Source organism: Rhipicephalus microplus, chromosome 2 (genome assembly GCF_043290135.1).
Source record: "Rhipicephalus microplus isolate Deutch F79 chromosome 2, USDA_Rmic, whole genome shotgun sequence".
NCBI lineage: Eukaryota > Metazoa > Arthropoda > Arachnida > Ixodida > Ixodidae > Rhipicephalus > Rhipicephalus microplus.
In genome coordinates, this window is record NC_134701.1 from 126,403,016 (window position 1) to 126,691,373 (window position 288,358).

At 46.7% G+C, this 288,358-nt stretch overlaps 2 protein-coding genes and 6 non-coding genes across 9 annotated transcripts; all 8 read left to right on the top strand.

The window, feature by feature from the left end:
• Positions 1-36,102: 36,102 nt before the first annotated feature.
• Mob2 (MOB kinase activator 2) lies at positions 36,103-199,672 on the top strand. Of its 2 annotated transcripts, none has more exons than XM_037422002.2 (5): positions 36,103-36,241; positions 170,478-170,650; positions 177,216-177,312; positions 182,050-182,174; positions 198,849-199,672. In XM_037422002.2, exons 1-5 carry the CDS (start codon positions 36,237-36,239, stop codon positions 199,328-199,330), a joined length of 882 nt encoding a protein of 293 aa, XP_037277899.1. In that variant the 5' UTR covers positions 36,103-36,236; the 3' UTR covers positions 199,331-199,672. The 2 variants fall into 2 exon arrangements, with proteins under 2 accessions (XP_037277899.1, XP_075742901.1); XM_075886786.1 differs by lacking the exon at positions 36,103-36,241 and adding an exon at positions 73,366-73,771.
• A 24,822-nt stretch (positions 199,673-224,494) lies between these two features.
• On the top strand, positions 224,495-237,630 carry LOC142791295 (uncharacterized). Its single transcript, XM_075885464.1, has 3 exons — positions 224,495-228,818; positions 229,290-229,637; positions 236,917-237,630. Exons 1-3 carry the CDS (start codon positions 224,580-224,582, stop codon positions 237,235-237,237), a joined length of 4,908 nt encoding a protein of 1,635 aa, XP_075741579.1. The 5' UTR covers positions 224,495-224,579; the 3' UTR covers positions 237,238-237,630.
• Positions 237,631-238,957: 1,327 nt separating this feature from the next.
• Positions 238,958-239,030, top strand: TRNAK-CUU (transfer RNA lysine (anticodon CUU)). The gene has a single exon. It is a non-coding gene; the product is annotated as a tRNA-Lys (tRNA).
• A 7,477-nt stretch (positions 239,031-246,507) lies between these two features.
• On the top strand, positions 246,508-246,591 carry TRNAL-CAG (transfer RNA leucine (anticodon CAG)). Its single transcript has one exon. It is a non-coding gene; the product is annotated as a tRNA-Leu (tRNA).
• Positions 246,592-248,924: 2,333 nt separating this feature from the next.
• TRNAK-CUU (transfer RNA lysine (anticodon CUU)) lies at positions 248,925-248,997 on the top strand. The gene has a single exon. It is a non-coding gene; the product is annotated as a tRNA-Lys (tRNA).
• Positions 248,998-263,460: 14,463 nt separating this feature from the next.
• Positions 263,461-263,544, top strand: TRNAL-CAG (transfer RNA leucine (anticodon CAG)). Its single transcript has one exon. It is a non-coding gene; the product is annotated as a tRNA-Leu (tRNA).
• A 3,850-nt stretch (positions 263,545-267,394) lies between these two features.
• Positions 267,395-267,467, top strand: TRNAK-CUU (transfer RNA lysine (anticodon CUU)). The gene has a single exon. It is a non-coding gene; the product is annotated as a tRNA-Lys (tRNA).
• Positions 267,468-282,013: 14,546 nt separating this feature from the next.
• Positions 282,014-282,086, top strand: TRNAK-CUU (transfer RNA lysine (anticodon CUU)). Its single transcript has one exon. It is a non-coding gene; the product is annotated as a tRNA-Lys (tRNA).
• The last annotated feature ends 6,272 nt before the right edge of the window (positions 282,087-288,358 follow it).

A 288,358-nucleotide genomic window follows, 5' to 3' on the forward strand; every position in this document is an offset into this window, starting at 1 on the left:
AATCCGCTGTCGTACCTTACAACTTCGACTCCGCACGGGGCGAAATTAACAAGATGGGCGCTGGCTTTACAGCGATATCATGTGTCGGTACAACATCGGAAGGGAGTATGTAACGGTAATGCGGATGCGTTATCTAGGCTTCAGAATAGTTCATGGAAGCCATCAGAATAACAGTGCCATGCCAACTGGGGGGGGACGTGAATGTTCCTGCCCACGTGCTGCTGTATATTGTGGACTGTGTGATTGACAATTCAAGAAACAGACACTAGTGATCTCACTGCTTGAAGCAGCAATGCTGTACTTGATTGTTTAGCATGTATTTGTTTTCGTTTAGTGTATTCTTCTGTAGTGTTGACTTGCAATTGTGTTTAATGCTTGTGTACAACTGTGTGTGGTTAGAAAATCCAGTCACTTAATCGCGGCAGTGCTTTATCGTATCACTGAGCGTAAGACAGCCCAGTATACTCTTTAGGGGGGACGTGTTATGTTTTGCCGCTCATAAGTTGATCGTGCGGATGGGACAGCACCAGAAGCTTCGTTATTCAAAGTTTCTTTCTCGGATCTCTCCCGGTAACTATACACCACTTATCCTCTGGAATGCAAACTACGTCCGTCTCCTCCGCTGCTGGGGACAAATACACAATGTGAAACGAACCCGCTCTGCTAACCGGCTTGGAATGTTTGTGGTTTAGAGACAAGTCGCCGCGGCCGGGGGCAAACGCACAATAGGATTAAGCGACCCTGTCCTGCCTCCCCTGCCGGGCGCGAGCTCAGTGGAAGTAGGCGACACGCTCTGCCCTGGCGATCGGCCAAAAGTCGCAGCGATGCACGACCCGAGCACAGGGAAAGCGGAGAAAGTCAAAGGCCGCTTGCTACCTGCGGGGGCAATTACGTTCCGCGCGCAATCATTCAATTTCCGGCTTTGGAGGTTCGTCTCGGCTCGCTGGGTGTGGGAAAGGGCATGAATGTACCGGGTCTACAATGCCGATATCTCCCGAGCGTTAGAATTCCTGAGCGCGGGGGAGGTGGAGAGAGAGAGACATGATGGGAAAGAGTATCAAAACGCCTGTTTAAACTGTAGAAGCGCTGCTGTCGAGAGTAAGGTCAGCCCAGTAGGGAGTGACTTAATCTTAGTGGAAACAGATTGGATGATAGAATGTTGAGGCGGACCAACAGTGGCCCCCTCCCCTTTTTCTTTGTTACCGCAAGATGCTTAAGACTGGAGGGAATCCGTTTCTCTTCAGTCGAGGCTGCAATCACCTAACTGATAGATCAGTACGACTCCGTACGATGCAACTTTTGTCTGGGCCGTAACCACTTGGTGGTCGAACAGTGAGACTAAGTACGTTGTATGTAGTAACAGTGTTCTAGGCTCTAACTTAAGAAAAGTTAAGTAGAAGAGTAAGACGCTGTTGATGTCTGTGTTATCATGAGTGTGCTTCGGCAAGATGTACATATGACTGTAAATATTTCGCTGTAATATACCTTCAAGTTTTCATTACCTCCAACCTGCCTCCTGCTTCATCGACGCCGATCATCTCCTTGACGGGACTTCAATCCATATCAAGGAGATCAACGAACAAAAAGGAAAACTTAACTGGTAGCATTCAGCCAATGTGTGTGGCGAGTACACTTCTACGGTGCTCACAAGCACTATATATACCAGAGATCCAAGACGTGATTGATTGATACGTGGGGTTTAGCGTCCCAAAACCACCATATGATTATGAGAGACGCCGTAGTGGAGGGCTCCGGAAATTTTGACCACCTGGGGTTCAATAACGTGCACCCAAATCTGAGTACACGGGCCTACAACATTTCCGCCTCCATCGGAAATGCAGCCGCCGCAGCCGGGATAAAAAGAAGGTGCCATCAGCACTCGCTGTTCCCAGGTGGTCTCCCTCACAAGTATATATACTGACCGAGCCCAATGCTGCTTAGCTTCGGTGATCGGACGAGAACCGGCACATTCAGGATCCAAGACGTGAAAAACTCGACCGAAAAGAGCGTCGCTGTTAAAAGAAGAATATAGCTTTTCGAATCTCGACAAGCAGGACTGATAACCACATTTAGGTGCCGCGTCCCTTTGTTAAACTTACACCTACACAGGGCTGGCCTGACGATATCACCCCTCTGCCAATTCTGTGGAGAATCAGAACTTAATGCACGCTGCTTCCTGTCATGTCGCCGATATTCCAATATTAGATCGCGACTTCTCATTATTCCCCTTTCAGAAGTAGACTTATTCTCAATTTTAAGAAATTGCATTCAGCTTCGGCGCCTCAGGTTTGGGATGTCTTCTTTGGGCGCCACAGGGATGACTTTGATGCCGTGTTTAATTTCATTCAAACTACCAAACGACTAGCATTTTAGGGCTGCCCTCAGAAATATTCGTTATTAAAATGCGATAAAACATAACTAATCTCTTTCAAATGGTTTTGATCATAATTTTACGGCAGTCTGATATATGAGCTCAAAATCGTATTACCTGTGTTCTTGATTCATTATAATACGTACCATTAACAATTACTTCTTGCTTATTTCAAAATCACCTAACATTTCCGAATGACCTTTCAAATTTTGAACTCCCCATTCTTCGCCAATATCCTCCCCCCCCCCCCCCCTCAGTAGGTACGTGCTATTACTTTTGAAGGGAAAACAAACTTCGGCGAATACATTGTGCCAGTGCTTACTGTAAACAAACAAACAAACAAACATAAATGACCCCGCGAGCTTTAAGTGTGGAGCACCCGCTGTCGCATACGTCATCGCTTAGCGCAACTCAGGCAAAGCATAGCCATATGTAGCAGGGGAGTTGGCAGTTTTTTTTTTTTTTTTTTTTTTTTTAGAGTCCGGTTCTCATACAACTCAAGGCTGTCCAGAAGGCCCACGATGCGGCGGCGAGGCTGGGCCTCCCCGTCCCAACGTGGGAGCGGCCCGCGATCCTACCCCTATAAAACGGGGGTGCAATCCTTCAGGACACCAATAAAAGTTTTTTATCCGTCCATCCATCCATTCGGGGCGTGGGGACGTTATTCTTGATCTGAAGTGGGGGCCATGGAAAGAAGACGTGGTCGAGTGTCATTTTGTGGGGGAATGTGGTGGCACGTACGGGCCTGCAATGGTGGGCCGCTGGCTACGCGAGCCAGGTCAAGTATTCTTCCTCTTCGATCTTCTTGATGATGATATTAAATGTCGAACATTCTTCACGGGCCAGGCTGTCGTGTTCTGCCATCACTCCGCGTAACGCAGGCAAGAAACGTGCATAAAAATGAGGGGCCAGTAAGGAAGCAAGCGAAAAATGGGAGCAAGCGAATATAAAAAATATAAAAACATTGAAAGAAGGGAAGAAAAATAAAACTGAGTCAATCTTAATTAAGGCTTCGTAATGATTGAATCTGTAACTTTCATTATAGCGCCTAAAGATGATAATAAATCAAGTCAACGCCTCGTAGTTTTTACTAGTAGGCATTGATCTAGCATGTATGACCCGTCCGACTCTTGGCCCATCCCTCTGAGTGCCAACCATCCAAGGAGCATCGTCATCATCATCATCAACTCCGCATTGCAGTCAAGCTAGGCACGCCTTGTGCGAAGTAAGCTGGCTTGTTTTTTCTTTGATAACTCACCGCACTCAGTGCGGCCTCTTTTTTAACGCGACAGCGTTAAAAATCTCGTTTCTAAGAAATGCCGGTGCCGGCGTCGTCGGTTGTGAGCGAAAAATCTTACGCGGGACTGAAAAGATCGACAATGATGCAAATAAAATAAAGAAGAAAAAAACCTTGGTGCGAGCGGGAATAGCTCTCGGATCGCTTGCGTGGCAAGCGGATGTTCTTCCACAGAGCGATGTGTCTTTATTTTTCTTTGATGGTATATAATGAAGGATTTGCATAATAAAGACAAAATGAAGCAATAATATACAATCACAAGGCGACAATAAGCCCTCAAGCATTACTAAGAAACACACGATGCCTAACACAGGATCAGTTCAAAAGAGTTGACTGTTGGGTGTGTTAGTGCCAGTGACATAGAAACTATCGAGACAGCGCAACAAAACATGACATCTCGTCTGTATCTTCCTGTGTGTCGTATTTTGCTGCGCTGTCAGGATGGTTACTTTGTCACAGCATCAGTTCTTCACATCGAGAGTTATTCGCATCGTGTCATACAAACAAGAAAGGGGTGAGGCCAAACACCTCAACAAGATGGAGTACGAGTCTGGTCCAAAGTCTAGGCCGTCATAAAGGTCTCACTCACTCAAAAAGGTCTTTGAGGTGAATTACCATTGGAACGAAGTGTGTGCTTGAAGAGGTGGTAGGTTCTGCATCGCGGTCCTGTCCGCTTGGAAATACATTGAAAATAACTGCCTCTGTTTGTACATGCAGTGAAAGTAACTTTCGTACTTTAAAACCACTCGCGTCCTGTACACAGGCTTCACAAAACAACATGTAATATCACAGTAATAATTCATGCATGGTACAAGCGTACTTTGCGACCAGGCGTCACATGTGATTATGATGACTTCATCGTTTAAAGCGGGTCATCCACTACAAATGCCACACACGTTACGGTGCCTTTCTTTTAAGGCCACGTAGTGGGTGCATAGCAAGCTCGAAAATACTTAACGCGCACGATTTCCCGTAGTTTAAAGCATGCCACCCACACACAGAATGCAGCCGTATGCGAAAGCTTCACTGACACAAGCCATTTTGAACTTGCACTATAAGGACAGTTTATCGCTATCGCGTTAATCTCGTAAAGGCGAAGCTGGTCTCCCGTTTTTATCTCTTAGTTAAGTTGTGTAGGCCAGGTTCTGGCGATCGCATGAAAGCACAAAATTTGCGTAGAATAATTTTTGGCTAGCCCATTAACTCTACTTTAGTTCAAAGACAGCTCGAGGACCGTCAGAGACGGAGCCTCTGGCAGGACGGTGGGCTAAGGGCGATGGAAGGATGATGGACTCACAGACCGAGCTGGAAGGACGATGAGCGATTTGAGCGAATGACCACTTGCAGAGGTATTACGCATTATAACTGGCTAAACAGGAAAATTTATCCTCCCGCACACTCGTCATTGAAGAAAGGACAGGTGGTGGCATGGCGTGGTGCTTACTTCAGACCCATACGTTCCCTAGTTCGGTAACGATGAACCGCGGCGTGCCGGGACTTCATTCGGACAAGTGTAAATTTTGCAACAACAGGGTGAACTTGAGCCACATTCAATGGGCACGCCCGCAGGCCCCCATAAGAGGCGGATTCCCAGACGGGAGTGGATGGAATACCGCTCTCCTCAGCTCTGACTCGCAATTACAAGCCCCCTTAATACGGCAGGCCGAAGACGCCGCTATAGGGCCCACGGGATCATGGCCGCCGTCTAGGTTGGGTCCTCCCCCCCCCCCCCCCTTTCTGCGTCTGAAGGGGGAGGAAGATTTTTATGGTAACGAAACAAAGTTTGTTCTTCATCATCATCATCATCATCATCGCGAACAAACTATATTTTTCCCCCATTAGCTGGAAAATATTTATATTGTAAGCTTCGAGAGTAGTGCAACATAGCAAAAAAAAATTTATTTATTTTCTCCTATCACCTGGTGGTCCAGCCTTCTTCGGAGGACGTAAATGAAATGGCGTATCCCGCGGCCAAAAGCCACTCAACAAACTTGGGGGCCACAAAAAAAAAAAAACGCAGAGAACGAGCTAGTGAGGGAAGCCGCATTGACTATTCTTTGCTGGAATGTTCGTCCGGGAGGGCTTCAAATTCACGCATTTTGTTATGTTTGAGTTATTACGGATTCTAAATAGGCGGTTTGAGGTTTCTGCCATCTAGTAACCCTGCAGATAGGTACGACCAGCTCCAGCCTTAGGAAAAAATTGGTCATGATAATACTCAAGATAAATAAAGAATCTTTAAGAAATAAACAAACAAGACCTTAAAAACTGCACAAAAACATAAAAGCACTATATATTATCAATACTAACATGCAGCAGCTCCCACCCGTAGCATCGATTGCGTTTATTTTTAAGCGCTGGATAGGGTCCTTTGCGTCGGAACTAGTGTATGTATAAATATAATAAAACTAGCGCTTGTATGTAAATTAAAAGAAAAACATTAAATTGGGATCTTCTTAAAAACCGTCGTCGAAACCTCAGATTAAAATTCTTTAAAGTTATTTCATAGCATTTATCATCCGAGAACAGGGATCATCAGGCAATTAATTGTATTTTCAACCACCTAACTATGTTTCTCAAAGACGCGATCATCACTTAAAAATACGCGAGATTCCTTTTGGGGGAGACGCTTTTCGCTACTCTTTCTTTGTCCGCACTATAACAGAATAGAACACTCTGCCACCGGAAATAGTCTCTATTGATTCAAGTGATGATTTTTTCCATGCTTTATGAATGTTTTTTATGTGTTTGATCATATGTATTGTACCCTCCCTGCTGTAAGGCCTTATGGCGAAGCAGGTACCTAATAAATAAATAAATAAATAAATAAATAAATAAATAAATAAATAAATAAATGAAATAATTGACTTTCTTTCTTCTACGCGAGGTCACGTAGGCACGTCATCTTCCAAGGGCTCTCGTTTTCCGTGGAAGAGTGATTTGGATTTGCTTATGAAGTATGATTCCCACTGTTCGCGCTCCGGTGTGTTCTGAAAGCCGCATCATCCTTCGTAAACAAGTTGAAATCACTCACCCATGCAACTAACGAGAGCTCTGGGTGAGTGACGTGCCTTCGCGACCTTTCGTAGAAGACAATGAATGATTTAATTTAATTGTTTATACATACGTCCATTCGGACACACAGGGTGATCAATCTAGCGCTTGAAAGTAAACGCTATTGATGCGACGGGCGTGAATCTATTCTAGGGTGCCTAGGATTCTAGACACGGCCTTGTGAAAACAGATGTCAATCGCGTGCTTTTGCGGTTTGACACCTAGTGCTGTAAAACTGAAATATTTTTTCAGCAATTTTGCACTCGCATTGCGCCTTAATAATTGTATAAGTAGCAGTAGTAGAGCTGAACAAATGACTGAAAATTGAAAGCTTTTTTTCAATGGCCCGAATTTTACAGTTGCAAAAATTATTTCAATTGATAGGCTGATAATTGTTTCACAGATGCCCCTGAATTACCTACAATCGCAGTACGAGCACGCGGCGACGTGATCTGTAAAGATAGGCTCTTGGGCAGCCTGTGCTCCAAAGTAGCGACGGTGAAAGACGCTGCCTTCGAGGCGTAAATGTTGTAGGCCCGTGTGCTCAGATTTGGGTGCACGTTAAAGAACCCCAGGTGGTCTAAATTTCCGGAGGCCTCCACTACGGCGTCTCTCATAATCATATAGTGGTTTTGGGACGTTAAACCCCACATATCAATCAAAGACGCTGCCTTCCTAGGCGTTTGTCGAGCGTGGGGAGACGCAACGCTCAGGAGGAGGTGCGGGAGGACGAGAAAGGAGAGTACAATGTCTTATTGAGTCAACCTCGCCACTGGCTGCGTAAGCGCAGTGAGAGCAAAACTTTTGACTCAGTGGTGGCACCTGGTGGGACACTTCCTCAACTGCCAAAATATCTGGGATTTCTGGCCATGCATGCGTAGAAGTAAACATAAATGTGTGTGCATGGTTTCGTCAATATGGTAGAAAGATGTGTGATCAGAACTACCTTAAATACAGGACCACATGCACAAGAAGCGAAAGTCGAGCCGTTTTTTGTAATTTCGAAATAGCGGAGTGCTATTTTGAGACTATCGTTCTCCGCAGTAATGGATAAAATTATATGCGTCACGCGCGAGAGAAATACCAGGATCTTAGAGTTCAAGTCCCTTTGTTTACTCCATATAATCAATAATAATAATATATCAGTTCGCTATAGTTAGCTGGAAGTGTTTCGGTTCCCCCGGTGGCACGAACCTTTTCGAGGCAAAACGGTTCGGTTCACCCAATAGCCGCTTAAAACCGGCTTGACTTGGCTTAAAGTGTATGAATAGATGGCGTTAGAATCGGTGTGTTAAAAAACACTTTTCAGGCGATTTGGGTGTTCTTTATTCTGTGGTTCAGGTAGAGTTCCTCACTAGCTTGTGACACACAGTCTGTGGCGGGTTCATCGTATTCTAGTCGTGATGTTTTTTTCTCCGATGTTGGTGTTGGATTGGACTGTAATCTGTTTGAAATGGCGAGAAGCGCCTCTGCCCGTGAGGTCGTGGTCGCTTTCTGTTGTTAGAAAGTGATTCATACGCAAGTCGCTGCCGCTTTTCTTAATTCCTGTGATGTCGCCGTGCTTATCGAGTAGTTAACGTCATTCGCCCGAAGCCCAGAATTAACACCTGCCAGCCCGAAGTGTTTGCCACCAAATTACAAGCAATGACAACGAGCATAAAATAAAGGCCTTTGGAACGCAATTTGTGAATATTGGTCTGATGCATGTACTACGCGGATGTATGGTAGGTGCATGCGTGTTGCTTGAGGACCGATCAAACAGCTGGTGTCACTTGGGAGGAAGTATATACTGTGCCAACGCTTTCATTGAAGCTTGTTCTTGCGTAAGTGCGCGAGATAGATTCGGAATGCACAAGTTGGAATTAGAAAACGTTCTTGTCCGAGTGGCTTTATTAAGCAGTCGCAGATGATGGCAATTTGTTTGCTTAGCAGTGTGTGTTTAGATTGGGGTAACCATCAGTGAAGGTAGTTGTGTGTGGGTGAGGAAATTAGTTTTCTTTGTTGCGGTGCCTTCCAAACAAATCGGTTATTTCTTCTCTTCATTGCGTCGGTCTCTTGATGTGGCACTAAATTTTGCTATGTGCTCTTCGTGACACTTTTTCTCGCTCTAGAATGCTCTAGTAGAAGTTGACGCTAAAGTTCAGCTGAAGTGTTTAAAGTTCCTTGCAGCTAACCACAGCAACATTTCTTTGTCTATGTGATCAGACGGACGCTCGTTACTTGGCATGCATTTTATAACGCAAAATGTTTCTTCTTTTTTTTAATTTACTGAACAGTCCGGAAAAAATCGGGGACATTTGTCCCGACTGGGACAGCGCGGGCAAAGTCTTGGACAGTCCAGCGAAATTCGGGACGGCTGGTAACACTAGTTTAGGCAAGTGTATAACAATGAAAAAAATGTAATAAAATAGAAATTTCATTGCTGGGAGCATTGTCGAGCTTCAATTGCTAACCCGTAAAGGTCTTTTTAAAAGTTAACATTGCCGCAATACAGCAGTGTCATGGGGTGAAGTGCTTGCAGTGTATTGCAGTAAAGCATACATTATGCGCGCGTGTGTGTGTGTGAAATGGAAGCGTAGCTCTGCTATTGGCCTAAGGCGATGTGCCGTGCTTTGTCTCATTACTGGTCATGCGACAGACGGCATCAGCACCAACTTCAACCTTTGTAAAGAGTCCATATGTTCCCCCCATAATTATTTTTTTTAATTGTGGCAAGTGATTCACACTGCAGTAAACTTCTAGTATATCGCATGAATAATTTAAAATTGTTGCATGACCCCTAATAAAGAAGTGAAAGATACCTGTGACAGACTCCTTGGTACTCCAGATTTTGTGCCATCAGATATGTGCTCTAAAATGAAAATGATCATTATTAGTGAAATATATACTCAGGCTAGGTATTGGAGACGATTGTGCATGTTTTGCAAATTTCCTTTTAAAAGCTCATGCTTCACTTTATCGGGCTTTCTTTAGTTATTAAGAAAAATAGCTCCCCAAGAATGGTCTAAAATTAAACACACAGTTTGTCATGGGGCAAGTTGAGCTTAGCAAGAAAATGATTTATGAAAACCATTCTGTCGCATAACTAAGAGCAAGCTGGTTTCAGGAAACAGGTTGACCACAGATGATGGCACGTGTTCACGCATCTTACAAAGGCTGCTTGTTGTTATATAGTGGCTGTAATTGGACAAATGTCTGTCATCAGGTGTGGAGATACATCGCATCTCTGATGATCAAATTTTTAAAGAATAGGTTTTCAGGGGATGCTAAAAACTTTTTTTGAAGGGGTGAGCATTAGAGAGCATTACTTTATTAAAGTCTCCAATTTCATTAGGTTAGCACTGAAGCTTGCAGGTATGTTAAATGAGCATGGTCACTTGAGTAACACTCAGAGGTCAATAATTATAGGGTGAACAGCAAGGTATGTATGAAACAGGATTATGCAAATTGCAGAAATAGACATAATGAAGTTGTCGTGAAGACTTTGTTAACAGTACATTTAAAGGCTTCATGCAGAATTTGCTTTCCAGCAGGGTGCATTTACTTTCGCTGATGCTTTCGATGGCATCATTGCAGTTCATAAGCACTGGTTTTACGGACTGCACGTGATGATCTTGTTTTTTCAAGGTTCATGTACTGATTAAAAAGTATAGGATCAAGAAACTTACATGCTGTCTTAAGGCATAATCAGGCTCACCATAGAGGTAATTGCTGACATTTTAGTGTGTTGTATGTGGGAGGTCTGTGTACATAACATCATAGTAATCTTGCAATGCTGTAGCTTTATTTGTGTAACGAGTGAAGCTTCTTTTCCTGTTAAAAATTTCTGCCAAGCAAACAAGTTCCAACAGTAGGATTTTCCCTTGGGTAAAGCAGGTGGTAAGAGTGAGCTTATACAGAAGCCCTTCAAGAGTACCCACTGAAGGAATTAGTACCTATAGGGCAAAAATTCCAGTGCACCAAGAAGGGCAAGGGAGGACGGTGCAAGTTAACATTTCAGGAGGGCATCTTCTGGACATCATCCTTCTCTAGCCACAAGCTTGTATGGCCAATGTTTAGCAGACTCCTAGTAACATAAACTAGGTATAAATGTTGCTTCTCTATTGCAAGATGACACACCATATACCTTTTGAGAGTCTCCTCACCACAAGCCCTTACATTAGCCTAAAAATATTTTTTTCTACGGTGCCCTTTTTTTGTCCTAAACAGTTGTCTCAAGCAACAATATGCACATTGTGATTGTCTAGCTGGTGACCACAGAGACTGCTCCAGCCATCACAATGTATACTCCACTCAAAATGTAAGACACTGCAAAATCATAGTCCGGTGTGCGTGCATACGACCTTGAACATGCAAGCAGTGACCACTTCTCTTGTGTTCTCTGCACTGGCGCATGCTTGTTGCACACCTGTTCAAGATTGTGACAGTGAAATTAGTTCTGGCAATGCTGTCTCAGAGGTAAGACTGTGTACACCCTTAGGAACACCATGGTGGAGCGAGCAGAGATTCGTATCAAATGTAGTAATAAACCGGCAACACCATGTGATATAAGCACACTTGCATTAATTTATTACATTTTTATTGAGGCAGACATCACACAGCTAAGCCTAGTTGTGATCTCTTTTCATTATTGTCTACATAGTTTTCCCGTTGGTCACAGCACAGGAAGAAAAATCTCTCTGTGGGAGCACCATATTTTAAGCTTGCATGACTCCAATGAAGCACTGTGCAAACAGATATATTGAAAATGTCAATACTTCGAGTCCTATAAATGGTGAACTGGTTGTCACATTCAGCCGGTGATCCTGCAGGAGCTTTAGCATATACTCTAAGGTCATTTTGCATCAACAATGCCACATACAATAGTTTAACAATGGTTGTTAATGGGCAAGATGATGCATAGCTTCAGGGAGGTAATTAAGCTAAGGGGGAAAATTATAGATGCCTAAGCACCACTGGAAAAATGAAAAAGCACAGAAAAAGAGCATCGGTCGCAGCTGAACTACAGAAAATATTTACACTGCACCACACATTCGCATCGTCTAGAATTTTCCCTAATAATGTTATACCGACCTGCCTAGCAGCAAGTACTTCTAAGGTAATAAAGTGCAGAATGACACTTGCATAAGACAGGGAACAGGACGCGGGTTAACTGCCATCTATCTTTGTTTGTGGCTTTTGTAGAAAATATATAAGGAAACAGAGACATGTGAAGAGTGACAGTGTGCAATGTCACAGTCATCAAAAACATCACTTAACATAGCCTGCCCGAGAAATTTTCCTGGTTTTCAAAGTTTCAACAAATGTGTCACAATTAAATACACCACTTCTTTTCCAGCTTGAACTGCTTCCAACAGTTCACATCTATCAGGACTGCTGCCTGTAATCTTTGTCTGGTATTTAATCTGAACTGACATGCCCTAATACTTACACACAATCAGCCATATTTGTCTATCTACCCTTAACCTGTAAGTTCACGTGTAACAACACACGCTCCACCCTTCCAGTGGTCATAGTCCATACGGGTCATTATATCATTCAGTTAGCTGCCTAACTATACTTTCATTCATTCACTTCATATTTCTTGAAGATAGAGATATGTGAACCCTACAACTGCTTTGCAAAAAACAAATGAAGCACCACACTTGCTATGATGGCTTAATTAAAAAAATTATTTCACGATGATGGCCCAGAAGCTTTCTCTAGAAAACATGTAAAGCCCATATGGAGAAGTATGCGTCCCAGGGAAATTCTGCAACGGCCAAATTTGAAGAGTTACAAAATATTCTACGATTTCACGTACCAAGTTGAATACTGTTCTATTTGATTCAGTCGCCATTATTTGTAGAACTAAACATTTTTTACTAGTTTAATAAAATTTAAAATGTTAAGTGCACTGAAATAAAGCGAAAATGTGTAAAAGTATCATAAGTTTCATCCCTGGCAGGTTATACGCATTAAGCATGACAGCTTATCTAGTGCAGCTGGCTGCTTCGCTCTAGGAAAGTAATTTTGCTACCTATACAATTGTCACTTACCCTTTCTTAACACTTCTGTAGATTTTAAGGGCTTGATGTTTTCGCCAGATACTCAATTCCTACTTTTAAGATTTCTAGGAGTCCTTATCATAGCTGCAAAGGGAGATACAGCCAGTATTTGATGTACTTGTCTTTATATTGCAATGGAAATAATACATCAACTGGGAAATAGCAATGAAACATTTTGTGTTAAATTTTATTTCAAATTCGTTTTGCTGCGCAACTTGTGTACCAAACAGTGGCTGACAACCATTGGGTGTATTTGCACCATGCTCTGCCATGACGAAGCACATGCATGAAACTTGAGAGACAAAAGCTCATGCATGCAGGTGCAATTATTATGTAGTCATCCCTTGAAACATCCTTGGTAATTTTAAATACTTGGCTGGGCAGATGTCTGTAAAATTATTCTCGAATGTCCAGGCTGGCTACAAAATGAGCAATGCTAATAATGTTCTTGGCTTGTGCCACAAATTTTTTACCACTCATTCTTTAACAATATTTCCTAATGCTGTTGTTGTACAACCAAACAAGAATATGTACATGCTCTTTAGCATACTGTTATTCACAAACTAAATGCCAGTTCATTAAAACTCAAGATAGTTAAACATTCATATTCCATAATTACGATCAAACTGCAGGTGAGTTACCACAACAACCAATCTTCCACTGATGTCATTATGTTTTCATTATGAATTTAGTAATTTGCTTGCTTGCTTCTTTTTTTAAGAGTATGCATATTATTATACAAGACAACACAACTAACTCATTTATCAACTTCAGTATTTTATCACTTTTAATTAACCATCATATTGCAAAGTCTTGAAACAAGTCACTTTTAAGACCCACAAGTTTTCTTGTGCCCTTACAGTGCATCGAAGGCCCTGAAGTGTCAAACAGGTCAAAAAGCATTGGTAAGGCTTGTTCATAGGCATTGGACAAATCTGTTTACAAAATGTGTTAAAGGCATATGCATGCACATGTTTTGGTTTGATTGTACGTTAACATTAAGAAAGGAAGGAGTGGTGCGACATTTCTCGCACAAGCCAAGCATGTGGTTAGCATTGCTAACTTTCACTTCACTTCACTTTATTATCTTAAAGACCCCGGTGAGGGGGTATTACATAAGGGGTAGGTTAACAAATGGAGGTTACAAAGAGTGATCTTCTGACAAGCAATATGTATTTATGTTTTGCGCAAATGTTGATGAACACGTGATGGCTGCAATGTCACGGGGAAGGCCATTCCAGTCCACTGCTGTGCGAAGAAAAAATGAGGCAGCAAAAGTAGTAGTGCAAGTGCATGCGCATGCGATTGAATAAGAATGGGTTGTGCGGTGACTGATTGATTTCTGGGGTTTCACGTCCCAAAACCACCATATGATTATGAGAGACGCCGTAGTGGAGGGCTCCGGAAATTTTGACCACCTGGGGTTCTTTAACGTGCACCCAAATTTGAGCACACGGGCCTACGACATTTCCGCCTCCATCGGAAATGCAGCCGCCGCAGCCGGGATTTGAAGTTGTGCGGTGAGATATGCGCGTTGGTGGGATAATGTAAGGTGCATGATTGAGGGAACTGTGAAAGAACTTGTGAAACAAACAGAGGCTGGCGATGCGGTGATGCACAGAAAGATTATCAATATCAATGTCATGTTTTAGGGATGATATGCTTATTTCGTATGAATATGAAGAGTGAATGAACCTAGTGGCACGATTTTGTACAGATTCTATTTCGTTTATTAGGTATATCTGGTGCGGGCTCCAGATGGGCGCTGCATATTCAAGTTTAGGTCTGATGAGCGATTTGTAAGCCAGAAGTTTTATGTCTAGTGGTGCGTGACGCAAATGACGCTTTAGGAAACCGAGGGGTCTGTTCGCGGATGATATGATGTTGTTTATGTGAGTGTTCCAGGAAAGGTGAGATGTTAAGGTGACGCCTAGGTATTTATGACTGAACTTGTTCGATAGCGGAATTAGAGATTAGGTATGAGAATGATAAAGGATTACGCTGGCGTTGCAATGAGGCGAGTTTGCATTTAGTAGGGTTAAGCTTCATTAACTAAAGATCACACCACTGTTGCACGAGATCCAGATCCTGTTGGAGTGTAGTTTGATCAGAAATGTTAGTAACTGTGCGATAGATGACACAGTCGTTGGCAAATAAACGGATATGGGAAGATGCATGAACAGGAAGATCATTAATATATGTTAGGAACAAGAGGGGTGCGAGTACAAATCCTTGGGGGACGCCGGATGTTACTGGGAGGGAGCTAGAACGGGTATTTTTAATGGAGACGAACTGAGAGCGGTTAGTAAGAAATTGTGTGGTTCATGCAAGAATGTTGGGGTGCAGGTTCAGCTGGGAAAGTTTTAACAGTAGGCGTTTGTGCGGTACCTTATCAAAGGCTTTTGCGAAGTCGAGAAAGATTGAATCAGTCTGAAAGTGATGGTCGAGAGAAGAGTGTATATGATGAATAAATATAGCAAGTTGGAATTCACTGGATAATGATTTACGAAATCCGTGCTGGGAAAAATGAAAAAAATTGTTGGTGTCAAGAAAGTTCATGATGTGTAATTATATGATATGTTCCATGATTTTGCAGGGGACGCTTGTTAGAGAGATGGGTCAATAATTTAGGGGGGACTGTCTGTTACCTGATTTGTGGACTGGAATGACCTTTCCCTCCATCCAGTCGTCTGGTAAAATTCCTGTTTCGAGTGACAATGAGAACATCATCGAAAAGTACACTGCAATAATTTCCTTAGTATTTTTTAACAATTTAGAGTTAATATTGTCTACGCCAGCTGATGATGAAAGTTTTAATTTGTCAATGAGTGATGAAATGCCACTAACGGATAACACAACAGGGTCTATCGCTGGTAATGTCGTAGTAGGTGGCGTAAGAAACAGTACGTTGGCTTCTTTAGTGAACACTGATGAGAACGCGGTGTTAAAGATATTGGCACAAACAGTGTCGCTTACGTCTTCATTTTTATCGTTTGTAAGCGTGATGCCTCGTGTTAGGTGCAGGTTTATGATTTCCGAGAATTTTCTAGGGTGTTTATTAGTTAGCTGGGATAAGATTTCGTTAAGTTTGCGGGGGAAGTCTGGGTCAGTTCGAGGGGGCCTATAGCATACGCCAAGTATTATTGCTTCGGGAGGGGCACGGCATATTACCCATAATGATTCTAGTTGTGAAGATGTGTTGATTAGAGAGCATGATAGTTCTTTTTTAGTGGCGATGAGTATGCCTCCGCCACGTGAATTTTTATGATCGTGACGAAAGAATATGGTATTTATCCCGCACTAACTTTATAGTTAGTGCTGGAGTTCCAGATTAATTCCAGCCTATTTTTTTAGCAATATATCTATAACATGTGGTACAAATAGTTTCTGTTAGTGATTTCACAAATGACAACACTATTATCTGCAAATCATGACGAAATTTAGATGATAGCAAGGAAGGGGCATTGGCAGTTAAAATGAGAAATAAGCTGGGCTTAGCTGAGCACAAAGTGAGTTCAATTTCATGCGAAGCATTCAAAGTACTAAACTGTTCAGTAGTGCCAAGGTCCAGATGACTTAATTTTAAAGTAAATGTTTATGACTGACCTTGTCAAATGTGTTAGAAAATTCTAAAATAATTCAGTCTATGAATCACTCCATCAAGAGAATGGCACAGTTTATGAGTAAATAAGTGGAGTCTAACTTTGAAGCGTAGTTTTAAATCTATACTGCGTAGTGTTGTATGAAATGTAGGGTGATATAGAGGTACTTAGCTGCTGAATAAGCTTTGTTAGAATATAATATTAGTAGTGGTATTACAACATATGTGCAAGTTAAAATGAGGAAAAATAATAATAAATTTTTAAATTCCAGAAGAAAAGGAGAAAATTAAAAAAATTACAGCATATTCATGGAGTGATTGATGATGAGTGGGGTGAAGCGTCCGTCCATGCATGCGTCTATGCGTTCGATCGCGTTTGAGAATGCAGATGACGCATGGGTAACACCGACGAGACGCGTGCCAAAGGAGCCGAGCGCAAGCGTCTTTAACGTGCCCGCCACTCTGCTTCGTTCATGCCCCACCAACGATCCACTACGTATGGTGACTATAAAGTACACTGAGAGATCCGCTCATTCTATGCATATCCATGCACAGCCCCCCATGCAGCCAATCTGAGAGTAGGGGTAGAGCGCCATCTAGTTATCTTTACCCAACTGCAGTTTCTATGTAATTCTTAAGAAAGCGCTGTCTAATATACTGTTCGGCAAATACTGCCTTCCTTTCTTTGTTTTCTCTCCTCCCGGTTATGCGCGATGCTTGTACCATATCTAAGGATACAGTGAAAGATGAGGCATCAGTACCAAAAGGACTTATTTGGTTTACATTCTTCTATGGTTTGGGGGAAGTATGAATATTTATAGCAACTTGATTTAAAAGTGCATTTATTATGTGTTTGTGAGTGCCCGTAAGGTGTTAACTTAAAATGACAGAAAAAAATTACTTTTGACGTGTCGATGTTTATGTCACTATAAATTAATTGAAACAAAATCTTTAGTTTTGCTATTTTTGCCCTACCTTGTAGTGTTAATAGACCAGCTTTCGTTTGCAACTCAGTAGGAGAATTCGTTAGATTGAATTTGTTATAAATATACCTCATTGACTTCCTGTGCACCCCCTTTTAATCCTTGCAATTAGTTACTTTGTATATGGAAACCCCACAATACTATTATAATCATGTTAGTAATATATTCATTCATTATTATTATTATTATTGCATTGATAACATTGCACTTGATTTGCAGTTTACTCATTAAATCTGTATTTCACTGTTACACTGTTCAAGGCAGTATTTATAATGTCCTTACAAAGACCTACATATTTTAACTACATTTAATAGACTCAGATATATCAGCCAGTCTTGTGGCATACCCTACAGGACAAAAATATTTTCGTCATTTCAGGACATCCCGGGGATGTGTTGAATTTTTGAAGGAGGTACGTATTAGGGAATGACTGATGCACGGCTACCTGTTTTTCATGCAACCTTACCTTATCTACAAAAGATCAGGTGATGGCAGTATGAGGCAAAGGAGTTAGACCTTTTCAGAGTAGCTTTATGCCTTTCTATAAATTGCAGTGCCATGTCCTCCTCTGGCAGAGAGGTGCTAGACAATAGGAGGTAAGGAAGTGCCAGCCCGTTGCAGCACACAGCAATATTTGGTTGTGCATATGTCCTGTGCTTTACACAAACTGTTTTTTAGTTGTTTGCACTGCTTGAAATACCCTGTGCCTTTTTGAAATTAAACTTGTACTGGCATACAATGAACTGTAAATGTTGTCAGCATTAGATGTACAAAAAAAAACCATCATGAAGGCAATGAGCCCTTATCACTTATTTGCCTTGCACTACAGCTATTCTGGGATGAAGAGAATGGCCATAAGGAAGATAATAATAATAATAATAATAATAATAATAATAATAATAATAATAATAATAATAATAATAATAATAATAATAATAATAATAATAATAATAATAATGATGATGATGATGATGATGATGATGATAATAATAATAATAATAATATAATAATAATTCACACCAACTGCTTTCATTATAACAGATGATTCCAGCTGATTCTATTTCCAGGCCAGCTGGTTTCATTTTCAGTCTCGAGTGGTTCATGCTGGGACCAACTGGAACATGTTGCTAATATGTTGGCTTTACTTAGTCCCAGCTGTATACAGCCATGGTTTCAGTTAAAGTGAACTGAAACCGTGGAGTATTTTCACCTGGAAAGGAAAGAATGTAGAAAGTGATGCATCTAAAGGCAGAAAAGAAAACAAAGAGGAAAGATAAAACAGGAAACAGAGCAAGAAAAAAAAAGGTGAGCTCTCAAAGAGAAAGAGAGAAGAAAAGAGAGAAAGAAGGAGGCACACGCACACTGAACTTCTCTCGCCCTCATTTTTGAGGGCTCCTCGTTTTTTCCCCATGCGTCACTTTTTTACCATTACCTGGATAAATTTTCGCTCCTATACACAGATCGACTGAATTGATGGCACACTCAGATTTAGCGTACGTGCTCGTTGTTACATCCTGTCCCGAAATTCTCATGCCTGTCGTGCCAGAAAACAGCTCTGCAATGCAAATCACTATCGTGCAGCTGAGGAGCTGTATCATGCACAGATCATAATGTCAGCCTGATCGCACGAAGTAATGGTAATAACTTAGTAGTACACCATGCATAACACAAGCGTTCAGTGGGCCCTAAAGTTATGTCGTCTTAACTGCAAAAGTGCAAGTTGTGCTTTGCCAGCATTTTCCTCAACTATGAGCCATACACTACAGCTGTGTTTTGTATGAATATAAAAGAGAGTACTGCTTGAAATGTTAAGTACACTGACTATACAATTAAAAATATGGTAATCGGCATTTCTAAGAGTTACATTTTCTTGTAAAAAACTGACACATACTTATGTCAAGATTCGTGCCGAAAGTACGTCTTGCCCAAGGATATTTCTGAAAAATTCAGCTTATTCCATGTAGCTCCGGAATCGACATTATGCGAAGCATGCGGAGGCATGCTTAGCATGACCATGTTGTGATTTTTTTATAGCGGCACGTCATGAAATTATGCCAAATATACGTCCAAATGTTCCACACACAAACATACATTGAAGAATTCTAAGTGTTTATATAACCAGTTGTTTGCACTTTTGCAATGATGCAAACATGAACTTGAGCATTGGGAACACCAGAATCAATAAGCTGGTATGAAGTGCTGGTGCTAGTGAGGATGGTAGCCCTGGACGCTGCTGCATAAATCAACTTCAGTGCATGGCACCTAGCAACAATTGACGTCAACCCAATATACAGCTGCATCATAGGAGTACATATGTAATGTTTATAAAGCTGGATTGCCACCACTGCAACCACTATTAACGTTTCATGACCATATTAAGGTATTAAGCTATTTGAAAAGTAGGTCCGAGATCTGGCGTGGCTTTGTTGTAGAATATGCTTGAGTGCCGCGCAGAATGCTTGGGTTCGATTCCTGATGGGATCGCGACATTTATTCTTTGCATTCGTCGGGTCAGCGCTGCCGATGTAAGGCTTTTTAGATGTGAAGCATCTCTGACTCACGTGTTTAGCGCCGTACGTACATCCGTGCGAACGCACCGCAGCGCGTTTCTCTCGCCGCAGGTATTGGAGCACTGTCAAGTAGGTCAAGTCGCAGCTGCGCGTTGACGTAGTGTCAATGCACTGAATGCTGTAAGTGTGTTAACAAATGCTGCATCATATTCGTGAACTCTATTCAGGTGTGACATATTTGCTTTTCTCATATATCTTGTATGATTTGATGATCTTGAAAATTCGTGTTCTCTTTGGCTTCCTGGCTGTATGAAGCAGCAGTTTTGCCATATTTTTCCTTTGGCCCGGAATTTTAAGCAACAGTGTCTTAGCCACAGCTTTTGGTCTCATTGCCTTTCCTCATAATGATAAAAAATATCAAAGAATGTGCTGTTTTGTGGCATCCATCAAACATGAAAAAACGGTTATGCATGTATGCTATGTTGTTAGGCTATGCAAGGAACTGCTTCATTTTTCATTCGAGTGCACTTCCACAATGATTTTAGGCAGATATAATTTTTGCAATTTAGAAAGAAAATTTATAGTTGCATGCTAAAATTCTTTAAAAAATCTGAACAGAAGAATACCATAAATTTGAAACTTTAGCTACCAGGTACGCAATATGACACTGGCTGAAAAAAAAATATTAACGGAATAAAAGATTTTAAACTCAACATATCACTGATACCATGCATAGTAAATGTGTAATATATAGTTTCTCAGTTTCCTTAATGTTTCTGGTACACCACAACTGGAAGGCATTGTGCTGATGGCAACATAAAGTGGCAGAGAAAGTTGTACTGAGGAAAAAGTGGGATGCATTCATTCTATTAACCATCAAAAGGTTAAGAAATTGATGCTCAGCAGTGGAGCTTCCTCCACAGCAACAAAAAACCTGCATTAAACCACAGTGCATGCACACACCATCTCTCCAGCACTTTGCTCATGCACTCTGTCATGGCAGAATTTGGTACCAATGCAGTGAACAGCTGTGGGCCACTGTTTTCAACATGTGTTGCATATAAGACTCCATCAGCAACAACGTTTGGTGAAAACTGTTTCATTGCCTTTTTTGTGTTGCCAATGCGTGATTAGACATTCTGAATTACGAGCTTTCCAGTGACATAAAAGAAATGTACATTAAAAAAATTGATTGGCCGTAGGAAATAATCAGGCCCTCAAAATCCACAGAACCGTTAAGAAAGAGTAAGTATTCATTGGTACAAGCACATTCCTGGAGCTGAGTAGCCAGCTGCGCTACACAACTTCTCAAGTCTTTTTTCTTTTAATGTGCCAGGGCGGATGCTGTGTATCATACTGTTGCACAAGTTTTCTATTATTTTGGAGCACTTAACAATTTAAAACATTAGTAAACTTTTAAAACATATACAGTTTTGCAAATCATGACTGTTGAATCGAACACAACAAAATTAAATTTGGAGTGTTAAATCACTTAATATTTCTAAAGATCGAATCACACTTGTCTAAAACACCCAGCCGACCGCTCCAGTTGCTGTTTTCTACAGAAATATGTTAATGCCGACGCCGTATGAATATCTAACATGACATACGGCGTGCTAGGCCTTTGTGCGATAATTTAAGCGTGAACAGAAGCATGTAGCTAAGGTGACGTAAAAGCCGTCACTAACAAGAGCGATGCGCTCCGCTGCTGGACAAGTCTGATTCCACCTGTACTGCTGCAGTGTTGGCATTTTTTTTTTTGGTGCATGAAATTCTCCATGTTCACTTTACATCTGGTCTCGTTTTACATATAAAAACATAGAAATAAAAAGAATAACAAATAAAACCTTCTAGGTCTGAGTGAGAATAGAAGCCAAGCTGCTTGTGTGGCAAGCAGGCATTCTACCACAAAGCCACGTGCCTGCTCAAAAATAATTTTCATGCTTTACAAATACACGCGTCTAGTATACACGCTTCACAATACAATATGTAATATTGCAGTATTTCATGGTACAAATGTGCATTGCCACTGGCCATCAGAACGTGTGATTATCATAATGACTTCGTTGTTTAAAGCAGCCACGAAAAACAAAAGGCACAAATGCTACTGGAGTATTCTCTTAGGACCATGTACTGGGTGCATATGAAGTTTAAAAACATTTCATGCACATAGTTGCTCGTGGTTTAAAGCATACTACACAGTACCTGTATTGCGTGGTCTATCCTGTGTCCCATCTCTGCGCTCTTCGAAGTAACTATGTGCACGTATCAACAAGCTCGCTTAGCAACCATTTAGAAATCCATTACGCAGACTGCAACTATATGTGAAACCCTTACTAGCACAAGCCACTTTAAACATTCCCCTCTTCAATGCCTCTGGCCCTGAGGGTACAATAAATAAATACAATAAATAAACATTGATTACGTAGTAATAATCTGCAGTATAAACTTTTCAAGTAATGTTACCCTGCAAAACGTATGCACTAGGTGGTTGGAGTATGCACTAGGGATAGGATATCACTGTTGTGTTCTACTAAAACCTTGAGGGTCCCCTAATTTTTTTCACCAAACAATTGTAAGATTCATAGATAGTAATGTTCCACAAGCATGGTATTGTAAATAATCACCCTTTTGGCCTATACTGGAAGAGTGGAGGGGGTGCTGTTAGGAGTGAACTTACAGGCTGTTAAGAGTGTATGGAAAATTTGACAGATTGTTGTGTAAGTATGCAAGCATTAGGGCATGTCAGTTCATATTAAATACCTGAAAAAGATCACAGGCAGGGGTCCTGATAGAACTCTTGAAAGCATTTCATCCTAGGAAAGAAGTGATGTGTCATCGACACATCTGTTGAAACTTGGAAGGTCAGAAAGGTATTTCAAGCATAGGTATGTGACGTTTCTTGACAATACATGACTGTGACATTGCACACTTCCATACTGCGCATATGTCTGTTTCCTAACATACTTGCTAGCAAAGCCACAACAGGGTGTTTATTAATTTAATTTTTTTTTAATTTAGTGATTTTTCTAGGTTTTTCACATAGATTAAAAGCAAACTCCATGACCATAATGTCTGCTTGGAAAATGTGCGGTGGAAACAACACTTTAGCAGTAAAAAAATAAAATAAGAAGCACTCATATAAAACAAATGAACACATTTTACACACACACTCATAATGTTGTGAGTGTATGTGGTAAATATGAAAAAATGTGTGCATCTGGTCAAAACAAAACTTGTGACCCAGGCACTGAGGAAGTTGGCTGTTTGGTTTTTGGAACAACCAGAACACAACTACACAAATAAAATCAACTGCAGCTGCAAGTTTGAAGGAGCCTGCGATAGTCCAACAGTGCAGCCAATGCTGCTAGGAAACGTAAAGGTGGCGCTATCTCGCGGCATTCGTATAAAACAAGGATGCAACAGCCCGGCCAGTTGGCTTACTGGAGCACATTCTAGTTCATTATAATGGCTATAGCCTGCAAGCCATTTAGGATTGAATTAGATTACCTTGACCTAGACAGCTGTATTTACTAATGATTTGCATCCCCGTCTCATTTGTACATGTCTAAAATATACTTTTGAGCGAAAAGGAGTACTTACGTATTTTATGCGACCTTGTCTTGACTACGACTAACAACAATGTCGCAACAACGAAACTGTATAGCAAAATTTACTTTATCCTTTCTTTCACTCTTTTTTTTTTACACAATGCACACATGCTTGTTGGTGTTTTGTTTCTCTGGGTTCTGACACGTGGAGCACAATGAAAGTACTCAGACACCTGCAATAAAAGCTGCGGTAGCGTTTGAAGCGCTGATGTTTGAATATGGGGTGAAAAAAAGGAATCTGTCAGACCGCAACTGCTTCCCCGATTCCATAGGTAAATAAAAGATGCAGAATCGTAAGTTAGGCAAATTGGTGAGCGTTCACCGTAGAATATTTTACAAAGGAACGAGTTAGAAGCAGTCAGAGAGGGTCACAGCGCTGATTTCACAACTGAAATTTATTTGGAAAAGGAAAGAACATATATAGAAAATATTGACTCATCAAAACTATGCACATGTACACATGTGTTACAACACAGAATGATTCATGTCTTCTCTAAGACCTTATATTCTTCATCTAGACGAGTGTTACATGAAATACTTATGCACTTGTTGTTAGATCTAATGAAAATGCTTCGGCTACTTCACACATGCGCTAATCAACATGTCAATATTAGATATTTGTTTTCTACAAGTGGGGCACACACAGGGCTGGGTAGTATCGCAATAGTATTTAAGAAATATCTTTGAGTGTCTGTATTGCTGTATCGAGGCACTTTTAAAAAATTTATTTGTATCTCATTAGTGAAATACTTTTACGATGTATCACATGTATCGCGATACTATCCAGGACACGGGTATCTCGTTACTTTTTTTTCGTAAATGAGCTGAGACGTGTTGACAATGGGGAAAAAAATTTCTGCTGTGACCTTGGCAGTCCACGGCAAGATATGCACCCACCATTTCTACATTTTTGCTGAGGGTGAAACTGACTCCTACCTTCTTGAAAGCGAGCTAGTTGCTTTGCTACCCGCATCCCATGATGTGTTTGAATGATGGCCTGCTTCAGCGTGACAACAATGTTATACTGCTATATTGAATTCCAGCACAGATATTTTTGCTGTGAGGAGTATTGTATACTGCACAATGGGCACCATTTTTTAAATGTATTTTCTCATGCCAATTGAACGAGTAGTGTTTGTTTTTCTCGTTTTTTTTTTTCACTTTTCTTTTGCAGCGCCCATTTGAAAAACTGGAGCTTATCGCGGAAGCCACAAACCACCCAAAAAGAATTTGGTGCCGTGTGCCATCTACGATACTTCTTTCTGCAGAGCATTTCTGAAAAACGCCAGCATGGCCAAACAGCGATTCGAAAGAGGTCTTTTTGAGTTTCCTTTCGCATTCCTTGTTTTGTCCGTTCTTAATTCTTTCTGCCTTTTCTAAGATGTTTCTAGAAAACACTAAACCTTCAACTGGAAGTTCGTTTGTTTATGGTTCCAGCACTTCGCTTGAACTATGCTCCTCCTAGCATAACTAATAGTGTTGCTGTTGAGTTCCGGATTTCAGTGTACAATGCGTGTGACTGATGCTCTCCTATGGCATAGTTTTTTATTGCAACTGATATCTGTAAATATGTGGTTATTAACAATTATGTGCAGTGTAAGCATCCTTTGTAATGCCTTAATGACACTCGGAGAATGGCGAAAATATAATAAATCAATTTCTTCTGTTAGTTTCAATGTGCTGCCCATTTTAAATATTATGCTGCACATAACAAATGTTTGTATGGAGTATAACTATCCCCGACATAGAGAAAAGTATTTTAGTATATGTATTCTGGAATACTTTTTTGTCTTTTTGCAAACGTATCTCTGAAATATCCTGTCACATGAATTACAAATTTATCTCAGTATCTGTATTTTATGCTTCCAAACTACGCATTTCGATATCTGTATTCCAGAATACTTTTTCGGGCATCTCTGCCCAGCCCTGAGCACACATCCACATGTCCTACAACGAGCTGCCAAATTAGACGTGATTTTAGCATCTAATAGCATTAGCTCATGCTCTCTTAAGTGCACGTTTATGTAACGCCCCATTTCACCTAAATATTCGCAGCTGCAAGACAGTGAAATTCCAAAAACCACGCCAGTAGTGCAAGGAGCATATCTGTGGACATGACTGGAGACACATTTGTTCCCTTTCCCTGACTGCTGACACAATGCTCTATCCACCAAAGTACACACATTATGCACTTTATTATGTGCTGAGAATGACATGTTTATGCAATAACGAGCACCGACATTTTTCGAACCATGTGCTATCCTGTGTATGTATGGGATAACTGCCTGCCTCTTTTTCTTGCTAATTTGTAGTGCACTAGAATCACAATGATAAAACTTCTCGATCTTTGAAATAAGTTTTTCCAACAAGGAGCAAATCACGTCACTCGGAAAGCCAGAATTTGCAAGGCGAGAAACTTGTGCATCAAATGCATCCGCCATAATGTGCTCGCGTAACTTCTGAAGAGCGGCACCCAGCACAGTTGACGCAATGGCTCCTTGTATGGTTTTGAGTGGCCAGAATTAAAATTCAGAATTGGCTTTATGAATCTAGGTTGGTATTGCTATATATGTGATCTTTGACGAAAGCCTGTCTTGAATCGAGAAACTGTAGCTCATCAATTTTTTGAAACTCCAAAGTGAAACGCTGACATTTTGTTTTCCTTAACATCTTTCTTTATATTAGCAACCAGCAAAGAGTAATTGTTAATGTCCAGTAGAACTAAGAAGTCATGGACATATCAAACAGCGTGTGATGATAACCAATTCAAATGCTTTTGCAGCTGCCCATCTACATACCCAAGAAAAATATAACTAATTACAGGTATATTCATGATTCAATGCAGATACCAGATTTTTGGACAAAATTACTTCCCTTCCAAGACACAACGGTAGAATTTAGGTGGCCTGCATGAGCTCTAAAAACGACGCAATAGAGATGCCACACTGGCACTGAAACAACAACTCATCATTATCTTCTCTCATGCACTGCTTTATACACTTCAAATCTTCACATTGGGGCAAGCAATAATATAAATCATTTACCTCTATACCGAATGCATTACGCCACAAAGGTTGTTCACTTAGTGATAAGATGATAGATTCTGAGTTAGAAATTCTTAGCGGAACACAAGTCTTCAAATGCTCCGAATTTCTTTGAATATACTCTGAAACATTTATTTACCAAGTGTCTTTTTCTGAAACAACAGCTCTTAGTGGCAACATGAATCTTCACTGAAATGAAAACTGATAGTTTTTGCCTTTTTGTTTTTTTCACACTTGCCGCTACACGTTCCTGATTAAGCGTTAGTAACCGAACATAAACTTATTGTTCAGTCACCCGCTTTGTGCATCAACACTTTTTTTTTATTAATATATACCCTAAAGGCCGGGCATTACGCAGGGGGTTTTAGTTATACAATAAATTTGCAAATCAGAACATTGCCATTATAAAATTAAAGTGGTAAACAATGTAAAATACAGTTCCATAGACAAAGATGCAAAAGGAAAAAAAAATATTGGGGCAGGAATGAAAACTCAATAAGAGAGACACAGCTATAGTGCAAAAAAATATATATACAGAAAATTGCCATGAAAAAAATTGCCCCCTATCTGCATATTTGACCAAAAATGTCGTCGAAAGATTATTGTATTTCGCCTGAAAAGAGTGAATAGACAGAAATATTTATTTGATGTTTTGCACGAGAAAACTGTTGAATGGGATCCTGGAGGTGTTGCGTGAGACACGAGTACCATCTGGCGGTAATTTCAGAAAACGAAAGGATGGCCTTTGTTATAGCGAGCACGCAGCACGCAGCATGCGTGCAATCTTGGAGGCCATATTTTGTAGATTTCAAGACAGGTAGCAGCACAGTATCGTCTTAGCAAAGCGTAGGAGACTCGCCTTTCCATGCGAAGCGTCGCATTGTCAGCTGCAGTGCTTAGAATTACTTATTTATACCTTTTCTAGTATAAATAAACACAGTGCACAATATCGACGTGTTGATATTGTGCCTCAAATATGCTCAATATTTGCTTTTTATTGACAATCATACAAGTATGAACGCAGAAACTTGAGCAATATTGGTGGATGCTGTGGATGTGGTCGTACTTGAGCCTTTTTGCTGACAGACCAAAATTTTTGCATTGGAATATCCCAAGCATTGGAATATCTTTAAGGAGAAAATATATTCACAATGAAAGAAGAGTAAAAATAAGCACATACATGCACTTACAAACTCACACAGATAGGTAAGTCATATGTCCAAGAAGAAATATCGAATTGGTTTACAAAGGTGGCACGATCAATGAATCAAGCGATGTCGCCCGGCAGTGTGTTCCAGTGATGTGTGCTTCGAAGTAATGGTGAGTGTTGATACATAATTGTGCGTGCCAAAAAAGGGTGTATTTTGAATTTGTGATCAATACGTTTCAAAATATTATGAGGTGTGTTTGTACAAGCTTCATGAAGGCACATTTACTATCAGAAAATGTACGAAAATGCAACAACAGTGACGACAGTCTGCGTTTTTCAAGAAGGGGTAATGAAAGTGAGTGTGTAATATCTGTAGTGCTGCAGTTGCAAGAATACCACTTGGTGATAAATCCTGCTACTTCATTTTATTTTAATTCTAGTTAATCGATGAGATATGATTGATGTGGGTTCTAGATGATGGATGCATATTCTATCTTTGAACGGACAAGTGTAGTGTATGCTAGCATTTTAGAGGTATAGTTCACCAAGTAAAGGTTTCTTTTAATAAATCCAAGTGCTTTTGACACCTCACTAGTTATGATATCGATGCGCTTATTCGAAGGCAGGTCAGAGGATAAATGAATTCCAAGATACTTAAATAGGGATACTTTTTCAATGGGGAGAGCTTGAATTTCATATTGACTCATTTCTGTTTTATGTGCTCTTGTAAACGTCATGGCCTTCATTTTGGAAGTGTTAATTTGCCATGGAGACGCCAAAATGCGAGTTTATTAGGGTCCAACTATAATGACTCGTTAGCTTGGGTGCTGTCAATTTTTCTATAAATGATGTAGTTGTATGTAAATAATTTGATAGTAGATGACAAACCATGTCCAATGTCGTTGATGTAAATGAGAAACAAAACTGGTCCCATGATTGATCCCTGGGGAACACCAGACTTTGCATGTGAAAGTGAAGATGCATGTCCATCCACATAAATTGATTGGCTGCAGTTGCTCAGAAAATGATTTATTCAGCTTTTTTCCAAACCAGTGGCTACCTTATCATTATGCATAGAGCCATCTAGAGTTGAAAAGAAGCCTTCCTTGTCAGCAACCAAAACATGCAACTTAGCTTCCAGATGCGTCTCAGACAGCATGAACACCGTTGTGAGGAGTGACCAGGCTATGTACAACAAAGGCAAGCTGAAAAAGCCAGTAGGCTTTTTTTTGTGAAACTAAGTTGCGTGTTTTGGTTACCTTCATGCTACCTTCATTTACGTACTCTTCTATGAACATAATGATAAAAAATACTCATGGATTTAATAACACCATCTCAAGGAAATGAAATGAGAAGAGAGTGTGCTACTCTTGAAATATCTGCAATAAGTGCATAGCGGAGGACGTTTGCAGCTGCATCGCCAATAATAATAATAATAGCAATAATATTATACAAGGCAAGACATAGCCCAGCAAACCTCTTGTGATGGCAGTTCTAACATAAGCACCAAACTAAAAGGCCTTCAAGCCAAGCCGAATTTGTGGCAACGACAAATATGCACAAATTTACCGATGTGAGAAATGCCGTGCTTGGAAAGTCAGATATGATATCTGATATGTAAAAGGAACATACATCAAAATAGTGCATGTACCAACATGGAAGCTGAGGAATGCTTTAGTCAATGGGAAGAATAAGCTGCCGAGCGAACTTTCTGTAGTCTTCTTTACACTGTAGTCTGCCACGAGTGTGACAACATGTCAGTCTATGAGACCTGTGATTTCAATGAAAGAGTTAAACAACGCAACAGTTCAAAATGAAGTCACCGAATCATGGGTGGCCTTGGATGCCCTCGCTGAACATGCGGAATACACAGGCTTTCAAATTGACTGGTCAAGCAACCGTGTTCTGGTCGAAGAAAACAAGCTTGCATCATACCAGCACCTGGAATTCCTGCACATTCACACAGCTGCACATATACTCAATAAGATTTATGGAACGCTGACCATATACTTTTGGTGCTTACATCACGCACCTAGTCATACTTAAATACGATGTACCTTTCTTATGGCTGTCATTCAGAACAATATCAGGTGCCCAAACATCCGTAAACTTTGTGTTATTTTGGTCGGTGTATCCTTTTGTTTGTACACTAAGCAGAAACAGTTATGCATTGCCTTTTTTTTAGGCCTCTTCTAGCTGTTCACTGTAGTTGCAGTCGAAGGAGTGACTTTTCGAGTGTTGATCACGGGTAATGCTTATTTTTGTGATGGTGGCACAGACTGCCGCCAGTTTCCGTGAACTAGCCAGGTTTTACCAAAGTTTCTACAGTTTTCCAGCAAGACCCCAATTCCCCGACTTTCCCAGGTTGGTAGACACCCTGCACAAACAAAGATAGATGGCAGTTAACTCGCGTCCTGTTTCCTGTCATATGCAAGTGTCATTCTGCACTTTATTACCTTAGAAGTACTTGCTGCTAAGCAGGTCGGTATAACATTATTAGGGAAAATTCTAGACGATGTGAATGTGTGGTGCAGTGTAAATATTTTCTGTAGTTCAGCTGCGACCGATGCTCTTTTTCTGTGCTTTTTCATTTTTCCAGTGGTGCTTAGGCATCTATAATTTTCCCCTTTAGCTTAATTACCTCCCTGAAGCTATGCATCATCTTGCCCATTAACAACCATTGTTAAACTATTGTATGTGGCATTGTTGATGCAAAATGACCTTAGAGTATATGCTAAAGCTCCTGCAGGATCACCGGCTGAATGTGACAACCAGTTCACCATTTATAGGACTCGAAGTATTGACATTTTCAATATATCTGTTTGCACAGTGCTTCATTGGAGTCATGCAAGCTTAAAATATGGTGCTCCCACAGAGAGATTTTTCTTCCTGTGCTGTGACCAACGGGAAAACTATGTAGACAATAATGAAAAGAGATCACAACTAGGCTTAGCTGTGTGATGTCTGCCTCAATAAAAATGTAATAAATTAATGCAAGTGTGCTTATATCACATGGTGTTGCCGGTTTATTACTACATTTGATACGAATCTCTGCTCGCTCCACCATGGTGTTCCTAAGGGTGTACACAGTCTTACCTCTGAGACAGCATTGCCAGAACTAATTTCACTGTCACAATCTTGAACAGGTGTGCAACAAGCATGCGCCAGTGCAGAGAACACAAGAGAAGTGGTCACTGCTTGCATGTTCAAGGTCGTATGCACGCACACCGGACTATGATTTTGCAGTGTCTTACATTTTGAGTGGAGTATACATTGTGATGGCTGGAGCAGTCTCTGTGGTCACCAGCTAGACAATCACAATGTGCATATTGTTGCTTGAGACAACTGTTTAGGACAAAAAAAAGGGCACCGTAGAAAAAAATATTTTTAGGCTAATGTAAGGGCTTGTGGTGAGGAGACTCTCAAAAGGTATATGGTGTGTCATCTTGCAATAGAGAAGCAACATTTATACCTAGTTTATGTTACTAGGAGTCTGCTAAACATTGGCCATACAAGCTTGTGGCTAGAGAAGGATGATGTCCAGAAGATGCCCTCCTGAAATGTTAACTTGCACCGTCCTCCCTTGCCCTTCTTGGTGCACTGGAATTTTTGCCCTATAGGTACTAATTCCTTCAGTGGGTACTCTTGAAGGGCTTCTGTATAAGCTCACTCTTACCACCTGCTTTACCCAAGGGAAAATCCTACTGTTGGAACTTGTTTGCTTGGCAGAAATTTTTAACAGGAAAAGAAGCTTCACTCGTTACACAAATAAAGCTACAGCATTGCAAGATTACTATGATGTTATGTACACAGACCTCCCACATACAACACACTAAAATGTCAGCAATTACCTCTATGGTGAGCCTGATTATGCCTTAAGACAGCATGTAAGTTTCTTGATCCTATACTTTTTAATCAGTACATGAACCTTGAAAAAACAAGATCATCACGTGCAGTCCGTAAAACCAGTGCTTATGAACTGCAATGATGCCATCGAAAGCATCAGCGAAAGTAAATGCACCCTGCTGGAAAGCAAATTCTGCATGAAGCCTGTAAATGTACTGTTAACAAAGTCTTCTCGACAACTTCATTACTTCTACTTCTGCAATTTTCATAATCCTGTCTCTTCATACCTTGCTGTCAACCCAAAAATTATTGACCTATGAAGTGTTACTCATATGACCATGCTCATTTAACATACCTGCAAACCTCTGAGCTAACATAATAAAATTGAAGACTTTAATAAATTAATGCTCTCTGATACTCACCCCTTCAAAAAAATTTTTAGCATCCTCTTCAAACCTGTTTTATTATCAACAGGCACAGTGACGTGACTCATGAAAGGCATATCCGGAGCTTGTGGTGCAACTAAAATCTTTTTGGAGCAGCATAAAAGCTGCCTGAAGCTTTTAAACTAGAGCTTTTGCACCACATGTTACAGGGAACTAGTTCATGAACATATGCATGCATGTTCACTTGGACTTCTGCTCAACATAAACGTAGGCTTTTTGCTTTTTTGCAGACATCCCCAATTTATATAAAGCTACCTAGCGCTTTCGGGAATTCACATGGCATTTGTAAACGACTCTGGCTTTCAACGATAGTTTAGCTACAATATTGAATCACAGACTGGTAAGACTATTTATGCATTGTATTTACTTTCCAAAAAAAAATAGAGTCTGATTATATTAATGCTTTTATGAGTACAACCTAATCGTTCAATCTGTGGAGAAGTGGTTGCTGTCATCGTTTATGTACAGAATTGTTAGGTCCCTGATTAAAGAGCATTTCATAAAAAAAGGGTTTTGTAACTGGTTCTTACTGCCAATTATTTATTATGGCTCGACAAAATTTAGAGTTATGGGGGAGTAAGTAGTTACACTTGGCAAACTGTTTGACATGTACAGTCGTCGAGGTCGAGAAGCCCAGCCGAGACATACCGGAATAGTGGAACACCATGCTTTCTAGGAGAAGTAAAAGTGATTGTACAGCATGCGGTACTGCTGATAAAATTTGCCCACTGTATGGACTTAAAACTTAACCACCTTGTATGAAATATTTTGAAAGTAAACTGTAACAAATAGGACCACAAATAAAAAAAAATAAGTGGTCAGTTCTATATGCAGGTACTAAATTAGTGTATTTTAATACAGTAAAGCAAGACTGTTGTCCAAGCACAACTAGCTCATTATTACTTTTATCTGACAGTAACCACAACAGTTAGAAACTATTTGGCTGAAGTCACATGGTAACTTTTGTAGTATAAGCAGGTTCAGATTGTTAAGAAAGTTGGTGCCCAGCAACGTTTTCAGCTACATTGCACGTTCATGTCCACTGTGATAACATCTTCAAATCGCAGGGGTAACATATGGATTTCAAGCGTATGCCATATACTTGCACCCTGAGAGAACACAACAACGAAGAGTGCACGCATGCTTGACACAAATAATGAAATTTATGAAAAAGATGTAGCAGGTTTCGTCTCTTGGTGCAGATCCCTGCAGGCGCTTACCTAATTCCCACCCCATTTTGCCAACAAGCAGCCCATGTAAAACGTTCGAACATGCGCTATTATGTCGGGTCATAAGCAGTTTCCTCTAACCACCTTGCACTTAGTTCTGGCACGACATACGTTTCAAAGATCTATTTCTTGCAAACTGTGTGAGTAATTGTAGACCATTCTTCAACAGTTATTTTTGTGCTTATTCGATAGGAAAACATGAGCTACAAATTTTCTAAGTTTCTAAAATATGAATGGTAATTGAATTGTGAATGGTAATCTACACCCAGCCTTAGCATACATTTCCTTTATAATCATTTTCAATTTGAGGCATGGCACAAATTTTGAAGTACGACTGAAGCCTCTCATATGCATGTTTCGTTTATTTGAAGGTGCCATTCAACAATCTTGAATTAATCCTGCAATGAACTAACATCTGAATGCCTTGCGAATTGCCTGCCACAAAATATATTTTACTAGGTAAATTGTTCTGTGCTTGTTACACAAGCTGAAGATGATGACGATACTGACTGCCGCATCGTCACTGATGAGGCAGAGGATAGCGCGTGTACAATTTAGGTGCACACACGAGGCCCAATGTCAGTGCTACATTTCCAATTTAAACACGAGCGCGCGCAATATGTATGCTTTACCGCAATACACAACGTGCACTTCACCACAAGGCACGACTGCCTTGCGGCACTGTTATAGTGCTCCCAGCATATCGTCAACTTTATTTCTTTTTTTTTTTGTATACACCCACAAGAAAAGACATAGCTTAGAAAACCGATTATCGTATTCGGCGACAACATATTTAAGCCACTTGGAAAATAACGTCGTGTGAACGCCTGGTAATAGTCCATCGCTTCCAACTTGTGCATTTCGTATCTGTCTCACGCAGTTACGCAAGAAGAAGCTTCAATGAAAGTTTTGGCGCAAGCATACACTTCACCGAAGTGACACACCGATCCTTACGCAACACACGCACTTACCAGACATACACGTACGGCATACATCCACAAATAGCATAACACACGGTGTTCATGATCGGGCAAGTCGTTACCACATTGCTTATAGACAGTGTTACAGAACGAGACCACGTATTCATGCGCAGAGGCGGTTCTCACGAATGCATGAGGCTCCCGGCCAAGGAAAGACCACGGATAAATAACCACCGCACGGTAAAGATCCTCACAAGCTAGTGAGGAATCTTAGACCTTTTCTTCCCACCACCTAAACGTCCCCCAAAAAATGTCCAACACGGCGATTCTGTCGCCGTCTATTCATACGTTTTCAGCCAAGTCAAGCCGGTTTTAAGCGGCTATTGGGTGAACCGAACCGTTTTGCCTCGAAAAGGTTCGTGCCACCCGGTGGCAGCAAACGCGGCCATAGTTAGCTACTTACGGTACCAGACCAACCGCAGTCACAACTTCGGTGGCTTAATTCTATCTTTACAGTCATTAAAGGGATCCGAATTTCGCTAGGAATATTCAATTAACTTGACGCCTGTGTACCGAAGCAGTCCAAGTGCTGTACCACAAGTTTTGTCATGCTCCTCCCGGTACATAAAAAAAAACACTGCTGGACAAGGTTTCGTCGCTGCTAAAACACCGCGGCACGAAGGGTGTGTTGTTTATTGTAGCGGCGTCTGCACCTTACAACAGAGTGCACTGACTTGTTTAAGTGATGGCTTGCGATTCATCATGCACGTTCTCATCTCAGTTCAAAGACTGCCGAGACGACCTAGGCCTGTTTGAACGTTCACAAGCAGTCGCTTCTGGAGTGTTGCTCGAAGTCACAATGAAAAGTATTTAGCCGGCTGTTTTATGCAGTAACTCTGTGTTCGTTTCAAGCATTTGTACCGGGCACGGCGCTGTGCACACTAATGCATTCGCATTCCTCCACCACCGGAATACATCTACCTCAGTCGTGAGTCGGCATATCTGAGGCGTGCATGGATCGCAATGTTCATAGACAGGAAATCACTGCATCGCAAGCGCGGTTGGTAACAGCACCAACTAACGAATAATAACACAAATATTAACCAGGATGTAGACGCTATGAGAGACAGTGTGTATTTTAGGGAACACTTCCCGTCTAGTCCTATATAAACAACACGTCTCGCAATGAAAGACGTGTATTTTAGACACCAAAATAGCACGGTAGTCCCGCGTGGCCCATATCAACGTCTCTGCCATGAGGCACACATCTCCCCGACCCCTCGGCTAATTACGGCAAACGGATAATGCTACGTTTCAAGGCGCGTGTCCACCGAAAGACAACACGAAAATAGCAACGCTAAAAAAGCGCGCCCCAACAAATTAAAATGCCTCCAGTGGCGCGGAGACGTCACACCGTGCCACCTACCACTGCATGAGAAATCAGGCACAGGCAAGAAATATACACAATAGGAGCTGAAACCACTGAAACGCCGCGCGCTACAAAAAGCAGCATGGGGGCGCTAGCAGTGCTATTGTTTCATTTAGTCACTATTTGGCATATCAAAACCAAATCAATTACTCAATGCACAAGTTTCAGCCGTGATCAAAGATAGGCGGAAAGTTATAGCCCTTTTGTTTTTCAAACGGTGTTACAAACAAGCAGCCCTTGCTAAGCGCCTCTCGTAATCGAGAGTTGTGACAGTAGCAGCAGTGTTTAGAGAGGCAAAGTTTCATCATGCCGTAAACTTGTCTGGAAAAGAGATTTGAGCGTTAAAAGCAATCGTGAGGAATCTAGCAGCTTTTCACACTCTTTAGAGCCGCAAGCGACAGCAGCGCTTACTGTCGATGCGTTATCCTCAGTTGATTTTTTTTCCTGGCTACAAGTTACCTTTCCACATTAAACCTTGTGTGAATCCAAAGTCAGCTGATTTCAGACTGGTCTCGCCATCTATCGCCGACGCGGCGCAACTCTCGCTTCTATGCGTGAAGTCGGCCATGTTGAGTGTGGATCGGTGTTGCCGTCGTCGAGCCGCCGTTGATGAAAAATCGTTCTCGGCGTTAGCGTAGCACCCAAACGCCAAGCTGGATAGGCTACCGGAATACCTTCGCGACACCGTCGACTGGTTTATGGGGTAAGCCAAGCACGCGCTGCCCGTGTCGGCAGCCGCCTTTTTCTCTGTCAAGCGCGCCTCTCGTCCCGAGTGAAAGAAAAAAAAAAAAGTAAGGTAACACTGCCGCTAGGCTCGTGCACAACAACAAACGAAAACTGGCGGTCCGATGGTGAGGTAGGCAATGGAATATGATTGCCCTGGACGATCCTCACGGACACAGCCGGGGTTCCGAAAGGGGCCCCCGAATGCGAGCACCTGTCCGCTTAATCGGCGCATCGTTTTCTTCCGGCGTCGTTCGAATGCGTTTGCTGCTCGGCGTTCGTCGAGCCGCTGCTTCGCAGGGCTGTCGAAAGCGCTGGCGCATTGAGAAACCGGACGCATACTTTAACTGCAGCCCCCGCTTCATCGCCTTCGCATGCGTCCTCTGTCAACTGATACGAGCGCGGAAGCTAAAGCGCGACGAACGCGAGCGGTGTCATCGATGCGATCGAACCTCTCGAAGTTTTTACTTGGTGACCGTTCGCGGAAGATGAGTGAACTTGGGCGCTTGCCTTTCTTTCATTTGTTTTCTTTTCCTTTTCGTCCTCTGCCCCGAGCCGCTGCACTGCTGTGTAAACGTGTGTGTACTGCGGAGGGCCTCCTCCGTAGCGAGGGAGAAAGAGGTCATTTTCGGTGCCCGTCCGCGAGAGGCCTGTCGACTTTCAAGGTCTGCTGGTTCCCGGCAGAAGAGAGTTCACTGTTCCCTCCGGCCAAGCTCGTCCACGGGTCTCTCTACTGGACCCGCGATGCCTTTCAGCCGTTCTTCCTTTTGTTGTCCGGGTGGAGGCGGAGTTTTCTTTTTGTTTTGTCTTCTGGTGGGCCACCAACCCGACGATGGGGTGCTTCGACTTTTTGTTTACGGCCGCGATCGCGGGGTGGTCTTGGTGGTGTGTTGTTTCTGGCCGTAGAGAATCCCGGGTGCCTAGCGCCGGCACGCACGTATCTGGGTCAGTCTCGCGAGAAATCAGCTGGCCGACGACCGGAGGGTAGCATTCGAAAAGAACCGCGCGTGAGCGACCACCTTGTGACGCGGCGAGGTTGTGTGTGTGTTGTTTCCGTCACCCCGTGAGATAAGCGGCGGCCCCAAAGAGGAAACATCTGTGGTTGGCATGCCACTTCCGTAAATGTGTGTAGATTACGCCGAGATGATCGCGCGCGCTTACGAAGCTGGTAGTTTGAGGGCGCCCGAAGGCTGTGCAGGCGTCGATCGGCGTGTGTAGAACAGATCCTTTCTGCATAGAGGTAATTCACGCCAGATTGCTCGGGCCGTCGGCTCGTTAAGGGGATACGAACGAGCCCCCCTTAAATCGAGTCGCATATATCCTCCATCACAGCGTCTGATGCGAGATCGTTCGCGCGCTCATCAATAAAGCGTGGACTTGGCGCTGACGACGCGATGTGACCGCCTCTTACAGCCGACGACCGTTTAATGAGCGCTTCCCGCATGCGTCTTTTTATTTTTTATTTTCGTCGACGGGCGCGTGCACTGCGAATTTATGGTGCTAGCGAAACGCGTCTCAGCTGTCAGTCGCCGCGATTGTGTACACACGTGACATTGATCAGAGACAAAAAAAAAAAAAAAGGGGGGGGGGGGAGTGGGGACCGCCGCTGCTGTTTTCATCACATGTTTTCCTGCATTATCTCTGAGGGTCACGGCGTTTATGAATGAGTCATTGCATTGTCGGTCGCACCGTCAATTGTGCAGTCTTGTAGTTGCACTTTATCGTTCGAATAGGGGCAACACGAAGACCTGCAAGAGTGTTTGGGGATCACGGAATGGTCCAGTTACACAGTGTGGCTTTTGTGTTTACAGCAGCTGTGTTTCGACTGGACGCGATACGCAGCTTGTTTCTTGGCTCTCTCGAGGAAAAAAAAAATCTTCATCTCGTGACATTCAACGCGGTTGCACTCGGCAAACGTAAGGCGTCTGTGAACTCGATATAGCGTTATTTACAAATGAACTTCGGTATTCTACGCTTCAGTGCACTTTTAAGAAGTTTAAAGAACACACTTCCTGATCCAGCCGTTACGGTGGTCAGCTGCTGACGCGGAGGTCGCGGGTTCGATTCCGGGCGGGGCGGTCGTATTTCGAATGAGGTGAAATGCTAGAATCGAGCACGTATATTGTGCGATGGCAATACCAGAGTATGCGGAGCCCTCCTCTATACGGCGTGTCTCAACAAATCATATAGGAGTTTAGGTGTGTCAAATGCCAGAAATCACTAAAGTACACATTTACTGATAACTGCAGCACGTTGCGAAAATAAACAGTATATGAAAACTACAAAAGGGGGCAGGGGTATATTAAGGAAGAGCTGAATACTCAAGAAACTGAACTAGACCATGAGAAATATGCGTGTTAAATTTAAAAGCATCACATATGTGCAAGCCCAAAGGAGCAATATTTCATTATTTTTTTCAAGTAGTCCTGATCTCGTACACTGTTCATGAATCTCAAATCTGTGAAATAAACTTACTAGTTACGAGAACATCTCGTAGGGTTGTCAAAGCCTACTGTTCGTGTCAGCAGAACTCGTTACTGGGTGGTTGGTTGGTCGATTCACTAAGAAGAAACAACTACTTGGTTCAGATCGCCAAACTGCACTTTGAAAGCTCTAATGCCTTATGTTTCAGTTCCATAAGTTCATTATTAGCGGAAAGTCACGCTTGAAATTTTATTTTTAAATTTCGCGCTGAAATGTCTGCGCGTGACGTAAAGAGATAAAAAAAAAACTTTTTTTCGTATTTTCACGACATTGCCGTCATGAAACTTTCTGAAAATTGACAATTTCAAATTCTGCATGCTTTTGCTACAGGGTGTAAACGTCGTGGTGCACAAGCGTTGCCGGTATGAATGACATTTGCCACGGCGTCGACAACCGTGATTATCGACATAGACCTTGCACCCTCTTCCGAAATTCCCGACTTGAGTCGAAAGATAAGGACAGCTCAATTGCCTCTGACGCGTATCAGTGTTGTCCCATGGTGCCTGAATCAGGCGTTATCTGTTGCCCTCTTAGCCTCGTTTACGCCAATGTTGTCACCATGGGGGATTTCGCTTTCGTACACATTCGCGCTGCAAACGTGTGCGCCGTACTTTCTCCATTCATAGATTTTATATTAAAGGGACAGAAGTGAAACAATGAAGCCCAAACTCCATAAGCGCGAAAATGCACGCGACAGCGACGAGCGACGCGACGTAGATCGGCGTCGCGCGATCAGTCGCTAGCGCAGGCAAACCTCATTCACGCGACGGCTTCGGCGAGCGAATTCCACTGTTGCTGGCATGAAGCCGTCAACTCGCACCAAGAAAACCGCGTAGCGAGCGGTTTCCAATTTAAAAATAAGATATATTGTTGTGTAATGGAACGGAAAGTGTTTATTATTGCCTTGCAGCATTTTTTATATGCGCATGCTTAATAAACATTGCGTTATTTTTTGTTGTGCATACGTGACTCGGGCAGGGTCACGTGCACCTATGTAGTCTTCGTCTTTTCCGGTTTTTCGCTATTGGCTGCTTGAGCCCAGCACTTCCGGGCGATGAGCGACGGTTTCCAAATCTGGAGAACCGAGCGATCGCGCGAAAACGAGCACGCGACACGTCGCGCGAACGCCCTGTTTCGTCGCTCATAGCGTCGCTCGTCGCTGTCGCGTGCATTTTCGCTCTTATGGAGTTTGGGCTTGACTTGGTTTATATTGATAAACTCTGAGAACTCGGTACGAGAACTCGGTGTCACAAAGTTTCGCTACCATACACTCTTGAAAAAAAGGTAGTGCTACTTCCTAACTTTTGAGGTTGTAAAGGGCTGTCACAACATTCACTACCTAAGTAGTAACTGTAGGTAGTAGACCACAGACATTTACTACCTCAAAGTAGTAAATGTCTACTACCTGCTGTCATTTTTTAATATTGAAGGCTGTGACAGCACTTTACTACCTCAAAAGTTAGTGAGTAGCTGTGCCACTTTTTTTTGTCGTAGTGTCATTTTGTAACTTTTGCGCCGAAACTTGATCGAGTGACGTCACTTATTTCAAAACTTATTTTTTCGCACTTTCGCGGCATGTGTTCGATGGAATTTTTCAGAACTTGATATGTTATGTCTTAACCCCGGTTTGTTCCCTGATCCACTCTGCTCTCTTCTTGTCTCTTAAGAAGGTTATACCTATCAATTTCCTCTCCATCGCTCGCTGCGTCGTCCTCAATTTAAGCTGAACCCTCTTTGTAAGTATGCAGGTTTCTTCTCCGTAGCTAAGTACCAATAAGATTCACCTGTTATATTCCTTCCTCTTGAGGGATAGTGGTAATTTACCAGTCTTCATCTGAGAGTGATTGCCAAATGTGCTCCACCCCATTCTTATTTTCTTCTACTTACTCCAATCTCGTGGTTCGGCTCCGTGGTTATGACCTGTCCTAAGTACACGTAGTCTTTTACAACTTCAAGTGCACTATTACCTATCTTGAACCGCTGCTCTCTTCTGAGGTTGTTTTTCATTACTTTTGTTTTTTGAAGATTAATTTGAAGACCTACCTTTCCACTCTACTTGTATAATTTGGTAATCATGAATTGTAATTCGTCTTCTCAGTTACTCAGCAATGAAATGTCATCGGCGAAGCGCAGGTTACTAAGGTACTCTCCATTAACTCTTATCCCTAACTCTTCCCATTCTATAGTATAGGCCTCCTGTAAGCAAGCATTAAATAGCTCTGAGGAGATTGTATCCCCCTGCCTTACATACTTCTTGATTGGTATTCTGTCGCTTTCTTTATGGAGCACTATATATGGTGGCTGTTGATCCCCTGTATATTTCTTACAGGATGTTTATATATGCTTCGTCGACGTCCTGATTTCGTAGTGTCTGCATGACTGCTGATATTTCCACTGAATCAAATGCCTTCTCGTAATCAATGAAGCCTATGCGCAGTGATTGGCTGTATTTTGAGCTTTTCTCTATTACCTGATTGATAGTATGAATGTGGTCGATTGAGTTGCCTGTTCGAAATCCTGCTTGTTCCTTTGGTTGATTGAATTCCAACGTTGCCTCAATTCTGTTAGCCTTTCAATTCTTTCACCTTTTTAAATAGCTTGTATACGACAGAGAGCAAGCTGATCGGCCTGTAATTCTTCAAGTCCTTGTCATCTCCTTTCTTATCTATTAGGACGATGTTAGCATCCTTCCAAGATTCTGGCACTCTTCCCGTCAGGAGGCACTTCTTAAACAGGGTGGCTAGTTTTTCTAACAAAATCTGTCCTCCGTCTTTCAGCTGAGCTGATGTTACGTGATCCTCACCAGCAACTTTGCCTCTTTGCATGCTCTCCAAGGCTTTTCTGACTTCTATCATTACTGCTGGGGTGTCATCTGTGTTACTGCTAGTTCTTATATTAAGGTCGTGGTTGTCCCGGCTCCTGTACAGATCTCTGTAAAGCTCCTCCGCTATTTTAGCTATCCTATTTATATTGGTAGTTATTTTGCCTTTTTTGTCCCTTAGTGTACAGGGAACTAACTGGTGTTAAGGATATCATAGCTGCAATCAAGAAGAGGAAATGGACATAAGCTGGACATGTAGCGCGTAGGCAGGGTAACCGCTGGTCATTGAGGATAATTGACTGGACTCCCAGAGAAGGCAAGCGGATTAGGAGGAAACAAAGTTAGGTGGGCAGATGAGATTAAGAAGTTTGCGGGTATACAATGGCAGCACAAAGCTTAGGGCCAAGTTGACTGACGGTGCATGGGAGAGGCCTTTGTCCGGCAGTGGACGTAGTCAGGCTCCTGAATATGATGTTAGGCTTATGGCACCCAGAATGACGATGTAATCTCCGCGTCAAATGAAACACGATCAGCGGCTAGCCTACGCGATGGTGCAGTGCGTGTGTCCACTTATTACCATGGACAGGCGCGCGCATCCTGTTCGGCACACGGAGTTTCTCACAAAATTACCTACATAGGAAAATCTGGTGTAAGTGAGCTGCTGGATGCAAACATAGAGTTTCCTAAATACGCACTAGAGGGAACTCTGGCGCTAGTGTCTATGGCAGCTGCAACGCATGTCGCTTCAGCGAGCATGGCAATGGTGGGTAGTAAATGGATTTGTCTATAATCATCGCACTTCTGGCTTTGTGTGAGTTCGTGTGGCTGGGAGCTGCTTTCTCACGAAACGACAATCGGCAAATGTTCAGCGGTTGCGCTTCACCACCTTATTTTAGTCTTATCATTTCAAATCGGGTCACGAAGTTCAAAAGGGTTTGCTATTGTCTTCGAAACAAAAGCAAAACGAAGCAATAAACGAAGCCACAAGTGCGAATCGTCGCCCGCAGGTACAAAGACTAGGCAAATCCGTGTACTACCAATCATTCCCATGGTCGCTGAACGATTTCAGCGCCAGAGTCTTCTGTAGTTAATTTTAGGAAACTCTATGGATGCAAGGGAATGCCGGGATGTGTGAGCTTGGAACTTGACTCAGATTTCTTTACCTCAAAGACGCCTCTGGCTTCTCGTTAAAATGGTTTATTTCTTACCAAAAGAGTACGCAATAAGCTATTTATCTTTTGCCATTGTACAGAGACATGTTTTAATTAACACCGAAACTTCTGCGTCGATGTACAATTTTAAAGTAACCAATGACCGCTAAACGTGGCAGGCACTCAGCAAAGCCTGCGTTGCCTCTGCCATTTTATGTCGTCTGTTTCTCTCTTTCGCCGTTTCGTTGTGCCGTAAAAGTGAGTGGACTTTTATTTTAGAATATAATACGCGGGAACGAGATCCGCCCATAGAAGTTTTGTTTTAGAGAAGCGTTATCAACAGTCGTATCCGCTTTTAAGCCAAAGCCTCGCTCAACATCAGCCAACGCGAGCCTCGCAAACACATATACCGTCATTCCCAGCGCTCCAATGAGGCCCCTTAAAAAATTCGCGTAGACGGTGGCGCCAGGTTTCCCTCTAGGTATTTTTATGATAAACTCTATGGTTCGGCAGCTCTGCGTGTATACGCGTGCCTGTCCATGGTGATAGGTGGACAGCACGCACAATGTACCATCGCGAAGGCTTGCCCCGGTTCGGGTTTCATTTGACACGGATAGTATACTTCATTTTCACTGATTAGAAACTATACGTAGGACCCAGTAGACGCCTTCAAAATCTATGACGTCACAGTGTTGGGTGCGGGAAGCCCGAGGCGGTGTTTCCACTCGCACTTTCGTTTCGCGTGTTTTAAAGGGACACTGAGGTGAAATAACAATTCACGTCAGAGTGAAAGCTCAATGCACGCAACTTCTTGAACGGCAGTATTATCTACAGCAGTGCCCTACTTACAGAGAAATTATGAAAAATGTACAGGAACAAATGCGCCACGGTATAACGTTCGCAAAACGATGCCGATGATGTCAGAAAAACCGCTTACAATTAACAAATAGTAATTGATCTAGCTGCACTAAATAGAGAACCTTCCGTGCTACAGGGGACGTAATAAAATGCGGAAAATGAGCACGCGCTGCTGAAACACGACAGGGGAAGAATTGTAACACTTGTTCGTGCTTGTCCTGTGTATACTTGTGCGCTCTAGTATCGTGCGGCTTTCTTTCTGTTTGAACATTGCGCTGCAAGCGTTGAGCTGTGACAGTTGTTAGTGCTTATTCAGGCCGAAAAACGAAGCGAAAAACAGCGTGAAACACAACACTGTGAAAGGGGCGGACGACACTTCGCTGTTTTGTGTTTCGAGCTGGTTTTTTTTTTGCTTTGTTTAACATGAGGTTTTAGTACTCTCGGTGGCGTTCCGTTTTTGAACCTAATACTGCGTGACCCGGCCCGGTTTGCGCCGAACTAGCACGTTTCGATTAAAAGCTACCGGGCGCCATACTCCGAAGCATCGTTGCTGCTAGATGTTGACGCATAGAGTCAGTTGTTCGGCCGACAGTGCTGGCTTTTCAAAACGGCTTGGCTTGTCAAGGCTGGCTCTGTGACGTCATGTTTCCTCCTTTCTTTTTCTTTCCTCTACGGAGAATTTCACGATGCGCTAGAAAAAAAAATTAAGAGAAACGCGGAAAGGTGATACGTCAGGCCACGCAGACTTTTCTTCGCTTTTCCCCATTTTTTTCCGATTCGGGAAGAACTGCTGATTTCCGGTGTACTATATACACTAAATAGTTTTCTGAAGGATCTGCGCAGTTACCCCGAAAATGGCTCTTTGCTCCTCCAAAAGACGAAATGTGTTCAGAAGAGCACACACGGCATGGCAAGGAGGGGCACTTTCCTCCTTGTGGAGTAAAGCGCCCATTTTTTGAAGTACCAGCAGGAATATTCGCGCCGTATACAAACGACCCATCAGTGCCCTACACAATCCTGTTTCCTTTCAGACGGTGCCGTGACGTGGTGTGGTGTAGTGGTTAGAGAACGCGCATGCTATCTCGGTGGTCGTGAGCTCGAATTCCGTGTGTTTGCTGCAAATTTTCGGAAATTTATTTGTGAATGTGATGCTGACACATCGATCGTACGTCTGAATCAAACGCCTGCACGCGCTTCAAAAGGCTGGTTAAGTCAACCAAAACTTGGTTTTTCTTTTGCGCAAAATAACTTGCTCCGTTGAGGAGTAATCGCGAGAGGGCGGTTACTCCTTCGCAGATACTCCCAATATGGTGCAATGGGTGTGGCAGGTTAGTTACTCCTGCAACGGAGCAACCTCGTTACCCCTTTTCATCCTTTTAGAATGTATATATTTTGATCAAACTTGAGAAGTCCGAAGAGGCCCTGCCTACACGACAGAAGCGTGGCAGCCGATCGCTTCTGCCAATAAAGAAATGGTCCCACTTATTCACTCGAAGGCATGGTTCTCCGGCAGTCTGGATCGTGACGTCAGTGTGGAGTGCGCGCCCATTGGTTGAGACGCGTGTGTATCTATCCGCCTTTGAGGAGGAAAGTCCGCTGCGTGTGTACCCAGCTATAATGCATCAGTTGTGCCCGGCTGTTATGTATCGGGGGTACGTAATGAGATCTGACAGTTGGTTTGCAAACGAGCTTTGTTAGACATCTATCTATTTAGCAGGGCGACAACATGTCGCGAATTTCGAATAAGCTTTAGTATTCGGTATCTTTGGCCTTAGCTGAAGCATTCAAAGTTAATTTCCTGCACTTTTTCTAATTTTTCGTTACCCTTGCTATGTGTTTAACCTGCCTTATGTCAATCACCTTTTCAGACATTCGGGGAATTATTCGTTGAATGTAATCAGAGAATTATTCGTTGAGCTATATAGCGAAGGCACGAAGCGGGTAGGTAGGTAGGTGAACGATGACGCACGCTGACAAAGCGCCAATAGCTGGAAAAAATTTATTGCCACGAAAGTAAGCGCATCGGGTGAGCATTCCGCGGCGTATGTATGTATAGTTTTTCTTTTTTTTTTTTTGCTGTACGCGGCTTGCTCTAGAGACCGCGGGTTTCTGCTGTCATGCATTCGGTTTTCAAAAAAAACGTTATTCTTTTTTGTTCCCCTTTCCTGTTGACACGCTTCGCCTATTAGTCATCGCTTCGCTGGGCGAGGGCTCTCTTGCTCCACGCGAGCGCGCCTCGTGCGTTATACTTTGTACCCTTGACTGTTCTTTCATACAAAGTTTTGTGGTGATAAGCAACTCTTCTGCCGTGCTACATGCTGTGCATTACGAAGCATGCGTCTAGACTCCTTTCTTCTTCCTTTTTTTCGAAACGCAAAGTATTTCGAAACGCACAAGCGCTGTGCAGTCTTTAATAAAATGAAACTTGTTTTCAGCAAGCTGCTAGGCTCGAGGGCGCTCGCTTTCATTGAGTGAAGGCTTCATCAATATTTTATACTCTTTTTCGTGGCGAAATTTCTAGTGGTATTTAAACAAAACCATTTGTCGACTTCAGGCGAATCTTCTACCGAGCAAACACGAAAAATATTGGTCTGTACACGTTTCTGCGTTTGTCAGGTTTTGGGAATGTGCGTATGATTTTAGATGTGAATTGTTTTACGGGCAAGCTCAATCCGGTGAGCGGCGTGACCATCCATACTGCGCATGCGTGCCCTTTTCTCTCTCTCCCCCTCTCTGTCCTCAACGCATCTGCCCCAGCGACGTTTACACACCCATTGCGAATGCGCGTCCCCTACCTCGCTCTCTCTTCCTAAGCTCCCCCTCTCTTGCCCCTCAACGCCGACAGGCCGCGTCTGCTATAGCGAGTTTCTTGATTGAGAGAACCGTCTGCTCGCGCTGCACAACCGTCCACGTTCCACCCCGTGTATATAGGCGCTGGATCTTCACCTCCAATATAGTGCCGGTGAAAGGTTTCTACTATGCGTTGTTGAACATTAAACATTCGCAGCTTCGAGCGTTAACTAAAAGCGGACTGCGGGTCTCTGTGTCCACTCGTAGTGATCTGTCTCTCATTGCCCATTAGCTGCGATTGACACGTTGCCATAGGAAACAGTGGTTCATCATTGCGTGCTTTGTGGCTGCCCAGATTGCTCTCCTGCGCAACGCCGCGATGAGCGCCAGCGTCAATGCCGCGGCTAGTGTAAGCGTTAGCGCCGACTGCTTCGCATCTACACATGGTTCCTTTAGTGGCAGATGATGTACTTTCTTTTTTCGTGTGTGTATGTGTTTGAGGTGAATCCAATATGAATTTATTAGTACCAGATGAGAATTAAACCCAGTTATATGCTTTTGTGATATTGAAAGTGTGTGTTTCCATTTACTGTAAAATCACGTTCACGTCACAATGCTCTTAATTGCAGCTTTAAAAACGCACACTGAGCATCATGGGGCAAGCTAGCGGATTATTCGCACGCACATAACTTGTTCATGGAGAGCCAGTGCATCGCCGCATATAGTATATACGTCAAATATGGCTCACCGAGGAATACGATCTCCTGCAGGCATCTCTCTAAGTTAGCGGTCGTGACAACGTGTGTTCGTGTAGCAGTTGACTGTATAAAATTAAAACGTTCGATCATTTCAGCTTATCAGATTTCACTACTTGACAGTGCTTGCAGCAGTCATCATCGAAAAGTAGCTTACTCCCGCAGAAAATCGCGAGAAATGCCAATATTTGTCGTGATTCGAGTTATACCGCTGACAGCCACGGGTCTCTTAAGCCGCCGCGCCTCACCTCCGATCTTCAGAGCGCTTCCCCCCTTCCCAGCACCCATTGCTCGAATGCATATGCTGCCGTGCTTGTAATGAAAGTCCCGCGTGCTCGCAGTTGGGGCGTCGCGCTCCCGTGAACAGAAGTGCTAATTCATAACATTCCTAAACAAGACACTACAGTAACTCTAGGAGGAAAGAGTGTTCCTTATTTGAAACCGCGCATAAGAAAAGCAGTAAAAATCGAGGGCCCCAGCAGGACGTATTCGGATTTCCACGAACCTTCAGAAGGCCCCGTCGATTAATTAAGGCTTCCCATTAGATGTCGCCAGCAGAGCTAACGAAGAGGTGGTGCCATTAGGAAACTTCGATAGAAGCAGGCATATTGCGTTGCCGTCCGGGCCGAAGTGCAGCGTAATTTTGGAATACCGCGGAGGAAAAGGAGGAAGCCGAAACGGGGAAAAAAAAAGAACTCTTTAGCGCAGCTCTCGTTTCTACAGAACCTTAATTCTGTCCGAATTTCGGGAATCCCGTATTTAGCTCTTCTCTGTTTTGTGAGCTGCCGCATTCCAGTCGGGACGGGCCCGATCGGAGAACAGTGTGCGAAGTCTGTGTGGAGGAGAAAGCGTCGCCGTGTCTAATGAACTTGGCAGTTTCGACACTCGGCTTAAATTGAACGTATGCGTCACGATTGCCCCCATGTGTGTCCGTCGGGATTTCTAAGTGCGTTGAGTGACATACATCGTCAGGAGAACGACAGTATTGAAGGTTTGTTTGGCCATGCCGCGTCATCCTACGTCACGCTTGAAAAAACAAGCAGTAAGTAAAAAAAGAAGGAACTTGGGCTCAAGAGAATCGGGCGGCTGCGGCGAAGCCAAGTTTGTGTTTGTATATCGTGTTGGAACGAGTGAACCGGGCAACACTATAGTGTTGCCATTAATGCGCAAATTGAACGGGGACTATTAGTGAGCAGAGTTTCCGGATTTGGCTAATTAATTATGGAGCAGCGGCTAAAAATGTTTCTTGTTTGTGTGTTCATACACGTTCACGTCTCTAAAACGCGTCTGCTGCCCTCTCAGGTGCCTGTCGCGGGCTTAGTGATTACACAGGCCCTTAGTTGGGCCGCCGTTACGATCAGCTAGCCCCACTTTAGAGCCATAGCGAGCTTGGTGGTGCATAGGTCACTGGCACGTGCGTAGTATCCATCCGTCCGTCCGCGCACCTATCCGTCCACCCACCCATTCGAGTGTACGTTATTTTAGGCGCGACATGGCTTGCTGAGAACTAAAACGTACCGGAATAAACATCCGAAACAGGATGCATGAGGCATTTGTCGGCTGCAACAGTAGGCTGGAAACTGTTGCGGCCATTCCAATGGAACGCCAGGGCATTCATGTAGTGAGACTCGTAAAAGACGCGTGTCTTCAGGAGCCCTCGGTCTTTGAAAAAGGCGGTGCGATGGACTGGCCATGGTTTAATAATATAATAAACAAGATACGTTGTTGGTCGAGAAAAGGGGGCTAAACTTGATTGGACGGGAATCATTGTAAGCTGTAAAAATTGTATCTGAAAGGGGGGAGGGCGGTCACACCTGTAACTCCTAGGAGTTGTTTGAATTTGAGTAAAAGTAAATATGGTATGTGTGATTTTGTGCTTACGATGGCCGCCTGCAAATTTCTTCCTCTTTTTCACCCCAAAACGTGTAGTCGTTGACCGCGACAGATCGTGCTGCTGTGTTTATCGGTTGTGCTCACGTTCGTAGGTGTCGCCACTGTATCGCGACAGTGGGCTCGAAAAAAAAAATGGAGGCTTTATTTTCGCAGCGCCCCCTAGTTGTCATAAATATAGAGGTCAGATTGAATAAGGCAGGCCTAGCGCAGGTTTTTGACAGTCAAGGATTAAAGCAGAATGAAGCAGAATACACCCGTAATGTTGGAGGTGGGAAATGAGGTAATAAAACGAATAAATATTAGGGTAATGAGTTTATTCTGGCATCTGTGGTTTCGATAATCGAGTGACAAATAGCAGTAAAAAAAATACTCAGGTGCTGCGAGCCAGAGTGGCATATCGGCCATTACTCAGTTTCTGATGGGACGCTGATAACATCTGTCTATTCGTTCGTACAGCTGGTATATACGCCACGGCATGACTCCAAGAACCCCATATTTATGAAAAAAGGGACAAAGAAAAGAAAGCTGGTGAATTAATACTTTTTTTTTTCAAATTCTGTATAGTGGTGGCCGTACGTATCTGCCTTGGTGGAACATTAGTTACGGCGCTGGGCCATGACCCGAAGGTCGTGGGTTCGATCCCTGCCGCGGCAGCCGCATCACGATAAAGCGAATTCGCAGAGGCCCCTTAGCCGTGTGATGTCGGTGCACACGCTAAAGAACACCAGGTGGTCGAAATTACCAGAGCCCTCTCTCATAATGATATCGTGGTATTTGGACGTGAAATCCCAAATCATATCGGTGGCCGTATGAACACGTAACATTGAAAAGTACGCCACGCGTAGACAGGACACGTGTACGATCGAATAAGTATATGAAAAAAAAATATATAAGGATCCCTCGCCTTACCGGAATACTGAAAAAAAAAAACAGGGAAGCTTGTCGTGCGCGCGTGCGTTACGTATTTTTTTCTCTTTGTGTGAGGAGCGGGAGGGAGGGAAGTATATGTATATATATATATTTATATTTAGTGGCATTGGGCTCCCTTTTCGCTTATCCATCGATACCGGGAACTGGACCTTCACCCCATTGAATATCCTGTAAACACTTTAGACTAAAATCTGGTGCTAGTGCTTGTGGGCGCTACAACGAATGGCGCGCTTCGGCGAGCATGGGTATGATGGATATAAGGAGGTTAGAAAAAAACAAATGCTGGAGTGATAACTCCCGCAATGCTTCGCCAACAGTAGTGAAGCCAGCTTTTGCCCCCAAAGATATCAGAAACATGCCATTTTCTGGTGGTGCCCACTTAGACATAAAGTGGCTTTGATGTTTTAGTCTAAAAGCTGCGGTAACTATAAATTAACATGTAGTTGTTTTCGAAGAAATAATCCGAAGAGACTAGTATCTGTTACTTCATCTGCAATAGAATTGGCTTTGAATACGAGGCTTACTAAAGAAAACTACTAACACAAAGATGAACTTTCATCACTATCTGACCCTAAAATATTACCGCGTCAAACTCGTTGAGCGTGCTAGGAAAACGCTCCTCAGTGGCCGAACTCAAACAGCGAACACCTACTAGACAGTGTTGCAACAGCTCATCATGCCCCTAGAAAGATGGCTGCCACAGCCGCCGCCTTACGGTTCGCTCGGTTTCCCTCGTTGGTAAGAATTTCCACTCTAGCAATTTATTTTCAAACCCCTTTGGATGGGTAGTACACTGATTTGGCTAATGTTCGTTCTTCTGGCTCTGTTGCGTGGTTTGAGCTGTTTTGTCACGAAACGACAATCAGCATTTGCGCTTCACCACCTTAACCTCTTGGGCTCACCAATTAAAATGGGGTCACGAAATGTACAACGGTCAATTCTTTCTTTCGAAACAAAACTAAGACGCAGCAATGAACAACGTCACAAGTACGATTCGCCGCCCGCAAGTACGAAGACTAAGCAAATCCGTACTACCCATCATTCCCATGGTCGCTAAACGATCACAGCACCAGAGTGGTTGATTTTAGGAAACTACGGTTCACCTAAGTGCTTGGCAGTGCAACACTTCCGTTACTACGGGGGACAACCATGGCCACGCGTGAAGCGACGAAATGCAACAATGAAAAGCAATGATGAGATGTGGCCACTGGAAATGGAAAGTCAGCTCGATACTTAAACAGACTGCCGTATCGGAATCTGCGCAATCGCTCACAAACCCTCGATCGGGAGAGAATCGGTTATTGGGAAACGGCGCATGCAAATACGCGAATGATCTTCGACACTTCGAGGGCCACATTTAGGAAACTCGTCTGTGTCGGGTTTATCACGTGCGATACTGCCGCCGCCTCTAAAAATTTTTGGTATCGACAGGATTTCGAGACGAAACCCCATAAACTGTGGAGACCACGGGACGGCTTTATGCTCTCCCATGGGAGAGTGCCACGTTCTCTGAGTCGTTAACCACTTTTTCTAAACACGCATCATATTGCTTAAAGCGACACTATAGGCAACCATTAAGTCGACGTTGATGGTTGACATAGCGGTCTAGTAACCTCCTAGTGTTACTATTGTGCTAAAGAAGGTCTATTTTGAAATAAAATCATGTTTTGGTGGTCTGCATCGGGTTAGCACACTTCAAATTACCCGCCTCAGAAGTGGTCCGACTGGGGGTGCTATTTTGGACGCTGTCTAATGCAGCCATATTGTCAAATTTTGTAATGGCGGTTTTTTACGCCAATCAGATGAGGTCGTAACTGCTCACTTGGCCAATCAGCGTCGATCGATGGGGGATCTGACAACATGGCGAAATTGGACAGTGTCCAGAACACCACCCCGGACCAACTCACGTCACTGTTGCAGTGTACAACGTTCCCCGGCTTTACTGCGCTAGTAGAAGCATACCGAAAGCAGCGGGAGCCACATCAGCATAACGGCCATTGATCAATTTCCCGCCATTGGCTTCGACATTGCAGGCGTTTTTTTGTTTGAATTGCGTACCGCTAGATGGCACTACATGACCCGTGTAACCACGCGAAAATAGAACTTTTGAGTCATTCGTGCCATTCCACTTAGTAACGTCCGGCGGTTCTTTTTTCCGTGAGTCAAACAGAAACGAACACGCAGTATTTTATTACCTCTCTTCATGCACGGAAGGCTCTTTATTTAGTGCACTTGATTGATTACTAGTGAATAATTGTAGGTGGTCCGTCAGATGTCATCAGGATCATTTTGAAAATGTCCTACTGCGGCGCCTATGTTCTTGTGCATTACTTTAATATCTCGGTAAATAAAGCACTGTTGTTGATAACATTGTTGTTTTAGATGTTGTCATGCATCGAGATTTCACTCTGACGTAAAGTGTTATTCGACTTCAGTGTCCCTTTAAAGAACGTACCGAATATCGTATACATCACTTCTGGGAAATTGTGATGAGTTACTGCAATGTAAATGCGTTATATAAGGTGCCTTGCGCAAACCTTTTTTAATAAACGGTCTCGGCGTCCAATTTGACGACTTCATTATTGGGTGTGGGTGAGCCGTTGAATATATAAAAAAAACGCAACAAAATATATCCGTCGCGATATGTATGTGCTGTCCTCCGTCTGTATTGAATGAATTTTTCATTCACGCCAATGCCAATTCTTTACTCATTTATACAACTTCGTCGTGGGAGGTGACAAAAGGTACCTCGTGGGATTTTTCTTTAGAATTATTCCTTTCAAGTACGCCCCGGGTCTATTATAAATTTGTGACAGAGGACGCCGTGCCTCTTTTCAACAGGCCAACATCTTGTATATACGCTTGAGCGGCCTGCAGTGTTTACGCAGATCCCGCTCAATCAGCTCTGTGTCCTTTGTCATCCGCCTTTGTCACACCGGCGTCGCGCGCATACATCCATGTAGATGGGGGGTAACACTGGACCTAAAGGAGCCAGCAGTAGATGTATATAACTAGACCTCGAGAATTCATCAGTGAGCGCGATATTAAATCCATTGGCGAAATGAATGATTCCCATAAGGCGGGGATGTGAGGGCTGCATGCCTGACTTTGTTCGCGTATATTTGAAACGTATGGATGAACTGTCGGGCGATAACGGGGATATATCCTGCCGAGTTTATAGCCGATAAGTGCGCCATGTTCTGCGAATGTGGGACGCCTCCGCTGCTATCATTTTCCTGTCACTCACATGCACGCACACGCTAACAACATACGGTCGTTATCATACCATCATATGCACGCAAGCCTTTGTTTTTATCATTTTTTTCAAGACTTACTGCCCCGTGCTTAGGCAGACCCACGTTGTGCCGTGCGGTGGCATGTTTGATTAGTCTGGCTGCCTGGTTCGCTCATCTGACAGGCGACATGCGTCATCGTCCGAGAGGTGTGGAGAGGGCCTCCTTCGGGCTGTTGATATGGGCACGTATATGAACGCCGTGCCTCGTTTGAGCGACATGGAACCGCACTTTCATGTCGGAGAACTGCAGCCGTGGTGCCGCGTGGGGAACAGCGCGTTGTGAGTCATGATGGAGCTGACCGTATGATGGTGTCCAGCTACAGAGGCACTTTATACGTGTGTGTTCGCTGTCGGAATTTCGGGGGTGGTAAACGACCTTCTACAGCTCAGTTTGACGGGTCTTAATACTACCATTTATTGCTTATCACTAACTTATTACTCGGGTGGCTCCGAGCTCGCGTGCGCTGACCTCGCGGCCAGGGCCGAACTATACGGGCGGTGCATTAGCTTGGCGAGGCCTCGTGTCAGAGCAGCACTTTCTAGAGTGCGGAACGATTAGCTCGGAAACTATATGTTGCGCTAATGGTGAAGTTTCGCATGTGAACAGAAACCGAGTGTTCGTCCTATAAAAAGACCTTCGAATTATGGGTCGCATACAGAAATGGTTTAGGTTTTCAAAACAAAGCACATCAGTTATTGATTACACTTCGTATTTCCAAGACTGACAACGAGAGAGAGAGAGAGAGACCTTATGATAACATAGAGAAAAGAAAAAAAAAACGAAATGAGGAAGCATGACGTCACGCATCCAACAATGGCAAGCCAGCCCGTTTTGAAGCCAGGATCAGTGTCGGCCCAGCACGATCTTTTGCTTGAAGATCGTGCGAGAAATGAGATTTGCCGAGAACCAGTAGCTTTTAAGCGCGCTTTTTCGGCGCAGACCTGCCGGCTCACCAAGGAAGTTCTAAAACAGACCGCCACCGAGAATACTGAAACCTACCGCGCGCTCAGGCTGGCGTTTCGATCACTCGTTAGGTCGACACGGCACGGCGGGCTTCAATCATGGGACGTAATGGTTCGTCCTCTCTTTTTCCTTCCTGCATGATTGTGTGCCCAAAGGTGGGGCGGCCACATTTGTTCAGGTAGCCGCGGGCCTTCGCGATCTCTCGTGTCCGTTTGGCCAGGCTGCGCCGGTTCTCCAGGTCTGCAGCTTGGCCTCCCACTGCACTTCGGTTTATGTTGCGGTGCTTGTCACGGTGTCACGGTGAACGGCTTGTGTTGCGGTGTTTGTGTTACGCATCACCATGCCATTTATGGCATAGAGGGTCCGGGACATATATCGCAGTACTTGCAGATGTACGCGTGCTCACTGGGTGAGATGCAGTGAAGTGGTATGCCGTGAACGTAAGCAGAATTGTTTTCGGAGGGAGGGGTTGGGGAGGGGCACGAAGGGGCACGAAAAAATTTCTGCCGGGCGTATGCTATGCAGACAGCCAGAAAGTGTGCCACCTCCCGGCTACGCCACAGAACGTTAAAGGGACAATTTAGGTTAGAGTGACAGCTCAATGTATGACAACATCTAAAACGACAATGTTATCAACAACGGTGCCCTGCTTACCGAGAAATCAAGGTAAATGCACAAGAACACAAGCGCCGCCGTAGGACATTCTCAAAATGATCCCGATGACATCAGATGGACCGCCTACAATTAATCACTAGTAGTCGATTTAGCTGCACTAAATAATGAACCTTCCGTGCATCAAGAGATGCAATAAAATGCTGCTTGTTCTTTTCTGTTTGATTCGTGGAAAAAAGAACCGCCTGACGTTACTATGAGAAATGGTGTGAGTGGTTCGAAAATTCAATTTTCGCCTGGTGACACGGGACAGGTCCATGGTGCTATCTAGCGGGGCGCAGTTGAAACAAAAGCGTCTGCAATCTCGAAGCCAATGGCGGGAAATTGATCAATGGCCGTTGCTGCTGATGTGTCTCCCACTGCTTTCGGGCTGCTGCTATTAGCGCAGTAAAGCCGGGCAACGTGGTGTACGGCAACAGTGACGTGAGGAGGTATGGCCGGCCCGGGCGGGTAATTTGAAGTGCGCTGACCCTATGCGAACCACTAAAACGGGATTTTATTTCAAAATAGGCCCTTCCTTGGCACAAAAGTAACACTACGAGGTTTCTGGAGTGCTATTTCAACAATCAACGTCGACTTAATAGTTGCCTTTAGTGTATCCCTTTAAGTGTTCGTGTGAAATTCCCTAGGTGTTCCTCCCTCTTCCGTTGTCACGCAAAAAAGAAAATGTTCTATTAGATGCACCCCGTACCCGCAGGTAGCGAGATCGAACCCTGGCTGCGGCGGCTGCATTTTCGATGGATGCGAGAATGCTGTAGCTCCGCGTGCTCAAATTTGGGTGCACGTTAAATCTCAGGTAGTCGAAATTTCCGGAGACCTCGACTATGGCGCCTCGCATAATCATATGGGGGACGTTAAACCCCACATATCGATCAATCAATCAATCAATCAATCAATCAATCAATCAATCAATCAATCAATCAATCAATCAAGATGCATGCCGTGGTCGCCGCTATAGCTGCATGTCTGTCGAAGCGTAAATGAGAAAAGGGCCGAAAGGTGAAATTGCGTGTTTGAAACTCATGGATGAACTGTCAGGCAATTCCTTCACTATTATGCCTAGTTCACACTGAAACATCCGCTTTCTACAGCGACCGAAATTCCCCTGCCGCCGAAACGCAGCGTCGTTCGCACTAAAAACGCGCCCCGCGCCGCCGAATATGCCATTCACCATGGGGCGAATGCTGGACGGATGCGCTGTCACCCGGTCGTTGTCACTTCTCGCAAACGCTACTACGCTATCCGGTGGTGTATACTTCGACGATTCTCGTACGCAAGAAGCAAGAAAAGACAGTACTGCTTACTTTGCTGGCGAGTGGCTGTCTTGTAATGCACGAAGAGCAGAAAAACCACCGACGCCAGCGGCGTTGGTGGATTCGTTTTGCTCTGCAAGACCGTAACAAGCTCGGTCACGCCAACAGCAAGCTCGGTCACCTCTTTCACGAAACACGGAGGCGAAGTAGGCACAGAGTAGGTTAAACTCCCGTTGGTTACAACATTCAGTTACGTGCGCTGCGACACAACAGGTGAGTAGGGCTTGGCCGCCATTTTTCGAAATTCCTTCACTAGCGCTCCTATTGGTCCGCGGTGACCGATTCGGCGGCAGACGCCGCAAAAATCGGTCCGAGAGCGATCGGCGCGGAGAGGGCCCTTTCGGCGAATCTCGCCGCCCCCGAACCGTATTCGGAGCACTTTCGGCGGCCGGAATGCTCAGTGTGAACGCGGCCTTATGGTTGAAGCGGATTTGAGGTGTTGTATAAGCTATGTATCCTCGTCGCATTCATTCGTCTGCGTGGTGATTCTTTCTACTTGTATTTAATTATCGTTGTTGTGACGATGCGCACCTGATACAATCGCGGTTTGAGTACAATCTCAGTTATGCAAGGTAACCACTTCATAAAACGCAACTTTCGCTTTTTTTTTGTCTTGCAGGTGATATCTTCGTCGGATAAATTCTCTTGTATTTTTCGTTATCAACAAGCAAGTGAATGAATTGCGCGTTCGTTACACAATTGCATTACTGCTATCGTTATTTCGCTTTTGTTTATCACTTTGACGTCTTGCTGATGTAAACGCGCTGCTGTATCATTTCGCTGATGTTAGCAGTACAGTTCAAAGTGGAATAGCCGAACAATAATGAATAGACGCACTTGTGGACAGATGCAGTCCATACAAGTAGATAAGCTATAGAGAATGCGATGAGAGAGCGATGCAGTAAGAGCTGCGATAATTACTTCATCTTGGGTTTAGTGCAAAGTGATTTTGCTCCGTATTTTGTGGGAAGTCAGTGGTGCAATGAGGCAGAAATCGCGTACAAATAGTATAGACATCTGGCGGCAGAGCTGAGCGTTCCTTATTTTTCGGTGCTGTTGCTGGGAGGAAGAGCTGCTCCTGGACGCGTCTGTCTACGTTAGTCATTACACATTCAAGCGAATGCTAATTGTTGTTTAGGATGAGACGTGGAGTGAATACATTTCTGTGGTGGCATAAACCCCGAGAATATCAAATAAACACGAACTGGAGAAGGACCCCACGCCGTGCAGGAGCCAAAAATGGTAGACGTAACTCGTAGATATAGCAAGAGTGGATCAGAAAGGAAACAGGGATATATCCGATGTCCTATAGGAGATATTACCAGGGGGAAAAAAAAATGGTCGCGTGTCTTCACGCTTCGCTGCAAAGGACGTCGAAAGACGATAGTTGTGTTTCTGGAGAATAAAACGTTTATTAGATCGGTGAGTGGGATCCTTAGTCCGGGATTCCATTCGCGCGAGCCGCTGACCTCGCACGTTTCACGAGGGCCTCTTGGGTCTTCGGATCCGAGCTGCACAGAGCCGCCTCCCACGCGTTCATGCTGTGTTGTGTCCTGGGTTGCAATGCTGGGTTGTGTGGACGTTCCCATACCATGCGGTTCAGGGTGGCTGTTTTATTGGCGCAGAATATGCGTTGTGGTGCGTGTGTGTCGCGATTTATCTATCAGTGCCACCAATCCAAAATATATGGATTGGTGGCACTGCCTGAGATATGGCGTCCTCTGGCAGTAATGTGAAGAAACGGAAGTTTTTTTAGAACGCAAAGCCACTGGTAGGTCGCAGCATCGGGTGGGGTCTTTTTCGTTAAAGTCCCTTAAATGTCTGGAGAAGCGTATGAAGCATACGCCTTTTTTGTTCGTAGCGTAGCACTGTTAGCGCAGCATATGGCGTTTAAACTTACGAGTGTATCCATTTCCTAAATAGAGACACTGCGTAATACGTACTGATGTTGCGCTTCAAATATGCGTAATATTTGCTTTTTGATGGACAGTGTTCGCAAGTATGAATGCAGCCACCAGATCAAGATGGGTAAGTGTGGAACAAAGGGTTAAACTTTCGCCGGGTGGCTGAATCGTTGAACAGAAGGACTAACAGCCAGCCAGCCAGCCAGCCAGCCAGCCAGCCAGCCAGCCAGCCAGCCAGACAGACAAAAATTTTTGCGTTCAAGTATACCACGAAAGACTATCGTCCTTGAAAAGGACCTGCGAAGGTCACGTAATGAAAATAACTCACAGAAGATGGTCACTTAGTATACGTCGGAGTGGTATGCTACGAGATGATAAGCGCGGCCGTGAACAGTGAATGGTTAGGTGGACTGACGAAACTAAACTCGCAGGGTCCCGTAGGCATTGTTCACCCCTAACGCGAATCGCTATCTGTACTGCTCCTGCTCCGCCACCCTCTGGAAGCTCCCTGCACCTATCGAGGTTTCGCGTGGCCTCCGGGATCGTTAGAACGTCGGCAAAGAAGAAACGATGTCTTGAGATGACGTCACGCCATGTAAATGAGATCACAAATTTTGACGGTGTGTCGCATCATGCGGTGACGTCGACGCTAGATGAAATTTCTGCATCACTCGTGTTGAAGCCGCAGCAACGAAGTCTGCAGGGACTTCGTTGCCGTGGTACCCTGCTACCACGTAAAGGTTTTAACGACCGCTTCGCCGGCGCTTGGTTAATCTGTCTCGCTATGCATGACGCGCCGGCTGTGCTGTGTGTGCGCCTGTTTCTGTGAAAGCGACAGGCTGAACCCAATCGTCGAGTGGGTAGTGCGCGGCAGGCTGCGAATTCTCAAGAAAAGTTGCCTGCTGAAGCACTGTAGCAAAGGAATACACCAGTGCAGCGCGTTATAGAAACACTTACCAACCGCAGGAGTGTTCCAACATCGAAGCTACTGCAGCCTCGGCCGTCGTTCTGCAACCCGAACAGCAATAAGGAGAGGAAGCCTAACTTGACTGAAACATTGCATGCGTGCTCAGTCTTTGTAAAACCAAGCCAGACACAGCTTTTGCTGGGGATAACTAAGTTTGTAAGACCTCAGTCAATTGTTTGATCGACCTATGTGTGCGTGTACAGCCATGGTCAGTCCATGCAAGCTGCAGAGTACGGGCGAGCGCACCGAACGTATACGGCCTAACCTTTAGTTGTGCCTGCCCTGCAGTCTATGTATACTGTGACTGCATGGTTTATGGCCTTTATCACTGCTTTTCTCGTAACGGGGATGTATATGTATGCTGTGCAGGCAAAAATGTTGCGTGACATCCCTTTTTTTTGTTCTGTAAACGTGGTGCGATCAAAGAATTCATGTCATGTATAGCAGATGGCTGACTGCAGTAAACTAGTTCGAATGTTTTGCAGGCTTAATCGCGCGACGTTCATTGATGTTTTGGTAGACACTGATGTGTTTGTCCATTTCCTTTTCTTGCAGAACATCGATTCAGTACCCTAAAATGGGACATCGAAGGGCGCACTTTAGGTCAGCGATATCATTCTCCAGGGTTATTTTTTCCAAGTTTAATTTGCGATAACCAGAAATAAAAACAGAAAAGAAATAAATGGTCGTTACTGGGAGAAGTATGGCAGCAGTTTTTCTTTACAAACCTCTTTTCGCACCGCCTTCTCAGTGTACGTTGTGACGCCCTGAAATTTCTGGTCATTGCATTTATTTTTCTTTAAATACCCAGAGAACAACCATTCTGAAGACTCCACATTACAATAAAAATTCTTGATTATGTAGCGATAGCTATACTCCCGATGCAAGCCCCCCCTCCCCCCCCCCCCCCCCCAAAAAAAAAAGAAACGTTGTGCACGCTTTGGACATTGAAGTGCGTCCAATGCCAATTTCCCTTCGCGCGCGCGTCGTCATAGCAACGGACATGCGCAGTGTCGGTTTGCTTTCTCCTGGCGACACCTCTCAATTGCCAACAGCCGCGAGCTGGCGCGCGCCTCGAGACCTGGACGCCTGTGCCTTGACTGCCGCGCCGGTAATACGAAGAGAAATGAGCGCAAGCGGGCCGCTGCTTGCCGCGTGGCTCTAAAGCACGCATTCCGGAGGTATCCTTAGCGCGAAGCCTGCGATGCCGGAATATCACGCTGGAAGCTATGTATCGACGCAGAAGCAGCCCTTTTTGGAATGATTTTAACGTGACATACCGATGTGATTTATGTAGTTCCTTATTCGACTCATTAACGTTACTTGTTGCGCATAGCGACGTGCAGCACTAATCTCTGAGGCACCCGTTCGTGTACGTTTCGTTGAAGCAAAAATGTCGGGAGGAAAACGTTTAAGGGCTATAGTAGGAGTGGAAATATATATATATATATATATATATATATATATATATATATATATATATATATATATATATATATATATATATATTGCGATCTGAGTCTTGTTGAAAGGACTTATCTAGCCTAGAGAACGCATCGTGGACCAACTCAAATATGTTGAGGCAATTTTTTACGCGGTAGCGCCGTGCTTTTTAGAAATTGGCTACTTTGGCGCTCGCTTCCGCGAGATTTTGCGAGATCTCGTACAAAGGTAACCCCGAAGATGTTGCATCAAGACGCCATCACGTTACGTCATCGTAGTTTGTCTGGCATCATCTTGACGTCATGGTAGGACGTCACCAAACAGCTTGGCAAATCACGGAGGAAGTGAGGAAGTCAACAGCAAGGGAGAAGGCAGGGTGGTGAAACGAAAAGGCTTTCGGTTGGCTATTTTACACTTGATGGTCAGGGAACAGGGAATAGATAGATGAGAAAGAGAGAGAACGCAAGAGAAGGAAAAATGGAGAAATAGTGACAGTAAGTTCACGAATCAAGGAGGCGGTGCAGTGGCACGTTATGTGCAGACTGATTTTGGTGGATGGGAGGCCATCAACAAAACAATGAGAAAAAAATTCTGCCATATCCACGAAGTGAATGATGATGAGTGGGCGAAGCTCCGGAGGTAAACCTGGTAAACCATGAATCCTCTGTACATTTTGCCCACTCGATTTTATTACATCGCTCCGCCTAGCGTACGTCGCCGCACTAAATCGAACGATTGCCTTCAACCAATGACACGCGCCATGCGTGACATCATTCCTATTTTATAAGATCTCGCGTCTTTCATCAACTACAAGTACCGCTTTCTAGTTTATAACATCTTGCATCTTTTCATCATCAGCTACAAGTACCACCATCTAGTAAACACTACAAGAACTAAACGAGAGGTGGCTACATACAGGAGATGGTACCGCCATCTAGTGAACACTACAAGAACTAAACGAGAGGTGGCTACATACAGGAGACGGTACAGCCATCTAGTGAACACTGCAAGAACTAAACTAGAGGTGGCTACATACAGGCTACAGGGGACGCACAGCCCACGCCCTAAGGAGCTTCGCCCCTAAAAAGAGGGAAGACGGCTTTTGCATTCGAGTTGTCTTAGGCAAATGCATTGAGGGAGTCCGTGAGTGTTTCTGCTGGTGTCATGACCTCTTACCTTTGCTGGCGCCTGTTTGTATGTGCGTGTAAACAAGCGTTATCTAATCGCCAATGTCGTCGGTTCGTAGCAGTGCGATAAAGTGAGCTCGTTGCCAGGGGCCCTCACTCCTCTGTGCGGACTGCCGTTCGTCGCATGCGTCCCACGCCGCGTCTAGTCGGTCCGATTCTGGCGAGGCCAAGGTCCCGCGTTGGCGGTTTGTTTGCTTCGGTCGCCCTCGCTTGTGAAAGGCACCGCAGTGTTTTACACACGGGCTGGAGAACGAGCGTTTTGGCTTTTGAGGCAGGTTTGTGCATGATGCCTTTTAAAGTTCCCTGCAGAAACCGCGTCTCTACAAAGTGCGCACAGACACATGTACCTCATGGGCTCTTGGCCATGCCGTGTATAGGTGGCGTCACAAAAGATAATTCCTGTATTGCTTCTTATTAATAAGATTATTGAGCTACTGAGGGACTCATGCGGGCCGCTCGCTCGTGACGTCGCGACAGCCAAGCGTCTCTTCCGCCGCACGGGCCCTTTGGAGAACCCTGAGTTGGAGCACGTAATAGTCTGAATTTTCTAGGGGAGGGCCCGCACTAGCATTCACTCGCACTCACTCACTCACTCGCTCACTCACTCACTGGCTCACTCACTCACTGGCTCACTCACTCACTCCTTAGTGCTACCTCGTCCTCCGAAATGTGATTGTGTTCGAGATTGGTTTCCTTCTAAGCGGTCCGAATTGTGAGGTGTGCCCCGCGGGTGGTGAGATGGCCTTTATGAAGTCGTGTTGCGGTACTTCGGATGTACAGAGTTGAAGCTTCTGCAGCAACTCCTCCAAGTGGACTTCTATTGTATAAAGAAGGAGTCGAGATTATAATGTTTGAGTGGAATGCTAAACGAGAAAAAAAGGTGTGCACCTGTTTTCACTTCAGCCACTCGTGCTCGCGGGCTTCCTTTTTTTTATTTTCTTACTACCAATAACGCACATGTGTCTTTGGACGCTGCGGTGATTGACCTTTTGGTCGTCAACGTTTTTTTTTCCGCGATGCGCTCTTGATCTCGAGCGCGGAGGTGTGTTGGACTCGCAAAGAGCAGAGCGTCGCTTTCTATTGCGCTTCGCACCGTGTTTCTGCGGCAACCGTGTAGTGGTACCCTCCCAGAGAGAGAGAGTGAGAAAGAGAGACGAGGCATCTAAAAGCCACGATTTATCCTAATTGGGCGCCCTGTGTGGCGCGCGCAGTCAGGGACGGAGGGTACACGATTACACTTTGCCGCTCGCCGATTTCCGCGGCGTCGCGCGCGACCCACGGCGCTCGCTCGCTTTCCAACATGTGGCTTCGGCCACGTTTATGTGGTGCTTTGCCTGGCACGCATGCCAGGGGTGCTTCCACGGTGCGCTCCGCAGTTTTTGCCTTGCTCTCTTTCTGGCGTAGTTGTTTCTACATGCTGCTTCAAGCTGCGCATGCACAGCTCCCCGTGTTTGGCATGTTTGTTTTTTGTTTTTCGCTAATGAGCTGCGGTTTTATTGTTCTCGCCCCTCGATCATTACGGGACCCCCTACGCGCGCAAGCGAGAGAACTTCTCGCAGCTGCCTGCAAACGCTAGCTCGAGTTCCCTACAGATAAAAGTAACGAGCAAAATAAACAAAGCCTGGGTGGGGACCTTCATGTTTGAAATGGAACTGCGGCGATGGCATGTTGAATTGCGCTGAAAGTTCACACGGACTGACGCGAGCAGCTATGATGTGTTGCGTACGGGACGGACGAAAAAAAAAAAAGGAAGATCGAGGAAGATGCTGTTCGCTTTTCGGGGGGAAGCCATAAAGAAAGAAAAACCTTTTTTTTTTATTTCTCTATGGCGAAGCGCCGTCAATTGCGTCGTAAAAAAAGGGAACATCTGTACCACGTACGCGTTGCAGCGCGTGGCTTTTCGACGAAACATCGTGCCCTCTCCCTATATGCGGAGAAAGGGCGTGCAGCTGGGCGTAAGCACGTGCCCTCTATATCCACAAGGAAAGGGTATGGTGCCGTAATTCTTTCTTCTGCGCATTGGGGATGTATGTAGACACTACATGTTCGCAGGGCAACACGCGCCCCTCCACAATTGGTCGATGCTGTTGATGATAATCGATTACGCCTGACCCGCCGCTAATGGGTGCGCATATGAACCGCCCACTCCTTGCGCAATTCGCATGTTGTGAAGCCTGCTTTGATTATTTAGTTGTGCCACGCGTTATCACGCGCCTGAAAAAGACTCCTTGGGCTACGTGTTATTCTTACAGTGCTTTTATTTTGTTTTTATACGCTTTCAAAAACTAGCGTGGCTTTGTAGTAGCACACCTGCTTGACATTCAAAAGCCCGGGTTCGCTTCCTACTCTAACCGAATATTTTCTGTTGCATTTATCTCGATTTTTGTTCACAACCAACCACACCAATGCAGACGCCGGAATTTCGGTGAAAGGGGGGCCCTTTAATGATATCGCGTTAAAATTGAGACAAAAAAAAAAATGTACCCGCCTGAATAGTTTGTGTCGTGCGTCCTCGACTTGTCGGTGTGGATTGTCCGAGAAGTTTGCCCCCTCGACCAAATGAGCGGTTTGCGTGTGCGGCTTCTCGGATACTCTTGGCGGACTAATCGAAGATACCCCACCCCGTGTCTGCGTTTGGCTTACTGCTAAAAAAAAAGTTAGAAGAAAAATTACGGCAAGCTTGCACTTGTGGTGATGAGTCTCAAGTGCGGAGCTGAGCAGTCTGTACTTTTCTCTTTTCCAGTTTTTTCTCTCTATATTTCTATTTGTTTCTGTTTTCTTCCTAATTTTCTCTTCTCTTCGTTTCTCTTTTTTTTTCTGCTTCTCGGACACGTTGTGAACTTTTCAAACAAAATGTAACGTATATATATGGTATACCTTTCTCACAGCTTTGCCGCAAACGCAAAGCAATGAACGTGATAGCAACAAATTGGAAGGTCACGCGCAGAATGGCCAACAGATCGAAACGTGCCCCGTGTTTCTCACGCACAAATGACGCATGAAGCGTACTCTCAGATACAGATGTACGCGAATAAGCATGTCAGTTGTTACTTCGCTGTGTCTGAAAAGTGCGTTTTTTTTTTGCAAACGGAGACTGTGCAATGATTACAGTTACCTTTGTGCGCCCGGTAACTACAACAGAACCGTCCTGATGAAAGCCGAAGGCCAGCCAAGGCGTACGATCCTGCCCACCGTGAGATAAGGGCGCGCGAGTGAGCGTCGACCTCTTGCTCTCCGCGGGGCAAAGTACCTGTGGGAGATGAGAACGCGCTCCGCCGCGTCGTGATTTGGCTACGCGCGCTCATGCGCCATCTTGCTGGTAATGCTGAAAAACGATGGTTCCCCCTCCCTTCCCGAGATGCCCGTCAGCAGGGTAAGTGGTATGTGTAAATAGCTTGCCGTTTGAACTTTGAAAGATGTGCTCCTCGGTGGCTTAGTGGTTAACGCCTCGCACTCACGATGCACAGGTTCCAAGTTAGATTCCGCGCGCCGGAGGTTTCGCAGGATTTTTTTTTGTGTTTTCATAAATAAATAATATATATATAAGGGAAAGAAGTGTATACCTAAGGGCGAGGTGTTTGACACAATATAATGAGATCTAACACACACACACAGATATATATATATATATATATATATATATATATATATATATATATATATATATATATATATATATATATATATATATGGGATATGGCGCAACGGGAGCGTTGTCAACAAGGATAAATATATTTATTTCCCAACAGTTTCGGGAGGGGTCCTCCCTTCATCAGGGGATGAGTTATATATATATATATATATATATATATATATATATATATATATATATATATATATATATATATATATATATATAATGAGATATAACAGACAGTAATGCCAAGGAATGTACAGGGGAAGTTAATAACATTAATGGAATGTAAATAAGAAGAAAGAAAAGTGGATGAAAAAATTACCAACTGTAAGCAGGAATCGAACCTACGATTCGAAGGTCGTAGGTTCGATTCCTGCTTACAGTTGGTAATTTTTTCATCCACTTTTCTTTCTTCTTATTTACATTCCATTAATGTTATTAACTTCCCCTGTACATTCCTTGGCATTACTGTCTGTTATATCTCATTATTATTGTGTTAAAAACACGGAAAACGAGCCCTTAGGTATACACTTCTTCCCTTATATATATATATATATATATATATATATATATATATATATAGCCGGCAAAATCCAGCCGAGAGTGTCCATATTATTGCTATCGCAGTAATATCTTTGTAACGTTCATATTCACTCCATACGTTGCGAAAATTTTGCAGTTATTTCCACGTCCCTTTGTTGTACCGCTTTCAAACGCGCCCAGTGCAATAACTGAACGTTCTCCGCTTTTCGAGAGCGGTTATCCACTCCTCCCGTACGTGCGCTCGACGACAGCCACTTTACGATAAAGCCTGGTGTCTCGTGATCGTGCTTTGCCTATATATAAAGTAACAGCGCAAATACCCTTGTGCCACTGGTCGACGTTGATAAGAAGAAGCATAACTTCAGGGGTGACCGCGTGGCCACACCTGTCGCGAAGCTCGGTGTGTTGAAGCTCTGGAGGTTCTCACGATCCCCCTCCCTCGCACTTGACTTCTATCTCTCGTGCCGGCGGGAGATAACGTTTCCGCACTCCTCGATCCAGCTGTTCTCGTTCTGGACGCGTGGTTCCTCGTAATCACGAGGCCGCTGCGGCGCGCTATAGCTGTGCGCGAGACGAAGCGACGGGTAAATGTTCCGTTTTCGACCACCCCGCTGTCGAGTGTAGCTCCTGCTGCTGCGCAGCTAATATATGGTCTACGCGTGCGCTGTGTAGGAGAGAGGGAAAAACTAATTTATGCACAAGAACTGGTGGGACCCTATGCACTCCGGTACTATACCGCTGGATTTACTGTAGCCGTGATGGCTCTGTCCGCTAGCCACTTCTGGTAGTCAGGATCCGAGTCTAGCTAGGCTGCCTCCCATTGCGCTGTCATTTTCTATTAGCGCCTGGGATCTTTTTATTCATTAATTGGCTGATTTGTTATATTCCAAGACTTACAAGGCTGCGTAGCATGGGGTTGTGTACCTACGTTTATCACCCGCGCATGACTTTCAAGGGGAGTCGGGAGTCATATGTGGTTATTCCGTGAGTGCGCCGCACCAAAGTTTGGCAGCGAGGTAGGCGGCATTTGTCGCTGCTAAGGAAATACGCAAACAATGCAGAAGGTATCATATAGTGGTTTTGGGACGTTAAACCCCACATATCAATCAATCAACAATGCAGAAAGTGCGCATTGTTGTCTATTTCGTCTTGTGTGTTGTAGCGCTCTCACGATGGTTATTATGGCAAAGCACCTACTCGCCCAACAGACTTGTTTTAATGCAGAAGGTGTCCACCTTCGTAGTTGTGGGTATCAAAGCGATGGAAGCTTAAGATGGACAGTTTAGACGAGCAGAAAGACGACTTTCAGCGTGTGAGTGTGAGCGCCGATGAGGCCTGATGGGCGGCTGCTTGTGTGACTTCGAAAGGCGGGGGGGGGGGGGGGATGCTACCCTTTTTACAGCTTTCCCCGACGCCCTTGGTGGTACTTGAATTTCGGGGCCCTGCACGATAGTGTACTAAAGACAGAGTTAAAGAAGTTTACGCTTAACAAAATGTTCAACAAATTTATTAAAATGATGCGCTCATTTTGTGGCTGTAGTAGGACCGTCCGTGAAAAGAATACCACGTGAGAAGGCACAAGATTTTAAATTATGGCTGCACAGCGGACACATTATTCTGACCTCACGGGTGTCAGACCATATACTTTTTCCTGGCGATTCCTATTTATTTATTTATTTATTTATTTATTTATTTATTTATTTATTTATTTATTACCTTTCGGGGCGTGAGAAACTTGTCGGCACTTGCGGTAGTCATAGTTCTGTAGCCTTCGAAGTGCAGCGAAAGTCTCTTGATTCCCATGTGTGTCATTCGGGGATCGATAACGCACTATTGGCGTAACACGCTCGTCAAATAGCGCAATAGTATTGAAAGTTGGGCTAGTTTGTACGGATGCATGTTTGGTTACTGCGCGAGATCGAAGAAGACGGAAGAGACGGAAGGGACGCAGACGAGTCCCTTCCGTCTTCGTCGATCTCGCGCTGTAGCGAAAAATGCATCACATAGCGGTAATCCCTCAGGTTAACTTGTGCTCGCAGAGAAGATTCTGTCCCACACGTGATGTTTCGAGGCGTTGTCGGCGTGCGAGTGCACATTCAAAATAACCGGACGAACGTGGAGCAGGGCTGTCGACCTCGTCGTACGCCGCGGTCCTCGGCTCGTGACAAAAATGTGGGTTTTTCCCGTGCGTTTCACATTTCGAAAACACCCAAGAATGGTGTGCGTGTATACGAACAACGGGAAGCAGCCGGTGAGAGCCGGGTATTTCCGAAACTGAATATACCGTGTCCTCACAGTTCCCTCTTTCAAGATTTTTTCGCACGTTTCTTTTTTTTTTCTTCCTTTTTGTTTGAAAGATCGGTTGCGGGCTGTGTGTCTCCCGGGCGGCAACTTCCTGTCGAACGAGTCGCATGTCAGACATCGGCACACTCTGAATCGCAGAGGTGAGGGCGCGGTGACTCGGCGTCCTTGGCATCTCAATCAGCCACCGGGTGCAGCTTAGCAGGCTTAAGGGGTCACGCCGCCATACGCGAGGTCGTGGGTTCGATTTCCGGTCCCGGCGACCGCACTTCAATAATAGCGTTATGAAAGACAGACAGACAGACAGACGGACGGACGGACGGACGGACGGACGGACGGACAGACAGACAGACAGACAGACAGACAGACAGACAGGTGGGTGGGTGGGTGGGTGGGTGGGTGGGTAGGTAGGTAGGTAGGTAGGTAGGTAGGTAGGTGTATACGTGACAGTTGAAGGGATCCTGAAGTGACATGATGTGTCAATTTAAATGAAAAAAATATTCTTTTACAAATGGTTTATCGTTGATTTAACCTTTAACCATAATAGATTCATTAGTAGAAGAGAAAAATGAAAGAAGTTTCATTACTAAATTTCGCGCCGATGCGCGGCCATGGCGGCGGTGATTCAATGGGGACGAAATGAAAAAGAACACCCCTTTGCTTAGCTTTAGGTGCGCCTCAAAGAACCCCCAAGGGAGTTCAATTAAGGCTGTGTCCGCCACTGAGGCGTTCCTCATAAACACTTCGGGGTTTCGGAACACAAGTTCCCACCGAAATACTTTCCATCAAACCTGTTTCGAGGTTTAGAAGGTGTCTACCGTATTTACTCGATCGTAACGTCACTGTGATAGTAAAGCAGTGCGTCCAGGAAGAAAAAAAAAATAGTTTTTTCGGTATGGGATTGGAGTGCTGAGGGGCCGACTTTAGGTAGCAAAAGTCTGAAGAAAATAAATGTGCTACATTCGAGTAAATAACATTAACGACGCAATCACCCTACAACACGACCTTGACACCATCACTTCATGGTGCGAAAAATGGCATATGCCCCTAAACCTCGCTAAATGCAAGGTCATGTCCTTCACACGTAAACACAACACCTCACATAAAACCTAGTGCATTAATTCGGTTCCCACTGATCACACTCGTGCTTACAAGTATCTAGGAGTTCATCTGACATCATCACTATCATGGGTGAAACACATTGAAACCATTCGTTCAGAAGCTTCCCGCACATTAGGCTACTTACGACGTAACCTGCGATCTGCACCTCCTGACATAAAGAAACTCGCATATCTGACATACGTGCGACCAGAACTCGAGTATGCGTGATCCATCTGGCATTCTTCACAAGCTCATCACACCGATGATTTGGAAGCCGTTTGAAAACGCGCAGCTCGTTTCATTACGTCACAATATTCAAGGCATATCGGCGTAACCGCACTAAAACAAACGTTGTCACTCGCATCGCTCGCTTCACGTCGCATAACCTCCCGTATCTGCCTCCTTCACACATTCTTTTACTTTAGCAGGTCGACACCCTCTCCTAAAACGCCCATTAAGAACGTCCTCTCGATTGTCCCATACGCATCCTCTGATGACCATAAAATGCCGGACGACGGCGATGAGCAGCCCATTTTTCCCCCATGCCGTAACACTCTGGAACGCACTGGCAGATAACATTGTTTCTTGCAGGGACCGCTCAACATTTCGCGAAAAACTCTTTTTCCAAAATCCAAATACGATGTTTTAACAGCACATTAACTATTGCGTTTATAGTTGTTTTACTGTACTCCTAGAATTTATTTATCGCCTATTACAATTTTTATGTTTTGTTATGCGTGTTATTTCCTCTTGTGTTCTTTATTTGCTCATTCATTGTAATCAGTGTGTACCCTCATATTGTTACATTGCTTAGGAACTTACAACCTGGATGTACGACCCCCCCCCCCCCCCTTATGTAATGCCTTCGGGCCCTTAAGGTTGAATAAATGAAATGAAATACAGTAGCTTCCAACTTCTCGCAACCTCACTCTCTCTTTTCATGTTCTCTCTCTCACGTGTACACTTAGATTGCGTGTAAATAAGGTATAAGGAAAAGAAAAAATCGCAGCATATCCACGGAGTGAAAGATGAAAAGTGGGGCGAAGCGTCCGTCAGCCCTTCCGTGCTTCCGTTCGTCTGTTCGTTCTTGCTTCCGTCCGCCCGCGCGACCATTCGTGCGCCCATACGTCCGTCCATGCGTCCGTCCGTGCGTCCGTCTAGTGAACACTCTAAGTACCGCCATCTCCCATCTCGCATCCTGATGGCTACGTATGACAACGATGAAGGATGGACAGACCCACCCCCTCAGGAGCTTCGCCCTGTTGCGAAGCGCGTCTCCGACGACGTTACGAAGGGCGCCACGAATCTCACCGCTGCAACCACTGTTTACGAAAGACGGCGACGCCGACACGGTCACCAGCCGTTTGGTAGCGTAGGTTTCTCAGCTCGCGACTGCTTCTGCGCAGAGCTGATAGACCAGCGGACGAGACGACGGTAAGTTAAACAAGGTTTATGTACAGCATATATACAGAGGCGTTACAAATTCGGCACTGGGGCCGACAGCTTAGAGACCCGAAGAGCCGAGCTCTCCTTTTCAACACATAGGTCTACTGCTCGCGACGCGTCGCAGGGCTTCTTTTATATGCACCGGGTGGATTCTTTTAGTAACCAAATGTCCAACCAGAAGCGTCGCTGGTCGTGAGGTCAGACTCCTACAATGGGGTCGCCGCTGGGCCGCGTCATCGAATCTGCAGCCGCTGCGCTGCACGTGGCTGCACCCAAGGACGAGTGACGTCGCCACGCATTGCGTCAGACTCGCCAGACAGGAAGGCGCCGATTGCTTCGACGGGCGCGCTGGTTGAGGTGACTCACTGTGCGTTCGCGGCGGAAAGGCACCGTCGCGTGATGACGCCGTTGAGTTGTTCGCGTCAGGCGGGCTGGCGTGCTGGCCTTGACACATATTGCCTTTTTCAGAGGCATGGACGTTCGCTGTGGACTCGCAGGCATAACAGCCCCTAAAAATATTGTTGATCATTTGATTATAACAGATTTGACTCGACATGTAAACATAATTTTATTTATTTATTTATTTCCATGCTCTCAGGGCCCGAGGGCAATTCAGAAAGGAATGGTCTATCCACGGAGCTTGACAACTATACATCAATAACTGCGATTTCGCGAGCCGCAGATTATTCGATTGCAGCAAGGGAATTAGGTAGGTTTCAGGTACCTCAGATAAAAATAGTACACTCGGAAAGTGGTTACATCTCAAAATGAGCTACGTGCGTTAAACTGTATACACTGCTATATTGCTGGCGGACTGGAGGAGGCGCTTGGTTTCACCGCCTCGAGGTTCGTGGTTATTACCGGGTGTTCGATTGAAAAAAGTGCGCGAGAAGACTGGGACAAGAGGTGACACGCACACCTCTTGACACCTTTTGTGTCCTCTGCGCTCCTGTCACATGAGCCCCGACTCACGCCTGATTTTATTACTTGTAGTTTTGCATAAATTTATGCGGGATACCCTGTTAAACAAAAACAAATACAGGAATGCTTGATTAACACATTCCCTCGTCTTTTGTCTTGTCGCGTTGTTGCTTTGTTCGAATATGAATCAAAACTTACTAGACGTCCAGCATGCATTAGAAAAGTGTATTACTGCGCAGCGCTGGGTTTTTCGTTTGCGCCACGCCATGTTGACGCAAAGAAAGCCTTCAGCAATCGCCGCATCGTTGCTAACACACGCACACGTTTAAGCTCTTTTTATCACACTGTTTTCAAAGAATGGAGACCCGTTGCATAGTTCCCCGTACGAGGAAAGCATAATAAAGTTTTTCTGCCTGTCTGTCATACGAGGGAAGCATACAGCGGGTTGAGTGTACGTCTTGTAAACAAGCTTACTTACATGATGCGCGCACAAAGCGAAATGTGTGCACTCCCTGTGAAACATGGTGTCGCGTTCGTGTGTGCTCTATTGATGCAAAACTATAGGTAAATTGACTATCTATAGCTTCAATAGTTGTTTCGAAGTAGTCTAAAGAAGCAATCGACAGTACTGTGATCGATGAACTGTTGACAGTATTATAAGTAGTGCAGTCGATAGTACCATCAATTGGTAGCATTATAACTATACTGCTAATACAACTGAATGTTCTGTGAATAATTATGCTGTTGTTCGTGGTGACATTGCCAGAAGATCTGAGATAGCCTGCTACCTGCAGTACTCAGTTCTTTAAATATATGAGTGATTTTTAGAAAATTAAATATATTTATTTCTGTTGTGGAAATGTCAAAATATGTCCAGCAATGTATTCATATCCAAAGCTAAGCAGTTACACCTTGCAATCAGTGAACTTCGTTCTTGATATTCTTTGTTTCAAAATCACGAAATGCGATATAAACTTGGAGCCACGTAGTTCACTTACATGTGATGGCTTCTTTTCTACTTAAGGGAACAGTACGAATGGTTGGCTTGAACGGCTTAGTCATCAGTGTCCAGGGATATATATGTTATAACCACGCACGAATAAGGATGTTTCGCTGTGTTCCGTGTTCGATTTTCGCACTGTGGTTTCTGCAGCACACCGTGCTTCTCCTCCGAGCACCCGCGCTATGCGTTATCTTGGAGGTTTGTTCCACTGCGGTGCCACCGCGTGGGGGGTGAAGCCTACATTCTAACGTTTATTTTGTTATTACGAGCATTGGCTCGCTTTGTTCAAGTAGAATCGCAGGCTCGGATCTTTCCCTGGAGCTTTAGTTAGCTACAAGAATATCGCACTCTGTACTGCAAGCGGAACCACCTGCTTCAGCGGGTGTTCGATGGCTTCGTGGCACACAACGATCACGGCTGGGCCCCGGGATTGGTAGTGCGACCGCGAAGGTCTCCGAGGCACCGAAAACGCAGGTCGTAGTTAGCGATTCCGCCGCGCGAGGGCCGCAGCGCGTTTGCGCCGTCGTCTGCTCGGCGCATCACCTGAGGGGAGGTGACGTCACGGCCGCTCGCCCGCTGCTCTTGAGGCGGCCGTCGTCTGCTTGAGCGGTTGCGCTCGCAGTGCGCGCAGTCCCGTAGCGAGTCTTCGTGCCGCTCGCGTCGTCGTCCTCCTGTCCCCCGTGGGTGCTTGGATATTTCACGATTTTTTTTTTGTTTCCCTCTTACGTCGTCGTTTGCGTAACTTATACGCCGGAGTCGGCCCCGTGTGTGGATGTGTGCTCTTGTCCATACGTAGTACCTGCGGTGCTGTTTGTTGTGGTGCTTGTTGCCGAGACGTCGTCATGCGTGTGGCGGCGGGCGCGCGAGGGAGCAGATAGGTGCGCTGCCCCCGCGACCGCATGATGCCACTACGTGTCGTTCTTCCACGACGATCCCCTCCTCCCAAGTGCCTCGAGCCTCGACGCTGGCGGTCGGCGCGTCGTGTCCTAACCGCGACTACCTCGACCGCGGCTACGTAGACAGCGCCGCGGCCCGGCATGTAGGCCTCAAGACGCAGCGGATATTTCGACGCCTCATGTGCGCCGTGGCGCGGGCCAAGTACCGCGGGATGTTCGTGCTCAACTTTGTCTGGTGAGTTTGTTTCTTTCCTTTTTTTTTTAAATGCAGCTGCTTTATCGGCACCTAGATGAAGGTGGCCTCGATTTCGCGTTACCGCAGCAGCTGAGATCAGCATATGCAAACGTTCTGGCGCTTGACGGAATGATTCAAGCGCCGCGTTCTCGCTGCGCAAGTTACATGCGTGGCCCTCTCCAGCTGCTGCGACGTCGTCGGCAGCTCGCGATATTCGAAATGTCACCCTTAAAGGCGCGAGTCATCTTTGTTTGCAAGTTCCGCCAGTCGTTCTAAAACAGCTGTTTCGATCTCCTCCGTGGCTTTCGCATGTCTTGCTTTCTGTAGCGCTGTTCGTATCGGCTGTCAACGCGCGCGTGATATCTCAGTGCTGTCAAAGTTGCTTTCCACACTACATGCTGACATGCTGTATTCGTCGATCAAAACTGTACGTATGCATGTGTATGTATGGCCGTTAAAACGGCTCCTGTATTCTCGCGTTCGTACGTTGCGTGTAGCTGACCCACCGCACTGCTTTCGAGTTCGCCCCGTGAACTGCGCGCGGCCACCATCAAGGTGTCGTACGCATTGCGCGTACGCCGTCTCATAGCAAAGCTCACTTCCGTGGTGACTGCGCGGGTTCCCTAGATCAGAAAACATGGGTAAATCATCCCCAATGCCAGAACGACCATGTATGCGTAGCTTTAGTTACACGCTGAAGGAGCGACTGGTCAGCAGTTGGTTTCGGCGAGCAAGTCCTTTCGTCGCCGTAATCGACGCATGCCATCTGCTAAAAACGACTACGTTTACTGTAGAGATGATCAAACTTTGATTGCCTATTGTGCGTTTGTTACATACTTGCTGCGTCACACCAAGCTAGCAGCAGTAACATTTGCGGACGACGTCACAATCGTAACAGGTTTGTTGCGAGCGTCGTCCACTGGCGGAATTTTCTCGAACTTTCCCCTACTCACTTTTTTTCTGCTTTCCACATTGACGCGCCGTGCCTTCAGTAGCAATAACTACGCGGGTCTTTGTGTCATCGATGACATTCAGGATGACCGACTCATAGAGAGTCGTTTCTACCTGGTCATCCAGCGCCACTGGCGGATCTCTCGTCGTCTGCTCTATAGTCCTGCAAGTACCCGGTTCCTTCGCGTTCGTAGGCTCGCGTCTGAAACGGAGCCATTGAAGGGGGTAAGGCAGAATGTTTTGGGTTTACCTCGATGTACTTACTACGCCGTTGTCATCGAGGACGTGAGAGTGTGTGCATGCGGTGTGTGTCATGATCGAACTGTTTGCAGCGGGCCACTTAGAACATCTGGCGTCGTTGCTAGGAGACACGATCTCGTTTTTCTTCTCCCGCTGCTGCTGTAGCCCGTTTTTCTTTCTTTGTTCGGTCGCGACGACTGTGTGTGTGCGGTGTGCCAAGGCGAATCTGCGTACGCGCCAGCAGCTGCGTTATAACTTTCTGCCGCCCCCTTGGATCGTGACGGTGCGGTGGCATTTTTTCTTCTTTCTTTCTTGCCGCCGCGCTAAACTGTATACGTCCAGAAACAGCCGGACGACGTTTCTTCTTCCCCCCCCCCCTCTCTCATTTCTTGCTTCTTCATTTGGTTGTTACCCAAGTCTTTCGAAACAACGTAACCGGCCGTCTCGAGAGAGTCCTGTTCTGCCGTGTTACGCCGTTTCGATGCCTTTGGTTCCCCAGCGTAATATGTCTGCTATTCGGTCTGTTTTTTTTTCTTCATTTTTTTTTCTTTTCTTAGAAACGCGTTGGTTGCCAAGTAGTTGTCGCAGTTCTCGCCTCGATAAATAGATCGTGCCCGCAAGGGAATGATTGACCACACAGTACCCGTTATGGTGCTCGAATGCATGACGCGGAAGGTCGCGGGATCGAATCCCGTTTGCGTCGGCGGCCTTCGATGGACGGGAATTGCTAGATGCCAATGTAGGTATCAGGCGCACTTAAAAAAAAAGAAAGAAGAAAGTGGTTGAAATTACTGTAGCCTGCCGTTACGGCGTACCTTGTAATCATATCGTGGTTCTGGAAGGTAAAACCACGACAAATATTCACTATTATTACAGTACACTTCGTAGAGGCTGTACAGTCGCGCTCGGCATAAGTTTCAAAACGTTGGCCGTGCGGTCGATGTGGCGCTAACACTGCACGGCGGCGCAGACGTGGAGAACAATTTCGTGGCTTATGCACACTAGTTCTATTGCTCGCATTTGATTACCAATTTGTTTCACCGGTCTCAATGTGTAGCTTTGTAGCCCCTTCTGCCACGGCCACGTTGTTACAGCTCATACTGAGTGCGGTTGTAACATAAATGAAGGACAACCAACCAACCGAACAACAACAGCAAAAATGAAGCACCATTCAAACGAATCTGAGACGATCGGGATAACCAGTTCGGAAAGACACTGATGAGAACAAAGTTAAAAAAAAATCACAACATATCCACGGAGTGAATGATTGGGGCGAAGCGTCCGTCAGCCCGTCCGCGCTTCGGTCCGTCCGTTCGTGCGTCCATCCAATTAGTCTGTTCGTCCGTGAGTCTGTCCATCCGTCTGCCCGTCCGTTCGTGCGTTCATCTAGTGAACACTCGAAGTACCGCCATCTCGCATCCCCTGTGGTACATACCCGCTCCAGAGAAGGTATGTACCGCTGGTGGCTACGTACATACAGACCCATCCCCTATGGCGCTTCTTCGCTAAAAAAAAAAAAAAAGAAATCAACAACACCGCACAAAGTCTTACTATAAACTTTCTCTTTCGGTCGTTCGAGTTTGTATTACATTTACGAGTGTTTCAGCGGGCGTATGATCCGGTAAACTTCGTCAGCGTGTGTGCATTAAAGTCATCTGCTTTGTTTGAGGTCTCGTCTTTCTTTCGTGCGACCGAGGCCACCTGTAACGGGTATCCCATGTTCGCACTTTCGCTTTGCGGTTGTTCCCTATGAAGGACATTGCATGTGTCTTTCGCTCTTTTAAAGGCTTTCGGGTTGTCGCTGCCGTATGGATGTATGTGATCACTGATCACTATATATTTTGTTTGATGTTCAAGGTATGTCACATACTTCGAACAGTGTATATGTTGGGGGCCTGAGCCTCGTCAGGCAGAGTACACATCTGTCTGTGTCTGTCTGTCTGTCTGTCTGTCTGTCTGTCTGTCTGTCTGTCTGTCTTAGTTTAGAGAGGGAGAGACAGCGAGAGTGACTTGTGACCGGAGTAGGACGTCCTTGGCTCGTTGGTCGTCGGTACTTTTACTTTAAAGTGTACAGGGGCGTAATGATTCTTCGAGGACACACATGCCTTCCGTCCAGCAGCCGGCCACTCTGATTGCAGTCACGTATACGCTCTACAGCAAAACGCGCTTCTTCGTTCGGAAGTCGTGCGACATGTCGCCCGAGTGGTCATTCGTTTTCGGTGCGTGGTCGCGTAATTTCGATTGCCCTTATTGCTTCGAGGCCTCTTTTTTTGCTGATTTGAGTCACCTTACGTGATGCCAACTGAGCCTTCACATGAGTCACTTTCGGCGGAATGGACGATCGATAAGTCTGGCTGCCGGGCCGTCTCCTCGGCTGTCGGCCTCCTTTCTTTGCACGCGTTGACAGCATTGCATCACGCAGCTGTTTCTTGTTTTCGTCGTAATCGCCGAACGGTTTTGCCTGCAGCGATTGCTCCCTGGCAATTTCTGATGAGTCTTACATCATCGACATGGAGACTAACTTTTGGAACGCAGCCGTGAATCAGTTACGTTGGACTATCCAAATGTAAGGATTGCTAGCCTCTAAGAGCGTTGGCGTATACTCTGCTTTCGATCTGTCTCGGTCGGGTCGCGGATTCGTTACCGACCGCGGCAGTCTCGTTTGGATGGAGGCGAAATGTTGGAAGCCTGTGTACATGCGCGATGTTGATGCATGCTATAGAATTGGTCTGAATTTCTAGAAGCCCTCCACTTCGTGCCTGGCGATCATATTGTGGTTTTGGTGTGTACAAACCGCAAAAAGTTTTGTTATACTCACTGTCTGGGGTATCGTTGTCGTTTACTTGATTTTGAAAGAAGTGGATGGGTAATGAGACAGGGTGTTTGAAGGGCGAAGTTTCAAGGATAATTGAAATCCGAGACGCGACGGCGACTATGGGCAGAGGGAAATTACTAGATTGCTAAACCAACTCTCCCAAGCTGTGCCTCGTGTTGCGAAACTTTGTTAAACTATTATCGCGATTGTAATGACGATTTCCTAGGTATTTACATCTTGTTTTCGTTATTCCTTGAGCATTCGTAAATTACCGCTGTAATGGTGAGTCTACCGTATAAGAATGTAGAAAGGGTATTTTCTGAAACTGTATCAGATTTCAAATATTGTGCTTTCCTGAGGACAGGAAACAATGGCGTACCTGTGTAGCGGCTAGAATACTTTGTTATTCTGTTGCCCTTGAAAGAAGCCACGGTTTTAGGTGCGCATAATGTGTTTTAGTCGGTGTGAAACGGGAGCGACGCCATTGAAGCCCCTCTAGAGATCTTACTACGAGAATTTTACGGGCTATATATATGTCTCAACAAGCGTAGTGTATTGAAACTGCACAAGAGTGGCAGACTTGTTATTTAAGGCAATTAGTGTCTCCGCGAAGTGCCCGAATTTCTCGTACGTTACGAACAATGTCTGGCAGAGCGCGGGACCTATACGTATCACCTTGTCCTCACGCTTTCTCTCTGGGGCTGCGTTCAGCTTCCCGTGGGTCCAGAAACTATGTGGTCGTACAGGCTCACTTAACAACTTCGGGGCCCAGTAAAGCCATATATGATCCTGCTGGCCCAGGCGCATAGGCAGAAATTTGTTTCGGGTTGGGGGGCGGGGGGAGGCAATTTATTGATCTGAAGTGTGGGTTAGCCAAGCATTAAGTGCTCCTGTTGTCGTTTTGTGCAATGTGTCCCGTGACAAAAAAAAAAAAGGAGGGGGAGGAAGGCACGGGTCCCGTGTGCCACCCCGTGGATACGACACTGTGCCGGTGGGGTGGTCTATATAAACTATCTGGTGCCACGGCTAATGTGGGACAACCTTTGGCTTGCTTTCTGTCTGTTTACTCCTGTCAACATGTCGGGCAACAGCAATGGATAAGTATAGCAATGATAATAACAGTAATCGCATGTCGAAACCCGGATCGCGCATGCGCTGGTGGACACGCCCATTTTTACGCCGAAAAGGGCAGGGGTTAAGAACAAGAAGCCATATTTGCATTCCGCAGCAAGGGGTCACCCCTGCCTCCGCTGCATGCGAAGTGGAAGCAAGCGCCTTGCAGCGGCGTTCGATCATCGCTCTCTAGGGCAGCCGAGTAATCGAACGCCTAAACCGGACACTCGGAGAAGAAATGAAATAATGCACGACTGTTATCTCTCGGGTGGCCTCTGTGGCACGTGGAGTCCCGTTCAGTTCGTTTTTTTTTTCATTGCTTTGTCGCGTTGCAGTTGTGTTGGTGTGTGGGAAGGGTAAGGAGGGGGGGGGGGCACTGTCATTCGCTGTCTCTTTCGTTTTTCGTCGATCGTATTTTTCTCGTAGTTTCGTGTTGGTGGAGTGGGTTGGCTTCTCTCGTTTGTTCGAATTTGTTCGATTGAACAGTGACCGAAAATTTGTGTTGATCAAAGAGCGGTTGCTTCGGTTGGTCATTTTTTTTTCGTTTTATTTTCTTCTTTTTACATCGCGCGCTCGGTGATTGGTTTTCGCCTAATTTCGCGTCTAGTGTGTGTATGCCGAGGGGAGGGGCTCGAGGTCAGATATGCGTGATCGACTGCAACCGTCGCGCACAACACACTGCACGTCTATGTAGCTTCTTCTGCGATGAACGCGTTTTAGGGTTTTCATCTCATTCATAAGCTCTCTCGCTCTCCCCATAAAGACCACGAAAGATTGCGAGGGAGACTGGAGTGAGTAGAAAGGCATGTAATCAGCGTTTCTCATCGTTCGGTTATTGTTTTCATTGTTATTGTTTTCGTAGTTTGTCTATGTGAATGGCGCGTACACGTAGTAGCCACGACGCGCCTCGGATCCGGGCTTAATAACATCGCAGTGGCTGACAGCGGCGGCTTTCGCGGGGTGCGCCGTTTTTTTATGCATACATGTGTACTGCCTCGCACGATAGAATAAGACGCTGCTGCCTATCAGCGTGCATTTTGCACGGCCCGGCCCACTTCGGAATCGATTAACCCGGAGGAGAACGTCGATTCCGATGCAGCTGTAGCGAGCGTTTGTTTCGTGCATGTTTCGTTGCTTTTTTTTCGCCTTTAATTCTTTTTATATAGGCTTTTTCCGCCTATGCCTTTATTTTTTTTTATTTTTGCTTGCACCATATGTGTGCTAGTGGTGCCTAGCGTGAGCCGCCGCTGTTACTGGGCATCACTTGTTCTCTGTATTTTTCTTTAGTCGTTCTTCGTCTCGTTTGACGAGCGTATCGACGGACGCCCGCGTAGATCCGTCACACAGGGGCGGTGTGTGCACCGTAAGACGGAACCAGTATCGATTCGAGAAGAACAGAATTAAAAAGGTGCAGCGCGTAGAGAGGCGGAGACACCGCACAATGGGACCGGCTTGTGATTTGCGTTTGCGATGCATTTCTCGTGTAGCTTTCAAAGGAGCGCGCGTTGCGTGGCGACCTTTTGACATTTACTGTTTCTTAGCGGAATGGCTAAAGGTCGTTTGGATGCGCCGTGACCTTTGAGAAGGAAGAGGCGAGAAATAAACGAGATGACGAGGAATTTGTGATGGGAAGCTTTCGTGATGCACACAAGTGTTCTTTCGTCGAGTTGATGCATTTTCATTCGGTCGGTAACGTGCTTTATAGATCTATATACGGCGCGCTCGTAGCGTCGAGGCGGCTGCAAGTTATTTGCACGCGCTTCCTTGCTACGGATCTCCTTCGTGGCTCTTGTCTAAGTTCTGCTGAGTCGGGCCAAATTACGTCGGCGAGCCACCGAGTGGCCAAAAGAAGAACAGCACACGTCAAAGAACGTTGCGAGCTCAGGACTGTATAGGAAGGAGCACAGCACGAGCGACACTCCTATATCAGTCTTCCAACGTTGATATTTTTTTTTTCTGCCAGAAAGCGTATACGTGTCCTCACTGGAAGAATAAAAAATGTTTTCGGTTTACTTTGAGTATGAATGAAGACCGGTCCTTAGCGTTTCGTGTGTGCTTTGTGCGTCGTCTACTGGTTCGAAATTCTAGGACAACGTGATTCTTAGAGAAACGTTACTGAATGATATTCTGTAACAGTAGCGACTACGGCCGACTTGTTCTTACAGGCAGTGCTATTGGCATGACTTCGTAGTGTGCTTACAGACTCCTTTCTTTTCATTCTTCCACGCTCATTTACGTTGTACAGGGAGATTTTTCCATGTTATTCTCGTTGTTTTTCCTTGGTGCATTCCTCTTCACACCTCTGGTTCGAACCCACGGCTTGTACGCAGTGTTTCACGTGTAGCGTTGCTGTACATAGGTCTCCAAGTATAAGCGATGTAAGCCGTTGCGACTCACAAGCGGCGTCCCATCGCGATTGCGATGTGTCGATTGACGCAACCGCGCTCGCTGTGTGCCGAGTCCGCTGTCATTAAAGATTGGTCACAGCCGCCGCGTCGTGGTCCCTTTCTCTCTCAACCGATGCTGTTCTCCTGGCGTCTATACGACGACCCGTCGGGGTCGTGGAAGAGTGCGCCGGGAGGTCAGGGTGCGGACCACTCACTGCTCTGTCGCGGCGCCTAGCGTATGCAAATGTAGCCCTGTATACGGCGACCCAGCTGCGCACCCAAGTGCGCCCGGCATCGGCTGCCCCGTTGCAAGCGAGGCTCTACGAGATGGTGCGCATGAAGCGTCCCACATGCGCTGGCAACCCCTCCTCCGTGATGCACCGTGCGCTGGGGCGAGTCCCTCCCTTCTTCCCAGGCTTCGGCCTCGAATTGATTGCGGCTCCGTTCGAGCCGTGCGCGCGACCCCATCGGCCGTCGTGTGCTGACACACATGCACGCTGACCTGGGGACGAGGCGCGCTACAGCGTGTCGTGTCCTGCGTGTCGGTGGAGCTGTTCGTTGTCCCCCTGTTGTCCGTGTAGGCTGCGAGAGTCGCTCGACCGCGCACCCTTCCTGTATATGTGTGTGTACGGCGAGATAAGCGGTGTGTTGTAGTATACAGCCACCACGTTGGTCGGCTCTCTCTCGTCGCCTTGTCGTAATATCCGCGGCTTTCCCCCTTGTTGCGCCATCCGGCGCGAAGAACATTCTGTCACGCGATCCAGTGAAGCTCCTACTATCATGCGCTGCGATTTGCGCGTCGCGTGATGAGACTGACTTTCTAAGCAGGGCGCAGTGAAAGTGAAACGAGGTTTATCCAATCTGTGGTGTATGTAGCAAAGTGTACTCTTACATTTTCGCAGCGCGCTGGTGTAATACATATAGGAGTCCTTTTTTTTTCTTCACGGTGAGTTGGCGGATGCCAAAAGGGGGACCGAAGTCGTGCGCAGCTTTCCAGCAGCAATGACACCATCTGATGCTTTTCTCGTCCGATAAGCACAATCATTCAAGGATGTGCTCAAGCTACACCACCTCTGTCCGCCAGGTCGACTGGGGTCGTTTAAGGTGGATATATGCGTATACCCTTACGGTCTCCAAAGTGTTGCAATGCTTGTGCTGCGTAGCAAAAAAAAAAACACACACACACACACACACATATGCTGTGAAGGCGCAGCACAGTGCAACGTTGGCAGACTGTTCCCGCGCCTGCTTCGTACGTTATTGGCGAGCTTGTTTAGCGTTGGACGCAGCTCTGTCCAAACGAGAGCGTCGTTTACCGTGTTCTTCCTGCAACGACTGCAACAGCTGTCATCTTCAGAGCCCTACTGGTCACGCTGGCTTGAAGCGAGGCTTGAGATACTCTGAAGGATTAGGCTAGACGGTACGCAATTTATGACGGAGACAGCGTGCAAACAGGCTATATTATGGACACTAAGGACGGAAAACAGCGCTATGACGAAAGAGTACCGAAATAATATAAATATCGGCTGCACGCGCTGTTTGCTCGACGTTGAAAATACTCCGAATACATCGTCGTTCCGTCGGTGATCTCGTTTGTACACTTCGTATACTCTCTCGATGCTTCATCGTGTTTGTACATCCTCGCATTGTTCGTCGATTATGCGGGCAAGCAAAATAAAAGCGAACTCTCTTTTCACGATGGCTCGCCTGTGTGCCTTTTGTGCGCGCTTGAAGTATACGGCTGTGGTAGGGGCGGGTCGAAGCAACGACCGCATCACACTTTAACGCCCACTCTTCTAGATTAGTATGTGCCGCGCGCTCGGAAGTATGTATACACCGTCCCCGTCCAGCCCTGGCGTCGGCAGGAACTACAACGCGAGGCTTGAAGCGCAGTTCGCGGCGTGCTTGCGATGTTCGCGAAAGGTGCGTGATTTACGACGAAAGCTCCGTACGCGGTTGCATCAGTAATCTAGACCTGCCGCGCGTTTCGCGCGAGGCTTATCTTTCAGGGCGGATCTTCTCACCTCGAACGTTGCGGTTTCTCCCGACTCAGCAGCGTGCAGTGCTTCAGCTAAAGGTCGCAACCTCGCACCACGCCAGTGATGAGTGATTGCGGCTTCGTCTAGTGCCGTCGATTGTCCTCTCTCTTTCGACAGGCCGCTATCTCTAGCTGTCTCTTATATTACTATCTTCTTTTTTTTCTTCAGAAACCCAGTGCCTTTACATCTCGCCGTCACCGCCGGTCGCCAGGCAGTGGTCGTGTACTGCCGCGCCCCCTCTTGCAGAGTTTTATCGTTTTACAATCGTTTATTGCGACTGTCGCGTGTGTTCTTCCGGTGTGCTGCGGCACAATCGGTCGTGCTTGGGGGTTCTAGCCCAATTGCTTCTCCTACGACCGCGTATGTGTGCGGTTGGTTTATAGCCGGCGTCCAGCTGAAGACATGTAACCTCGGAGACAGGGCTATATAATATAGACTACGGACGGGCAATCAGGACAGATTATTGAAGGCGTGCCTTTTCGCGACACTTTCGATTTTCAGAACGAGCTACACCTTCTATCGGTCCGGCTAACACGCAATGCAGTTCCAGTTTAAATTCGGACAAGGTGGACGAACGTTTACTCTGGAGTCAAGCTGCTTTCCCCCACGTTTCAGCGCGGTTCTGCCGATGCTGTGCGAGAAGTGCAGACGCTTTGCAACATCCTGATGCATTCTTGTCATATGATATATGGTGTTGGAAGCATTTTACTATATAAGCGGCAGGAAAGGATATCGCCAAGGAGCAGAGTGAGGGAACAAATACTAGAACGCGGAGGCACGTTCCTGAAAGCTGCTTCGGTGGAGGTCGCTTGTTCTTGACTTTGCCTTTGATACACGCGTGACTCTTGCGGGACTCCAGTGACGATCTTGATGGTCCTCGAGGATTATACGCTTTGACGAAATCGGGCTGTGTACCGAATGAGTCGACGTTGCTTGTGAATATTGCCTGAAACGCCAATCCTCAGAAAATAATCCTCGAAAATTATTCGATACCCGCACCGGTCAAAACTGTGCGTCCCGCGGTGCGTGCCACGGAGCGTGCATGCATGTGCCACTGCCAACAGCAGCCGCTGAATAGGCTCCGCATATATGCCTATGTCTGTACATGCATGTTTAGTCTCCTTGCGGATAATTAGCAGCGCTGCTGACTTAATTTGTCGACGATCTCATCGCTGTGCTACCGGTGTATAGGGACAAGAAAATTGAGAACTCTATTGAAGCTGGTGAGGCGGTCTTCCACGGAAGCGCATTAAAATTGCGCCTTGCGCGTATAAATCGACGTCGCAGCCGCGGGAACGTAGCCAAGCCGTGTCTGGAACTCCTTTTCTTGGAGGGGTTCCTGGATTGCAGGATTGCACCGTGTAATACACGGTTCCTTTCGGTTTGCGCATCTCTATAGACGATTTTACGTCAGACGCATGGGCACCCCCACCTTAGGCTGTAAAAAAACGTGTTTTTTTTTGTTTTTCGTATCGCGACGTTAAGGTCGCACAATGTCGAATGCATCAACCCAGTCGCTTTCACGCGCGTGCGTTGTACTGTTAGCTAAGAGAAAAAACGGCAAGGTCTACAGCCCAAGATGCATGGCGGCATCATAGGCGATCACTAATACCGCCCATAGTATTCTCGTTGCAATGCCCCCCTCCGTTATGTGTTTGTTTGGGTATATACGTGAACAGCCTTCGCCCGTACGTCGTGTAAGTGATCGGGCAGACAAGGAGGCCTTGGCGAGGATCTAACCGCGTGCCGCCGTGTGGTGCATATCCGTATGAAGGGCGGATGGAGGAGCCCGAAGGGAAATGGAGCTCGCCGATATACGTGCGAGAGTCGAAGAAGAAACGCAAGTAAAAGAGACACGCGGAAAAAAGGAAGGCACGTCTAAAGAATCGTCGGTGAGCGAGAGGACTCAAGGTCGACGGATGCCGAATCGGTCTCATGCGGCGCGGGTCGTCGTCTCTCTTCGTGGTGGTGGTGTGCACGGTGGCAACGCCAGCGGCGTCTCGACACACTCGTACCATCTGACGTGCGCACATGGAAAGAGTGCCGGAGAAGAAGTGGGCGCCCCTTTCCTTATATAGCGTATCGGTAGGGTGGTTATACCGTTATGCCGCAGACGTCGTTTTATATCTTGGCAGGAGCTAGCGCCCCTCGCCCTCTGCGGCGGTCGTCCTTCGGCGGCGAGGGCTTATCTCGCCGACGACAACCTGTCGCCGTCCGTCAGGAGGCGAGGAGGGCGACTGGCGCGATTCTCGTGTGGGTATATTTATAGCGGCGTGACTCGGAATCAGCTGCACCGGTGGGCCGTTGCCTGCGTGTTGACGGGTGAGGTAGTTAGGGATGGCGCCGTCGTGTGTGTATGCGAGGCGTACACGACGAAACTCGAGCATACATCGACCTCCTTCGTTCGCTGTCTTGTCTCTCGACTGCCAACGCGGACGGGTTCACGTGCGGCAGTCCTGATGGCTTGTGCGTTTCGGTTGTGCTGTCTCGAGTCTTTGGCTGCGTTCATTTTACCCTCTGCCGTGTGGCTCTGTATTCGAAGGTGTCACGTTGACTGTGTTCTCGAAGTGAGGAGTTTATGCTCAAGTTTCTGAAGTGTGCCGGTCCGTTCTAACCGCTTCCTTACATTGATTGCGAACCAGGAAAAGCCGAAAACAATTTGCATTTCAAGGATCCGTCTATGAAACGCTGCTATATACGTATCTATGAGACCTGGATTCCGTCGTTTTATGAAAATTGCCCTGACGCCTCAGTGTGAAAGAGAACAGTAGGCCGCAGGTATGCAGGACGGATCGAAAGTATAGTGGCCCAATCGGGCTCACATTTGTTTGGCTGGCTTGCAGGGGTTCTCTATGTACTTTTTTCAGTCAGGGCTTCTCCTCCATACTTGCCTATGGACAGCTACCAATATGCGTGACCCCCGCACTGTCATATGCACTGTCCAGAAATTGTGTGCTATTTTTCTCTCTCTTTCTCTAATACCAAAATACCTTCCAACTCGCAACACCAGGAAAACCCCGGTATATATAAACTTATCGAATGTCGATGGTATCGCTCGTGTAGTTATATCGTGTTTATTGCGATGTTAAATCAAGGAGAGCCACGCAGGATGGAGGGCGGCTATGGCTCTGGAACAAAAGGGCACCCCCGTGGATGCAAACTCTTTACAGCGTGTATACTCCTCTAACTGGCGTCGATGGGATGGAGAGGCACGGGTGCGCCGGCGGTCGACGTTTACTTCGTTATGCAGCGCTGTTTGTCCGGATGCGGTGAGAAATATCCGGCATGAGGCAGCAACACGCGTGGCGCGTGATGAACAAGTGCAGCTTATTTTGAGCCTTCACAACTGTTTTAAAAAGGGAGTGATGGCGCGTGGCCTCTGTTGTCTATGGGCCTCTTCGTAAGCTGTCATATACGAACCTACGGGAACCGTGTGTAACCGTGGGCTGGTTTGTCTGATCGCAATCACCGCAAGCCATCTGCGTAAACGTTACCCATACAGCGGCCCCGCCCGTATACGCACGGCCGAGCAGCCGTGCCCGTACTTATGCAAGCTTTGTGCGATGTGCGCATCGGGCAATCGGAAGAAGCGATATGGGAGGGAATATCAGTTCACAAGGTATCAGTCGGCGCTTTAGCCGCTCTTGACAGTACGTTAAACCGTGTATGTATACACATCTACAATTACCGCATACCACCTTGAACACGATTGAAGCACGGGTCTTTGTACGCAGTAAACAGCTTTCGCTGTGGGACAAGAGTGCTTTTGCGATTAAAGTGAGACAGAGGGCGTGGATTCCAACATATCCCCTGGCACACATTTCGCCGCTGGTCAAACGAGTTGTTCTTTTCGTCAGCGATGTTCTCACTGCCTCCCTCGTGCTTTACTCCCCGAGCCTTTGACTAATGTACTAATTGTCGGGGGTTTCATATCCCAAAACTGCGATGTGACTGTGGGAGACGCTGCAGTGGAGAACTATGGAAATTTCGACTACGTAGTGCGTTCTTTAACGTGCAAAAACGCACGGGCCTCAACCATTTCGCCTCCGTCGAAATGCGGCCACCGCTGTCGGGATTCGATCTGACGACCTTCGTTCGGATGAGCAGTGGAGCGTCTAAGACTACCACCGTGGCGGGTGTTCGGTTATGGACCGAACGACTTGTGGGAAGCGGTTGTGCCGAGTGATGCCGCGTCCATTCTTTTGGAGCGGTGAATGTGCGGCCCTGTAGCCGGGTGGACGCCTATCGGCTCATGGCCGGCCGGCCGACTTTGACCGAAGCGGACGGGCTCGCTTCGTGGGTGCAGTGTTTTTCTCTCCCGGTGTTGGTGTCGGTAGATTAGGGGTAATGCGAAGAGAGGGGAAGGCTCCGCAGCGCTAATGCCCGTGACGGTGTGGCCGTCGGGAGATTCCTATCCGATCTCCGTGCCGCTCCCTCTTCGACGCGCTGCGCACTTTTTCTTTCTTTGCCGCGGCGAGATTCGGTTCGTTCCCACTGGGCGCGACCGTGGTGCTCGACTGCTGTTCCGTGCATTGCGCGTGTGCCGCGTCGGCGATCGAGACGGGCGCCCTTGGCATTTGGCGTAGGGCGCGCGTTCCGTCTCAGCCGTGCCCTTTGTCGGCGCCGCCGCTCATTGTGCCGTTCCGAAGTCGGGCTCCGTAGTTGGGTGCAGTCCGGCAATTAAACGTATCGCTTTCTCTGTCGGCCCGATATAACGCGGCATCTGCGTCTTTCGGTTCTGCTGAGTGCGGCGCAAGCCTTCGAATTTCGTTTTCGCGGGATGCTGTGTATACTTTGACCTCGGATCTTTTCCGCGTAAGGTATGATTTGCTGTTCCCGTGGCTTGCGTTTGTGGTGCCAGCGAGAGCCGCCCTGACGCAATTATCCTCCTCGGTGCACGCTCTGTGTGGTAGTTTACATTGGTAGTCATGGAATATTAGACGTGAGCGCATTCGATGTGCGAAAACTGATCACCACCATAAGTACTTCCACTGATCTTCTGAAGGAAGAAATAGAATGCAAAGTGGACAGTGCATGCTCCTTGTATTTTTGTAGCAACCGTGACGAGCATCGGGACAACTCTTTTCCTCAAAGATGCTACTGTACATTCAGAGCGAGTATTGAAAAAAACCTAGCATAACACGTTGTCTATAGAATCAACTATTCCGCACTGTGATGCGACAAGTCCCTCGTTTGTAATAATGTTACGACTCTGGCATTCGGAAAACGAGTGCCCGTGTATATCAAATGCTTCCACCTGAGCAAGCTGAAGTGCCTCAAAATCGGTGCATGGTCACTCAACTAAGCGTTTGTGTTGACGTCCTCTCGCGAAACACGCGCTTCGCACATATACATGCAGAGACCCGCACCTCATATCACGCTCGGTGTTTAGCCGCGGGGCTGCACGCATCTTGCCTCGTTCGCGCGGGGTGCTCTCGGTTTGGCGAGCCGCGGCCACTCCCCGACTTGCCCGCGCGCGTGTTTGTGCGGCCGCGCGATGCCGACACGATACGGCCGCCACTTCATCTTTTCTTCGCTCGAGAGGCAAGGCTGTAAATAGGTGGATCCGCGCGACCGTAATGAACGCCGCCGCGCCGTTTCCTCGAAGGACTCGGTCGGCCGGCCGACCAGGGGAGAGCTCCTGATGCCCTTTTGTCGCTGTGTTGCTCTCGATGCACACGCGTCCTCGTTCGCAAGGACAGCCTCTCTGCGAGTCCTGTCGGCGGAATCGTCCTGACAGCTTCACCGGTGACGGTGGCTGGCAGCGCACTCTGCATGTCGGCGCCGAATGCCGGTCATGGCCGTCGTCACTGCGGCCGTGACGTGATCCGTCGTGTAATCGTGCCCCGCACACTGGATTAGCTAGCCGGTCGCAGACGGCCGCTGCCGCGCCGAGGAAGTCGGGACTGTCGCCCAAGTGTATATTAATGCATAGAAGCGTTCTCGGGCCGCACTTAAATGCCTTGCGTCCGTGAGGTAACCCGATATAGAAATGCACGAGGTTTTACAAGGGTGTACATAACTGTGGTCTTGTCAGTCCGGGACGGAAGCAGGACGTCATAGTTGTCGGAGCAACTAAGCTCGGTTGCATTCCGATACTCACGGTGGATGCCTAAAAAGAGGGACAGCGGCCGTCTGAAGGCTTATTCCAATTAATAGCCGTCAAAAATGGCATCATAGGAGGCAATGCGGACATCACTGCTGCCGCAAAAGGATGTGTGGCGGCTGAGCGGAGTTTTTGAATCCTCCCGTGTGGTTGTGTGCCCACATTGTAGACACTTGGTTGTGTGCTTAGTGTCGATTATATAGTTCCGTTTATCACAGACTCGAACATGAAATAAGTTAGCATTTCGGTTTGTTAGCAGCATTCTCTCCACCGTGCGGGGTATACCATCACGTCATGCAGACGTCATGTAGACGCGTTCCATTGCTCGTATTACTGGAACCAAATCGGTGCAGTGCTTTTAGCTGTCATCGTAGACATGTCTCCGATAGTGGTCAATGTTGGAACACACCCCATATCATACAGGTTATTGTTGGTTGGTATTGGATCGTGTTGTCTTAATTGAAGCTAACGTCAAGGGTTTCCTATAGTTTGAGGCTTAGTATCGGCTACTGTTGGGCACCGTAGCAAATATTTTTTCTTGAAATTAAGGGATTAAGCAATGTGTGCTCGCTATGGTACATTCTTTTTCTCGGAGTGAAGCTCGTGTCTGCATTTGAGTTCCCTCCAATGGTGATTTGTGCTTGGAGGCAATTTAGGCGGACCTAATTGGATTCTCTAAACACCGTGCGGTAATCGTACTTGTCTTCTGTACTAGAAGTCGTGTGTTCAGTTCCTACAGAAAGTCCAATTTTATCAGTTACATCAGACATGTTGCGACAATGGAAGGAGGAAGGAAGAAACTTTATATTGTATCCGGCGTGTTAGTGGGCTGGGCTAGGTGTCGGCTAGAAGGTCTTGCCTCCTAGCGGCTTCCTCGGCCCGCTGGATTGCTTATAGCTGATCGTCCAGGGCTGAACTGCGACAATGAAGAAAAAAAAAGACCGTCGCGTTACTGTTCAAGGGAACTATAGCTTTTATGGGCACTTTTAATTAGTTAATTGGGAAGGTGTGCTATAGCGTGATACAGAGCACCGTTCCGTACTAACACTTGAATCATTTGCAGGCTGCATGCAATTGCACGACGCAAGACCGTATCACGGCAGTTTTTTTTTCTTTATCCCTATTATGTGTGTGCTCTGTCAGCTATCAATGTATGGCGTACGCACCGCCTGGAAAGTTTCGGCCTTCCTTATTAAGGAAGTCGGTACGAAGTTTTTTTCCCGATGCGAAGACTCTTACCCATTGTGTCCCGCGGTTCGTGCTGTTTGAAGTGTGTGAAGGCCTATACAATGACGTCAACGGCCGAACAGCATCTGCATGTGAATGGCGATCACAGCAAGTCCGCACGGGTCCCCGCTGAGGTCGTGTAGCACAATGCATCTGCTGCTCTGTGTGTCCCCCAACGCTTGCCCGGCGTGGGTCACAAGACACGGGGCATCTGTTCTGGTCATATTATGTATCGTGCATCACAATCGTAGACATAGAGCCTTTCGTGATCACAGCCACGGCTGCCAACCTGCTATTTCTCTTTTCTTCGAGTGAAAATATTGCAATACGCGGGTGTATTTGTGTGTATGTTACGGAGGCTAGCACTGTTGTCGAGGTGTCATCGAGACACCTCATTGTCCCAAGCATTAAATAGGCCTCTCCATAGTCCAAAGGTGAACGTAACTCCTTGGGGTGATATGAACCAATTTCGACCGTTCAACGAGATGTTACTGGACCGCGCTATGGTCCTTAATTTGTTTAGCTCCCATTAGCGAGGTTGTGCTTACGCGAGTGAGCTTCGGCCGAAGAAGCCCTCTTCTAGAGCCCGTGACGCCACCACCACTCTCCTGTAAGCTCTATGGTTCGCGTCCTTGAGATCTCGGTAGCCCAAGAGTTCGCCTGCATGCGTCTCTTTCGGAGGCCACTGTTGTCATTCCTGTGTACTTCGTACACGCATAAAAACTTTCTTAAATAAAGAATGAAAGAGTTGTCGTCACTATTTCATGGCATCGGCTATACTCCCGTTCCACTTGGTTGGTGGGCTAAAAATGAAATTAAGGAAATTCGTACATTGCAAGGTATTCGGCGACTTCAAGACTTGTCGTTTCATCATAGCCCACTTAAGTTTAACGTGTCCAGTTACAATGAACATGGTTGATGTAGCTCATCAAGGAGTATACTCATCGCGAAATACCAGTTGGTTGGTTGGTTGCGAAACTTTATTGAGGTCCTGCAAGGCGCGCGTCAGCGCGCAGCGGGTGTCTCCCACGTCGGGACCGTTAGGCCAAGCCTATCGGCCGCTCCGCGGGCCTGCTGGACGGCCCAAAGTTGGTCGGCCAGGAGGGAGCTGCGAAGGGCCGCCTCCCACCTGACCGATGTAGTGTTGGGGTTAGTGTACATTGCCTTGCACTCCCAGAGCATGTGCGCCAGCGTGGATACATCCCCACATGCGGGGCAAGCGTCATTGGGAAACACGTCAGGATAAATAGCGTGAAGGGATCTCAGGTTAGGGTACGTGTCGGTCTGCAGTAGTCTGAGCGTAAGGGCCTGTGGCCTATTAAGATTTGGATGAGGGAGTGGATATAGTCTCCGCGCGAGGTAAAAATGTTTTGTTATTTCGTTGTACGTGGCAGGCGCGTCCCTGTTTTCCGCAACCCCGTTGGCCCCGAATCTTTGCCCGGAACCCGCGCGGTCGGTTAGTGCGCGCGCGGCCTCGTGGGCAGACTCGTTGAGGTTGGGGGAGCGCCTTGGACCTGTCCAACATGTGCAGGAAACCAAATCAGTACGTGGTGCTTGATGCCGTCGCGGCCACCACTCTGGAGCACGCGCAGGGCTTTCTTGGAGATTACACCACGCTGCGAAATACCAGTGTCTTCAATAAAACGTTGTCCCTCGTATAATGAGGTGTAATCACTGTCCACGGTTGACGTCGACATCGACACGCTGAGCAACGGGAACCCCGCGTTTCTGTCGCAGTAAATAACTATACTTGCACTGTTCCTTTTTTTTTTTTCCATTAGTGCGTGCAGGGTGGCGTCTGGCCAGCATTCTATCGATGTCCGCGGCGTCGCGTATTCCCCGCTATACAAGCGGCACTGCAGCATCACCGTCCAAGCATCTCGCCTTGCGACGCGTGGTCGCGGCTTTCTTTGATATTCAGACCTTCGCACGCGCGTCGCGGTGTGCGCGTGTACTCTCTGAATACGAAATACTGAGAGAAAAAAAAGTGAGGAGCATGCACAAAAAAAAAAGAAAATCTCATTTTGAAAAGAAAAGAAGAAAAGCCAGACTTGGCAGCGAGCCTTGCTAAGGAGGCTATCCACCGATGACCTCCGAGCCTGGTGGCCCCAGTTATAGTACTTTTATTTTGTTTATTCCTGCCTTTTTACCTTCTCTTCTTCGAGATTCCTGCATGTGCTTGGTTGGATATGAAGCACTGCGGAAAGTCGCCGTCGCGGTATTTTTTTTTCTTATTAACTTTCAACACTGTAAAATGTCGCGCGCTTTCTCGGCGAATTGCGTCATTCCCGCCACGCGCGTGAAAGTGTGATCGCGAGGGCAAAAGAGAAATGGGCGGCGAGTTTCCGCCGAGCGTGCTCGGAATGCTTAGCTTAGTTGCCCAGGCCTCCAAGGCGTCCATCGACGAGGGTTTTGCAGGAAACGAAAGCGCGCCCTGGCGAGGCATGTATTGGCGCACTATAGCTTCGTCGTCGTCATCGCGGTGCTGCAGGTTTGTATTTGTTTGTTTTTTTGCTGTTTACGCTGGGTGGGAAAAGAAGTTGCCACGTTTCGCTGCATCGCCATGTTTACTTTAGAGGTGTGTGTGTTCGTTAAGGTCCTGCGCTGGCTTTGGACCCTGTTTCCTTCAGTTTATCGTATTGTAAATTTCCTTTTTTTTTCTTTATTTCTCTCGTTCTTTATGTCTTTCTTTTCGCTCCCGCGGTGACTCAAAGGCTGTACGCCTACCTTTGCTTGTTGTCGCACAAACAAACACATTCATAATAACTGAAATATGTCATCCTTGAAGGTAAAAAGAACAACTGCCTGGAAGAAAGTCAGCGGTGATTGCTTCTGTGAGCCAGGTAGACAACCCCAGTGCGCGGCCAGACGCCTTTACAATTAATGGCTCGGGACATTCCAGATATTTTGTTATTCAGTTCGGTTCGCTCTATAGAGCGCCCGTCGTAACACTCTCAATATTGCCGACATCTCGAGAAATCTTCGTTATAGCTATCATTTCGTTGTATAGGAGCGTTGCATTATAATATTTTCCGTTGTGACTTGATCGCTCTGCGCGATGACGTTCTCTCTTTCGCTCCCTCTTCGCGCGCGCGCGCGCGCGCGCGCGTGTGTGTGTGTGTGTGTGTGTGTGTGTGTGTGTGTGTGTGTGTGTGTGTGTGTGTGTGTGTGTGTGTGTGTGTGTGTGAGTGAGTGTGAGAGAGAGAGAGAGAGCGAGATAGTAAGAGATAGCGAGAGAGAACTTTGCTTCGCGCGACCACAGGCACCGATTTCGCATAACGTGCCACCAGCGGCGATATATGTGCAGACATCGGACGCACAAATTACGCTTATGAACCAGTAGTAGTGCGGGTTAACCCCACTTTCCGAGATATAACAGCGTTTTCCGCGCGACGCAGGATATAAGCGCAGTCATGATAAAAATCGCAGTCATGGACGGTGGCCATTGAGGGCTCTTTCTCTGGCTGCGGACATCAAAAACCGGTCCGCCTCCTCTTGAAGCGATTCTTTCGTATATTACGTGTGCAGTAATTATTAAGCCTCCTTTTCTACCACTGTGCACTTGAGCACCATTACGTGGGCGGAGGGCAAACTTCGAATCAGTGGTTGCTCGCGGAGTTGGCACGCGCTGGTGTTATTACGCGCAACTGTTGGGGTTTGTCCGTTTGCGTGCACGCGTCTGCCTTGGGCGATGACCACGAGTCGCCGTTACAGTTAGAGTGGACCGCGTTGCGCACAAACCGACATTAATTATTAGGAATCGGGCGCGTATATACGAAATACAGGCTGATGGCCGCCGCCTCCATGATGAATCTTCTCTTCGAGTTCCACCAGACTACGTGGGTGGTGTTTCTCGCTGCGTGGTTAATTGATTGAAGTGTGCCGATGGTTATGTATAGTTAAGTCCCCGTTCCGAGTGCTTCGTTGGAGGATAACGCGCATGTCCCATGTTTGACGTTCAGTGAGCGGCGGTGCGTTTCATAAGCCGCGGTGATCTTCGTGGCCATGCCTCGAGGGAGGTGGCGGGGCTGTCCCGTCCTTATCCGTCCGCAAGAAAAGGGGAAACGGTTAGTCGGCTATATGCCTATATTTACGCTCGCATACATGCGTACAACAGCGGGGCCTCTTATTACGGGTGACTCATTCGCTGCAATTACTCAGACGCGAGTGGCGCTGGCACGACATATGGAAAACCGGTCATTCCGCTAAAGACCGCGCGTGGAGAGTCCTCTATAGATGGGCGGATGTTTTACAAGTTGATTGACGCCTGACGTGGCCTCGCGTGTTATTTTAGTGGTCATATAGTTTTTTTCTTTATTTTCTTCCATTGTTTTCGAACGCTGTCGGCGTCAGTTCTAGGTGTTCGCCTAGTTGACGAGCTATCTCACTGACTGGTGTGTGGTGAAATATTTTTTGGAAGCATACTTTTGCGGCAGGCATTGACTCGAGAACTATTCAGTGTTTACACGGGCCATGGCTTCGACCTCGCTATAGCTTATCATACCTTTCTACAGTGTGGGGTATCATACCGGTCCTTCTATAGACTGGTTAACATCCCTGTCTTTCCTTTCTCTTCTCTTCCTTCTTCATGCACTGTATATTTTCCGCCAAATATATTTAGTCGCAACAGTGAAACTCTTCTGTTAGCCGCTGATCGAAGTGTTAACCGCGGCGTTCACCGGGCATAGAAGTGCCGCCGTGCAAGTTTTGTGCGACAAAGGGCAGCGAGCAAACACTTTTGAGTGACAGCTGTCCCGTCAGCGGTTGCACAATCAGCAGCGATGACGTATATGTATAGGCGGGAACAGCGCAGCGGACGCTGATGGCGACATCCCGCGACGACGCTGCGCTCGAGCGTATAACGTTGACGCTGCAGCGTTCCGCGGGAACGTTTGTGTTCAATCTGAACGCTTGTACCTGTTTTCAGAGCGGTTTGGTAACGTCGCTGACGTCATCAACTAGGCGAACGTTCTCGACGTTTTTCCGGATCACTATACTGGGTTGTGTGTGCGGTGAACCTGCGTCGCTTCGGCGATGCGTGGTATTGGTTTTCTTAACGAAGCTTTTTGTGTAAGTTTGTGCGGCTCACTTTATAAGCGTGGCTTTTTTGGGGGCGCAGTCCAGACTGACGCCATGAGCACTGTCTGTCCCTCTCTCTCTCTTCCTTTTTTTTTTGTACGCGTTTCTTGTATATTTATCTCCCCCGCACTCCCGCCATAAACAAATAATTGTATGGCGTAGTATTCATAACTGTTGGTAATACAAGTAAAGGAAAGGAGGGTAGGAGCAGAGGCGCGACTCTGCCAGGTATTTTTTTTTAGTTGGGGCACTGCGTATGATGGCAGCTGTTGCCCGAAGCCTTTCTTTCTTGCCGTCGGTTCGTATGTGCGCCCAAACAATGGGCATCGAGCGAGACGGCATAGATGACGAAGACGATGATCTGCGGTGCGCGCGGGATGGCGTGTTTGCGGGCGGGCGGCGAGACGAAACAAAGGACCGTGTAAACTTATATGGGGCATTACCGCCCGTGTAGACAACAGCGCGAGCGCGCACTGCAGTGAGAGAGAGGGGCTGGAGGATGTGAGCATGCGCAGTGGCGTAGCGCCGAGCTGGCTCATCTCTTGGTCGCTGGTGAAGCGACGAGACAAAAGAGAGGAACAGAGAGCAACGTCGCGGTCTTATTTTTTTCGGTGGCATATGCGACATGACTTCGTTGGCCAATGAAAGGGTCGCTCCTGTGTTGCGATCCACCGCGTTTATTCATACGCGCACTGGCATCCAATTGTGTTGGGTGGGGCACACGGATCACTTTCACGGCTCATACCTGGGTTCTTTCGCCGCAATGGCCGGCTGTCGAGGTTATTGTTAGGATGTCGCCGCCAAGGGTATACGCGCATGGCGGCCGGTGCACGAAGTTCGACGAATGCGCGTAATCGAATTGCTGACGAAACTGTCGTTCCTCATGCGCACGCGCATGTTTCTATACGGCACAAGAGTCCGCTGGTCATAGCGCAGCCTGTCTGTTATAAGCTTGCGTGTTGCTCGCCTCGGTTTGCTTTTCACTGATTCGTTTTAGTTAATGCCCCTGTACGCTTGCGTCACCTGTAAGAAAAGATCTCTTACCTCACGTAGAATGACCGTTATCAATAGAGTATTGTTCATTTACGTAGGTGACCTTATTACCTTTCGGCAGTGTGATGGCTCTGTAGCTTGCTCAACTCCTCGATTTTTCTTGCTTTTTGTGTATTGCGTAATCGTGTTCTGCCGATTTCATTAGTACGCTTAAATGCGCGCGTTTCTCGATCTATCTAATCCTTTCTCGACTTAATTTTTGTCTATTATGCGTTGCATTGTAATAACGAACTGAGCGTAAATCTCAGCTCCGTGCCCGCCCTGTTTTATTAGTGGCACGTCAAGGTGGCACATCGCTGTCGACTTGTGTTTCTGTTGTAGTGATGCTGGAAGCGAAGTAAGAACCGTAAAGCAGCCCGGTGTACTGCCCCCCCCCCCCCCCCCCCCCCCGGTTACGGACCATTAACTGACACTGGCAAACGAGCGATGTTCATACAACGTCAGGCATGAACATCGAACCTTTATCTGAACAAGAACCTTTACCGTCAATTCAAATTTCGGTATCACGTCACGCCCCTGCCCGAGTCATGGGACCCTGCCGCATTGTGAAGCTGACCGGAACTTTCGCTATTGGGATTTGTTCACACCTACGAACAGCACCGAAGGCGCCACTCTTGCCGACTGGCGGCCAAAAAGCGACCGATGTTCACACCTGCGTACACTACGCGCTTTTCCACACAGAATTCACGTCCGCTTGCATTGTTATGCATCCGTATGGTTCAGAGGTTTTTGTGACTGCAGTCGTGCGACTTTTAAGAGCACCGGCAGCGAGCAAACGAGCCAAGGTTTTCGCTTTGGCGCCAATCTCTCGCATTGCGACAGACTTGGTATCGCCGGCCAGTGCGAATCATAGGTGTGAACGAGCCCTTGCGACGCGGAAACGCGCATGCTGCACACGCCGTGTGCACGTGTGTAGTGTCGGCTGTGAGCCTCATGCTACAAAGACATGGCTGTCGCTGCGTAGAGGACGCAGCCGCGGCAGGTTTTGCGTCGTCATACGCGCGTCGCGAAAAGCGGAAGGCGTGCTGTGTTCGTCTGTGCGTATATCTCTTCGCGTTCTGCGAAAACTGTCGCGGCGTGTGTGCTAACGGTTCCGCAGCTGCCATTAAAGAAAAGTGCTTATCTCGGCCGCCAGTCTGCTCTGCAGCTCTTCATGGGAAGCTCGGCAGACGGCTTTTTTTTTTTCTTTTTTAAGCGACATGCTCCGAGTTGCATTCTAGTTTCTCTTCTGAGTACTTCCGGTCGCACACTTACTTTCTGTTTTCGGAGTATTTAAACAAAACAAAAAAATCAGTGAAGTACGAAATCGATGGTTTCAGTTAAAGCTAAAAGAGTTGTATTGGAGACATATGAAGTCGAAGCGTATATACGGCCTCCCAGTATTCGCGAACGAACGTTATCCTTATTGCCTGGCATAATTATCGTTTTCTGCTCCCTTAATGTGTTTCATGAACAGATAGTAAATCAACAATCACAAATAAAACTCCTATTTTTGCTCTGCTTAAAACAAGGGCTTATTCACTATAAAGAAAATTAATGAAAATTTATTGAATGAGCCTGTGTAAAGAGCACAATGTTTCCTGCAAGCAGATTCGATAGTTGTGGCACCTGGCAGAGCACATCTAAACTGCGTTCTTTTTACCCAGCCGCTGAGATTCGTTTCAGCAGCGCGAAGGAGCACCAAGTGAACCCCAACGCGCAAGTTAATTACCACTACGAGACACCCAAGTCAAGAAGTAGGGTATCCTGCTACCCGTGATGGTAGTCTAGTGGATATCTTGCTCTACTGCTCACCTGAAAGTCGCTGGATTGAATCCCTGCCACGACGGCCACTTTTTCGATGGTTGATTTGATTGATATGTGGGATTTAACGTCCCGACACCACCATATGATCATGAGAGACGCTGTGGTGGAGGTCTCGGGAAATATCAGATTTGGGGTTCTTCGTGCCCTCGTATCTGAACACATAGGCCTACAGCATTTTCGCCTGCATACATTTTCCATGGTGGCGAAAATTCTCGAGGCCCGTGGGCTTGAAAATTTACGTGCACATTAAAAATTCCCGGGTGGTCGAAATTCTCGGAGTCCCACCGTGGTGTTTGACTCTCGTAATCGTATCCTGGTTTCGGGACGTTCAACCCCACCAATTAATAATGTACCCAACATGGCTGGTTCAGGTGCAATCCGTCTATTTCTGAAAGCCAACGCGCTCTCCAAAGGAAATTTAGGTGCGTAAAGGGATAACGTATAACGTCGCTGCAAAAGTATACCGTGAATCTGTTATCGTGCCATTGCTCCCGCTGTTTGCACCTGCAGCCCCATAAGCCTTTTAAGTAGCGCCATTGACGTCATGCTAATGTTGCTTGCTCTCAATTCCTTTTCATTTGACGCAGCTATATCTGCAGGGCTGTAGGTATGTATACGAATATGTCTATATATACGTTGTCGTGGCTCGTAGATTTTATAAAGATGCGCCGATTTCTATAGTCCTATATGTATGCTATCTTTCGCAAGTACGTGATCGGGAGCGCTGCAAGCAAGATTGTGATAGCCCTACCAGCAGAAAATTAACAAAAAACATACGCGATGACCGTGACCTACAAAGACAGACAGAAATACGGATAGACGGACAGAAGATAGATAGATAGATAGATAGATAGATAGATAGATAGATAGATAGATAGATAGATAGATAGATAGATAGATAGATAGATAGAATGATGATGGTAATGATGATAAACGAACAGAACGGCTACATGTCAAAGAACACCGGCTGCTAATGGTGGTCAAGATTAAACCGGATGTAACTGCACCGTCTTTCAGATGACCTCAATGTTTCCTCGCGGCTCTCGCGCCCATCAATCAAATGTGCTGTCCTTCCTTTATTCGAGTGGTGGTGGGTATACATGCAACGCTGCCACGTCGTGCAGTTCGCCCTGTATGCGTATATATCTCGACAGTGCTGCGTCCGCCGCCGTTGGCCAGCCGTCCTTGGCTTGCCTGTGTATCGGATTCGTTGCGTCATCCCAGGAAGGCGACTGGTTCCGCCCACTGAATGGCCTTGCGTGCGAGCGCCGCTCGTCTCCGCAACGCTGAGCCCGACTGCGCTGCTCGCTGCTCTGTGGAGCAGCCGCGGTGATCGACGCGGTCGCATGCGAAAATCAAACGGTTCGGCTATTGCGTGAGGAGAAAAAAAATGGAGCGTGCACTCATGTGAGGCAAACGGTGGCACTGTATAGCGGCGTCTACACTGAGTCGGCAGCGAAAGACAATGCATTGCGATCGAGCCCGGGGCTGTGGCACACTTGTGCAGTCGATGATGATTATGATGGGGACGTGTACACGCTACCGTCTGCTTTGTCTTGTGGGATCCAGTGTCGCTGTATATTGTGCTTGAAGAGGCGGCTAGCTGCTGCTCTAGGGCTGAACTTGAAAGGTATTGTTCGAACGCTGAAACGGTGTAGCAAGTTAACGCTTTACCTTAGCCATACACTTCGGCATTCATACTGTTGTTTTCCCTTTGCTTTAACGCCGTAGTTTTCAGATTCTGTTTGAGTTTCTCATTTGTAACACCTGCTCGGTTGTATGGAGGTTGCTCCTGTATACCTATCGAGTTTTTTTTGTTTGTGATTACAAACGTCTGCCTTCCGGCGTATGATCTCAGCGTGTGAATTGGAAGGAAGAAAGTGTGAACACCTGTCTGGGGACGCACCATTTCTGCCGTCCTTTATCGATAAAGTGAAAGTAGCGGTATGCAGTAATGTTGCTTGCAGCCAGACCTAGTGACATTAATCTCGGCCTCCTATACGTAACTCGAGAAGTCCTTGGAAAGAAAGCATTGTAAAAGCAAGGACTCTCGTGCGTCGCAGCCAAGGCGAAAGCGCGCGCAGAAGCGGGCAGCCGTGCTGCGATAAGACGTGGCGCGACCTCGCATCGACAGCTTGCATGGCCGTGGACGCTCGCGTTTTGTCGGTTACCGCATCGCGATCGATCCGCTTGTTGGGCGATCGAGTTTACAGTTGATATTGCTCTAGTTGTTTTCCAATATAGCGATGTATTTTTTTTCTTTTCGTTTAGCGATGCGTGGAAACCTGTGTATATATGGTCGGACGTATTGAGAAGCTCCGACATTGCGGGTCACCAAGTTCGGCTTCACGGACATGTCGCGTGGTTTTAGAAAGATTTGGGCGTACGCACGTGATGTACTTTGTGCTGATAAATGAATGAAGCTTGGTTCGCGATTGAGCACGCGTTTATTTCAGGCCGAGTCAGCGTAGTTGTTCACAGTTTCCTAGAAGTATCGCTGTTAGCGCGTGTCTGAAGGCATCTTGGTTGCTATACTACTACTACTACTACTACTACTACTACTACTACTACTACTACTACTACTACTACTACTACTACTACTAATAATAATAATAATAATAATAATATAGTCGCATGACGTGGTGAGGTCGGCTGTGGACGCCAAAGGGTTAGGTGGAGCGACGAAATTAAGAAATCGGCGGGCGTATATAGAATGCAATCGGCTGGTGCAGGGCAGGAGAGGGTGGGTTCGCATCCATCGGAAGAGGCCTCCGTCCCGCTGTCTGCTGGCGACGATGAATAATGTCAAATGACACGCCCTTCCAAAGTGTATGCAGCTGGCGCATTATAGTTCGCTTTGTGTGGCCGCGTTCGTTGGCGTTTCTCGATGACGCTGCTTGTCCGGAAGGGAGGATCGTTCACGTGTCTGCTCCTGATTTGCCGCCCCCGTTGGCTTGCGCCGACCGGTGTGCCGGTTCCCGTCTTGCGAGCGAGCAAGCAAGGTGCGCTCTTGCTCTCGTGCGTCGTCGCCGTCGTGCTGCCTCCGCCGCATGCGTCCGCTTTTTAAACAATGCAATTGTTCTCCCTCTTCGGGGCCAATTTGGCAGACAGCCCCGGTTGCAGGTTTGCGTGCGACTGCTTCTGTGCGGCTGCGCTCGACGAAGCTGTCGTCGTCGTCGTTCGAAAGGCGTTGCGCAAAAAAACAAAAACACGAAAAGGTGCGACCGACGGTGCCTGGAGGACGCGTAAAAAGTACGCAAGGCCGAAAAGAACGGAGAGAAAAGGGTTTTGTCCGCTTTTGTTACGTTTTTCTTGCTTGTCGTTGTGCGGGAAAGCGTAAAAAATAAGCCTGCCTTGTTCGTCGGTTGTGTCTCAATCGGGCAGAACATTCGAGTCGAAGGAGTAAACGGCGACGAGGCATCGTTCGTTCGTTCATGCTTGTTGAGGACGGTCGTAAAATAGGGGGGAAATGTACTCTTTGATCGCGGCTCGTTGGAAATGTGACAAGTTTCAATGTTTGTAGATGCAGAGCCGTATGTGCAGAAAAAGCTTTGCCCTCCTTCTCATCATTGTTTTTTTTTTAAATATTATTCCATTGTCTTTTTCAACGAGACCTCGAAGCAAATCACGCGAACGACCGAAGATAAGCGCGCTGGTTTGCCTTTCGCTCGTACACGAACGGGTGACTTCGAGGCGGTTTCTCGAAGCGATGGATTGTTGAGGTTCTGTTACGGTGAGACAAAGTCGAGGAAAAAAACTCGGCATCTTTCGGCTCACCGGATTGCCACCGAGGACGACGAGAGCCGCGGAAGCGTGCGTGGTGATGTTCTGTGGTGGAGCTCCAGGTCGTCGGTTCGATTGTAGAGCTCGTATTCACACGAACGTCTTATATAGAATTGTTCCTGATAAGGATCTTCAGAAATATCTTGATACGAGGGGTATCGCATTAAATGCGACATAGCACACTTACAGGAACGAGAGGTTTCGGGAATCTGGCCCATGCTGCAGGTGGCCGTATTTCGATGGGATCACGGAGCAAAATAACAAAAAGGACAAGTGATATCAAAAGCACCTCAAGTACTTGACTTTAGAAGCACGTTTCACAGAGCTACGAACGGGGGACAAAATTAATGCGCTGACGTTTCATCACGGCGTGCCCCCACGGAGAGATCGCGGTTGAAGCTCGTTAAAGCCCAGATTTATTTTATTTCGCTTCTACTCGGCCGTCATCTGTTGCAGGTACCATATGCATGGGCATCCTCTATACCGAGAATTCCCGGCTTTATTTGGCGACTCCCCAAATGTGTCTTTAGAGGAGCGATGACGCTGGCATTTAAATGGCCCTGATTCCGACAGATTTGTATCACATGTGGAAGCCGTTATTGACGGTTTCCCCCGTAAAAAACATCTCGCCTGCGCTGCCGTTTCCGAGGCCGTTCGCACGAAAACGCCGCGATAGATCCTGTAGACGCACGGGGGCATGGTCTGCGAAAATAAGAAACTGGGGGACGGTAAAGAGGGATGCAGTATAGCGTAAATAGAAAAATGCTATTTGGATGTTTCGGTTCATCCGTATATCGCCGACCATATCTTCGTGGCGGATGTATACGAGCCGCGCGGGCGATTCAAAAGCCGCCGTATATATGTATGCTCGCCTCGTTTCTTCTTCCCACAGTTAGAGGGCGTAGCCGCATCGACAGATCCACGGGGCGCTGGTAAACAAGCAAACGGCAAGCTGCATAATACATCAGGTTCGTTTACTCGCGTCTTGGCTCGTATGCCGCCCATGACTTCGGTGAGCCAGCGCTCATCGGAAGACGCGTTTAGCATTGCGGTACGCGCGGCCCATGGCGGCGTGGCACTTTGTCTCGTGATGCCACCCCCACCCCCCACCCAACCCCTTTTTTTTGGTGCCCTGCAGATATTAATTGGCCGGTATATGTTCGTTTTTAGAGGAAACATCGCTATCGCATGGTTGTAATTGAGTTTTTTTTTTTTTAACAAGGACTCGTGAGGAACGTCTTATATATACGCGATACGAGGCTCCGCTTCTTTATTCGAAATGTGTTTTTTATATCCCCCCGTTGCGGGGCACGGACCAATCCAACGAAGAAAAAGTGTATATCAAGAGCCCGGATGTCGGGGATCGACTGTGGGCTGTCCAGAGGGCCCGCCTGGTCATGACTGTCCCGACGTGCTAGTGGCCCGCTGCGCGTTGAGTCGTGCACCTCGGGACTTGGATAAAGTTTCGCATTCATCCACCCATCAAACGTAGATGTTAAGGCACTTGAGCATACGTTGAACCATGCCCGCGGTCTATCTCGACGCGCATGCAGTGGCTGAAATGCCCGAGATAGGGTGCTTACTTAAGGGCTCGTTTTTCCGTGTTTTGACACAATATTAACGAGATCTAACGGGCAATAATGCCAAGGAATATATAGAGGAAGTTATTAGAATCAATGGAATGTAAATAAAAAAGAAAGAAAAGCGGGTGAAAAAATAACTTGCCGTGAGCAGGAATTGGACCTACGACCAATTCGAAGGTCGTAGGTTCGATTCATGGTCACGGCAAGTTATTTTTTCACCCACTTTTCTTTCTCCTTATTAATATTGCATTGCTACTAATAACTTCCTCTATACATTCCTTGGCATTATTGCCTGTCATATCTATATATATATATATATATATATATATATATATATATATATATATATATATATATATATATATTGACAGTGAAGTTCTGTACGGGAATGCCAGCAGCGTAGTTTGATCGTCGCTCCTTTGAGGCGTTAACAGTGAAGAACGTGGTATAGAATTCGTAACGACTGTACTTAAATTCTGTGCATTTTTGTGCTTTACCTTTACTTTGAGCGGAGTTCTTTCTTATACTCTATGTCACTACATGATAGGTCGACCGAGAGTGGCTGGTGGTAACGGATTGATTGATTGATTGATATGAGGGGTTTGACGTTCCAAAACCACCATATGATTATGAGAGGCGCCGTAATAGAGGGCTCCGGAAGTTTCGACCACCTGGGGTTCTTTAACGTGCACTCAAACCTGAGCACACGGGCCTACAACATTTACGTCTCCATCGGAAATGCAGCTGCCGCAGCCGGGATTCGAACCCGAGACCTGCGGGTCAGCAGCTGCGAGTACCTTAGCCACTAGACCACCGCGGCGGGGCTGGTGGTTAACGGAGGAAACATAATCGACACGGACAGCAATTCTTACGTCATAATGAGGCCAGATACATTTTCGAAAGTATGGCTGTGTTCCAATTCTTAGACAGCACGTAGACAGTGTACGAAGATTTTTTAGAATACAGCATCGGGCCCATGCTGTCCGAGAAATGGAACACATTTAGACAGCTTTTACGCGACAATGCGCCACCTCGCGTCGAGAAGAAAAAGCTAAAATGAACAAACGTAAAAGTTGTATTTTCTGGCTTATTTCGTGTTGAAATTAAAAACAAATAAAGGTTACTCACATAGAGCGTCTGGAAAAGCGTCAGCTTGTGTGCAGACGACCATTCCGGCGATATCCGATCAATCTGAGCGATTCGCTGAACCGCCATCTTGTTTAGACAGCAAAGTAGCCTGCATCGTATTTGTCTACGATGCGGTCTTCTCGGAGCTGTCTATTTTGCCGGCTACGTGAGCATTGGAATAGGACTTAAGATGGCCGCCGTCCGTTTAGCTGTTTATTTAGCCGTCTACGGTGAGTATTGGAACACAGCCTATATGTGTACATTTACCGAGCACCCTCTCCTCGACATCTGCCCGAGTGGTTTCTATGACCTTTTGCACGTCCTTGCCAGTAACTCGGCGCTGGTTGTGACATCGGGCCACGCAACGCGCTCTCCGCTCGAGTGATGCAATTAATGCTCGAGTATATATGATGGCCGCCACCATTTTCTGCAGCGACAGCAGACGACCGCGTTTTGTTGAAGTGCGCTGGAGATAAGGAGATCGAGTGACTCTGGTGCTGCGGTTTCGATATCGGCGGCGCGAAACTATATATGTGCACGTGCCCGTGGTGTGCGAGAGAGAACGCGGCGTCGCCGATAAGGACGAAATGGCCCCGCGCGCCGGTTTAAGTAAGTGTCATGATAATCTTTTTTTTTTCTTTCATTTCGCCGAAAGGAAAAAGAAAAAGAAAGACTGGGTCGCCCTACTCCAAAACCGTTCCGGCTGCTCGTTCGAGTGCTGTCTGGCGGTTCGTCGAGAGGTTTGGTGAAGCTGTGGTGCATTGAAAGTAATGTAAAAAGCAAAAGCAAAAAAAAAAAAACACAAAGCGGTTACGTTCGATGTGCACGAGCTGTGCGCTGTGTGTTCAATTGTGTCGTATGCGTTTTTGTGTGTGTGCGTGCGTGTGTGTGTGTGTGTTTCTGGAAGCGGGGATGAGGGGAAGGGGAAAGCGCATGTGGGAAAAGGGGGCGGGGGGGTACTTGATACAAGAAGTTCAACTGGACACTTCATGCGCTCGTAATAACTAAACGTAGCCCCTAAGGCCGTATACGCCCCCCCCCCCCCCCCTCACTTGACATACATATCCCGCAGCAGTTCGCATCTTTTTCAACAGTTTGCATATATACGGGTCTGAACGGGCACTCACTCATATCCAGCCTCGTCGCGTGTTACGTGCCGTCTGGCTGTCTCCACTTCCATATAGGACCCCTGTGCCAATACGTTGTGAACTTTCAATTAACGACATTCTGGGATAACCACTGTGAACTCGGGCAGTATAGGGTTACGCTATCAGGGATCCGTTCGCCTTTTTTTTTTCTTTGGGTTGAAGTTTACCTTGCTTGAATCGATCGTCGTCGACTTCGTTCTCAACCCAACGTGCGAAATAACGACGCCGTCCTACCCTCCGCCTTGGTCTTTTTGCATTGTCGAATTTCCTCCTCCTTTCCTCGACTTGTATTTGCCCACTTTAGATGTAGTGGAGGGCAATCAGCGGGCGTCTAATTCGTATATTAAAAACCAAAAAGAACAAAAGCTTATTGCCAAAATAAAGATATGGATACCTTAGTATGGGTGAGGGCGACAAGTAATCGCGGCAGTGAAATTCTTCACATTTGCGTGCATTTTTGTTTGAATACCATCTCTTCCTGTGTCGATACTTTTGCAGTGGCCCCGCCGCGGTGGTCTAGTGGCTAAGGCACTCGGCTGCTGACCCACAGGTCGCGGGTTCAAATCCCGGCTGCGGCGGCTGCATTTCCGATGGAGGCGGAAATGTTGTAGGCCCGTGTGCTCAGATTTGGGTGCACGTTAAAGAACCCCGGGTGGTCGAAATTTCCGGAATACTCCACTACGGCGTCTCTCATAATCATATGGTGGTTTTGGGACGTTGAACCCCACATATCAATCAATCCTTTTGCAGTGTCTGTATGATTATGTCGACAGTAATTTGTTATGAATATGTGTGACATGCTGAAGAAGTAGGCTAATACGTCTACCGCGTTTACCCACACACTTCCAACACGAGCTAACGTTGGTTATAATAATGTTGTGCTATAAGGTGTACCGGGATATTTTTTTTTTCGTGGGGGGGGGGGGGTCGTGGCCTTTTATACGTTGTGAAAAATTGAAAAATGCCTATTTTTATTATTTATCATCAGTAAGACACCCCGTCGACCCTAATTTTAATGGAGAGAGAGGGATCTATATGGCACCCCCGTCTGACTATGGGCCTCGTGGCGCTGTGATGTTGGCTGTGAGGTGTTACGACGACATCGTCTTCTTTTAATCCGAGCCGACTTATACGTGAAGTTCCGGCGTGTTAACGCTATAGCGTTAGAGAGCTCGTGTCGCAGAAAATCCGCCGTCGGCCACCGTTGGTTGTGAGCGAAAATTCGCCCGTGTGTGAAAAATCGAGAAAGAAGCAAATAAGATAAAGAACAAAATTTTCGGTCTCATCGAGGATTGAACCCGGGGCCGATCGCGTGGCAAGCAGGTGTCCTACCACAAAGCCCCGATGTTACTTGCTGCTGCTTCGCGAAATAATACTACATAAATGCCATGTAGTAGGAGGAGTCTCCTTAACGCATTTTGTTAGACAGACGTCACGACTAAAATGAGCCCATTCGGTGATTTGTAGGCACATTTGGGAGGCCATCAAACTAAGTCTAAAAAGGCCGGGATAGTGGAGCCATCGCCGCTAAAAACCCACAGGAACTTTCAAGCAGCTCTAAAAATGGACAACTATATCCATATAGTGGAAAACATATCCAGAGGCGTTGATCAAGCAAACAGCAAACGCTAGATAATGTGCTGCCATCTGTGAGGAATCGTGAGACTCCTTATGACCGTTCAAGGAAATGCTATTTAAACGCACTAGAGGCCGGATTTCGCTGTCGCGTTCAATTTTTGAAGGCGAAGCTTAAGGGTCCCCCAGTTATTTAATCGTGAATTACTTTTTCCGTATTGAAACACCCTCGCCCCATTTTTTCCCGTTGAATCTCCCTATACATATTTTCTCTCAGATGTTTGGATATCGCCCCTTTTCCCCTCTTTCATCGGTACGTATTCAACAAGTGAAACCCCTTGTGTCAGCGTTTCGGGTCGCTGTGTATACAACTTAAACGGGGGCGGCTACTTGTTGTTCTCGCGATGCTTTTGTGTTTCCCCTTCTTTTTTTCTTTCCTTCGGTTTACACTTGCCGAGTGACGAGCAGCCCTCCGCGGCTTGTAGAAACAAACAGGGCGCCTGTAAACAACAGAACAGCCCCGCGTCTTTCCGGGCACGCGTGCTCCTCGACTTCCTGATGCGTAGTTGTACGAAGTATACCACCCAATTTCAGAGGCGGAGCGAATTTCCCCACAGCTTCGTTACGCTGCTTTTCATTCCGTGCACCCTGCGGCGACGTAACCTGTAACAAATGGACTCTTGTTTGCTTTTGAGGTCATCCTGATGCGCGGGTCAGCTTCATTCGAAAAGAACTGCGTTGCGATCTTTCTTTTTTTCCCGCCAAAAGTTCTACATATACGTGTTCGCAGCTGTGTTTGTGTATAGCGTATATGAACTCGTCCGAATCGCGCTGTACAGTCGATTTGTTTTTCTTTTATTTATTTTCTTCATTGCGTTCGCGGCCATTCGCCAATAGGCCTACACCCCGCAAACATCGACGCCGGTTCATTCGTCTCCGTGTTTTCCGGCCGACGACGAAATTGCTGCCCGGCAGCACGCTGCCGATTGGTTCCGAGACGCGGCTCCCACGCGTTCGTACGTAGGCGCGCGTGTGTGCGAGTAATCGAGTTCCCGTCGTCCTCGCTGTCTCTGCGTGCGTCGCTCTCCCCCCCCCCCCCTTTTTTTTTTTGTGGTTGATGCAGTATACGCGGGGCTTAGCGCGCACCCAACAGGCCGCTAGCCCCGATTTCATACACTGCGCGTCGTATTTTATATCGGTCCGTCCGTTCCTTTATCGTTTGTTATAATACGAGTGCGCTCGCCGCCATATAACGCTCGTTTCGTACATTGGGCCGTTCAACTGGTGCGGAAGTATGCGCACTCTCTTATTTGTCGTGTTGGAGTAGAATTACTTGTTGGGCGTGTGCGTTCTATTCCGTTCAGTGCGGATACTGCGCGGAAATGACGTCGGAGCTTGGTTGTCCGTGCAGGATATATTAAGCGCTAAACTTGTCGCATTTTCGCATCCTCGCCGAAATGTACGACATGCCGTGGAACGAAATCAAACCAGCGACTTGGTGCACAGTAACGCGAGACACCCCTACCAATATTATAAGTATTTAGGCGAGTATGCATTAACGTTATGGGGCATGCTTGTTCTTCGATCGAAATATTCTTAGTGTGTGATATATGGAAACAGTGCCGTTTGGACGCAGTTTCATACGCCTATTTTATGCAAGTATGTCCGTTGGAGAAATTGTGACAGGCTTTTCACCGCGAACTGTAGAAACAATATATATATATATATATATATATATATATATATATATATATATATATATATATATATATATATATATATATATATATATATATATATAGTGGGAGTAATAATTCAATGGGCCAGTTAGTCTTCGTGAAGGTATGGGCACAACGGCGGGAGCGTTGTCAACAAGGATAAATATATTTATTTCCCAACAGTTTTTCGGGAGGGGTCCTCCCTTCATCAGGGGATGAGTTATATATATATATATATAAATATATATATATATATATATATATATATATATATATATATATATATATATATATATATATATATATATATATATATATATATATATATATATATATATATATATATATAAACCGGTGCGTTGCTGGGGAGTTGCGTTACGCAAGTCCGGGAGGCCAGCGCGGCTTCTCGCGCAACCCACGCGCGCGCTTCGGTTGTGTGTACACGTGTATATGCAGGCCCGCGCGCAGCAGTTCCCACGAAGTCTGCCAGTCGTCATGCAGCTTGTTTTGCACGGCAACGGACGAAAGCGCGCCTGTAGGCGCCGGCTAAGAATCGAAGTGCATGGCGCTTGCTGTTGATGCCGAGGCCTTTCTGCGTTTGCAGCAGCCCTGCAAGGTGGCACTATATACGGTGCTTCACTGTACCTTACCACACCATACTACACTGCTTCGGACTGTATGCACTACTCTGCTTCACAATTTACGCGTGGCTCTAATTGGACTAGAATAACTTCACTCTGCACTGCACTACTATACTGCACTGTATAGTACACTCCATGCAGGCTTTTCTACTTTGCATTACACTACTGTACGCTACCTTGCTTCGCTGTACATCACACTCACCACACTGCACTACGCTACACTGGACAAGCTCGTTAAAAAGTGTGGTCCTTTAGTGTACTCTGCACCACACTGCGCCCTGCTCTAGCTGCTGTCTCTACTGCACTCTGGACTACATCACCCTACATTGCACTACACTAGGAAACACTACACTATATAAATAATGCTGCACTACACTTCACTAGACAGCTACTTGGTGATAGATGGTTTGAAGTCGAGGTGACAAGTTCATGAAGTGAAACATTCGTTGTTCGAAAAACTGTCGTCGCCAAAATAGGCAACATACATAAGCCAGGGGCACTAATTCATCGAAACCTGCATTTCGGGGGCTTGAAATTCGTCGCATCGTGGCATTCTCGGGTTTTAGTTTAATTGCTAATATTTTTCGTTTTGAGTCGAAAGGAGAGTGCGCGCATATAAGGTAACGTTGAATCGCATAAACACCATGATAGTTAGATTAACGAGTGGAGCCGGCTGTCCTTTATCGCATCCGCCCTTGGGTGGGTCAACGCTTACAGGGCTGTATAGCGTAGCATCACAAGACCGGACTTTCGGTGCCATACCCTTCAGCGAACTGCAAGAAGACTGTCTTTATCTAGAAGTTAGACGTTCAAACCGACAAGCTTATGCGCTAGTTGGCAGTGCGCAGTAAACGCAGTAGCGCAAGCAGCCTCATGAACGACGAAAGAGCAAGACGGCCGGGACATGGCAGGCTGGCGCTACCAGCAGAGGATTAGTAAGGAAAACATGTGATGACCTTGCCACTAAGATCGACAGACAGGTGGACGGACGGACGTACAGACAGATGGACGGGTAGACCGAGAAACAGACACACGGACGCACGTGTCCCGTTCTGCTCTTTCACCGTCCATGGCTCATAGCGCTGCTACGTGAATTATGCACTGCGACCTAACGCATAAGTTTGTCGGTTTGAACGTCAAACTCGTAGAATTTGCTTCTCCAGCTTTCGCACCAGCTTCTGGCGGCTTTTCGGTTGGGTGTAAATATTGCGCTGCGGAGACAGCCTCGGTGTGGAAGGACGCGACGGTGCAAGAGAGAGGCGGAAACGCAGGCGTATATATACACGTTTCAACGCCCTCACCCTCCTCCTCCATGAGACTCTCTCCAACTAAGTATAACTGTGCTGATGCCGTCGAGATCTGTGGGGCGTCGCGCGCTCTGCTAAGTATATCCGGGCAGCCCGGTCCGCGCACCAGACTGTTGGCTCCCTTCGTCTTTTCCGAGTCGCCTTGAAGCGGCCCTTCCTGGATGGGAGGAAACCACGAGGAAGAGTGCATACAGGTCTCAAGGCTGGTCGCAATGTCGGGTGATTGGCGAACATAAGGTGGTCGACAAAAGTTAGATGATCGACTATATGGTCAGATGATCGTTGTAAATCGGATGGTCGACTAAAGTAAACTGATTGTCGAAAGTCAGGTGGTTGACGAAAGTCAGGTGGTCGACTAGAGTCAGGTGGTCAACCTGTCTTTCAAGTTCTATCATGGACCACCTCGTACTCCCATAATCAAGCCAGCCCCTCGTCATTCAGACCGCATAAATCACGGAAAAGCTGTTTACCTCTCAAGTGCTCACACCACTGCGCACCTTTCATTTTTTTTTTTTTTGTCAAGACCGCACAAGATTGGAATGCCCTTCCTCCTCATGCTGTACAGCACTCCAGTATTATCAACTTCAAAGCAGCGATCGAACATCTACCCCTTTAATCCATTGTAATCGCCCACCCCTCATGTAAAACCCCTTCACTGGGGCCTTTGAGGTATTGTAAATAAATAAATAAAGTCAGGTGGTTGTCTAAAGTGAGGTGGTCGTCTAAAGTCGGTTGGTCGAAGTACGTCTCGTAGATTATCAACGAAAGTCGCGTGCTCGACGAAAGTGCGGCTTATAGTGAGGGCGAGAGATACTAAAAAAAAAAAATCTCAAGGTGACTCATGTATTCGCATGAGTCGACTCGAAGTAGGCTTAAGCCAGCCTTTTCTGGTCAGTCAGTGTATTGTTCATCCCCCCTTCGCCCCCTCCGGAAGCTTCGTGCTCGTAACGTGGTTTGCACTGCCTCTGAGGTCGAAGTCATTGCAAGCTTTCCGCACCTCACTTATAGTTTTTGCATCGACTCTGAGATTAATCTTTGAAGAAACGACGGTGTCACGTGATGACGTCATCATTTGACGTCACAAATTTTGGTTATCTGCTAACGCCGCGATGGTTATATCATTGGCGACGTAGATCGCGTGATTTCCTGCATCATGCATCTTGACGCTGCCGGCGACGACAGTAAACCTTCGTGTTTGCCGAGGGCTGTAACTAAGGCTTTCGCCTTAATAAGGCTGAACGCCCTTGTTTCGGACGTTGCCCGTCCTGCGTATATTATTCCGGCCGGTCAGTCGGTCACTGTTATTACGAACCGGACTTTAGGTTGTATAAACACTGACCGAGAGGGGGCGCTGCCGTGGCTGGATGTTTTTCCTTGGTCGAGACATACGCGCACCCTTCCGTGGCCGGCGTTCTCCTTCGTTTGTTTGTCTTAGGCCCGTCCTGCCCCCTTTCCCAGGGCCGCCGCCCACCTCGAGTGCCACACCGATTGCCGGGGGAATATGACGCTTATAGATGATCCGCTTAAAATCGGGATAATGAAGGTGGGCGGCGTGCGCGCTCGCCTTTTATCGCCGTCGTGTTTTTTTTTCTTTCTTGCGTATTTAGCGGTATATGTGGGTACGGCAGTTATCGTTGCCAGTTCACGCTAGCCGAGAGGCGTTGAAATCGAACGCGTTATCGGCCCATTGCAGCCCATTCCTCGTGATGTGTAACAGTTTCGTCTGCGATGCAGATTCGCGCGAATGCACTTGAGAGGTGTGTGGCTCTGCGCATGCGCACAAACTTTGTTTTACTGCAAGTTTCATCCGTCCTACGTATGCGTAACAACAGCTGTAGCGCGTATGTGCCACAAAAATGGGGGAATCCCGCTAACAAGTGGTCTACTAAAAATGGAATCGTCCATGACGGTCAAGAACGTACAGGCCGCAGAAATCGGGCATATCACACTGACAACCGCTGATTCAATAAAAAAACAGAAGAAAAAGGGTAGGGAACACGCCATGGTAGCAGATACCATTTAAGATAAACACGGTCTGCGCCTGTCCATGATCTCTTTTTTGTTCGTGTTTTTTTTTTTCTGCTTGTGCAAATTCCCATCCACAATGCAATACCTATACTCGCCCAATGAACAGACGTTAGCGATAACTGACAAAGACTTTAACGAAAAGTTTGGATTATCTCATAGGGTTAAACACCGGAGTCGGACGTTTTAGCTTCTCTGCTTAACCATCAATACAGACTGCTTGCTCGGCGATTTTTTTTTTATTTAGCACGCCTCTTAGCTTACGTCATTTCTGCTTTTCCCCAACGATTGCGATCGCCGTATAGCAACTTCCAGGGCTACTCACTGGGTTTTTTTATCGATGGCCGCGGGTTCCCTTCTCTCTCTCTTAGCTTGGTTTGTCTGGACCGCTTTTCAATTGTTCGGCGGCGCGGAGACAAAGAGAATGGGGGGGGGGGGCAGTGGCGATAGCGCTCGGGCGTACGACTTTTTAAAACAATGCCCGGTTGTGTGTGTCGTCGAGAGGCTGATGTATATTCACGAGCACTGAGCCCATTGTTTGACCGGCAGTTTTTCTTTCTTTCTTTCTTTCTTTCTTTCTTTCTTTCTTTCTTTCTTTCTTTCTTTCTTTCTTTCTTTCTTTCTGTCTTTCTTTCTTTCTTTCTTTCTTTCTTTCTTTCTTTCTTTCTTTGTCGTTGAAAGAAGCATGGAAACGACCTATCTATAATAATACCCCATGCGCCATTCATCACAAGAGGAAAGTCAGCCCGCCGTTGCTTATATATACCTGTACCTGTAACAAGGCTTTCTCTATCGGATCGCTACAATATGTATACAAGATATATTTGCGAGTCAAACGACGACACTGAAGCACACAGGTCGCCGCATATATCTGGTCTATGTACTGCAAACGTGTGCGCGTTATGCGCGTAGCGCTTTCGCTGTGCCTGCAAGTATAACGTATGCCACTCGTCTTGTTTACTATGTCGCCATTTTATATGGGATCTCGTTTGCTAAGTCGTCGCCACCGTGTATGGGCGGGCCTGATGCGATTTCAGTTTGATGCGTTAATTATGACGTTAAGAAGTGAAGATTCACGTGCTCTCTACGGTATGTCGTTGTACCTTGTCTGTTCATACGTCGTGTTCCCTGATGTATACACTCATGGGTTGGATTCCTGGTTGAGGAAGTTTGGAGAGGAGAAACACAATTTCGTAATAAAAATAAAAAAGTCACAGCATATCCACGGAGTGAATGGTGATGAGTGGGGCGAAGCGTCCGTCAGTCCGTCCGTGCTTCAGTTCGCCCATTCATTCTTGCTTCCGTCCGTCCGTGCGTCTATCTGTCCGTCCGTCCATCTAGCGAACACTCTTAAGTACCGCCATCTCGCATCTTTTCATCCTATATTGATCATATACTAGTACCGCCATCCAGCGGACATTTCAAGGGCTAAACGAGGGGGCTACCTACTACTGCTACTACTACATACATCGGGGACGCATGACCCACGGCATAAGGAGCTTCGCCCCTAAAGCAATTTGAAATGTCTCTCCGGCCGAACTATGTCGGTTAGTCTTAAATAAGAAATAAAAAAAAATGTGTCGGTAACGATGTCGGTGCCGCCCTCTTATCGCCCCTTATTTTTCCAACCTACTCACGAAGTGTGGTAGCTTGGGCTAGTTGGTATGACACGACGATAGTTATAGCGCGAGAACAAAACGACGAGACAGGGACAAGAAGGACACGGGCGCTAACTTCCAACTGAGTTTATTGTGCGCATATATAATTTCGCGCACTGCGCTATAAACTCAGTTGGAAGTTAGCGCCCGTGTCCTTCTTGTTCCTGTTTCGTCGTTTTGTTCTCGCGCTATAACTATCGTCCTCACGAAACCACTGTAAGCAAGCCATTCATTGTCTTCTAATGCCTTCGGGTATGCTCGGTTAGAACAGCCGGAGCGAGAAATCGCCTTCTTCGTTGCCTGTGCACCTAATAATTATCTTTGCTATCAGTGGGAACGAGAGGCATATACTTCAATATAATAGAGCTGAAAGTTTGGTGAGTTGCAGTATCGACGAGCTTTGTTTTTCATTGCGCTTTTTTGCAGTGTAGATGTTTCAGTTTCGAGATAGTTTTTCGTCTTTATAAGCGCTGCAACAAACACGAAAATGAATCGCATTATGGACGCCGGTGGAGCGTCTCTCACGGTATAGTACAAAGCCGTGTACAATCCGAGTGGCGTCGACGTGTCGGCGTGATCAGTTAAGAAGAGCTAGTCGCTGTGTAATGGCGCGGAAGTAGCGCGTATTTCACGCCGTAATCGCCGTTGTGCCGAGCGAAACGCTTCAAGGCGAGCGTCCTCGCATTATAACTACACACACCGACTGCAGCGTGTTTAGCGGGGCTTTTCTTTGGAGGCGCGTTGTTCTGCGTCCACGACAATGCATAATGCGGTGTTCCCATCGTTGTGGCCCCGTTGCACTGTGTACTGGCGCGAACGTACGCCGTGCGGTTCTACCCGCTGAACGTGGCCGGCGCAGGGGCGTGAAAGTGTGGCCTCCGTCGGCGCCTTCGGTGACGGGTCGCAGCTGCGCTCGCAGTTCAAGGGGCAGAGAGGGAAAAGTCGAGGGTCAGCAGCGTCGTGTGAGCGCACGAACCCTCTGCTTCCTCCTTTCTGGCCAGCGTCTTCTCGTGGTCGTGTGCGCAGCCCTTCTCTCCCTCTTCCTGGCTCGCACTTAAACGTGCCTTCTCTCTCTCTTCCTGACAGGCACTTCAACGTGCGCACACTTATGTCACATTTGCGGGACTGTAGTGTCGCCAATGACGGGAGCCCCGTCTTTTTCAAGGCATTATGCCTTGAAAAAGACGGGGCTTCCGTCGACTTTCCGCCGGTGGTGCTCGAACGAAATCGACAGCGCGCTCACGTCCTGCGGCGGCGGCGACCCCTCCCCTCCCCGCTCTTTTGCCGCATCGTCCTCGGTCAGTGGGTCAGTTCCGGCCCGCGGGACAAGCTGTGCGGAAGTGCTTGCGAGCTCTCGTCGCACCCCCGATGCGTTGTGGCTCTTCACACGGCTGGTGTGTGTGTGCGTCGACTCTTCCGTGTCTCCGTTGGTCGCAGTTGCCGCTATTACGAGCGCCTTTACTTTCGGGTTGCACGTAGGTGACTGCTGGGTTGACAGAATCTTATACCGCTTTAGCTTTTACAACTTGCGTGACGGGAGGAGAGCGAGTAGCGAGTGCGCCTTTCGTCCTCGCGCTGACGGAGGACTTCCGGCTATATGCGTTGTCGCCTTTTGCTGGACGGACCGCGCGCACTTCCCTCGGAATGTATGTCGTGTCAAGGGGGCCTGTTGCATGGCGCTGCCGTGGTTCAGATTTAGTGGCAAACACTCTATGGCAAATGGTTGAGGCGGGCATTATGCGGAAACTGGGTTGTTTTCGAAGCGGGTGAAGCGCGCACGTGGCCACCAGGGCGAGTAGATACGATGGACTTGTCGGATGCATATGGCACGTTGTTATTTAGGATGATGGCGATCCATCTTAGTACGTCGAGTAGCCAACATCGAGTCACGAAGCTCGAAGTATATAGGTCGACAAAGAGTCGCTATGAAAAAGAAGCGTGATAATTTGCGTGTGCTGTACTTTACTCACCAACACGTGAAATTATCATCTTCGCTTTACGTCTTGTTCGTCTCTTTCCGTGCGCTAGCTTGTTCTTCGGAAATAAAACGACGCCCGTCCTTTGCACTGTGTCCCGCCGCGGTGTTCTAGTGACTAAGGTACTCGGCTGCTGACCGTGGGATGCATTTCCGATGGAGGCGGAAATGCTGTAAGTCCCTGTGCTCAGACTTGGGTGCACGTTGAAGAACCCCAGGTGGTCGAAGCTTCCGGAGCCCTCCACCACGGCGTCTCTAATAATCATGTGGTGGTTTTGGGACGTTAAACCCCGCATATCAATCAATCCTTTGCATTGCAAGACGGGGAAGCACGGGACGCGTCAGCATGAACGAGAGGGGACGATTAAAAAAAGTATGTAGTTACGAAATGATTTGTGGGGTTAATCATCAAGTACCAGTATAAGAGACGACAGGAAAGCCTATGCTTTGCAAGCTAAGGAACATTCGTCATCGGACGTTCTGTGAAAACCGATAAAAAGTTTAAACGTCGAGAAGTAGGTTGACGTCACTATACATACGTCTCGATAGCTTTTACTGGCTCATGCTGTGCAGTAATGTTGGACGCTTTCTTTCTGAACCGAATCTCATGTAATTCTTAAATCTTTTCACGCCGCTTTTAGCCCGGCTGCCGTCAAGACACTGTTGGTTGATGTTACGTGACGGAAACCGTATACCCATTCGAAAAAAAAAAAAAATCCCGCGGAAGAAACTTTAAAATTGGGTCGTGGTGAGAGTTGCCTTTGTTGGCCCACGAGAAGGAAGTCTCCTGGTTTCTCACCTGTCAAGGCGGCAGCTCCAGCCTTTTGTGTGCCTGCGCGCGCATTTCCTAGCGCGCCGTAGATACGAAGCTAAGAACGCCGTGCCTCTTTTAAAAGATTGACGACGCAGCAGTGCGCGTTCAGAAAAAGAACGTCGATGGACGTGGCTCGGCAGTTTGCGCGGACGGTTCGAGGTCGTTCCAGAGTTCGTGCCCTTTGACCTCCAAAGCTGCGGAGGGAGGAAAGGGTGCCTTTGACCCCGTTCCGTGAACCATTCGTGGTGGCGCGTCCCACGTTTGTGTATGCGCGGGCCTCGACTTCGTACACAGACGCGCCTTCTGCCTCGATGTAAGCGAGGCAAGGTGACGCGCCTCGTTTGCACGGTTCAGCTGAGCCGCTCGCTCAGCGACTGTTCGCGTTGGCGGGCTTCACAAGTAGAGGTACTGTATGCACCGATACGCGTAGTTGGTTACCGGATGCTTTGTTTGTAGCTTGTTTTCTAATACCGTAGAGCGTGTGTCTCTATACCTGCAACTTTTTGTTCTGGCGATGAATGACTGAAAGCGCGTTGCTTCGCCCAATGACGTGCGGCTGAGCGGCTGACGCGAGCTGTACAACGTGTTGCGAGCTTCTGCTGCTGAAAAAGCTGCTCAAGCGAAAATCCTCAAATGCAGAGTCGCCGATTGCGAAAGCTGCCGACGGTGAGGCGTGGTGCGTTTTTTTCTCCCGCTTACAAACGAGTGTTATACAGGCGCGAGTGAGTGCAACCACAGCGGATGCGATCGCGCTAAGGAAGTCTGCAAATAGGGCTAGCGACGTCGAAAAGTGATTTTTCTTTCTGCTTTTGTTTGTTGGGACCTGCGTAGTAAGTGAAAAAAAAAAAAAAGAAAATCGACCGGGCCCTGTTTGGCAGACACCGATACAACAGCCAAGCGGGGTGCCTTCCTTCGTTATGCTGACACATTTATATGCTTAGCAAGAAGTCTTTCAGATATGTTGTATCAACGCTCTACACTAAACACGCTTTCTTAGCTTAAAGATGAGCATTTCCGATGGAGGCGGAAATGTTGTAGGTCCGTGTGCTCGGGATTCGAGTGCACGTTAAAGAACCCCAGGTGGTCGAAATTTCCGGAGCTTTCCACTACGGCGTCTCTCATGATCATATGGTGGTTTTGGGACGTTAAACCCCACATATCAATCAGTTAGCTTAGAGATGATAGTATAGCCACCAGCTTTGATAACCACAAAGTATCGATTACGTGACAGTGGTGTGATTATATATACTAGCGCCATTTGCTTGACGAACTGTGGACTAAATGCATACCCGTTTATGATGATGATGACAGTTTTCTGATCTACCGGCCATCTGTTGAGCGGTGGGATTTATCTCATTTGTGTGGCCCGCACCCGTTTATGATGCCAACCTGCGTTACCATGGGTCCCGGGCATGAGAGCCTCGACCAAGGACAGCTTCGCTCACCATAATACTTGTGCAGCACAATATGGCAATGTCTAACAATGACACCCCGGCATCGTTCTGACCCCGCGTCAATATTTCGGTCCTCGGTAAACGATATGCTAAACGACGGGACTACGACCTTTGGCACGTACACGACTCGTTATTGCAAGCCTTTCTCGCAATAAGGCGCTGTCACGCATCGTGCAATCGCGCCGCCGTAACGGGATCCGCGCCGGCGTATAAGTATAATGCTCGTATAACGAATTGCTGCCAGGGAGGGCAGGTGCATCCTGTTTCCAGGCGGCTCTCGTGCCCAGAACCGCCGCCGAACAACAGAGGCGCTGAAAAAAGCAGCAGCAAATAGGGCGTCCTTCGTTCGGTTACGTGACCGGTTCCGGACTGCGTCGCGCTTCTGGACGGAGATAAACGACGGGGCGAGAAGGTGGAGAGATGGCATAGGAAGTGTCGGGGGGCCAGTGAGAGTGGTTGGCCCAACGAAACCGAAACTGGGCCATGGGATCGGCTTGTTATCCGCCCCTCTTTGTCGACGACGGCGTCTGTGCTGTCTGTAGTGACCGCTTTCCCGTCTCCTCAGTCTTCCTTTCAATATCTTTTTTTTTTCGTTCAGGCTCAAGCTTCCCCTTTCACGCTGCCACGTCTCCTCCCTCTTCTCGCCGTTTCTCGAGACCTTTCGCGTGTGCCTCTCTGCTTTTTGTGTTCTCCTCTGGTCTGAACGCTTTGACCGGTCCTGCAGTGGTGGCGGGGTTCTTTTTTTTTTCCCTTCCCATTTCTGGGCTGCCGACGTGGGAGGCCCCGGCCGCCTTGCCAGCCCCATTTCTCTGACCGCCTGGTCTCTCCTCTTGGTGTACAGTCTGCGTCACACCTGCCTAGAGCGGTCAAGCGTGCTCGGCTCTCGGGCACTCCGCAGCTTACAACTCGCGTTATTCACAAAAAGCTTCCGTCGATGCTTGAATTTTGGCACACGGACCCAGCGTGTGTTTGGCATCGCTATGTTTTGCGAGAGAACTGCGTTTGAAGCGGCCTATTGAGTGCTCTAGACAAGTGTGGTTTAGCGGGAACGTGCGCGAATTGTAGTGGGAGCGGTCCTGCACCGGAGTGGTATTCGTACAGGTTTCTGGTGGCGCGCGGATCGGTGTACGAACCATTAGCGTACGGCCGGCCATTGGTCTTCGGATTTGTGTCGGTGCGCGTTTACATTTATGTCTGTAACTCTTGTGCACTTAATCGGTTGTTATGGCGCAGTATACTACGCGAGTGCAAGTTGATGTGGTTAATTGATTCAGAGACAGATATCTAGAGAAGTTTGGCTAAGCTCGCGTGTGCTCTTATTGTAGCCTGCTGCGTGTACACTGCGTTGAACCTATATACTGGCTCTGACATCACCTGCGGCTATGCCGTCTCATTGCTGAGCTTGAGGACGTGGCTTCAATTCCCAGCCATGGCGGCGCATTCGTATGATATTATTAATAAAACAAAATAATAATATAGGGGGCATATAAAGCCAGGATATGATTATGAGAGACGGCGTATAGTGGAAGGCTTCGGTATATATAGTTTTGACTATCTGCTGTTCTTTACCGTGCACTGACAGCGCACAGTATACGCGGGCCTATACCATTTCGCCTCCACCGAAATTCCATCGCCGCTGCCGAGTTCGAACCCGTGACCTTTGGGTCAGCAGCTGAGCACAGTGCTACTGTTCCTTCACCGAGGCGGACGCGCATTTGGATGTGTGCGAAGTGCGAAAGTCCGAAACATCATTGTACTTTGTTTATTAGGTGCACTAAATTTGACGAAGCTGCAGCCGAGTATCTCGAAGTTCGCCTCGTTAGCGTGCCTCGTAATTGTGTCCTGGTGTTGGTGCGTACAGAAACCCGGAGTGGTGATTCTTATAGAACCGTGTTTTGTGCCAGACGGTTGGAGCTTTGTAGGCAAGGCATCCATTGTTCCGCTCTCTGCAGTATACGCTGTGAGCGGCTCGGAACCGGCTTGTGGTTTAAGTTATTGTACGGTTATACAACCAACGGGCGTGGTTTCGCGTGGCTCATTGCTTCTGTAGTGCCCTACTTTTTTCGTTGTTGTACCGATTAAGTTAGTAGTTTCCGCGTAAGGTGTGGTGAGTGGTAATGTACTGCACGTGAGTGACACCGCCTTCGTAGACGCAACTTCCTGTAGGTGTCAACGTCCCTGTTGGTAGGGTGGAATGAACACATTTTCACAGCGATTGTCCCATATGCCTCACGGGTAAACTGTCTTCTCTCGTTAAAGTCGCTGCGATCACGTCTTGGGAGAGGTGGAAGAAGTCTAGGCGCTATAGAATGTAATGCCTCCATAGATTATCGTAAACATGTTCCGAAAGCTATATGACGCTCTCGTTAATAAGAGCTGTACAAGAAGTGCTAAATCTCGATGAGGTACCCTTCCTGAAATTTAACTTCGAAGTCTTTGCTTGGGATTTGCCCCTTCCGAATGTCGACTCCTCTATAGACCGGCAGCCAGCGTCCCCCCCCCCCCCCCCCACAAACGATCAACTGCTGTTATCAGTTTCCTTATTCAGCTGTCCGTTGTCCAGTGCTTTTCCGTGAACAGACGCCGTGTCGTGTGGTCAGAAACGAACCGGGCTCCGCTGCCAGGCTGCTGCTGCCCTCCATACGCGGAAGCAGTTCGAGTGTTTTTTCGGCTGCGGCGTGGCTGATCAGCAGCGCGGTTTGTTTGTGCCGCCCCTTACGTGTGTGGCGTGATGTAGGATACGCCTTTGCTACCGTATTTATGCCTTTCGATTTTTTTTACTGCTCCGTGGGTGTCGTATATAAGCGTTCGGGTGTCGGGCGCTGTGGGTGGGTGAGCTACTTTGCGCACGCACTGGCCTGCTGTGGTCCGTATATAGATGATTTAGTGTTGTGCACTCGTCGTGATCGGCTAGCTTCGCCCTTGCAGCATATGTGTGGTGGCGCATGACGCGGCGTGTTCCGCTGTATTGGAGAGTTTTGGTGCCGGGGACACCTGTAGCCGTTGGGTACCCAAGCTCATGCGTCCTGTTGTACTTTCCCCCGCTTTCTTTTGTTTCGCTAGATATACCGCCACTGAAGGTAAAGAAGAACGAAAGCAGCTTTGGGGCTTCTGCGAAAGAACTCTCTATGGTAGAGAGATTTATAGTGCAGGGGCCCCAAAGCGGCAAAAAGGCGTTCGAGGACCACGGGACACTGCCGTCCAGGGGCGAAGGAGTGTCGCACTGGGCCCGTGCTCCAACCCCCCACCCCCACCTTACCTCCCCTTTCCTGACGTTCCTCAGTTTTCTTTTTGACCTTGGCATACAGAGAACAAAATGACACTCGACCGCACCTGCCTTTCCGGCCTCCACTTCGAATGAAAACTCTGCCCCCCCCCCCCCCCCCCCTACGAAAAAAAGTTTCTGCCTGCGTCCGGCCGTTTGTTTATATTGCCACGAGCACGAATTAGAAAAGCTAAACAGGGCACGCCTCGCTCTGTATAAGCGGTGTATAAGTTACTGTGCCCTGTTTTCACTGCCGCACTTTGAGATGTACCTTTACAGCAGTCTATAGGAGATACTCCAGGGGACACTCTCGGTGGAGGGCAGTCTTAATTAGAAACAGGCAAAAAAAAATAAACAAGACAAAAGCAAGCTATAAACTAGCGAGGAGATGCAAGTTGGTGGTCGTGCGGGCGTTCCATATGTAGGAACCCGGGGCTTTTTGGCCAAAGTTGCCCTTTCGTCATAAAAATCTACCATAATCACCTATTTGCGTGTGGTGCTTGCCCCTCGTTTAATCCCTTCAGGGCCGTCTACAAGGGCATGCGGTCGCTGAAGTCGAGGGTAGCGAGTGCGCGGGTGTGGACAGCCGACATAGAGCAGTTCATAATGCGCGTGCGTGCGTGCGTGGTATACGCGAGCGCGCGAGTTGAGCCTGGCGTGCCTCGTTGTGACCTACCTGCCTTCCGGGGGGGAGGCGCCATCGATCGATGGCCGCTCTGCTCTCTCCAGAGCGCCTTGGTCGAATGGGACAGGCAGGGAGGGAGGTGGTGGCAGTGTCGACGACGACCTTGAAAACACGGAAGGGAGAGCTCTGCTGCACTGATGCGAACTGATGGCGGCGAGAGGGAGGGTTATTACGCCACCGCAGGCACGCTTGCCGCGGGTGAACCGTTATGGGAAGAAGGAATGTTCAGGCTGCGTAGAAGTGGCGTGGGCACGCCGCGCTTTGACTCGCTTTAATAATGAGCTGCTGTAGGTCACTCTCTCTCTCTGCTTCCTATACGTAGCGCATGTTCTGAAGCAGTTGTTTTTGTCGCTTAAATATTTCAAGAGTCGCCCGGCACTCGCTAATGCAAGTCTCGGTAGGTGTTTAATGCGCCCTCTTCCTACGCTGTGTGTGTCTGTACGGTGGCCACATCGGATACCCTTTGTTTTCAGCGGACTTTGTTCGGCAGCAGTGCGTCAACAGTGCACATACTAATCGGCATCTTCTCATCTCGCAGTGGGACGATTATCTTTGTAGCACGATCACCGTCCGCACCAGGAAGGTGACATCGCCCGGTGCTGCTGCTCTACACCTGACAAGGAACGTCGCATGCGCAAGCGTCAGCGACACCTGACAAGGAACGTCGCGTGCGCAAGCGTCAGCGACACCTACAGCACCTATTTAAACCGCTGTGACATTGACTGGCGACTTTGTTCGGCAGCAGTGCGTCAACAGTGCACATACTAATCGGCATCTTCTCATCTCGCAGTGGGACGATTATCTTTGTAGCACGATCACCGTCCGCACCAGGAAGGTGACATCGCCCGGTGCTGCTGCTCTACACCTGACAAGGAACGTCGCATGCGCAAGCGTCAGCGACACCTGACAAGGAACGTCGCGTGCGCAAGCGTCAGCGACACCTACAGCACCTATTTAAACCGCTGTGACATTGACTGGCGACTTTGTTCGGCAGCAGTGCGTCAACAGTGCACATACTAATCGGCATCTTCTCATCTCGCAGGTAAGCACAAGATTTTGTGCTCCTAAGTCCATAGTACCTTCTTGTTTTCTTGCACTGCTGCCGAGCAGAGTTCTTGTGTCACTTGCATTCGTTTTCTTTCAACATTGTGTTTCCATGTTCTTGCTGTCTGTGGCCATCTCGAAATGACTGGCCGCAACACGCGAAAAACGGGTAAAGAGGACACTGACGATAAACTTAGCGATAGCATGACAATGCAACAGGGGATTGATAGCCTTAGAAAGGAGGTGATGTCAGAACTTCGCTCACTGAAACAGAGCGTTCAGTACTGTAGCGAGTCTTGTGACAGCGTGACTGAGATGGGCAAAGACATAAAAGAGCTCATAAATGAGATAAAAGAGCTAAAGTTAAGCAATCGGAAACTAAAGGAAGAGAACGAGAGGTTGACTGCGCGAGTCGATGAATTGGAGCAATATACTCGCTCCAATAATGTAGAGATTAAGGGAGTTCCGGTAGAACCAGATGTGATTGACGTGGTCTCGAAGATGGGTCAGCTCATTGGAGAATCGGTATCGAAAGACGATATTGACATCTGTCACCGCGTCTTCACGACTAAGCACAGCGAACCAAACATAATTGTGCGCTTTGTCCGTCGTGAGAAGCGAAATTCTTTTCTGGCGAAGGCCAGGAAGACTCGCCAAACGGGCACATTGCTTGGTTGTAGTTCTACAAAACCTGTGTTTGTTAATGAGCACCTGACACGTCAGAATAAGCAACTTCTCGGAGCTGCTGTAGCTAGGAAGAGGGTGGCAGGCTGGCGATATGTCTGGACAAAGGATGGACGAATTTTTGCTCGTCGAGACGAAAACTCTGCCGTTCTGCGCTTAAATTCCGCAAGCGACTTGGAGAAGATGACGCAGTCAGCCGACGCGTCATAATTATGAGACTGTTGCCTACGTGGCCCTTTTTTCTTTTTTTCTTGTAGATTACTGCCGTCATGGCTGTAAAACCTTCTTCACTTAAACACCTACCTGGATATGATCACTTGTCTTTTCTGCATGTGAATGCGCGATCGCTGGAATCCAAACATGACGAATTCGAACTATTTCTTGCTAGCACGGGCGTACCGTTTGATATCATCATGGTATCTGAAACGTGGTACACAAAGTATTCCGTGCCGTTCGCCCAACCAGGCTACCAAGGCTTTGCTTTAAACCGCTCTCAACGTAAAGGAGGGGGCGTGCTGTTGTTGGCTAAGGCTGAGCTAAACGTGAGCATCATTGACGAATTCTCCGTTTCAAATGCTAACTTCGAAGTTCTAAGTGTGCGTAGTCGATCCAATATCTTTTGTGTCGTCTACCGCCCACCTGACGCCAATATACACACCTTTTTCTGTTTTCTTGAAGAATATTTTGACTTCATTCGTTCCAACAAATATTCTCTTTTTCTTGCCGGTGATTTCAATATAGACATGCTAAAAACCTCAAGAGATCAGATCGAACTGTCAGCTTTACTGCAGTCAAACGGGTTTGTAAACACTATTGTAAATTCTACCCGCATTACTCATTCGTCAAATACCCTTATCGATCTATTCATCACTAACACCGACAGAAAAAACCTTTGTAGCGGTTCGATTGCAAGCGATATGAGTGACCATCTTCCCATCTTTACTTTCATCGAAAATGAAGTGCCAACTAAGCGGATTATCGATCCGCCTCAGCGTTTCCAAGATATAAACAGTGCATCTCTGGACGCTTTCCGTAACGAGGTTGAAGCCCACGACTGGCGTCAAGTTTTTAGAAAACATGACTCAAATTCCATGTACGAGACCTTTATTGCTGAACTGAGGACACTGTACAATAAGCACTTCCCATACGCTGTCAGGCATAGAAGTAATAAATCGCGAAAACCATGGCTAACCAATTACCTTCGCAGCCAAATCAAGGTAAAAAATAACCTTTATTGGGATTTCATCAGGACCAGAAACCCTGAAACATGGAAAAAATTTAAATCTTTCCGAAATCGTTTGAATGCTACGCTAAAGAAAGCAAAGGAAGAATATTTTTTCAAGCATTTCTCTGTCGCGGCAAACACTGAGCTGTTGTGGAAACGACTAAACGCCATAGTTCATCCTAAGACTGACCGTGCGATTTCGAGCCTGTGTGTAAACGGTCTCATGAAGTGCGGTTCAGATTTGTCAAACGCACTCAATGACCATTTCATTGCGGTAGGCCAGTCAGGCGCTTGCAACGTAAATCCATATCCCATTCAAGGTACCAGTTCACCCTACTCCAGTATGGTATTTTTCCCAACAACAGAGAGTGAAGTTGTCGGTATATTTAGGAGCTTAAAAACTTCTAGATCACTGGATGCAAACGACATGCAAATCCGCCCTATAAAGCACATCATCGACATTATTGCTCCTATTCTGACAACACTGTACAATTTAGTGCTTGAAAGTAGCTGTTTTCCAGAAAAAATGCAAACAGCAAGGGTAATTGCCATACACAAGGGGGGCGATGAAAATGATTTGGGAAATTTTAGACCAATTTCTATACTCCCAATCTTATCAAAAGGCCTGGAAAAGATTATTCACGCACGACTTGTTCGCTTCCTGAATAAACACTCTTTCATTTCATTGGCCCAGTACGGGTTCTTGAAAGGAAAATCCACAGAACAAGCACTACTTGCTCAAAAAGAATGTATAATAGATGCCTTTGAAGATAAAAATATAGTACTAGGTGTATACATCGACTTCTCAAAAGCTTTTGATTGTGTGCAACATAACCTACTACTGTATAAGCTAGAACACTATGGCGTGCGTGGGAGGTCCAATGACCTTCTGCGTTCATACCTTCGCCATAGAAGTCAATTTGTCACAAATGACACTTTCGATTCAAAGACTAAACGCCTGAAGTCCGGGGTGCCCCAGGGCAGTATACTCGGCCCGCTCCTATTCATCGTCTACATAAACGACATTTTTTCCTCTTTTACTAATTGTAAGTGGGTAGGTTACGCCGATGATACAGCCCTTTTTTTCAGCGGAGTAAAGCCGGATGGGTTGGTATCTTTAGCTAATGATGCGCTTGCAGAAGTATCAGCGTGGTCAAAAAGAAATTCCTTGAAAATTAACACAAAAAAGACTCAAGCCATAATTTTCCGCACTAGAAACAGAGTTATTGAACTGACAAAAAAGTTGTATCTTGATAATGACGAAATTAGTGTTGTTAGAGAGATCAAAGCTTTGGGTGTCGCTTTCACAGAAACATTGTCGTGGAATAAGCATGTGCAAAATGTTTGCAACAAGTTAAACTCCGTCACTGCATTAATTAATAAAAACCGTCAAATATTACCAGTAAAAGCTAAACGTCTGATATATAATGGATTATTTTTATCGACATTAAATTATTGTCATCTTGTATGGGGTACTACATCCTCTGACAACTTGAAAAAACTCGGTATATGCCAAAAGCGCGCAATTCGTGCAATAGCCAACGTTCCGTATGCTACTCATACTGCCCCTTATTTTGAAGCATATAATATACTCAAAGTTAAATTCGTCTACGCATTCCGTCTTTCCTGTACATACCGTCTCGCCATGAGGACTAATAACACCGAATTCATCAGTTCGTTTCGCCTAGCAAGACGTCACTATACATACGACACAAGAAGTCAGGATGACTGGATCCAGCCAATATGCCGCACAAACTATGGCAATCAGTCTGTATCGTATCAACTAGCCGTAATCTTAAACAAATATGCAAAACATGGCATAGCCACTGAGTCGGCCTCAGCACGCACCTTTCGCTCATTCTTATCGGGTGAAGTTTAGACTTCGTTTCACACTAACATCTAGTCGTATTCATCAGTCGCAGAATGATACGCACGGTTCATCTGTTTGTACATGGCGTTTTTTTTTCTCTTTTTGTCTGTGTGCGTTTGGCTTGCTCATTCTCTTTCGGAAATTGTTTACTTTTTTTGTTTTTTTTTTTTTGCATACGAATTTTTTTGTACTGTGCGTTGAAATTGTAATCTTCTTTTCACCAATAGGACTTATTATCATGGTCCACATAATAAACCGAGGCTATAACATTTCTCATACTAGAGAAATGTGCTCAGTGTTGGTAACTATTACCTGTTTTAGATTTCGTTCAAATGACTGTTACGTTCATGTCGTTTACCAATGACTACGGCATGTTTTTTAACGTTTTTTTATGTTCTCAGTGTAATACTGATTTATTGCCTTTGCAGTTTTTTTTTTGTTGGATTATTTATCAACTTCTGTTGTACACGTAATCATTACCTACAACTGTTCGTGTTTTTCTTTTTTGTCCTTTTTTCCATAAGTCTTATGAATGTGTATTACTATGTATAATGATGTATAAAGACCAAGTCCTCCCATGTTTCTCCTAGAAATCGCTACATTTGCCTCTTCCTGTCAATGTGCATTCAAATCAAATGTTTTATTTTCCAGCAAAATCAATTTTTGTGTGGTTGATCATTGTTACTGCTGGACTTTGTAGGGGGCCGGAGCTTTGTCAAGCCGCAGTACTGCGGCTTTTTTTCCGTCACCCCCATATTTCTCTATGAGAAATAAAAGTTGATTGATTGATTGATTGATTGATTGATTGATTGATTGATTGATCTTGCTGCTTGAAGGTCGCCCCCCCCCCCCCCCCCTACCGGGCTTGCATGGCATACGCGTATGCCCTGCGTACGGGTATACGACTTGGTCTGACCGTGGGTTGCGCGGTCACGCAGGCGGCGCTCGTTTGCGGCACACTGCAGGGCTGTTTTGGCATTCACCGACTGCCGTTACCGTCATTTGCGCTTCGGTTCTCGTTACACGTACCACATTCTATATTCGGAATGCTTCGACTGGTTTACATATTTCATATGACTTTCACATTTGCGTGGCTCGTAAGTTCGTACAACTGCATATGTACGCTCGAGTACGCTCCCGTTGTCAGCGCGACGTACTAGCCGCGGTATTGACGTCGACGCTGTAGACGAAGGCTCGATTAACTATCTGCATGTAGATACATTTAAGACACGGCATGCGTTGGCGAAATGCGGTACACATTCAAAACGTCAGGGGAATTGAGCTGGGCCAGCAGCCGCCTATAGCCCTTATTATCTAATCATGCATTACTAATCGCATTGGTTTGCTGTATCTGTCGCTGCAGTTTTCATTCTAAGTTCTATCGGTCTCAGAACATACGTCTAAGTTATTAGAACATGCGTCTCTATAAATTGTATGTAGCTTTATCTCTCCTTATAACGTCCACGCTTCAATATTCCTGTTTCGTTGATTTATTGATATGTGGTGTTTAACGTCCCAACACCACCATATGATTATGAGAGACGCCGTAGTGGAGGGTTCCGGAAATTTCGACTTCTTCCTGTTTCGTGAATGCGATAACTGTACGTTATCTCTCGACGAGTGTGTGCCCTCTTATACGCGTCTGAGTTGTACTTGGCGCTCTCTCGAATGATGCAGCGGCACGCCTGTGCTTCAGCATTGAAATCGCGAAGCCGGCCGGATCAAAATAACCCCAGGGGGGGGGGGGGGGTCGGAGGGACAAGCAGGGCCTGTGGCTGCCTCCGATGCCTGACTCTTTAAAAACAATTTTTTTTAGTTTAATGCGTGTTTTATTTTGGTTTCGGACGTTCTGCCTCTCTGTGCCTATAAATAGAAAGAAAAAATAAAGGGGATAAAAAAAGAAGTTGCCCGCTATAAAATAGGCGGCCCGCCTTTTCCTTCGTCTTCGCCGTCATGCTCACGTGTCTCGCTGTGTAGTCGCGCACGCCTGCCTCGCGTCGCGCCGTTGATCAGCGCGTGCCGGCAATTTCTTTCTTTCTTTGTTTCTTTCTTTCTTTTTTCTTTCCTTTCTCTTTCTTTCTTTCTTTCTTTCTTTCTTTCTTTCTTTCTTTCTTTCTTTCTTTCTTTCTTTCTTTCTTTTCCGGGCCAGTATCTTATGATAAGCGCGTGCCGCCTGCCGCGTACCACGTACTTGATGCAGGAAGGAGGCGACAGAAAAAGGGGAAACAAAGAACGTAAAAGAGGTAGGGAAGCACGGGTAGATGCGAGCGATGGCTGCTGCAAAACTCTGAAGCGTGCTCTCGAGGGTTTGCTTCGGCGTACGTGTCTTTTGCATCTGTACAACTCAAAACTGCAGCAAGACCCTTCGTTTTATGAAGCTACCACCGCGGAGGCTGGACCTCCCCGGCTGTTTAGTTAGAGCGTAACGGGGTCGTTTTCTTCGTTTCCCCGAGACTTTTTGTCCGGGCGTGCGTGAACTGCCCACTCACTGCGTGCGCTTTGGAAGGCTCTCGGATAGAGAACGTTGAGATCACGTCTTTGGTCGTGCCCTTACGCGGGTCCTCTTCCTTTGTACGGTTCGCGCATATACGGTTCGGTACGCCATGTTCTTCCTTTTCTGGCAACGCCTGAGCATGCAGCCGGCTGCATCGCGTGAAGGCGGGAACGCTTTCAAAGAGAAATGTGTGCTGTAACTATAGTTTCTGATTGGGCTGAGTGAACTGCATTAACGGGAGTCTTAAAACAAAAACATTAGAAATACATGGGTGAGCTGAACTTCTAGTGCAACTGGTGTCCGCTCTGGTGGATTGGCGCTTACGGTGCTTGGCTGCTGAACCGACGGTCGTGGGTTCGTTCCCATTTCGGTGGAGTTTCGCGAAATGGTGGAGGTCCGTGTACTTGCGCGACGTCGGTGCACGTTGAAGAACGCCAGACGATCGAAATTCCCGGTGCCCTGTATGCACTACGGCGTCTCTCGTAATCATATCGTGGTTTGGGGTCGTGTAGTCCCAGATATTACTATCAGTGCAAACGGCGCGCGTATAAGCACGGATGCGCTAACACTATCGTAATGGTATTTGTGAAAGGGTAGTGGTGTAGCAGCAGCAAACATTTCTGTGAACGAAAATTGTGTTAGGAAAAAGTGTTTTGGAGCATTGTGACAAAGATCACTCATCTTCGAACCCATTCTGGTGAAAGTTACCTACCACTTGTTATTGGCGTTATTTGTATCAGACTTCGCTAGTGGACGCGTCTCCTATTCCTTTAAATATGCACATATAGATGACGTAGCATGCATAATGCAAGGTCACCGCGCCGATATTAGATACCCACTCATGGATAGGAAAGTTGCCGCTTCTGTAAGCCCAGTGCGCGGTAAAAAAAAGTTTCATCACACGCTCACCTCCAGGCTAACGGAGAAATTAAAACAATTAAGGTGTAAAAAAACGCAACGTTTGAATGCGTGCCAAATCATTTCGTTCGTCAAAAGCGGCAACCCACGCAATGACGAAGTGCGTTGGACAACTCTGAGAAGGAGTCGAAAGTCTTTCTTTGAACTAAGGCTTCTTTAACTGGCGTGAGGCCGTCTGTCAACATTACCACCCACGGTCACGCGACATGCGAGCTCGTCTGCGCACGCGCAGCTACGTTATCGAATGACGGAATCAGCTGCCTCAGACCAACACGATTCTCTCCGTCAACATATGTATGGTTCGTACGGCCATATGATGTAGATGATTGATCACATCTATGGCTTCATGTGCATATTAATATCGGCAACTCGCTTGTCAAAGTTAACCTACCGTCCAATCTACCTAACTTCACGTTTGCGTAATATGGCGATTTTCGCCTCGTTTACTTTTCTGTTTGCAATGATTCATTTCAGCGAAACGTTTCCTTGACATGTATAGATGCTAACACTGCCGCTTGGACAAACAATATGCGCTGGTAAATCTATCTGTAAAGGTGGATGTATGTGCAACCCTCGGACTACTTACCTAAATGAGGGGTCGTTGTTGATAAGCCGCTTGAACGAACCGTCAAACATATTTCATATCATGCAAGGTCACATGTTGACGGATTCACCTGTCCTGCCGCTTGAACTTTGACCTGAATGGCGTACGGATCAGGTCTGCCATCAAAATTACCCATCGACCTCGATAGGCCGCCGAACGCGTTTTCTTTGCGGAATCCACACATTTAGCTGGTAAACTTTCCATCCACGAGCTGCGCGTTCTGACGGTGTCTCTATAGGAATGATGCGAGGTCATTCCGAGCGTGCGGCGAGAATTGCTGCACCTGGTGAAAATTATTCTGCGCGTCATGATGCGTCTATGAGAAACACGAGCGAAGTAGTTAGACGCTTAAACGGTCGGTCGTGGCTCGTCACCATTACGCCATCTGGTGAGTGGCGATTCCGTCCTGTTCGTCGGCGTCCCGACCAGACTGTCTCATTGCCAAAGCTGATTGCATGGTTTACCCCTTATAATGTTGGTCCCCCTCTGTCCCTTTCCTCTTCTATAGCGCGGCATATATAACTGCCACCCGAGACGCGTTTCTAATCATAGTCCACGAGTGGGCTGAGGCCGTGATATAACCACCGCGGCAGGCGGCGAAAGCGGTCTGCGGGGGGACAGTGCGTCCTTCTGGTTTGGGCGTTTCTAATCGCTGCAGCGGCAGCGCTGCTTTCACGCGCGGCAAGCTCCCGGTCTCTGCAGCAGTCCCTTTCGTTTTTGCCAGCCCTGCTATTTTCGGTCTCTCCCCGTCTGCCGTTTCTTCGCTGGCTGCCATTCTCCGTGTGGAGTACCGATGACACTGTCGAGTGATATGTGCTGCCACGCGGACAGTTTTGAACTTCCACTTATGCGTAGATTAGCCCTGTGTGTGTGCGTGTGCGTGCGTGCGTGCGTGTGTGTGTGTGTGTGTGTGTGTGTGTGTGTGTGTGTGTGTGTGTGTGTGTGTGTGTGTGTGTGTGTGTGTGTGTGTGTGTGTGTGTGTGTGTGTGTGTGTGTGTGTGTGTGTGTGTGTGTGTGTGTGTGTGTGTGTGTGTGTGTGTGTGTGTGTGTGTGTGTGTGTACACACTGAGACGGCAGCATGCGGCTCGTGCAAACTGCGTCGTGGTCTGAATTGCGCGCGTTCTGTTTCGGTGACGCCGTTTTCCTCGCCACTTCGTTGTCACCCTGCAGGCCGCCACGTATATATACATGCATAGCTCGCGACAGACGTTCGTATATAAATATCTCTTCCCCTTTCATACCCAAGACAAAGCTTGAAGCAGACCGTCACAGACTTCGTCGTTGACCGGGTCCGATGCAGTCCAGCCGAACAGATGACACCACCTTCATGCGGTCTATAACCGCGCAGCCGCAATCGCGCTCATTTTGATTTTATGCCGTGCAGTGTCGGGCATTATATGGCCGCGAGTTGTTGTTTTGTGTGTGGCGGTCTTGCGTGCTGGCGACTATATAGTTTCGTGGCGCGAATTGACGCGCTTTCACGCACGCGAGAGCTTTGTCGCGCTCCTCCAGAGCGTTTAAATGTTGTTGATCGTAATGTGCCCACTTGTTGCAATTAAGATAACCTCCGAATATGCTATTGAGGGCCCCGTAATCGAGGGCTCTATGAATGATTTCCGCTGCTATACGTTGGCCGACCTCTGTTTTCGTCCGGGCGTCGTCATTTGTCCTGATGCGACGGTGATCCAACCTATTCTCGATCTTCGTTTTGCACAATTGCGTGCAATGTATAGAATCTGCCCGATTTTCTCAATTCCACGCTGTAAAACTAAACGTGTACCTTAGTTATCGGTAAACCGCAAGCATATACATAGCGGTATGCAAGGCTTACGCTATCCAGATCTCATCTCGTGACGAAGAGATGTGCGTGGCGCAAGCTTTGCGAAGGCCCCGATGCCAGCATTCAGTCGAGCCATAGATTGCAAGGTTAACCATGGGGCGACTTGCTCACTTCATTAATGTATGCTCAAAACATATAGCCAAAGTATATGACACTGCTTGCTCCTTCAAACATGCTTGCGCTGATTACTCCTGCAGGGCGAGTCGGAGTTGTGCCGCGCTGTGATACATTTATAATGCTGAGCCGCATAGCGCGGCTCGGTTTTGTGAACGGGACTGCGATAAAGGCGGCCGTCGCTGTTCACAAGCGCTCTATAAGGCTGACTAATGCCGCAAGGTGCGCAAATGAAATCTTCTGCGAAGGTATTGTTCTCGGGAGATAGGCAGTAGACGCGCATATGATGATGATGATGATGTTTAGAGTTTAATGGCGCAAGGCCGACTAAGGGCAAAGAGCGCCAAACAGATGTAGACGCGCATAGGGCGTGAACATCAGTCTAAAGGGCAATACTATATAACCTATACGGGGCCGGTGGTCGCTTACGCGCAGCAAATTTGGGCGCGCGTATATTCATAAAGTCTTGCACTGCTCCGAACTGCCATTATCGTTAGCTGATACCAAGAGATGAACAGAGAGAGAAAATGGCGGGAAAATGCGTAATGCGCGTGTATATACAGGGCAATGTGGCTCGGTAACCAATTTCTAATAAGCACCGTGTATAAGAGCCGTTGGCGTTATGTTTCACATCCTTGTAAAGCATGTAATCATAACGAGGCCACAATTCGCGAACACAAGAGGAAGGGTGAATAAAAAAAAAAAACAGTTACATGCTCTGCATAGTCCCTTTGGACTCGTTCGCGTTTTAAACTTTTGCCGACTGTATGCGTAGAATGAGGCCAACTGCGATAGCGAACGTGCCATTTCCGCGCGTGTATATACGGGCACCGACAGTCGCGGGGATTTCTTCTACGAACTCTTGCCGCGGTGCTTCGTTAATTCGTTCTCAGCTCTGTTCTGGTTCCTCTCGTTTACTTTGAAGCCGTCGCTCTTGCGGACGTGGCTCTCTTGCGTCGCTGTTTTTGCAGCCATTTCCCGGCGTCTCGGCGTGTGCGCAGAAGTTGGCGCTTCCTCCTCTCCACGAAATGTCCTTCACTCCGCGTTGCCCTGCTGTCTTCCCAGCTTTTTTGTGTGTGTCTGGAAAAATGTATACTCGTTTCCTTTGTTTCTTCAGAACCCCCCTTTGCATGATTACGTGGCTATCTCTTAAGTCGCCCCCCCCCCCCCCCCCCTAAGTCCGAGGCCCCATCTCCATTCACCCAGCAGCATCCTCGCATCCTTCCGTCGTCGCCGTCTCCTTCGGAAACTTTTTCCCGGACGCGCAGCGCCCGAGGTAATTTGGGCGCCACGGCCGCCGCCAGCGCGGTCTCGAAGCGGCGTTAGAAAACAAACAAACAAAGTAGAAGGAAAACGCGAGGGTAGTGGGCGGGTGGAGACGGGCCTCGCTGCACCCAATAATGAGAGCGTGATTAGGCGGCCAACGTCTTTTTTTTTTGTCGGTTTTACGTTATCCGTTCTTGGCACCTGTATTCTACGGCGGCCAGCGTCTCCATTCACCGCGTAAAATTCGGCGCGGCAGAAGCAGCAGCGGCGGCCGAGGAAGTGTAGCCCCCTTCCGCGCGGCCACTATACGGCGGTCTCTTTAGCGAGGAAGAGGACCGCCTTGCGCGCAGTCGCTGATGCCGCTTCGTTCTCATCCCGTCCTTTAAGGGCAAAGCGGCTTCCTCCGCATTGCACAACAGCTCTCATTTAGCGCTGCCTTTCCTAGCCGTCGATGTTCTCGGAGCACAACGCGCGTGTGTATGAATTTGCTTTCGAACGGAGGTAGGGACCCGGTGGAGATAATATGGTGACTGCAAGTTTTTTGGCGTCAGCATGCAGCTGCTACCGTAGCTGGTCGTATGAGAGAACGTATATGCTTTCGCTTCTTTTGTTTGTTTTTGTCATCGCCCAGTGTGTTTTTCTTGGCAGCAGTGGCTCCTGCTTATCTAAAGATGTGCCATGCCACCACAAAATGTTGCCTCAATTGTCAGAGCAAGCATTTAACAGGTGCGCGAGTAGAACGCGCTCCAGTGTTGTCTCTGGAAATTGAATCTTGGTCGGTGGCTTTCCCTTTATATGCCTGCCCTGCATGCATGTAGCCAGTGTTGCTGGGCCTCGGCCTCTCGTTCGGCCGCGGATTATAGAATCGTGTCGACGATATTGTTCTTGATCCAAGGGTGCTGTATGTTCTGTGGAAAACAGCTTGAATGTTTTTTTTTATTGTTGTATACTTAAATTACGCCAAAATAAGACGATCACGAAAGGCCGATTTTGCATCCGTGCGGTCGTGTGAGTCGGCTGTACAGGAATGTCGATCTATTCAGCTTGACAGACACGAAAGAGCGACGTTTGCCAACCCAAGATGGCGGCACTTAATGCGGACGCATCAAATAATCCCTACACTGTAGTACATGTAAGTATACAAGGTATCCTTCACTGTCTTGAGAATCGGTCGCGTACCGCTGCGCTGCTTACTCCCCGGGCTGCTTCCTTCCTGGTGCGCATGGCTGGCTTCCGATGACGGAGCGATGCGCCTCGGTCCACCCTTTATAGCCGCCGAGTGTCCACTCCGCAGCGTCCGAGGTGGAAACGGTGCAGAGCAGCGAGTCTGCCCTTATTGTCGGTTCCGCGTCGCGTGGCCTGTAGCAGCATCAGCAGCCGTGACGAGCGACGCACGCCGCAAATTGAGGAAGGGCGGCGAGAGGAAGGAAGGGCAGGACGTTACGGCCCCGTGGTCCTCTCCAGCATGCAAGTGTATAGGTGCAGCAGGAGCGCGCTGGCCTATGGCGAAATCGGTGACCGGCGACCCGTTACCGGTGTGGACGACCGCTTCCGTGGCGCCTCCGCTTTGTACCCCGCGCCCTTATCTCTCCCTTGTGACCGGCGGAGGTGACGGGGCCAGGGTCGCCGCGGCAGTGCAGCTACTTCGTGCGAACACGCGTCTTCTATAGATTGCGCGAATTCTGTTGCAAGAGTATAAGGCGTCTGTACGTCGCTGCTCGCATGCCAGTGACGATCCACCCGTATACTCGCGTAGGCTGTCAATTAATCCGCCTTCGTTTAAGAGTGCCACGGCGTATGCGCGGGGAGGTCGCGAAACTTTGGAAGACGCTTTCGATCTCGGAGTCTTTTGTTCCGGTGATCACTCAGTAACACCCACTGAGCTTCGCTCTTCCGAAACGGCAGTGGACAACACATGAACACGGAAACAGCGTTTTTTTTTTCTCCAATGAGTCCCGCAACAACCGTATTCTGGAAGCCGTATAGCTCAAGGTGCCGTCGAATGAGAGCCTTGTGGTCGTGCGCGATGTGATATTCACCCTGCTGTCTTTCGTCCCCCAGCACTCATATACGTCCGGCGGAATGTTGTTAGGGATATATTGTCCATTTAAGCCATTTTGTGAAATTCTGTGTTGGCCTCCCGCCGTGGTATATATAGTTTAGCCAGTCTATAAGCTAGAGGGCGTGGATTCGCTTCTCGGGTGTGGAGGCAGTTGGGCGCAGTGGGAAAACGGCGTTGCGAACTGCACGCCAAAAAATAAACCCAGCTGGGTAAATCCGCACCGTACAGGATCTTCGTCGTCGTTCACGTGAACGGTTCTCTCAGCAAAACGTGAATTCTGTCTCTTTTATAATCCTTATTTGAGGTTTGTAGCAACTGCGCCATCAGCGCCCTGCGACCACGCTGCTGCATGCAGTGAAATTGCGATCAGCAAAGACGTATGTATAGGACGTTACCTGCAGCCGACACTCGAACCCGGTTATTTTGAGTTTTATTCGGTCTAGTGACAAAAAGGAAGTGGCGGAATGCCTGCCGCGCCCGATGCCTCGTGCAGTGCAAATTGGGACGACATGGGAGAAGTAAGGGGCGGCCGTTCGAGACGGTGTCGTTCGATCGCGTAACCGACACGTGTGCACGTTCTCTCTACGCAGGGCGGGGAACCAGGTGTGTGCGTGTCAGCCGCGACAGGCCAACGCCCGTCTTCCTGATGATGGTAGAGGACGTATTGATGGCTATAGAGGCCTACGCGGCAGTGCGGCCTTGTTACTGGTACACCTCTTGCTGTGCGCTCACTCTCTCTCTGCAGGCCTATTAGGCGGTGCCTGTCGCCGCGGCACGTACAGGTATAGTGTTTTTTGGCGAGCAATTCTTTGCGATAGGGTTCAGGATGTGAGGTCGCGACGCTCGTCCGCCAAGGTCGTGGGTTCTGTTCCGGGCAAGAACGCCCGCGTACCAGCCTCGGTGTTCTAGCGGTTATGGGACCCGACTCCTGACCCGAAGGTGTCGCGAGATCGCATTCACGCCGCAGCGGCAGCATTTTCGATTGCGAGAAGACTTGAGGCCCACCTGATTGATTTAGGTAAGTGCACATTAAAGAATCCCACGTCGGCAAAATCTTTGCAGCCCTTCACGAAGGCGTCCGTCATTATCACGCCATGATTTTGGGATGCTAAACCCGAACCATTGTCAATTAAGAATGCTCACTTATGGTGATGCGTTTCCGTACGCGCCAAATAACCGCGCGCGGTGAAAATTAGTGCGATGTATCGCGTTTACCGGACGATGTCTCCCACAGTGTGCTTCTTGCTTAGCGGAACGTTTAGACCGCACACAAGTTCAGGGACCGCAATAGTTAATAAATAAATAAATAAATAAATAAATACTCCGGGGCAGATCCGATCGCAAAATTAGAAAAAATTGCGTTCATTCACATTTTGTAACTTGTACGCAAATTCATAATCGACGGCTTTTCCGTGGAAGGAATTATGCATCCGCAGTCGTAAGAAAGAGATTCGTCTTTGCAACCCGCTCCACATAACGACCCCTGGTCCTGTTGCTTAGAGAGAGAGTGGTCTCATCAAAATGAGCCTCATTTGACGACGCCGTGCGCGTGTGGCGTTTGTTTACTGACGCCACGCGCTTGGCAAATAATGATGCGCGACGGGCGGACGTGCCTTATCGCGCATTGGCGCGCATCAATGCGTGTATAACGTATAACAACAGACGTTCGCGCGAGTGGATGATGTGCAGCTGGGATTAATCGCGCATAAAGGACGTCGTCCTCGTCATGACTTTCCCTTTCCCACGAATCCTTCGTGCAGCCGGCGCGCACACGCCTCGCCCAGTGCGTCCGTCCGTCCATCATTCTCTCGAGAGGATGAATAATCGATGGATTACGCGAAACAAGTACGGCGATGCGTAACCTATACGCTGCTCTCTCGCACTGCATGCATTCTGTTGGAGCCATTTGGAAGGCTTTGCGCGAAATATATGCAGGGAGCGTTGCGTAAGTGGTCCTAAGCAGAGCTCCGCGCACGTAACTGTATATATATATATATATATATATATATATATATATATATATATATATATATATATATATATATATATTCTCATACGCGGCGCCACTTTCGCCGAATCCGGCCTGTCATCTTATTCTCATCATTTCGTCGTCGCATTCGTCGAGGCTTTAGCAATGACGCTGACTCTTCTCGGCTAAGCGAGAGGCTTCCTTGGGTCGCCCGTTGCATATACGTTCCGTTTCGCCACTACCGTGCAGCGCACCCGAAGGCACACACCTAGCTCGTTGACCAGTCGGAGATTGAGACGCAGAATACGTGGGTGTTTCTTCTTCCGCTGCCCGTGTCTTTCGTCGGCTTCTGTCAGCCTATATCTGGATTAAAAGCTTCGCAGGAGCTTGGATTAGCGGCGAGTTATGGGTGAAGGCTCTGTTATAACTTGACACTGGATCGAGTGCTTACGGATCGATTGCGCATACAGTGTCGGTTTAAAGTGTGGTAACCTTCGCTACGGTGCACGGAATCCGTGAGACGCGTATGGCGTGTGGATGATTGCGCATTTCGCCCAAGCGTCGCCAAAAAGATGTCACGTCTAGAAATCCTTAATTCTCGCTTCGCATCGAGGCGGAGGAAGCGATTGCGGGGGTAGCATTTTTTCAGGAATGCGCGACTCTTGTCTCTGCATACTGTCATAATACTGGAGAAGGCTCCGGAATTTCCGCTGTGATTGTTCTACGCATATATATATATATATATATATATATATATATATATATATATATATATATATATATATATATATATATACAACAAAATAAATAGAAAATAGGACCTACTGTCGCGGTATACACTTCGCGCCCGACGTCGCGAACTTTGACTCGTGTTGAAATTCCAGGGCACTCTTTCCTTTTTAAATTTTTTATCCATATCCTTGCATATATTTCGCGAACTGCTGGCTACGCGAAATGCAGTGCGCGTATCCAGCAGTTGTGACAGCGAGGCGTGCAGATTTTCACCTCCGAGTTCATTGGCCGAACCTGCTAGAGCGATTATGTTATAGCTGGCGGAAAATTTTCTCGTTCTTGAGAGTTCGTATTTCGCCGCAGAATTTTTATGCAGAAATGAAATGCTCAGGCGATGCGTCGTGCTTGTCTCTGTGATATCTTGTGGGTTCTATGCGTCCGGCCATTGTTAGTTTGAGGACGGAATGTAAAACAAAAAAGAAGAATAAATGATCGTGCTTCAATTAGGCACACGTTGATGAACTCTGTGGGGACAAGAAGGTAAGGCGGCGTTCACTGCGGGAGCGTACCATTTATGTGCAGCCCTGGTGAATACTTCGAAGGCCATGCTTTCATAGAAATAGCTGGGATATTGACCTGTGGACTTCTGATTCCGCCCCTGCATGTGCTTTGAATGCTTAGGCACGAATTTAATCTCTCTCTCTCTCTCTCTCTCACACACACACACACACACACACACACACACACACACACACACACACACACACACACACACACACACACACACATGCGCCCGGCGAATCAGCCAATCGAATTAATAGGCTCGCGACTGTTATTGTGCCCAAAGCATGGTCTAGCCTGTAGGTTTCGACGGGGTAAACATTTCATGAGTGCGGGCTGTCCTCTCTCCTTGGAGTCTTCTTCCCGACCCACCAGCATCACCGCAGACTTATAAATGGCAGACGTCACTAATTGCCGAACTGGAGCATCGCCGCACACACCGCTTCGCCCGCACGATGCACGTGCGTGCAACGCCATCGAGCGGGTCACAAAGGTCAAGGGGCACGGCGAGGAACCGGACAGGTTGATACCTCTCTTCTCCTCCCGTCTCTCTCTCGCCGCCGCCCCCGCTTGTGTCTGCGCCCGCGTCTCGTTACGGCCGGCCGGACGTTGAACCTGCGGGTGCGCATCCCCTCTTCTCCCCCGACCGCCGCTTGCTGCCCGAGTCGTGATGCTCGTGCGCGTCCGATTGATTGCGCTCGGAGGAAACGTCTGCTGCTGCTGCGTGTACGCGATACACGGGAGCAGTGACTAGAGAAGTCTGTCTTCGTCCGCTCAATCGAGTCGGGAGAAACGGACGGATTATTAATAATTGCGCCGCCGGGACTCCGTATACTACATGACGACGAAACGTCTGCCGGCTCCGAAGAGAGCCGTCTCGGCTCGCGTGTCACCTGCGCTCCTCTGGGACGATGATAAATAACTTTATATAAGAGGGGGGGGGGGATGTCATCGTCATATCGTCCTGCGCGTAGCTCGCAACTATAGGTGCAGGAAGATTGAACGGCACAGCGGGAGACAGGAAAAGCAGGAATGTTTACGGAATCCATCTTGGTAGAAAGCGCAGCAACTATTACACGGAACACACAACACAATCGGTTGTGCTGTGTGTTCCGTGTAATAGTTGCTGTGCTTCCTACCGAGATGGATTCATACCAGTTGGCCCGATACAATTGTTTACTGTTTACTGAAGACCGGCGTTGTCCAGTCTGCAACCTTATAAACGTGCGGATCCAGGGACGTACTGCGAGAGTGAAAGAAAGACGGAAAAAATGAAACCAGGAGTCTTTCGCGGGCACTTTGACAGCCGAGCTCTGTGCCGTGTCCACTTCCGACACTGAATCTTGTGCTTTTCGGTGACGCAAAACAGCATTTGCGGCCTATTAGCGACGCTGAGTTGGCCGATGGTGTGTCGCGCTGTCACACCATACACGGGCTAGTTGTGCCCACCACTAATAATCCAAGGAATCTTTTTGTTTTTTGTGCGGGGAAGGGAGTGTGGTGGGTTCTGTTTTCACTTTCCGCCGTGTGAAACGCCTGAAACGTCATCAGCATCTCGCATTAGCTTGCGCGGGAAATAACTGCCGCGCAGTCGGTACATTGAAATTCATGCATTGCACACAGTTGCTGCCGCGTTCGTTCGTACACAGCTGTAACCTAGTTGTGAGTACTGTAGAATCGTGAAACTGCACACCGACCCAAAGAATGGGAAAAATATGTTTCGGTAGCCAATGCACGACTCGTTTGCAATAATAATAATAATAATAATAATAATAATAATAATAATAATAATAATAATAATAATAATAATAATAATAATAAATACTTGCCGATATATTCAATACAAAACCGATGTGTCTACTGGTGAAATTAATGAATTCCCGCACCAAACACCGTGACGTCATAGATTTTTAAGGCGTTTAGTGGATCCTACGTAGCTTATAATCGATGAAAATCAAGTACATTGTCTTCTGCGGGGGTCATCGACCTAGCATACGACATTTAAGAAAATTTCATCGAGGCTATGTCGCGAAAATGCGAAAAAAGGTATTTTGGAATTTCCGAGGTGACGCGGGATTTCGGCGCAAAACTTAAAAATGAAACTTCGATGTACCTTGATTTTCCCCGCTAACAATGAAGTTATGATAGTGAAACATGTGGCATTACTGTTCTCAGGGTGCAGTTTGTCAGTCTAAATGAAGTCATTATTTCTCTTTAGTGGCCCTTTAATGGCAACAACTTTTATTTGGTCCAGCGCACCCGGTTTAGTATACGTCCCACGTCGGGCCAGAGAGGCCGAGTCTCTCCTCGCGGGCCCATGCTCGGGTGCTCGTGCTCGGAGCACTGCATATGCAAGTCGCTCTCAAGATTCTTTCCAATGCATTGTAAAGCTGAACAAATTGTATTTAGCGACTTAAATGACGTTGCCTGTGCTTATAAGTAATTGGCGTCATTAAATTATTTGTTTTTTTTTCTTGTCGCCAACGTAAAAGGCTGAGTTATACATAAAGTTAACGTAATGAAGTAAAAAGACGGCAACGACACCACGCATCGACAGCCACATGTGAGGAAGCTGTTTTCTAGACTCATGATGAGCGATCAACCGAATATCCAAGCATGTACATCAGCGCTGACCCTGTCGCTCCGAGTGATTGATGGATTGCTGTCGTCGCCCTGCCTCGCACATCGCTCGTCTTACTCAAGTTTCTGCTTTTCTATTTGCCATCCATCAAAAAGGAACCCGTCTGGCTGCGTGTGTGCGCATCTGCGTTTCTGTCTATCGCGTGCGGGAGAGAACGTACGCGCATAGCGACGCGTTGTAACATAATGCATGTACAGCAGCCCTCTCTGCAGGGTGTAATATATACTCGCAGGAAGGGCAGTGTGTGTGTGTGTGTGTGTGTGTGTGTGTGTGTGTGTGTGTGTGTGTGTGTGTGTGTGTCGCCGCAGCCGTCTCTTTTCTTTCTTTTTGTCTTCTTGTTGGCGCGATAGCCACTTGCGCCTGTCTGCGGTGTGTGTGGGCCTTGTATGCAACGCCATCGTCGGCGACGTATTTCGCTGTAGACGCAGCTGGACGCAGTTGCCGTGAGGGCGCCTTTTCGACGCCGCCGTGACGTGTCTGAGCTGAAGCGGCTGCCGTTTTAACGTGCCGCAGGTGCTACCGTTGAAGGCTTCTTGTCTCCGCCATGGCCTAGCTTTCCGCACACTTGTTGCGTAAAGATCGAACGGTCTACAAACTTGCCTGCTACTCTTATATCTTCTCTCTCAAAATGGTCTTTCCGTGTCGCCAACAGTGAAATTTAACCGTTAGGGGGAATCCAACCCGTGCCCTCTGGCTGCAGTAGCGTCACACCACGAACAGTTATGCCAGCAGAACCTCGAGATCGGTCCGATATATTCCTCACATGCCTCTTAATTGTTTTCAAATCTCCTATGGGGTTTTCGTTTTGCTCCTTCACGCTCGGTCGGTATCTCTTAAAAGTGCGTTCCCTCGTAAACCGCTGATATATGGAAGATTTTCTGCATCGCACTTCCTTCATGTTCTCCTTACCACGCGGTCTTCTGCACGGGCATCGTCCTATGTGACGCGTCGAGCGGGCTATCGTATTACCGGCGTAAAACCCACCGGCACACCACGGCGGCGGCGGTTGCGTCATGCAAACGCGCCTGCTATTTCGCTGGCGCTTAGTTCTTGAAGGAGAAGCACGCGCGCACGGCCTGGTATACGCTACAGCCGAGGCTTATGGTACCTTATGGTGCTGCGCATGCACGAGGTTTACGCGAAGCGTTTCTTTATGGTGCAGTTCATTTTCGTGGTCTCCGTCTTAACTTTTACGGCGTTCCGGCGCTTTGCTTGGGGCGGTCGTATATTAGGCAAAAAAAAAAAAGTGAAGATGGGAAGAAAAAAAAAGGAAAGGGGGGGGGGGGGTCTCTTAAGGTCACGTATGCAAAAGCAACACGTCAATTCAGAATTCGTGCGCGGGACACAAGGCGCCGAAAAGTGCCACCTTCTCGCTGTGCGCTATAGTACAGAATATTATAGGAGAAATATGAAGTTTAGCGATGCAATAGAAATCGCGAAACGACAACGGATGTGTTCAGCCATGTGAACAAGCAGAAATAAAAAGAGCTCGATTGCTGAGTTAATCAGCCAGCTATCATAAATTGCGTCGCGTAAGCGCGCTCGAAAGGGATGGCGTTGCTGCGGTAACCTCGGGTTTTTCCGGATGAGGTTCCTCCTCGTACGAAGCGTACAAGAAAGAAAAAAAAAAGCTGAGATATGGCGACTCCATTTGGCTTGGTGTCGTGTTTTCATCCCCCACCCCTTCGCCTCCCTGCTCGCCTTCCTGTGATTTTTTTTTCTTTTTCTTGCAACGTCATTTGCATCCGTGTGTGCGTGCCAGCTTGTGTACTACAGCTATCGGTGTTCACGTGTTGTGTCGCGTAAGCTCGCCGATCGGCTCTTTTTTTCTTCTACAGCTTTCCTTTCTCTTATCTTCTCGATGAACCGTTATGCTAAGCTCGCGACGCTGGCTGACCCTGGTACGTGGCTTGGCGTCGCCGTTGCTGTAGATAAGAAGAAGATGCCGCCTGCTTCGTTCACTCGCTGCTACTGCCTTGTGAGGGCTTGTGCGCCATAGGACGTGCCGAAGCGGCTTTCGCTTTTTACTCGCCCTTGACTCTCCCGTATGGCACACGGCTAAAAGAAATTGAAAAAAAAAATTTCCGGGACTTTGCGCGTCCCCCTTTTTTAAATGCGTAGTGTAGCGTGCACGGATGGGCCCGTTTTTTTTTTTTTTTTTTGAGGCCGTGTTGCGTGTGTGAACGGGGTTCTTTCCACGGAGGTTTTTGAGTACGGCGGCGGGGCTCTGCGGGTTCGGGCGGATTTGCGTTTGAAAGGAAGCACGTTCGTGGGTTGCCGCTTCTCTTCCTTTAGTCATCCTTTGTGTCCGGTCTTGCTTGAATGGCGGGCCGCCGACCCCGGGCGTCTCGAGTGGCGTGAAATGCGTGCGTTGTGCGGCAAAAAAGTGTGTGAACGGGATGGGACGTGCGAACGTTCACGTTTGCGTCATTGAGCGTGAGCTGCTGCTGTTCGTGTGTGCGTGCCTGTGCGCCGGCCGTCTGCTCCGCTAGGTCCGCAGGTTCGAACCCACGCTGCATGCGGAGGTGGCGGAATCGTGCGAGAGACGAGTGACCCGTGAGCTGTCGGGAGTTGATCCACAGCCCGGTAGATGTGCAGTCGGCGTGGATAGTTTAGAGACCGCGAGGCACAAGACAAAGGTGAATACAACCGCTGCGTCGGGAGGCAATCCTTATTATAGATTTTCTGGTCTGTTCTAAAATGCGCTAAGTACACGTGCTCTGTAATTTGAACGAATACAGTCGCACATTATGGGAAATTCAAAACTGTTTCAAACTTAGTGGCCCCCGCGGCATCTCTCCTATAGTCCGGGCGATGTACATTTAATAAAGAAATAGAAAACGCTATTAACAGAGAATGAGTGCGAAGCTTGCATTGTCTGTATTCTTGTATTAAATGGTCGGTTGGAGTTAGCATTACAGTTTTTGTTCCTCTCTTCTGCGTATACAGTCACACCCCTCTAACGAAGTGCTTAAGAACTTCAAATTTTTTTGTTGTACAGTTCACTTCGTTGGAAAAGGTCGCACTCCGCAACGTTCGCGTTGTAGCCGGTACGTTTGAGTACGTTAAGCCCTCTAGAGTCGTCGTGCGCCATCTCCTGGTTATTGTTTTTTCATCTATCAGTGGTCCGGCTCCGCCGAAACGGGGCGTGTCTCGCGTGTGACCCGGACCGCCGCGTGCTCTAAGAACACTGTTTGCTCTACCAAGGAGGAAAAAAAAAAGCAATAGCATCATCTAACACGAAATTTCTTCTCATGTCAGAGCACGCGTGCATATATTGTGCAGGGTATAATGCTACAACAGCGCATACCCGAAGAAACATTCTCGGCCAATATATACATTTCGTCTCAGAGGTCGCGTGTGAGGCCTATTACTTCGAGGACAAAAGATGCCTAGAAGTTCAGGGAGAGTTCACTCTCCAAGACTGGACGTGTGGCGCCAGGCTCTCTCGTATAGTTTTGTTTCTTGCACCGTGACCCCTCGCGTACTACGCAAGGGTGGCAGCCCTGTGTTTTGTGGGACAGCGGTGTTTCTCGTTTGTCTAGTTTTTTTCCCGCGGTCGCGGCTCTAAGCGTGACGTCAAAGCCATTCTCCGCGTGACGACGACTTCGAGCAGTGTCCGTAGACATGCTTTCTTAGGCATACATACCCTTTCTTTCTTTCTTTCTTTCTTTCTTTCTTTCTTTCTTTCTTTCTTTCTTTCTTTCTTTCTTTCTTTCTTTTGTGTACCTACTCCGTGCAGCCCTGTCGGAAAGGCAGCGCAATACAGGTACGGTGCAGGGTTCACGATAATAGATCGATGCGGGTGGCCGCGGCTGGGAACGTAGAAGAAAAGAGCGAATGTGTTCTAGAAAGAAAATAACTAATGAAATCGAGTCTCGCCCTCCCCCTCCTCCTCTACCCCTCTACTTCACCTTGCGCACGCCTGGGCTGCGCGCTCCATTTTGTTTTGGACGTCGTGTATAGGTATAAAGTGCAGTCTCTACTCGCTACGATCTGTCCACTACGGCTACGAGGGGGCGGGGTCGAATCGGTCGATATCACCACTTCCTCGAGAAGGAAAAGGCACTCTGTCTCCTCCGGCTGACCTTGATCCAGAGGTACTGGAAACGCGCCGTTGTCAAGCCCCGACCGCCCTGCCTCGTCGTCCGTCGCGGGTGGAAAAGCAGGTCGGCCGATCCCCGCTGTCCGAAGGAGGGCCGGGAGAGTGGAAGTAGTGTCCGTGCTTATAATGCGCTCTTCCCGGCCCATTTAGTTCGCCCTTGTGGCGGCCGGCTGTTTGTTCCGTCCGCTGCGCCGAGGACGAAAGCTGCTGTTGTGTCTTAGATCGATTCGAACGGGCTGCGCTGGCGAGGTTAATGTGTTGCGCATGTTCAACACGATCGCAGACGACGAAATCGTTTCTTACTACCGGTTATTCCATAAGAACCCACTGGTGAAAACCAATGAAGCCAGCTGACTATCAAGCATTCGGAGGTATACGTTATTTGTGGTATTTTACCTGCATTGTAGTGATTATGACGTGAATGTACGAAAACTGGAGTGGACGAAAAAATAAAAATGCCCTGGGTATGCGGACCAAACGTGCAACCTTTAGGTCGCCCTCCCGTCCAGATAGTTGGGTGTCTACAGGCATGGACCTTGTAGTGTTGATCAGTGTCGTTCGTAGTAATGATGGCGACGTTAGAGCACTCTTTTTTTTTTTTTTTTGCCTGGCGGTGTCGCGTTGGCACACGATCTTTTTACTAGCTGGCAGCTTACGAATATATGTTGCATAGTACAAGAAGCACCTAGTGTTCGTTCTAAGATCACGTGCTGTGTGACGCTAGCCTCCAGAGCAAGCAAAATGACTTCATTTAAAACTCAATTGGCTAACAGTAATTGCGATTTAGTTTGCTCAGCTATTCGCAGCTGGAGCTTAGCTCGGTCACATTCAAAACGCAATTTTCATCCACCGATAGAACTTCTTTTCGCGCTTAAGGTCAGCTTAGTGATACGAAAGTTAACGCGGTTACTTATACGCTATAGAAGACGACTGGAAAGCGAAACACCATCTTTTTACCTGCCGCCCCGCGAAAGGTTTCTGTGACTGACATGGCTTTCCGTTGCCTCCATAAGCGGATGCTGACGACCACTTCAAGGAGGATGGAGGGAAAGGATGACTGAAAATGCGATGTTTTAATTTTCATGGCGTGCTATTAAAGTATTAATGACCAGCGCTTCGTTAAAGTGGCGAGTTTTTACGCGCAGTGGAAAGCATTTGAAAATGACCCCAAACGCGTCTGATCTCAAGACTGCACCGTGGCAACTCGACCTTTAAATAGCGTTTTCTCCGTACACTACTTGTAGTCGGAAAAGGAACATTTTCTCTAGAACCACTGAAGCTATCATATGCAAACTTCTGTGACTTCTTTCTGAATACCATGTGCCCTTTTTGAAGCAAAAGAATGTTGTTGCCACCAGAATTGCATTTTTAAGAAAGTTTTTTAAGGAAAAAGGACCTAAAGTTCCAGCCACCAAACATTTATATTTTAACTAAAGAGTGGTCATGCCTACAATTAATATTTTGGACCAGAAGGATATCCTGAGCACATGTAACTACCAGAACAGATTTCACCGCTTTACATGCAAAATATTTTTCACTAATGTTCCTCTAAAATTAAAAAAAAATGTCAGATAATTTATTTTTATTCTTTTTTAGAATGACTTTGTATTTGCTTGCCATCACAAAACGTATAGTGAAATTTCTATTCAGGCAGCTTGCAGATTTTTGTAGAGTTTGCTTGAAAAATAACAGAGCGATGGTAGTAATATGCTATACATCCCCCCCCCCCCTCCAAGAGGAACACTGTGTGTTTGTCCCTTCCTAAGTGTTCCGTGTTTTCGCGCTGGTAAGTCCATCTTCAACACCTATACTTCTCCATGGCCTCCGTGATCTGCCGACCGTTCACCAAGAAATGTCGCGCCATGATGTCATGTGACGTCGCGTCTCGTGATGCCACTGGGCCGTCATGATGACGTCAGTATAATTTTTATGATCTGTGACCTCATGTTGGCGTCGTATATGGTGACGTTCTCACGTGATTTTTTTTAGGGCCGAAGCTCCTGAAGCCGTGGGTCTGTCCCTCCTATAGCTCGTACGTGACCGCCTAGTTCGATGACTCACTCAGTGGGAGCGGACGGATGGACAGACAGACACACAGACAGATAGATGGACAGACGGACAGGCAGAGGCAGGCAGATGGACGGACGAATGGACAGATGGACAGACGATCCACGGTTTAGCGAGAAAACCCTCCGAAGCTTCGCTCCACTCATCATCATTCACTCCGTGGATATGCTGAGATATTTTTTTTTAATCACTCGAGTAGATGCCATCGTGGCAAACCGACGCGGAACTCCGGGAAATTTTCGCGTTTGACGAGGCATCTTGGGTTTTCGCCTTGATAAACTTACGGTACCAGTCGAGTTATCTCGCGAATCGCTTGGTTCTTATTGAACTATAGTTACGCGCTGCGCAGAATAAAACAAAATGGATCCGGGAAAGGGCGCTGTATCACGCGTTTTCTCTCTCTTCTATTTCACGTAACACGTAACTAGTTGAGTAAACAGCAGGGTGGCTTATGTCATAACTTATGCACGTCGAGTACTACAAGGTTATACAAGCTGCCGTCGAATCTTATCGGCGCAGTGTGTCGCGTGGGTGGAACACACACGGCGATGTGAGGGACAGGAGGGGGCCCCGTCGTACAGTCGGGCAGGCGAGCGAGAAAGAAATTGGGACGCAGTATTGTGCCGTATATCAGCGTATAAGCTTCTGCGGCGAGGCCGGAAGCGGCGGCGGCGCTTTCCTGTTCCCTTCGGCTGCGCAACAGCAGGCGCAGGATTGACGCGTTCGTGACGACTCTCCTTCTGTGTAGGATTAAGAGAGAGAGAGATTCAGACGAGAACATCCGGGATTTAGAAAATAGGGGGGAAGGGGGTATACCTCTGATTAATCCGACATTGATGGCTTGCTGCGTCAGATGCAGCCGCGCCTTTTTCATGGTCGTTAGGGGGAGCATTGTGCGTGGCTTGCGTATATGCAAGGGATTCGCGAGCGGGAGGACGGCTTTTGCGACGCTTGAAATATTTTATTTTCCCCTCGGCTGCGCTGACTGCGAATGTCTACGGCCCTCCTTCGACCTCAATTCGTTGAAGGCGGTGATTGCTTTTGACGATTATGACTGCGTCAGTGTTGGCGAATGTAATTCGACCGAATTCAACGCGTTTATATATATAGAGTGTAGGCATTCCTCACACCGTAGTTATTGACGTACCTACAGTCATTCCTGTAACGTTGGCCACTCGCGGTAATGGTCTATAGTGGTTATGGTGTCCCGAAGGAATTCTCTATGCAGCTGCCCCATTCTGGTGGCGGCATAATGTTGGTGCCTCTAGCGCTTACATGCAAGCGCACGTTCAAGAACCCCAGGTGGTCTGAATTTTCGGAGCCCTCCGCTGCGGCGTGCCTGGTAATCAAACCGTGGTTCTGGCAAGTACTACTCCAGATATTGTTGTTGTATCATCTTATCTAGTGAAGAGGAATGACGAGGAGCGCTGGGCATTGCTCTTCACTCTACTTAAAACAGTTGCATTGCCATAATTGGATCTAAATCCACTTACCGAGCTCTCTGTTGTTTGTGGATCGTTTCCTGTGTCGCATACACAACGCGGCGGCGATCTTACCGAACAGCGTCGGGCACATCGGTTCTATACATACATACCACAAGGCTTCAAGTATTTATAACACCTATCGCAGGCTGCGTTGCACGAACCACATTTATGGCTGTTAGACGTTCCTTTCTTTTCTTTTTCATCTAAGATGGCGCATACAGGCATTGTTGCCCCGAGTTGCGTGCAGCCGTTGTGGTTGCATGCTGCACCTGATTGCGATCGTGCGTTTACGGGAAGACGCCTCTCGAAGCGCTCCGGCTTCCTATCTTTCTCTCATATTCGTTCATTGCCGCCTCTTACGTGAATGCCGTCGCGCGTAAGTCGTGCGCATATAGCGACGGCATTGTATAGCGCGCCGAGGAAATGGATCCGTTGCCCCGTGTGCCGTGGTGCACTTTGCCGACAGCAGCGGTAGCCATATGCGCGCCATTTCCTCGTTCTTATCGTCCTCGTCTCGTCGCATTGTCCGACTGCGTGCTCAGACTTGGCGATCTGTATATATACTGTGGGCCCGTATTCCTCGGAGACGTCTCTCTCTCGTTGTGTAGTCAACAACAACGTCGTCACGCTTATTGGTCAACCGAACGTTCGCTTGGATTCCTTTCCAACCCTGAATTGTATTTTCCTTCCTCCGGCGGCATATATATTCATACAGCTATACTATCGCTGGCCTGTCCTGCTATTGCGTTTGTAAGTTTCTGCTGCTAGTCGGGTTCAATGTCGTCGATGTAGACTTTGTGCGAAACGTGAAGCTGCAACGAGGTGACGATGGGTGGGGTGTCGAACGTCTTAATTAGTTATGGTAGCGATGGTCATATCGTCATCGCTATCGAGAGTAGGCACCAGCCATTCATGCCAGCCTCCTCAATTTTCAATGAGATGTAAAAAGTGTTCCTAATAATGTTTCTCTCGTCATTCTCATGTTTTGCTTGTCGTCATCATAATGTTGAAGATGTGTCCCGGCTTACGAGTAGTTTGCCAAATTTAACCAGGAAAATCTGGTGCAGTACGTAGCTGCCTGGTTCGACAGCGGCGCCTTGGTCGAGTTCTTGTCGGCAGAATTTCTGTTGATCTGTAATTCAATGCAGAGTACTTGTACATTTCTTTTTTTTCTGTGTATATGCCCCACTGCGGTGACGTAGTGACTAAGGTACTCAGCTGCTGGCCCGCAAGTCACGGGATCTAATCACGACGGCGGCGGCTGCATTATCGATGGAGGTAAAAATTGTTTAGGCCCATGTGCTCAGATTTAGGTGCTCGTTAAAGAACCCCAGGGGTCAAAATTTCCGGAGCTCTGCACTATACGGCGTCTCTCATAATCATATCGTGGTTTTAAGACGTTAAACCCCCACATATCTGTCTTCTTTTCTGTAAGCATACCGTTCCGCCAATACACAATTATTGCGTACAGATTATTTAAGTAACTTACTAAACAGCACATTGGTGAACGTGAGGAGGGAGGGGGGGGGGGGCGTACAAAATAATCTTCGCTTTCGCGTTGGGAAGCCTCGTCATTAAAAAAAAACACGTTTTTATACGTCATCACAGATGTTGTGATGTGTATACGAATGACGTAAGCAATTGAATTCGACATTCATTGACCCGTTTTGGAGTGTTTGCGTTTTTGCGCAGCGCTTTTTCTCGTGTCAACTGAGTGCTTTCGATTGCGAAGTTCGGCTCGCCTTCACGCGGGTGCAATGCGCTGCTGTGTTGTCGAAATTGTTGCTCTGCTCCCGCGTCACAGCCCTTTCGTGCGTCTTGCATTTCAGTGTTAGTGTATATGGGATTGCCTGTGCATTTAGAAGGGTCACAGTATAGCGGCTAGTTGGTTGCGCATGAGTTGTTTGCTCGCGCTCGTGTTGTGGACTTATGTGTGTGTTTTTGTTCTTCTCTCTTGGTGTGAAAACAGTGCGCGTCGCAAATGTCAACTGTCGCGTTGTAAGGTTGCTGAACTGTGACGATGACGTCTGTGTAAACGCCTCGTTTCATGCTTTACGGCGAGGGGGTGAGTGGCCGCTGCCATGGAGCACCTTCGGAATAATAATGCAGCAGAGGTATAGCTATACTAAACAAGATTCAGCATGAACATTTACTAAAGTTGAGAAAAACCGCGAAGCCGTTCAATGGGCCCTGGGTGGAGTCCTCAGCCTGCCTGATATCCCTCGAGCCGTGGTTCTGCGACCAGGTTGGGCTGGTCTCTGTACGCCGGACAGCGAGACCTCCCATTGTTGTATGACAGATGCGATGTTAGGTTGGCGTTTACGAGCCGACAGGCCCTAACGAAGGCAGTCAGGACATTACACTCTGGGCATCACTGCTGATGTTATGCGGAGCTATACACACAGGGACACCGCTTGTGGCGTGGAAAGTTATCCACTTGTGTAGCTTCGTGAGACTGCTACGGCGTGTGGGAGGAAGCCGTGCGCGTGGTTGGGGCATATTTCCTGAGTAGTGCTAAATCATCTCGTGTCGGAACCGAGTATAGTAGTGCTAAATTTTGGTGTTTGAACAGATATTAACTTAAAACGTACACCACCGATGCTCACGGCTGCGATGCACACCCCTACTCGCGCACTGCGCTCAGAAATATATTGGACAAGCGCCAGACAGTGGGTACACATCTACGAGCTTCGCACATACCCATGATAGCTGCTTCATATAATTATCCTCCATTAGTATTGTTTATGGTAATTTACTGTTCCCACTCCTGATACACTGCACTATTCAAGATGACACGCATGCACGAGTGAAGGAATGAACTAAATAACTCCTTATCAGGTGAAGTTAATTTTGGGCTGGAATACAAACGCGGCTATCATGTACAGCCGGTCACCTTTCACAACAGCATGTTTGGTGAGTTGGCTTTTAGCTTCCATACACTGCAGTGCTCTGTGTAGCTCGCGTGCCTTTTTTGTCTGTATAGAACATGCAAGTGACATGTTTCGTTTTAACTACACGTACACAACGAAGCTCAGGGATTACCCTCGGAAGCCGCCGTACTGGACCGCGTGAATAATGGCAGCCTGATGCCACTGTGTATGTCGACCGAATCACACTTGTCTCCATAAACCGCCCAGCCGGCCGCTTCAGCTGCCGTTCTCAGCAGAAAATTGCAGATACCCATGCCGTATGATATACCTAACGTAGTGATACTGCGTGCTGTATATATATAGTTCGTGTACTATAATTCGAGCAGGAACGGAAGCGTGAGCATATCATGAGGTAGTAGCTGCGGACAACAACGGCGTCCACAGCCAGGCGCTCTCGATTCCGTCTGTATACGTGCGTGTACACGCATGGAGTGGCGCCGCAATTAAGTCCCATTCTCCGGCCGAAACAACGTGCCGAGATTCTCGCTTCCGCCATATCTCCGCACGAAAAGGGCGTGGGGCGGGAGGTCGCCGATCGTGCCAGCAGTTGGTATACGGGCGGGGGGCGTTGTCTGGACAAAAAGCGGAAGTGACGCGTCGACCACCGCGTGGTTCCGGAAGTGGGAGCACTGGCTATAGCCTGTCCTCCGGCGCGCTGACCCAGAGTTCCCAAGAGCAGTGCGATGCTGTGTACGACGAGAGAAGGAAGGGCCTGCATCATGCTCTGCTGTTTTTCCTGTCGGCCGCTAATGAGCGGTCGTGGGATGGGGCCGCCAGTTGTTCGCAGACCGGTGACCGGGAAGACCATTCTCGATTAGCTCTTTTTTTTAGTTCGTTCTGTGTTTTTATTTTTTTTGTTCTTGTTCCGTGTGTTACGTGTATGGCTGTTGAACCGCCTTCGTTTCTGTTTTTCTTTCTTTTAATGCGAAGCGTAATATGGGAGGTGTGATATTTCGAAAACAATTCGTATATTAGAAACCTAAAGACGTCGTTCTCACGGATAAAGTTTGGAAGAAAACAAAGTAATGAACGGAAAAGTAAGACATAAAAGTTATGATGCTTTCAGTTGAGATGATATATAAATTAGGGGCAGAATTAATTGTGAAAGAAGCTTGATTTGGGTAGCCGTTACGCACATTAAAGCGACGACTTAGAGATGTCGATTGCTGATCGTACCAGGATGGTTGCTGTGTAGTGCTTTAGAATGCCGGCCTACAGGTGTATTACGCCGGATGACGTTGGTCTAACGTTGGTTACAGTGTTCAGCTGCCGTCTGCAAGCGTTGCCTTTGTGCTGATTGAGCAGGTGATTAATGCTTCTCCCGTACGGCATTTTCGCTCCGTTAATTACTGTCGCTGTTCTCGGTGCTATATGGCTTTCTCTGCAGCTGCTGTAGTTTTGCGGTATATTAATTTCGTGTATCAGCCGTCCAGTGTAATTCCCAGAGCACCGTGCGGCTTCGTGTAGTCACAAGTTCATCTTATCTTTATCGGCGCAGAATTTTCTTCATCGGGGGAGGGGGGCGGAGGCACCCACGACAAGCGAGTTCGTCTAGGGGGGGGGGGCAGGAATGTGGGTAAATGATGCATTTTCTTTTGTTTTGGGTGCATAGGGAGACGAAAATTATGGAGGGGGGGATGCAGCCTTCACATACCCCCCTCCTTCGCTAACGCCATCCGCGGTCCTTACCTGCATGACGCCAATGGCGCCCTCGCAGTTTTCGCCGGCGGACGTTCGCGCCGTAAGGCTTGTTACGCACCGCTGAGATCGAGCACATAGGACCCCCATGCTTCGAACTTTTTGAATGTGCGTTCGCCCCGCTTCTCTTTATTTCGTTGCGTTTCTTGCTGCGGCGGTTGGGGTTTTCCTTCGGCAACGCTTTTCCGGAAACGTGTGCCTGTTTCGCGGGTGGCCGCCGCGCCGTTTCCTGCTTTGTTGTGGCAACGAGTGCTCGACCGCGGCGTCCGAAGAACACGAAGTTGCTCGCTGCGGCAGCATCGTGTTGACTGCTCTACCGGTTGTGCCGAGAGCGAACACTTCTCGGAAGAGGCGTATGCATGCCATGAATTGGGCCGTATTTTCCTGGGCCGATACATATTGCTCGGTTTTCGGGTCTGTAAAGGTGCAACATTGTATACGCATTATATATCGCTGCGCGCGCGCGGTCGGTGACTGCAGCGTTCTGGTTACAGAATATACATGCCAGTTTAGTTTCATTACAGCCAGACCATGACGTTTGGGGACAGGGAGGAGGGCTGGACTGCTGTAATGTTGCATTGAAATTGAATGGAGGCAAAACCATTGTAGATGATAGCCAATATTGTCAGATATTAGCCCTTGCCAGGGAGTGTATGCGGTCGGTAGATGGCATCAATGTCTCCGCACACTCTTTTTTTAGAATTCAGCTGCCCGTCTACGACTCAACCAGAGTTCGTCGCTGGCATATTAGAAGCATCGCTATAGTTTGTTACAGTAGACAGGTGAAAGAGGTGCAACAAGAAATACTATCGCGAGATCTCCTGCCGGGGCAAAAGCTCCCCCTTTTTTTATTCGATGCGACGCAAGCGTATCATTGTACTAACAGGCATATAACGCGGTTCCTTTTCGATATTATGTCCGTATACGTGTCTGGGCTTCAGCGCGGGTCCACTTCTAATGTGCAATGCAGGTCGCGTGTTCGATCGCTTGAGAGAGTTTGGATGCGCCAGAGATAAGGGACGCCGGGTGGTAGAAAATTACTCGCGGCTTCACTAATACGTACATAGAACGCGGGTTCCTCGAAAGTCTTGGTTACATGATACCTTAAAGCCCAATCAGTCTTCCTTCCTTGCCGATAGTCTTGGGCATTTCCCATCTCGCATCTGCTTCAATTCTGCCTGCGCACCCTGTAGCCTTCGGGGACGCTGATTCGCAGGCGAAAACTCCCGTCCTGTGTCCATGGATCCGTGTGCCGCTGATTACACCGGGCACATTTTCTTCGGCCCGGCCGAGCCAAGGGCCGCTCGCTCGCCCGGATCGCTTCTCAGTCAGGCCGCCTTTCACCGCCAGCCCTAATTCGCGCCAACCTCGACTCGCCACCTCCCTAATGACCAGGCTGCGCGAAGAATTATTGCTGCCAGCTGTTACTTTTCGTCGGGGCAGTGCTCTGTCTTTCTATGAACGTCCAAAGCGCGGTGAGATATTCGCTTTCGGTGCCGCTGTACCTTTCTTTCGTTTGCCCCCATTGTGCGTCCTCTGTGGCTAGCACGTGTTTTGCACTGCAGCCGCGGTATATTGTCAACGCTTTGCTATGTGGCTTTGAAAGAGATGAATCGTTACTGTGTGTACTTGATGGTGCGTGAGTTGTTTCTTTCTTTCTTTTTTTAAGGAAAGAAAAGGTGGTGTGATCTTCCGTAGCCCGTACGTTATCGCGACTGAGCGCAACGTCGAATGAAGCAAAATAGAGGGGAGTCTGTAATTCGGAAATAATGTGCAGAGCGGAACGTCTGCCCGTCCGTTTTGCGAACATCGACCACGTGACAAATGCCGCGTACGCTCGCTATGGCTGCCACGGATGAATTGCTCTATTTTTTTTGTTATTCTTCAAATATTGTAAGTGCGAATGCTAAAATACTACTACTACTACTACTACTACTACTACTACTACTACTACTACTACTACTACTACTACTACTACTACTACTACTACTACTACTACTACTAATAATAATAATAATAATAATAATAATAGTAGTAATAAAGGGTGAGAGGGACAAGAGAGAGCGCTAATAAACCATTTTACTATGACTTGTTCTCCATTTCGTCTTCTTGTTGTTGCTGTTGATGTGTTCACAAGATCAATCATAGACGTCTGAATTCTCTATACGTCTGTCTGTTTCAGGTCCGTAGCCAAGAACTTTTTTCGGGGGGGGGGGGAGGTGATGTCGGCATTGAAAAACATAACTTCTATTGTAATTATTTGTTTTCTGTAAAACGCTCCACGCTATCCAAATTTCGGGAGGAAAGAGGAGAGCAGAGTGCCTGCGCCCCCCTCCCCCCCTTACTACAGGCCAGGTCTGTTTGCAGTTTTTTGGGGGCGACTTTGCGAATTTGCCACTTTACTCGTGTTTTGTATTGAGACACTTGGGATACCACCAATGCCGCTTAGAGTACAGAGGCTGCTGCGTTCAGCGCTTCGGTCAGTAGGAAAAAAAAAAAAAACCGTGCAGAATGGGCAGACAGTTCACGCGCCAAGGTTCATGGTATGCATATAAGACGCACTGGGAGAGCCTCACTTTTTTCTCTCAACATTTGCCCTCGGATCTCGTTTGCTTATTAGCCGACTTTAGTCGGTATCCTTTCTCCGTACTGCACAGAATTGGTGGGGTGGAGGAGCATTGTTGCACGCACGGCAATGCACCGCACTTTCTGCGCTCATTCGTTAATTGGCGTGCCGTTTTGGGCGTGGCGACGTGAATGTCAAATTACCGCTTAATTACCGCTTAATTACCGCTAATTTACCTTCGTATGTGGCGACATAAAAAAAAAGGAAATGTTTCGCGTGAGGAATTGTTCTTTACAAAATAGAAAGTGGGCGTATTTTATCGGACGCAGCTGCAGTAATCGATGCTATAAGGCGTAATTGTGTGACCACTTTTAGATTAGCGCAGCTGTTTTGCCCGGCGGAACGGAAAGAAATTGTACTTTTATTTTTATTCCACTAGGGTATATATATATATATATATATATATATATATATATATATATATATATATATATATATATATATATATATATATATATATATTGCTGCGTGCCTTCTGGTTTCGGGACGTAAAACCCCATTCTTTACAACATCGACACACACATATACCTCCGAAATGTATGCAAAACCGTTTATTCGATGAAAAGAAAGTGGCGCATGTTGTCGGGCTCTTGTCGGGCGTATTGAAACACTTTTCGTCCAATTTCCTCGGTACGGGTGTTTTTGCTGCATCACAACGGAACAGACGTGCATGCCTCAGTTGATGTTTCAGCGTATTGTTTTTCGACGCGGTGAACTTCGCACGGGCCATCTGCCTTCGATGACGCGATCTGTCTACAGTGACGTTGACGCTATAGCGATGGGCGAGGACATACACGAGGCAGGCCGCCTGCTCCTCGGGATCGCAAGCAAGCTATAGGTATACAGCGCCGTCATTTCGAGGCGCCGGTGTGTTCTTTCCTTGCTTGACCTTCTAGCTTCGTCGTCGTTCCGGCCTTGTAAAGAACACACGCGTATAATGCCGTGTCGAGATACACTCTGGCGGGAAACGTGAATGCGGGGGCTTTCTTAAGGAGACGGTGGCGAAAACAGAAAAAAAAAAAACGGCTCAATATTTAGACATTCGACAGGCGTCGCGAGCATGCATCTCGTATTCGCTTACTGCCCTTGAAGCCGTGGCCCCTTTCACCCATTTTGCATTGAGAGAGAGCATTACTAAGCTCACGACTTGCTCAAGCGGTTCTTTTCTGTAAATAACGTATTAGAAAAAAAAGTAATTGAAATAAACAGCATTGCGATGCATGACGCCTGTGCGCAAGATGGAACGGCTCTTCCGCCACCACCTGCCCGCACCTCTGGCTTGACATCTCCGCAGGTGGTCCTGCTGCGCAGAGGAAAAAAAAAAAAAACGTGAAGATGGGGGAAGGTTGGAAATCGTACGCCATATCTAATCGTCCTCGTGTGCTTGTACGACCCAAGTCTCTGTGTATACACTCTGAAGGGCCACCCTTCCATCCAACTCATTAAGAATTCACGTTTGGCTGTCGCGCTTGCTTTCGCATTTCTCATCCCTGGCCGCCTTCTCGCCACAATTTCCGTGCGCACTGCACGCCCTGGTTTCTCTCTTTTTTATTCGCGTATATTAGTTTTTTTTTTCTTTTTCCCCCTTCTTGTTCACGGCCTCTCGCGACGACGCTCCGAGTGTACGCGCGGGCGTGTGACCTCCTTCGAAGCTGTCTTCGCCTCGAAGCCGCTCGGATTTGCGGGAAAGCGGAATAGACGACTGCGCCTCGAAGGCCGTCGGATTGGAGGGGAGGAGGTCAGGGTTGCATATATTACGGCTGCGAACGTCGCCGGCTCTCCGCGCGAATGCCGCTATTACTAGCGCTGTCGAGCCCAATTGATTTTACGAGTGAGCCGAAGCGAAAGTGGTTAGTTACCGTCGCTCGCCGCCTCGTTGGATGGTTAAGCCTTGGCGCGCGCGCTGCCTCCGATGAGTATTACTGCTGACACGTAGATACAGTGCCCGTTGATTTTGAAGAACAGGGGTGCGAAACACCGGGGTCAGCATTTATTATTTTTTTTGTTGGCGCGACTTTTGCGAGAAAATATGATTGTACGGGTGCGACTGTGTGCGATATATAGCACGTGGTGTCGTAAAGTATTAGCTTGCGAATTCGACGTCATGCGGTGTGAAGTTCGCAGGATGAACGTACGAAAATTCTGCTGCTGCTGCTTTTTTGTAGCTCCGTTTTTATTGCTGTAGCGTCCGTGCGCAAGTCTGTGCAGAGAGCTCTACGCTTCACTGTCATGATTTCGAAGACTCAGCTGTGAGCAGAACAATATAGAGTGTTGTACATGGACAATGTTTTTTGTTTAATTGTACGTTTTGTACGTCGTAACGTTACAGCTGAAACTTGCAAAATATGCCTCTTTGTGGTTCGGGGTCAGTGAAGCAGAATTTGACGCGTTCTGTGCATATTGGAAACTTCACTGTGCGTCATTATTTATTTGCGTTAATAATGTGTCACAATACGTCTGCTCATTAAGTGATGAACGATTTTTTTTCATCGTCCGGCAAACGTCCTTCCATGCACTTGTTTGACATACACTCGCAGTTGACCCTCTTTCACGGACAATGTCTGCATAAAGGTTAGAACTTGACTAAGCGCAACGCAACGCCTTCTTCACACAACGCGAAGGAGACACGAAGCTTCACGCACGTTTAAAACATGCCCGTGCAGTAACTTTCTTTACAAGAGCATGGTCACGTGCTGCCGCATAGCTCCCTAGTTGCTCAACTTCATCAGCCACAGGGCACCTCGGCTTAACCTAGTAACCCGACCGTGCGTACTTCACAAACTTCTGTAACTACAAAAAAGAAGAAAAAGGAGCGCCAGGTGTAGCGAGTCCCTAAAACTCGCCCCTTCTCGCGCTCGGTGTCGCACTTGCGCGAGCCTTTTTGCAGCTTTGTAAGGTTTGCATGTCTCGGCTTACCCTTCCTTACGGGTTGGTGGCTCGGCTGTTGCCATCCGCGGCTGCTCGGAGCTTGCGCAACGCATAAAGATATCGCGAGACACAGTGGCTCCCTTTCGCCGTTGTCTCTGCCGTGCCATGCTATTTATTACTGTCTTTTTTTCTGGTACAGCCGTCTCGGGTCTTTTGCCTCAGCGCAGCTGCTGCGTGCTTCGAAGAAAACCGAAAAGCAGCCCGAGTGTGGTGTGTTGCTCCTTTTCGCTCACCGGAACTCGGGAACGCGCGTGCAAACACGCCCGTATGCGTGGCGTGTAAAGATGTTTATGCGCGGGGGTACGCGAACTTATCTATGCATCGATGGGGCTTGTTTCGTAACCGTGGTCACATTAGCTGCTATAAAGGCAGCGGTGGATGTCGCCTACTTCTGAAAGCTTGCTTCGTAAACGAGGTAAGCGATGAGTGCTTGCGAATGCATCGTCAGAGTACGTGTGGCGCATTGGTGCATGTATGCTGCAATGGCAGAACTTCTTGCAGTGCATAGCACAACTTCTTGAGTAATGGGAGATCTTTCTGGCAGTGCTTTGCACGTCCGCTGCAGTGCCTCAGTAGCTACTCTGAGGACGCCTTGCTCTTGATCGACGCAGGGTCGGTATACCGTTGAGGAAACATGCGCGGACTGGGCTAAAACCCCATACGTGTGGCTGAGTTTTTCGTTTGGTACCGGAGGGCAAAACCGCTCGCGTGACTTAATTTGAGATAACGTCGGATGGTTAATAACAGCGGAGCCTCCCGAAACGCCCCCCCCCCCTTTTTTTTTCGCCTCACTACGACATCGTTACTTGTTCCACTTTTATTGATTTATTTATTCTTGCTCCTCAAATAGAATTATGAACATCGGGCGGTCACGTATTCAGGTGATCTGAAACGTGGTAGTGTTTAAATTGAGATACTCCTATGAAATGATAAAAGAGCCTAGATCAATAAATTTTTTGGGGGTAACTTCGTTTTGGTTGATTTTACCATCATACATTGGCTCTTTTTTAGCTAAGAATGCAAAGGTAAAATTTTCATTTTTTAATTTTGTGCTTTGCAGATAGATATGCATTGTTCTGAGTTCGGCACTGCTCCTACAAATGTTCGAGAATGTTTTTTTCAAACGAAGAATTCAATAGATAGTACAATTTATACACTCGTGACAGACAGACAACGCAGATGTGCAAATTTTAATGAAGGCATAACAAGATATATGGATGAAAGTCCTGCAGACTGTGTTTTACCAAGCTATATATATAGCCTAGGGCGCCGTTCCGATACAATGGCGGTGTCAGCAAAGATCATTGCCATCGTGAAAGTTTCGAAGGACACCGAGGGGGCCTCTGGCCAATGTCTCTCGAAAGGCTATACGATCTACTACAGCCTGGTCAGAATAACAGACACACACAAAAAAAGAAGAGCTGCAGACTCTAGTTTGCCTGCGCGTTCTCGTTCGCTCCCCCCCCCCCCCCCCTCAAGCCCAGACCGCAGTCGGTGCCAAGGCCTCCTCGATGTCGGCTGTGTAGGACATCGCAGTGGCTGCTAATAGCGCGCTCGTCGCCTCTATTTCGACCCCGAGAGGATGTGTGTAGTACGAACATGCCCCCTCGTTAAGTCCTGCGGATGTTGATGCGGGCTTCGATAGATGTCAGCCATGACCCCGATATGTTGTGGTCTCACCGCCAGCAGCCAATGACCGATTATGCGATGATCAGCTTACGAAAGCGCACTGCAGTGTACGGTAGAGTATAGTATATAATATAGTGTCCACAGTACAGTTAAGTATTATATCATAGTATAGTACATATCGTGCAGTTTGTGGTGTGCACAAAGTACGTGGTCTAGTGTGGTCTAATGTAGCATGTACTACATCCCGGTGGGACCTGAACAAGCCGACAACGATACAACGATGCGCGACCTAAGGTGCGTTATCGTCGGACGCCTTAGATGTGTGCGTGTCACTTGTGTTTGTGGTTTGGCGCCGCAGCCGCCATGGGGGTGGGGGGATTAAGCTTGTAATTGTATTTTTACAGCGAAAGCTGCTATGAGATCACTTTTCGGGTCATGCGCAGTTGTTGTCCGCCGCCGCCGGTGTCCCTAACCACATCGCGCGAAAAAAAAAAAAAAACACTTTGCTCCAATGATACAGTTGGGCTTGAACCCGAGTCCGCTGGGTGCCAGCCCAATATTTTACCACTGATTTACGCCGGTGCTTGTAACTTGTCAAACTTGCCCTGGGCAGGCATGACCTAGCACCAATGGCACAGCGGGTCTCGAACCCTGGTCCGCTGGGTGCCAGCCCAGTATTCTACCACTGAGTTATACACCGGTGCCTGTGACTTGTTGTCAAACTAGCCTTGGGCAGGCTTGATTTCGGGAAAGCAATTGCGTTAATACGACTTATAAAGTATTTTACAACAGTGAAGAACAACCAGTCGTCGCACAATGAGAACAGCGTAACGAGTGGCCCATCCAACGCTCCAAACCACCACACAAGCTGCTTCTTGTTGCCCTATTAACTGTGGTGCATACCCACTTCAGCCATAATCCCTCATCGTCGCCAGCCTCTACATGGACAATTGGCACAAAATTCCTTTCAAGTGTTTAGCGGACACCACGCTTCTCAGAAGTGTGACGAAAAATACCACAATGAATGTCGGCCTGCTACCCGAAAGTTCATTAATAATGCCCTAGTGGGTACCAAGCAAGTGTGCTTTCTTTAGTTATCCAATTAGTGTTTAGAAAAGGCGCTGAAAAGCCGCTCTTCTAGCTTTTGCTGTGACTGTGCTGCGCCTTACATTTACTCGTATCCCTCCTGTATACTCTTATATGCGGAGCTAATCTTCAATGTTCTTATCTTCGTGTTTTTTTAATTTATACAATTAAATTGATGTTTTATCGCGTGTCTTGATGTTGAGTGTTATAGGTCATCGTTCAGTACACCATTAATACACACTGATGTAGAGTGTTTGTTTCTGTGGCTTAAAGGCCGACTATTTGGACTTTATTGTGGACAACAACTTCCATTTCCAACTCGTAAACAATGTCATATAAACGAGGGGGGGGGGAGGAATCGAGAAACCGCTCTACGAATTAAGTTCTCAGCCCCGTCCGTACGTACCCCGTATAAATGAGCGTGCAGGTAAAATCGGGGCGCGGTCCCATAGCTCACCCCGTTCGGTGGCGATTTCGTACGGCGCTGCGCGCGCCGACCTAAACAAACGTGATCGATGGCAGCTGCAGGGCTGCGCTGGTTGGTGTGTGCCGCTCCGCTGACCTCTGCGCCGCGTCCCCGCCTGCCGCTCGTCGAAGAAGCGAACGTCAGTGGCGGTGCTAACGGTACGGGCGCGCACTGGACAGACCTTGGCACGCTTCGCTGGTCGAGCTTTCCCGTCCACAACCTCGCTCGCCTGCTACAACACTCAAACCTCCGCGAGCGCTGCCTGTATACGCTAAGCGTGCGGGCCCAATTTGCGGCGCCCGCAGAGCCCACAACAGCAGCAGCGCGAGCAGGCTTGGCAAACGCTGCTGTCCCCTTGTCAGTCATCAGCGCACGAGTGGGTGCGCTTTGGTCTCTTGTCGGGTTGGCCCCTTTGGGCGTTGTTGCCTGGCTCGCCTAGCTTATTCCTTTAGTTTCCCCGCTGACTAAATACTAACTCTAACTTATGACGGCGTCTGGAAGGGGTTTATATTGAGCGTGCTTGACAGCTTCCGAGAGTGTGCGTTTATGCTCGTGTCGCGTAGGTCGTCTAACGAGTTGGCAGTGTCATTTTACGCTGTATTGAAGAATTGGGTCGCATACACGATAATAATAATAATAATAATAATAATAATAATAATAAAACATTACTTTTCACACCTTATAACCATATGATTATGCGGGAGATCCGGAAATGTCGACGATGTTCTTTGACGCGCACTGGCATCGCACAGTACATGGGCCTCTGCCATTTCGCCTCCATCGAAATATGACTGGCGCGTCCGGGATCGAGATCGCAACCTCTGGGTGGTGGTGCCAGCGTTCAAAAAAGCATTTATACTTTAAAAAATCGCCGCCCAAGCACTTCGTTAACCAGGGAAAGATTAAACGCGCTGTCCCGGTGTTTAGCAGTGGTTTCAACGTGACGCTGCACTGAAGTCTCACAGTTATTGGTTACATGTTCGTGCTTCTTAATGAGGTTAGGCACGTTCGGCTTGGGTTTACCACAGTGTTTTACTTCACATGCCGCACATTGCGCCTTGCATGATCACGGTTACAGAAGAGTGTAATGAGCGCTTGAACACGTTTCGCAATGCGTTAATTAAAGTGGTCGTTCCCAAACCACATGCAGCCACACACGTCGCTTCCCAAGCCAAAGTGCCATTAGAGAAACTCCCGCCGAAAGCGGGCGTTCGCCCCGATCAGCACGCTCTCGCAATCATCACGCTGACGCTGTTGTGCCCGCAATGCCGCTAGTTCGGCGCGGCGTTGTTGCAAGCGTTCGACATCGCGAACTAACTCGGTGGCGAGGTTTGCGGGATCCTCCCGCCACCGGCGCTTTCATTCTCGTAAGCGATTTAGCGCGGCTTGGAAGGCTGCCGCGTGATCGGTACGCAGTTGCTGCCCGCATTCGGCCTTCCGGGCTCATTTTTGTGCCCGGACTGCACCTTCAGCCCGGCCGGTCCAGCGAATGCGAGCTCGCCCACGTTTCCACTGTCGGTGCTTTTCTAGAGTTGTCCGTGGCTTACCCATGTGAAAGGTCCCAGTAGAAGTTGATGCGCGCGTGCTAGGAGCCACGGCTGCGACGGGACGAACGACGTCACTCACAACGCAGCCAATGGCGCGTGTGCTTCGGTACGATGATGAGAACGACGTAACTGATAGCACAGCCAAGGGAGGCCGCTCGTGACACTGATGCCGAATGGTTTTTCGTTTTTCCTAGTCGTATACAGCTTTCGCTGTAATAGAGGTGCAGGACCTCTTTAGGGGTCCCTGGTGGAGTCTTTATTCTGGGACTCCATTGATTAAAGCCGCCGCCATGGCTCTCGCTGGGCCTCGGGGTCTGATAAAAGCAGTCGACCACTGTAACCGCTGATCGACAGTGGCGGAGCACGATGCAGACGCGTGTGCGCTCGTAACAACGCAGGTAACCTACTCGAAGGGTTTACTTTCCGGGACTGCAAGAATGTTACTTTTTGGGGATAGAAACGGGTCTATCACGGCAATTTTGTTTCCCGCATGCTCCCTCCTTGACAATGATCATTGGACTTTGCGTAGAATGCGTTGCGTGCACCTGACCGCCTGCCGAAACGCTGTTCGTGATGTCTCGCTTATATATAAAACAACGAGCTTGCATGCCTTAGCAGCTAAAGTGCTGTGCAGCTGAGATCTCGAGGACGCGGGTTCGATTCCCAGGCACGTGTCCGCCTCATTTTTCTCGGGAGCGAAATGCGACAAAGCACTCGTGCCCTCATATTTGGGTGTCTTGGCGTTGACGGTTTACTATACCGTACTGTTTACGGTGTTACTGTACCATGATCCGAAACTGTACTAGCTCGATGCGTATGGCGTAGCCTGATTATACTGCCTTATGGAGGCTTTCCACACTAACAGAATGGCGTGCACACCACAGTGGTTTTTCCATTCCGATACTGTATACAGTAAAAGGCCAGTGCTAAAGGACCTTATTTAGGGCCTCCTTAACGAACCACAGTTTGTAAACTTGGTTCGTTAAACACTAATTTGCCATTACACAACATTGGCGTACATTGTAATCGTATCCTGGTTTTCCTCACTCGTAAAACCCAGGGTTTATGTTGTTTCATTGTTCTCCAAGAAAACACGCGGGGTGTTTATTAACCAGGGGCGTTGACGAGCTTCCCAAGTGAGGCAGTTCCTTCACCCCACCACTGCCAGTTTTTTCGGGCTGCCGCAGGTCTATAGTACCCCATTCCAGCACTTGTCTCTGTCGCTGTTGTTGACTCCGCAGCAGCCCGGCCGGGTCGTCACGGTGTGTCAACCTGCGGACGAGCGAGGATCGAGGCCGTGGGGGACGGCACACTTCGTCGGCTTTGTTGTCTCCGGCGCGTTCCTATTTTTGGCTTCTCGAATACGTGCGCGCGCACGGACAAAAGGGCGAAAAACACTGCTTGCCACACCTCGACGTCCATCGTGGTGCCAATATTGGCCTTTGTCTCTGTCTATTCATCTTTTATTTCCCGTCTTTCCTGTCAGCCGCTCAATAGGTGTGCTGCGCGCCCTCGGATCAAAGGGCGCGGCCAAGCCACAGCTCCGAGTAGTGCTTCTCGCCTGATTTCCATGGGGGGCAGGGACTGAACTTTTTCTTCGCTTTCAGCTATTTACGGCCGCGAGCCGTGATAAGTGTTCTTAGCGCGTCCGCGGTCACTCGACGGCGACCTCTGCGCGGTTGTCGCCACTATGCCTAATAGAGGCAGGGTGAAAGCGCCCCTTGAGAAGATGGACGTAAGTAGGTCAGATTTCGTCGAGCGATTGTATTGGATTGTGCGGTCCGGCGCTGCGTTGTTCGGTTCAGTTCGTTTTTGGCCACGATGATTCGGGATGACGCGTTTGCAGATTTGGGTTTAATATAGCTCGAGTGGGTCTCGCGAACAATGGGGAAAATTGTCACGAAACGCACTGCGTGTGCATATAGTGCACGAAGATGGGGTGTGGAGGGGTGGTTGTGGTTATTGTTAGGAGCAGAAAAGGTGGTGCGGTCTTCTGCAGCCCGCGAGTTACGCTGCTCAGGACAGTGCGAGTAGAGTCCGAAAAATATAATAACAGACGAGGGAAGGACCATTCTACGTAGGTCAGTATGCTCAATGTTCGCTCGTTCCTTTACACTCTAGTGCGTGAGTTGCGCACTGTAGTGTGTGCTGTGGAGTGAGTATTCATGAACGAGAGTGAGCGTCAGCGAAATTTTAATTAGATAACTAAAAAAAATTTGAAAAAGCATATATTAAACGTATTACTGCTGCATTTTGTCAGTTTTCGATATCTTGCTTTGTTTGTAAAAAAAAAAGTTCGAAATGTTCTTGTGACTTTCTCTTTCGTTATTCGTATTTTAGCTTTGTCTTTGTAGCCCCGCTGTGGTGGTCTAGTGGCTAAGGTACCCCGCTGCTGACCCGCAGGTCGCGGGTTTGTATCCCGGCTGCGGCGGCTGCATTTACGATGAAGGCGTAAATGCTGTAGGTCCGTGTGCTCAGATTTGGGTGCACGTTAAAGAACCCCAGGAGGTCAAAATTTCCGGAGCCCTCCACTACGCCGTCTCTCATAATCATATGGTGGTTTTGGGACGTTAAACCTCACATGACAGATCTTTTTTTTTTTTTTGATTAACATAGGAGGTCCCGCCTATGGTTTACTACCTTGGCCTCCTGCATACTTACTCACAATGAGCGTTGCTCACGCTAATAAAGAAACGATTGATTGATTGATTGAACCATGGTGTGAGATTGAGGTACACCGTAGGTTGTGGCTCCGCATTATTTGCGACCGTGACTGCCTTTCGTCTCTTTTTTTTTTGTTAACGTGCAACCATAATGATAATTGTTCGCCTTTAACGTCACCAAACTACCATATGATTATTAGAGACGCCTTAGGGAAGGGCTCCGGGAATTTCGACCGCCCGGAAATCTCTAAAGTGCACGTAAACCTAAGCACATGAGCGTCAGGAATTTTCGCCTCCATCGAAAATGCGGCCGCCGTTGTCGGGATTCGATCCCGCGACCTGCGGTTCAGCAGCCGAGTGCCTTAGCACCGTGGCGGGTCAAGGTGCAAGCAATTAAATGAAAAGTACACGGGTTTTCTTGCATTTGGCCCCATCGCACAAATGTGAATGAGTGAGCGAATGGTTTTCGTGAAAATGTGACAGAGCAGTTTCTTCAGATAACATTTAGGAATCCGCATTACGGTGGCGGCGATTGCGCCGACGCTCATTGAATAGCATCCCGCTGCGCATAGCAGTTCCTCAAAGAGGGCTCTTAGGACGCAGCGATCGTTTATGTTCTCGACGTCCAGCTGTAGTTTTTTTCTTTTTTGGGGCGCGTTTGTACATTACCTTAGATTCGAGAGCGCGGTTTTGATCGAACCGTTGACGCGAGCGGGGACAGACCGCCCCGCGCCGTCCGCGTGATTGCTGTCGCCGGCGGAGTCGGAACGAGTGCTTGTTGAGCGCGGCCGTCTGTCACCGCTTCTGTGTGGCTACATTGGCGCGGAGCGCTTTGTGACAGCTGCTCGCTCGCGCGACGCCTCGAGTGGTGCGTAAACACTGTGTGTGTGTGTGTACGGTCGTAAACGGCGAGAGTGACTCACCCGTCGCTGCGCGCTTGTCCGGACGGCACTTGCTGAAGCGACGCTCAGTCGTTGTGCAATCGCGTGGTGCGCGCGATTATGTCGAGACTCTCCCGCCTCTCTGTCCACTTTTCTCGTTCCGTTATCGCGGGCAGCTTGTTTCGGGGCCGTCTGGCTTCTCTGCTCCGCGTTGAAACGCATGGAACTTGTTTCCTGGCGAGCGACTCGGCCAAGGCTTTCATTCGAGCGCGCCCTGTGCGAACGCCCGAGTTCCGTGCACGGCGAATTGTCGACGTCTTCGCAGTCCTGCATCGACCGAACGATGAAGTTGTGCCCGTTCGGACTCGGAGAAGTCTCGCGCCTCGCTCTCTTCGCGAGTTGGCTTCACGGCAGGGCGCGGAAGTGTGCGGGAGAGACAGCTTTCCAGCAGTGGCAAGTATAAGTAGCGAGAGCGTGATTCCGGCTTCGCGGCTTGTGCTACTTGGACAGATGTAATCGTCATGGCTGTTGGCGTTATCTCTTTCGTCGCTGTGATAACGTAATTAATGGTGTCTGTAATCCCTCCGTCATTATAGAGTGCTCGATAGCCCGATTCTTGCGCTGGATAAACTATTCGGGAACGCCGCACGACGCGCACTCACATAGACAGTATGCACTGTGTGCTTTGTATTGTATGCAGCAGGGATGATTTGAGACTAATGTTCGACATCTTCGCCGACTCTTGTGTGTGTTGCGCAGTGCTTTTCAAATCATAAGACCGTGTCTTTTACCCGGTTTAGTGACGGGCGTGAGTGCGCGGTCTGTCCACATATGTCCTACAGTGTCCTCCTTCTTAATTTCGACTGAAGTCGTTGGAAAGCGACATACGCTCGCCCACCATCTTTTGAAGAGTGTTAGCGAAGTGAGACGTCGATCGATGTACAAATGGTGATGTTTCCGTATCTCTCTCACACGTACATCTCTTTGGATCTCCCAGGAAAGCCCGTCGAAAAGACAAGGATGCATCTTCTAGTGGCGGTGGCGGCCAGGAGGAGCCCAAGATGTACCTGGAGTCGACGGTGCTCGAGTGCACCATCCCCGAGTCCCGGCTACGAGACCTGGTCGACCTGCCCGAGGGGCTCGACTACAACGAGTGGCTCGCATCGCACAGTGAGTCTTTTTCTCTCTTCTTAGTCCAGGGCTCTGCTGGCTCTGCTTGTCTAAGTCCACAAGTCATGCCTCCCACTGCCTCTGAAACCTGTGCGGTTGCTTAGTAATGAGTGGGCTGTTTATCTGAGTACCTGTATTTAGGTATGTCTTTTTTACTTTATTTTGAATAAAGCTTTCTCTTCTTTTCTTCTTTCCTTATGTATACATATGCAGGACACATCATCGAGAATATTTATTTATTTATTCATTTATCTATTTATTTATTTCAACATACTGCAGCCTTGGAGGGCTATTGCATTAATGGAGGCAGAGTACAAAATATTGCAATACAACACCAAATGTAGGAGTATAAGGATGGTTAGTAATGTACAAAATGAACTCATCACATCATAAACATTTAATTTGGCTGGGCAATGCATTTCATTGTTCAATAGTGCGGACAAAATAAAACTGTATTTATACGAACTTGTTCGATGATTAAAAGGAGGCATGTTCAACTCACGGTGATGTACGAATAATAGAGCAATGGGTTAGAATAATAACCGCATAGAATGATAGTACCCCCCCCCCCCCTAACGGAGGTTCTCTCTGTTAAAGGGGCTCTGCAACGCTTTTTGAGCATGGTCAGAAAACGCTGCCGATCGGTAGTAGAGGCTCCCGACAACACGAGAGCCAAATATTATATCGCAGCATGCGGGCTGGAACTCACAATAAATGATCTAAAAATTGCTTTCTCTTCTCCCGAGTAATGACAAAAGATGCTCAAAAATCGCGCACACAAGGACATCTATCAGTGATTAGCTGATTTGAACATGGCAAGCTCTTCTCTCGAGTAATGACAAAAGATGCTCAAAAATCGCGCACACAAGGCCATCTATCAGTGATTAGCTGATTTGAACATGGCACGCTCGGTTGTTACTGGGATCGTCGTGAGAGGCCGCAATTTGCCATTGCGTTCGGGCTGGTCACTCGATAAAAGCCACGCATTTGTTGAAAAAACAGAAAAAATGCTCAAGCTTATGAGGTGTGCATGACGTATTTTCTTTGTCCCGGCCATCTTTCCCTGCTTAGCTTCCAGAGCTTTCGCCGGGACAAGAGGAAATGCGATTGCAGCGTGCGACAATTTCTTGTAACACCGCTCGTACTGGACGAGTTTTTAAAATTTTTGCGGCGCTGAATTCGTGAGGCAATAAGCTCTTTTAGTGACTCCATTCCATGGTTACTGTAAAAAGTCTTTCAAGGCCCCTTTAAAAAGTGCAGCACTTCAAAGGTCTTCGTTCCGCCGCTTCCATGATCAGAGAACTATCATAACTATGCACAGCTTGCCAGGCACAGCTTCACCTAGTGCGTACAGTTATTCGCAGTAACTCGGCAGTCACACTATCTCTTTGTCCACTTGTTCATCTTAGGATTGTCTATAAATAAAGACTGTGTGCTTTTGGCGACATATATTTGGGAAATGATGATACTTGAAGTACGTTTTTGTGTATCATCCAGTAATTTGCCATACAACAATGCCCGTGGCCAGCACATCTATTGATGTTGCCCAATGAATGAGCAGTGCGGGCATTTCTCACATGCTTATGCGTTCTAACAAAAAAAAAAAAAAAAGAAGCAAAGAACAGATAACAGAAAGGAAAGGAAGAAATAGATTGCGATTTCAACATGAAAAGAAAGAGGGAGCCTTTGATACTAATTAAAACCTTTATAATTGAGACATGAATAATGTTTTAATGTCTTGCTAATTAGGGTCATACTAATTAAGACCTGGCTAATAGTCTAGATTGGCCACAAGCTATGCTAATATTTCAGCCTTGCACCATTAGTATAAGCTGGTCACAGTTTTCATAACTGAAACTTTTGAAGTTTACGTATTCATAACTTATTACAAGTGGCCATTATTTTGTACATGCTAAATTTCCTGATATACATGCTCAGAGTATAGTGTGGGCAGTAATTGGAGCTGCCTAAAGCGTATGTGCTTAGAAAAGAAAGGAAGCTTTGCAAGGGCCTAAACTCGCTTATGTGATGGGACACAAACTGAATGTTTGACATGAGCAAATGCATCCATCCAACTGCAGTGCTGGTTGGTGAAAACTTTTATCCTGTGTCCTGTAGTTTGATGGCTTTGACTCAGGTCTTCCATGTTGGAACGTACAGGCCGTGCCTAGTATACCTTATAGCACATTTATGAAGTGCTAAGCAACAACCATACGAGGAGGATACACGTAAAGAGGACACATTCTCAACATCAACTGAAAGTTTGCTGATACAATACAGTGGTGATGCACATACATGTTCAGAACTTCCAAGAACATGCTAACGGCACAGTTAACATAGATAATTACAGTGTTGGTACAGATAAGCTTTTTCCTTAGCATGTGAAACCAGTGAATATGCGCTCAAACTTATGTTAGATTCTGAACTAACACAGAAAGCCTCGTCGATTTCACAAGCTTGCTGAGTCACCTGCACCATGCATTTTCTTTTTGTCAACGATGGCCTGTTAAAACTACAAAATATACACTGTTGGAGTTGTGTAGACGCAAAGGACTACGAACTAGCCAATGCTTATCCAGTCCTTCCGTGCACAGGTTTAAGTCCTGTAGACAGCTGCTTAAAAATAAATTAGTTTTATGATAGTTAAGCCACAACAGCTTCATAACAAAACCTATTCAATGCATAACTTCAAGTCACAGAAAACTAATACCCTACATTGTTCTTTTTGCAGCGGAAGCTGTTATGAGATCACTTTTCGGGTCATGCGCAGTTGTTTTTGTCCATCACCGCCGGTGTCCGTAACCACATTACGCGAAATGAGAACAAAACCTTACCCCAATGACACAGTGGGGCTTCAACCCGTGTCCGCTGAGTGCCAGCCCAATATTCAACCACTGAGTAACGCCGGTGGTTGTAACTTGTTGTCAAACTTGCCTTAAGCAGGCATGACCTAGCACCAATGGCACAGTGGGGCTCGAACCCTGGTCCACTGGGTGCAAGCCCAGTATTCTACCACTGAGCTACACCGGTGCTCGTGACTTGTTGTCAAACTTGCCTTAGGCAGGCTTCATGTCGGGAAAGCAATCACATTAATACGACTTATAAAGCGTTTTGCAATAGCAAAAGAACAACCAGTCGTCGCACAGTGCGCATAGCGTAACAAGTGGGCCGTCCAATGCTCAAAACCATCACAAAAGCTTGCTCTTGATCCACTATTAACTGTGGCACATACCCACTTCAGCCATAATTCCTCATCATCGTCAGCCACTGCATGGACAATTGGCATAAAATTCCTAGCAAATGTTTAGCGGATACCACGCTTCTCAGAAGTGAGTCGAAAAATAGCATAGCGAATGCCGGTCTACTACGCAAAAGTTTATTATTAATGCCCTAGTGGGTACCAAGCAAGTGTGCTTGAAGTAGTTACCCAATGAGTGTTTTGAAACTGCTCTGAAAGGCTGTGACTGTGCTGTGCCTATACCGCGCAGGCCTGGTGTTTTTTTTTTTGGCAGAGAGTGCTAATTAAATCTAGTACATTTAGTAATAAAAACACTGATTTATGGTGAGCCGGCTGGCAGTGTAGAGAGTTTATGAAAAGGAAGTGCACTCAGTTTCAAAATAAGGAATTCTGATTTTTTTTCACTCTTGACTAATGAATTGTGTCTGCTTTGTTAATCCTTCAAGGCATGTAAGTATTTGATTAATGCTTTTCCCACAAAACTTTAGGATGTTTTAATTTTGATGGCTCTATCACATGGATAGTTTTGAGCCAAGACTGGCAGTTTTTTGGAAAGTGTGAGCTGGTATACTGTCAACATCCAATTTTCATGTCTCTACATTCTACGAAATTATTGGAAAAAAAGATGGCTGCCTCTTGATGCTTTATGTTCTCGAATCACTGCAGCTACATTTGAAATAGGCCCTGACGGCCTGCCACAACAATATTTCTGAGGTATCTTGGGGCTTGTACTGTTGCATGAAATGACCTGTAGGTCTCACAAAGGCCTACCCTGTCACTGTAACTTTGGCTTCCTTGATATACTTTGCCACTATACATTGCTTGAACATGCTTGACCACGTATTGACCCCTGCTTTGCTGCCAAGCTGAATTTTGGGAACCGTTACAGCAGCATGGGGATTTGCATACAAAAGTGTCGATCTAGACTGCGACATAAGCATTATGTTTGGACATGTGTTCGTGGCATAAAGTAAAAAAAAATCAAATGGTGAAAGTATGGGAAGAGTCCAGCAATACTTTTTTTGATTATAAAGCTCCTCCATAAACTTGATTAGGGACAAGAGCAGCTGCTGGGGCACCCTCGCCCGTGTGTAGGCATCGGAGTGGCACAGGCGCTGCAGTTTTACGCCTGCTTAGGAACTACAGAATGTGATTTAATGTACCCGTGAATGGTGATTATATCTTTGGAGTGATATTACCTTCGAGGCAATTTGAGGCAGCTGTAATGCAGTGCAATTCAACATCGAATAAGGCCTTGGAGCTAGAAACTTGATGGCAACAAACATGCACTTCTTCCGCTGTGCAATTTACTATCACTATAACAGCATGTTTCTTCCATTTCTCTAAAGGGACGGGTGCCACTGGTTCATGCAAACACCGTCACTTTCGTCGGAAGGCTTTTTGCAGACATGTACTTGCGGGGAGTCAAATGTGAAATCATCTGTAGAAAGAGTGTTACCCACAGCCAAAAGTGGAAGCAGAACTGAAGAAGACGAAAGTGCACGCGAGAGTGGCGAACATGAAGTGCATGAGCTTTAGAATGCTGATTGGCTGTGCAAGCGTGGTCGACAAACCGAGAAGCAGTACGTGCGACCCAAGGACGATGTCGGACCGAGCTGGTGCTACCAGTCCAGCCGGGACTATCTTGGCGCTTCCTGAGGTGAACACGTATTGTGGTCAGGGCCTTGCGGGCTGTTGCAGTATGCTATCCAGGTTGTGTCCTGAGTGTAGCCGGGTACAGACCCCATGGCCATGGTGCTGAAGGCTCTGGTCCAGCACAATGGCCTGCTGAGCTCGTGACCTCGGTGCCACAAATGTTGCAGTTTGGCACCACCAAGGGCGGAGGGCACGGTCTAAGTGCTGTGTCGGGCGCGTTGCCTTCTGATGCATTCCTGAGAGCACCTCCAGATCTTTTCGTGTCCTCGTGAACGTATTGTTTCGTCATCTCTTGCAAGGTTGCTTTACTTTCATATCTTAGTACAGCAAGTGATGCTTTATGGACCTCGTAGACAATGAGTTAGGCAGTGAGGATGAGCCAATTATTCGCAAGATCGTAGGTCTGACATACTACGGGATAAGACTTGTAGCAAAAATTTCTAGGAAGTGGGTTGTTTGGTTGTTGAGAGGGTGTGTATTTGTTAGCTCGTGTTGTTTATAAATGTTTCTTCTCCCTGACCTGTGTGTCTGTATCTGAGAGCTCAAGAACCACCAGACCATGCCTTTCTTGCCGAGGTATCCTGATTGGACCTTTTCACCCTTTGTGTCTGTAAGCTGCCAGAACACTGACACTTCTTCGTCATTTCTCTTGTATCTTGATTGACACCCTGGCCCACAGGAGGTATGGAGCATCCTTTCCAACCTTCAGGCACAGCACAACACACTATGTACAGTACAGGGAATATGCTATGAACTGTGCACTGACTCATCGCAATACTTTGCACTGACACTAGCAGCAGCCTTCGCTGCCGTCTGCCCGATGCCAACAGACTGGACGCAGCGCAGCTTCATGAACAGGCAATTTGTGGGCGGGCTCTGATATGTCCAAAATTTCAGGCATTAGTATTCAGGTTCAAAACTGCGGAAGTTGGTACTCTATCTATCATAGAGAAAAAGGCTTCAGGCACAGAATGTCTTTTCTGTGGGCGCTCTGGGGTACATGACGGTGCTGCAAATGTGTCTGCATTGTAAGGCATGATCGAAAGATCATTTGCTTTGTGCAGTTGCCATGTACATCTGCCTAGCGACAGGCTAAGAATTTGCTTTCCCACCTTGCAACATGAAAATGAACATTCAAGCAAGCAGATTAGCTGTCCCTTTCAAGCCGTTATGGATTTAAAAGGCACTTGACAGAGGATAACTGGAAATACTTGGCAGATATAACAAAAAACCAGTTGCAAAACAAGTGTGCTGGCGCGTTCCTCACTGCATTGATGTAACCGCTGCTCATGATGGTATTCTTTTATACGAGTGAACTTTGCTTGACAGCACATCAGTGAATGATCTGAATGCATGCTCTTCTGTAACGGCAGAAACATTTTTACATTTAATTCATATAAAACAACTGGCATCTGTATTACCTAAGGGAAATTGTGTGATTGAAATCTTATATTAGCATTGCTGTAAATATGCAGATGATTATTTGAAATTTAGGGCCTTGGTTTGATTATTTGCGTTCCTGTGTAGCATTGTTTGGCTGTTTTTTGGATATTCTTTACATTACCTCTTCAAGGCTTGAGTTGAAAATTTTAATATTCCAATGCATAAAGACATAGCTTAGGAAGGTGTTTATTCCGCAAGTTTTCTTTACATTACCTCTTTTACGTGCAGCACTGGCTTTCTTTGACCACATCAACCTCCTCTATGGGACGGTGTCTGAGTTTTGCACCATGTCTGGCTGTCCCGACATGACCGGCCCAGGGAATAGGTAAGCTCCTTTGGTACCAAAGTGTTCTCCACAGGGTTTAGCTGTGTATCTATGGTGTCACAACTTTTCAGCAGTTGCTTTACTGTGGAATCCTGGTGACACGACATTCCAAGAAAAGTTGTAGTATGGATCCTTACTCTTATCGTATTTCAATTGCCTGTTTGTAGGTGATGTAATGTTGAAAAGGGTTACTTCAATGACACGTCGGAAATTTCTGTCACACACTGGTGGGTATGAATGTATAAAATTTTTAAATATGTAAAGCATGGATCAGCATTTCTAACCGGCTTAGTGATATTAGATAGTTTTGTCATTATATCCATAAAGTATGGCCATGAATGGGTTTCATTAAGTGGGCATCATAACCAACAGCTCATAAATGGAGGCACAATCTGTCCTCATCTTCTTGAGTGTTTCAGGTCATGCCCTGGTTTTAATAATGTCTTGCACTGATTTTAAGGGCATTTTTTGAGAACTCATGCAAGCACTGGACTTGTGCTAGGTGGATCTGACTTTTGTATTGACATGTTACCATTTCATTATAATTTGTCGTGCACAATAATGCCATTGTGAGGCACATAGCATGCTTTCAAGTCGTATTCAAATTGCACGCATTGTTTTTTACTATAATTACTCAGAGGCTGTTTTATTTATTTACACATTGTTCTTTAAGTATAATTGCTGACAGGGTGTCTTGTTTACTTATGAAGAGAGGTGAGTAGTGTGCAATACAATAAGTCGATGCAACCACAGATAACTTGTTTTTGTTATCCAATTCACTGTCACCCTTCATTGCAGGAGTCAATTGTGCCTCGCTTCTCATCAGCTTGTCACAGACTAATGAGTTGTGTTCAGTAGGTGAAGTGTTTACAGTGCATTGAATTGCTTTGAGAAGCATTTGTATTCACGTACACTATGCTTGGCAACATGCTATGAGTCACTTTTTTTGGCATTGTGATTTTGGTGCCAGAGATTATTTCATGCTGTTCACACGGGGCAGTTTGTGTCACCATAACGACACAGCTGTAAATTTTTTTTTTCCATTGCTGTGGCCCTGGCCACTTTTGTTTGATTACTAGTTTTTGCTTGCTTGCTGCTGTTGAGTGGTGGCACTGTTAAGTAGGGTTTGGTTCGCTACATTATTGTGGCACTGCAGTTTTGATGGGAAAAAGGTGAGTGCCGAATTTCCAAGAAACTAAACGCGAGAAGCCAGATGACAGTTGTTCTTGCATGGCCAAAAGACAATAGTCAAATCTTGCTTTAGCGAACTTCAGTAGTATAACGATTTTTTCAGATTAACAACTTTTCGGAAATCCACCACCAAGTGTCCATTGGTTTAATGTAACGTAAAAATATTTCGCTACTGCGAATTTCAGAATATCAAATCTTTCAGAATAACTATTGAATTTTATCCCCCTTTATATCTTCACAACACTTCAAAATAACGATCAGCGATTTCAAAAAGTTACAACTGTAAAATTAATGACCAGCTTCGTAGCTGTCACCATCAACATCATCAGAACACTTGGCTATTTGTTTATTTGCCCGTCCTATTCAAATGTACAATAGCTGTACTGCCATCATTATTGGAACTTGCTTTTCGCACCGGGCTTCACCCTGTTCCCTTTGACTCACCTTGTTCTCTTTGCTTTCACCGGGCAGCGTGACCTGCTTGCTGGTTTCTAGCCCCTTTATTGGTGGTTGAACTGAACATTCAACCACCAATAATCTCTGGAAGCAGCTCGAAATTGATGCTAGGACAATGGAAAATGTGACACGAGTTAACTATTGGATGACGTCGTCTATGATTACCTGTACATGCTTCACGAACACTCGAACACAAGGCACAGTGCGAAGACGAAGCATGCGCGTGAGCTTAGCTGACGAATGATAAGATCTATGCCATTTGTTGCGATAAGAAAACGACGATGAGAGCGAAGGCGATGTTGAAACAATGTGCAAGATCAGTATGAGCACTAATGCTTTACAGTGCTTGAGGAGGATGCACACGCTTAAGAGTTCGTCTTTCAGCAGTCGAGCTTCCCACATAGAGATAGATTGGGCTCTTCCTCAAATAAATGTGTTCTGGTTCTGTAATATTTTGACTTTATTTGTTCTTTTGCGCTTATTCAAACGTAACACAGTCACAAATTCTTACACAGCAGAGGAAAGCAACTCGCGGTTTTGGCCTTACGGTTTCTGTGCAATTTTTCAATACTTTCACTACGGAAACTCTTCAAAATGATGAATAATTTTAGTGGTGCCTTGAGATTGGTTGTATCGAGATTTCACTGTTCTCAAGGTGTTGCAGAATATTGTTGCTTGTCATAAACATTACATGAATGGCAGGACTGTTCCTAGAGTGAATAGTGTGATTGATCAACTCTACTGAATTGAATGCTACATATAAATGACACCAAGCAAGAAGCTAATACAGGGTTATATTTAAAAGTGATGGGCTTTAACTTGCTGTGATACGACTGTTCATGACAGTATTGTAAAATAGGTTGCATATTGTGGTTGGTGTCAGCATTAATAGCGAAACTTGGGCTAGTTGGTGGTTCATACTTGGGAAGTAAAAGCAGTGCAAAAATATAGACTAAGACAGAGGAAGAGACGACACCGGGGTGTCGTCTCTTCCTCTGTCTTTGTCTATATTTTTGCGCTGCTTTTACTTCCCAAGTATGGTGTCAGCATTTCTAGTACAGAGGATTGGCGGTTAACTACAAGCAGCCTGAGTGGAAAAACGTGCCTCCACATGAAATGTTGTTTACGACTTTGTAAACATGGTGCTATGAAGCATTCGCTTTAACAGCATATGCCATCAAGGGTTCAAGTTCACTTGTTATTATTGCATATACAAGAAGGGGTTACATAATACACAGAAACAGGAGGTCCCAAAGTAAGAAACTGTCAATGGGACGCCTAAAAGGAATGGCACCGAAACATTGAAGATGCTTCAAGAGATCTTCATGAACTAGTAATGCATTTCAAGGTCACAGCCCAGGAAACAGCAAAAGGCGTTCAAGGAAATTGCCTAATGTTTCCCCTACCGAAGAGAAAGCTGGAAGTAAAGCATTGGCTGATCTTGACAAGCATATAAAAAGTATGTTACTACATCGTTCCTGAGAGACACTCACGTTGAGAACTTTCAGAGTACCTTCTAGGCGTGGCAGACTCTGCAAGTCTATTTATGCTAGGGGAGAATCTTCAAGGATTTCAGCTATTTGTGGAGGTCCCATCAATAAATTTATTTTTCCCATAAATAGCAAATCACTCTTATAATGGACCTTGTAAAAGGCCTTTGTGGTGCTTGGAATCTAGAGCAGGTAATGCGGAAATTCTCAGCAGTTTAGATCATATGAAACACTTCATGTAAGGAGCCTTCACGTCTGGAGAAAAGCAAATCCTCACACAACGTTATGGCAAGTGTCAGAGTGCGTGCGATCTAGCAACCTGCAATGGTACAGCTGGCCAAATATTTTAGTTGACTTGAGCAAGTGGAAACCTTTCTGTGCGTCAGCGCCATATGATGGAGCCAAGTTGCAAACAACGTGAGGGTAAGTGCAATTAGCTGGTTCATTGTGTACTAGGCTTTTCCTTCTTGAAGACGTCTCCTCATAGTGGTAGCCCATTGCAGACGAACCAGGCTTTTGGCTTGTCTCATGAATGGGGGTGTGTGGCATATCTAACATGCTTTATCTCTTCAATAGCTTGCTGCAGCATACACCTTCGGAACATGAAGTATCAGCGAAACCTTATGCCTACTCATAGTGCCTGTTCATCTGAAGTGTGCTGAAGTGTGTGTTCTGAAGTGTGTGTTCATCTGAAGTGAAGTGTGTTAATAAGGAACTCCCTAGCAGACAAGCCTAGCTGAGCATGCTCTGTGGGCATGGGCTTAACCATTTTTGCAACTTCACACTGCCAGTCACATGGTGCGCTGATGCACAGAAAAGTCACCGCTAGTGCACTTAGTTGAAGATTTAGATGGCTGTTCCTTCCTTAACATTTATTTTTACTTCAGGCCTACTCTGCCATTGCTGTTTCTGCTTCATGCCAGGCCTAGATGTTGACTTTGGGGATAATCTTGTCAATATGCTACCTTCAAATTCAGATGGAAAAACTAGATACCATGAGTGAATAATGGCCTCTGGGGCCAGCTTTCATTGACACTAGCCTCATATGCTGTTTGTGTGTTACTGAAAAGTGGAACAATGTAGAGCAACCTCAACACGGCAACCAGTCTTCTATAAAACACAGTACTAGATAAGTGTGTTCTGTTTAGGCGAGCGCTGTTTTCAAAATTAAAAGTTGTGATCTTTGACTCTGATTTGGCTGAAGCTTTTTCCTTGTATTGAAGCTCAATTTTCTTGTGTCTGCCCTTAGGGACCGCAGTAGGCTAGTCAGGAGGGCTGAAAGGATGGCCAGAGCCAGCGTACCCTTAGAATAGGGGACTGACCGTGCGACCTTGCCCTGTTTTAACGAGAACACTGGCAGCAGAAGGGAAAATAGAATGTGCGTATGTTATCATGAGACACAGAGATGTGCTGTGTTCGCTGTAACCTTGGAGAAGTTAAGGATAAACCATTTAAACATTGCTATTGTAAATGACGGAGGCATAGATTATAAACTCGCTACTAGTTTACTCCAACTTGTAGTGTGGACCTGCTTGCAAAAGTGAACTTGAGATGTGTCATTTCTGCTTATTCGATCTCTTTCTTGCTCTCGCCGGTGCAGGCAGTACCTGTGGTTTGATGAGAAAGGGAAGAAGTGCAAGGTGGCAGCCCCCCAGTACATAGACTATGTAATGACCTTCACCCAAAAGACCGTCAACGACGAGTCTCTCTTCCCAACAAAGTTTGGTGAGTGCTCTCTTTTCCATTGGTACGCTGCTTTCTAAAACCTTGATTACAGATGCACAGCCTCAACCACGCTGGTAGATTAACAAGAGGCTAGCAGGGCGGCTTGGCCAATGTTTTCCTGTGCGGAACTCGTACAATTTATACTGAACTCATTTCTCTCTGTATCACCGGATATTACTGAGTATTAGCAGAGCGAGTGCGTTATTTTTCTTTAAAAAAGAGCCATGAACTGCTTAGTTTTAAGCCTGCTCTTTGTTTTGGTTGCATTTATTGGTTTGAAAATTTTGGTTAAATATTGAAGATTGAAAAGTATATGAATGTCACAGCCTTTCTTTGTATCTTCATGAAGACTGTAGCAGGTGTGCTGAAGGGTAAGAGGGCATCTACTGATGCAAAACTTATAGAAATCATGTTTATGTTTGTTTTTCCTTTCATTCAGCTATTCGCTCCCCAAGCATCGCTTAGTGGCTCTGTGATTTGGGGCAGGCAGCGCCATGTCTGGCAGAAAGATGGAAACTGGGAATATACGTCGTGCATTTTGGGGGAATATACATTGTGCGCTGCCGTTAGCTTTCACGCACATGCCTTAGTGCTGTGCTTGCAGCGCCGCGCAATGTACCTCTTTAAAAAGATCTCCCAGCTGATCAGACACTTTGAAAAGCGAACATACTTTGAAAACAGAAAAGAAAACTACACAATCTCTGAAGGTGACATATACAATTAATGTACTGAGGACCAGTTAGATTCAGCAGGCCGTATAAATACTATTTTATTATAGCGAGAAAAGTAAAACAAGCCAGCACAACAATGTCAAAGTTTGCTGAAAATGCACAAACATTCTTCCCGGCGCGATGACGCGGTCTTCTTTATGTGCGAATAGCCCCGCCGCGGTGGTCTAGTGGCTAAGGTACTCGGCTGCTGACCCGCAGGGCGCGGGTTCAAATCCCGGCTGCGGCGGCTGCATTTCCGATGGAGGCGGAAATGTTGTAGGCCCGTGTGCTCAGATTTGGGTGCACGTTAAAGAACCCCAGGTGGTCTAAATTTCCGGAGCCCTCCACTACGGCGTCTCTCATAATCATATAGTGGTTTTGGGACGTTAAACCCCACATATCAATCAATTTATGTGCGAATAGCAGGCACCAAACCTTTGGCAGCGTGTGGAGTTCAGTTGAAAGCAACCAACAACGCAACACTAACCATGTTATGATGTATGCGAGTGTGAACACCCAACAATAGCTACATTTCACAAACACAAGCAAGCAAAACACAGTTGTTTTAACATACAACTAAAACTGTAGTTTCACAGTGTGAAGACTTTCTCTCTTGTACGGCATGTTCTGGAACTGCTACAGTTTTACAGGTGGATTACCTGCCTTTGTACTCTCTGCACTGTCATGGCACACAGCTATGCTCTGTACCTCACTTCTGATTTTATGGGGTCACATGTATCGTCGCGGAAATGCAGCTTCACAAAGCATGCCTCTCGGTTCAGCGTGCCTAGCTCACGGCACAGCTTTGAAGTTCCCCACATCGACCAAAAATTGCATGCGCACACGTGCTGCCGCTGTCGGCTGTTAGTGAAACAGGCTTAATTTTAAGACTGCGCCCTCTGCCCTGCCTATTTACATTTTCCCAGAGCTTGCCGCCAGACCTGCAGCGCGGCTTTGTCGTTGCTCTGCAATTGAGCTTGAATCCCTATTGGTTATAGTGTGTTTACTGATATGCAGTAGTATTTGTGCAGGTACTCTTAATGCACTATGTTCGCCACAAGTAATGGTGCCTTCATTTTTTGGTTTTGAGGATGTAGGTCTGGCAAGGTAGATTTAGATATGTAGTGCCTTCTATGTAGTGCCTCTCGGCACATATTTAGATATTTGGTGAGATTCCACACGTCCCTCTGCCTCTCGCTACAGATATTATTAAACCCATGGTTAGATCTAATATGAGTGTATACATCACAGTGTTGCTGCTGGCTAGTTATTTTGCAGCAGCACCAGCCTCCTGAAGTGATGGAAGATGGTAGACTATTTCATCAAGGCTTGGGTATGTTAAGGTGCACCCACAGACCTTTCTATATCCTTGTTCAAATTGGTAACCATCAACGACCGAGTGCCAAGTTAATGTACTCTGCTACTGCTTAAAATAAAACCTGCCTGATAGAACAAAGTGCATAATCACTTGGGAGGGCACCCATTTCTGCAGGAAACTGGCACAATCAGATTGGGAAATTTCTGGTCTGGCAATGCTAGATCTGTGTGGTACTGCTAGCTTCAGTCACCACATTTTTACAGTAACACTGTCTACCTCTAGCTCAAGCTCTCCTAAGGAGTGGTGTGGAAGTGCTCATTAAAATCTAAATGTGTAGACAAACAATAGAGACTGCATAGCTGGCGGTGCGCTCTCCTACAGGCAAAAGTAATAATGACAAAGAATAGAGATGTGCAGCTAGTAGGGTGCACTGTTGCAGATATCTGTGCTGTTCACCAGTAGTCGCTTCGAATCCTAGCGCTGATCACCAGTTGTTGCAGAACGGGGTCTACCCGACATTTCCCCGCTGACGTGGGTTGCGGGAAGGAACATCAGGGTTACGTCGAACCCGGTCGCTTGTGGTAGCGGGGCGTAACTTCGTGTGGAGGAAACGACAAGATGGGGACACAAAAAACAAACAGGTTTATGACACTATTTACACTTATTTACAACATATAGAGGTTAGCAGTTTCACAAACCATGAGCGTGGTGGTTGAACCTTTACATAGTTCAGAGCGACGTCCAGCACTCTGCAGCGTCGTTTTAAACCCTGTTGGACTCGTCCTCCTTGATTGGAACGCCAATCGCACGCACAAGACACCGTCCACAAAGCATAACTCAGTGACACACAGTCCGCCGAATAGTTATTGCACCTCTTGACGCAATGCTTGGAGGATAGGGGAAATGGGGTTTCTTCCTGGAACAATTTGGCGGTTGGGTTGCTTCTTCCGCCTTTCCCAGGAAGGGCAGCCAAGGAGTAGATACTTGAATCTCGGAGACACAACATGTGCGGTCGGTCTGCTTCGGCGTTTCGCTGAACAAGCCGGCCGGGAGGAATCGCTTGTAGGAATATTGGCTCATGGACCGTCTTCTGATTCTTTTGTCGCTCCCCGCCACTGGTCGCTAGTTCCGAGAGAACTGGAGTTCCGGGCGTGAGAGCGTTGCCCGGCTACGTTTCTCAGCGACAGCATGTCGCCTACTGACTAGGGTCACAACAGCTTCCCCCTCGCCAGATGAGTTGCGGAGGGCAGCAGTCACCACTGTTGCTCGAAGGGATGACGAAAGGGTCCGTAGTTGAATGCCAGGAACTCGCCTTCACTTGTCGCATTGTCTGAGTAATTGCTGAAAACCTCGACAGCGTCTCTGAAACTCGATCACATGCACAAGCAAGCACTCGGCCCCCTTCGAATAAACCAAGCCAAAAAGAGGGATGGCAAACCAATTCTCATTACTAGCCTTAACACACTCAAAACTCTCAGGACTCACTTGTGCCGAGAAACCAGACGTGCTACCTTACACATTTACATAATCTCTTCATTGTCAAACTGATATTTTTTGAAGAATCAAACTCCACCTCAAAAGGTGACCGTTCTTCGATGTCACGGTTTGCAGCCACGTAAGGGGACAATGGTCTGTCTCTATTTTAAATTTGGCACCTCTGAGATGAAACTGCAACTGATGAATGGCCTACACAATGCAAGCGCACTCCTATCCTGAAGCGCAGTACGTTATCTCACGAGAGCCCAATTTCTGGCTCAAGTAAGGCGCAGCTTTGCTTGTTACCACTGTCGTCCTGACATAGAACGGCTGCCTCCTTTTCATTGCTGACCACTTTCATCGGTTCTGTCCCACCGAGAGTATTGGCTCGGAACTCGGATTCGGTGAGCGCTAAAGTTGTCTTAATGTCTGTCTTTGTTTACGGCTGCCAATAACCGTCCACTACTCAGACATTAAGCTATCTAGCTTTCCTGAAACTTTGGTCTACGCTGTGGGCAAAATAGTTTTCGTTAGCTCAACATTAGCAAAAAAAGCTCACTGTTCCACTCATATGATCACTTGCTCAATCGTCTTCAAAAAAACCCAACAAAACGTAGGAACAAACACTGCCTTCTAGCAGGTTTTTTCGGTTAAAGTTACCTGCCTATGCTAACGCCTTTGATTTTAAAAGAAACACTGAGCTCTTCTGAGCGTTTTCAATTAATCTCATTAATACAGCGCTTCAAAATGCTCGGCACTATTAACCAAACGCCTAATCTTTCGCAGTTTTTTTAACACTCTTAGTTTACGTTGTAACACACCGTGTACAACACAAAAATAACCCGAGGTTATTTTTGTGTCTTGCACCAATGGCTCTTGCACCAATGGCTCTCAATTCTCACAGCGCATAACGACAACTCAACCGTGTCGCGCCAAGCGTAATCATTTTACGAAATAATGTGGTCTATGCCAATATCTTCCGTCAAATGCTCATTCACTCCAAATCGACCTGGCAGTGAAGGCATACGATATTACACTAAACCTTTGAAACACTAGAAAAATACATTTTTTTTTTCGGTTTTTACCTTCTCGGTATATTCGCACAAATGATTAAAGCACTTCGATGCTAACTTTCAACCTTTAGTTCGGCGGTTTTCTTTCTGAAAATTTTACTCTGCATCACGTAACTTACACAATTAAAACGACTGAAATCTGCATCTACAAAGTAACATTGAGTAAAAATATTTAGCATGCCCGCACAAAAGTTACTCAAACTGACCGTTCCCCCTTTCTCAACTAGAGTCTTTTGAATCGCACTCGATGGGGTCGTGGTCTTGGCAGTTTTCGAGCACGTCAGAGGCTACAAAATGCACGAGCGCTAGTCTGTGTCTCGCTGTCACGCCTCATTCTGCACTTCGGCCGGCTTTCTTGGGGAACGTGAGAGGGACGCCAGAAGCAGGGGGGACGCCTGTGCCATTTTCTCTTTGTGTTCTCCACTACGCGGTATTTAGCCACTCTGTCTTTCGACTTCGACCCTTCGGGCAAGGCCACTTTCCCGAAGTTATCGAACTGAACTGCACGCTTCGTTGGGGTGACGTACCTCGTTTTCCCCCTCTACACCTGTCTCGCCGCTTGCACCTCCATGAACGCCCGTCCCCATTGACGTTTCCTGAAACGAACGGAAGGCCTACCCTTTTGTCTTTCTCGCGATGGGGTGGGACCTCTTTTAGGGTTACGCAGTGCGGAACGCTTTCCCTTCTTTCTTTTTCGGCGATCTTTGCTTGCCTCCTTTCTCTCGATGCCATCATCATGTCGCATCGGGAACTGAGGGGTCGAGAAGCTCGTTGGAGCTTGTGCCACATTTTCCCTCCCGCTAACGCTTTTTGAACTCTGCATCACGACGGACTGTCGGGCAAATTATCTTTGTCAATGCTGATGAAACCATTTACTGGGTCCTCTCCGATGGCATCGCTGCGTTCCTGAAGCATCACGTTCTGGCTCTGATTAGCGACTGCGCTAACCATATCTACATGTCACGATCTCAAGACGTCCTCTCGAAGCATGAGGATGGTTTCCAGCTCCTTACTGAGCCCATTAGAGCTGCTGGCACCCACCTCATCCCCGCAAGGACCGTCTTTTAATACCGTCTCTACCTCCAGACCAGCCAAGGCCTCGTTCTCTACATGCTCTACATTGATGCATTCGAGAATATGCGGGCCCTTTTCTAGTGCGATCTCGGGTTCTGGCGCTTCATGACGTGCTTAAACGTCCAGCGCTTTCCGATGCGCCTCGCTTTCAGACTGTTGTCTTTCTGCTTTGCGTTTGCTTTCAGACTCCTTTCGGAGCTGCTCTTCTTTTCTCCAGGCAGAAGTTCCAAACATCCAGAACATCTCTGCCTTAACTACCTCGTAGTTGTTCGCGTCCTGCTCAAGGAGTCGCGCAACAGCTTCATCTGCCTCACGAGGCAGAACAGTGAGGAGCCTTTGACACCACGTTTCTCGCTTAAATGACAGTTCCTCGCACTTCCGCTCAAAGACCATAAAGTACAAGCCAATATCCCCTGAATCTGTATATGGCTGCATGTACCTAGACATCCAGAACTCGGCCTTCAAGTTGCGATAAGGTACCACTTGCTGGGGACTACTGCCCGTCCCATTCCTCAACTGAAGTTCTCGTTTGCAGATCGCAATCTCGTGCACCAGTCGCTTTCTAAGCGGTGTTTCTCTCTCTCAGATTCTGTCTTTTAGTTTCACGCTCCCGTTCTAAGCGACGTTCCTCTCTCTCAGATTCCCGTCTTTTTGTTTCACGCTCGCATTCTAAGCGACGCTCCTCTTTTTCGCTCTCACCCCTCTGTTCCTCCTCTTTCTGCTGTCTCTTTCGTTGACTGGTGAGGTCCCATGCTTCACAGGGATCCTCATCATCAGCCCCCAAAACATTAATCAGTTGAATGATTATGGGTTTTCATGCCAAACCATTTGTATCAATCCCCGATTCCTCACACAACAGCAACAAGTCCGACTTCTGCAGCTCCCGTAAGTCCATGATCACACTGAGTGCTCGCTACTTTCAAAATAACTTCCCGAAATGGCGAAACTGTGTCTTTCGGCAAAGTTAGCTACCAGTTCTAAAATTTACCCTCTTTTAGAACCTGGTTCACTCGAAGGAAAAGCCAAGCACTCACCCATACGTGACCCATGTCTCGAGCCAGCTGCTCCTTGTGGGCCGACTGTTGTTGTCACTTGTAGCTTCAATCCCGCCGAATTCCAGGGCTTTCGGCTGACCTTGGGTCTATGTCGTTCTCCGTCACTGAATCGTATCCTACCGCTGCCACCAGTTGTTGCAGATCTCTGCGCTGTTCACCAGTAGTCGCTTTGAATCCCAGCGCTGATCACCAGCTGTTGCAGACCGGGGTCTACCCGACGCTTCCCCGCTGACGTGGGTTGCCCGAACATTAAGGTTATGCGGACCCGGTCTCTTGTTTTAGCATGGCGTAACTTCGGGTGGAGGAAACGAACGCTGACAAGATGGGGACACGAAAAACAAACAGATTTATGGCACTATGTACGCTTATATACAACATATAGAGGTTAGGAGTTTCACAAACCACGAGCATGGTGGTTGAACTGTTCCATAGTTCACAGCGACGTCCAGCACTCTGCAGCGCCGTTTTAAACCCCGTCAGGCTTTTCCTCCTCGATTGGAACGCCAATCATACACACAAGACACCGCCCACAGGGCATAATTCAGTAATACACGGTCCGCCAAATAGTTATTGCACCTGTTGATGCAATGCTTTGTGGATAGGGAAAGTGGAGTTCCTTCCCGGCACAATTTGGTGGTTGGGTTGCTTCTTCCGCCTTTCCTAGGAAGGGTAGCCAAGGAGTAGATACTTGAATCGTGGAGACACGACCTGTGCGGTCGGTCTGCTTCGCCGTCTCGCTAAACAAGCCGGCCCGGAGGAATTGCTTGTAGGGACATTGGCTCACGGACCGTCTTTTGATCCTTTTGTCGCTCCCCGCCGCTGGACACTGGTTCCGAGAGAACTTGAGTTCCGGGCGTGGGAGCGCGGCCCGAGTACGTTTCTCAGCAACAGCATGGCACCTATTGACTAGGGTCACAACAGCACTCATGCCAGACATACATACTGCTAGCAGAGCTTGCTTTGCAAAACTAAATATAAAAACATAGACAAAGCTGCCGGGAAGGCACAGCCTATTTATTCCACAGAAAAAGACTGCATCGACAGCAGCAATGTGGATACAGACTGTGAAAGCAAGTCTGTGCGAAAGCACAGCATGCATGAAAAGACCATGAGTCTGGCAAAGAAGGCTGGTACGTGTAGCCACACAGGTTCGCTGGTAATGCACCCCTATATGATTCTTGCATTATTTTTAGCAGTTTAAGTTGCCATTTTTATGCAGATCATATGCAAAAACTCAGGTGACAGTATATGGCATAGTTATTTGGAAAGCCCCTCTACCCAGTACAGCAGGTACTGAGACAACGAGCCAGGTAGGAAAAGGGAGATGAGCGTTAGGTGGAAACTTTTCTCTGTGAAGTGCAGAGGAGTGAGGAAAGGAGTAAGAGAGGAGACGTGTAAGGAGAAGAAATAAATGAAGTGACATAAATATATCTGGCAAGGCGCGATTTGAACCGGGGTACTCACGGTCTGAAAGCGAGCATCGTAACCACACACGTGACCTGGTTTGATAGTTGAAAAAGCATTTGTGAGAACCATACGATTAGGAGAGATTGCTCGATCTTTCGCTCTGGGCTCGAGATTGAGAAAAACTGGAGAAGGACAAAGATAAGCAGAATGACCGACGAAATGAAAGAGAAACAGAGAGATAGAAAGAGACAAAAAGAAATAGAGAACAGAAGCATAGCATGGCAATGTGTGGTGTAGTGTAGCAAGGGGTGCAAAGAACTTATGATGAGTAGAGGGAAAGGAGGAGGGGAGAGGATAAGGCATACTGTCGTCAAGTGTACTACAGCATACATAGATGTCAGGTGTTTCAGAAGGACCAGAGAGACCACAGAACCGATACGTCTTCGGTTTATTGTTGACAGAACAGGAAAAAAAATATGCAGAGCGTGCCCCTGGCTACTTCTTCTTCCTCGCCTCCGAGCTCCATCTTCAATCTGTTTTCTACATCTTCCCGTCGGCCAGATTCAACCGAAGCAACCTTCGAGTGAATACAACAGTTGAATCGGCCTCTTCACTAATTTTCCTTCAGGTGTACGAAGCAAGCATGTTCTCACTAGTTCATCCTTGCCTGGGAAAATCTTTTCGACCTTGCAGAGTTTCCACTGAGTTCTTTTTCGCGCTTCTCCAAGCAGAAGTACATCTCCTTCTTGTACATTTGCGTGACGCTCTGTTTTTCTGCTGGCACACTTAAGCTTCCTCAGGTACTCCTTTTTCCATCTGGTCCACCATGTTATCATTGCCTGTTTTCTTGCACTCCAGTAATTCAGCAAACTGTATTCTTCGAGTCTGTTTTCTTCCTGCTTGTTCATTGCTTGCCTGCCTCCTATAACGTCCGCCGGTGTGATGGGTTGTGGCTCGTTAGGATCGTCATACACATAAGTAAGAGGCCGGTTGTTAAGTACTCCTTCTGCTTCAATAACCACAGTCCGTAGTTCTTCTTGATACAAAAGTCGAGCACCTATAGTTTTTGCCATGGATGTCTTAAAGCTTCTGATCAGTCTTTCATAAAATCCTCCCCAACATGGAGCTAACTCTACAATAAACTTCCATTTTATTTTCAGGTTACTGGTATACTGTTGAACCCTTTCATCTTCCATCTTTAATATCTTGTTCATCTCTTTCTCAGATTTCTTGAATTCTCTTGCATTATCACTGTAAATAGTTGTACACAATCCTCTTCTAGCTACGAACCTTCGGAATGCTTGTATAAACGCTTATGATGACATCCTCTTGACCAACTTCAGTTGTACGGCTCTTGTTACTACACACGTAAATATCACAATGTGAAACTTTGTAATTTTTTTGCCTTTCTCCTCTCGAGCATTTAGCGGTCCAGCAAAGTCTATACCAACTGTGTCGAATGGTCTCGTCTGTGTTATCCTGTCAGCTGGTAGTGGTGGAATTTCTTGTACCATTGGTCTAGAATTGAATCTACTACATGTGATGCATTTCTTTATCACATATTTCACCATCTGTCGGGCACGCACAATCCAAAACTTCGTTCTTAGATGTGTCAATGTTGCCGCAACGCCACCGTGCATTGTCACTTGATGCGCGTTCAGAACTAGGAGTTCTGAAAAGTGACTTCCTCATGGTAAAATAATAGGATGCTTCTCATCAAAGCTCAAATCACTCCACTGAAGCCTCCCTTTTACTCTTAGGACACGTTGACCATCTTCGAAGAAGTTCGTGTCGTACAGATTCATGTTGTCATTCATTCGGGTCACTGTATTTTGTAGTGTTTTCTGCTCCTGCTTTATCAGCACAAACTCTGCCTTGTCCAATTCTTCTCCTGTCAGCAAACCTGTTTTCCTTTCTTTTCTTCGGTTTCTTATATAACGCATCACCCACGCGGTAACTCGTAACGCTTTCTTGTATGATCCGAACCTGCTCACATCAATTATCTCTTCTTCACTCGTGGTGGTAGTTAAGCTTGCCACAGTCTTGTTTCTATTGCCATATTGTTTCTATTGCCATTACTTTTGGATGAATCTCGCAAATGCGACCAGTGACTACAGTCCAGTAATAATCTGCTGCAGTTAATATAGAAGTTTTCATATTTTTTCTTTCTTTGTCCGTCTTCTCGTTGTCATCAGCCAAACAAATTCCCATCGATCTTGCTCTTTCGTGTATTGTCAACGGTGGCGATGGTAGCACGTCACAGGATATAACTTCTATCTCCAGTGCCGCAATCGTGACTGGCTCCGAGATGGGATCCTTCCTATCGCTGACCTCGACGACTTTCATGTCTAGTTCCATCTCTCCTCCTCCAAATGATCCTACAATAATCCTTTCGGATCTTTTTATCTTGCACGCTAGTTTTCTTGACAATCTTTTGAGGATGAATGTCCTCTGGCTCCCGTTGTCCAGCAGAATCCGTGCGTAACACCCGCTGTCTTCTCCCTCCGTCCATGAAAAGGCTGTCTGCAGTAGTATGCACTTGTGTTCATCAGACTGCTGTGCGTGCATGTTGCAGGTCTTGCTGGTGTCTAACCGGTCAGGTTGCGCGCTTTTACGCACTTGCTCAACATCACCGCATTGCTGCTGTGTTGACTTTCCTGCAGGCGTATGTGGTCGACACATGGATGTCGCGTGCCTTCCCTTGCATGTTTTGCAGCGTACGTTAGCGCGGCATATCTTCTGGTGCATCTGAAACACCTTCGTTCCCGTTGCAAGGCTTCTTTCTTCTGTTGCATACTAATGCTTCTTCTGCAATCTTCCGTGTAGTGTCCAGTCATCTCACAGAAGATGCATTTCTTAATCGATATGCTTTGAAGCGTAGATGTTCTAGTCCGTCTCATACTGTGCGGTGACTGGGTCACCTCGTATTTTGCCTCTCGAGTTTCTTCTCTGCTGCGTATATATATGTTTAAAAACTCCATAATTTCTTTCAAACTGCTCGTGCTGTCTCTTGACGCTGAGTCCGATTCCGTAGTTGCTGGTCTCTTGTCACTTTTCTTCAACTCCTTCATTTCAATCCTCATATCCACCGGTAGCGCAGATTTTACAACAGGAGCTATCACTATGGCGTAACTACCCATTTCCACTCCTAATGACTGCAATGCTCGTGTGTTCACTTGCAACTTTTGAAAGAGTTTCTTCAACCCATCTACATCTTTAGGACTCTTCACTGCTTCCAAGTTTGCAAGCTCTTTTATGTAGGTCTCTCTTAAATTATCTTCTCGTCCGAAGGTTTCTTTCAGAAGAGCGACTGCATGTTCGTAATTCTGATCAGAAAACTGCAAACCTCTATGAGGGACGCAGCCTCCCCGCTCAGAGACGCCAGAAGGTAATTAAATTTTTGATTCTTCGGCATGTTCACTCTGTTATGCACCGATGTCTTGAACTGATGCCAAAACCTTGGCCATGCTGTTTTTTTCCCATCAAACTTGATTATCTCAAGACGTGGCAACTTAACAAGCTCTTGCGTCTCCGAGATTTGGTTAGTACCTTGCACTGAGCTCGCCTGTTCTGTGACTATTCTCGTAGTCAATTGCGTCGCTTGTTCTAACTCGCGTAATTGCTCCTCTGTTTTTGTCGTTACAGCGACGGTCTTCATCTCATAATGCAAAACTTTTTCAAATTCTGTCTCCGCGTCGTCTTCTTCAATGAACGGTTCAATCTGTTCGTTAACTTGTCTTAGCGTCTGTGACACGCTCTTCATCTGGTTCAGAAGCGTCATAAGTTGCGCTCGATCAGCGTCTTCTTCTATCATCTTATCGATTTCGCTCGTAAGCATCGTCACATTTGCTCGAAGCGTCTTCCGCTTCTACAATAGGACCTCTTTATTCATGCTTAAAACGTGTTGAAAGAGTTCTTGCCTGTTTATGTGCGTCGCCAAAAGTCGTCGGTGGTCCTTCCCTCAACGGTTCGTCCTTGAGCCAGACGCCACTGCTTCGTTCTTCAACCCGTTGTTGCGAATGGGGTTGAAGTCTGTGCGTCTGTCTTCAGATGCTCCTGGTCATGGCACCATGTTTCAGAAAGACCAGAGAGACCACAGAACTGATACGTCTTCAGTTTATTGTTGACAGAACAGGAAAAAAAGCCTGCCCCTGGCTACTTCTTCTTCCTGGCCTCCGAGCTCCATCTTCAATCTGTTTTCTACATCAGGAAAGGTCATTGATGGTGAGGATGTGACAAAGGAGGAGGGCAAGGACACTGGCTTCACGGTTTCTTCAGTCTTCGCTCCACTAGTGGGTAGTAGGCCCAGTTTTTTTTTTACTTTGTCTAACAACATTTTTTGGATGATGCACAAAATGAAGAGCTGAAGTTCATTGATGTGCATGTGTAATGTGCATATGTAACGTCGTATAATACAAATTTGGCACTAGAAACAAGGGTACCATAACTAAGCTTGTCACCTTGCTTTGGTGTGCTTTTTAGAACAAAGCTCATTTGCTGTTGTAACAAGTGTGCAATGTGTTTTGACGTTGGGTATCAGAGTATGCATAAAAGGGCGGCACCACCACTGTGGGCAATGTCGAGGGTAATGATGGTGGACCACAGCAGCAGAACATGTGTGATAGTTGTGCTTATGCTGGTTGCAACTGTGGGTTGGACCTTTGTTTCCTTTGGCTTTCAAAATGCTCTACGGCTGCTCTGAAAAGTGCAATGTTGGTACAGCATGAATCCTTAAGTTTGGTCATCGGCTTATTGAACGAAATAGATTTTTTAAATTATTTCAACTTTATTTTCTTCATCACACCCTACCTTTCTGACATTTCTTGCAACACCTTACTTGTATAAAGAGTAGTTGAATTTTGACTTAACTAGTAATATAATGAGTATACCCAGACAATACACGACGACCTGAATTTGTCCTGAAAATGCCCTACCCAGTACGAAAGGACGACTAGAGGTCATTCTCAAATGAGCCTCGACTGGTACTAATTCTGTCTGTTTGTCTGGCCCCACATCATTTCCATGTTGTCCTTAGGTCCACATTAAGGGATCTCTATAGTGTGGGTTCAGGTCAACCTCAGGACAGCATTAGAGGCTCTTTTTACAATAAATTTAAGGCTTTTAAGACGCATGTTACGCCTATTGGAAATGCGGTTTTTCAATGTGAATTATTTCCATAAATGAATTTAAAAATTCAGCTTTAAAACTAAATTATGCACTTACTGCTTCAAAGTGCATACCTTGAGCTTTCTTATTAAGAGCTCCATACCAGACGAAAATATATAAATATTCAAATTTTTGTTTATTGATATGAGTTCATTGATATGAAACAAAGAATCCATGGAGCTTGACAAAATGAGATTGTTGTGAATGGATCCTTTCATTGGAGTTCTCTGGAGATGGGCAGGGTACCAGAGGAGATATTTGCTTCGTAGACCTTCATATTTGCCGCTGTATTGTAAAGAACAAGTGGCCTTGCTACTCCACCATCGTCATGTGCTTTTCCAGGATTCTAACTCGTTGCTTAAATTCTGTAAAATATGACAATAAATGTTCAATTGCTGATTTACAAGAAACTTTCTGTGCCTCTCAGCAATTGTACATGCAACCATCATTACAACAGCTGCATTCTTTGCAAGTGACTGGAAAGCCCAAATGGAATTTTCAAAGCTGCTTATATGCAACTACAGTCGAAACCCGCTATAACGAAACCCCGCGAGTACAAAATCCCCGCGGCAACGAAATATTTCCGGATCCCCGGCGAACGTTCATAGAAGCCCATGTGTTGCGTATCTCGTGCCAACAAAATGTTATTGGACAGCAATCCCGCATTAATGAATTTTCTACCACGGTGTGGGCCTTATTTTACCCTCCCGCCAAAAGTTAGCTGTCGAAAATATGCTCGTATGCGTGTTATGCGCACTCAAAATTTGTAAACGTCTGATTTTGCCGCGCTAGCGTGGGTACCGCCATTTTTGTTTACTTAAGGGGGGACGCGGCTTTGGGATCGCGAAAAATGACAAAAAAAAAATCGATTTTTTGAAAATCAACTTTTCAGTTTCTGGAACCCCTTTTCTATCTCATTTCAAAATATCTACACTGAAAACGGTGCAGAAGTGCTTCGGAAAATTCATTTCACCCACCTAGGTAGCAAAACTTTTTCTGGAAATCGCGAGAAAACAGCGATTTTCAAGAAATTATGGCTTCGCGATGGCGGGGCCAGGAGCCGGCTTTTTGGGCTCATTGGAAAGAGCATTTTTCTGTGTTTAACTTTCCCGCCTCAGCTGACTCCTCCCTTTAAAAACAAGCACACAAAAAGCAAATGTTTGAAGGTCATTTCGAGGCCTTTGATTGGCTGTGGCCGCCATGTTGCCTCAGCTCGCTTCGCCATTGGCCTGATGCTCACTCTGGGAGATCGTCGTCTGCTGCTTCTGCGTCGCAAGGACATGGCACTCGAAAATTGCTACATCGTGACGTGTTCACGGCGGGATGATCACTTAAGATATAATTACGCTTTAGTTAGGAGCAGTAGGCGGATGCGCGATCAGGTTACTACGAGCGCAGCACGTCATCAGAGTCATGTTTAGTCCTCACTCCGCCGACAGCGAGACTGCGGACAGGAACGACGCGCTAGTGCACTCGTGGCGACGTGCTTCGCCGCAAGCAATGAAGCTGTAAGCGGCGGCACGGTCAGATTACTACGAGTGGCAGCACCGGATGCACGATCAGATTACTACGAGTGGGCGCGCAGTCTACGAGCGCGGCGTGTCATCGGAGTCGGCCTTAGCCCTAACTTCGCTGACAGCGAGGCTGCGGCCAAGAACGATGCGCTACCGCGGGTTGTTTTGGATGTGCTGGACATCCTTTGCTTCTTCGGCACACATGACGACGACGTAGCAATGGGCCACTTTTTCCAGTGCGAAGGCAGAGCTTTGAAGTTGTTGCATGGCAAGGGTCGGCAAAGTAACTTGACCGACTTCTGGCAATAAATTTTCATTCTGCTGGCCGTATCACTGTTTTTATGTCTCATACTCGCGGCAACGAAATTCTCGCGAAAACAAAATTTTTTGGTTTCCCCGGCGATTTCGTTGTTCCGGGTTTCGACTGTACAGAACTTGATCTGCCAATGTGCACGCACACACACACACACCCACAATTAGCTACATAATAAGATTGTCATTCACTCTAAACCCTGTTGTCATCGCAGCGACTTTGCTGAACATATTCAAGTTCAGAACTGCAAATGATAGTGTCGCACACAACGTGTCACAAACGAGTTCAGAAAAACTTCGGCGATCTTCCAACTATGGAGAAACACTCGAAATCAATTCTTGTTTGCTCACTTAAACATCATGCCTCGCAATGGACACCACGACAAGGCGACATCATTTGCTTTCGCAGCGCTGGCTTACTTGACTGACAGCACTGTTTGCTATGTGTAAACAGGCATTAGGGCATCTATTTCTTTATCGGGATAACTTGCAGTCAACGTTTTCCTCCATTTCGAATGCGAAATAGAGACAGACTTGAGGAGTCTTACCTGCCTTCATGCCTAACCATGCTATTTTCCGCTAAGGCGCTTGGCTTGGATTGCTTATACTTGGGCTGTTTAGAGAGTCAGTGTTGCCAGGCAGAAGAAGAATAATGGTGTGCGCTGTAATGAGATTCCCGTGATTGCGACCATCAAATAACTTGTGGGCCGTATCGTTGCTTGTTCGTTGCCGACCACAGGGGTAATCATTCGTGCTTATGTATGTGCAAAATAGAAAACTTCGAAAACACGACACGCACGGCCGCAAAAACATTTTCATTTATAGCTGTGAGGTATAAATAAAGGAACACGAACAAACAATTGTATGATCAAGCAGCGTTGTCAGATACATTTAATGTTCGCGCGTTCACGACGACATGCCACACAAAATTCATGCACAACTTTTTCTCAATTATACAGTACACACTCAAAACGTCGTACAGTGGACATTTTTTGGACGGTGAGTTATCCTAGAAAAATACTGAAAAGTATGCTTTCTGTATCATTCTGAGAAGGCCTTTCTGGGGGCACACTGAAGGCATCACTTGTCTTATCAGGATGGAAGGAGGACATCCGTACCATTTGAGGACGACCTCAGGTCGTCGAGTGTTGTCTGGTGAAGTCGGCTATCAATGGTACACACACTCACACCAATACACAACACACATACTGGAGGATAGAAAGAAACATGAAAAGTGTTGCACGCTGTTGCTTTATCACACTTTGATCTTGGTGGCAATAAAACGATCTGAAATGATTCTTAATTGTACTCTTAATTGCTTTTGTGGCTTTTATTAGCATCCAGACTACAACTGCTTGAGAATAAATGTGCAATAACAAAGAGTTCAGATGCTGCTCTGTTCACATTTCTTTCCATCACCACTGCAAACATATTATAAACTTATACAGAGGTGACAGTGTTCCACATGCAGCATGAAACGAACTGCTGGGAGTGTACAATTGTATCTGCCTGAGTGTCCCTAATTCATTGCTAGTTTCTAACTTGGGCATCTGAATTTCATCTCTTCAGAGCGCGAGTTTCCCAGTTCTTTCGAGTCCCTGGTGAAGAAGATTCATGGACTTCTTCTGCATGTCCTGGCGCACCTGTATCACGCCCACTTCCGAGAGATGGTCTTGCTGCAGCTGCATGGACACCTGCATTCGATATTCGCCCACTTCACCCTCTTCAACACTCGCTTCAACTTGGTGGATCCCAAAGATGCTGCTGTGCTACAGGACTTAGCCGTTGCACTTGGACTCTGTCCGCCCGCCGAAAGCGCTAATGGAAGTCCTGCTGCCTCTTCCTCTACGCCCACCTCTTCAGCCGTTGCAGCAGGCGGCAGCACGGATGAGGATTCCGCAGCCGTGGACGCCCCAGCTTGCACAGCTGCGCCAATGGATGTGTCCCTGTCGCCTTCAGTGATGCAGCGGTCCGTGGTAACCACTGGCATTGCGACAACTCCACTGTCGATGACTACCACGCCAGCCGGGAGTGTGGTGCCTGCGCAGTAGGCAATTGTGGTTGCTGTTTTGTTGACATTTAGCTGAGTGCCTGTGGTGATAGCAGTGGCTAGCACAGCTGCGGTGTAAAGTGCCGGCTTCTCCGAGAGGCATCGGAGAGGCACATTCGTCGCACGTCCACAACTGATGTAGCACTGCGCTTGTTGGCACCATGGTGCAGGGCTACTGGTGGTGGTGCCATGAAGGTGATGATGTCACTTTGGGGTGACTTGACAACTCTTCTGGCAGCAGCAGTAGCATCAAGCAAATTGTTTGTTGTTTTCACTGTGACGCTGGGCCTAAATGTGGCTTTGCTGCTATGCCCCCCTTTTGCTTGGTACTAAAATAATGGTGGCTACAGTGGTGGCAGTGTAGGCCTTCCCCTTCCCTCCCTTTTCCTGCAACAAGCTGCAACAGAGCTGTGTGTTGTGAGAAGCAAGGCCTCTGTGGAAAAGCCAGTGTTGAAGCCTGAGTGAGTCGGGCAACCTTCACAACTGGCTGAATGTCTCTGTGCTGACAAAGCAGTGATTTGCTGGAGTCTTTGATCAAGAAAAAGTTATGTCCATCATGCTGTGATTATACGAGTGGCCGCATATGAAATTGCATACGATATTCAATTTGCAGGAGCTTGTGGGTACGTACCATGCACTAGGCTAGCGTGCTAGTTGGCATCAGGCCATGGTGGGACGTTGTTTTGATTGTTGCTGAAGAGTCATAGAAATTTCATGGTATGGCATGGATATTTCATTAATGAGGGAAATGATATTCTTTGTTGTAAATTATAAAGCAGAAAGGAGAAGATCATTTTCACAGATTGTGGCTAAGTATGTTGTGTCACCCTGTCAGCATTTCCTTGTTGCTGCAACTGTGTGTATTCTACCAGTGCAGAGCAACATAGGGAAGGAAGAAACACCCAAGTTTGCCAGAAGAAGGAACATAGTGCTGTGTTTCTCAATTTTAAAAGGTTTGGTTGTTTCTTTGTGTCCCTTGTTATGCTGCGTCATTTTAAGAATGACTAACCAACTTGCCCAATCGTCAACACTTGCTTGTACGGAGTTCACTGCTCAGGTCCCCGAAAAAAGGTAGAAGATTCTGAAGCAGACCTTCAAGGTAAATGCAAGGGGTGATCTACCACTTTTGATGTAGCAGCAGTAACCACCATCTTTTGATGCCAAATTCCATGCGTGTAATGTGCGATTTCCTAATGTGCCATTAGGAAAGGACTGTAGCTACAAGCTCTGCAATACTGCATTTTTGTGAAGCGCGAACTTGACATGTTCAGTTGTGCGATTATACTGGAGATTTCTTTTACCGACTGTATTACGTAACACAGGTACAGCATCCCTGAGTTGTGCATGCGGTTTTTGGCACTGTTAGGAACGACTGTCGTATATTTTTAACAGAAGTCTCGTCACTGTTTACGTCAGCTTGCAGGTAGGAGGCTGGCGGCGAGAGCAGGTTCTTGCCGGTGACAAAAATATTGGTGCCAGCCAGGTTTCTGGATGCCAAGCAGGAGACATGTGACGCTCCTGAAATTCGCTTAGTTGAAAGGAGGGGAGGCGGGAGGGGTTGGTCACGTGTGTTGTGTGGTGTGGCGACAATGTGCGTCATTCTTCAGAAGAGGGGAAAGAAAGTGGGAAGAGAGTTTGAGGGGGGCCTATTTATTTTCTGTCATTGCCTCGGCCCACGCTCACGCACGCACACACACAGCCACTAGGTGTCATACAACTAAACTTGCCTGTGTGCGAGGTGACACACACACACAATATGTAAATAGGATAATGTTATATTTTTAAGAGGCATACGAGGTCGCTGATTTAGGCAAGTCTTTCTTCCCTCTCCATCCTCCATGTAACCCTCCCCCATTTTCCTCACTCCCCACCGAGCATTCGATGATACATGTGCAATGGAGCGTTGGTCATCGCTGACATGGAGGGTCAAACGGATCAGTGATTACATAGTAGTGGTGGGTGCCTTGCAGCTTGTAAAGACAGCTTTCTTGCCTTTGCCCCAGCTGTTTTGCCGCCTGCTTTCGTGCGTGTGTTGAGGTGGTAATTGTCGAGGATGTGCCTGCTTTTGTCACTTGTCAAGCTGCAAAAAACAAACGCTGTTTGGTTATTCTGCTTCCTCCACATGTGGTTCTTGATTGGTTCTTGGTTGGTGATAGCTTCCAATTTACAGACTTCTAAAGGTCCTTCTAGGCAATGCAGCGCACATGCATTGTCTATAGTATGAAGTCCTGCTTTTGCTGTGGATGTGTTGTGCAGGTAGTGTTGGTCACTTAAAGCTGCTATTGTTGCATTCTCTGAGTATGAATCAATGGCCCTAGTAAATGGGCACTTCATCAGTGGGGCTCATATTAAGCCTGATGATGCACGCAGGAAATTCCGCTTAATTTTTGCATTTTAAAAGTTATTGTCGGTGCTAAAGATGTCCACAACTCGCAACACTACTCAGCCTTTGTTTCTGGCTATGTTGCAGCTGTCATCGGTTGATGTGTCGGCGTTGTAAATTATGCAACTTGTCAATTTTGCAAATCTTTAATCATGACATTTAAGGAACTGTTAAGTTTAGATAATCAGCTACTGACAGTTTGTAGCTTAGCAGGGGTAGTGGTTAGCAAATTCTGATAGAATCAAACTACTTGATGAAAACATTTAGGAACTCTCTATATCACTATAGTTCATGAACGTTGTGATTGTCACAAAACAGGCTGTCTATTATCAAATGCACAAATTATTGGCACATTAGACGTCAGAAATAGCATTAGCTGAATTCATTCCAGAATTTGGGTGGCTTTTTAAATGGCCCTTTCAGATAGAACACTACAGTATAACAGGCTTAGTACTAATCTTTCAAGCATTGTGTAATGGGCTGTGAACTGTGTACCCTAATTTAGACTGCTAGTATCGGAGAGATTTTCTGAGAGATAGCCCTCATGCCAACCCTGGCACTTTATTATGCTTCCGCTATTCACTATAGGTTCAGGAACGAATGATAAGGTAGCGTCATCAGGGATTTTCAAAAAACACCATGATGATGTGCAATGATATGGCTCTACTGGACTCGTGGCTTATAAAGCACGAAGGCTCAAGAAATTTTCTGCTTGTATCTTAACCCTGCAGTCTCATATGAACTCGCTTTTATGAAAGACGGTATTGGTGACGCTTTCGGAAAGGAAATAAGAGTTTCCCACGCCATTGTGACACAAGCATTGAACTTGAAATTAGTGTGGCTGGCACATAAAATCCATTCGAGGGGGTGCATTTCGAGGGCCTTTGTTGAGATTGCAGTGTTCCCAGGGAGATGCTGCACCCAAAAGGATAGAGGGGCGTGGCGGTTTAGTACTTTAGGGTGAACCACACATACTTCTTCGGGCAACACCTGGAGAGACAGTTTGTTCATGCCATTATTCTTGCTTTAAAGATCTCCATTCTTCTGTAGAGCATGCAAATTTGATGCTTTCCAACCAGTTTTCGCTGTGCTAGGTCATAGCATTTTTCATTAACACCTTGCAGCCTGCGCCGCTGCTTCCTCTCAGCTTGGCATATGTACTCATATTTGATGGTGTAACCCCAGGTTTAATGTTTGTTTCATCTGCATATGAGTAAAGTCCTTTGAAGTAATTTGATATGTTAAAGTAAAGCCAGGTATATCTAAAAGCAGCACAAAATCATTCAGTGAGACTGGCAGTTTTTGCTTTTTAATTTGACAAAGATAGTAATTGTCTTGATGATGAAAGGAGCTACTTATTTCCTTCACTGTTGTTATTATGTTTTTTTTTTTGCCACATTCATATTGTACCCACCCCCTCTGTAACACCCTCTGGGTCTTGAGGGTATACTAATAAATAAATAAATAAATAAATAAATAAATAAACAACTCATAGCTACGAATTGTGTAAATTTTGCAGTTTTCGATGTTGTTGCTTATGGCTCCTTGAGTAGTTATTGATTTAAAAAAAATAAGCAAATGAGTTAACTTTAGACAGTAAGCTTAGGTGGAAATGATATTCGGTGTAAAAGCAGCCCTTCTGCTTCTTTTTCAAGCAAAATGTGATGAGGAAAAGAAATGGCTGTCGCGAGAGTCTGCATGCAAGCTTGCCTTCCAGCTCGCAGAGTTACTGTATCTTTTTTTTTCGGTGGCTTCCTCCTTTCGGTTCAGCTCCTCGTTAGGTAAGCATAAAACCTAGACATTGAAAATAAAGCCGACTAGGAGACATGTACTGGCAACATCCGAGTTGTTCACGTGTGTAGCAGAGCAAAGTTGGTAGCTTCGAAAGCCATAGCATATCCTCTTGGCTGCGAAACATGTTCACTGCACTGGTTTTGTTTCATGAGTGTTAACATTTTTGCGACCCCACGTTTACGAAAATTTCTCAACTCCTGCATAGTTTGAAGTGTTGTCCATTATTCTCGCTTTCACTTCCATAACAATCAGCGATATTGGCCCACCACCTGGCTTTATTTGTGAGAATTTTGAGAGACTGTAGAGGGTGGCAAGTTCGTGGGAGTGCTGCTTCTGTTGGCAGCCATGATTTAGTTCGTTCGGAAGTTGACACAGCGGCGGGGGGGGGGGGGGGCAGCTGCGTTTCATTTTAGCTCACCTGTGATCCGCGGTACTGCTTCAGATTCACATTCTGGCATCTGCGGTGGCTCTTTTCGTGGCAGAAGTCGCTACGTCCGCCATGCTGTGTGAGGACCCATTCCGAAACTGTGAACACTACTATGAAAGGCAGGATGTTTTCTCGGCCTTTGTTTTTTGCTTGATTACCCTTCACTTGATTTTGAAAAATTGTGATTTGTGTAGTTTGTGCACATGCGTGTGGTTATGGGCACGCATGCATTTGTGTAAATAGTGGCTTCGTTTTGCTGGCATCTTTTTTGTTTTGTTATTTTTGCTTTTGGTCCTATTTATTGCCCATCTCGACGAAATTGCACACTTCTCATTGCCCTGTAAGCTGGGGCCGCTTTCTCTCTTGGCAAAACGGGCGGTCATTTGACACCGTCTGTGGGTTTGCTTGTTTGGTTGTCTGCTGCTGGTTTGGCTGTCAAGTATGTAGAGACATGAGTTTGCCTATCTCTGAAATGTGTGCTTGTATTTTGGGCTGTTGTGTCAGCAGTGTTGGGTGGCAGATGCTGCAGAGTGAGCTCGGTGTTGCATCGGAAAACAGGAAAGCAGCTGGTTATGCAAGGATAGGGTTGAAACAGGAGCGGCTAGCATGCACCATTTGGCATCGGCATTATTTGTGCTTTGCTTGTGGCACTTAACGGTCGCTTTATGAGTAAATGCACTCCAGGAGACCTTGCTGATTCATTGCAATTGCAGAGCTAAACTAAGTGCTTCTATCCAAGCGATTTCTAATTACCTGAATAGGAAACTTGCTACTTGTGAAGCCAATTGGTGCACTTACGTAAAGCTTACTGAGAAAAAGAAAATTATAAAAAAAATCATTAGTGCTGTGCGGTGCACAAGAGTGCATGATTTAGGTGTTGTAGAAGAAAGATGCTCATGCACGAAATTTCTGGGGCCCATCATAACAGGCAGTTGTCATTGCTAATGACATGCAGTGGTTAGTTAAAGAGTTGAGTAGGAGATTATTATCCAAGTTAGAGGTTTAGCTATCATTTGGTAGCTGCCTGATGAGTTAATTTTGCTTTTGATTAAGTCTCTGGCTGTTTCATTGAGAGCGGTTATGGAGGAGTCACATTATGTTTTCAAAGAAACACATCTGCTCTGTGCTGGATTGGACTGTGCTGTAACCCATTTGGCATTAGTGTAGCCAGAAGAGACTGGTAGGGTAAGAAAATTTGGGGACGTAAGCAGAGAAAAAAGCATTAGAAGGCAGCCTGTCCTTTACGGTATTTGCGTGCCACTCGTGTCTATGTCATCCAATGCACCGGAGATGAGCGGTGCTCTAAGCAATTTTTACCCTTAGCCTGATACGGTCAATTGCCACCCTAAGCTGTTTGATAGCTGTTGCGTTCGCATGCACTTGTGAGCTCCCCCGTGTGCAAGGCCTGTCTGCGTGTGGTGTGCATGCGTGAGAGGGAGCAGCACCTCTGCCCTCAGACTGTATTATTCCTGTTTTTGTTGGCTATTATTTTTGTATCAGTACAGGTGGCGGCTGTTGCGATTTTTTTCACTATTTCAGTGAGTATGAAAGATGCACTTGCACGGAGCTTGTTGACCGTCGAATGAGGGTAGGAGGGGCAGGTCACTGTTGTTGGTTAATTATTTTGTTTAATGAATTAAAAAGTGAGCACTGTGTTAGATGTACATACATATAATATATAGATATATATCTTTATCTCTACCATTGACCTATAGCGACAAAAGATATTGCCTGGGGGCAGGAACTGGGAGTGTTTCGTCTAGTGTAGAACAACTGACGGCGCGCGGGTGAAGGATTAAAGGGTGGGGCGTGTAACCCGACCATTGAGCAAGCACAGCTGTTCCTTCCGGCTGAGCTGATCTGAAGCCAGTCTCATATTTGCCTTGCCATGACTCTTAATTGGGGACAGTGGATCAGCTGCTCTTGTCGCCGTTGATATCAGACCACCTTTTGCTGTTGATCTTGTGTGCGGCATTGTTTGGAGGTTGTGTCGTGCAGGCCTTGTGGCTGCTTGGTATCTATGGCCATGGGGCTGGCTGGCATGGCTTTCTAAGCAGCAGAGCCATGGTGTATCACTAGGGCACCTAAACTCATTGCACCTCTTTTCTCTTTCCCCCTGCCTGTTTCCGTATGGGGCCTTTAATGTCTATAGTACCATCACTCTACAAGCAGAGAAGCAACACACACTGACAGAACCACTCCCAGCTGTTGCACTCATGCCAGTTGTTCATGCTTGCCAATGTCCCAACTCCTGTCACACAATACGGCAAACAGAAAAAAAGAACTGTAAAGAGCAGCCTGCAGTATAAGCTGTGATGAAGTGTTAGAAGTGTTTGTTTTTGAATCAGTACATCTCCAACATTTTGGTTGTTTTGGCAGTGCATGGATGTCTCCCTGCTGTAGCAGTGCTGGTTGCATCACTTTGCCTGAGTGTTTGCAGATGGCATTGCACACTTTTATCTTGCGTTGCTGTTTTGCCCTTATCCTGTTGGGGTCTCGTGTGACAGGGGTTCCAGGCGACTCTCTGATGTCGGGATATTACTCACAAACTGTGAAGGGAGGCAGTAAGATTTTTAAAGGGACTCAAGTGATAACTTTTTGAGCAAGTGTGTCATAAACACTGTAGGAACAGTTGGCATGCCATCTGTCTGGCCATCGAACCCATTTGGGCTAAAACTTTTCGGAAGAAATAACCTGGCATTGAGAAGGTGTACTTGTGTTTTGAAAGTTTCTGCTGACATGTTGGTGTGCTTTCTAGGTTTAAAGCTTCCCCATCTGAGAATCGGCTGGGCCATTGCTTGGCACAGAATGACAGGCACAGAGGCATGCTTAAAAGCTGGGTATGGAAAAAATCAAGATCAGTGCTTGTCTACTTTGTCACACAAGAAAACGATACAAGCACTTCAGATGCGAAACACAGACACACACAATATGAGGCTCGTTTGTCATCACAAGAAAGAGGTGCAGAAGCAGATGTCTTAAGGGGGTAAAACTTGGAGCGCAGCTTGTGGGCTGTTATGTCTACTCTGCCGAAGGAGCAGCCACGATGACAACGGTGATGACGCGTGTGTATGTGCGAGATGTAGTACACGCATGTCCGTTGGTGCCTTTCTTATCGAAGAACTGTGCGTGCATTCCACAGTGCGTGCCTGTGTGTCTTTTCCTGCCTTCGTCCTCGCGTGCGCCACTACCACCGCGTGTGACATCAGCTTTCCGCTCGCTGATGCTGTCATTGTTGCGCTGATGTGACTTCAGTCGCAGCACGTCACCTTCATGCGCAGGGTTGTATCACCATGGCTGGCCTTCTGGCCTGTGAAATATGAGTTTGAAAGGTCTGCAAAGTATGCATTTGAAGGAAGTGTTTTTTTTTGTCCACCCCTATGGAGGAGAGTGATGTGCTTATTCCCACCATGCCAATACATGGCCTGTATCCAAAAACAAATGAGTTGTAGACTTGCAGGTGACAATCGCAAAGCTATTCGTATTTGGATCTGTGGCTAATCATCACTGCAGATACCTGAAAACGCTGTTCTCCTTAAAAAATAGATGCTGAGTGAAATGTTTCTAGGACACAATGGACTTTTTAAACCACACTACGTACTGAATCAATGAACTGTTTCATGTCTGGCAGTGTTTGCTTTTCTTGGTGACTATTCATACCTAAAGGAGGAGTTATTCTCATGGTGCAATACTCCTTTGCCGATTACCATCGAACACATTCACTGTGTGTCACTCATTTCACCACTATGGTAAAAAGGACTGGGCTGCGCTGTCCTTCTGGCAGTCACCTGATCGACTGTGCCTGTTGATCAATAAACATTAATTACTTTTCTTGGGGGTACACTAAGGTGCAAAAAGTGATCTGGAACTTTTCGTGATTTATCCACTTGCACCCGTTTTAATGTTGACTAACGTCTTAACAAATGAACTATAAAAGAAATTCAGTCATTGGTGGCGAACTGACGTTATGGCGGAGTTTACAATCTCGAGAGTATAGTGCTACTGTTTGGTTGTATTTGAATCAGTTTGACAGAATTAACAATGAAGCACAATATCGAGGTGGAGTAGGACATTCTCCCTCGCTCGAGCCGCTGCTATCTTTTGCTGCATACTCACGAACATTAGTCTCAACACCTATACGTGGCAAATGTGGTCTTGTCATAGCCTCTTAATCAAATGTACTAACTACGGCTCCAACGCATTTAACACAGAGTAAAATGAAGCTGGCAGGTGTCGAGTGCTTACTCTCATTTCAGTTGTCTTGGGCATTGGAAAATACTTTGCGCTTAGAGGTCGACGTGCTGCGTGCTTTTTGCGACTGTCGTGCTGTATTCAGCTGGAGCGCAGCTGTGTGTCTGTATTGTTTCCATCTTTGTATATGGGGTGGCAGCGTCTGTCAGTTTTGTTTGTTTTTGTTAGCGCCTTTTTTTTTTTCGTGGTGTACATGTGTTGCGCCGGTGGCGCTTCTGTGTGTATTGATGACGATGTCGCGTGCAGTAGTTGTGAATATTGCCGTGGCTGACGAGAGTGATTATGTGTTGATGATGCTGATGCTATGGTGAAGATGTGTACACACACGTGCAAACACAGATACACACACTGTACACATGTTACAAGAGACGCATACGCTATCGCTCTTCGCCTTTGATAATCGACACACCAAGTGCACACATGCAGAAAAGAAGCTGTGTTTGCGGCGGGCTTTGTAAATAGAGAAGGAGAGAAAGGAATAAAAACCTTCGAGGGAACTAGTCAAGTACAATAAAGTTTAGTACAATGGTACCAGCCTTTGTGTCCTGTCATTGTCATTCTTTCAGGTCATTTGTGTTGTGGCAATTTATTTAAACACCTTTCGTCAAAGTTTCGTCAAAAACACTTTCGAAGGAGTAAAAGGTGTTTGAGGAAAGTATGAAGGAAGAGCTTTGACGGTTCGTCTCTTTGTTGACACAATCTTGATGAAAACCAGCAGATAATGAAGACGTCATACTATACCTTCGTTGACTTCATTTCCTGTTGGTTTTTATGGAGAGAAACATGTGTTTTCTGACTTTAAGCCTCCTTTGACACAGAAATGAATGACAGTTTATGTCAGAGCCGGTGAAATAACATTCATGTTCGTTTCAGAAAAGCAGTGCCCTGGATCTTTTGGGAATGGACTGCATATTGCCTCGCTCCTTTCTAAAGTTGTGGTATTGTGCCATTACACGTATTATTGCAGCCTTGCGCAACCACGCTGATCGGCTCGAAAGAACTTTCGAGATAATCATAGAACTTTCCGATGCGTTTTCACCCACAATGGGAACATTACAGATTCTTCTGAAACTTACGTGGCTGCTAGCAATAGCACTAGAATATTCGAGGGCACATGTATAAATGCCGACACGTGTCATTGCTTGTCAGTTGTTGGAGTATATGTATGTAATTGTCAAAACTGGAAACACAGATTTTAGATGAGCACAGTCTCTTGAGTTGTGTCGATAGCATCAGTGTAATCATAAGTGCACAGACCCATCTTGCCTTGATGTACATGAACCGTCAGCCAACCCCAACTCTACGATGTTGCCAAGTGATGGCCCCATCGTGGCTGGCCAACCAGACCTTGCTCTTTCTTCATCAGTGAACATGCACAAAACTTGGACGAGATGAAACTTGGATGAAGACACGGTGTCTTATAATACCCTAGGGATGTTCATGACCCTTTGAGGAACATTGTGGTCGACCTTTGGTGCCGACGTATTGGTTGTATGGTGGACTGCCCGCTGGTAAGCACGATGGCCCTGGTACAATTTACGGCAGCTGTATTTTGGTGGCGGCAAAATGGGAAAAAATTTGGCAGATCCCACACCATGTGGGAATGTTTCCTGCAAGACAGTCCACGGATAATCGCATCTTTTGGCTTTAAGCCAAGCGTTAAGAGGTGGATCAGTGTGTTTTTGTAAATGTAGTAGAATTGTGTGTCTATTGTGATTCTACATGAATGTCATACACTTACGTTTACAGGGTAACTAATGGTCATACGTCGGCACCTATCGTTAGAGCGCCCATATCATTATTATCAAAAGGAAGTGCTTTTCACGGTGCCATACGATGGGAATATTGTACGTAACTTTAATTAGCGCACTCCTCCAGGGTAAAATAACGCTTGAATATAGCTTCCGCAATCATTGGTACTAATATGTAACACTAGAACAATGCCTCCTTTCTTTCAATGGCAGTGCAAACGCGCGTTTCTCAACAGGATTCACAACGAGAGCTGTCAATCCGTATTAGTTCAGGGAGTGGTTGTGATGCGACCCTACACGATTGGTAGCGTGTTTCCCACAATACAGGTTTTTAGCAACCTACGGAAACACGTTACGGAAATACGACACAGTTCCTTTTCGTATGCGCGTACAATGGTCGCGCACTTGTCAGCCGGTTTCGTGTTGCCGCCTTTCCGTAACCTGTTTTCATAGCTAGCTAAGTGTTCAATATCATACATTGGTCGTATATGTTCCTCCGTGCTCCTTCTTTGTGGCTCGAAGCAACGCCGCCATCGCATCGCAGCGCATGCAGTAGTGTTGCAAGACGCTTCTCCATTGGTTGACTGCATAGCGCCATGAACGGCGACACTCTATATCAAAATAACGTATATTTTAGAGAGCTAGTGCGTGCCCGCCAACAATGTGAACATGAGGAACGCAAGGCCCCACCCCATGGAACTGTATGCAACTGAACAAAAAATTATAAGATTTCTGTCGTGAGGCACTGCATGAGGGGTCCTTTCCCCAATGACCACGAAGGGTAGGTGATGGGGAAGAGCAGGAAAGAGCCAGAAGAGAGAGTGGTGAGCAGCTGTATCGGGCGCACCTGGCTGGCATTGATAAAATAAGGGAGGTGTTGACTGGAACTCCAATTGAGAGTAGCCGAGACAACGCAAGGGCATCCTAAGGAGATTCAAATATCATCCTATTTAGGAGTTCGGGACTTCCAAAAGACGTCTCGTGTCGTGTCGCGCAAGGTGAAAGATAAATCCTAAGTGATGCAAGAATAGACCTTTCTGAAATGTACCAGGCTGGAGCGTTTGAGAATGGAACATGCGGCTACTTTTTACTTCAGGGACACTTCAAAATGGTTGGACATCTGCTACCCCAAGGGCCGTTCCATGCGCTAGCCGCGCAGCCGCAACGCATGTGCCGGCACACCTGCCGCACCCAAGCGGAGGGTGAAAGAGCGTCGATAATTGGCTTATTTGTCCCCCGCTTGCGTGCGGCAGGGGTCCCAGCACGTGCGCTGTGGCTGTGCGGGTAGCGCGTGTAAAGGCCATAACATATCTATACTCCCCCCCGCCCCCCTCTCGTGACAGAGTCAGTTGTTTCTCGAGGAAAGCATATCCTCATCCAATAAACACACTTTTCTTTTCGCACAGACAGTCATATCAGTTGAATGGTCCCTTACCAGGTTTCACAATATAGAGCTGCCAAGCGCAATGCGTTCGTGGGGAGTTCATGATAACGTCTGCCAAAATTTACAACGCTATGCGCCGCGAAAAAACAGATGAACGCTGCTCCCTTTTCCTTTCGCGGGCGCGCGCCCAGGCAATGAGGGCGCAACGTGCACGTATGAATGGCCCTACGTACACGGCAGTGCAGTGACGTTGGTCCTCTACGTAGACGACTATGATCTGACGTTGCCAGCAGTGGCACGTGACATGGTGGAAATTATGACATGCGTAGTTTATGTAACTTGTTGCTTCAAGAGATTAATAAAACTTGAGATAAATGATGAGTCACAATAAGGGAATGTGTGCATCTTTTTTCCATTCCCCCCCCCCCCCTCGTGAATTGCAACGAGATGCAGGGCTAATGTGCCGGCGTTTCGCATGCGTTTGTGTCCCCGCGGTCAGCGCATTCAGCAGACGACAGCTGTGGAAGCGAAGGTAACGCTCCTTCGCGTTGGTGCACTCCTTGTGCCCATCTAGCGTTTCCAAACCACCCCGCAGCAACAAGCTATAGACCCCAAAATGTCGAGAAAAAAAACGGCACTCGTGTGCTCAGAGGTTGGGCTTGTTCGGGTACGTCATACGCATGTGACCTCTTGGTTGGATGCCGGAGAGAGCAGGGCACACATTTGACATGCGAAGGCTACGTGAGGGAGCGGCAAGGGTTTTGAGCTCGCCGGACACCCCCGCGAATCTTCTCGCTTCTTCTCATCCTCGTTTTGCCGCCGCTTCAGAAAAAAACGTTTTCTCAGCGCGTGAAATGAACCAATTGAAAAAAAATTTGTGGCATAATGCTTCTTACCAGACACACAACAAGTTCCACGGTCTCACTAAAATGTGTCATGGGGCGTGGTGAAGGGCCCTTTAAAACCAAGGAAAATGCATGGAACATTAAGTGACCAACATAAATGATTTATTGCCTCGATATTAAATTGTTTTCTTGCACTACAATCCTGCCAAGAGTGTCGATGGATTTGGTATTTGCCAGCATGTAGTCTAAGGTGCACATTTCTAAGTGTAGAGTCTTCCATCTGGTATCCATCAACAGGGCTCGCAGAGGCAGCTGAGGACAACAACAACAAAGCCTGCATATACGCATCCCATTTTACACGCCCTCATTCCTCAAATAGCAGCACCCTCCACTGCGTCGCAGGTCTCACCGCCACCTTGGTCTTTTTTTTTTGTTTTTAATAGCCCGACAACCCCGTCATAGCATAAATTCTGTTATGAATGCTCGCAGTGTTCCCACTCATTTGTTCTAATTTGTGATTGGTGGAAGACGACAAGCACTCAAGAAAAGGGGTGGGGTGCTGACACAGGCTTCGGGGGGGGGGGGGGGCGATCACCCCTACCGCCCCCCCCCTTCCTCTGGATCCGCCACTGCCCTATACATACAACTTAGAGGGCGCTTGAGCTTCGCATTCAAGAGCGTGATCCGGCCCCGTGCGCACAAGCTATCTGGCTTCGGTTCTCGGTCGATGTCATGTGATGACGTCATCGTGGGGCGTATATCATCGTGTAACGTATACATTGTGATATGACTGCCACTGGCGGCACGTTTTCTGTAAGAGTTGGCCGGTGGTGACTTCACGCGCGACTCGAGAAACTGCCATCAATCCCAGAGAAGCTAGAAAGGAAAATAGGAGGAAAAGAACGGCAGGGAGGTTAACCAGCCTATAGGTAGCCGGTTTGCTACCCTGCGCATGAGAGGGGGAGGGTGGAGATGAAAGATAAAGAGCAGAGAGAGAAGAGAGATAAACACAGCACATTCGGCAGCACACGCGCGCGCACTCAGTCATAGTCCATTCGTGTCTTTCGCGGTTCAAGTCGCTTGTTCAAGCCTCTTGTTCATGTCCGTGTCGCGTAGGAATTTCAACGGAGCTTTTGTCGCCTTCTGTTGCAATTCGGAGAAGCTAGGGTTATCCGCATAGAGGAGCACCTCACGCAGGGCAGACAGGAGTGCGGGTTCAGAGAAACTATGGGGCAACGCCAAAAGCTGGCGCCGACTTCTTAATGGGCCACTGTGTGATGATTGGGACGAAACGGCACTGACCAGGCTCATGTGTTTTGATTGGACTAATTAGGTCGAACTAAACCCTTTCCTGTCCTACTTGGTAGAAATGGAGGAACATGCCCCGTTTCCCGCTCTCGTGGCTCGACACGACTTTATTGGTGTCACTAATCATTGTAACTATACTGCATCAGCGGTTGCAGTACGTCCAACCTGTGTCATGCTGGCTTCCTGGAAGTTGGTGTATTTTGTGTGACTGACTATTTGCAACAATAAGGAGCCGGCCTGAGGTGTTATAATGGTGGTGCTGTGTAGGAGAAGCACCTGGGAAAATGGCTTATAGGCGCTCGTCCTGGACATTACTTCTAACTATGTAAACAATTTGTAAAAATTCCTTTAAGCTCGATTTTTTTTTCATTTTTCAAATTTCACAGCATTACTAAACGGTGTACGGGTACAATGTAACCTTTATGCCATGGAATCATCTGTTCCCCACGCTTCATTTTAACATTGCCTAAATTCGGGTAATTTAGTGTTAGCGCATGCTTTAGCACTAATGGAGTCAGGTCCAATGTTTCGCTGCAATGAACCCGACGTTCCTGTAAACCTTTACAACCACCAGGGGCTGGTCCAGCCACCCATTTTAGGGGTAAGGGGCGGTTGCTTGAAGTAACATCGGAGAGAAAATCGGTGTCTGTGTTTTTACTAGCCCGAAATCCCCGTCATATAGTATAAATGTTGTTAATGGGAGCTCACAGTGGTGCACTCACTTGTCGTAATTAACAATAGCAAGTAGACGACAATCACCGAAGAAAAGGGGGAGGTGCTGATACAGAATATAGGGAGAGGGCGACCACCCCTCTCCCCCTCTTCGAGATCCGCCAGTGACAACCATATCCCATACTGTGTCGTTTGGTTAGTTGCTGAGGAAGTGCAGAGGGCCCGGAACATCGCCGAGAGGCTCCAGCTTCCGCCACCTTCATGGGAGACGCCCCTTGGCTGAGCTGCCAGGGCCTCTGGTCCCGTTCAGCTTCTGCCATTTTTGAACCATGATATGTTCTCACTCACTAACTGGGCCCCATTGGGGTGGCTTTACTCATCAGGGGGGATGGCTCATGAATCGTGCGAGGAGGAATAAGCGTTTATTTCACGAAATGGTTATCGCGGTGCATGATCTGCTTCTACCACAGATGCAAGGTCTCCTCATTCCAGGAGCCCACTGGCCTTCGTTGCCTTCTTGACCCTGGCAACGATACGTCGTTGTTGGGTTAGGTCCTCTGAATTGTGCGGCAAGGGATAAAAAAGAAACATTGTGGAAAGATAATTTTGGGGGAACGAAAATGTTAGACTAGTTTATTTATTTATGAGCCTTGAATAAGAAAATAGTTTTTTGTTTAATCTGTCGGGGATAATGAAAATAACTATAAGTAAATAAAAAGTAAAAAGCTAACATGAAGATCCCTGACAGCAAATAAAGAAAAAATCTTAATATAAAGAAAATGCAGTGAGAATTGTTTTTGCATTTTATATAAATTAAACCGAGCACCAGAATAATTTATGTAGTCTGTACTTTTTCTATTTTTAAAACCTGTATTATTCTACATCTTCACAATATTTTACAAAACCACTCAATTATTGGCCAACTCCCTACAGTGGGTGAGCGCCACAGCTAGCAGGTGAAGAACGCGCTGTTATCTTTCTATATATCATGTAGAAATTATTCATTGATTAGGAAAAGACTTCCAGTTGATCCGTTTTCCACAGTAGGCTTAAATTTACCTGCAGATAATGTTTTTAGTTTCGGTGCCTCTGACTTGGGACATTCACACAGAAACGCATTCGATGCCGTATGCAGTTTTATTCAAGAATCTAAGTGAATGTCATTATAATGCCTGTCTATATACCTGCTTTTTGACGAAAACTTGTGATAATGGGAATGAAAGTCGCACATTAATTCAATTGTGACCAGGAGAGATTAACTCAACAGTCTGGTCTACTCAAAATTTCAGTCTTCTAGTATAGTATTAGCTCTCCTTTTCTCTTATTGATTCATATTTATTTTATTTTTTGTTTAGTAACAATTTTTCATTGTATTCTTATTTTTATTATTTCAATATTTTGTTTTTTAAGAATAGGCCCTCAATCAGTGTATCACATTTAGGATACTACTAGTTTTCATGGCCAATCCTCCAGAGTGGGTATGGGCCAGTACGTACAGGCAACAAACAGATATTCTGCCAGCCTTCCTTCCTTTCGCTTGGACATGAAGTCCACCGATGGCAGGAGTTCTCCCCATATGGCCGCTGTGACGAAGAACGCTAGCAAGAAGCTCATCAAGAATGCAAGCCTTGCAATGGACGGTAAAACGAGTAGTGGTGCAAAGATGCCCGAAGCTGCAGGTAGCAACGCAAGGCCGTCTCTCTCCATGTCCTCTTCTTCTAAGGCGAGTGCGGCTGGCAAGGCGTCGAAGGCCCCGAGCGTTGTGTGCCGCGGAGACGATGCGCTGAAGGCAGACGCGAGAGAAGGTGGTGCGATCAAGGCGCTTGTCAGCGGTGAACGGATCGCCTCTCGTGAGACTTCTGGGAAGACCATCGAGACAGACCGAGCGAATACTGTCGGCGGGAAGACGGACAGGGTGGACAAAGCTCCGAGTGGTGCAGGGTGGCCGGAGAACATCAACGATGGCGCAACGAAAGCCGTCGCGAAGGATGACGGAACCAGTTTGTTTGGCAGCGCTGAAAGTGTTGTATTTGTCACCGCAGAAAGCGACAAGGCGGAAGGCGGAAAACAGGAGCCACCCCGGCAGAAAAACGTGACGAAGAAAAACGACCAAGTTGTGTCAAAAGAAAAAGATGCACCGTCGCCCGCGACGTCATCCACGCAAGTGCCGCAGGTGGTGACCGAGGAAAAGACGCCGGCAGTGCAGGACACATACACGAAAACACAGGCTGCCAAGGCGGCGACAAACATGGAATCAAAGAATACTCGGAAGAAACGCGGCCGTTCAAGAGGAAACAAAGCTGTGCAGACGAACCCGGAAGAAAAGAACGAGCCAGTCGGCCCACCCATCCACGTTTTGTTTTCGCCGTCATCGTGCAGTCTGTGCGAAAACAATGCTTCTCCACCAAGCTTCTACGGAGCGATGCGGCCATTCCAAGTAGGCAAATATGGCGCCCTGATGACCGCTCCGTCCGTGGTGACCTCTGGCCAAGGACCTTCGCGTGGAGTCGTCAAGAAGACGGTGAGGACGACGACGACAACGCGACGTGTACCCGACAGCACCAGAACACCACGCTCCTACAATCTCGTGGAGGAGGTCACTACGGAAGACGTACGAGAGATCGCAGATGACACAGATAAAACAAATACTACAGCTTCGACATCGGTGGTCGGTAAGGTCATTAGCGGAGGAGCCATGAAAAAAACTGTGACCACAACGCGACGTCTGAAGGATGACGGCAAAATGAGAAAGAACTCTGACGCTACCTCCGGCGTCGAACCTACCATCACAGAAAAGATTGAATTCTCGGAAAGCGCAGCGAAACGAGGCTCTGTGGAGAAGCAGGCGGACGGTGCAAGACCATGGGTGTCTTCAGTTCTGGAATCCGCAACTAAAAGGAACGCGGCAAGCGTAACCCCGAAAAAGATTGTGAGTACCGTGCGCCGTGCAAAGAATGCCGACCCACTAGGTCAAGATGACGTCATCGAGACAGTCACCACGGAAGTCGTCGAAGTGGAATCCGAAGCGTGTCCTGCTCAAACAGCCCAGCAGACAGCGGTACCCATCATTGTTGGAGTAGCACGTGATCCATTGGCCACTAAGTACCGGTACTCGGAGTCCAGGCGCCTGGCGTCGACACCGTACCGAGCCCCTGGTAGAGTCGGTGCAGTCAACCAGCGCATGCAGGTTCGGCCGCCCAGATTCTGGTCGAATCAACCTCATCGTCATACAGTGTAAGGAATGCAAGATATTTCACAATGCTGTCGCTGTCAGCGCCACCAGGCTGGCGGACTAGGTAGGGTTAGGTATTAAGTATATTATTAGGAGAAAGCCTTACCATTTTTTATCCAGTAATAAATCAAATTCAGTTGGTCATTAAAATGTGAGTAATGGCTTGAAAAAAAAAAGGTGGTGTCAAAATAGAATAAGCCCTCGTACGTGCAAAGTAGGCAGCCCTCGCATTGTGAGCTTCGTGATTTCAAGTGCACTTAGTGAGACCTGTCAACAAACAGCTCTGGTAGCTTAAAAAGAGGGTGTATGTAGCACTGTTAAGCTCCAACGTGCGTGTTCTGTATGCGACAACGGCATACAGAACAACATTGATGGGGCCTAAATGCAGAAAACACACGTGTACTTCGATATTAACATTATATGGTCGAGATAAACATGACTAATACCGGCCTCCTAACCATATGATGTGATTTGAGCGTAGTGCCTTGGTCTATAAATTTGAGACTTGCGAACTGGATTGAAGCTATAGGCTATGTATCGTTTTGCAGTGCTCCGTATTCTCGGCCTTGTCGGCATGGGGTCACGCAGCATCTTCCAGCATGTCGCTTCGCTGCCTTCTCACGAAGAGGTTTTTCAGCCTGGGAACCTCCTTATACCGGCCAAGGACACCACGGGCACTTCTGTCACCCACCGCCATATCTTGCGCCCATGGTTGCACACGGGCCCTCATCACCGTGTCCTGGTCTGGCGGGAACACGCCTGCAGCCACAGTGTGTGCATTATGACGACGACACGCCCGTGGCGGCAAACTGCGGCGTCGTTTCTCCTACTGCCGCACCGCAGAGTGCCAATGTGCGCAGCGTCGACAATTTGAGTGACCCCAGCGAGGGCACCTACGACGTCTTCTACGAAGGAGCGCCAAACCCGGTCCCTGCAAACGTAGGCGGTATTCGAAACGAAGTCCCTCGGCGTCCGACCGAGTTCATCTGGGAGACTCCGCCTCGAGAAGAGCTCGTCTACTGCGCCAATCTCGTGGCAAGCCCTACTACGCACCATGCTGCGCACGCTGCCAATGGCCCCCGCGGCGTAACTTGCAACGAAGACGTCAACGGCCACGACCATGATGGCGTCGACGCAAGGGCTGCGCCAGCAGTTACTGATCTGAGCATGACCGCTGGATCCCAGGTGACGAGGATGTCTCCAGAAGAGACCATTTTCTTCTTTTGATTGTATTTTGAGGATTACGAATGTGACGATGTACTTGCGATCAGCAGCTTCAAATGAGGCAGATTTTACGGGTGACTTTCGTTTGCGAGGAGGCTATGCGAATTCAGTTGTCACAATCAGAGTGATTCTAGTGCGCCGGCGTTTGTACACGTCGTTTCTCGCAAAGGCTCGCGGAAAATTTCTCTTGTCAACAAGGGCATGTTTATATCGTGTTCTGTATTCACATTTTGTTGTAGGGGAATCTGAGAAAGCGGTTCTCTAATAGTGGGACGTCGCGGAGATAGTAACGTAGCACGAACACCGCGAAGACGTCTTTCTAATAACGATTCTAGCCAGTGGCTCGAAAAGCATATTTCATGTGGTGCTTACAATCCTGAATTTCTGATCTGTAGGCGCAAAAGTGCCTCCTATTTATATTGCTAAGATGAATCACATTGTATGGATTGCGAGCGTAGTCATAAAATAGAATATAAAATAGCATATATTGAACAAATATCACATAGTTTTCAAACTATATAGTTGCTTTGTGAGTACAGACAAACATACTTCATTACGTGCTTTTTGCCATGTCAAAGACGTAATGTACAGAATTCAACATCAATGGCACCCGTTTTCAAGATGTAAGCTGAGCCGACCACTTGGTAACGTGGACATTTTTCATGCGTAAATGCCATACAACTATCGTTCGGGAAAGATATTCACAGTGTTGTAGCACTAATAAAAACGTCCTTAGTAATATCATTATTGTTACACTGAGAGACATTGTAGTGAAGCCTGAAACATAGTCGTCGAATTTATAAGATTTAAAGCGAGTATGTACGCCACGAATGTTTACAACACATTGCGACTATCGTAAAAAATAATAAGGACTCACCCGGACTATCCTAACAAAAAAAAAAATCATTTTGCTTACGTCCTTTTTTTTACAATGTGAACGTTCATCATATCGAACTCAACGACAAGCGCTGTCGGTCACTAATTGTGTCACATTTATACTTCGAGCATACCCCACTGCGTCTACAAGAAATTGAAATATGTGAGTGCACCAAGATATCATGTGCAAATGGGCCTCCACTGTAACGTATATAGTGTTGGATGCTTTATTTGGAATCTGCAGTTAATCACAACCGAAGACATAAACAGCTGATCGATTTGGTGGATCGAAAACGTTCCCGGGTGTAACGAAAACAAGGCACCAGAAAACAGGTGGTAAAGTGTCATTGCCGAGAATGCTTGTGCATAAGTGAATTGTTAAAAAGTGATATTCTTTTTTTTTGTGTGTGTGTGTCTTCAATCATCTGTGCGGGTCCTGCCTATTACTTGCGTTACGTCCACCGCGCAGTTTTAACTTTGTTTAGCGATATCAGTAGTTACTGGACAATGTTATTTTGTTATGAACGTCTAGTACGTTCAATAAAAACCGCAAATGTCTTCTAAGATAATTTTAGAAATGAACAAAGTTGCGACTCTTTATTGTAAATGAATGCCAATCACATTTGCGGATATGGGCTAACTTTTCTTTACGCCTATATGTTATGAGCAAAAGCATGTGCCAACGCGAATGTCCTGACTTAGACATCGCTGCAGCGATTGCTTGATCCAGTGGACGTATAACTAGAGGATGAAAAATACAGATTGTGAAGGTATTCGCCTTGCCATTTGCCTCGTTAGTCGGTGATACATGTACCATCAACCCCCAAAATTTACGGGACACGCTAGTGCGTTGCTGCAAAGTACCTGCCTGTGCCACCTAGCGGTGTGCCAGCTGCTGCCAACCGCAGTGTTAGACTGGAAATGTGTCTACTTGTTATTCACTGGCCTTTAATTTTCTACTGCTGCGTAGCGCATTGTTAGTTCACAGTTTTCCCGTGAAGCGTTTATCTGCAGTATGACCGCCACACTTCTATTTTGATAGCATGATGAAATATACCACGGCGTGCCTCGAACGGCATTCCGCTGGCTTGTTTGCAACTGGCTAGTTGGCAAATAATGCGTCTGATAAGAGCTATGCTCATAGACTGCCCTGGAGGTAGGTGCTGAAAAGCGCGTCGAGTTAATAAAATCATGGCATATCCACGGAGTGCATGATGATGAGTGGGGCGAAGCATCCGTCAGTCCTTCCGCGCTTCTGTCCGTCCGTTTGTTCTTTCTTCCGTCTGTACATGCGTCCGTCCGTGCGTTCGTCCGTCCGTCCGTCTAGTGAACACTTCAAGTACCGCAACCTTGCTTCTTTTCATCATATAGTCATCATAAGTATCCCCATCCAGCGGACATTCCAAAGACTAAACGAGAAGTGGCATGGTCGGACTAGAGGAGCGGCACGCGCGCACTCTCATACGGCCTGCGCTTCGTGTCTAGTTCCCGCCTTTCACCGCCTCTATAGTTCATGGCACTGCGGCCAAACCCTGGCTAAACATTGCTAAAACCAAGGAGGTTACGTCCAGCGAGTTTAACGTGGCAACCCTTTCTGGTCAGATAGTGCTCTAAGTGCGTCCTTCTGATACTATATTTGTTTATTAAGCATTAAATTCAAGGCAAATTTTATTGAAGATTAAGTCGCTGACACTCGTATCTGTAGGTTATTTCATCAGAAACAACTATTTTTTTATTTATGATTAACGTGCGCGGGTTTCCTCCTCAATGGACCTCTCCCTGTTTGTAAACAGTGTGACGTCACTGCGGGCAACCCGCCCACCATACCCTCTCTCGGAGCAGGTGCTGGCGAGCAAGAAAGTTCCGCCGGCTTACAGAGGCTAGAAAAAAAAATGGCAGCATATCCACGGAGTGAATGATGGAGAGAGGGGTTAAGCATCCGTCCGTCCATGCGTCTGTCTGTGTGACCGTCCATGCGTCCATCCACCCGTCCGTGCGTGCTTTTGTCTTTTTCGTGCGTCCGTCTCTGCGTTCGTCCATGCATCCGCCCCTGCGTCCGTTCATGCGTCCATTCATGCATCTCTGTGTGTCCGTTCGTCCACCTATTCAACACTCCAAGTACCACCATCTCGCATCTTTTCATCATATATTCCTCATATAGAAGCACCGCCATCCAGCGGACATTCCAAGGACTGAACGAGAGGAGGCACACGCACACTTTCTTACGGCTTGCACTTCGTGTCTACTTCCCACCTTGAACCACCTCGAGTTCATGGTATATACTAGTTCACTGTATTCATGGCTATGCGGCCCAACGCTCGCTAAACCTTTCTAAAACCAATGAGGTTACGCCCAGCGAGTATAACGTAGCAACCCTTTCTTGTCAGATAGTGCTCAATGTACATGCCAATGGCTGCTAAGGGGGAATGACAGACAGGATAATTCGGCTTTTAGTTTATACGCACGCTGCAAATTTTTTATTGTTCAACAAAGCACAGAAAAAATTTACCACCGGTGCCACCTTGGAAGTCAAAATGTAAGACATGTTACGCACTACTACGAGGGACGAACAGGTGCCGTTTTAAAGAGCTTCGCCCCTTACAAACACTTCTTGCGATGCGTTTGACTGAGGTTAACAAACTCTCGTGAAAGTGAAATTCTGCCGCTGCGTTTCTCAATAACCCAGTGAAAATTCATGTGATGTAAAACCCGACAACTTAATAATATATAATTTTGTCTGGAACAGTTACCTTGATGCATTTGACACCATATAACATGTTTTCGTACTTATACTGCTCCTTTAGGCTTGATACATACACAAACTTCTAATGCGCATTGTCACTTTATAAGGATTGAGCCGTAAAAGTACAAAGTAGATAAGAAACGCAAATCAGGTATCCAATAATACGAGTTATAGCCGTGGTGAAGCGTATATGCAGATTGGGCAACGTTACAACATGCTTACTACTAAGTGGCTCTAAGAGAGAAAGGAACAGAAAAGTGAGCCCCGTAACTGTCCGCTTCAGCGAGCGACACCTCAATAGTAGCTCACAAGGGATGGGGGTGAGGACGGATTAAAAGGATAGGAATAAAGTCGTAGAGAGAGAGAAAGAGGCGTGAGGTGGTAAACCAGAGAGCGACGACATATCGAGGGGATAGGAGAGATAGGAAAGATGGAAACACGGTCACAGTAGTCCGAGGACGGGACACAACTTGCGAGAGCTCTTGTCGGCGCCAGGAGGTGGCGTAGAGCAAATCCAGTCGGTCATAGCTACACTGTCGTCAGAGGTCGGCATCACGAGATGACGTAGGGTGAGCCCTACGTCATCTCGTTGACGTCGGAGATCGCGAGGGCACAACCGGTCGGCACGGAATCCAGCGAGCGAGTCCTACAATATGCTTGTACCTCATGCGTAGTCGTATATATCTTGATTATCCTTCGTGTCCTTCTGGTCTCTGTGTCGTCCTTCTGTTCTCGCGCTATAACTATCGTCATGTTATTTATACCAACTAGCTCAAGCTGCCACGCTTCTACGTATATATCACTCGGAGATCATGCTCTTTTATTTTTCTGCACGCCGCGCATACGCTGAGATGTACCCACTCGCAGATGATCGCGTCAAATGCACTTTTACCTTGACTAAAATGTCAGATAGTGAAGGTCCATAAACAACCAGTTACTGCAACCGGCCTACAACGAATACCAGTGTTTTCGCAAACAGGACGCATCGCGTCATTCACACTGCATACACCATGCACCATATTCCCAGTTTCACCGTCCGTAAAGGTGAACCAATATTGTCGATGCCTTTCAACGCACACTACACGCCACAGTGAACACTGCACATTTTCGAAGACGATGCCGCTGTTCATTGCACTGGCCGCCAAGTGTGTTCCCTTACCTGAGATAAACAGCCAACCAGCGTGGCAAATATTTCATCACTCACTTACCACACACCTATCACATACCACATACCACAGCTAATGTTGCCATTGTGCGATGATGATTAAGCTTTAAAAAAATTTGCCCCAAGCATCAAGTGACTGCACCCCACTCAGCCACCAGCGGGAGTGTTTTGCCAACCACCACCTTGCACGTGCACCGGTGACGTCACACTGTGACGTACCACGGTAGAGGTCTATTCAAATGAGTGCGCGCGTGCCGCTCCTCTAATCCGGCTGTGGAGAAGGCTACGTACTACTACGACGCTCTACTACTCCTACATACATCGAGGGAGGACTGCCCATGGCATAAGAAGCTTCGCCCCAAAAAAGTGAACAGTGAAAATCGCTTTTACCTAGTCATTAAACAAACAGGCCACAGATTGAGCGTGGGAGGCGTCTCGGGCGCTGCGGGGCTCTAATTGTCGCGAAGAGGCCTTTGCCACGTGGTCGTGTGATACGTAACCTTTGTGGTAGACTATACGGGCGTTTTCAGTTCTATATTCCAGAACCGCTATCTGATAAATTATATTGCAGCGAGGTACTCAGGATTAACTTTATCCATCCATGGTTGCGTAACGTACATCTTGGTTACGTAATTTACATGCATTGATTAGGTCAGAAACATGACTAGCCATATAATTAACTTTGAGAAATTGAGAAATAGATTGTCTCATCAATATATGATATAGAGGTTTAACGTGCCAACACCATAACGATGAGACCCGCCGCAGTGGAGGATACGGAAATTTAGACCGTTTGGTGTTCTGTAACGTGTGTTTGCTTCACTCACTATAAGGGCATCCAGCATTTTGCCGCAATTGAAATGCCGGAATGGAACCCACGACTTTCCGGTACGTCAGTAGCTAAGTACTGTAACCGCTACACCATTGCGGCGGACTATGGATAGTGATGTCGACACAAATATAGCTTAAGTGATCAATGCATTCAATCACATTCTAGGCTCCACAATTTCGCATTTTCTTTTAGGTATCTTGTGAATGAAGGGTTGGACGCGGAAGACGGGCGAGTTTTGTTATGTTTATATGTCTTCATTTTTTCTAGGTTACGTCGAAGTGCGCTGGCTATGAGAGGCCGACTTGTGTAAAGACACAGGAACTGCATCCAAGACAACAAAGTCAACGCTTGCCAACGCAGAGCATGGTAGATAAAGCAACGAACACGATTCTTGGCGAAACTGTGCCGAAGACAACTAAACACAGCCCTGTGTCGTCATCTGTGCGTCGTTCTGCATCCCGAGAACACATAGCGATCATTGATCAAGACAACTCTTCACAAGATACCAGCGAAGAAACTCCGAATGAAGAAACGTTTTTTTATCGCCATGATGTCACAGGAGCGGGAGAAACAGCTGAACCGCGAATACTTGGTGAAGGCGCCGAACTTAAACATCGAAAGAAGAATCACCATCGCTCAAAGACGGTGATGAAAGATTTCATATTCAGCATTAGACCAAGACTGGTGACTGGTGGAGGTCTAATGACTGTGCTTTTTGGTAAGCCCTATTACGGAGGCGCGGTGGCAGATGCGATGATGTATTCGGCAACTAATTTCTCCTACGATGGCGCAAAGTCCGCAGAGCAGCCCGCCATTTCGGAACCCAGGCTCACGAACCTTCCGCACCAGGAAGTCAGCGTTGACCCGTTTTCGGCTTCTATTCCATGTTCTACTGAAAACCTAATTTGCCTGCCTCCAATGACCGAGACTCACGCAAAACGTGCCCCTGCAGATGATTGCAATCAAATGTTGAATGCCAAATTTGCTGTCGTAGGCTCAGCTACACAAAACTATCAGCTTCGTCGAGAATCTTCAGGCACTATGAACGAAGTTGGTCGTCCACGTTCACTTCAATGTCGAAAATCGGCGAACACACTTCCTACGGCGTTAGGCTCCGGTAGCAACACGTACACTATTACCGAAGCAACGCATCCAGACTACAGTGTTCGGGACACCATTAATCCAGAAAATGAGCAGATTCGATCTCTGCTCTTACAAGCTGGTGAGGTAAATGAAAATGAATACAGGATTTCCCCGTTATTCGCTTCTGAAAAAGACAGTGTCGTATTAGCCGAGGGGTGTGCTTTAAAAAAGGAAGGTAAAGATGAGAAGTCTGGCACATTTTGCTCATCAGATAGCAATCATAAAAATCTGTTTCACGTCCGACCCTCGTTTCGAAGGAACTTGGAACCATCCATCCAAAAAGACACTGGTTTCAAAGAAAATATTACCTTTGCTGGCGTTTTCCTAGATGTCAAAGAAAGTGATGTTCAGAGGGAGAGGAGTGCAAAAGCGTTCTCGTCCTTGCCTTCACTAGAAGTACACACAGCTAATCGTACATACGGGCGTTGCAGTCCTGCTGGCGCTATTTCGCAAAGCATTGTTCCTGAAAATATGTTGCCACCCTCCAGCAGTAATCGGATGAACAGGCAAGTGATGCCAACGCAAGTATTCAACTACGACGCAGGACCAGTATTGTACACGGAGGAGAAGCCTGTCGACAACATGTCGCCTCTGTTCACCCGTGAGAACGCCTACAAAAGGCGGACATCACTAACTGCTATTAGTCACACCGTTATGTATCAAACGTACCTTTCGAAACAGGCACCACAACTCCAAACTGAAAGGCGTTATCTTTCCAGTGCGGCGGTTGACTTGAATCGGGAGGCTGTGCTTCGGGAACTGCCGACACACGGGCGTTCGCAAGACAGCGCAATGATGTCGCTGGCGCGCGAGCACGAAATGCAGGTCAAACACTCTTCCTCACATGCAACAAGTGGCGTTGAACTCATCACCTCGTGCCATCCTTCGCATTCTATGGAGCGCCCGCATGAAGCATGTAATGTTGCACGCAAGTGGACAAGAGCAGTCACCAGAGGATGCAGGATTATGCTGGACGGAGTAGCTAATAGATTTAACGACAATTTACGCGTTATTGAGAGTTTTGACAGTAGTCTTAAGTCAGCTGTTCCTGCATTCTCACCAGTGTGTGTGTCTAAGAGCGCGGCATTTTGTGACGCGAACGTATGCGAGCAGGTTGCACAAGGTATAACGGGGCGCCCGATACCACACCCGCGTGCGATCAACGTTTCGGACCGTGAAGTGAAAAAGAAGAAACTGATACTGGATAGGGCTCCACACGCTCGAAAGCTATCTGCAGGAAGCACAAAAGGAGAGCCTTCCGACTTCAGGGAACTGGACAGTAAAAGCATCGTTGCAGACAAGGTTTGTGGGAAGCAGGGAAGAACTCAGCATAGAACGCAAGCCGTCGTCGATGTACGTAATGGGGTTGATATTTCGGATGAAAATTGTTCTTTTGATTTGCGAAAAGCTCTGACCAGTAATACGAATATCCAGGCAACGTCCTGTGTTCATGGTAGCGGGGACACCGCAGTAGCTGGTAAAATTAGTATTTCTTCAAAGGCCCTCAAGATGAACGTTGATAGCAATGGCTTACCAGATATTTCGATCTCATTAACAGCAAATGTAAAACATCCAGCTGAACGGAAAGAAGTGTCTAATTTTGAAAACGACTGTAATGCATCCGTTGAGGTTAAAGCGAAAAACTGGGAAATGATCCTAGAAGCGAATGTAGCACCGGATCACTTGACAATTGGTAAATGTGAGTATTCGGGCAACGAAAATGTCAAGACAGTGGATCACTGTGGACTGTTGGGCAATGAGGAAGTCTACACGAACGCAGGGGTCACGCCCAACGTAGAAATTTCCGCATCACTTCGCGAGTCATCGAGAATTTCCCGAAAAAGTGATAGATTGCTCCATACCAAAATAGCAGTGGCTACGGTCGCATCGCTGACCTGCCTAGTTTGGATCGCAGAAGTCTACCCTACGAGCAGACAGGAGGTCCCAGACATTTTGCAAATACATTTTAGGAACATGACGGAACCATCGTACGGTGGTGTGACCTTCGAAACTTTATGGTACACGACAGGGAGTAAAATCACTACGACAACAACTCTCAAGCCTTTGACAAGATCGTACTTGTGTTCCTCCGATTTCTGTTTGCAGGAGGCCGCTTACATCAATGGCGCGATAAACGAGGATGCCTCACCATGCGACAACTTTTATCAGCATGTGTGTAGCAAGTGGGAAAGCAAAATATCCTTGTCCGCCATGGCACTCGGAGTCTCGGCTTCTGTGGATACAGTAGTTGATGAATATATGTCTTCTATGCTCACAGACTACATACTGCTAAAGAAAAATGAAGAAACACGTTTGCCTAGATTTCTGTATAAGACGTGCATGTCTACCCATCAGCACTCTTCGGCTTTTATAAGGTCTCAAGTTTTTTCAGCGTTACCTATGAGGACGTGGCCATTTATTGGCTCTATGGGTTCGGTCGAAGTCTGGAGGACCGCCGGCATAATCGCGCGTAAATACGGCGTTACAGCACTTTTAAGGGTTGTAGTTGGCACTGAAAGAACCACAAATCTGAGCATCGTGGAGTTGGAACTGCCTCGCTCGCTTTTCTTCAGCGGTGACGAGTCGCGTCCAGGAGTCAAGCGCATGTTCGTTGAAGCAATTCGGGAAGTAGCTATGGAGTTTAACCAAACAAGCATGGCTGCCAACTTGACGACACAGATCATGGAAATATTCAAAGGTCTCTCGAAGGTCACCGACAAGCCAGTCACCTCCCGGACTTGTCGGGCGAGAAAACTGAAGCACATTGACTACAGCGTACGTGCATTCGTCACTGCTGTGTTCAACGGAGACATCAATCCGAACACTACCGTGATTGTAAGGAACTCCGACGCGATTCTCGGAGGGCTGGTCCGATTCACGCACAACTTAGACGTGCAGCATTTCCTTAACTATCTTGGCTTCCGTTTGCTCGTCAGGCTAGCCCTGCTTCTACCAGAACACCTCGTGAACATGAGACACCTGTTCAGTGTCGAATTCACTGGACGAGTGGTGCGGGAGGACTTGAAGTGGCTCCTCTGTATGCGTCTTGCAGAAGCCGTGGCGCCACCCTGCCTGGAAAACGTGCAGGCGACTGTGTTTAAGAAAATGAAAACGCTTACCCTTGCGAGACGCTTCTGGCTGCTTCAAATGGAAGATTTTTTTCCCAGAAACTTGCGCCACCTTGCGTGGATTTCGGAGAAGACTCTAAGTTTCATGGAGAAGAAGTTGAACCACTACAAGTTTGTTCACGTTTCTTTCAAGAAAACTCCGAGAAATGACCGTGCCTGCAAGAGTTTGCGTGATTTGCTGGCTTCGAGAAGGCGATTGAAAAAGTCCCAACTCGTGCCAGCCTTATTGGCAACGTGGGAAACCTACCAGGCCATGTACCTGAAGCAAACAATGCAAGAAATATCACCAAGGGATCAAGGGATGCTGTGCGAATCGAACCCCAGGTCAGTAAACTAACCTTGCCGAGTCATGGCTGAAAAAAAAAGACAAAACAAAAGCTGTAACTCAGTAACGGCTTCCCTTAACTCATATTTGTTGACGTACAGATATTATTTATTTGTTTATTTGAGCTATGAGGGTAGAATAAAGTGCAGCAATTGCGCTTCGTCAAGCAGCTGCATGACAACGTAAAGAAACTGAATGAAGAATAATGCTGAACGACGAGCTAACAATTTTGACGGTTAGCGTTATGCGATCAGGCAATTTATAACAAATTCCTGCACAGATGAGGTGTGCGCGGCTCATTTTGGCATTTGCCGACTGTCCAAACTGTGCATACGTCGCAACAATTGATGAAAAAAAATGCTTCGACACTTAATGAGTTGAGATGGTCACACACACGATGAGGCCGAAAAAAGTCACCGGCCGGGTGATACATAATACTACACGGTTTCGCACTGCAGGTTGATAAAATCTCTACAGACGGTCTTCGTGCCTCCTGGTCTCGTGAACGTTTCTGTGCCCGAGAACAGCACGATGCTCGCATTTCACTTGTCCCGGGTGGCCACTCGCCTCTTCCGCGCACTGGTTCCCCTAGTCAGCGTGGAAGATGGTCAGTGTGACGGGCCTTCGGCGATGACGCCGCAGTCTCAGCGATCACTAGCTAGGCTGCGCAAGTGCCTGGCGAAGGATGCACAGTCGCTGCCGTCACAGCTCCAGCCGCGAGCTTCGGAAGTGCTGTGGGACGGTGAAGGACAGGAAGGCGAAGAAACAGGGTTCGCCATACTGGCACAGACAGCCGCCCTAGGACTCGCCTTCGCAGCTTTCAAGGTGCGCGAGTACTTTAGCGGACCTCCTCAATAATGACGATGAGGGCGTAACGTTGTCTTGTGGTCACGGTTTTAACTCTTTGTAAACTAATACTTTTATTTTAACGTATTTCCAAAATTAAAAAAAAATACAGCTTGGATATAGGGAGGCTGTGATTAATTTACAGTCCGTGTTTTAGTGACGAACACGATAAGCCCAGTACAGAGATTATGGAACAGTGGAGGTAATAAGTGTTCAGTGTCTTGCATGTGTGATATTGCCACGTTCCATTTCCCAAGTTTTTGTTATCGTCCCAAAACACCACACGATTCTCAGCGCAAACCGCGCCTGCAGTTTTCTAGAGGGTTCCGGACTGTAGTAGATCATTTCGATAAGATCACGCCCACTGTGCGAATGGTACAGATTGTTCTGGAACGCACGCCGCCGCCAGCGATAGCACTAGAACATTCGACGGCGGGAGTATAAATGCCGACGCGCTTCGCCGCTTGTCAGTTGTTGATCGAAGGCCGACGCTCCGTTCGCCGCTATCAGTTTGAGACTGCTATCTGTGCGAGACTGCTGCTGTAATTGGACTTTCTGTTTACCGGGCACAGGTTCGCCCAAATAAACAGTTAAATTATAACAAGAAGTCTCCTGTCTTCGGCCACGTCACGACCCCGTGACATCTGGTGGAGGTGCTGCTTCGTTCATGTACCGGACGCCCCCGTCAAGCCGTGAACCCAGCCCACGTCGCGGAGAAGACACCAACGCCAACCAGGAGCAGCGAACAAGCCGCCGACAGCAAGGGCTACCACCGGAGTACGGGCTTCTACACGACAAGCCGCGGAAGACCAAAGCCATGACCGCGACTGCAGCGACAATGACAACCGCAGCTTCCCAGCCCACGATGGTCATGCATCAACCCCGGGAACCACCAATTTTCCATGGGTCATCGTTCGAAGACCCGGAAACCTGGCTAGAAACATACGACCGTGTGGCCGCCCTCAACCACTGGGACAATGAAGAAAAGCTCCGTCGTGTGTACTTCTACCTGGAAGACACCGCAAGGACCTGGCTAGAGAATCGGGAGTCCACGCTCCGAACGTGGGATGTCTTCTGCGGCGCATTTCTTCAAACGTTCGCAAGCGTCGCTCGCAAAGAGAGGGCCGCTGCTCTACTCGAGACCCGGGTTCAGCTACCAAACGAAAAGGTTGGAATTTTCACAGAGGAGATGACCCGCCTATTCCGTCACGCTGACCCAGACATGCCTGAGGAAAAGAAAGTTCGTTTCCTCATGCGAGGGGTCAAACAGGAGCTCTTCGCGGGGCTGATAAGAAACCCACCGAAAACCGTCCAAGAATTCGTAGCCGAAGCGACCACTATTGAAAAGACCCTGGACATGCGCACCAGACAGTATAATCGTCGCCTGACTGCAGACTGCGCTGCTGCTCAAGTCAGTAACTACGGAGACCTGCGTGAAACGATCCGAGCGATCGTGCGGGAAGAGCTGCGCAAGCTGTTGCCTTCGGCGCAGCCTCAAGTGGATTCGATCGCCGACATTGTGCGAGAAGAAGTTCGGCAATCGCTTCAAATTCCCCACGCACCGCTGCCCGAGCCGGAAGCTATGAGCTACGCCGCTGCACTGCGCCACAACGCTCCTCCCCGTCCACGCCAAAACGCCGCCCCATCGCACTTCCGTCGACAGACGCCACCGCCGCCACCACCCCCACCGACGTCATACCGTTCGCCAGCGGCCCAGCGCAGTGCACCGAGGAAGACTGACGTCTGGCGCACCCCTGACCATCGCCCGCTCTGCTACCACTGCGGTGAGGCCGGACACACATACCGCCGTTGCCAGTACCGACAGATGGGACTGCGTGGCTTCGCCGTCAACGCACCGCGTCCACAGCCAGGAGAACGACCACGTGACATCGCCGACTACCTGACAGGAACTCGGTGGACACCACGAAGCCCTTCGCGTTCGCCATCGCCCAGCCGCCGCACGTCACCGCACCACCGACAGTACTCTGGCCCAACGCGGGGCCGGTCTCCTAGCCCGTATCCGGGAAACTAAGGGCAGCAACCGGTGGAGGTGCGGTTGCTGTGCGACGAACTACCGAAGATCCTCCTCCGACGACGACGACGCCGCGACGGAGCTTTCCGAACACAACGCCAAACAGGCAAAGCCCTGACGGCGAAGGCTCACTTACCGAAGGTGGCCTGACGACGCAACAGGGAAGCAGCGGAACAAGCCGACGCAGCCGTGACCCGACGCCACGCCCTAACTGTAATGCGAGACGGCGAATTAGCGACCTCGACGTTCTTATCGACGGCCACAGTGTGACCGCTCTCGTCGATACTGGAGCCGACTATTCTGTCATCAGTGGGTCGTTCGCCGCGAAGTTAAAGAAAGTTACGACAGCTTGGAAAGGCCCTGAAATCCGCACAGCCGGAGGTCATCTCGTAACGCCTTCAGGAATCTGCACAGCGAGAGTCACCATTAACGGCCGTATTTATCCTACAGACTTCGTAGTCCTACAGCGTTGCTCGAGAGATGTCATCCTTGGCATGGACTTCTTATGCCTCCATGGTGCTGTCATCAACCTAAAAACAAAGTCGATAACGTTATCCACAGAAGAAGCACTACCGCCGCGCACGCCGTCTGGACACCATGCCTTGAATGTGCTGGAAGAACAAGTCACCATTCCGCCTCGCTCAAGCGTCATTATTTCAGTCGGCGCTCCTGAATCACCTGACTTCGAAGGCGTCGTTGAAGGCAGTCAGCATCTGTTGGTCACCCGAAATATTTGCGTCGCAAGAGGAATTGCAGAGTTGCGGGGAGGCAAAGCAACGGTTTTGCTCACAAATTTCAGCAATGAGTACAAACATGTGAACAAAGGAACAACGGTCGCATACATCGAAGAAATTGTCGAAGCCACCAGCGCTTTCACCCTCGCCGATTCTGCGGAACCTGCTCAGAGGAACCAAGCCCCTCCCATAGCTTTCGACGTCAATCCCAGACTTCCGAACGATAAGCAAGAACAGCTCAAGGCCCTGCTCCTGCAATACGAAGATTGCTTTTCGTCGTCATCGAAAATTCGGCAGACCCCAATCACGAAACATCGCATCATAACCGAAGAAAATGCCAGACCACTCCGTCAGAGTCCGTACAGGGTTTCGACGCGAGAACGTGAGGCCATCAAGAGACAAGTTGATGAAATGCTGCGGGATGATATTATCCAGCCGTCCAAGAGCCCATGGGCATCCCCCGTGGTGTTAGTGAAAAAAAAGGATGGGACCCTACGTTTCTGCGTCGATTATCGCCGCCTGAACAAAATCACAAGAAAGGACGTGTATCCTCTCCCACGAATAGACGACGCACTTGATCGGCTCCATAACGCCAAGTACTTTTCGTCAATGGACCTCAAGACTGGCTATTGGCAAATCGAAGTCGACGAAAGAGACCGAGAGAAGACGGCGTTTATAACACCGGACGGCCTCTTCGAGTTTAAGGTGATGCCCTTCGGCCTTTGCTCAGCGCCTGCAACTTTTCAACGCGTTATGGATACAGTACTGGCAGGATTGAAGTGGCAGACTTGCCTTGTGTACTTGGACGACGTCGTCGTGTTTTCCTCGAGTTTCGACGAGCATCTTCGGCGCCTTGAAGCTGTACTTCAAGCCATCAAGACTTCCGGACTCACACTGAAGCCAGAAAAGTGCAGATTCGCGTATGAGGAGCTCTTGTTTCTGGGGCACGTTATCAGCAAGTCTGGAGTTCGTCCTGATCCACGGAAAACAGCCGCCATCGCCGAATTCCCGCCGCCCACTGACAAGAAAGCCGTGCGCCGATTTCTGGGCCTGTGCGCCTATTATAGGCGGTTCGTGAAAAACTTCGCCCGCATCGCCGATCCTCTCACTAACCTTACCAAGGCCGACGTGGAGTTCAAGTGGGAAACGCCACAGGAACACGCTTTCCAGGAGCTTAAACATCGCCTCCAGACGCCTCCGTTACTTGCCCATTTCGACGAATTCGCCGAGACAGAAATACATACTGACGCAAGCAGCGTAGGTCTTGGCGCCGTTCTTGTGCAGAGGGCTGACGGACTTGAAAGGGTTATTAGTTACGCCAGCCGATCGCTATCCAAAGCAGAAGCAAATTATTCCACAACAGAAAAGGAGTGCCTCGCCATCATCTGGGCTACGTCGAAATTTCGCCCATACCTCTATGGCAGGCCCTTCAAAGTTGTGAGCGACCACCACGCCTTGTGTTGGCTAGCCACTTTGAAGGACCCTTCAGGTCGCCTCGCACGATGGAGCCTGAGACTTCAAGAATATGACATTACTGTCATTTACAAGTCCGGCAAAAAACACTCCGACGCCGACTGTCTCTCTCGTGCGCCTGTCGACCAACCACCACCCGACGACCCGGATGACGACTACTTCTTGGGAACGATAACTACCGACGACTTCGCTGAACAACAGCGGGCCGACCCGGAACTTAAGGCCCTAATAGAATACCTCGAAGGCAGGACCGCCGAAGTCCCGAAGGTATTCAAGCGCGCACTTGCGTGGTTTTTTCTACGAAACGGTCTTCTACAAAAGAAAAACTTTTCACCGCTTCGGGCTAAGTATCTCCTTGTGGTGCCTTCAGCTCTGCGACCAGAACTTCTGCAGGCCCTGCACGACGATCCGACGGCAGGGCACCTCGGTGTTTCTCGCACGCTCGCGAGGATACAAGAAAGGTACTACTGGCCGCGTCTTACAACCGACGTCACTCGTTATGTGAGGACATGCCGGGACTGTCAGCGACGCAAGACACCGCCGACAAGGCCAGCGGGACTTCTGCAGCCAATTGATCCACCTTGCCGACCTTTCCAGCAGATTGGTATGGACCTATTGGGGCCGTTCCCGACGTCGGCTTTCGGAAACAAGTGGATCGTGGTAGCCACCGACTACCTCACCCGCTACGCCGAGACAAAAGCCCTGCCAAAAGGCAGTGCATCCGAGGTAGCTAAGTTCTTCGTCGAAAATATCGTCCTACGTCACGGCGCCCCGGAGGTCCTTATCACCGACAGAGGAACGGCATTCACTGCCGACTTAACTCAAGCGATCTTGGCATACAGCCAAACAAACCACCGCCGGACGACAGCGTACCACCCACAGACCAACGGCCTCACCGAGCGGCTTAACAAGACGATCGCCGACATGCTGTCAATGTACGTCGATGTCGAACACAAGACGTGGGATGCCATTCTTCCGTATGTGACCTTCGCATACAACACGGCGGTGCAGGAGACGACGCAGATATCTCCATACAAATTGGTCTACGGAAGGAGCCCGGCAACGACGCTCGATGCCATGTTACCCAACGTCACCGACGAAGAAAACCTCGATGTGAGCGAGTACCTTCATCGCGCCGAAGAAGCCCGACAACTTGCGCGGCTCCGTATCAAGAATCAACAGACGACCGACAGCCACCGTTACAACCTTCGACGACGCTTCGTGGAATACCAGCCCGGTGAACGTGTTTGGGTGTGGACGCCGATACGCCGACGTGGACTAAGTGAAAAGCTTCTGCGACGGTACTTCGGACCGTACAGGGTGGTTCGACGTCTCGGCCCACTTGATTACGAGGTTGTCCCCGACGGCATCACGAACTCTCAACGACGCCGATCGCGACCTGACGTCGTCCATGTCGCACGCCTCAAGCCGTTTCATGCGCGTTAACAAACTGGAACAGTGTTTTTTGTATTATTGTTGTATCGTAATTTATTCATTGTACTTTCTTGCATTATTATTGTACCTTCATCTTTAGTTAAAGCATCGAGACGATGCCTTTTTCAGAGGGGGGCAATGCCACGTTCCATTTCCCAAGTTTTTGTTATCGTCCCAAAACACCACACGATTCTCAGCGCAAACCGCGCCTGCAGTTTTCTAGAGGGTTCCGGACTGTAGTAGATCATTTCGATAAGATCACGCCCACTGTGCGAATGGTACAGATTGTTCTGGAACGCACGCCGCCGCCAGCGATAGCACTAGAACATTCGACGGCGGGAGTATAAATGCCGACGCGCTTCGCCGCTTGTCAGTTGTTGATCGAAGGCCGACGCTCCGTTCGCCGCTATCAGTTTGAGACTGCTATCTGTGCGAGACTGCTGCTGTAATTGGACTTTCTGTTTACCGGGCACAGGTTCGCCCAAATAAACAGTTAAATTATAACAAGAAGTCTCCTGTCTTCGGCCACGTCACGACCCCGTGACAATATAGATGTATTCATTAACAGCTTTTTTTTTTCGGAACAACACTGCTCAGGCTCCTAAAACGATTATTATCTAGAATAATATTCAACTTAGGTGAAAGAGCATTCGCGGAACTTCTAAAAACGTCGGCCTGTTTATAACGCACGATACTTTATGAGCTAGTACCGAAAAGAAGGACATCCTCATTTTGTTACCACTGATTTTCCATGAGGCAACACAAACAGCTTTTCTGAATCGCCCTTCCCTCGTTATGGTCGACGATACTTACTGTATACATACTATAGATGCTCGTTAATTTACATCATCGCTCACTCCACGCCACATATCAGGTGCATTTTTAGTGCCCCAATCATATACCTTAGCAGAAATCGGGAAGAAATCGTCATAGGCATGGTATGTGCGAGAAGCCAAGAAAAATTATGGCCATCAAGTGTGACAGACAGGAATTCCAAGAAACCGCAAACGGGGCTGCGGGTGCCAGAAAGGGGGGCACATCAGCGGGAAATTTACGGGATAATGTGGCTGCAGCAAACACCAGACCTGGGTAATTAGAGAAACATGCGAGAAGCTTTTACTTACATGCAGTAGGCACAGTCGGGCAGCTGGCATTGATGATGATGATCATGGTATGAGTCCAGAGGTATCCACGATAACCATGGAAGGCCAATGAGATTATATATCGCACTTCGTAAATGAAAAAAAAAAGCGACCGTGAATGTGGATTAGAGGTTTAATTTTCTCGCTCGGCAGCTCAGAAGTTTGTATCACCCATCACGGTCTATTACAGCAACGTACCAATGGTGCTAGAAGGGGTATTGTGCAGTTCAATAAAGCTTAGTTCCATGCAAACAATAAACGAAGCAGTGGCACGTGCTGTCACTATGAACAACTTCGTGCATAAAAGTCCACAGAATAAATGCATTGCTGCTTGAATGCGTCTGGATTTCAGATCACACGAGAACTCGGATCAGCCACTATAGCATAGAAGTTCGACTAATATTAAGCGTGACACATGATGTGGTTGTCTCTGCTGGTCGCAGGAGATGCTTCGAGTGGATCGCATCTGGCGATTTGACTTTCGGTTCGTTTCCCTCCCCAACGTTTCGGCCGAGCAGCTCTTCTTCCTGTATTACGCGCTCGACAACTGCGAGCTCAGCGACCGCACGCACCGCGCACACGAGTACAGCAGCTGGCGCCGGCTGCCGGCGGAGCAACGGGTCAACCTGCCCCTCCGCCAGATGGTGCACTTTGCAGAAGCCTTCGGATGTGCACCGGGAAAAAACGCTATGGCGCCTGCTAACCGCTGCGGAGTTCTGCGCTGGCCAGCACCCAGACCCGATGTCCGGGACTACAACTTATAGACACTGGATACCCACCACATCATCACAACTAGAGCGTTCAAAACGTGTAGTGACTCCACCTACTTTGCTTATTTGCGATAATGTACTCTGTTAACGATAAATAATATTTAACTTTATCACGGCAAATCACTAATTTGCCAAGGAATCGTGCCTTAATGAGTACAGAAAGGAGGCTTTCCGAATTCGTGGTGCTTGCATGCTGTGATGTGAGAAAAGCTTCGGTGATAACTGTGGCAAGGGTCATGGTAATTATTGTCACGGTAAGGCAGCAAAGCACACGCATAGCCCTGCTTGCCGATAATACTCTTAAACCGGTGTTTTGCGACCGGCTTTTACAGGCACTGGAGATCCGGGATGAATGTGTCGAGGCAGCAGAAAGGCGAACTTAAAAGAGAGTTTAATTACATTCTGTACATGGCGAGCTCCTCGAATTAGCTAGGTGGCTCAATATAAAGGGTTCGTTTTCCCAAGACGTGATCACGACTAAATGTGATCACGAGAGCGTTTTAAAAAGCGCCTTGAAGATGAGTTTCTGAAGTGTGGTGAAGGGAGAAAAAGGTAAACACACACAGAGAGATATATGTACGGAGAGAGAAAGATATACAAAAACATATATAAAATAGAGACAGTGAATGCAGTTTTGTATTGCATACTATAGCAATGGTCTGTGAAATCGAAGTGAAAGTAAAAAGGACGTGAATGATTAAAGAAGTCAATTTCTGAGGCTTGACATTATTATACTCAGGGACAACTTTATGTGGCGATGAAGGGAGTGCTACGAAACCAAAGTAGGTGGCCCACCGCGGTAGATTATAGTGCCACGAATGCGCCCATGTTTTCCACGTAAAAATAATAAAAAATAAAATCATTATTTTCTACTGGATGTTGTTTGTAGAGACGCTGCATGCACCGAGCAAATATTCATACCTGTTGTTGATTTCCGAAAAGTCGCTTCGCGTTTTTGCGCGTCTGACAGCATCGCACGTTTTAGGTGCACCTCACAGTCAGAATGGCGCCTTCGTCTTTAGGTAAGCGTGCGTCGCCGTCCAGCTATTCCGACGACTCGCCGAAGGAGATGCTCGGACTTCACTTAGAAGCAGTCGTATCAAGTTTTGTGCAGTAGGCTTACCTGAACTCAGCCGTCATTCGAAACGCGAGCCGAACCGTACTACTTCGCGGAGGCGTACACGAGCAGTAGCTCCGGCCCGGTAGCTTTCCCTTGATTGCCACAAAAAGTGGTCCCCGAGTATAGAGCGCAGCAGCCCTATTTTTTTTTTTCTTAGTATGTTAGTGAGCTGCGAAAGCGTGACTGGTCTGAAGTTTTTTTTTTCGTGAAGCACCTTATTTGGCCAGCGTGTGTTAAAACATAAATGTGGAAAAAGGACTACCAGTATGAATACGTTTCTCGAAACCTGACATCAAGCCTGTCGGCGAAGTGTAAACAGTTCACCTGTAGCTATAGTAATTCCTCGCAGCGGTGAGGCAGGTGTAGTGGTAGTGTTTAGAAGTTGAGAAAAGGCACCTAATTTCTGCAACCCGGTCGGGAGCACGGCGCGGTGCCTTCGCCTGTGCCGCCTTCCTTTGCGTGCACGCGACCAGTGCGTTTATGTGCATGCGGAGAGAGAGAGAGAGAGTGGAAACAGAAGCAACTATCTTCCTCTGAATTTTTTTTTCATGTTGCGACTCTTTTGACAGAATATTTCAACGATGACGCCTGATCGCCCGGCTAGCTCAGTCGGTAGAGCATGAGACTCTTAATCTCAGGGTCGTGGGTTCGAGCCCCACGTTGGGCGCAGTTTCTTTTTTCGTTTTGCAGCCAGGTACCTAATTGAAGAGTACGTCAGTAGCTTAAGTGAATTACTGTACAGCTTGTACTGTAAATTTATACGTAGGTTTCTTTTTATTTTATTTTTTGCCATGAATTTTACTTTAGTCGACTCTACGCGCTGACTGAAATAATCTTACAGAAACTATGATTGTCTCCTTTTAACAAGGCAAAGGGAAATCGTCAACTACTTTCTTGGCCATCTGTGTAGATTAGAGAGGAAACTCGAAAGTGATAAGAAGAGCACCCCCGTTGACCAGCAGCATAGCGATATTCTTTTTTTCGTGGAGCTCAATCATACTTCATCTATGTTCGTACGTGCATTTGTATGTCAGCGGGTGTTACAGACGTAAGTTGGAAAAATTACCCTGGGATGAGAAGGGTTAAAATTTGCAACAGTCCGATTCTCCCTGGCTACGCGAAGGCCCCGGACATTTTTTTTCGTTTGTCTGACGTGAAATAAGTTTCCTCGAAAAAAAAAGGGATGTTTTTGCACATCTATTGTGACACGGTGATAGACGCGCATACATGATCCGCAATAAAAAAAAAACAGCCTTGCGAGGTCAATTTCTGGTTTAAGTCTTTGCCTAAATAATAATACATTTCGCGTTTTACACGCGGAAGCCATGATTTGATTATGAGGCATGCGGTAATGAAGGGATCTGGATCTTTCGACCAACCTATGTTCGTTAACGTGCTGTGACGTCGCAGCACACACGGCCTTTATCACTGTGCTTGCCAGCCGCGGCTTCGCGTGGAGAACGAAGCCGCGAAGTTCTGGTGGGAAGCCGAGCACCATAAGGCAATCGTACCTCTGCGGCCGATTCCCCTGGCTTAAAGGATCGACTAGCGCAAACCAGTTAACCACCGGTATGGTCTAATCAACTCTTTTAGGGTAAAAGAGTTTGGAGTGGTGGCACAGTGTAGTGATTTGGGCTAGTTGACTCGTTTAGGCACAGTCCACTGCGATAGTACACTGGTTACGGTGCACGGTCTAACCATTTGGGCGAGTTGACGACTTGACGCAACTCATTTCTGTCACGGTATTTGGCATTCAAGCCAGCGGATAGTGCGAGTGTGCAATAAGGTCATGACAAGATAAAAAATATTCAAAAAATGCGATTTCTTAGCGATTCTCGCCACAGTTACAAAATTTCGATAAAACAACAATCAGTGACAAAATAATTTGTAATGATTAATAATAAAAAGAATGTTAGTGTTCTTCATTAGCGAATAATTGAGTTCGAGTAATTACCAATACACCCTGCTTGTTTCGCCCGGAAATTCGCAGAAGCCCACGAATACGCAACTCGTGATATGTAATCTAATCCTCAAGGTTTCCTGAAAACGCGCACTCCGCATAATCAGAGAGGAAGGTAACCAATATAAGCTAGTACCACCGAATCTCTTTACATATTGTTACGGGGAAGATTTATTCACCGAGAGCTGGTCTTGCTAATGGCTTAGAGAGCACAGAGTCAAGCAGGCCAACGGGAGAAGCTCGAGAGTTCAACCCACTACAACCACGTTGTCGTCTTCTTCATTTGGGTGCCAATTCAGCTGTGTCGGGGCGACAGTTCCATACACGTATCAATATTAAGCTCTTTATTCATACCGCTAAGAGGCCGGGAAAGTGGGAGCCTTACTGACGACTCATTAAAGGCTGAAACGCCAGGAAAATGCAACGATGATCGTTGGGCTCGTTGTGTCTCATTTGGTGCCTGTTGGACCTTCTCTGGTTTCGCGTACTTCTTCGGCTTACCACCCGTATCTCAAGAATATCTGTTAAAATTTTCTTGTTCTGTTAGAATGATTCTGGTTGCTATTGCGCCAGGAAAAGTGTGGCGTTGGAGCACGAATGGAGGACCTGTGACCTATAGGCTCTTGCTGCCTTCCCAGGCGTTGTCCTTGGTCAACTATAATTCAATCCCTTTGAGAGATTTCGTTAACCGTTGTCCAATCTCTGAAGTGCGCGGGGAGTCAACATGTTCTATCCAAGGAGGTTTAAAAAAAACCGCTCCTACTCAATCGCCGGACGCCAACCGCTCATCAGGTTCCAAGTAAGATGGCTGCCACAGCCCTCATCTTGCGGTGGCTACAGCTCCTCTCCTGGACAATCATTTCCACTCTAGCAGATTTTTTTCAAACATCCCTAGTTTTATGGTAGTGATCTTCTTTGTCATTTCCAGTCGAATTACCGTGCCTTATGGCGTTACAACAACAACAACAACAACAACAACAACAACAACAACAACAACAACAACAACAACAACAACAACAACAACAACAACAACAACAACAACAACAACAACAACAACAACAACAACAACAACAACAACAACAACAACAACAACAACAACAGTAATAATAATAATAATAATAATAATAATAATAATAATAATAATAATAATAATAATAATAATAATAATGACAATGATTATGATGATGATGACATACTCATAATAATAATAAAAAAGGAGGAAGAATAACCTTTATCGGGATCTTGCGACCAGTGTAGACACCGTTCCTGTTTCAACAAAAACTTGCTATATCCTTTGAACTGCGACCTACAAACTCTGCGGAGTCAGGCCTGCTAAAGGTGTTTCCTTGACTCAAAACGACGAACTCCTGTCTTGTCAGGATGGCCGAGCATTCTGCTTCTGGTCACCGACGCGTGCGGACGCAGGATGGCAGGCTCCTCAAGAGCTGTTACAGCGGCCGACGCTGGCCGCGGTTTCTCGTGCACATCGCTTCCCAAGGACTACCGTTTAATTCTGCCACCACTGCCCACAGGAGAAGGACTCAGACGCACGTTGGTTCTGCACTGCGACATCGCAGCGCGTCCGTACGGCATTAACGACTTCCGAAAGCCGCTCAAGGAACTAGGCATCATTCAAGAGGTAAGCGGCATAGGAGCGTATCAGATGTCGCACGTCTGGCTTCTTAACATGAAGACAGATGAAGCCAAGAAGATAGTTCTGGACGCTGGCCTACTCTCCGTGAAAGACCGGCCCTGCGTCGTCGTCGACCCAGAAAGGCAAGAGGTGCGTCTCAAGTTGCATTGGGTAGCCTTTGACGTCAACGCAGAGACTGTACGGCGTGCTTTCCGGGAGTACGGTGAAGTGAAAGAAGTTATCAGCGACAAGTGGAGAGACGAAGACTTCGAAGGAGTTGAGTCAACCACAAGATTCGTTCGGCTACTACTCAAAGAAGGCGTTACTACGGATCGCATACCCCACCAGATGCGTCTCGGAAGCGGCATGGCACTGGTGGTCGTGCCAGGAAGAGCACCGCTGTGCCTGCGTTGCCGGAACACGGGACACATTCGTCGCGACTGCAGGGTGCCCAGGTGCGCTGGTTGTCGCGCTTTTGGGCATGAGCAGGCGGACTGTACTCGTTCCTATGCCAGTGCAGCAAGTCGAGCAACAAATGCCGACCACAGTGAATTGCTCATGGATGAAGAGGAAGCAGAGAGGGCCGCGGCGTCGAAGGCAGGAGAGGAGGCGTCTCATGCAGTGGCGACCAGCGAGGAAAAGACGGAGACACCTAAGCAAGACGCAGGCACAGATGAAAATACGGTTGTGGGCACTCCAACGCCACGGCGTTCGACTCAAATGGAAACCCAGCACAAGGCTGAACCAGTCATCGGGTCCGACGCTACTTCGGACATGGATACAGTTGAAGCTACGCCAGTAAAGCGACGCCTGAATGAGGGAGACGCGGCGTCCCAGCAGCGTCTGACCCAGGAAGATCAAGGGCAGTGGCGAGTGGCTGGCTCCAAAAAGTCTCGGGGTGCTGGCCGCCTGCGTTCGTCGTCGCTTTCACGCGGCGGCGACGGGACGACGCCTTGAGCGTCGGCCGGACAGTTGTTTAGGTGTTGGTAAGGTAAGCGTCTTTCGCTCGGCTTTCTCTCATCACGATGGCGACGATTAGATTGGCGACGCTAAATGTACGTGGGCTTTCTGCCAAACGGCGGCAAAACCAGCTTTACCGCCTGATTATAGAACACGATCTGGACATCTTCGCTGTACAGGAAACTAAAGTAGAGAGTGAAGAGCACGCTGAGCGAATGGTGCAGCCTTTCACGAGACTGTTTGATGTGTGCGTTTGTCACGCGGTGGGTGCGTCTGCAGGTTGCCTCTTGTTAATTCGGCAGAGCCTGGATGCGAAAGTGGAGTCTGTAACTACCTGCGAGGCGGGTCGTTTTATTATATGTGATTTATCCCTACCAAAAGAAAAATGGAGAGTAATCTGTGTGTACGCACCCACTGTGATTCAAGAGCGAAAGGAGTTTTTCGAAAAACTTGATGTGTATTTGAAATGTGAACGTAAACTAATTTTGGCTGGGGATTTCAACTGCGTTTGTTCGAGTATAGATAAATCAAGTTCCAGGCCATACAGAGATTTAAGCACTGCCGTTCTAATTGATATGGTGGCGAAAGCTCAGCTAGAGGACGTGGGTGAATGTCTTTGCAGTGGAAAAGGGGTTATGTTTACCCACTTTCAGCGTTCAAGCCATGCTAGACTTGACAGAGTATATGTGTCTTCCGAAATCATTCCTTCGTGCCATGATTACAGAGTTACACCTGTTACGTTTAGTGATCATTGTTTGGTTTCATTCTCAATGGGTAAACATAAAAGGAATAACAAACATTTCTCTTGGGACCTCTGGAAATTTAATGTAAAGCTACTAAAGGATGAAGAGTTTAATCGGATTTTTCTAGAGGGCATAGAAGACTTAGCAAATAGAACACTTGAATCCTGGGGACATAAGTGGGAAATATTTAAACAGACCATTAAACTGAAAGCACTTGAGAGAGCCAGTATCCTGAGACATGCTGAAAAAGAACTTGAAGTGCGTTTGCGTGAAAACTTGCAACAGTTAGTAGCGAATGAATGTACTCAGGCCGGAACATTTTCAGAGGAGATAAACATAACTAAACAGAAGCTAGAGTTGATAGACCAAGAACGTTATCGTGGAGCATTGATTCGAGCTCGAGCAGAAAACTTGGTAGCGGGAGAAATGCCAACAAAACGAGCTCTTGGAGCTGAGAAGAGACATGCCTGTAAGAATGAAATAAGAGAAATAGAATATAAAGGAACAAGGTGCCATACGAAAGAAGCAATAGCCGGTGCTTTTTTCGAATATTACAAAGAGTTATTCACACCAACCAGTGTACACGCAGAACGTTTTAATAGCGATTTCATTTCATTAATGCCAAGACTTGATGACGAAAGAAAGAAAATTTTAGAATTGCCTATAACAGAGCGAGAAGTTGAAAAAGCAATTGATAAGTTAAACAATGGTAAGTCTCCAGGACCAGATGGCCTTAGTGCTGCAGTGTACAAGGAATTCAAACACGTAGTTTCACCTATTTTGAGGGAGGTATTTAACGAGGCTTTTAAGTGTAAACAACTTCCACCATCGTTTTTGTCAGCCCACACGGTCTTAATACCTAAAACAGAAGATCCCGCGAAGTTAAGAAGTGTTACTGCATATAGACCAATTAGCCTAACTAATGTTGACTATAAAATATTGATGAAAATATTGGCCAGAAGACTCCAGACAGTTATGACAAAACTGATTGGGCCCCACCAAACTTGTGGCATAAAGGGAAGGAAAATAATGACCAACATAAACATAGCACGATCAATCCTAGAAAGTTGTGACGTTATGCATCTCAATGTTGCCATGCTTCAAATTGACCTCGAAAAGGCATTTGATCGCGTGCCGCACGACGTGCTCCTTTCATTACTTGAGCACATTAACGTAGGGAGTTTGATTAGCGAAGGAGTGCGCATGGCTTACACTGGATGCACGACGAGATTGGTATTAAATAAAACTGCGGGTGAGCGTATACCTGTGCTGCGGTCAGTGAGACAGGGGTGTCCACTATCGCCCCTGCTTTTTGCTATTTTCATTGAACCTTTCTGCTTAAGTGTAATTAATAACCCTGCAATAAGCGGCTTTAAACTGCATGAAGCTGAGGTTAGCCTCCTCGCATACGCAGACGACATTGCAGTTTTCTGTACAAATTATGAGAGTATAATGCATGCTGTAAATGCCGTGAAAACTTTTTGCCAGGCGAGTGGTAGTGCCGTGAACTGGGATAAGTGCCTTGGCTTCTGGCATGGGGAATGGGACGTCACGCCAAGAGTATTTCTAAACATTAAATGGCAGGAAACACCAGTGAAGTATTTAGGAGTGCCGCTGGAGTTCTATCATGACAGTGAACCGTATTGGAAAAAAGAAACACAGGCATTGCGCAATGATGTAGAAAAATGGAAAGGTTGGGGTATTTCGATATTAGCACGGGCCACAACATGCAACTTGTTTCTGGTGAGCAAGCTGTGGTATGTAATGCAGGTTTTGAACTGCAGTAGAATAAGTGTACAGAAAATACACAGAGTATTTGCAATTTTCATATGGAGCTCTGTATGGGAAAGATCAAGCCGCACAAACCTTTTCAGAAAAGTTAGAGATGGTGGACTCGGATTAGTTCATTTGTACATAAGACAACTTGTCAATCGTTTCCTTTTTCTGCGTGATGTGGATGACCCCTTTTTGAGAACTGTTATACAACTAAGGTTATCTAGAGTGCTGCCGGGATTTCTCGTATCATCATCAAATATGCAAGGACCAATACAAGGGTATTTAAAAGAAGTTGTTTCGTCTTTCCGCTTTTTGTCAGTAAGATTTTCGTTAGAGTATCTGGCTGAAGTACCACGTAAAAAATTGTATAGAGACCTTGTCGATGTTTTACTGCCTGTTCCAATGTACCGTCAGCTATATTGTGCAGGCCCAGGACAGGATGTTCTGAAACGTGTTAAAAGAATGCTTGTAGCGCCAGGGGTCAAAACTTTTTTCTTTAAATTACATACTGGTACCTTACCAGTTAAAACGTGGTTGCAGGATAAGGGAATATTCGTGCCATGGAGCACAAATTGCCACTTGTGTAATAAACCGGAAACAATTGAACACGTGTTTATAGATTGCTGGAGCGGGGTTTTTTTCTGCGATATACTGCAAAGAACCTTGAAAAAAGAATTACCGTTAAGTCCACATGGCATCCGTTTTCTTTCGGTTAAAAACGAGGCAGGTGTACCTTATGATCTTATCATGCTTCTGGGCCTGCACAGTATATGGAAAACCCGATGTGCCTTTGAAAACGCGGATGTAGAAGTGCTAGCTGTGCGCCAATATTTTTGCAAATCTGTGTGCCATTTTCTTGAAATGCTGAAAAGCCAAGAGGATGTGCCAGACTGGATTGGGTGCATTGAGCGATTGTTACGAATGCCCAAGTATTGATTAATAGTCAGCCAAGAGCTGACGGTACTTCAATGAATTCTGTGGGTGTATTTTGTGACACACTTGAATATGGACCAATATGTAAATATGTAAAATGTGAACAGTCATGATTTGCAAGGCAATAAAGAAAAAAAAAGTCAGGATGGCCGAGCGGTCCAAGGCGCTGCGTTCAGGTCGCAGTCCGGTCTTCCGGGCGTGGGTTCGAATCCCACTTCTGACATAACTTTTTTTCTGCTCACCGTGTTGATTTTTTTTTCACTTCAACTGTTTTACTGCAGTGTTTCTTGAAAACGCGATTCACCTTTCATGACTCACGACGTAATAGCAGCTACAGAAACTCGGCTGAGAAAGGATGAAATGGTTACCATACCTGGCTATGAAATGGCATCTCAGCCACGTGCACATAACTCTCGCAGTGGAGGTGTCGCTTTTTTTTCGTAAAGGACGGACTCCGCATATCTGCACCGCTATCTGAATTCACATTCAGCCTCACAAATATAGAAGCACATTTTGTAAATATAGAAAGCTCTGTTGTTGGTGGTGTGGTGCATTGGCCACCGAACGCAGATGCTGCTTGTTTTTTCTTTGTGTTTGATAAACTTGAGGACATTCTGTTTATCCTGGCAAAGAATGGTCGTACTCGGGTTATTATCATTGGGGATATAAACATTGATGCCTGGAGTGCTTGTTACAAAGATTACGCCGACCTAGCATAATCATTTATATCCGCAATATAATCACTGTGCCTACTCGAGTGACAAGTGTGGCAGAAACCACGTTGGGCCATGTTTTCACAAGTATTCCTAATACTATAACTCAGGTGTTCTTAATGAGCCTGTCACTAATCACACGCCAATTGTTGCCACTGTGGATAGAGGACCCGTAATGGTTCATCAGAGAAACAAATTTTTTGTTGAATTAATTAATCAAAGGTTCGTAATTTTTTACGCTCTTTCGGATGGCTTGAGGTTTATCATAATGACGTACACCAGCAATTTACTAATCAATTAATGTTACTACGAAATCTGTACGAAGCTAAAAAAAGTTAACTGCAGACGCTCATATGTTACACCAATATGTCCTTGAACGAGCCAAGCTTAGTACCATATTCATCAAACAATGAGGGTGAGGCAGGCGTATTGCGCCTGCTGAAACTGCGAAACCCGGAAAACGAACGTCCACCCCTCGCTCTCCACGAGAAACTTTCATCATCCCGAACAGGCACGCGTTTTCTTCATCCTCTTCATCAACTTCCGCTTCACCCACAGAAGATGAGCGCGGATTTGCCCGGCGGGAAGATAAAAGGAGAAACAATGAGTGCGGAGCCTGAAAGAAAGAAAGAGAACGAAAACAAGATAAAAAAAGAACGAATACAGTAAATAATACAGAGAAACAAACAGAGAGAGTGAGAAAGAAAGGAATTAAAGAGATGAAAACATTAGAGGGCGACAGAAATGAGTACAGAGATAGAGAGAGAGGAAAAGAAAAGATAGAAAGGAAGATTTTGGCGCGAAATAAACACGAAAGACGGACAAGCGCTAACTATTAACTGAATTTATTCGAACAGCACACACATCAACGAAGTCACGAGTCACATTAGCGGAAAATAAATTCTATTAGCGGCAGGCGCTCAAATATTCTATCTCAGTGGCATGCAACGTGATAGGGGTCCCCTTGCGCATGTCTTGCCCAATCTGTCAATAAAACATGCTTCCTCAATTTCTCGTGCAACCTTTCTTTTTTTCAGATAGCAAGGGTGCGCAGCCACACTCCCTGCAATGTAAAGAAAGATGAGAACAAAGTGTGGCTCTCAAAGAAGCCTTATGATCTAACAATATCTTATTTCAAATACCAACGACCCGTCTCCCCGACATAGCATGTATGTGCCTCTCGAATGAATTCAGTCAATAGTTTGCGCTTGTCTGTCTCTCGTGTTTCTTTCGCGCCAAAAAATGCCGTAAGAATGTACCAACTTGCCCAACATGTCACTCATATAAAGGAAGGTTGAGAGAGAGAGAGAGAGAAAGCTGCAAACCTATACACAACAGAGGAAAAAGGGAAACAGGGAGCGCAGTCTCCTGTTGTATAGTGTAGCGATGGTGTGGGAAACGGAACTAAAAGCAAGAAGGATGGAAAGTAGCAAAGCAACGCGACCAGGTCCACCACTTTCTCAGTCTTGGCACCATTAGAACGTAGCAGCCATATCTTTTTTCTTAGTAAGATCATGAGTTACAAAAAATTCACTGGTCTGAATTTTTTTTCGTGAGGCCCCCATCCGGTGAGCGCGTGTTAAAATATGAACGAGGGAAATATTCTCTGTGGTTTACCCTTCATATATACGTCAGCATGATTATGCTTCTCGAAATCTGACATCGAACTTGTCAGTGAAGTGTAAACAGGAGCGTTCACCCCCGCTGCATGCCTCCACGTGCACCCGATAAGCGCGCCTGCGAAGAAAGCGAGGGTGACAGAAAGCGCAGCTATCCCATATAACGTTTTTTTTCCCCTGTTCAAACTCATTTGAAACAATCTGCAAAGGCGCACCTGTCGTCGGCCCGGCTAGCTCACTCGGTAGAGCATGAGACTCTTAATCTCAGGGTCGTGGGTTCGAGCCCCACGTTGGGCGGCTGTATTTTTTTTCAACTGCGTGACATTTTATGAAAAAATACGTCAGCAGCTTATGTATATTACTGTTTGCAGGTTCTACTGTAAAGTTATACGCCGTTTTTTAAAAGTGTTTTTGCCATAAATTTCGGTTTGTCGACTTTACAAGCTGACTGGTATAATCATTTACAAACTACGACAAACTTGTTATGAAAGGGCAAAGCGAAACCTCGAATTATAGTTCAAGGTTTAATTCTTGAATGAACTATAGTTCATTTTCTGTCTGTGTAACAGAAATTAAGCACGGAAATAACAAGAGCACCCATGCTAATAGCCAATTTTTTTTTGTGCAGAGTTCAGCCATACTTTATCTATGTTTGTGCGTGCATTATTTGCCTCCGTGTTACACACATAAGATAGGAATATTGCGGGATACGCGGAAAAGGGAGGAGAGTTGAAACTAACAGTAGCCCTATTCTTCTAAGCTATGCGAGCGCCTTAGAACAGGGTTCTTTCGGGCGTCTTACATAAATTGTAACCTTGTCGGCTGAACATATCGAAGGAGAAAAAGTGCTGAAAACCATGACAGAAAAGACACACAGACAAGAACACATACCATTGTACGTGTCGTTGCATGATTGACTTTTTTGTCCTGGTCTTTTGTTCAGTTTCCTATACGGCCTAACGTGAAACCGGCTTCCTAGAAAAAAATCACAGCATATTCACGGAGTGAATGATGATGAGGGGGCGAAGCATCCGTCAATACGTCCCTTTATCCGTCCATCGTTCGTTCTTGCTTCGGTCCGTCCATGCATCCGTCCGGGTGACCGTCCTGGCTATCATCCGTGCATCCGTCAATCCGGGCGTCCATCCGTGCATTCGACCATCCATGCGTCCGTCTGTCTGTCCGTCCGTCTATCCGTCCATTTAGTGAAAATTCCAAGTACCACCATCTCCACTATCTCGCATCTTTTCATCATGTATTCATCTTATACAAGTACCGCTATTAAGCGGACATTCCAAGAACTAAACGAGAGGTAGCTACCTACTACTACTGCTACTACTACTACTACTACTACTACTACTACTACTACTACAACAGCAGCAGCAGCAACAACGACAACAACAACAACAACAACAACAACAACAACAACTACTACTACTACTACTACTACTACTACTACTACTACTACGACGACGACGATGTACATCGAGGTCGCACGGCCGACGGCTTAGGGAGCTTAGCCCCTAAAACGTTTTACCATATATAGTCGTACAACGGTGATCGTAGTTATGCGCATGGGTGTAGGATTAATCGTCCCCGGAATATGAGACCATGGAAAATACGTCCCCTGAATAAATGTCCCTAGAAGAAACGTACCCTTCGCTTGTTGTCTAGGTAAAAATGTCTCTAGACAAGAATTAACCGAGGAACGACTGAAGTGGGAGTTCTCTTGATAAAAGAGCTGCAATCTTTATTCGACACTTCGCAAATTTTCGGCCAAAGTGTGCCCGAGAACGAATGAAGTTAAAACCGAATCGTGTAACTAACAGCCCTCCTGCTCTGCTGTCTAGAAAAAAAAAGTGTTAGTCGCTTGAGGTTCTTTCCACAATTGAAACGCCTTTAGCACAACGCTAGCAAGTGCTCGAGGCAGTACATTTGTTTGTCTTGTGCACGTATAACCACCCAAGCACTTCTTTGTGCTTCTTTTGTTCGATTTCATTGTCTCCATCCTGCAAATAAGTACCGTTAAGTCAACCACAGAGCGAGCATCGAATGAGCTCCCCAAGGCGTATACACTTACCTTGGGAGTGCTGGTGCAGCCAAACTGCTTCGTCCAGATGCAATGCACGTGCGTTGAATTGCTACCCTTTAATGTCTTTTCAGGCGCGTGCACATGTATCTGACATGCGCATTGTATGTGATATTGCATCTGGCATCCTTCCGTCATCACTAGCGAGTGTGGAATTAGACAATCGCAAGTCATAGTAACTAGATTACGATGTGATAACCACTTATACAGATACGTTGAGACAGTTGTAATGTAAATATGGTGCTTCGTCAGTAATCTTTCTCAATCTTCACACTCATTTTTTTTTATAAATAAAGAATATGCGACTTGAGGGGCGCAACGTTCTACGGTGCCCTGAGGGGACGTTTTTTTCCGGCAATGCAAAGGGGGACATTTTTTACAAGGAATTTTTTTCCGGGGATTTAAATTTAGAGGACGTATTTTCCTAGGGCACTTCTTACGGAACTCCAGAGCGCATGCATGATCTACAATGACAAGCAGTCTTGCGAGGTCAATATGTCCGGTATAAGCCTCTGTCTAAATAATAATAATATTTGGCGTTTTACATGGCAAAGCCATTATTCGATAATGAGGCAAGCCGTAGTAGAAAGCTCCGGGAATTTAGACCATCGGATGTTCTTTGGCGTGCTCTGACATCACAGAGTACGCGGGCCGGCCTCCTTCAATTTGCCTGCATCGAAGTGCGACCGCATGGGCGGGGAACTAAGCCACGACTTTCTGGTCAACAGCGTAGCGCCATAACAAGTGTAGCACTGCGACAGACTCTTAGGCCTAAAAAAAGTGGTCTTGTGCAAGCTACCAAGTCACAAAACCAAACCAGCGGATGGGGCTAGTTGACTCTTTCAGACAGAGCCCACAGCGGTAGTACAGTGGTCACAGCGCTTGGTATAGTGGTTCGGGTTATATCAGTTGACGTCTTGAAGCACGTCATTATCGTCACTATGCTATGAAAAAGTTTTGAAGTTTTTGTTGGATTTTTGTGTTTGTTCTCTGTCGGTTAATGGCACTGACCCACTAATGAGGATTTAACGTGAAGTCGGCGGCTAACGTGGAATATAAAATAAAAAAAAAGTCAGTAAAGAAATGAAACAAAGTTCGCGATAAAAAGATGTTGGCTTCGGTAAAAAAAAAAACTGTCCTCAAGAATAAACGTATGCTTAGCAATAACTATAAGCAAAAGAAAACAAAGGTCATTTTTTTTACTTTAACGAATGATTGTGTTGAAATCTAGAAACCATGAATCATTTCTTTTTTAACTGTAGGCAATTTACTACAGCTCGTAAATTCATGTTAGAAAGCCTTTTACGTGATATTGGATTCAATTGATCCATGCCCATGATTCTGTCTTCTGAAGCCTCTGTTTCCGGGTTTGCCAGTGTGAAAATTTGCGTGGCTGTGCAGAATTGTCTGACTGAGGCGAAAAGAGTACCAAACTAATTTATAATATTTTCCTTCTTTGTCTACATGTGCCTAACTTTTCTTATCTACTTTTTTATTTTTAAGTGAGGTTTTCTAACTAAGTTATCCTCTATTAATAATTAAAAGAAATATAAGTTTATTTCTAGGAGCATCAAAGTTTCGTTCTAACATTTGTAACGATTTCATTTTATAGCCTTCATTACTGTAAAACTAAATAAGAATTTATAAGACCACTCAATTATTGGCCAATCACCCACAGTAAGCATGAGTCACAAAAAGAGGTGAACAAAACAAGAACAAGATTGAACTGGTCGTCCTTCTAGTTTGTCCCAGAAATTTACCGTGGGCCACGTAGGCGTGTGTAGCCTAATCCGCAAATTTTAGCGAAACTCTACGCTCCAAAGTTAATCCGGCTAGCATCATTACTTTCTTTAAGCGTTTTATAGTTATTATAGACCCTAAGATGCACCGTTTTTACTTGAATGTAGTGCGAGTTGGCTTCTCGACTTTTGCCACGTAAGGTCAACCCAGATGGGTTAGGTAGTATAACCTCCTTGGGTCGACCCTCCCGTCACAATCGAATAAGAAAATTTCAAAAGGTCAACATTCGGATTAGAATCGTTGTCACGTTACGATCGAGTAAACTACGAGAGACCCCAAGACTTGGGTTCTATTGTAGGTAACGCTAAGGAACGTCAGGTAAAAATTAAGTATCCCACGGGTCGTTGGACTCATCGTGTCCGATTCTTCTCCTGTCGAACCCGTTGCATATTTCTTCAGCCTACCCTACAACGCACCCGTAGCACAGTCATAGCCGGCAGAAATTGGGCATATTTAATCGTTGAAACATTCTGCTTGGTATTGCGGCGGGAAGTGTAGTGCACGCGTGGGCCGAGAACCCTTGACGCATGACTTCTCTGTTTTCGCTGGCGCTGTAATTGGTTAATTGTCGATGAATCCTCAGTGATGACTCTATAATAATAATAATAATAATAATAATAATAATAATAATAATAATAATAATAATAATAATAATAATAATAATAATAATAATAATAATAATAATAATAATAATAATAATAATATTGTACACCTCCATAAGAAATACGAAGAAACAGGCCTGTCTAAGTCCCAATGACTTGTGTGGTTCTCCTAGATCGTGGGTATGAGCCAAGATCTAGGAGACAAGACAAGACAAGACTTGTGTGACTAGGCCCGGCAGAGCCGGTTACAGTGATGTGGATACATGGTAACAAAAACAAAACTATTGTAGCTTCTTTGCCAACGAGCCCCGCCGTGGTGGTCTAGTGGCTAAGGTACTCGGCTGCCGACCCACAGGTCGCGGTATGGAATCCCGGCTGCGGCGGCTGCATTTCCGATGGAGGTGGAAATGTTGTAGGCCCATGTGCTCAGATTCGGGTGCACGTTAAAGAAACCCAGGTGGTCAAAATTTCTGGAGCCCTTCACTATGGCGTCTCTCATAATCATATCGTGGTTTTGGAACGTTCAACACCACAAATCAATCAATGAATTTTTGCCAACCAACAGACTAATGATTGACACCATTGCTTTTATTATAGGCAGTGAATAAGAAAGAAGAACACAGGAGGGACCCAAAGCATACGTGACATACAAGTAGACCATATGATTTTACAGCTCAGCGAGTAATTTCTTTATTGCTTTTTTGAACTCGCTGAAAAAAAGTTCTTCAGGTAGTGCATTGAAAATTTTTCGAATATATACACTTCTACATGCTTCTCCATATCTGGTAGAAGACCGGGGTGCTATAAAACGCTTTTTTTCTCTCAGGGGTCAACGCGTTACATATGAAACTTTAATTATTATAAAAATATGAAGTCTTGGTAGTCTTAGTTGCGACACCGTTTAATTGAAGAAAGACCTCGCAAAACGAACGGGCAGAGCGAGTACACAGACGATGACGAGGATGATGACGCATCATGACACAGAGGGTGTGTTCCAATACTCCCCGTAGACAGCTAAATAGACAGCGTTATAGACGGTGGCCATCTTAAGTCCTATTCTAGTTCTCACGTAGCCTGCAAAATAGACAGCTCCGAGAAGACCGCAACGTAGACAAATACGACGCAGGCTACTTTGCCGTCTAAACAAGATAGTAGCTCATTGAATAACTCAGATAGATCGGATCTTGCCGGAATGATCGTCTGTGTACCAACATACGCTTGTCCAGACGCTCAATGTGAGTAATGTTTAATTTTTAAAAGATTTCAACACAAAATAAGCCAGAAAGTACAACTGTTACGTTTGTTTATTTTGGCTTTCTCTTCTCGACGCAGGGTGGCGCATTGTCGCGTAAAAGCCGTCCATACGTGTTCGAATTTTCGGACAGCATGGGCTCGGTGCTGTGTCCTAAGCTGCCTGCGTAGACTGTCTACGTGCTGTCTAAGAATTGGAACACATCCAGAGTGGCCATGAGGACAAAGAGAGAAGTTGATGATGGTGATTGTGGTCATGCAGAGATGAGAACGATGTAACAAACGCCCACACTAATTCTCTCCCCCCCCCCCCCCTTTTGAAACAGACACCTTGGCTGCTGTAAGTCAAAGTGATGGGGAACGTCGCGTGAAAGGTTTCATGCGATAAACGCGGACAATCTCGGTGCTGCAGTAACGGCGGTCTGTTGAGGCGACAAGTGGTGTCACACAATAATTGACCGGCGAAGTCTGTTCTAAGACTATGTATTATCCGATGAAGCGCGGTTGGGATTTGTCATAGAGATCAGGAGTGCAAATAGGTGTCAAAAGCAGCACCTCCTCACCAGGTTGGAAAGACATAACGCGATGGGATGCGTCGTAGATAATCTTCCGCGTGCTGTCTCGCTTCAGTATTGATGCGAGTCTGATTGCGAGACTGGGCCAGGCGGGAAATGTTTTCTTCGCTAGAAGACTGACATGAATTGCCGTGGCTGTTAAAGAAGGAGACGTCAAAAAGGTAGTCGGGTGCGTCCGTACACGAGGTAAAACGGTTAGTAGCAATTTGTTCGCTGAACGGTGGTGTTGTAGGCGAAGGTCAGGAATGGTAAAAGAGTATCCCAGTTTTTGCGGTCGTGTTGGACGTAAATGGCTATTATGTCATCAAGGGTTCGATGAAATCTTTCTGTGAGACTATTTGTCTGAGGGTGGTAGCTTGAAGCTGTCTTGTGAGTAGTTCCAGAAGCGCGCAGTAATTTATTTACAATTTGTGACAACACTTTGCCACGATCACTAAGCAGTACACGAGGAACCCCATGGCGCAGGATTATGGCGTGAATAACAAAAACTCACAACTTCCACAGATGAGCCTGTAATAACAGAGGACGTCTTAGCGTAGAGTGTCAAGTGGCCCACGGTGGTCACTATCCATCGTTTTCCAGCAGATGTGACGGGGAGAGGCCCGTAAAGGTCGACACCTACAACCTTGAACGGCATTAAAGGACACGGAAGTGGCTGTAGAGGTCCAGCAGGTGCAGGCGTCGGGAGTTTACGATGCTGGCATGGGTAGCAGGAACCGACGTACCACGCTACGCTAGAAGAAAGGCCAGGCCAGTAATAACGACATCGAATGCGGTCAAGACTTTTTTTTTGAAAACCAAGATGACCAGCATTCAAGTTATTGTGGAAGGCTTCAAGCCCCTGAAGTCGAAGAGAGCGTGGAAGTACAGGAACCCAGCGCTGACCGTCAGGATGGTAAATGTGGTGGTAGAGAACCCCATTTTCCAGCTTAATGTGCAGGAGTTGACGACGAAGTCGCACGTTTTGCGGATGAGAAACTCCCGAAAGGTGGTCCATCATGCGTCTGCAGTATGAATAGGACTGCTGGCGGGAGATAAACGTTGGCTCGTCGTCCGGAAAGGGTTGCCCTATTGATGCGAGCGTATAAACTTTGGTAGATATGTCTGTTGAGTTCTCACCAACGCTGATATGGGTAGTCGGAAGCGGGCAACGAGATAAAGCATCGGTGTCTTCATGTTTTTTTACCTGACTTGTAATTTATGTCAAAGTCCTACTCCTGCAAGCACCAACCCAAGCATCCGGACAAGTTCTTCAGTGTAGAAAGCCAGCATAAGACCGTAATAGGTCCGTAACCATTGTGAAGTGACGGCCGTGGAGATAGGGACGGAACTTCAGCACCAACCAAACCACAGCCAAACACTCTTGCTCAGGTATCGTGTAGTTCTTTTCGGCAGGGGTGAGTATGCGACTGTCATATGTAACAACTTTCTCTAGGGAAGACTTGTCGCGTTGTAGAAGAACGGCTCCTATACCAAGGCCGCTAGCGTCGGCATGGAGGATAGCCGGTGCGGCTTGGTCAAAGTGGTAGAGAAGAGGCTCAGACTTGAGGGCCCCCTTCAACAGGTCGAATGCCATTTGACATTCTTGAGACCACATAAAGGGGACGTTGGAAGCAAGTAGCTGGTGTAATGGAGCAGCTATAGAGGCGAAGTTCAGGATAAACTGGCGAAAATAGGAGGCGAAGCCAAGGAAACTGCGAAGCTTCTTTGGTCTTTCGGGACGCGGGAAGAGAAGCACTGCAGAAATCTTTTCTGTGTCGGGCCGAATGCCATTTTCGCTAATGACGTGTCCTAAGACCTTGATAGTTTGCTAGAGAAACAGCATTTCTTAGTGTTTATTTGGAGCCCGGCACCGGCAAAGCACGTCAGAACTTGATCCAATCGTTCTAGGTGCTCAGGAAACGTTGATGAAAAGATAATATCGTCCAGGTAGCAAAGGCAGCTTTTACATTTCAGGTCGCGCAGCACGGTGTGTCTATCATGTGCCCAAAAGCCACGGGTGTGTTGCAGAGCCCGAAAGGCATCACGTTGAATTCGTATAGCCCGTCGGGGGTTGCGAACGCTGTTTTCTCCTTACCGTCTTCATGTATGGGAATCTGCCCGTGCCCAGAACGCAGGTCAATGCTTGAAAAGAATTCCGCGCCTTTTAGGGAATCAAGGGCGTCGTCAATGCGTGGCGTAGGGTACACGCCCTTGCACATGATCTTATTGAGCACCCGGTAGTCCACGCAAAAACGCACAGAGCCATCCTTTTTACGGACAAAAACTATAGTAGACGATCAAGGGCTAGATGAGGGACGAATGACTTCCCGTTTAAGCATGTCAGCAACGTTTTCTTCCATATCTTTTTTTCTGCTAGAGACACGTGGTAGGGTTGGTGGTGCACGATAGATGTACCAACTGTCTGTTTGAAGTCGATGTGCTGTAGTAGTAGTGTGGCCCAACTTAGACGAGGAAATATCGAAAGAATGCGTGTTTCTGTAACAATGCGAGCAGCTGCCGCGTCTGTGAATTTGTCAAGTCGCTGCTGATAGCGGTGGTAAAGGTGGAGGAAGAAACATGCTCACCGAGAGAAGGGTCTTCGGATGCAATTGCTTGAAGTGGCTTGGAAAATAGAGGCTCGAAGTCAGCAACACGGGCCACAGTTGTGCCCTGAGGCAGTAGGATATTTTCCGGTGTAGAGTTTACGACAATGAGAAGTGCAGATCCATTGCAAAAAAACAAAAGACACAACATAGAAGATCTATGCCTTTAGGAACGCAATGTGCTGACGGGGAGACCACCGTGATAGATATCGTTGGACGTAATGCTGACAATTTGCTCTTGTAGTGGTGGCAGTTGGATGTCTTTCGCAGTGACCAGACGAAGCGGCTTCTGATTGTCGTGGTCAAGCATGTAGTCGGTTTGAGTAAGGTGAACGAAGCGTTGTCCACAACAAATGGCCGCGGAAGCAGATGATAGGAAATCTCACTCTAAAATTAGTTGGTGAGAGCAGCGGGACAGGACAGCAAGCTGGACATGATGGCGGATGCCGTCCATGAAAACACGCACGGTACAAAACGCGGAAGGGCGAATGACGTTCCCCTGGGCAGAAGCTAACGTGGGACCATTGTAAGGCGTCTTTACTACTACTACTACTACTACTACTACTACTACTACTACTACTACTAATAATAATAATAATAATAATAATAATAATTAGCATCTGACTGGATGCGGCAAGCAGTATCCACCACTTTTCAGCAAAAATGTGTTATATCTTTTCAACTAGCCTGCTATCTATGTCGAGAGTGTCCTGCTCGAGCACTTTACTTGACTTAAATAGCCTAAGTGCCGTCCTGTCAGGATGGCCGAGCATTCTTTCGTTGGCACTCACGCGCGTCGGACGTAAGAACCATGTGCTCCGTTGTAGCGGCGTTTGGGGCACATACTAGCCGCGGTAACAGGATGACCGAAGACCAAGACGCAGGATACGAGATTATTTTGCCACCACTGCCCAAGGGACGCGTGGCGCAAAACACTGTGTTTTTACACGGTGATGTGCATGGCAGATCGTATCGAGTAGAAGATTTCCGAGACGCGCTCGGACCTACAGGACTACTGCCGGAGCTGTTGGCACTGGGGGCCTACCAGATAAATCATGTCTGGGCAGTCACCATGAACAACGCGGACGCTACGAGACGCTTGCTGGACGTGAAGGAGCTGAAAGTCAAGGGTCGACGCTGCATCATCATAGACCCCTAGGATCAGCAGGTGCGGCTGCGTCTTCATTGGCTGCTGTATGGCGTCAACGATGAAGACGTGCGAGCGGCTTTGACGACTTATGGGAAGGTCGTACAAGTCACCAGGGAGAATTGGCGTGTTCAAGGAGTCAGCGACAAGGGGTCAACCACACGAACTGTGCTTCTTAAGCTCAAGAGTGGCGTGAAGGTTGAAGATCTCCCGCATCAAATCAGGGTGGCTGGTGAACTGGCACTTGTGGTTGCACCTGGTCGGCCAATGCAGTGTCTGCGCTGCCAAGGTACCGGCCATGTTAGAAGAGGGTGTAAGGTACCCCGATGCTCGCGTTGTCGGCGGTTTGGCCACAGCGAAGACGCGTGCATGCTCACGTACGCATCGGCTTTAGGATCAGCAGAAGGTGAAGACACAGCAGAGTTGGTGATGGACGTGACCGAGGCTGAAGACGCGGCGAAAGGCGCAGGCGACGTAGTGAACCCGGAAGCTTCAACAGGTGCTGCCACACCTACTGGTGGTGATGAACCAACAGTCCAAGCAGACATAGAATCTGGGGAGGTTACTCAAGAGCCAGCCGGCCAAACCGAATAAGGCTTCACAAGCAACCCATCGAAGGTGCCTGAGCCGGTGGAATTAACCGAACTTCCAGTGTCGTGCGAGAGTATCATTGGTGAGGCGTCAAGCAAAAGACCCCGCGAGCAGTCTGCAGGACGGCGTGAGGTGTCAAGTGAAAAGCATGAAGAGGGGCCACCTGCGAAGGCGACTTCGTTCAGACGCAGCAGCACAAGGCTGCGTCCCAACCCGACATTGGACAAACACAGGCCACATTTGTCCTCCAGTGGCACGGGTCCACCTAAAGGCTCCAAAGATGTCTAGCGTCTATGCTAGACGCTGAAGGTAAGCATCTTCTTCATTGTGTAGACTAACTTCTTCATTGTGTAGACATCGCTTTTTCACCAAAACTTAGAGTGGCAACGTTAAATGTTCGAGGTCTTGTCGCCAAGCGGAAACAGAGCCAAGTCTACAGGCTGCTCGTGGATCACGATCTAGATATACTAGCTGTACAAGAAACAAAAGTAGACGGTGAGGAGGAGACCCGGGGCATGGTGCTGAGGTTTACGGCACGTTACTACGTAATTGTAACTCAAGCAATAGGCACTTCTGCAGGCTGTGTTTTGTTCATTAAGAAGTTACCGGGTCTGGTAGTGCAAGATACCTTCTCTTGCCCGTCTGGTAGATTGGTTTCCTGTGATTTTGTATTTAATGAATGTCAGTGGCTTATAGTGTGTATTTATGCACCAACCATTTGCGAGGAGCGATCACTTTTTTTTTTCAAGCCTAAAGCAGCAGTTCACTTTGGAAAGGAAATATGTATTACTTGGTGATTTTAACTGCGTCCTCAACGGGCGAGATCGAGCAAACGGACGCGCCATTTACGATAAAAGTAGTAGGACGCTAGCGGACGTAGTTACTGAATTCGAGTTAGAAGACCTGGGCAGCTGTATGGAGGGAACGCGGGATGTGCGTTTCACACATTTTCAGGGAAATAGCCATGCGCGTCTTGATTGCATTTACGTGTCGCTTGAATTAATAGCCAACTGTAAGACATATGCTGTCTACCCAATACACTTCAGTGATCATTTTTTAGTTAAGTGTGATATGGAAGAGAAAACAAAAGGTGGAACTTTCTCATGGGAGCTGTGGAAGATCAATTCCACTTTGATCACTGACGAATATTTCTTAGATCAGGTAATGAACTGTATCAATGAAATAAAAATGGATGATGAAGTTAAACTTGCAGAACAATGGGAAGAGTTCAAGCAGCGAATAAAAATAAAAGCTATTGATCGTTCTTGCGCATTGAGTTACGAAAGGAAAAAGAAAGAAAAAGAACTCCGAAAGACTTTGGAAAGACTAATAGACTTGGAGTGCAAACAACCTGGAGAGTATAAAATTGACATACGCAATATTAGGCAGAAACTTGCACTGCTTGACGAGAAACGCTACCGCGGTGCACTCGTCCGTGCTAGGGCTGAGGCTTTAGCGGCTGGAGAGACGCCAACCTAAAGAGCGTTAGGGGTGGAGAAAACGAACGCTCGACGGAATCATATCGAAAAAATAGAGAAGGATGGTCACGAATAACCGATACGGACAGCATTTTATCTGTATTTTCAAGTCATTTTGAAAACCTTTTTGCGTGTAGACAGGTAAACTTAGAACGATTTAAAGAAGAATATTTAGGACGCATGCCGAAAGTGAGTAAGGAAGTGAAAAACGCGTTGGAATTATCTATATCTGCATCTGAAGTTGAACGGGCGATTGATACGTTAAATCCTGGGAAATCTCCAGGACCAGATGATCTTTGTGCCAAGTGGTACAAATGTTTTAAAAGTGAATTGTCTTCAATACTTTCGGGCGTTTTTAATGAGGCATATCAGGAAAAGAAATTACCACCATCCTTCGGTGAATCGCGTACCGTTCTGATTCCGAAAACAGACGAGGTTGAAAAGCTCAGGCACGTCACAGCGTACAGGCCAATCGCACTGACAAACGTAGACTACAAAATATTAATGAAAATTTTGGCAGCTAGACTTCAGTCAGTAATAAAAGATATCGTCGGTCCACACCAAACGTGTGGAATCGAAGGTCGGTCCGTAGCTACAAACGTTCATAAAATGCGATCCGTGCTCGAATGTGTTGACACCAGTCAAGCTCGTGTGGCCATACTCCAGCTGGATCTGGAGAAAGCGTTTGATTGCGTTGCCCACGCTCTTTTGTTTGCAGTATTGAAGCACGTTAATGTTGGTAAGATAATTATTGACGGAGTAGCCATGGCATACCGGAATGGTAGTACGAGACTAATTATCAACAAGACATTGGGCCCCCCCCCCCCCCCCCATTAGAATTGAGCGCTCAGTGCGTAAAGGTTGCCCTGTTAGTCCACTTTTATTTTGCATCTATATTGAAACTTTATGTCGGTCGATATTGCAGAATGACATCATTAATAGGTTTAGAGTACAATCTTCAGAGGTCAAACTACTCGCATACGCTGATGATGTTGCGATTTGTAGCACTTCCTATGAAGGTATTGAAGAATCAATCAGAGTTTCCAAATCTTTCGCCGAAGTTACAGGAGGCCACATAAACTGGTGTACATGCCTCGGCTTCTGGCATGGATATTGGCCTTCAACACCAGAATTTTTCGCAGCCATTAAATGGACAAGAACGCAAGTTAAATATCTCGGAGTACCGCTCGAGTCATACAAAAGTACTAATGAATATTCGACAAAGCAAACGAAAGAAATTAAAGAGAAAGCGAATAGGTGGAATTCAACCTATCTGTTCATGTTTGCTAGGGCTACTGCATGCAAGTGGTTTTTTGTGTCTAAGCTGTGGTATGTGATGCAAGTGCTGTACTGTTCCCGGGTCAATGTGCAAAAATTACATCAGGTGTTTGCAGTATTTGTGTGGGGTTCTAAGTGGGGAAGGTACAGTCGCACGAATTAGTTTAGACGGGTGAAGTGTGGAGGCCTTGGGCTAGGACATCTGTTTATCACGCAGTTAGTAAATAGGTTTTTCTTTTTTCGCGAGACAAGAGATCCTTTCCTACTAACAGTGTGTCAAACAAGACTAAGTAGATTGTTGCCCGAGTTTGTTGTGAGCACTCATGTTACCACAGAGGCTGTGCAAGGATACATGAAGGAAGTTGTGGCCAGCGTGCGGTTTTTGTGTGTTCGGTTTTCAACTGACTACCTGTGGTCTGTTGGAAAGAGAAAACTGTACAAAGATTTATGTGACACGATGCTCCCCATACCTTTGTATAGAGCGCTATATTGCCACGTTCCATCTCACAAGTTTTTGTTATCGTTCCGAAACACTACACGATTCTCGGCGCAAACCGCGCCTGTAGGTTTCGAGAAGGTTCCGGACTGTAGTAGATCATTTCGATAAGATCACGCCCACTGTGCGAACGGTACAGATTGTTCTGGAACCTACGCCACCGCCAGCGATAACGCTAGAACATTCGACGGCAAGGGTATAAATGCCGACGCGCTGTCACGACCCCGTGACAATATACAGCACGCAAAGGTCAGAATGTACTTAAACGAGTTAAAAAAATGCCAGCAGCTGCAAGTGCGAAAACGTTCTTTTTCAAATTACACACTGGAACACTTCCTGTAAGAACCTTCCTAGAGGAGCGTGGGTTTTATATGCCTTGGGGATCTCACTGTCTAATCTGTAAGAAACCGGAAACTGTTGACCATGTTTTGCTGCACTGTCGGGAAGGAGTTTATTTTTGGGACGTTTTACAAAGGACAATCAAAAAAGAGTTCCCGTTAGACCCTCATGGGATCAGGTATTTGGCCATAGAGAATGAGGATGGATTACCTTTCGATTTTATCATGATGACTGCCTTGAAGAGTATATGGCGCTCTAGAATGGCTGGATTTCATTGTGACCCAGACAGAAGACCAACAAGAGAGTATTTTAAAGAAAGCATCTCAAGATTACTCGAGGTAGTAAGAATGTGTACCTTTATGGGCAGAAGGGGTAGAAGCCCTACTGACCATGAAGGAATTCTAGAACGTGATGTGTTATAGTAATGCTTGACGGGCTTAGTTATTTTCAAGTTTTTTTGTAGTGTTCGTTGTGAATTGTAATATATTTAGCGCAGCAACCCGTTTGTGAAGTTTACCGAAAGAAAAAAGTCAGGATGGCCGAGCGGTCCAAGGCGCTGCGTTCAGGTCACAGTCCGGTCTTCCGGGCGTGGGTTCGAATCCCACTTCTGACAAAACTTTTTCTTTATTATCGCTACCTATATTTTTCTTTTGCGATTCCACCGTTTCACTTGAGTCGCTTTTGAAAACTGGTTTCGCCATTTTGAAACTCATGTAGACGGCTGCTGATGTATCACTTACTTCATGTATCTACCTGGTCATGTTTCATACATGTGTGCCAATAAAAGAATAATGATAGAGTGCGGTAAGGGCTGGAGTTTTTTCATGCGCTACTGAACTAAAACTGACAATAACGTTTAAAAACGCCAGGCCTGAGCGCAAGGCGCAGCACAGTCACAGCGAAAGTTAGAAGAGCGGCTTTTCAGAGCCTTTTATAAACACTCATTGGGTAACTACTGCACGCACACTTGCTTGTTACCCGTTACAGCATTATTAATAAATATTTTATGTAGGAGGCCGGCATTCGCTATGCTATATTTTGTCATTCTTCCGAGTAGTGTGGTATCCGCTACACACTTGCAAGAAATTCCGTGCCAAATGTTCTCGCAGTGGCTCACGACGATGAGGCTTTGTGCCTGAAGGGGGTATGCGTTACAGTTAATAGGTGAACAAGAACAAACTTTTGTAATGGGTTGGAGCATTGGAGGACCCATTCGTTACGCTATTCGCACTGTGCGACGACAGGTTGTTCTTTCGCTGTTTTAAAACGCTTTATAAGTCGTGGTATAGCGATTGCTACCCCGACATCAAACCTGCCTAAGGCAAATTTGCCGATACCAGCGTCGCTCGATCAGTTGGAGATTATTGGGCTGGTACCCAGCGGAACCAGGTCCGAGCCCCACTGCGTCATTAGTACTAGGTTTAGGATAGAAACCAGCTTGGCTGTTCATCGAGGGAAATAACAGCATTTGTGCAATGAACACCATTTGACTTCTGATTTATAATAAAACATTGCCCACGCGCACGTCTTGGTTTACTTTGAGTGAATACATAGGATAATCGTCGACGTAAATATGGTACAAAATGCTTAGCTATTCCTGTTTAAAATGCACTAGTTAGGGGGGAAATGACTTTCGTAAAATTGAAACTCACCGTTCACACACACAACAAAAGGGAGAGAACCCTTGGTGGCTTTAGCAGTCTTCATGCTATTTCGCCCGCTTCCTTCTTGCACTTCAAGTCCCGTCACGGTGGTCTAGTGGCTAAGGTACTCGGCTGCTGACCTGCAGGTCGCGGGTTCATATTCCGGTTGCAGCGGCTGCATTTCCGATGGAGGCGGAAAAGTTGTAGGCCCGTGTGCTCAGATTTGGGTGCACGTTAAAGAACCCACGTGGTCGAAATTTCCGGAGCCCTCCACTACGGCGTCTCTCATAATCATATTGTGGTTTTGGGACGTCGAAGCCCGCATATCAATCAATCATCAATCAATTCTTGCACTTCAATGGTGGCATGTGGAGAAGCTACATGTGTGGTGACGCATCCAGAGATGCACATGGGCGAGTACCTTCCTGTTGTCGTTGTTTTGTGTATTCGTGATGAATTACTATTTCGCCACCAGTGAAAATGCCGCGTCGACGCGTGTGTTCAGCTTGTGAGCGTTAGCAATGACCTCGCTGAGCCGACGTGTAGCGCTCTAAGTCCGACCGAGCCCACAGAAATGTTATATTATCTGCTCGACACCATTTATACTGGGCGCACCCTACATCATGGTTAAGTGGTTCGGCACAATGAACAGATGGCGCATGGTCCCGAGCTTAGTGGTGACTCTGCCGGCCTTGTTAATGATGACGCACACGGGGTGTATCAGCGTGTTGCAGATTTAGTAAGTGGTCCGATCAGTGGTGACTCGCCTGGTGACGACTTAAACTTGCCGTCAGAGCCTTTTTGGTGCAGCATGATCGGCGCCGACTCAAGCAGTAATGTGCAGATTATGATCGCGTAAATTGAAGCAGGAATGGCGTCTTACGATGACAGATTGGTGTGCTTAGTACATATACTGCAATAAGAGTTTGTTCCCCTGCTTTTTTGAACACACTCCGCAGTGATCATGAGAATGGCTCCATGCTGGGCTTGTAAATTGTGCATATGTGCTGTCCTAATAAATGCAATCAAACTTTCTTTTAGGATCACCGGAAGCACACAGTGATTATTCTGACCAATTAAGACTAGTGAGTGCTTATCCCACCTCGTCATTTGAAGGATTTTATTGTTGGTGTTCTTTGGGGGTGGGCATCAAAATAAATCATTCCTAGCATCTGGTTGTCTTTGGGCTCACTACAGCGGGGGGCAAAGCCACGTGCCCTGCTTGTGGATTGTCTGCATCGGCACTGGTATATTTCTATTATGTTAAGACACAGTCACGCCTAAGATTATCTCTACATAAAGGTGAAATCTAAAATGCAGCAATTCAGCATAAAACCAATCCTGAGGGGTAGCCCAAACGGCCTTCAAGTTGTCCCAGAAAGTTCCTCTATGCGTAGCCCAGTTGGAACGCAAAATGTCCCTCTGGACCAATTGAGTACGTTTCAGTCCCTTATAAATTCTAAAATAGGGCCGAAAATGCGCATACGAACCAGCGGCTGTTCAGAAGACGTGCTGAAGCCGGAAAATAGGACCTTTCTTGGAATCCATCCGGAATAGTTGAGCATGTTCTCAGGACGACTAAATGTGATCACGACAGCGTTTTAAAAAGCGCCTTGAAGGTGAGTTTCTGAAGTGTGGTGAAGGGAGAAAAAGGTAAACACAGAGAGAGAGATATATGTACGGAGAGAGAAAGAGATACCAAAACATATATAAAATAGAGACAGTGAATGCAGTTTTGTATTGTATACTATAGCAATGGTCTGTGAAATGGAAGTGAAAGTGAAAAGGACGCAAAGGAGCAAAGAAGGCGATTCCTGAGCCTTGGCATTATTATACTCAGGGGGAACTTTCTGTGGCAATTAAGGGAATGCTACGCAGCCAAAATAGCCGTGGGCCACCGCTGTAAAATACAGTGCCACGAATGCGCGCCCTTGTTTTCCGCGTGAAGATAATAAAAAAATAAAATAATTATTTTCTACTGGGTGTTGTTTGTAGAGACGCTGCATGCACCGAGCAAATATGCATACCTGTTGTTGATTTCCGAAGAGTCGCTTCGCGTTTTTGCGCGTCTGACAGCATCGCACGCTTTAGGTGCACCTCACAGTCAGAATGGCGCCTTCGTGTTTAGGTAAGCGCGCGTCGCCGTCCAGCTATTCCGACGACTCGCCGAAGGAGATGCTCGGACTTCACTTACAAGCAGTCGTATCAAGTTTTGTGCAGTAGGCTTACCTGAACTCAGCCGTCATTCGAAACGCGAGCCATACCGGACTACTTCGCGGAGGCGTACACGAGCAGTAGCTCCGGCCCGGTAGCTTTCCCTTGATATCCACAGGAAGTGGTCCCCGGGTATAGAGCGTAGCAGCCTTTTTTTTTTTCTTAGTATGTTAATGAGCTGCGAAAGCGTGACTGGTCTGAAGTTTTTTTTTTCGTGAAGCACCTTATTTGGCCAGCGTGTGTTAAAACATAAATGTGGAAAAAGGACTACCAGTATGAATACGTTTCTCGAAACCTGACATCAAGCCTGTCGGCGAAGTGTAAACAGTTCACCTGTAGCTATAGTAATTCCTCGCAGCGGTGAGGCAGGTGTAGTGGTAGTGTTTAGAAGTTGAGAAAAGGCACCTAATTTCTGCAACCCGGTCGGGAGCACGGCGCGGTGCCTTCGCCTGTGCCGCCTTCCTTTGCGTGCACGCGACCAGTGCGTTTATGTGCATGCGGAGAGAGAGAGAGAGAGAGTGGAAACAGAAGCAACTATCTTCCTCTGAATTTTTTTTTTCATGTTGCGACTCTTTTGACAGAATATTTCAACGATGCCGCCTGATCGCCCGGCTAGCTCAGTCGGTAGAGCATGAGACTCTTAATCTCAGGGTCGTGGGTTCGAGCCCCACGTTGGGCGCAGTTTCTTTTTTCGTTTTGCAGCCAGGTACCTAATTGAAGAGTACGTCAGTAGCTTAAGTGAATTACTGTACAGCTTGTACTGTAAATTTATACGTAGGTTTCTTTTTATTTTATTTTTTGCCATGAATTTTACTTTAGTCGACTCTACGCGCTGACTGAAATAATCTTACAGAAACTATGATTGTCTCCTTTTAACAAGGCAAAGGGAAATCGTCAACTACTTTCTTGGCCATCTGTGTAGATTAGAGAGGAAACTCGAAAGTGATAAGAAGAGCACCCCCGTTGACCAGCAGCATAGCGATATTCTTTTTTTCGTGGAGCTCAATCATACTTCATCTATGTTCGTACGTGCATTTGTATGTCAGCGGGTGTTACAGACGTAAGTTGGAAAAATTACCCTGGGATGAGAAGGGTTAAAATTTGCAACAGTCCGATTCTCCCTGGCTACGCGAAGGCCCCGGACATTTTTTTTTCGTTTGTCTGACGTGAAATAAGTTTCCTCGAAAAAAAAAAGGGATGTTTTTGCACATCTATTGTGACACGGTGATAGACGCGCATACATGATCCGCAATAAAAAAAAAACAGCCTTGCGAGGTCAATTTCTGGTTTAAGTCTTTGCCTAAATAATAATACATTTCGCGTTTTACACGCGGAAGCCATGATTTGATTATGAGGCATGCGGTAATGAAGGGATCTGGATCTTTCGACCAACCTATGTTCGTTAACGTGCTGTGACGTCGCAGCACACACGGCCTTTATCACTGTGCTTGCCAGCCGCGGCTTCGCGTGGAGAACGAAGCCGCGAAGTTCTGGTGGGAAGCCGAGCACCATAAGGCAATCGTACCTCTGCGGCCGATTCCCCTGGCTTAAAGGATCGACTAGCGCAAACCAGTTAACCACCGGTATGGTCTAATCAACTCTTTTAGGGTAAAAGAGTTTGGAGTGGTGGCACAGTGTAGTGATTTGGGCTAGTTGACTCGTTTAGGCACAGTCCACTGCGATAGTACACTGGTTACGGTGCACGGTCTAACCATTTGGGCGAGTTGACGACTTGACGCAACTCATTTCTGTCACGGTATTTGGCATTCAAGCCAGCGGATAGTGCGAGTGTGCAATAAGGTCATGACAAGATAAAAAATATTCAAAAAATGCGATTTCTTAGCGATTCTCGCCACAGTTACAAAATTTCGATAAAACAACAATCAGTGACAAAATAATTTGTAATGATTAATAATAAAAAGAATGTTAGTGTTCTTCATTAGCGAATAATTGAGTTCGAGTAATTACCAATACACCCTGCTTGTTTCGCCCGGAAATTCGCAGAGGCCCACGAATACGCAACTCGTGATATGTAATCTAATCCTCAAGGTTTCCTGAAAACGCGCACTCCGCATAATCAGAGAGGAAGGTAACCAATATAAGCTAGTACCACCGAATCTCTTTACATATTGTTACGGGGAAGATTTATTCACCGAGAGCTGGTCTTGCTAATGGCTTAGAGAGCACAGAGTCAAGCAGGCCAACGGGAGAAGCTCGAGAGTCCAACCCACTACAACCACGTTGTCGTCTTCTTCATTTGGGTGCCAATTCAGCTGTGTCGGGGCGACAGTTCCATACACGTATCAATATTAAGCTCTTTATTCATACCGCTAAGAGGCCGGGAAAGTGGGAGCCTTACTGACGACTCATTAAAGGCTGAAACGCCAGGAAAATGCAACGATGATCGTTGGGCTCGTTGTGTCTCATTTGGTGCCTGTTGGACCTTCTCTGGTTTCGCGTACTTCTTCGGCTTACCACCCGTATCTCAAGAATATCCGTTAAAATTTTCTTGTTCTGTTAGAATGATTCTGGTTGCTATTGCGCCAGGAAAAGTGTGGCGCTGGAGCACGAATGGAGGACCTGTGACCTATAGGCTCTTGCTGCCTTCCCAGGCGTTGTCCTTGGTCAACTATAATTCAATCCCTTTGAGAGATTTCGTTAACCGTTGTCCAATCTCTGAAGTGCGCGGGGAGTCAACATGTTCTATCCAAGGAGGTTTAAAAAAAACCGCTCCTACTCAATCGCCGGACGCCAACCGCTCATCAGGTTCCAAGTAAGATGGCTGCCGCAGCCCTCATCTTGCGGTGGCTACAGCTCCTCTCCTGGACGATCATTTTGCACTCAAGCAGATTTTTTCAAACCGCCCTAGTTCTATCGTAGTGATCGTCTTTGTTATTTCCAGTCGAATTACCGTGCCCTATGGCGTTCCAATAATAATAATAATAATAATAATAATAATAATAATAATAATAATAATAATAATAATAATAATAATAATAATAATAATAATAATAATAATAATAATAATAATAATAATAATAATAATAATAATAATAATAATAATAATAATAATAATAAAAGAGGAGGAAGAATATTCTTTATCGGGATCTTCTTAGAAATGGGACTGCGACCAGTATGTACACTGTTCCTGTTTAATCAAAAATTTGCTATATCTTTTGGACGCCAACCTACAATCTTTGCAGAATCAGGCCTGCTCAAGGTGTTTCTTTGACTCAAAACGACAAACTTCTATCTTGTCAGGATGGGTGTCTCACATGCTAAAGGTTTATCTGCGGGCTGTTGGTTGTTTCTGAGAAAGAGCCTACCCTGTTCAGCATTCTGCACTAGTGTTCTGTTCTGTTCTGATCTGTTTTAACTATTTTGCTGTGGAGAGCTTGAGGTGCCTATTGCCTCGGCTACTCCATACGACAAAGTTCTGCAGCGAAAAATAAAATAATAATACAGAACGGTACCCAGAAATTAACAACACGAAAAAAAAACAGAATAGCACATTTAAACCAGTTCAAATATCATGCCAATACACAGTTCTTTTCGCGCAGTTCACACAGTCATAAACTACTTACACGCACACCTTACTAATCTAATGCCAGTATATACATGACCACATTTTATGTAATACCATCTCTGGATGTCAGTCATAGGCGCTTGTCCAGTCCGGTCTCCACTAAAAAGTCTGTCAGGAAGATTATTGCCTTTTTCTGGAGATGCATCTCAGGCCATGGTCGAAGTAGTTTCTTTATTGTGAGGGGCCGTCCGTCGAAACTTGCTAATTTGTTCTTCAATTTTTCTCTTTCAATCGCGTATTTAACGCACTCCAAAAGAATATGGCGAACATTTTCATCTGCATGACTACAATGTCATTCCGATGAGTTGGATCGATCTATCTTGTGCAGGAAGCTGTTTGTGTATGCTACTTCCAATCTAAGTCGGTGGATTAATGTCTCTAGGTGTCGTGGGAGGTCTGTCGCTATGGAAAACTTTCTCTGTGAATCAACTTCATGAAGTGCCGTTTCCTTTGATTTAGGGCTCTCAAACCACTTCTCCATCGAACAATGGTTAGCTCCTTGTGATATAAAATGTCGAATATCCGCCCCAGATATAGGGATTGCGCAATCCCGTCCTTCCTTCAATGCTTTCTTCGCGAGACTATCAGCATCTTCATTTCCCTTTATTCCAACGTGGCTGGGTATCCATTGGAATACGATGTTGTGACCCTGCGATGAGGCATATTCCACAGTTTCTGCAATAAATTGTGCTATTTCACCATTTTTGTAAGGTGATCTCACATTTCTGATTAGCTGAAAAGCAGGTTTGCTATCAGTGCATATCACCCATTTTCGTGGCGCACGATTCTCGCAGATAAGCTTAACTGCTTCAAAGATAGCCACCAATTCTGCTGTAGTCGATGAATATTTCTGCGATAATTTGTACATCTTCTTTTTCTGAATTTTGGGTATAAAGACCGCGCAGGCTGACGCTTCTTCTGTGCATTATCAGTCTGTATATATCTTCGTTTTTTCATTATGCATTACATGAAGCTGATGAAGTACCAACTGTGCCGCTACTAGAGGCGCCATGTCTGCTTTCTTCTCTATGCCGTCTATTTCACGGATAACGTTGAGAAGTGGCAGCGTCCAAGGTGGTTTTGAAGGTTTCCATTGTTTAAATTCTGGTACTACTGCTTGAAATGATGATATAGTATCCTGTAGTCTCGTTGCCGACCTTTGTGTTAGTGCACCAGATAAACAATGACTTTCATGCTGCGTGAAAATTCTAAATAAATTTCGAGATGTTTCTTTAGTTCGGAGTACTGCCAAAGGTGGCTCTCGAGCCTCCGCATACACTAAAACACTGGAAGTTGACCGTGGTAAACCCAGACATACCCTCAAGCTCCTTGCCAATAACAAGTGAAGTCTCCTTTCAGTAGAGGCTGGGAGTCTGTGCAGCAGAGGCAGGGAGTAAGTTACGATGGGGCGTATCCAGGCAACATGTAGGGCTAATAACGACTCTGTAGTACCACCCCATTAGGCCCCGCAGAGATGCCGGAGGATTCGAATGGCCTGATTCACTTTTTGTTCCAGGGACTGGACATGAGGCGACCATGTTAGTCTCAGGTCTAAAATTACTCCCAAGAATTTATGAGTTTTAACCATTTGAATAGGCTGATTTTGCAGAATAATCTGGAAATTTCCAGGTCTTTTTAATGTAAACGGAAGTATGGCTGTTTTAGCCAGACTCAGTGCCATACCTCTTTTTTTTTTAAAAAAAACGGTCTACATAATCGAATCCTTCTTGTAGAGTTTGTTGTACATCCAAAAACGATGGACCAGACGTCCATATACCTATATCATCAGCATATACTGAACATCTGATGTTAGGTGGAAGATTATACGGGAGCTGTGCCATGACGGCATTAAAGAGAGAGAGTAGGGCTTAGCACGCTGCCCTGTGGCACTCCTTGGTTGACGACATGTTCTGACGTTGGGCCCTCCTGCGTAACTACAAAAATTTTCCGCTGCTTCAGGAAGTCAGCGATCCAACGCAGTATCTTGCCCTTGAATCCCTGTAACGCCAGGCCTTCCTGAACGTGAACGTGACTCACTGTGTCGTATGCTCGGTGGACATCAAAGAATACAGCGACAGTGATGTTTCCTTGCGTTCGATGGTTTTCCACATCTGTGACCAAATCCAGAATGCAGTCCATTGTGCATCTACCTCTTCTGAAGCCGGCTATGCTTTCTGGTAGTAGTTTTTTCATGACTTGCCACCATAAAATTTGTTCATTGATCATTTTTTCCATCACTTTTGAAAAAACAACTTGTCAAACTAACCGGCCTAAACGAGTCCAACTGCATAGGGCTCTTCCTTGGCTTTAGCAACGGTACTACTTTTGATATCTTCCAACTTTCCGGAACTTTTTCTTCTTACAGACTTTTATTATAGATGTCCAACAGGTGTAATTTTCATTTTTTGCGCAAATTAGCCAGAGCAGCGTATGTCACTCCATCTGTTCCTGGTGAACTTGCTCGTTTTACTGAAGACAGCACATATTGGAGCTCCTTTGGTGTGAAGCTGTCATCCAGATCTGATGAACTGATCGCAGAGAACTTTCTTACAACCGCCGAAGCTGATTCTGCTGAGGATTTATATTCGCTAGTTTGGGCGGTCTCTCCATTTCTCAGTATAAGATCGCAAAATTCTTCGGCAATCACACGTTCTCTAACTCCTCGAGACAGCGCTAGAGCCTGTAGTAGTCTCGAGTGGATTACTGGCTGTCGGAGGGCACGTACCTTGTTCCACAGTTGAGGCGCCGAGGTAAATGGAGAAAGTGAGGCACATAAATCTTGCCACCTTTTGGTTGAAAGCTTCTGCAGTTGGTTATGCATTGCAGAATGTAATTTTTGTGCAACCTTGAAATCTTCTAAATTACCCGACCTGCGATATCTTTTTTCAGATCGGTGTCGTATTGCCCGAAGCCTCTCATACTCAGCGTCAACACCCGAGTACCCATCTGGAATGGGTACTGCACGAGTTTCTTTTGTTAGAAAATTTTTTATCTTCGATGCATACATTTCTGCGTCAGAACAAGGTTCAAGATTTTGTCTCTGTAGTTCTCGAAAGATTGCCCAATTTATAATTCTTGTTGTGCGGTTATTTCTCGTTTTCTTCAACTTTGGGTGATATATGAATACTGGCAAATGGTCACTTCCTCTTGTATCAGCGTCTGCAGTCCAGTCTGCTCCAGCCGCTAATTCAGAGGAGCACACAGTGATGTCTAGTACACCAGTAGTTATGTCCCCGTAGAAACGTCGGAGAACCATCATTTAGTATAGTGTAACCATAATCTTCGCATATTTTTACTATAGCAGATCCCCTTACACTACAACGCTCACTACCCCACAATTCATGGTGCGCGTTAAAATCACCACATATAATTATGGGATCATGGTCAGATCTACACACTGCAGCCAACTCTGCATATGAAACGTTTGCTTGAGGGTGCACGTAAACACTAACTACAGTTACAGTAACGTTACCAAACTTCACCTTGCATCTAACAAATTCCGGCGCATCTGTTTTTGAAGTAGCCACAAGTGTCGACGGAATATCGCGTCTCACACACAACATCACTCTGTTTTTTGCAGCAGGACGTTCTGCTTGGTACACCACATAATTGGACAAGCGAAAGTTAGTGAATACTCTTGTTTCGGAAATACAAAAAATTGGAAACCCGTTCTGAGCGACGAATTTCCGAAAATCTCCACTCTTATTCTGCAAACCGTTGCAGTTCCACTGGAATATTGCACTTCTTTTGTACCAGTTAGATAGTCCGGTAGCCATGATTACGACAAGAGAAGATGCTCAACATCTAGCAGCAATTTCACTTCTGGTAAAGAACCTGCTTGTGGCAGGGATCGTAGAATTGATTAAAAAGCCGCAAAGATTATTGGCAAAATGACTTGCTCGTTTCCGGCTGCCTCCGCCGAGATCGCATTTCTTGAAGAATTTTTCCTCAGCAAGCTGCTGTGACCCTTCCCTTTGGTAGTCAGTGGCTCCTTGGCTGTGTCTGGCCCGGCAGAAAGCTCCACTTCAGCATGTTCCTGGGCCCGGACTTCTTTGCCAACGCGATGTTTTGGTGCTGAGTGCTTCAATACTTCCGAGTAAGAGTCGCGGTGCCACTGTTTTGTATTTCTTTGTGCCGCAGGAACATCTTCGACTATATCCGCATTGAGTGTTGGACCTCTTTGTATCTTATGGTACCCTTTTACAATTCTCTCTCTTTGTGCCACTGATGCCAAACGGTTTCGACAGCAGCCTGAGAACGACGCCAGATGTGGTCCAGCACAGTTGGCACACTTAGGTTGACGCTTCGAGGTGCATTCTTTGTAATCATGTGCGCCCGCACATACCTTGCATCTCTTGGTTCCCCTTCAAGTTCTAGCATGTCCATATCTCTGGCAGTTGTAACACCTTACTGCCGGCTCAATGTATTCCTCGACAGTGTGAACCGTAAAGCCGAGAGCAACTATTTTGGGCAATGGAATGTCATGTCTAAACTGGAGTATTACATTACGTATGGGCTGCATTGTGGCACTTCCATCTTCATTTCTTGCCCATCTCTTTTGTCGTGTGACTGAGATTACTCCAGCATCTTTAAGATATTTCAGTAGGTCATAATCACTGTATTCGAGTGGAACATCTCTTATCTTTGCTATGGTCTTCATGTAAGATTGAGGTATCATCACATGTACAGGCAATCCAGCCAGACTCTTGATCAGCAGCAACTTGTTTGCCGAGTACAAAGACCGTACTCCAACACAAAAACTTCCGTCTCTGTTGATTTTAGATGATGTCACTTTCTCATTGATAGCAGAGATCATCTCAGATGCCGTGCGATTGGGATTCACCTTTCAGGAGGAGTCCTCGGCAGCGATTGGTCTGTACACCACCGGTATCCCCGTAGCTCGGTTCTTGTGATGGGTGACCACCGTGTAAGCTCCCTCGTTTTCCTTGGGTGCTTCTGTATCCATCTGTGTCATGTCATTAAAGGAGTACGTCGATGTAGCGTCATCGTTGTCAACCTCTTCTTCCTCCTCTGTACGCCTCTTCTTACACTGCGAGGCCTCGCTGTTTTCTGTATGGGACGTCGATATTATTGCTGAGCCTGCAGCAACTTGAAGTCGAGCGGGATGGATAAGTGGTGCTCCACTTGGCGCTAGCGGCATCTCGTTGTGCCCCATACCCGGGCTTCGCCAGGTATGAGGCACGCGCCCGCTCAGGGGCAATTCTGATCGCGATGCGTAGTGAAACTCCGACTCACCGATGTTTAGCTGCCACTCTGGAGACAGTCCATCCACCGCACACACTGTAAAAAGATCCCGAACTCAATATAATAACTGAATTGAGAGAGCGAAATGAAGCTATGAGCTTCTTCCATTCACTTCTTCTTCCTCCGCTTCTCCTGCACTAGTGTTGATGAGCACAGCATATATACCTGCCGTCTTCTGCACTAGTGTTGATGACGAGGGCAGGTATATATGCTATGATTTTTTGTTGCAAGGAGTGCCATGGAGAATTATCCATCTATATGCGTTTAATGATGTTCCGAAACGACTTGAGTTGTTTGAAAAGGTGCGTAATTTAATTGACGTCGACAGATGCACGGTACTTATGGGAGATTTCAACTGCGTATATGAAGCTATTGATCGTTATAATTCGTCTGGAAAGAGTGGAGTGGTGAGCTTATATCCGGCATTGTAGATAATGCAGGACTAATTGACATTGGGGTCTTGAATCGGGCAACAGCATATACAAGAGTACAAGGCAGTTCTCATGCTCCCCTTAACCAGATTTACATGTCGTCATCACTCCTATCTCGTAAAATGTCCTGCAGCACCGAAGCTGTATCATTCTCAGACCATTGTATTGTCATAGCGCAAATTGGTGAAAATCGTCACAAACAATTCCGTCCCCAGTGGGCCCTTTGGAAAATGAATGCGAAGCTCCTCTGTGATCAGGAATTCATGAATCGCGTCCAGATGGCATTGAGGCAATCTTTTTCGATTGGTTTTCATATCTTCGCTGCTTGGGAGCTTTTTAAGCAAGAAGTCCGTCCTATAGCTTTAGAAATTGGGGCTGTTAAGTCTTTCTATAGAAAGAATGATGAAAAGATACTTGTTAAAAGTCTTTGCGATCTTTATGAGATGGAATGCGAAATGCCGGGAAAGTACATCAAAGACATTGAGAATATTAAGTGCCAACTACAGAGATATGATGCTGCTCGCTACCAAGAACACGTATTAGATCTGGAAACCAGCGCACTTCAAATTCTGAGCAACCGACGCGCCAAGCTTTACTTGATGAGCAACGCCATGCGATTTCTAAAGTTTTTCCAGACTTGTACTTTAACGATGTGCTCATAAAAGACAACGGAGACGTTACTTTGGCGTTCGAAACGTACTATAACAGTTTATTTAGCTCTCCCTCTGATGATCTTGACGCTAACATCAAGGCTAGTTTTGTTTCTCTTGTGAACCCCTTGAAGGACAATGATTGCGCAGTCATTAATGGGCCCATTACTATACAGGAAATCGAGCAGGCAATCGACAACTGGCCTTTATTGAAAACACCGGGCCCTGATGGCATCTCAGGCGAATTTTACAAAGCTTTCAAGAAAACACTTGCTCCTATATTGCTGAATATTTTTCAGATGAGTTATGACATGGATACACTCCCACAATCTTTTTGCAAAAGTCACACTGTGTTAATACCGAAAACAACTGACAAGGAAAAACTTCGCTTCGTGGAGGGCTACAGACCAATATCGCTGTCAAACGTGGACTGCGAAATTTTCGCAAAAGTATTAGCAAATAGGTTGCAATTTGCTATGTCGATCCTCATTGGGTCTCAAAAGACATGCGGGATCAGAGGTCGATCCTTACAAACCAATATACATGTCGCTCGAACAGTGCTTCAATACTGTCATGGTTCTCAAAAACATCTTGCAATGCTACAGGTAGACCTTGCAAAAGCTTTTGATCGTGTTCGTCATTGCTTCCTTTTTTCTCTTCTCGAACAAGCTAATGTTGGCAAAGTTGTTCTTAAAGGCGTTAAACTATGCTATAATGAATGCTAAACTCGTCTGATAGTTAATGGTCAACTCTCCAAGCCAGTTTCTATTCGCTCTTCTGTAAGACAGGGGTGCCCGTTGTCACGTCTTTTATTTGCACTTTATCTAGAACCACTGTGCTTAAGCATAATACAGTCGAGTTGCATTCGTGGCTTTAGTATATTAGGCAGTGTGGTTAAAGTATTGGCTTATGTAGACGATGTCGCATTCTTTTGCACAGATAAACCAAGTGTCGAAAATGTGGTATATACTATTGAAAATCTTGGCGTAGTATCAGGAGCTCGTTTTAATGCCTCTAAAAGTTTAGGACTGTGGTTTGGCTTGTGGGGTAGCAAAGCGAACCACTTTGCAGGGATTAATTGGACAAGAACTCCTCCAACATACCTCGGTGTACCATTGCATGCATATAGATTCAGTGCGCATTACTGGAAGGAACGCGTCCCTAAGCTTGAATGACAGGCCCAGACATTTGTTCCCTATCGACTTTCGATATTTGGGAGAGCTGAAGCTTGCAATACTTTCTTAGCGACAAAGCTTTACTATGTATTGCAACTTACTCATTGCGCAAGATTCTATATACAACGCTTTCATCGGATTCTCGCTACTTTCATATGGTCTTCGACTTTTGAGCCCATGCGTCATGATAATATATTCAAGCCAGTTAGTGAGGGTGGGTTAGGACTAACACACCTTTATCTATGGCAAATAGTGTCCCGATTCTTCTTTTTTCGAGACGATTCCCATCCTGTAATTCGTTCCTTCTTACAGGTTACACTTGTTGATTGCTTACCAGATGCAATTGTTTCATCCAACTTCTCCGAACGCCCGTGCTTGTGGGGATTCATGCAAGAAGTTTACCTCGCAGTTCAGTTCCTTAAAGCTCGCTTTTCTGTAGAATACCTGTACACAGTATCGCGCAAGGTGCTGTATAAGGACCTACTGAGTACACTCTTCCCACCTCCATTGTGCCGCTCACTGTACTCCAATCTTCCAGGCCACGATGTGTTGAAGCGAGTGCGCAAAATGTACATTCCACCGAATTCAAAAACATTTTTCTATAAACTCTACTCTGAAACATTGGCGGTAAACACATGGTTAGAAAGAAAGGGTATTTTCATTCCGTCTGTTAACTGCCGTCTATGTGATGTGCCGGAAACGATTGAACATTGCTTTGTTAGATGCAAAGATGCCATACTCTTTTGGGATGTCCTTCAGCGAGCACAGAAAAAAACGTGTCGTCATTAATTCTCACACAATACGTTATCTTCTACCAGCAGCGCTTGATGAAGTACCATATGATATGTTTTTCTTCAGGGGTATGCACAGCTTGTGGAAGACACGAATGCAAGACCGCAATGCAGAGCCCACCACCTCTTCAAGCGCACACTTCATTCAAATGGCTATCCACCTAAAAAAAACATTTACGATGAGCTAGACTTTAGACCGGACTGGTACTCCCTCTTAGAGCACTGTTTGACCTCACCCATTTTTTGTTTGTATAACACGATGTGAAGAACTCTCCATGTGAGGAACTCACGCTGTGTTAGCCATTTAGTGTTCATGAGTACCGCTTGAGCGCTTACTTTCGCGATTTTATTGTACTTTTGTTCGCTTGATTTTGTCTTTATTGCTCAAGTACTTTATTAAATACCATGAAAAAAAATTGTCAGGATGGCGGAGTGGCCTAAGGCGGTGCGTTCAGGTCGTAGTCCGGTCTTCCGGGCGTGGGTTCGAATCCCACTCCTGACATAACTCTTTTTTCTGGGCAGCATGCTGATTTTATTTTCACTTCAACTGTTTTACTGCAGTGTTTTTTGAAAACGTGATTCACCATTTTACGAGTCACGACGTAATATCAGCTACAGAAACTCGGCTGAGAAAGGATGAAACGGTTACCTTACCTGGCTATCAAATGACATCACAGCCATGTGCATATAACTCTCGCAGTGGAGGCGTTGCTTTTTTTCGTAAAGGACGGACTCCGCTTATCTACGCCGCTATCTGAATTCACATTCAGCCTCACAAATATATAAGCAAATTTGTAAATATAGAAAGGTCTGTTGTTGGTGGTGTGGTGCATTGGCCACCGAACGCAGATGCTGCTTCTTTTTTCTTTGTGCTTGATAAACTTGAGTACATTCTGTTTACCCTGGCAAGGAATGATCGTACTCGGGTTATTTTCATTGGGGATATAAACATTGATGCCTGGAGTGCTTGTTAGAAAGATTACGCCGACCTAGCATAATCATTTATATCCGCAATATAATCACTGTGCCTACTCGAGTGACAAGTGTGGCAGAAACCACGTTGGGCCATGTTTTCATAAGTATTCCTAATACCGTAAGTGAGGTGTTCTTAATGAGCCTGTCACTCATCACATGCCAACTGTTGTCACTGCGGATAGGGGCCCATAATGGATAATCAGAGAAGCAATACTTTTCGATTGTTTGATATGTGGGGTTTAACGTCCCAAAGCCACCATATGATTATGAGAGACGCCGTAGTGGAGGGCTCCGGAAATTTCAACCACCTGGGGTTCTTTAACGTGCGCCCAAATCTGAGCACACGGGCCTACAAAATTTCCGACTCCATCGGAAATGCAGCCGCCGCAGCCGGGATTTGATCCCGCGACCTGCGGGTCAGCAGCTGAGTACCTTAGCCACTAGACCACTGCGGTGGGGCAAGCAATACTTTTTATAGAATTGATTACTCAAAGGTTCATAATTTCTTACGCTCTTTTAGATGACAGGATGTTTATCATAATGTCGTTGACCAGGAATTTACTAATAAATTAGTGTTATTACGTAATCCGTACGAAGCTAAAAAAAAAGGGAAACCACAGATGCTCTTATGTCACACCAATATGTCCATGAATGAGCCAAGCTTAGTACCATAATTAATAAACAATGAGGGTGAGGCAGGCGTATTGCGTCTGCTGAAACTGCGAAACCCGGAAAACGAACGTCCATTCTCGCTCTCCACGAGAAACTTTCATCATCCCGAACAGGCACGCGTTTTCTTCATTTTTTTTATCAACTTCTCCTTCACCCATAGAAGAGGAGCGCGGATTTGCCCAGCGAGATGATAAAAGGTGAAACAATGAGTGCAGAATGTGAACGAAAGAAATAGTGAAACAAAGAGAGAAATAAAACAGTAATTAATACAAAGACACAAATAGACGGAGAAGAAAGGAATTAAAGAGATAAAGGCAATAGAAGGCGAGAGAACGAGTACAGAGATAGAGAGAGAGGAAAAGAAAAAATAGAAAGGATGCTTTTTGGCGAAAGAAACACTAGAGACGGACAAGCGCAAACTATCACCTGAATTTGTCCGAAAGCCACACACATTAACGAAGTCACGAGTCACATTAGCAAAAGATAAATTCTATTAGCGGCAGGCGCTCAAATAATCTGTCTCAGTGGCATGCAACGTGACAGGGGGCCCCGCTACGCATGTCTGACCAAATCTGTCAATGAAATATGCTTTCTAAATTTCTCGGGCAACTTTTTTTTTTTGATAGCACGGGTGCACAGCCACACTCCCTGCAATGTAAAGAAAGATGAGAACAAGGTGTGCCTCTCAATGAAGCCTTATGATCTAACAATCTCTTATTTCAAATACCAACGACTCGTCTCCCCGACATAGCATGTATGTGCCTCTCGAATGAATTCATGATTGATGTGTGGGGTTTAACGTCCCAAAACCACTATATAATTATGAGAGACACGTAGTGGAGGGCTCCGGAAATTTCGACCACATGGGGTTCTTTAACGTGCACCCAAATCTGAGCACACGGGCCTAAACATTTCCGACTCCATCGGAAATGCAGCCGCCGCAGCCAATATGCGAACCCGCGACCTGCGGGTCAGCAGCCGAGTACCTTAGCCACTAGACAACCGCGGCGGGGTCTCGAATGAATTGAGTCAATACTTTGTGCTTTTCTGTCTCTCGTGTTTCTTTCGCACCAAAAGCTGCCGTAAGAATGTACCAACTTGCCCAACATGTCACTTATACAAAGGAAGGTTGAGAGAGAGAGAGAGAGAAAGCTGCAAACCTATACACAACAGAGGAAAAAGGGAAACAGGGAGCGCAGTCTCCTATTGTATAGTGTAGCAATGGTGTGGGAAACGGAACTGAAAGCGAGAAGGATGGAAATTACCAAAGCAACGCGACTAGCTCCACCACTTTCTCAGTCTTGGCACCATTATAACGTAGCAGCCATACCTTTTTCTTAGTAAGTTCATGAGTTATGAAAAATTCACTGGTCTGAATTTTTTTTCCGTGAGGTCCCCCATCCGGTGAGCATGTGTTAAAATATGAACGAGGGAAAAATTCTCTGTGGTTTACCTTTCATCTATACGTCAGCATGGATATGCTTCTCGAACTCTGACGTCGAACTTGTCAGTGAAGTGTAAACAGGAGTGTACACCCCTGCTGCATGCCTCCACGTGCACACGATAAGCGCGCCCGCGGAGAAAGCGAGGGCGATAGGAAACGCAGCTATCCCATCTAGCGTTTTTTTTTTTCCTGTTCAAACTCATTTGAAACAATCTGTAAAGGAACCCCCGCCGTCTGCCCGGCTAGCTCAGTCGGTCGAGCATGAGACTCTTAATCTCAGGGTCGTGGGTTCGAGCCCCACGTTGGGCGGCTGTTCTCTTTTTTTTTTCAACAGTGTAGCACTTCATGGAAAAGTACGTCAGCAGCTTAGGTATATTACTGTTTGCAGCTTTTATTGTAAAGTTATACGCCGGTTTTTTAAAGCTTTTTTTCGCTTTGATTTTCAGTTAGTCGAATTTACTAGCTGACTGGTATAATTATATAAAAGCTACGATTAACTCGTTCTAACAGGGCAAAGCAAAACCTTGAACTAGTCCTTTTTCCATCTGTGTAGCAGAAATTAAGAACGAAAACGACAAGAACGCCCACGCTTATAGCCAGAATTGTTTTTTTTTGTGTGTGCAGAGTTCAGCCATACTTTATCTATGTTTGTGTGAGCATTGTTTGCCTCCGTGTTACACACATAAGATCGGAATATTGCGGGATACGTGGGAGAGGGGGGGGGGGGTTAAAACTAACAGTAGCCCTATTCTTCTAAGCTATGCCAGCGACTTCTATAGAACATGGTTCTTTCGGGCGTCTAACATAAATGGTAACCTTGTCGGCTGAAGGTATCGAAGGAGAAATAGCGCTGAAGACCATGACAGAAGAGACACACAAAGAAGAACACATACCACTGTACGTATGGTTGACTGAGTATATATATTCATCATATACAAGTACCGCCATCCAGCGGACATTCCAAGAACTAAACGAGAGGTAGCCACCTACTACTACTACACTCTAAGCCGAAAAAGACTAAAGTGGGGTATGTCAATGGTCCTTTAGGGGTCTAAATGCGCTGCCACAGATTTTGAACCAATTTTGGACTAACTGCGGGAGTAACTGCAAGGGCTCAACTGTTACCCCAAGCACTTACTCCACTTGGTTTAAATGTTGGCTCCAGTAGAATGCTCCAGCGGGACTAACAGTTGAACCGTCTGAACCAATGGCAAAAAAAATGGCGACACGGCGTTTGTGCAGTATATTTTATGTTTATTCCAATTTAATCAGCACTGAAGATCATAGTATGTTATTCATGCAACACACACACACACACACATACATACGCACTATTATTTCAAAGTAAAACACCGCAAACACTGACTGCCCGCGCAGTACTACAGAGAACAGACTCTCGGGTATATATAGCACAGTATTTTGACCTCCCATCTAGTGCCAGTGGGCGACTTTTACTCGGCTTAAGAAAACAACAAATATTGACACCGTAACGCGAAAATTTAGATGGGCTTATTCGTAGCACCGATGCGCATCGATCTTTTAATATGGATCCATCTAATCTTCAACATGCCTCCAGCCCGAGAATACGAATTATCAGCTGGTGTTCGATCATGTCGGCCGAACCAGTGTTCGCAGTGCTGGCGCACGAGTCCGCAAACACAAACATAGCAGCGGCGCTTGTGCGGGAAAGCCGGCGAAGCAGCCGCAGGCGCCCCGCCGATGCCATACCGTGTCGGCTTGCCGACGGCGTCGCTAGGCTTACGACGAGTACGGCTAAACTACCGCCGGCGATCGCAACATGCGGCTCACGTGAAATTTTTGTCGTCGTTATTTTATAGTCACAAATGAACAATAGGTAAGTGCCCCATGTTCGCTGTGTCTTACGGAGGGATGTAGATATCTGTATACTTACAGCGACGAGACCGTTCGCAGGCACGGTTTTTTCATCGTGCTGGTAAGGCACAACCTGTGTACCGCTGGCCGCACGATTAGTCGTATCCGCGATCGCCTACACGTTGGATTTTTGATAACGATTGTCGCATGGATAAAAAGACATAAGTTAGCCTGAGCTACTATTTTTGTGAACTTGTACGCGACGTTTCCTTCGCTTGTGCCGGCAATGCACTCACACCGGCAGCCCGCTTGATACCGATGACTTACGAAGCCTACTTTTCCTATATATCGCTTTGAACTTGTGGTCACTGTGTGGGTACACGACCGCTGATGAACAGCTTACCTTTATTAGCATTGTCAGTGTTCACCGTAGTTCGAACTTATTCAGCACATTAAAGCGAGTTCTCGCCATTGGCCGTGTTTGCGGAGACTTTCACTTGGCTTCTGCTCGCCCGTGCCGGCATGGTGGAAACGCGAGGGCACTTGCTGTGTGCACTGACAGCGTGTTGTACTACTTTCCTCTAATAACATCTTCTATTTGTTTCATAGTGCTTCACTTTCACAGTGGCGTATAGCCTATTTAACTTGTTTTCATGATCGCCGACCACGCCGAGCATTGCAGTGCAGCATCGACAGGAGGCGATCGCGGCGCAGTTGCCCTCCCCGTTGGTCCCTTCATTGCCGGGCGTTTGCGCAAGACACGCATTGTCACACATTTAGTCCCTGTTGGACGAACCGTTCGTCCATTCGTTTAACGACTGCAGTTAGTCCAACTCTGCCGAATTTTGGCTTAGAGTGTACTACTACTATTACTACTACTACTACTACTACTACTACTACTCCTTCTACATACATACATACATACATACATACATACATACATACATACATACATACATACATACATACATACATACATACATACATCGAGGGCGCACGACCCACGGCTTAGGGAGCTTCGCCCCTAAAACGTTTTACCATGTATAGTCGTACAACGGTGATCGTAGTTATGCGCATGGGTGTAGGACAAAACGTCCGCGGAATATGAAACCCCGGAAAATAGGTTCCCTGAATAAATGCGCCTTGAAAAAACGCCCCTTTTGACATTGCTGTCTAGGTAAAAATGTCTCCAGACAGGAATTAACCGAGAAACGACTGAAGTGGGAGTTCTCTTGATAAAAGGGCTGCAATCTTTATTCGACACTTCGCAAATTTTGCCCAAATATGTGCCCGAAAACGAATGAAGTTAAAACGGAATCGTGTAACCAACAGCCCTTTTGCTCTGCTGTCTAGAAAAAAAAAGTGTTAGTCGCTTGAGGATCTTTCCGTAATTAAAGCGCCTTTAGCACAATGCTAGCGAGTGCTCGAGGCAGTACATTTGTTTGTCTTGTGCACGTATAACCACCCAAGCACAGCTTTGTGCTTCTTTTCTTCGATTTCATTGTCTCCATCCTGCAAATAAGTACCGTTAAGTCAAGCACAGAGCGAGTATCAAATGAGCTCCCCAAAGCGTGGGAGCTTACCTTGAGAGTGTTGGTGCACCCAAACTGCTTCGTCCAGATGCAATGCACGTGCGTTGATTTGCTACCCCCTTAATGTCTTTTTAGGTACGTGCACACATATTTGACATGCTCATTGTATGTGATTTTGCATCTGGCATCATTTCGTCATCACTAGCGAGTGTGGTATTAGACAACTGGAAGTCATATATTGTAACTAGATTACGATGTCATAATCACATATGCAGATCAGTTGGGACAGTTGGAATGTTAATATGGTGCTCCGTCAGTAATATTTCAGTAAACTGCAATCTTCACGTTCATTTTTTTTATAAATAAAGAATATGCGAATGGAGGGGCGCAACGTTCGACGGTGTCCTGAGGGGACGTTTCTTCTGGCAGTGCAAATGGGGCCATTTTTTTTTTGCAAGGAAAATTTTTGCCGGGAGCGTAAATTCAAAGAACGTATTTTCCTGGGGCACTTCTTCCAGGTAGGTTTTTTTCCGGAACCCCTGAGCAGATTCATGATCTACAATGATAAGCAGTCTTGCGAGGTCAATGTGTCCGGTATAAGCCTCTGCCTAAATAATAATAATATTTGGTGTTTTTACATGGGAAAGCCTTCATTTCATAATGAGGCAAGCCGTATTAGAAAGCTCCGGGAATTTAAACCATCGGATGTTCTTTGGCACGCTCTGACGCCACAGAGTACGGGTACCGGCCTCCTTCAATTTATCTGCATTGATATGCGACTGCATCGGCGGGGAACTAAGCCACGACTTCCTGGTCAGCAGTGTAGTGCCATAGCAAGTGCACCACAGCAACAGACTCTTCGGCCTAAAAAGTGATCTAGTGCAAGCTACCAAGTCACAAAACCCAACCAGCGGTCGGGGCTAGTTGACTCTTTCAGGCAGAGCCCACAGTGGTAGTACAGTGGTCACGGTGCTCGGTATAGAGGTTTGGGTTATAACAGTTGACGTCTTGAAGCACGTCATTTCCGTCAGGGTGCAGTGAAAAAGTTTTGAAGTTTTTGTTGGGTGTTTGTGTTTCTTTCTCTCTCGGTTAATGGCACTGACCCACTAATGGGGATATAAGACGAAGCCAGCGGCCAATGTGAAATATAAAAAAAACAGTAAATAAATAGAAAAGTTCGCACTTTAAAGAAAATGTTGGCTTAGGTAGAAAAAAAAAAGCTCCTTAATAATAAATATAAGAGCTTAGCAATATATATATAGCGCACTCGACGCTTCTTGGGCACGGTGGCACTTCAGGCATGCGGACGTCTGATAACCCGTTCGTCTTGCTTGTGCAGTTTTTCCTCGGCCTGCTTCTCACCTCCAGTGGGGGCAGCTTGCGATCCGGGGAGAGCACTACGGCGCAGGCCCACAGTCTGGCGTACTACCATGCGCCAACAATCCCGTCCTGCACGTCATCGGAGATGTCGCCTCATCATTCGCCGTTACCCATCCTGATTCTGACTGCGCATGATCAGCACCCAGGACCACCCACCAGCTCACCTACAAAAGCTCGTGCAGCGCACTCGACGCTTCTTGGGCACGGTGGCAGTTCAGGCATCCGGACGTCTGATAACCCGTTCGTCTTCCTTGTGCAGGTGATGAAGAAATACGAAAAATGTATACGCTCTGACGATCCTTTTTTGTTTGTGCTACCGTGCCCACGGTTTTCTTGTATGCCATGTTGTGTTAGGATGTTTTTGCGAAAATTACTACTCTTAGGGGGAGACATCGAGACTAACCCGGGACCTGCGCAAGATCAAATCGCAAGCGCACTAAAAGAAATCACCGCGGATATTAAGTTCATCAAGTAAAAGCGTCTTGTCGATATTGATAAAAAGCTAGACGCTTTATAAAGACTCGAAGAGAAGGTTAGTCTCTGTCAGGATGAGCTTGTCAGCATGAAACGTGCATATGAATTGCTGGAAAGGAAGGTCGACGACCTAGAAAACAGAAGTAGGCGATCGAACTTAATTGTTTATGGCCTACCTGAACTTGACGGAGAGACGAGTGAAATTCTTGAACAAGCAGTGAATAAGACAATTGTTCAGGACACCCTCGGCCTTGAACGAGTTTCTATCGAACGAATACACCGCCTAGGATGAGCGGAACGGAACAAAAATAGACCAGTCATGCTCAAGTTTCTAGATTTTAGGCCGAAATCATCGATACTTAAAAGCGGATACAAACTGAAAAACACCAGCTTCTCAATCGGAGAAGACTTTTCGCCTAGAATCCGAGACACCAGGCGAAAGCTATGGAACAGCGCCAAAGAAAATCGAGAAAAGAAGGAGAAGGTGTCGTTAGTGTTTGACAAATTGTTCATTAATAACCAAGCCTTTACCTGGGATGAAGAAAAGAACGACAAGGTTCTCGCCCAAAAAAAGGACGAGGTGCGATCAAGACCGCAAACTCGGCAAGCTCGTCTACACGCAAAATCGAAGCCTTGACTATATTGAATGTTAACGCAAGAAGTGTTCTAAACAAAATAGATGCTCTCGAAAATCTTCTACTAGAATACAGTCCTGATATAGTAGGTGTCACTGAAACATGGCTTTCTTCCGAGATATACGATAGTGAAGTTGTTCCTCCAACATATTACGTTATCCGTAAGGATAGACCTTCTCGTGGCGGGGGCGTCACTCTACTCATAAAGAAATGCCATTCATATGTATCGCTTCCAGCTGTAACAGATGCTGAGGCAATTTTCTGCCGGATTCTTTGCGATAGCACTTCTATATTCGTTGGATGCGTTTATCGAGGTCCGTCATCCGGACACGAATGCATAACTGCAGTTCATGACTTCATGCAGCATCATGTTCACAACTCTCGTGTCCTGGTTATGGGAGATTTTAATCTCCCAGACATTGACTGGATTACGCTTAACCACACATCATCTGCCTCGGACGCTCTTATAAACATAATGTTGAACTTTAGCCTTCAGCAAATCGTGTTATCTCCAATCCGCTTACAGAACACTGCCGAGAGCATATTAGATCTGATACTGATTAGTCAGCACTTCCCGGAAGACCGTGTTCGCACTGACGTAGTTGACGGCATATCAGACCATCACATAGTCATATGCTTGCTGCCGCTTGACTCCAGTATTGCATGTGAGCAGCGTGGATAAACTGTAATTAATTTCAAAAAAGCTGACGATAGCAGCGTATTAACC

Coding starts and splice junctions, on each gene's coding strand:
- Mob2 (XM_075886786.1), top strand. CDS start 73,716: ATGTGCGCCGTGGCGCGGGCCAAGTACCGCGGGATGTTCGTGCTCAAC. Junction 170,651..177,215: donor CGAGTGGCTCGCATCGCACA/GTGAGTCTTTTT, acceptor TTTTACGTGCAG/CACTGGCTTTCTTTGACCAC. Junction 177,313..182,049: donor ATGACCGGCCCAGGGAATAG/GTAAGCTCCTTT, acceptor TCGCCGGTGCAG/GCAGTACCTGTGGTTTGATG.
- LOC142791295 (XM_075885464.1), top strand. CDS start 224,580: ATGGTAGATAAAGCAACGAACACGATTCTTGGCGAAACTGTGCCGAAG. Junction 228,819..229,289: donor AATCGAACCCCAGGTCAGTA/AACTAACCTTGC, acceptor AAATCTCTACAG/ACGGTCTTCGTGCCTCCTGG. Junction 229,638..236,916: donor TCGCCTTCGCAGCTTTCAAG/GTGCGCGAGTAC, acceptor TGCTGGTCGCAG/GAGATGCTTCGAGTGGATCG.